Source organism: Anabas testudineus, chromosome 18 (genome assembly GCF_900324465.2).
Source record: "Anabas testudineus chromosome 18, fAnaTes1.2, whole genome shotgun sequence".
Taxonomy (NCBI): Eukaryota; Metazoa; Chordata; class Actinopteri; order Anabantiformes; family Anabantidae; genus Anabas; species Anabas testudineus.
Window position 1 is genome coordinate 26,397,533 of NC_046627.1, and position 288,358 is coordinate 26,685,890.

Below are 288,358 nucleotides of genomic sequence, written 5' to 3' on the forward strand. Positions count from 1 at the left end.
GACGTTTTGAGTTTTAGTCTTCAATCTGATTTGATTACTGTTACTTCTATTAGAACTACATAATTCAACAGGTAATCAGACCATATAGTATTTATTACTTCTAAACAGCGTGATGGAACACAGGGTCTCTATTTCTCCTGGTAGCTGCTGAGATGTTTCTACCTTGGCTGGAGCCTACCTGTGGTTAATTGCATTAGTTGGACATGATTTAGAAAAACCTCCTCTATTGTCACAGCTGACAATACCGTCAATGTCACCAACATTAATAACTTATGGCATTTTCTAAGGAAACTGCTTAAACTGTACAGAGTAGCTGAATTCTTCTTGTATAAAGACTCATAGAGCCGCTCCTGTGAGAGCCACAACTTATGCATGCTCAGTTTGTTTGTGTGAGAAATGTGAAACTTGGAGCATATGATGCTAATGGATTTGTTCAGACAACTATACTGATATCTTTTGGTTTGTTTGTTTTAATCGATTTCAGGATTCAAAAAACCTTATTAACCCCAGAGAAAACATGTTTTTCCTTGTTACAGTTGCTCTCAATTCAGAAAGAAAGAAAAGAAACCACAACCAGAAATGATCCAACACAAATACAGAATAACATCAATCCAGAAAATTAAGTATATATACACAGAATATGTAAGTATGGCTGTAATATGTCAATAATAATAGTTTAGGGTGGAATGCCAAATAATATATGACATAAATACTGACAAGCTTAGTAGTTCTTTGGAACAGGTGGCAAAGTTTTGTTTTCCTTGAATCCATGTAACGTTTATATAATGTTTCTGGGAAACAGAAAGAGAAAGTGGCCACACCCAATAGGTAAAAGGAGAAACCCGAAGTCGCATGGACATTTCAAGGAGGGTGTTTAGTCAAATTGTGGTTATACATGTTACACAGTACAGAACACACAGCAGATATAAACTCTGGGATAAAAAAAATTACGCTACTTTCCTGTGGAAATCCCGTCTTACAAAGGTAGGTCACCACAAGTATTTTGTTCATCTGAACATCTGAGTATAAAGACAAGAAACAATTCAGTGAGAATGTTACTCTACTACTTTTATATTATAGTAGAGTATGTAACATATAGTTGGGTTATAAAATATGATGCATTGTTACATTGTTGCTTTAAATATGAGAGAAATATAATCACCTCTTAGTACTTCACCTGCCTGGTGTAACATTCACACGACTTGATGCAGTTGTGAATCAGCAGATTTTCTTTTTTTAGACATATTATTGATTTTGGTATTTCTAGCAGTGTTGTTAGTTTTTTCTTAGCTTGCAATATTAGCTTTTTTCCTTTTTGCTCACTTTTTGTAAGATGCAGACCAAATAATTTGGACAAAGAGTGAGAGTAAATCTGCAATGGAGAACTCTGAGGACGAAGAGGTAAAGAACATAATGAAAAATAATAAAATTATATGTCAAACATTTTCTTCTATTATTAATTCATAAATTACAAGATGCATATCTTTTCCATTATTAAGGAGTTCTATGACGTATCAGATACCTTCTCTAACTTTCACTGTGAGAGAGGAGGCTCGTCTGCAACACCAGAGTCTGACTGTAAGTGAAATAGCACAGCCTTATGCAATATGTCAAACAGAAGAGATAAATTACTTTGTATGACAATAAATGTGCTGTAATGTGTCACCGATTTTATTCCACCAAAGGTCACAGTTGTCCATGTTGACAGTGAGACTGTGTCTCTTAGTTTAGTTGAAACTGATTCCTCAGTTGGGTGTAAACTTTATATAGAGTACACCTCTGACACACACAGAGGCAGTGTGACCAGTGACTGCAGCACTGTACGTGTTGAGGGACTGAATGCTGGGACTGAGTATACTTTCAGTATCACAAGGAAGCAAAAAATGGAAATCAAAGCAAATCATTTACATTTAGTCATTTGACAGACAATTTTATCCAAAGACTTCCAAATGAGGAACAAGGCAAACAAAAATCAAGCAAAAATCAACAACTGTATCTGTCTTTACGGGTAGATCTAAAATTAACATAAAGCTATTTGACTTAAAATAAAATTTCCTGCTGATGGTTTGTTTCTGTAACCTTAACAGAGATTTCACTTCTTATTCTCAGGTAGGATCTCAGCCTGTTACAGTGATTTGTGTTAGACTACAACATTTGTTCTCTACACAATCAGATAAAACTTTTATTTCCTTTTTTTTTTTTTTCCAGTCCCTCCTGTGCAGATCAAAGTCTCAAATGTCAGCAGTGAGTCCCTGTCTCTGCACTGGGACACTCCTGCTGGTGAAGTGGAGAACTACACTGTGACTTGTTGTAGTGAAGGAGAAACTGTGCAGGAGCTGACAACAGACACAAACAGTGTGACTGTTAGCAGACTGAAGCCAGGGGTGTGTTACTCTCTGCAGGTTACTACACAGCTAGATGGAAGAAGAAGCAAATCTACTGTAACATCTGTTCAAACAAGTAAGTGACAAAAAAAAGGATTTTTTACAAAAAGAAATTACGAAGTAATCTTCAAATGAAAATACAAAGTTAGTCCAATTAAATGAACCTATAACAACCATGCTCCCAACTCCCCTGCATTTGTTTATCTGTTACTTTATTTAATTTTGCCATATGATTAGTAGTTACATTTATTGCAAAAGTATTTATTTAACTTGCTGACATTGGTAATCACTGGTAAAACTGTGGAGCAAACACACTGCTCAAAAAAATGAAAGAAACACACCAGATGGATCTATCCTGATATAGACTGGGTAATGTATTAGGAACAAAAAGATGCCACATTGTTTGATAAGAATGAAAATTATCAACCAACAGAGGGCAGAATTCAAAAGCACTATGAAAATCTAATTAAAAAGTACAGTGCACTACACATAGTATGCCCCAGTACCCACTGTGCATCTCCCATTGATATGCCTTCCCAGATCATCACTGACCCACCACCCAACCAGAAATGCTGAACAACATTAAAGGCAGCATAACATTCTTCTTTTCATATCTTTCACAAGTGCTCAGGGTGACCCTGTTCTCATCTGTGAAAAGCAAAGGGCACCAGTGGCTGACCTGCCAATTCAAATGGCACATATAGATGTTTTATCCTGATGGAGTTAGACTGCCTGTGCAACCTCTGTAGGTTCCAGGTATTTCCTCATGCTACCAGCGGTGACACTGACTCTAGCTAAATGCAAAACTAGTAAAAACAGTCCGAAAAGATGAGGAGGGAAAAAAGGCCTCCATCTGTAAAACTATTTGCTTTGTCGGCTTGTCTCATTGTTGCCCCTAACTGTTGTTCATTTTATTAACATCAAAGTTATATGAAACTGATTAACAACCCCCAGTGCTACCTAACTGACCAGATCATCAACTATATAGTTTAATTGACATGATGTTATTATATAATACAAAACTGTCCTTTTAATTTTTTTGAGCAGTATATTAAAATCTCTGTTAGTCAATGAAATGCATCAGTGATGGTAAATTTAAAAGAGGCTTAGCCTGCTGAGCTAAAGCTTGTCAATGATAATGTGTCGTGTGTCATTGTCACTGCTGTATATTTTACACATGATGTAAGGCAGGATGCAAAATTGTGCATTATTACAAATATGAAGGGTTTCAGCTTACATGACCCAACTTGCAGATGCATTTATTTTATTAACTAATCAAAGATGCCCGACAAAACTTTTTTTGTAAACAAACAAAACACATATTGTGTCCACCAAAATTGTTAATTGTCAATGTATGACAATGTTTTTGTTTAATATACATTTGCAAAGCCAATTCTTAAATTTTAATTTTAAATCAGCCACCTGTCCTGTGGTATCTAGCACCAAGCTGTCAACAGCAGATGCTTTAAGTCCTGTAAGTTAGGAGTTGGGGCCTCCATGGATTGGACTTGTTTGTCAAGCACATCCAAGAGATTCTGGAGGCCAAGCCAACTCTTCAAACCGTTGTTGTGCTCCTCAAACCATTCCTAAATTATATTTTCGTTGTGGCATCTTTCTGAAGAAGTCAACAAGGAATGGGTGTACACATCATGCTTAACTAGTTAATATGTGTCAAAGTAACATCCAGATGGATTGCTAAACCCAAGGTTTCCCAGCAGAACATTTCCCAAATTATTACACTGCCTCAGCTGACTTCCCTTCTTCCCATAGTGCACCCTGGTACCATGTGGTCCATAGGTAAGCGATGCATGGCCGTCCAGTCCCAATCGCTGTTGTTTCAGCCTTTGCTCTTTACTTGCATGAATGAGCCTTGGTCACCCATTACCCTGTCGCCCATGGTCAAACATGACCAATTTTGCTAGATACTGATCAATGTAGACTGGGACCCACTCAAAAGAACTGCAGTTTTGGAGATGCTCTGGCACACTCGTCTAGCCACAATTTGGCCCTTGTCAAACTCGATACTCTTTATACCATTTTTTCTGCTTCTAACACATCAAGTTTGAGGACAAAATGTTCACTTGCTGCTTCATATATATCCCTCCCCTTGTTATTTACTTTACTTGTCAGTGGTCAAAATCTCATACTTGATCATTGCAAGTCATTGTGGCAATGTGCTGTTTTAGCCTCCAGTGACACAGTTGCACAAAACAGCAGCAGTACAGAGAAAATTACTGAGCAAGGCTAACCCTTCTAACCAATCAGAAGAGGTCAAACTCTGTGTACAACATGCTAACACAAAAGTGTTACTTTGTATACAGGCTTTGACACATTATCAGTATCTAACACCCCAGGTGGATTATTTCTACCTTCCCAAAAGTTGCACATTGTAGCTTTAATCTTACATCTATGCTTAGTAAATTAAATAAACAGTCATGAATTTGATAATTACTTTCCTCATGTCCACAGAGACAAAGATTGAGAGTATTTTGGAAGATCTGGCATTGGAGCAACACTACAGAGAGAAGCTTTCACTAAGCACAATACTTCAGATTGATGAGAGGACTATCACTGACGAGTCAGCCAAATGTATTTCAGATCTTCCATGGTATTTTCTAAAGAAACTTATGATGGTTAATGTGACAGCCAGGAACATGAAATGTATATCAGTAAGTGAATCACACTCTGATCCTACCTCAGGGAATACAATATTTGATTTCATGGGTCTGATCAACATCATAAATTCAGAATATATGAACCCTCTTGACATAATCACAGCTCTCTTCTTGTGTTCTGATGGGTTTGTACAGCAGGAAATGACACTCAAAATGTCCATGTGTCAGTTTTCTGTCCCTCTTCTGCTTCCTAATTGTGACAGACAGCAGTGCACACTCATGCTGTGGGCCATGAGAGACATTGTTAAAAAGTACAGACCTCAGTCACTTTCAGAGTCCAAAGGCTTTATTGAGGACAGAATAGTTCTCTCTGAACTTCCAATGATCTCATTTGTGAGACTGGGTGAGTGCTCCTTGTCCAAGTCAGAAATCCTCAACAAGCTTCTGAGCAATTCTCAGCAGTACCACGACACATTTGTTCACCACAACATGGAGTGTGGTGACTGTCCAAGAAGAATATCCAATGGTTTGGTGGAAATTACTTGGTACCTTCCTTGTGGAAACAAAAACATTGATATTTTTAATGAGCCCGTAGCTGTGGCCAACCTTCGTGGAGATATTGCTTCATTCGAAACACAATATTCCTTTTTGTGTCAGACATCTGCAGCTGTTTTTGTGTTTTTTGACAATCTCAACTCTGGATACAAGCTTTTGACCAACCATCACAACAAGGCAGAGATCTTCCTGGTGGGTAACCATCAGTGTAAGACCTTCAGTCTGGATGCTTTAGAAAAAGTTGCAACTGAGCTAGAACTGACTAAAAACAATATTATTTTGAAGAGTAAATGTATAAATGATGCAGACTTCATCAAATATATAAGGAAAACAGTCAGTGATGTAGTTGGGAACTCAAAGATGAAGATGACAGTAGCAGAGATGGCTGACATTGCTCATGAACTAGGAATCTCAGTTGATGAAGACTGTCCAGAGTGTCAGACTGCCAAGAAAAATGCAGATGCCATCACTGCACAAATTCAAGACATCCTTAAATACAAAGAAGATCAACTTCCACTGCAAGGTCCAATATGGAAGGAACTGACAAGTTTAGAGAAGGAAGAATTTCGGCTTCGAAAAGTGGGGTCTGAAAATATAGAAATGTACAAAAGTAATCTTCAAAAACAGAAAGAAAAACTTCGGGACAAACAGAACTCTTACGACATGTCAAATGCAATGACATGTTTCATCGATGCAATATCAAGCCCAGAAATAGAGAGATGTTATTTCCTGAAATGGATGAGAATGAACCTCGATAACCTGTCTCGAGAAAAACTGTCTGGCCTCAGGGAGCTGTACAAACAGAAATGTAATAATTCAGAGAACAAAGAAGAGATTAAAGACATTGACAAACGACTTTCCAACAGCTCACTGGGAACTGAACACTTCTTCCGTGAAATGGGTCAGATCTATGAAGCTTCAGCTTCTCTTCCAGAAACACACCCTTCACGTCAACAGCTGCAGCATCTGCCCAAACTCTGTGCACAGCTATTGCTTGATGGATTTCCTCTTGAGCTTGTGGATGGAGATGCATCCAACATACCTCTCAGATGGGTGAGTGATGTTCTCTCTCAGCTCAATGACTTGGTTTCTCCCAAGAACAAAATACTGGTCGTCACAGTTCTTGGAGTTCAGAGCACAGGAAAGTCCACTCTGCTCAACACCATGTTTGGAGTGCAGTTTGCAGTCAGCAGCGGTCGATGCACTCGAGGTGCTTTTATGTTGCTCATCAGAATCGATGAAGATGTGAAAAAAGTCCTCAACTGTGACTTCATGGTGATCATTGACACTGAGGGCTTGAAGTCACCAGAACTTGCACAACTGGACGATAGCCATGAACATGATAATGAGCTGGCAACACTGGTCGTGGGTTTGAGTGATATCACCATTATCAACATTGCCATGGAGAATTCAACAGAAATGAAGGACATCCTACAGATAGTTGTGCACGCTTTTCTCAGGATGAAAGAGGTGGGCAAGAAACCTAAATGTCAGTTTGTTCACCAGAATGTTTCCGATGTTTCAGCCCATGACAAGAACTTAAGAGACAGGAAACTGCTCTTGCAGCAGTTAAACGAGATGACCCAGGCAGCAGCCAGGATGGAAAAGAAAGAGGAGTACAAGAGCTTCACTGATGTGATGGAGTACAATCCAGACACTGGGAACTGGTACATTCCTGGACTCTGGAATGGAAACCCACCAATGGCACCGGTCAATGCAGGCTACAGTGAGGCTGTATATGAACTCAAGAAAAACATAATCCAACTACTGGGAAAATGTCAGTCATCTGGTAACAATATATTGGAGTTTACACAGTGGATGAGAAGCCTGTGGAATGCAGTAAAACATGAAAACTTCATCTTCAGCTTCAGAAACAGTCTAGTAGCTGATGCGTACATGAGGCTGTGCACAGAATTCAACCAATGGGAATGGGAATTCAAAAAGGAAATGTACAAATGGGGAACATATGCAGAAACAAGAATTTCAAATTTTGGTACAGTTGCTGTAAAATCTGACATATCTGGGTTGGAAAAACTTCTGACATGTTTGAAAACTGAAGCCTTCACCGTGCTGACTAGTTGGGAGACAAAGCTTCTTGACAATCTGACACAGTACTTTGAGCAAACAGAGGGTCATGTCCATCTGGTTGAAGGATACAGAGAGGAATTCTCAAACAGTGCTAAGAGCCTTCGACGGGAAATGGAAAACTCTGTAGTTAATCAACTCACAGCAGCAGTAGAAATCAAACAGGGGTTGACAGAACTTGATAAAATCAAGGAGAACCACACAAAAGAAATTGAAAGGGCTGTGTGTGCACTGATTGAAGAATGTCGAAAGAAAAATGTCCAAATGAAAGATGAAGAGCTGGATAAAGAATTTGATAAGATGTGGAATGAAACAGTGAGCAAACTGACATTTTCCAAACCAAAGACAATAAATGTCTTCAACAGTGTAACATACTACCTGAGACAAAACCTGTCACATAAGGGGAGTCATACATATGAATTGTTAAGTCAAAAAAGGTTGGAAGATTGTGGAGTAGAACCTTTTAAATATAAAGCTGAAGGATACAAGAAATTAAAAAACGAACTGAGCAAGTGGATCTACAATCAAGATCAAACAAAGATGGTACAAAAACTGGCTGACAGCATTATAGATGCTTGCACACAGGTTGTGACTGAAAAGATGGAAAGAAAAACAAATTACCATGAAACTTACATCCAGGAAATTCTGCACATGATTGATGAGAAGCTGCAAAACAATCAGGATGTTAAAACAGACATCAAGTTTGAAGTTTCTCTAAAGCAGCACATCTGTGGATTTGCAGCCAGACACTTTCAGCAACTGCATGAAGATTTCCTCCAAATGAATGATCCCTACAGATGTCTGAATCAAAACAAGGACAAGTTTCGTGCTGATTTCAAAGACGTGTTTCAAGAACGAGACCAGTGCCAGAAGAAGGCAGAAGAATTCACCAACCAATGCTTGAAGCCTGCAGTTGAAGACTTTGTCAACCGTTCCCTGGGTCCTGATATCATTGGTGAAATGCTGACGATGCAGAAGTTCAGCACTCGTATGTTCTTCCAGTATTCAGTTCTTCTAGATCTGCTTTCACAAAATGACTTTCAAAAGTATTTGAGTTGTATTTTTTCATATGAGGATTATGTAAAGAAATGGATACATGGCCAAATAGTGATTCACTTCTCCGATGGCTCTAAGACACTTGAATTTGAGAATAAGCATCTTGACTCAAAAATCAACAGCATAAATGATGCCATCAACAAGGCCAAAGTAAAAAAGAGTGGAAACCTGAAGACATTTGTTACAGATATCTGTAAAGAACTTGGTGATAAACTGGTCATTTCCCAGGATGCTCTTGGTGCTTTCATGATCCTGAACAATGCTGATGAGGAACAGTTTGCTCACTGGCTGACAGAGTGTGTGAAGGACATGGCACAAACTCTTAGAGAGAAGTTTAAAACATCAAACATTAAAATGAAACTAAGACGCCTCCATGTGAAGCCCCAGAATGAGCTTTTCACCAGACTGATAGGATGTGGTAAACAGTGTCCATTCTGCAAATCACCCTGTGAAGCAGGAGGAAAAGAACATACTGAGCACTTTACTTCACTACATCGACCACAAGGTCTTGGTACATACCACAGTTACACGACCAAAAAGCTGGCCACTGACATATGCTCATCCCTTGTGAACAGTGATGCATCTTTTCGTTGTGATGGTACAAATAATAAAAGGCATCCTTACAAGCATTATAATGAAATTTTTCCAGACTGGAAAATTCCTCCGGATGTGAGTCTACAGGCATCAGACTACTGGAAACATGTGATGACAAAGTTTAACAATGACTTTGCCAAAGCATATGGAGTGGAGCCTGCTGATATTCCTGCAACTTGGAAATATATCAAACGTAAACAGGCAGAAGAGAGTCTCAAAGAGTCATTTAACATCAAGTGAGAAACTATATGCCAGGTGATCTCAGATCTACACGCCCTATTAAAAATATTTTCTTATTAGGCGGCTTTGGGGACATGGAGTACCCCTCTACCATAACATCTTAAATATATAAACTTTCAGTGCACAGTTTGCTACACACCCAGACAATATTGTACTTGATTTTTTTGTTTGTTCTTTCTCTGTAAAGGATAATATGTCAAATACTTTACATTTATTTTTCTTAACACAGATCATTCAGTCTTTATGTTATATTATTATTGTAGGACAGTTTTAAATAAATTACAACATATGATAAAGTACTTGGACTCATAAATGATTGTTTTTGTCTCTGTGAATGTAAATTCAGTGTGTTACAATAATATTCAATTCATACATCAGCATGTAATATGTACTTGATGTGAATATAATATGTGATGTTTTCAGTAAAAATGTTTATTTAGCATGATAAGTTAGTCTGAATGTAGCAATGTTAACATGTACTGTATACATGAAAGAGAAATTGTTGTAATCAAATTGTGATCTTTATTATTATCTGAATTGAGTCTGTTATTTCTGTAAGTATCTAATTCTAAACATGTTTAAATAAATTAAAAGCCCCTCCTTCCATATGTGCTATGATCAGCCTGTAACTACACTGTACTCACTGCTCTTAACTGACTGTCAATGTGTTTAATCTTTTCCAAATCAGAATCACAGCATATAGTTTGTTCACTTCACTCACATCAAGTTGCAGGTTTCTGTGTTTGGTAAATAAAAAAGAAGGCAACAGGTGAAACTTTGCAGCTGAAGTTTCAGTTTTATGAGTGTGGATGTGAATCTGTTGAAAAAGGTTCAGAACAAACAGTCAAAACAAAGCTTGATGTTGTATTTAATATTTTGTATGGTTTATTATTAGGCTTTTTGATGTATGATATACATAAGTAATGTATGTTTATTACACCATTTGTAAGTTCTAATTTGTCTATTTGTAGTATAAGTACAAGTATAAGTATTTTAAATCAGATTAGATCCGTGTATATAATTCACAGAATCAGGTAACATCACATCTCAGAAACAAAGTAAATTTAACCATGTAATAAAATCTGTAGATGACTTCTAATATTCTCTCCTATATTATTTCTATGGTCCAATACGGTGATTCTCTTTTAGTAGTATTCAAATTTTCTACTAACATTAAAACTATCAACATGAATAAAAGAGAAAAAAAACTACTTTCCAGTAGCTTTCGAATTTTTATCTTTAATTTATTAAGTCCATATTTAAAAAAATCAGTTTCTGTTTTGAGTTCAATTTAGATCCTTTATTTAATTGACTTATTCTTAATCAAGTGATATATATTTTTAATATATCACAAACATAAATACATGTTACACAACTCTCACTTACTCCATAGAGTGTTACTGTACTATAAACAGAGTGTAAAGTGTCTTCCTGGAGTCATATAAGCTCCTGGATAAAAGTGTGATGTTAATTTGACATATCCACCTTAAAAAGGTACAGCAACACATACACCAACAACATTGCTTTTACACTCAAAAATGTATAGGAAGAGTTGGGAAAACTATACAGTCATTTAAATATCTGTCAATCTGTGTAACGTTTGAGTGGTAATAAACTCTGAAAAGGAGGTAGAAGAGTAGGCGAGTTTTATTATGTATGTATGTATTATGTATTATTGCATTCAAGAAAACTAGGGGGAAGTGTTGATCATGATGAAGCTGCAGGACGGACAGGATGTTTCTCTCTAGGTGCTGTGGTTTTTGGTGAGAACAGTACAGAAGAAACTAGATGAGGTGGTGGTGGTGGAGTTTACCAGGATTAGAGGAGGAGGCTGAGAGGGAGCACAAGATAGCAGCCAGCATAGACAAGATGGCTTCCTCCAGTGATGGCATTTACCAAGTGGTCACTGAATGGAGAGGATGATGACAGAAAGCAAACAGAAACAGCCCAACACAAAAACACTGTGTTCACTGCTACATCACATCAAGACGTGAGGCCAACACCACCTCCGTGTCCACAATACAACACAGTGTGAGGATGGGAAACGTTGGACCGCCTGTGTGACCTCATCGCTCTCTGAGGATAGGAGGCATCTTATGGTATCGAAGCCCTCATGTCTGTCCCACATGTGACTAAGTGGCTACATGTAAACACTGCTACATGTGAAGTGAGCTAACGTGTCATCATTTGTGTTCACTGTCTCAGTTTAGACGTCCTGAGCAGGAATCACCGCTGAGTCACCTGCACCATCAGTACATTAGTTAGCTGGAAATAGGCAAATGTGGCTTTTCTCAGTGCTCTGAGCCTCTGAACGTCACACAGATCACGCAGCACAGATGGATCTTTTTCAAAACAAAGGTTTGTGCAGCTGTAAAAGCAACAAAATCACAACGTTAAAATATATTTTTCAAAATAAAAAAGTGCTATTCTTTGCAGGGGAGATGAATTTTGCTACAGTGACTATCCTGGTTAGGAATCATGATGCTACAGGATGGCCATATGATGATGGGCAACATGAGAACAGGACAAAGTAAAGAAGAAACTACAGAGTAACTTTCTGATGTGATGTGCATGTGTTTTATAAAGTGATGAGTGACGAGCACTTTTCCTCAGCACTGAATCTAAAACCTTGAGCTAACGGCCTTTTGTTCTTTGTCTTTTCTTGCAAACTGCACCTGTTGCCTTTGGTTGTCACAAAATAAGCTTTTCATTCAATCACTCAAAGAAAAGAAAGAAAATGAAAAACAACTTATATTTACAAATATTTTGTCTGTTTGATTCTTACACTTAAAAATGTACAGGTTAGATCCTCTTCCAGAAGTTGTGTATCTGTGTCCTGTCACCCAGTTTGTTTGTTTGTTTGTTTTTTCTCACTCATCCGGTTTCCTCAGAGTGGACCACAGACTGCAGAGACTCTGACACTATGGCGCCATCCAGTGTTAGCTTAGAAAATAGACATGGAAAAAGAAGGGACCAAAGTAAATACCTTGTTTCTGTTTCCACCTCCAGTGGTGTCGCTGTAGCTGTGTTGTGGTGAAGTGAACTTCACAATCCCCTTCACAGCCTCCTCTTCCAGTGAGTAAAAAAAAGGGTTCGTGTGGATCTGATCAGGCAGATCCTCCGTAGGACAAACACTGTGTCTAGAACCATGACCATGTCTTACACTTTCCTCTGAAGTTCAACCTCTCTTTAGATTCCTCTGGTTCTGCTTTCTACGTTTAAGGCTGAGAGTCTTTTTCCAGTCTCCCATAGTCTCTTCCCAGCGTGCACCTGTTCATGCTCTACGCTCCATCGTCTGTTCCACAGCTTCTACTCATCCTCTGCAGCACGCCCCAGTCAGTTGTTCTGTGTTTTATCTTGTGCACATTTCCCTTTCAGTAGACTTACAAAATCTCTGACAGGAGCAGTCAGGTGCTGTATATCTCCACAATAGATTGCTAGCTTATTGAACCGACCCTTCAATGTGAGCAGAGCTGTGGATCAGCACTGACACAATGAAGTCAGGTGTGTGTGTGTGTGTGTGTGTGTGTGTGTTGGAGTTTTGAGGTCACAGCAGGGAAGTTATGAGTGTCAGGGGTTTGGGTAGACAGCAGGAAGGAACACCACCATTTACCATGGGGATGCATGTTTTCATTCAAATAATAATAAACACACAATCATTTACATTTCCGAAAGATGGAAATTCAAGGACATGCCACTCAAAAAGAAAGAGTGAAAGAGAAGGTTTAACTATTAGCTGTAAGTCTGCGCCCATATTATCTACCAAGGGAGTTTAGCTGTGTTATTGTCATTACGACTTACATTCCCCCATCAGCCACTCCTGAAGTAGCTTGTGGCGTCATTAACTCAGTCACCGCTGACTTACAGAACCAGCATCCAAACTCCTTCATAATAATAACAACAGGAGACTTTAATCACACGTCTCTGGACACAACTCTCCACACATTTTACCAGTTTGTCAACTGCTCCACCAGAGACAATAAGATTTTAGATTTACTGGATGCAAACGTTAAGGATGCATACACCTCCACTGCTCTCCCTCCCTTAGGCAGATCTGACCTGGTGCTCCTCACCCCCGTCTACACTCCTATTGTTCAGAAGCAGACAGTGACCACGAGAACTGTAAGGAAGTGGTCTCAGGAAGCTATTGAGACTCTGCAGAGGTGCTTTGAAGCCACAAACTAGAATGTTTTCTGTGACCAACATGAAGACGACATCAATTCCATGACAGACAGCGTCACAGAGTACATTAACTTCTGTGTGGACAACATCATCCCAACCAGGACAGTGAGGTGCTTCTCGAACAACAAGCCCTGGATCACCAGCAACTTAAAGGAGCTGCTGAACAAGAAGAAGAAGGAGGGAGACAAGGACCAGGTGAAGTCTGTGCAGAGAGAGCTGAGGGTGAGACTGAGGCAGAGTAAGTCTAGTGTTCTCGTCCAGGGTGTTGAAACTCTAAACTAAACACGGAGCTAACCAGACTTCAAATGAAGAGGATTCACTTCGTCAAAGTGCCGTTTATTTTCTTCTCTTCACTTTAAAGTGCATGAGCTTATGTGGTCATTTGTGTTTTTGGTAAAAACTGTAAAACACAATACAAAGGAAAACATTCAGTCTTTGAATGCTAGCACCGAAACTTATACAATCTCAATATATATATCAAATACAACATCGTATGCTTAATCGTTTTAACACAATACATATGCAAATATAACGTTTATAGTATGAACCATCAAAAATACAAACTTACGGCATTGCGTCTATGGTATTTCTTAGCAGATGGCAGTAGATTCACATGACGGTCGCATGTGCCTAGTTTCTCCCGTATCCCGTCGTAAACAGGAAATTACCAACGTGATCCTCCGCAAAACCGGAAGTCACGTCACACATATCGCGAGATTATATAAACTCCTCCAATTAGCGGTAATATTCCTATAAACATAATTATAAACATTTTGGCTGAACACTTTACGCATTAAACAAACTTAACTACGGATTTAGGAATAAATATGCATAAATTAAAGATTGCCTTAAAGGCAACGCAGTAAGGACGCTTACAGAAGGAAGCTGGAGAACCAACTCCAGCAGAACAACATGAAGCATGTGTGGTCTGGAATGAAGAAGATCACTGGCTTCAAGGAGAAGGGGAACCAGGTAGAAGGGAACCTGGACAAGGCCATGAGCTGAACCATTTGTTCAACAGGTTTACAGCACTACCGCCTCTCCCCCTCCTCCACCTCCAGACACTCTGCTGCACCCTCCTCCTCCTCCTCCTCCTCCTCCTCCTCTGCTAGACTAACAGACAGAACAGTGTCCCCCCCCCCACACCCATCCTACAATGAATATCAGAGATGGTCACACAACCACACCCATCACTGGAACTCTTACAGACAAAATAATCCCACCGTCATGTTTGATTTCTCCAGTGCCTTTAACACCATCCAGCCTGTCCTGCTGAGAGAGAAGCTCCTGAAGATGCAGGTAGACTCCTCCACAGCCTCCTGGATCACTGACTACCTGACAGACAGACCACAGTTTGTACAAGCAGGGATGTGAGTCTGAGCGGGTGGTCAGTAGCACAGGAGCACCTCAGGGGACTGTCCTCTCACCTTTCCTCTTCACCCTGTACACCTCAGACTTTCAGTACAACACTGAGTCCTGCCATCTGCAGAAGTTCTCAGATGACTCTGCAGTGGTTGGTTGTATCAGCGGTGAGGAGGAGACAGAGTACAGAGGTCTGGTGGACAGTTTTGTGAAGTGGTGTGGGAACAATCATCTCACCTTGAATGTAAGCAAGACCAAGGAGATGGTTGTGGACTTCAGGAGGAAGAAAACTGGCTTTGACACTGTGTCCATTCTGGGAGAGAAGGTGGACGTGGTGGAGAGGTACAAATACCTGGGTGTTCACCTGGACAACAGAGTGGACTGGAAGTTCAACACAGAGGCTGTATACAGGAAGGGACAGAGTCGACTCTACTTCCTGATGAAGCTCATGTCTTTTAATGTGTGCAACAAGATGCTGCAGATCTTCTACCAGTCTGTTGTAGCCAGTGCCATATTCTTTGCTGTCGTCTGCTGGGGCAGCAGCATAAAACACTAAGAAACTAAATAAGCTGATCAGGAAAGCTGGCTCGGTGCTGGGGGCTTTTCTGGAACCTTTAGAGCAGGTGGTGGAGAGGAGGATGCTGCACAAACTCCTGAGCATCATGGAGAACAGCTCACATCCTCTCCACAGCACACTTGTCAAACAGCGGAGCAGATTTAGTCAGAGACTTCTCCAGCTCCGACAAGGAAAGGTACAGGAAGTCATTTGTGCCAACAGCCATCAGCCTGTACAATGACTCACAGACAGAGAGTCAGTGTCCACGCTGATGGTTTAACAACATGTACAGTGTGTTTTGTTATTATTGTCTATACTGTGTGTTATTCTTGTACTGTGTTTTGTGTATTGTCGATTTTGTTATCTATCTATCTATCTATCTATCTATCTATCTAAACACAGTGACTTTATGTCAGGCCCTGCTTACAACTATACATTTGTGTTGTGTGTTTTCTTCTAGATTACTTTTGTGTTAGGGCTTTAGTACTTAAATATGATACTCAACAAATGATGCTGCACAGACACGTTTGTCCTTACTGTCAGCAGAAACTGCTTAATAATTAGTTGTATATTTTATGCTTAAGCCCAAAAAAACTGCATCTAAAGTTGTATAAAGTTAAAACAATCCAGAAATAATTCCATACATTATATTTATAAGAAACAACTGTGGTATATGGAGTGGTAAAGTTTTGAAATAAGCATTCATTTCACACATTTTAATAGAAACCAGGTGATTTCTGCACTGACTCCTCCCAACCCACTTCGTGTGACTTCTACACCTGGTGACTGCCCTCTAAAAGTCCTGAGAAGTCCCTCCCACTCTCTCTCCTTCTGCTTCAGCACTCTACCTGCAATAAATTCCATCGTGTAAGCTAAGCTTTTTTTTGTAGTTATCTCTGTTGCCTCCCTTGAGCCGGGGTCATAACAGAAAGTAAAAGTGGCTTCACACAGCACAATAAAAGGTGTGCAGAGGAGGGACGACAGTGGCATAGGTGTTGAACTGTGACCTTTTGTCTACAGTAACAAGAAAATACAGCAGCATAGATAAACTTCTGGATGAAAAAATGTAATATTGTCTTGGCCAAACCTCTTTAAAGGTCTAAAGGTGAGTTATTCTACAATTTAATTTTTCCAGTGATTGATTCTAAACACTCCTCCCTGAACTGCCACCTTACTGTGGTGGAGGGGTTTGCGTGCCCGAATGACCCTAGGAGCTATGTTGCCGGGGGCTTAAGCCCCTGGTAGGGTCTCCCAAGGCAAACAGGTCCTAGGCGACGGGCCAGACTAAGAGCAGTTCATAAACCCCTTATGACGAGAAAAAAATCAAGGTCGGGTACGTCGCCCGGATTGGCGTCACCGGGGCCCCACCCTGGAGCCAGGCCTGGGGTTGGGGCACGTAGACGAGCGCCTGGTGGCTGGGATCTCTCCCACGGGACCCGGCCGGGCGCAGCCCGAAGGAGCGACGTGGGATTGCCTTCCCGTAGGCCCACCACCCGCAGGAAGGCGCATAAGGGGTCGGTGCAGTGTGGATTGGGTGGCAGCCGTGTGGAGGTGCCTCGACAACCCAATCCCTGGACAAAGAATCTGGCAATTGGGACATGGAATGTCACCTCACTGGGTGGAAAGGAGCCTGAACTTGTGCTGGAGGTTGAGCGGTACCGGCTAGAGATAGTCGGGCTCACTTCCACACATAGACTGGGCTCTGGAACACAACTCCTTGAGAGAGGTTGGACTCTCTTCTACTCTGGAGTTGCCCATGGTGAGAGGCGGCGGGCAGGGGTGGGCTTGCTTATAGCCCCCCAGCTCAGCTGCCATGTGTTGGAGTTTTCCCCGGTGGACGAGAGAGTTGTTTCCCTGCGCCTTCGGGTAGGGGAGAGGTCTCTCACCGTTGTTTGTGCCTACGGGCCAAATAGCGGTGTAGAGTACCCAGCTTTCATAGGGTCTCTGGAAGGGGTACTGGAAGGTGCTCCGACTGGGGACTCTGTCGTCCTACTGGGGGATTTCAACGCCCACGTGGGCAATGACAGTGATACCTGGAGGGGCGTGATTGGGAGGAACGGCCTCCCTGATCTGAAACCGAGTGGTGTTTTGTTATTGGACTTCTGTGCTAGTCACAGTTTGTCCATAACGAACACCATGTTCAAGCATAAGGGTGTCCATCAGTGCACGTGGCACCAGGACACCCTAGGTCGGAGGTCTATGATCGACTTTGTGGTTGTGTCATCTGACCTCCGACCATATGTCTTGGACACTCGGGTGAAGAGAGGGGCTGAGCTGTCAACTGATCACCACCTGGTGGTAAGTTGGATCCGATGGCGGAGGAGGGAGCTGGATAGACCTGGCAGACCCAAACGTATTGTGAGGGTCTGTTGGGAACGTCTGGTGGAACCCTCTGTCAGAGAGGTCTTCAACTCCCACCTCCGGGAGAGCTATAATCAGGTTCCGAGGGAGTCTGGAGACATTGAGTCCGAGTGGACTATGTTTTCCACCTCCATTGTCAATGCGGCTGTTCGGAGCTGTGGCCGTAGGGTCTCTGGTGCCTGTCATGGCGGCAATCCCCGAACCCGGTGGTGGACACCGGAAGTAAGGGAAGCCGTCAAGCTGAAGAAGGAGTCTTATCAGGCCTGGTTGGCCTGTGGGACTCCTGATGCAGCTGATGGGTATCGGCAGGCCAAACGTGCCGCAGCCCGCGCGGTCGCAGTGGCAAAAACTCGGACCTGGGAAAAGTTCGGCGAGGCCATGGAGGAGGACTATCGGTCTGCCTCAAGGAAATTCTGGCAAACCGTCCGGCGCCTCAGAAGGGGAAAGCAGTTTCCTGCCAATACTGTTTACAGTGGAGGTGGGGAGTTGCTGACTTCGACTGGGGACGTTGTAGGACGGTGGAAGGAATACCTTGAGGATCTCCTCAACCCCGTCGTCACGCCTTCTGTTGAGGAAGCAGAGACTGGGGACTCGGAGGTTGATTCATCCATTTCCCTGGTCGAAGTCACCGAGGTAGTCAGTAAGCTCCTCGGTGGCAAGGCACCAGGGGTGGATGAAATTCGCCCCGAGTACCTTAAGTCTCTGGATGTTGTAGGGCTGTCTTGGTTGACACGCCTTTGCAGCATCGCGTGGAGATCGGGGACGGTACCTCTGGACTGGCAGACCGGGGTGGTGGTTCCTCTTTTTAAAAAGGGGGACCGGAGGGTGTGTTCCAACTATAGGGGGATCACACTCCTCAGCCTCCCTGGGAAAGTCTATTCCAGAGTGCTGGAGAGGAGAGTTAGGCCGCTAGTCGAACCTCGGATCCAGGAGGAACAATGCGGTTTTCGTCCTGGCCGTGGAACACTGGACCAGCTCCATACTCTCGCTAGGGTGCTCGAGGGTTCATGGGAGTTCGCCCATCCAGTCTACATGTGTTTTGTGGACTTGGAGAAGGCGTTCGACCGTGTCCCTCGTGGCATCCTGTGGGATGAACTTCGGGAATACGGGATTCGGGACCCTTTGTTAAGGGCCATTCGGTCCTTGTATGACCGGAGTAGGAGCTTGGTTCGCATTGCCGGTAGTAAGTCAGACTTGTTCCCGGTGCATGTTGGACTCCGACAGGGCTGCCCTTTGTCACCGATCCTGTTCATTACCTTTATGGACAGGATTTCTAGGCGCAGCCAGGGGTCGGAGGGAATCCGGTTTGGGAATCACAGGATTTCATCTCTGCTTTTTGCAGATGATGTTGTCCTGTTGGCTTCATCAGACCGGGACCTCCAGCAGGCACTGGGGCGGTTTGCAGCCGAGTGTGAAGGGGCTGGGATGAGAATCAGCACCTCCAAGTCCGAGGCCATGGTTCTCAACCGGAAAAAGGTGGCTTGCACCCTCCAGGTTGGGGGGGAGATCCTCCCTCAAGTGGAGGAGTTTAAGTATCTTGGGGTCTTGTTCACGAGTGAGGGAAATAGGGAGCGTGAGATTGACAGACGGATTGGTGCATCGGCAGCAGTAATGCGGTCGGTGTACCGGTCCGTCGTGGTGAAAAAGGAGCTGAGCCGAAAGGCAAAGCTCTCGATTTACAGGTCAGTCTACGTTCCCACCCTCACCTATGGTCATGAGCTTTGGGTCATGACCGAAAGGACAAGGTCGCGGATACAAGCGGCCGAAATGAGTTTCCTCCGTAGAGTGGCTGGGCGCACCCTTAGTGTCAGGGTGAGGAGCTCAGTCACCCGGGAGGAGCTCGGAGTAGAGCCGCTGCTCCTCTGCATCGAGAGGGGCCAGTTGAGGTGGCTTGGGCATCTGTTTCGGATGCCCCCGGGACGCCTCGTAGGGGAGGTTTTCCGGTCCTGTCCCACCGGGAGGAGGCCCCGGGGAAGACCCAGGACACGTTGGAGGGACTATGTCTCTCGGCTGGCCTGGGAACGCCTCGGTGTCCCCCCGGAAGAGCTGGAGGAGGTGTCTAGGGAGAGGGAAGTCTGGGCATCTCTGCTTAAGCTGCTCCCCCCGCGACCCGGCCCCGGATAAGCGGATGAGAATGGATGGATGGATGGATGATTCTAAACATTTTGATTTTATTTTGTTGAAATTTCAACTTTAATCTTCACATGAAAAATAGGAAAAATCTTGAGATCAGTCACAAGTTAGTGACTTTTCACCATGTATTACTTTCATTAAAACAGTTTGAACTGTACAAAGGAGGGATATGTCTGTGTCTTTTTGACAGCGCTCAGTCACTTCCAGTCAGTCCAATCAGTCTTTTCTGTCTGTTTGTTTTCTGGTGGGTTTAATTTTAGTGTAGTCTTCTTATCGGTCATCTGAAATAATAAAGTATTTGCAGTGTGAGAATACAACAGTTGCTCGTGCAGTACCAATCTGGGATAACTCACGTTGTGAGTGGATGTGCACAGACAAAAACTCACAGCAAATGTTTGGAGAGCAGAGTCGAGGCACTGCAACAGTCCTGATGTTCAGTTGAGTTAAGAGTCAGTGTCAGTGGTCATCTGGTCGTCAGGTAGGCTGAACACCAGTAAAGTCAGTTAAAATGTAATATTTCAAATAATATTCTACTCAACTTTTATTGTATGCAAATAGAAGAAACTCAATGTAGGTATTTGTCCCAGTAGGCTGCATGTTTTCATTCAAATAATTAGCTTTATACACATAATTTACACGTAAGAAAGTTGTAGATCTAATTAATAGATCAGACAGAATTTCTTTTTTTTATATATCTACTTTTCTATAAAGTCTGTCTTTTAATCCAGAATGGTAATTGTTTAAATAATAGATTAAATTCAGAGTCATTGTAAAGTTTATGGTAAATGATTGTCACTATTTTAGTTTAACATAAATAGTATGCTATAAGTAAAACTGTATAATAATAATAATAATAATAATAATAATAATAATAATAATAATAATAATAATAATAATAATAATAACAATATTGTATATAATTGTTCATAAATAACTGGTAAGAAGTAAACATACAACACAGGCATCCATTCAATGCAATAAAAATAATTTTTAACCAAAGAAATAACACAGGTCTGTTATGGACTGTGAATTAATGAGCTACCATCTTAAACAAACATGCAATGTTAGTTTGTACTGAGTCAATAAAGATGACAGGGAAACACATAGAGAAAACACTGGAGGAAAGGTGACGAAACACTGTGCTGCAATACAGAGAAATAACTGGTGTCAAGCTGTAGCAGACATCTACTATTCTCAGGATGCATGGGGAGCTATCTGCTTTCCTCTGTACAATTAATACTAACGTCCCTTTTTTCAGTCACTTTTGTGCCAAAAACTTGTACAGTACAGTGCCTATAAAAACTATGCTCCACTAGTGGAGATTTTCACCCTATATTTCCTTATAACATTAAATCATGGTTGACTTAATATGGCTATCTTGACAGAAAATGTCTAAAAGACACTTCTTTAATACCGAGGTGAAAACAAATATCCACAAAATAATCTATTACATTTTAAGGCATTAATTACCAATATAAAACTAAATATAAGTCATTGCATATGATGATTGCATCACTTTGTCTACAGAGTTTTATTATTAGTGGTAACTATAACTGGTCTGTACTGTAATGGAGTAAAGTCTCTTAGATATGTTCTAACTATGGCTGTCAAGCTATTAAAAAAAATGATATTCTTAATTTCATGCTGTGGGATTAATTAATATAAATTACCTCCATAGACACATTTATGTTGTGAAATTGTTCTAGTATAATAACATTAGGGTTGGACCTGTGGGTTTGTTGCTAAATTCTTTGAAATTAGATGATATTTCAGGCTTTAAGTACTATGATGACATGAAAGCTCCATTTATAGGGGTGAGCAATGTCTTCTTATCTGTCACTATGCTACAAAACCACTGTGGCTGGGTTAGAATTCAATGATTTCGGTTAATTAATTTAACTGTGATTAATTCCTAAAATTAAAAATGCTGTGAAGACCTATTTTCAGCAAGTAGGGGCTGAATAAGAACTAAGAACATTTACTATGTAATAATGTAATAATGTTATGTTACTGTACATTTGAACTACATCTCAAATGTAATGACTGTCATTTTTACCCCACTGGAGTACATCTGTTTGCCAGCTACAGTTGCTGTAACATGGTCAAACAAGTGGGTCGCTAAGTGTAGAGACCTAACTAATGACTGAACTTACAGATCACATCAGCTGGAGGAAATGTCTGAGAATCTTCATAGACATTTCTTCCAAGTGAACTTATTCTTCTCTAAGTTTAAAACATGCCAGTTTTTAAACAAGTCATTAATAGTTTCTGTTTTTAAGTAAATACTGTTCAAACATCAAATTTTCTTTTCAAAAAAATTGTATTCAAGTAAAACATAGGGTGAGATATTATTAATCCCTCTATTCACTTGATTCTCACTCTAGTTGCTCTAGATCTAGAAATGATCTCCTGTGGTTCTCTGTGGATCACTTGATGTTGATCAGTCTTTGGCTGAACGTGCTCCTCTGTCGAGCCAACACACTGTGCAGTGGGTGGGAGGGATTGTCCAGGATTGAGAGGAGTTTGGACAGCATCCTCCTCTCAGCTACAACATGTAGAGGGTCCAGCTCCACCCCCAGAACAGAGCCAGCCCTCCTAATCAGTTTGTTTAGTCTGTTAGTGTCTGACACCTTCATGTTGCTGCCCCAGCAGACCACAGCATAAACGATGACACTGGAACCACAGACTCATAAAACATCAACCAACATCATTGTGCTGCAGATGTTGAAGGACCTGAGTCTCCTCAGAAAGTACATCTGGCTCTGAGCCTTTTTGTACAATGCTGCTGAGTTCTTTAATGTTTTCTTATCTCTGTGCACAAGAGTCTAACTTGACTGACTGGTTTGTAATAACAAGAATCTTCATTTTCACAGAGGCACAATTGGAGAGCTTATTGGAGGATCTGCAGTTGAAGCAGCACTACACAGAGAAGCTGTCACTCAGCAAAGTACTTCAGATTTATGACAAGACCGTGAGTGATGAACCTGCCAAGTGTAAATCAGATCTTCCATGGTGTTTCTTAAAAGATGTGATGATGGTTAATGTAACAGCTAGAAATGTGAAACATACATCAGTATATGAATCAAACCCTGTTGGTGTGGCAGGAACTTCAGAGTTTGATTTTGATAAGATAAGATATTAGAAAAACTGCAGAATAACAGTGATCAGTGGCTGACACGCAGCCTACTGAGCTGCAGCAGCCAGTAAAAGTATATAAAGACGAGGTTTTCCTCTCCAAGACATCCTGCTACCTGCTACTGCAAGAGCAACCTCATCTGAACAAGGTTTGAAAAGACTCTTCCTCTACTCTTCATTCTATTTAGTAGATTCTTTTCATTTTATTCAGTAGATTTCTTTGATTCTATTTAGTAGATTCTTTTCATTCTATTCTGTCTACTCTGTACATGTACTACACTTTTTGATGCTTCTATTGTTTCTTTCTATTCACTGACTACAGGACGAGATTATGTCAATGATTCAATCTGTGATCTGAAGAAGCCCTTTGTTTGTGTCAAACATCATCATTAAAGCCGACCTGAGGACACCAAACCTCCACCTCCAACAGGACGTCAAGCCTCGATGAAATCGCTGCTGGAAGATCTGTTGATTTTAATTTTATCCATCTAAATAAATGTATATGCAAATGACACCGAACTATCTGTCAGACATTCACTAAAGTATAAGTTATTATTTTATTCTTAGTTCACTTGATCTACAAATTCCTTCTCAGCTGTATTGAGTCAATTCAAACAACTTTATTTATGTCACATAAACAGTTTGGAGCAAATGGGTTAAGCAACAGCACAACATTGTACAAGAAACAATGATCCATTATAAAACAAGAATGTAGGATAACAATCGAGGAGCCATAGACAAGTGACAATCACTCAAAAAGCCTCCACCAACATTGCACAGCACAGACTGTCAGACCTTGTTGTGGTTTCTATACAACTCTTTATACTTGTTTTGTTATATCAAACCTTTACTATGTAAAGTGCCTGGAGTTCAATTTTTGAGATGTGACGCTATTTACATAATCTCAATTGAATTAAAACATCTTTCAAAGACAATATCACAGTACAGTTGAAAAGTAAGTTTGTATTTTGTGTTAATAAATGCTGTTGCAACACTGTCCAAGGTAATGTCAGGTCAACCAGACACACTGAACTTCACCACCAACTCCCTGGTCTTGGTATTGAGGTGCAGGTGGTTGGAGTCACACCATCTGATGAAGTCCTGGATTGGTTTCGTGTATTGCGATAAAACATATCTTTCTAATAGCAATATATGGTAATCCTGTCTCGTCTCTCCCGTTAAGTTACAAGGATGAAAACATGATTATATGACGATTCCATGATTCTGCATTTCATATGTATGTTGATTTTGAATAAAAAGTCCAGAGCTTGGTCCACTTTCAGCTCTGCATGGGGGATCTGCACAGTAGTGTACACTCATGCTACTAGGGCTCTTCAAACTTTTCATGTTGACTTTGCAAACAGGAGCAGAGTCATGTAAACTGATCATATTTAATATCTTAGTATATAATTGACTTTAAATGAGGGATTAATAGGTAATAATGAAAATTTAACAAATAAAAATATTAATAGGGAAACTCTAACAGCAGCTGTAATAGATGACAGCTATTACAACTGTGGGGTTTCAGTGTCTTGTCCAAGAACACCTTGATATGTGGACAGAAGGAACACTGGGGTATCCTGAACTGCTTTATCAACTGACCTAAACAAGACATTTTAGTTTAGACCTCAGTGCCCCTTTTAGCATCTACCTTTCTTATGAATCTGAATAGATCAGATACTTTAGAGTACATGTACTTCAGCCCTGCCTGCAGCCCTTCATTCATTTGACTTGCTATTTGTTTTAAATTTCTAATCTTCTCTGTGTTTTCCTTTCTCTCCATCATCTCCTCAATCAGGAAGTCTAGGTGAACATATGTGGACAGGGAGTAAACATTTAGGGCGATCTTCTCCAGATTCATAGTATGTTTATAAGCCTCATCCAGCAACTGGATTTTGTTAGCTTCCAGGTTTTCCAACTCTCTTTGAAGATTTTCCAAAAGGCTCGATGTCTTTTCACACACCTTATTCTTGTTATATTTTTCTTTCACATCATTTAGAGTTTTTTCAACTTTCCTTGTCTTGGTCACAAACCTCCAATTTTCTTTCACGTGATCTGACACAGGACACTTCCCAGTACAAACCGTGCAATGACCACTTTTCATGACCTCACACCGGTCTGGATACCAGGCCACTGTACATCCAGGATAGTGACAGTTCTCCTCACAGACTTTACAACAGACAGCTCCTTGATAAAACACCCACCACCACATCTGACTCTCTATAGGTTCTGATTCTTTGTAGGGCTCATCAACTTCTATTGTAAAGTTCTTGTTCTTATTCACCTTTTGTTCATATATTTTCAAAGCTTCCTGAGTCTGTTGGATTTCTTGTCGTTTTAATTTAATAAATTCAATTCTTTCTTGCAGGTTGTTGATACAGGCCGTCAGTGTGATGCGTTCATTCAGGACGTCCACAGTTTTCTCCAGTTTTTGAGGTGCAGCTTTTTCCAGGAAGTCTGTGAATTCACTCAGTCCTTTCATTGTTACTCTATCTGAATGTTTAAGGTCTTCTATGTCCTCTGTTCTTTCTTCATTCTGGCAGTTATCAAACACAAAGTGAACAGGCTCATTCTTTACATTTTTAGCACATTTAATTTCTGCAGCTTCAAGAGCTTTCAGAGCATTTGTAGGTTTTCTTCCGTTTGAGTGTGTGATCAGAGCTACAATATTCTCCTCCAGGTCTTTTCCAAACAGAGACATCACTGAATCAAAGATGTATCTCAGTCGGTCACTCAGTCGAGACTCACTCGCCTTCATCACCAGACCCACTGCATCAATTGCATGAACTCCGTCATTTGAGCGAAATAAGTCAAATAATCTTTGACTGACGATGAGATCATGTTCGATCCCTCAGGTGTTTCCATATCCAGGAGTATCGATGATGGTCAGAGAGTAGGGCAGAGTTTTACCTTCAAAACCAAAGATCTCATACACGATCACGTCTGATGTCTGACTTTCTGTCTGACGTATCTTCTCATCCTCCACAATCTCAAACCAGATGTTTTCTTCAAACTCCACTCCCAGTGCGTAGTTCACCAGAGCATTGATCAGAGTCGATTTTCCTGCTCCTGTTTCACCAACTAGTAAAATGGTTTTATTCTTGATTGCATTTCTTTGGCCAAGTGTAATTTTTTTTAGAGTTCCAAAGTCCATCTTTTTTGGTATTAGCTGGTAGCGAGTGGGAGATCCTGAAATGATTAAATTTTTGTAGTTGATGTCCTCATATTTGGTGTTCATATTCCTGTAACAGAAAGAAAAAAGGATAAAAATGAACATACAATAAAGGCACTTAAGACTGAAACAGAGAATTTAAAACTGGTGCTACAGTCTTAAAAGGTCACAAGCATCTACAGGTAGAGGATGCTACACGAACATTACACAAGTAAAACATTAAACTTTGACAGTGACGAGCAATAATGACCTACACTGCATTTAAAATTTAGCTACTGTGTTTTTTGTTGTATCACAAATATAAACCAACTCATGAGGATGTACTGTTATCAGTCAGTGTTGCTTATTGCATGGCTGGTTATAACCTGGCTGATTTGTCTTTGTCAGTGACACAGAATCAAAGATATGAAGTCAAGGGGGAGATGGGGCACTTTTCAGGCTGACTGCAACGGGAAAGAGACTGTTCTTGTGGCACAATGTCCTTGTGCCACAAGATGTTGTTATACGGTAATGAAATGCTTTCACAGGCATGAATTGAAGCCACAATGATGGCTCCTTAGGTGCTGCTGACACAGGCAGGGTGCGCTCATACAGCTGATGGAATGGAAACAAGAAGCGCACAAGCCAACAAGTAATGATAAGTCGTACGCCGTATGTGAAGTTGCTCAATGAATCTATACATTTGTTGTTTGCATATTATCTGCCAGTGTTTGGGATACCTAGACAGGTTGCCAGTCCATCACAAAATCGACACACATATATTCAACAGCAAACAGATATTACCAACATATAAATAAGAAAACTACTAATGGACCAATGAAAATAAATCAGTTCTCTCTTGCACTCAAACTCTTGTGCAGCCCAACTATAAAAGGCAACCAACATACAACAGACAATCTGTATGTGGTGCAATACATGCTCACGCCAGTCACTGATTCCTTCAGGCTTATACTCACCCACATATTTACACTGAACGTAAGCATCACCAGTCTTTATTGTAAACCATACTCACCTCAATGCGTTGTAATGCGGACCCAGTGCAGACTACTCAACCATTTACTTTTCACCTTGATCTGTTCCCGAGGCCCAGCTGCTGATACCAGCTCCACTCAAACCACAAAACTGATGCACCTGGGCAGAGGGAGACTGAGCCCTGAAGAGACTTTCCGATTTCCGATCTCAGTCTTTATTGTGGAGCAACTGGTCTAATGATGTTTTGTGCGTGAATGATTTGTTCAATATGAACTAATCGTTTACATGACTCTGGAGCAATGAGTCCTCTCAGTGAGTGATTTGTTCATTTCCAGTTCATTGCTGTACCTTCTCTCACCACGTGGCAGCAGCTGCATAAGCTCAGTCAGCAGGACAGAAATGATTAGTTCACTGCACTTATCTTTGATCAGCACGTCCATATTAGATCAGATCTTTAAAAATAGGCTACGTACCACAGGCTTTTAAGGTTGCTGTAGTCAAGCCCCTACTCAAAAAGCCTACTCTGGACTCAGGGGTCTTAGCGAATTATAGACCAATATCCAATCTGCTCTTTATCTCTAAAATTCTTGAAAAAGGTAGTTTCTAAGCAATTGACATTGTCACAAAGCAGCTTTACACAACCAAAGAACAGTACATGAACAGTGAATGTGTATGAATCATAATAATCAGATTGTCCCTGATGAGCAAGACGAGGGCGACGGTGGCAGGGAAAAACTCCCTGAGAAGGCAACAGGAAGAAACCTTGAGAGGAACCAGACTCAACAGGGAACCCATCCTCATATTGGTGATTACATGCTTTCTAGGCAGCAGTCCAGTATAACAGTTAATGTCATGCATTATACAGCCTCATGCATGTAAATCATAATCTAGCCACAGGGTTGCAAGCCAGTGACTTCTGTGCTGGTCCCAAGCAAAAATAGAGAGGGTTGCGTCAGGAAGGGCATCCGGCGTAAAATTTGCCAAAAACAACCACATGAATCGTCCATAAGACTTTCATACCGGATCGGTCGAGGCCCGGGTTAACAACGTCCGCCACCGATGCTATTAACCTACAGGGTGCCGGTGGAAATTTGACTACTGTTGGTCGAAGAAAGAGGGGAGGCAGAAGGGTTTGTGGTCAGAGAGAGAAGGGAAAAGGCAGGAACATAGATCTGAGAATAGGGACTCTTAACGTTGGCACAATGACAGGGAAAGGCAGAGAGCTGGCAGACATGATGGAGAGAAGGAAGGTAGATGTTTTGTGTGTGCAGGAGACAAGGTGGAAGGGCAGCAAGGCACGTAGTATTGGAGGAGGATACAAACTGTTCTACCATGGTGTGGATAGGAAGAGAAATGGGGTAGGAGTGATCCTGAAGGGGGAGTTTGTGAACAATGTTCTAGAGGTGAAAAGAGTCTCTGCAGAGATGAAGATGTTGAGTTTCTCCTTGGGAGTGACCAGGGACCTGAGTTAGCAACAAAGTCAGAGAGGCCAGACTGAGCTGGTTTGGACATGTGCAGAGGAGGGATAGTGAATATATTGGTAGAAGAAGAGATGTTGGAGATGGAGCTGCCAGGCAGGAGGACAAGAGGACGACCAAGGAGGAGATATATGGATGTTATAACAGAGGACATGAGGTTAGCTAGCGTTAGGGTAGAAGATGTCCATGATAGAGTTAGATGGAAAAGGATGATTCACTGTGGCGACCCCTGATGGGAAAAGCCGAAAGAGAAGAAGAAGATGCATATAAAGCATAACTGCACTTGTCAGAGGAGGAATATAATCACACTCTGTTAATTCTAGTTATACTTGCCACAGAGCATGATGTGATGTTAATTGCTCAGTCCTAGCATGCACTCCAGTCATGTGAAAGTATGGATTCATTAAGCTTCTCAACTAATTTATTTAGGATTTCCCTTTCATTTTTTGTGTAAAGATGTTTTCAAACCTTATTTTACAGTTTGAACTTTTGAACTGTTGTAGATACAGGAACACTGAATCTTAATTTATGCTTGTTTGTTAAATGTATGCAGAGCTTATGATGAGCATTTATGCTTGTATCACTCTTTTTTTCAGAGTACTACAAACAATGGCAACTGAAACTGAGCATGGCATGTTGGGATTGAAGTTAAATGTTTATCAGTTACTTTTAATGAAACTTCTGCAATGCAGAAAATAGAGGAGATGTGAGATTGTCTGTAAAACCACAGAGATGAAAAATTAGACCAATCAGAAGTGTAATTGTGGAGATGTAGGTTAGCCTGTGGACCAGATTTGACAGGCGACAGTAGCTCAGGTGGTAGAGCAGTTGTCTACAACCCCCGGGGTGAGTGGTTCGATTGCCAGTTCCTCCTGGCTACTTGCTGAGGTAGCTGAAAATACTGAAACCTTATAGTAGCGCCGACATACCGCAGCTGTCCAACCACAATTTCCCCAAGGGGTTCAATAAAGTATTAAAAAAAAGAATCATAAGCTAAACGTTACTTATCATATTTAGCATTCTTCTCAAAAAGGGCATTTTGAGAAGTATTTAAGTCTTTATGTTACCTACCTGTTTTGTACACTGTTAAAGCAATCTTTTGACAAGTAATCAAAGTATTTGACAGACAATATCCTACCAGGTGTATATCCCATGACTCCAAAGTAATTGCAATCCTGCATAAAGTGACCCTTCCATACTGAAGGGCACACCATGCATTACACAGGACCTCCTCTAAAATGTGGGTATTACTTACATTGTCTCTGAAATGGCTTCAAAGGAGCTTGAGGATTGAGCACTTAAGATCTTTGGATAAAGACAGGAAGGGAAAACATATTGACATAAATATAAACATGAACCCACATCACAGCCATATATACTATATTATAGATTTTCAACGCTGAAGTATGAGCACATGATGAACACATGCTTGCACACCTTCAATTCTAACATAGTGGGACATTGTGTAAAATCTACATCAAAACAGGATGTAATGAACCCATATCTATTTCTATAAAACAGAAAATATATCAAATGTTTAAACTGTAGCATATTTAGAAAAAAATAAGGTAATGTTGACATTGATAGCAGCAACACAAAGAAGTAGTAAACAACAGTAGGCAAGTTTGTCGTGAGCCCATAAACTTTCACACATTCATTCTTACCTGAGAAATTCCTTGTAGTCTACTGTTTGGTAGATACGTGTGCATTAATTAGTGTTTGTAAGACTGGATGCACAGTATCAATGCTTTTGAAGTATGGCTAAATACAAATGCACAGCTCTGCCTCTTGTGCATTACTATTATCATATCATTCAAATCTTCATTGGACCAGTGCTGTAGACATTCTGTTTCTTTCTCATGGTAGACTGTTCTTCTTCAAAATAGCATAGCATGTAAGAACCATTTCAACTGGTTCCTCACAAGTGTTTTGACAATTGTAGCCAGCACAGACAGGAAATTGAAATAGGTCACACCTTTTAACAAGGTGGAACGCAATCTGATTTCTATACTTTAGAAATCTGATTTGTAACTTGAACAAGTTTGAAAACATTTGTGGCGAAAGGTGATGAGATCTACTTCATAGACTGTTTCGCAATGCTGGATTGTAAATGCATGTACAACAACAAGGTTCATTTGTCAGATATCACTACTTGACTGGTTCTTACCCAAAGATCATGCTGAGTTTTTTTTAATAATGAATTCATCTAAACCATCAACATGTTTCTCAGACCTCATCCCAACTATTCAATTAAATTTTATTTCTATAGTGCCAAAACACAACAGAAGTCATCTCAAGGCATTGTACAGTGTTTAAAGTTTAAGACCTTACAAAATATAACTCTGCGATGCCACATGTGATTTATTACTCACAAACTGAAGTGTTCTGCCGACTCAGACTGTGGATGCCAGTCCTCTAGAAACACAAACAAAAGCCAGATAAGGCAGGCTGACAGAGCGGTAATCACCTCTAGTGCCTATAAAAGTATCCCAGTCCAAACACGTCTCTACAAAGAAATAGAAATCACTAACAAGATGTACTGAACAAGAACAAACAGTATAAGACGTGTACGTCATCCACTCGTCGGTCATTCAGTAAGAATATGAAGGAATTATTCATAATAACTATTGTTTTAGTCTTTCTATTACATTACGTAATGATTCAGTTCAGATCCACAGCTGCAAAGATCCCTTTTGTGTCTGACACTGCGTCTGCTTTACCACAGAATGCTGATGCTGTTGTCATTAGAATTTAATCAGTAAACTGATTGAGTTCATATAATGTTCTGATGCTGATCCATTCGCTGTGTGGTTTAAACGGTTCTTTCTCTCAGAGCAGACACAGCACATATGACTGACAGACTTCTAGAGTATAGAGTTTACAGATACATGTCTTGGTACTGTCCAACCCTGTCTCCTGAACTATGTCTTCCTATGCAACTAAACTGAAACTGCCAATATATTTTTGCAAGATACGTAATAATTGGATGGATTATAGAAATTTCGGATGATTGGTAAAGTATCTGGGAGACAGTATCTAATTTTTGTTAATTTTGTTAGTTGACAACAAATTCTCATTTTATCTTTTCTCTTATCTTTCTCTTATCTCATTTTAGTAGAAAAGATGATCTGGTTAAGTGCATAATTTATTAATCCAATAAATTCAGCTTTATATCCTATCAGTTCATGCATCTTCAGAGTGATCTTACCTGTGCTGTTGATTCAGGAGCTTGGTGATCCTGAGGAAGAAGAAAGAGCAGCAGATTTATATCAGCAGCAGCAGCAGCAGCAGCAGCAACAGCAGCAGCAGCAGCAGCAGCAACAGCAGCAGCAGCAGCAGCAGCAACAGCAGCAGCAGCAGCAGCAGCAGCAGCAGGGAGGGCTCTGTGTGATCACATGGTTTCAGAGAAACACTCTCATATTCTGTAAAGCCAAATTTACTGTTGTGCTTCTAGTACCAGTTATACACTCAAACAAAGGGTTATACTTTATATAACAGTACACTGATCAGCCACAACATAAATCTGGGTGTTACTGCAGATTTCTGCCTTTGTCATGTTTCTGTCCTCTCATGTTGATCCTCGGACTGTTTCATCACATCTGACGTCTGAAGAATCTGTCTGTGCTGAAACAGTTCTGTGATGAAGAACGGTCAAAAGTTCCTGCTGGATTTTGTGCAGCTAATCCACAGCTACAGGAAGAACTTCTACTAGTTATTAAAACACTGTTTCACTTACTTTTTCCAACATAACTCTGAGTTCAATAAAGACATGAAAGGTTATAACTGTTTGTGTCCTCATAGGTGAAACGTATTATAATATTAAACCACCAGGTGGTGTTAATGTTGTGGCTGATCAGTGTATGTCTGAGAGAGTGAAGAAATTATTCATAGGATTAGACGAGCAGTGCACCCTGTGCGGTTCATCAAGGAGGGGGTGTTTAGCTTGGGTCATGTGATTTCAGAGAAACACTGGAGTTTCAGAAAAATGAAACTGAAAGAGAAAAAAGGAAACAATGTCTTGTCATTTGCATCTTCACTCTGAGGTTTGACTAACATTTACATTTACATTTAGTCATTTAGCAGACGCTTTTATCCAAAGCGACTTACAAGTGAGGAACAAGGCAAACAAACAAAATCTAAGTCAAGGAGAAACAACATCAAAGCAAAGTGCTATCAAAAAAGTGTTTCTGTTTCTAACGCTTACTGTCTTGTCTGCAGTGATGAATTTCAACACAGGTCTCACCGTTCACTTTATTACTTCTTCGTTAAACAGAACAACAACGTTACAACTCACACTGCCCCTATTGGTGAAATTACAGTATTTCAACACTCCCACTTAATTTCACAATATTTAGGACTTTACATAATACTGAGCCCTTCTCTGTTTCACAAGTTGTACCCCCCCTTTTTTAAAAGACAAAACAACTCAAATTCCCGACATCTGTCTTTAACCTCGCTTATCTGTATTCAGTAACCCTGAGAAACTTCTTTCCTTTCTTTTACATTTCTTATCTATGTATTGATTTTACTGAACAAAAGGAAACATCTTTACATGATCAGGTTGTATTCAGCATTCACCTGTCAAAGATATTCAACTATTCTCACATAAAACAAAGTCCAATCTGTCCGCTGAGACTTTCAAACCTCTGTTTGGTCAACGGCAGTTTTATTTGTCCATTTTGCACACATTCACGGATGTAGTGATATCGAATGTCTATGTGTTTAGTACTCGAGTGATCCACTGGATTTTTTGCGATTGCAATGGCACTTTGGTTGTCTTCCAGGATCACTGTGGGTGTATCCTCAATTCCAAGATCACATAGTAAACGTCTCAGCCAAACTCCTTCTTGAGCAGCTTGACTAAGTGCAACATACTCAGCTTCTGCCGTTGATAGTGCAACTGTTGCCTGTTTCTTGCTGAGTCAGCTCACCGCTCCTCCACTCAGTAGAAACTTGTTGCCTGTTGTTGAGCGTCGGTCATCTTGGTCTCCAGCCCAGTCCGCATCTGAAAATCCAATTAAAGATCCAGAGTCTGAACATTCGTATTTCAGGGCAAGATTCACTGTCCCTTTCAAGTATCAAAATATCCTCTTCACAGCAGTCAGATGAGCAGTATTGGGATCTGCATTGAACTTTGACACAGCATTCACAGCTTGAGCTATGTCTGGTCGTGTAGCTATTGACGCATACAGCAGACTTCCCACCATTGACTGATAGTTCTGTTGGTGTATTTGTTTACTAACACCATCATTTTCTTCAGTTTCACGTTGGTCTAAGCAGGAGTTGCTACAGGATTAGCATCTTCCATCCTGTATTTCTTAAGTATGGCTTTAATATAGTTCTTCTGATGTAGCAAGATACAGTTCTTCTCTTTGTCTTGGACCACAGAGATGCCCAGGAGGTAGGACAGCTCACCCATGTCTTTCATCTTGTAGCGTTTCTTGAGAGCTGCATTCAGCTCGTTCATTCTCTCAGTCGACTCTGTTATCAGAATGAGATCATCCACGTAAACTGCAAGTATCTCAAGCTCTTGTCTTGATCTCACAAACACACACGGATCTGATTTCACTCTTAATTTCTAAATGACCTCAGTGATGTGTGTGAATCTTATTTGACTGACTGCAGTTTTCCAGTGTGCTAAAGTAAAATAAACCAAAGTCCAGCCTCAGCTGTGTGAACCACAGGGCTGCAGAGTGTTACAGGTGTGTGTGTCCACGTCCGTCCAGTCTGATTATTGTTAAACACACATGCTGTAGAGTCTCAGAGACGTTCCCAATCTACTGGACATGTCTCCCACCTCTCAGCTGTTTAGAAGACGACACACGTCTTCACTGCTACATCACATCAAGACGTGAGGCCAACACCACCTCCGTGTCCACAATACAACACAGTGTGAGGATGGGAAACGTTGGACCGCCTGTGTGACCTCATCGCTCTCTGAGGATAGGAGGCATCTTATGGTATCGAAGCCCTCATGTCTGTCCCACATGTGACTAAGTGGCTACATGTAAACACTGCTACATGTGAAGTGAGCTAACGTGTCATCATTTGTGTTCACTGTCTCAGTTCAGACGTCCTGAGCAGGAATCACCGCTGAGTCACCTGCACCATCAGGACATTAGTTAGCTGGAAATAGGCAAATGTGGCTTTTCTCAGTGCTCTTAGCCTCTGAACGTCACACATATCACGCAGCACAGATGGATCTTTTTCAAAACAAAGGTTTGTGCAGCTGTAAAAGCAACAAAATCACAACGTTAAAATATATTTTACAAAATAAAAAAGTGCTATTGATTGCAGGGGAGATGAATTTTGCTACAGTGACTATCCTGGTTAGGAATCATGATGCTACAGGATGCCCATATGATGATGGGCAACATGAGAACAGGACAAAGTAAAGAAGAAACTATAGAGTAACTTTCTGATGTGATGTGCATGTGTTTTATAAAGTGATGAGTGACGAGCACTTTTCCTCAGCACTGAATCTAAAACCTTGAGCTAACGGCCTTTTGTTCTTTGTCTTTTCTTGCAAACTGCACCTGTTGCCTTTGGTTGTCACAAAATAAGCTTTTCATTCATTCACTCAAAGAAAAGAAAGAAAATGAAAAACAACTTATATTTACAAATATTTTGTCTGTTTGATTCTTACACTTAAAAATGTACAGGTTAGATCCTCTTCCAGATGTTGTGTATCTGTGTCCTGTCACCCAGTTTGTTTGTTTGTTTGTTTTTTCTCACTCATCCGGTTTCCTCAGAGTGGACCACAGACTGCAGAGACTCTGACACTATGGCGCCATCCAGTGTTAGCTTAGAAAATAGACATGGAAAAAGAAGGGACCAAAGTAAATACCTTGTTTCTGTTTCCACCTCCAGTGGTGTCGCTGTAGCTGTGTTGTGGTGAAGTGAACTTCACAATCCTCTTCACAGCCTCCTCTTCCAGTGAGTACAAAAGGGTTCGTGTGGATCTGATCAGGCAGATCCTCCGTAGGACAAACACTGTGTCTAGAACCATGACCATGTCTTACACTTTCCTCTGAAGTTCAACCTCTCTTTAGATTCCTCTGATTCTGCTTTCTACGTTTAAGGCTGAGAGTCTTTTTCCAGTCTCCCATAGTCTCTTCCCAGCGTGCACCTGTTCATGCTCTACGCTCCATCGTCTGTTCCACAGCTTCTACTCATCCTCTGCAGCACGCCCCAGTCAGTTGTTCTGTGTTTTATCTTGTGCACATTTCCCTTTCAGTAGACTTACAAAATCTCTGACAGGAGCAGTCAGGTGCTGTATATCTCCACAATAGATTGCTAGCTTATTGAACCGACCCTTCAATGTGAGCAGAGCTGTGGATCAGCACTGACACAATGAAGTCAGGTGAGTGTGTGTGCAGGGTAGTTATGAGTGTCAGGGGTTTGGGTAGTCAGCAGGAAGGAACACCCCTATTTACCATGAGGATGCTTTTGTCTGTCTGACTCAGTTTCAAAGGCTCTGGTCAAGTTCTTTTTTTGGACTTGGTCCACTGCACATCATCTGCTTATCATCCACAGTCACAGGAAGTCCTGAAGAGATTTCACCAAACACTCAAAACCATGTTGAGAACGTACTGCACAGAGATCAGATTAGACTGTGATGATGGACTCCGCTTGCTTCTCTTTGCAGTTAGAGAAGTTACCCAGGATCCTCTAGATTTCAGAATGATTTGTCAAAAAAAGAAGCTACTCAATGTATGTATTTGTCCCAGTAGGCTGCATGTTCTTATTCAAATAATAAGCTTTACAAACAATCATTTACATTTACGAAAGATGGAAATTCAAGGACATGCCACTCAAAAAGAAAGAGTGGAAGAGAAGGTTTAACTATTAGCTGTAAGTCTGCGTCCATATTATCTACCGAGGGAGTTTAACTGTGTTATTGTCATTACGACTTATATTCCCCCATCAGCCACTCCTGAAGTAGCTTGTGACGTCATTAACTCAGTCACCGCTGACTCAAATTCAAATTCAAATTTTATTTGTCACATACACAGTCATACACAGTACAATATGCAGTGAAATGCTTAGGCGACTGCCTGTGACCTTAAAAAATGAAAGACTATTAAAGACTGTTTATAGGAAATAAATATAATAAAGAAGTAGAAGTAGATTAAACTGAGAATAATAATAAAAGAATAAAGAACAAAATATCTGTACAAGTAGAAGTAGATCTAACTAAGAACAAAATATCTGTACAAGAATAAAATATCTGTACAAGTAGAAGTAGATCTAACTAAGAACAAAATATCTGTACAAGAATAAAATATCTGTACAAGTAGAAGTAGATCTAACTAAGAACAAAATATCTGTACAAGAATAAAATATCTGTACAGTACAAATGTACAATATAAGAAAAATATGAGAAAAACATAAGAAAATAATAAAACCTGGGTGTACGTAGGTGTACAAGGTGACTTACAGAACCAGCATCCAAACGCCTTCATAATAATAACAGGAGACTTTAATCACACGTCTCTGGACACAACTCTTCCCACTTTTTACCAGTTTGTCAACTGCTCCACCAGAAACAATAAGACTTTGGATTTACTGGATGCAAACGTGAAGGATGCATACACCTCCACTGCTCTCCCTCCCTTAGGCAGATCTGACCACAACCTGGTGCTCCTCACCCCCGTCTACACTCCTATTGTTCAAAAGCAGACAGTGACCACGAGAACTGTAAGGAAGTGGTCTCAGGAAGCTATTGAGACTCTGCAGAGGTGTTTTGAAGCCACACACTGGAAAGTTTTCTGTGACCAACATGGAGACGACATCAATTCCATGACAGACAGCGTCACAGAGTACATTAACTTCTGTGTGGACAACATCATCCCAACCAGGACAGTGAGGTGCTTCTCGAACAACAAGCCCTGGATCACCAGCAACTTAAAGGAGCTGCTGAACAAGAAGAAGAAAGAGGGAGACAAGGACCAGGTGAAGTCTGTGCAGAGAGAGCTGAGGGTGAGACTGAGGCAGAGTAAGGACGCTTACAGAAGGAAGCTGGAGAACCAACTCCAGCAGAACAACATGAAGCATGTGTGGTCTGGAATGAAGAAGATCACTGGCTTCAAGGAGAAGGGGAACCAGGTGGAAGGGAACCTGGACAAGGCCAACGAGCTGAACCATTTGTTCAACAGGTTTACAGCACTACCGCCCTCCCTCTCCCCCTCCTCCACCTCCAGACACTCTGCTGCACCCTCCTCCTCCTCCTCCTCCTCCTCCTCCTCTGCTAGACTAACAGACAGAACAGTGTCCCCCCCCCCACACACACACATCCTACAATGAATATCAGAGATGGTCACACAACCACACCCATCACTGGAACTCTTACAGACAAAATACTCCCACCGTCATGTTTGATTTCTCCCATGCCTTTAACACCATCCAGCCTGTCCTGCTGAGAGAGAAGCTCCTGAAGATGCAGGTAGACTCCTCCACAGCCTCCTGGATCACTGACTACCTGACAGACAGACCACAGTTTGTACGACTGCAGGGATGCGAGTCTGAGCGGGTGGTCAGTAGCACAGGAGCACCTCAGGGGACTGTCCTCTCACCTTTCCTTTTCACCCTGTACACCTCAGACTTTCAGTACAACACTGAGTCCTGCCATCTGCAGAAGTTCTCAGATGACTCTGCAGTGGTTGGATGTATCAGCGGTGAGGAGGAGACAGAGTACAGAGGTCTGGTGGACAGTTTTGTGGAGTGGTGTGGAAACAACCATCTGACCTTGAATGTAAGCAAGACCAAGGAGATGGTTGTGGACTTCAGGAGGAAGAAAACTGGCTTTGACACTGTGTCCATTCTGGGTGAGAAGGTGGAGGTGGTGGAGAGGTACAAATACCTGGGTGTTCACCTGGACAAAAGACTGGACTGGAAGTTCAACACAGAGTCTGTATACAGAAAGGGACAGAGTAGACTCTACTTCCTGAGGAAGCTCAGGTCCTTTAATGTGTGCAACAAGATGCTGCAGATCTTCTACCAGTCTGTTGTAGCCAGTGCGATATTCTTTGCTGTCGTCTGCTGGGGCAGCAGCATAAAACACTAAGAAACTGAATAAGCTGATCAGGAAAGCTGGCTCGGTGCTGGGGGCTTCTCTGGAACCTTTAGAGCAGGTGGTGGAGAGGAGGATGCTGCACAAACTCCTGAGCATCATGGAGAACAGCTCACATCCTCTTCACAGCGCACTTGTCAAACAGCGGAGCAGATTTAGTCAGAGACTTCTCCAGCTCCGACAAGGAAAGGTACAGGAAGTCATTTGTGCCAACAGCCATCAGCCTGTACAATGTTCACAGAGAGTCAGTGTCCATGCTGATGGTTTAACAATATGTACAGTGTGTTTTGTTATTATTGTCTATACTGTGTGTTATTCTTGTACTGTGTTTTGTGTATTGTCGATTTTGTTATCTATCTATCTATCTATCTATCTATCTATCTATCTATCTATCTATCTATCTATCTATCTATCTATCTATCTATCTATCTATCTATCTATCTATCTATCTATCTATCTAAACACAGTGACTTTATGTCAGGTCCTGCTTACAACTATACATTTGTGTTGTGTGTTTTCTTCTAGATTACTTTTGTGTTAGGGCTTTAGTACTTAAATATGATACTCAACAAATGATGCTGCACAGACACGTTTGTCCTTACTGTCAGCAGAAACTGCTTAATAATTAGTTGTATATTTTATGCTTAAGCCCAAAAAAACTGCATCTAAAGTTGTATAAAGTTAAAACAATCCAGAAATAATTCCATACATTATATTTATAAGAAACAACTGTGGTATATGGAGTGGTAAAGTTTTGAAATAAGCATTCATTTCACACATTTTAATAGAAACCAGGTGATTTCTGGACTGACTCCTCCCAACCCACCGTGTGACTTCTACACCTGGAGGCCGCCCTCTAAAAGTCCTGAGAAGTCCCTCCCACTCTCTCTCCTTCTGCTTCAACACTCTACCTGCAATAAATTCAATCGTGTAAGCTAAGCTTTTTTTTGTAGTTATCTCTGTTGCCTCCCTTGAGGCGGGGTCATAACAGAAAGTAAAAGTGGCTTCACACAGCACAATAAAAGGTGTGCAGAGGAGGGACGACAGTGGCATAGGTGTTGAACTGTGACCTTTTGTCTACAGTAACAAGAAAATACAGCAGCATAGCTAAACTTCTGGATGAAAAAATGTAATATTGTCAAGGCCAAACCTCTGTAAAGGTCTAAAGGTGAGTTATTCTACAATTTAATTTTTCCAGTGATTGATTCTAAACATTTTGATTTTATTTTGTTGAAATTTCAACTTTAATCTTCACATGAAAAATAGGAAAAATCTTGAGATCAGTCACAAGTTAGTGACTTTTCACCATGTATTACTTTTATTAAAACAGTTTGAACTGTACAAAGGAGGGATATGTCTGTGTCTTTTTGACAGCGCTCAGTCACTTCCAGTCAGTCGAATCAGTCTTTTCTGTCTGTTTGTTTTCTGGTGGGTTTAATTTTAGTGTAGCCTTCTTATCGGTCATCCGAAATAATAAAGTATTGACAGTGTGACAATACAACAGATGGTCATGCAGTGCCAATCTGGGATAACTCACGTTGTGAGTGGATGTGCACAGACAAAAACTCACAGCAAATGTTTGGAGAGCAGAGTCGAGGCACTGCAACAGTCCTGATGTTCAGTTGAGTTAAGAGCTGTTAGTGGTCATCTGGTCGTTAGGTAGGCTGAGCACCAGTAAAGTCAGTTAAAATGTAATATTTTAAATAATATTCTACTCAACTTTTATTGTATGCAAATAGAAGAAACTCAATGTAGGTATTTGTCCCAGTAGGCTGCATGTTTTCATTCAAATAATTGGCTTTATACACATAATTTAATAGATCAGACAGAATTTCTTTTTTTTAAATATCTACTTTTCTATGAAGTCTGTCTTTTAATCCAGAATGGTAATTGTTTAAATAATAGATTAAATTCAGAGTCATTGTAAAGTTTATGGTAAATGATTGTCACTTAAATACTTAAATAGTATGCTATAAGTAAAACTGTATATGGTAATAATAATAATAATAATAATAATAATAATAATAATAATAATAATAATAATAATAATAATAATAATAATAATAATAATAATAATAATAATAATATTGTATATAATTGTTCATAAATAACTGGTAAGAAGTAAACATACAACACAAGCATCCATTCAATGCAATGAAAAGAATCTTTAACCAAAGAAATAACACAGGTCTGTTATGGACTGTAAATTAATGAGCTACCAATCTTAAACAAACATGCAATATTAGTTTGTACTGAGTCAATAAAGATGACAGGGAAACACAGAGAGAAAACACTGGAAGAAATGTAGAGAAACACTGTGCTGCAATACAGAGAAATAACTGGTGTCAAGCTGTAGCAGACATCTACTATTCTCAGGATGCATGGGGAGCTATCTGCTCTCCTCTGTACAATGAATACTAACGTCCCTTTTTTCAGTCACTTTTGTGCCAAAAGCTTATACAGTACAGTGCCTATAAAAACTATGCTCCACTAGTGGAGATTTTCACCCTATATTTCCTTATAACATTAAATCATGGTTGAGTTAATTTGGCTTTCTTGACAGAAAATGTCTAAAAGACACCTCTTTAATACCGAGGTGAAAACAAATCTAATTAATAGAAAGAATTTAGGTTATTGAGTTGGTTTATTGCTTCTGCAAATGTATATTTTCCTCATTCAACAATGGACTGTGAGTGATGAAGATTCGTTTGTTGAACTTCACTATGAGGAAGTAGACGACCCCATTTTAGCGAAAAGGTCTGATTGCAATGCTGACTGTAAAGAGACTGGTGTCAGTGACAAAGGTCAGTGTTTCAGTCTGTAAGTGACTTTAAGTAAACTCATTATTATCATAACCATTCTTACTGCTGTTCTTTTCACAGTGAGGAGAACCGTCTATAATAACAGCGAGTCAGCATCTCTGCACTTGAACACTCCTGCTGGTGAAGTGGAGGACTGCATTGTCACTTACTGCAGCAAGGGAGAAATTATGCCAAGAAAAAAGGGCCGAATGAAAAAAGCAGAACAAACTAAGAATGAAAGATCTGCACAGAAAAGTAAGTAAAAGAAAAAAAAAGTGGAAAATGTGAATAGTTTGGATCAATGCAAACACAAACTTCAATGTAAATCTAACAAACAGAAGTCCATTAATTTAAGCTTAAACTCACATTCCACCCACAGAACAGATTAGAAGTGATTTTTTTTTTTTTTTGAGATCATCTCTGGACTGGGCAATGACAGAATCTGTCAGTTTTTTTGATAAAGACAAACGCAACAATAACTTATGCAGATCAACAAATAACTGCATTGAACTTCTAAAGATAATATTTTACCAATTCAACAAGTTAACACTAACATCAAAATGTTGGTGGAACTGTGGTGAAAGAAATTTTCATTTTTTACTAAAGATTTTGGTGAATGTATAGTATAGTGAACCTGAAAAAAATTATCTTTTTATTTTTGGTGTATAATTGGTAACATTTAATAAAATGCTAACAGAAACATTTTTAAGAATATGTATTTGCTGAAAAATATTGAAAATAGCAAATTAATTTAAAATTGTATCTTAACAAAATATAGAGTCTTACTATATACTAAATTTGAAAGAAGAGTGGTCCAGTCGTAAATAAAGCTACAGTATGAACTTATCATTCTTTTTAGGAGAGGTTTTCTCCATAACTTAATGTCTCAAAACCTCTCAGGGCAGCACTCGCAGTAATGTCATTTTTGGGAAAACTTGCAGAAAGAGGGAGACAGAGAGGAGGATGTATATGTGTATGTACATATACATGTTTATGTATAAGTACAGTATGTGCTTACACATATAAAACATATTCATAACTACTGTATACATTTCTTTGCATAACTGACTGGGAGAGATGCCTCAGTGAAGTTGAGTTGAGTTCAGCACATTTCCTGTGCTTGAGTTGGCACAGCCGGCACATCATTATGTAATTTCTACATGACATCCTAACAGCAGCCTTCTGTGAGCAACCAGATTACACCTGCTTTTCAAGGGTATTAAATGTAGATGTTGTCTCAGCTCAAACAAGTCACTTTCAGGCTTGATAAATCACATTGTGTGTCCTATCCATTTTTAATATTCTCACAGATCCAGTCCCTCCTGTGCAGATCACAGTCTCTGATGTCAGCAGTGAGTCCCTGTCTCTGCACTGGGACACTCCTGCTGGTGAAGTGGAGAACTACACTGTGACCTGTTGTAGTGAAGGAGAAACTGTGCAGGAGCTGACAACAGACACAAACAGTCTGACTGTTAGCAGCCTGAAGCCAGGGGTGTGTTACTCTCTCTGGGTTACTACACAGCTGAAGAATGGAAGAAGAAGCAAATCTACTGAAACATCTGTTCAAACAAGTAAGTGACAGAAAAAAACAACATTTCAAAAATATGTGTTTTTCTATAAAGTCTGTCTTTTAATCCAGAATGGTAGTTGTTGTAGAGTCATTGTAAAGCTTATGGTAAATGATTGTCACTTAAATAGTATGCTATAAGTAAAACTGTATATGGTAATAATAATAATAATAATAATAATAATAATAATAATAATAATAATAATAATAATAATAATAATAATAATATTGTATATAATTGTATATAAATAACTGGTAAGAAGTAAACATACAACACAGGCATCCATTCAATGCAATGAAAAGAATCTTTAACCAAAGAAATAACACAGGTCTGTTATGGACTGTAAATTAATGAGCTACCAATCTTAAACAAACATGCAATGTTAGTTTGTACTGAGTCAATAAAGATGACAGGGAAACACAGAGAGAAAACACTGGAGGAAAGGTGCTGAAACACTGTGCTGCAATACAGAGAAATAACTGGTGTCAAGCTGTAGCAGACATCTACTATTCTCAGGATGCATGGGGAGCTATCTGCTCTCCTCTGTACAATGAATACTAACGTCCCTTTTTTCAGTCACTTTTCTGTCAAGAAAACTTATACAGTACAGTGCCTATAAAAACTATGCTCCCCTAGTGGAGATTTTCACCCTATATTTCCTTATACCAACATAATCATGGTTGACTTAATATGGCTATCTTGACAGAAAATGTCTAAAAGACACCTTTTTAATACCAAGGTGAAAACAAATATCCACAAAATAATCTATTACATTTTAAGGCATTAATTACCAATATAAAACTAAATATAAGTCATTGCATATGATGATTGCATCACTTTGTCTACAGAGTTTTATTATTAGTGGTAACTTTAACTGGTCTGTACTGTAATGGAGTAAAGTCTCTTAGATATGTTCTAACTATGGCTGTCAAGCTATTAAAAAAAATGATATTCTTAATTTCATGCTGTGTGATTAATTAATATAAATTACCTCCATAGACACATTTATGTTGTGAAATTGTTCTAGTATAATAACATTAGGGTTGGACCTGTGGGTTTGTTGCTAAATTCTTTGAAATTAGATGATATTTCAGGCTTTAAGTACTATGATGACATGAAAACTCCATTTATAGGGGTGAGCAATGTCTTCTTATCTGTCACTATGCTACAAAACCACTGTGGCTGGGTTAGAATTCAATGATTTCGGTTAATTAATTTAACTGTAATTAATTCCTAAAATTAAAAATGCTGTGAAGACCTATTTTCAGCAGGTAGGGGCTGAATAAGAACTAAGAACATTTACTATGTAATAATGTTATGTTACTGTACATTTGAACTACATCTCAAATGTAATGACTGTCATTTTTACCCCACTGGAGTACATCTGTTTGCCAGCTACAGTTGCTGTAACATGATCTCCTGATCTCTAGAAATGATCTCCTGTGGTTCTCTGTGGATCACTTGATGTTGATCAGTCTTTGGCTGAACGTGCTCCTCTGTCCAGCCAACACACTGTGCAGTGGGTGGGAGGGATTGTCCAGGATTGAGAGGAGTTTGGACAGCATCCTCCTCTCAGCTACAACATGTAGAGGGTCCAGCTCCACCCCCAGAACAGAGCCAGCCCTCCTGATCAGTTTGTTCAGTCTGTTAGTGTCTGACACCTTCATGTTGCTGCCCCAGCAGACCACAGGATAAACGACGACACTGGAACCACAGACTCATAAAACATCAACCAACATCATTGTGCTGCAGATGTTGAAGGACCTGAGTCTCCTCAGAAAGTACATCCAGCTCTGAGCCTTTTGGTACAATGCTGCTGAGTTCTTTAATGTTTTCTTATCACTGTGCAGAAGAGTCTAATTTGACTGACTGGTTTGTAATAACAAGAATCTTTACTTTTACAGAGACACAATTGGAGAGCTTATTGGAGGATCTGCGGTTGAAGCAGCACTACACAGAGAAGCTGTCACTCAGCAAAGTACTTCAGATTTATGACAAGACCGTGAGTGATGAACCTGCCAAGTGTAAATCAGATCTTCCATGGTGTTTCTTAAAAGAAGTGATGATGGTTAATGTGACAGCTAGAAATGTGAAACATACATCAGTATATGAATCAAACCTTGTTGCTGTGAAAGGAACTTCAGAGTTTGATTTTGATAATCTGCCTGACTGTTCAAACTCAGGTGACATGCTAAACCCCCTCGACATAATCACTGCTCTCTTTCTGTGTTCTGATGGGTTTGTACAACAGGAAATGACACTCAAAATGTCCATGTGTCAGTTTTCTGTCCCTCTGCTGCTTCCTAATTGTGACAGACAGCAGTGCACACTCATGCTGTGGGCCATGAGAGACATTGTTAAAAAGTACAGACCTCAGTCACTTTCAGAGTCCAAAGGTTTTGTAGAGGACAGAATTGTTCTCTCTGAACTTCCAATGATCTCTTTTGTGAGACTGGGTGAGTGCTCCTTGTCCAAGTCAGAAATCCTCAATAAGCTTCTGAGCAATTCTCAGCAGTACCACGACACATTTGTTCACCACAACATGGAGTGTGGTGACTGTCCAAGAAGAATATCCACTGGTTTGGTGGAAATGACTTGGTACCTTCCTTGTGGAAACAAAAAAATTGATGTTTTCAGTGAGCCAGTAGCTGTGGCCAACCTTCGTGGAGACATTGCTTCATTCGAAACACAATATTCCTTTTTGTGTCAGACATCTGCAGCTGTTTTTGTGTTTTTTGACAATTTGGACTCTGAATGCAGGCTGCTAACCAAACACAAGGCAAATATCTTCTTGGTGGGTAACCAGGAAAGTAAACAATTTAGTATGGATACTCTAAAACAGGTAGCTACAAAGTTTGGATTGACGAAAAATATCATCATCAAGACTCAGCAGAAAAATGATGCAGAGTTTGTCAAAGATTTACGGAAAACAGTGAGCAATGTGGTAGCAAACTCAAAGATGAAGATGACAGTAGCAGAGATGACTGACATTGCTCATGAACTAGGAATCTCAGTTGATGAAGACTGTCCAGAGTGTCAGACTGCCAGGAAAAGTGCAGATGCCATCACCACAGAAATTCAAGACATCATCAAATACAAAGAAGCTCAGCTTCCACTGCAAGGTCCAATATGGAAGGAACTGACAAGCTTAGAGAAGGAAGAATTTCGACTTCGAAAAGTGGGGTCTGAAAATATAGAAATGTACAAAAGTAAACTTCAGAAAGAAAAAGAAAAACTTCGGGACAAACAGAACTCTTACGACATGTCAAATGCAATGACATGTTTCATTAAAGCAATATCAAGCCCAGGAATAGAGAGATGTTATTTCCTGAAATGGATGAGAATGAACCTCGATAACCTGTCTCGAGAAAAACTGTCTGGCCTCAGGGAGCTGTACAAACAGAAATGCAATAATTCAGAGAACAAAGAGGAGATTAAAGACATTGACAAACAACTTTCCAACAGCTCACTGGGAACTGAACACTTCTTCCGTGAAATGGGTCAGATCTATGAAGCTTCAGTTTCTCTTCCAGAAACAGACCCTTCACGTCAACAGCTACAGCATCTTCCCAAACTCTGTGCACAGCTACTGCTTGATGGATTTCCTCTTGAGCTTGTGGATGGAGATGCATCCAACATACCTCTCAGATGGGTGAGTGATGTTCTCTCTCAGCTCAATGACTTGGTTTCTCCAAATAACAAGATACTGGTCGTCACAGTTCTTGGAGTTCAGAGCACAGGAAAGTCCACTCTGCTCAACACCATGTTTGGAGTGCAGTTTGCAGTCAGCAGCGGTCGATGCACTCGAGGTGCTTTTATGTTGCTCATCAGAATCGATGAAGATGTGAAAAAAGTCCTCAACTGTGACTTCATGGTGATCATTGACACTGAGGGCTTGAAGTCACCAGAACTTGCACAACTGGACGACAGCCACGAACATGACAATGAGCTGGCAACACTGGTCGTGGGTTTGAGTGATATCACCATTATCAACATTGCCATGGAGAATTCAACAGAAATGAAGGACATCCTACAGATAGTTGTGCACGCTTTCCTCAGGATGAAAGAGGTGGGCAAGAAACCTAAATGTCAGTTTGTTCACCAGAATGTTTCTGATGTTTCAGCCCATGACAAGAACTTAAGAGACAGGAAACTGCTCTTGCAGCAGTTAAACGAGATGACCCAGGCAGCAGCCAGGATGGAAAAGAAAGAGGAGTACAAGAGCTTCACTGATGTGATGGAGTACAATCCAGACACTGGGAACTGGTACATTCCTGGACTCTGGAATGGAAACCCACCAATGGCACCAGTCAATGCAGGCTACAGTGAGGCTGTATATGAACTCAAGAAAAACATAATCCAACTACTGGGAAAATGTCAGTCATCTGGTAACAATATATTGGAGTTTACAGATTGGATGAGAAGCCTGTGGACTGCAGTAAAACATGAAAACTTCATCTTCAGCTTCAGAAACAGTCTAGTAGCTGATGCGTACATGAGACTGTGCACAGAATTCAACCAATGGGAATGGGAATTCAAAAAGGAAATGTACAAATGGGTAACAAAAGCTGAAACAAGAATTTCAAATTTTGGTACAGTTGCTGTAAAATCTGACGTATCTGGCTTGAAAGAACTTCTAAACAGTTTGAAAACTGAAGCCTCCATAGTGCTGACTGACTGGGAGACAAAGCTTCTTGACAATCTGACACAGTACTTTGAGCAAACAGAGGGTCATGTCCATCTGGTTGAAGGATACAGAGAGGAATTCTCAAACAGTGCTAAGAGCCTTCGACGGGAAATGGAAAACTCTGTAGTTAATCAACTCACAGCAGCAGTAGAAATCAAACAGGGGTTGAGAGAACTTGATAAAATCAAGGAGAACCACACAAAAGAAATTGAAAGGGCTGTGTGTGCACTGATTGATGAATGTCGAAAGACAAATGTCCAAATGACAGATGAAGAGCTGGATAAAGGATTTGATAAGATGTGGAATGAAACAGTGAGAAAACTGACATTTTCCAAACCAAAGACAATAAATGTCTTCAACAGTGTAACATACTACCTGAGACAAAACCTGACACGTAAGGGGAGTCATGCATGTGATTTGTTGAGTCAAAAAAGGTTGGAAGATTGTGGAGTCGAACCTTTCAAATATAAAGCTGAAGGATACTACAAGAAATTTAGAAACGAACTGAGCAAGTGGATGTACAATCAAGATCACACAAAGATGGTACAAAAACTGGCTTACAGCATCATAGATGCTTGCACACATGTTGTGACTGAAAAAATGGAAAGAAAAACAAATTACCATGAAACTTACATCCAGGAGATTCTGCACATGATTGATGAGAAGCTGCAAAACAATCAGGATGTTGAAACAGACATCAAGTTTGAAGTTTCTCTGAAGCAGCACATCTGTGGATTTGCAGCCAGAGACTTTCAGCAACTGCATGAAGATTTCCTCCAAGTGAATGATCCCTACAGATGTCTGAATCAAAACAAGGACAAGTTTCGTGTTGATTTCAAAGATGTGTTTCATGAACGAGACCAGTGCCAGAAGAAGGCAGAAGAATTCACCAACCAATGTTTGAAGCCTGCAGTCGAAGACTTTGTCAACCGTTCTCTGGGTCCTGATATCATTGATGAAATGCTGACGATGCAGAAGTTCAACACTCGTATGTTCTTCCAGTATTCAGTTCTTCTAGATCTGCTTTCACAAAATGACTTTCAAAAGTATTTGAGGTATATTTGCTCATATGAGAATTATTTAAAGTGCTGGATACGGGACCAAATAGTGACTCACTTTTCAGATGGCTCTAAGACACTGGAATTTGAGAATAAGCATCTTGACTCAAGAATCAACAGCATAAATGATGCCATCAACAAGGCCAAAGTGAAAAAGAGTGGAAACCTGAAGACGTTTGTTACAGATATCTGCAAAGAACTTGGTGATAAACTGGTCATTTCCCAGGATGCTCTTGGTGCTTTCATGATCCTGAACAATGCTGATGAGGAACAGTTTGCTCACTGGTTGACAGAGTGTGTGAAGGACATGGCACAAACTCTTAGAGAGGAGTTTCAAACATCAAACATTGAAGTGAAACTAAGACTCCTCCATGTGAAGCCCCAGAATGAGCTTTTCACCAGACTGATAGGATGTGGTAAACAGTGTCCATTCTGCAAATCACCCTGTGAGGCAGGAGGAAAAGGACATACTGAGCACTTTACTTCACTACATCGACCACTGGGTTTGGGTAGATGCACGTGGGACAGGACCAATAAGCTGGTCACTGACATATGCTCATCCCTTGTGAACAGTGAAACAATATTTTGTTGTGATGCCACAAATAATAAAAGTCATTCTTACAAGTGTTACCATGAAATTTTCCCAGACTGGAAAATTCCTCCAGATGTGAGTCTACAGGCATCAGACTACTGGAAATATGTGATGACAAAGTTCAACAATGACTTTGCCAAAGCATATGGAGCAGATCCTGCTGATATTCCTGATACTTGGAACAATATTGAACCTAAACAGGCAGAAGAGAGTCTCAGAGAGTCATTTAACATCAAGTGAGAAACTATATGCCAGTTTATTACAGATCTACACACCCTCCTTATTAGATTAGTTCACTTTCCCTTGTAAATATTTTAAGCTTATTTCAGGTTATTGTTCCTACACAGAGATATTCCACTTCAACTTAAAAAGAAACACAGCTATGTTATATTATTATTATAGGATCAAATAAATTACAATATATGATAAATTACTTGAAATCATAAATGTTTGTTTTTGTCTCTGTGAATGTAAATTCAGTGTGTTACAAGAATATTCAATTTATATATCAGCAGGTAAAATATACTTGACTTGATTATAATATGTGATGGTTTCAGTTTAAATCTTCATTTAGCATGAGAAGTCAGTCTGAATGTAACAATGTTGACATGTACTGTATACATGAAAGAGAAATTGTTGTAATCAAATTGTGATCTTTATTATTATCTGAATTGAGTCTGTTATTTCTGTAAGTATCTAATTCATTCAAAAACATTTACATGTTTAAAGAAAAGCCCCTCCTTCCATATGTGCTATAATCAGCCTGTAGCTACACTGTACTAACTGCTCTTAACTCACTAAATAAAATAAACCTAATTAACTGTGAATGTGTTTAATCTTTTCCAAATCAGAATCACTGCATATAGTTTATTCACTTCACTCACATCAAGTCTCAGGTTTCTGAGTTTGACAAAGAAAAAACAAGACAACAGGTGAAACTTCAGCTGCAGCTTTAGTTTTATGAGTGTGGATGTGAACCTGTTCAGAACAAAGTGTCAAAACAAAGCTTGATGTTGTATTTAATATTTTGTATGGTTTGTTAATAGGCTTTTGATGTATGATATACATATGTAATGTATGTTTATTACACAATTTGTACGTTGTAATTTGTCTATTTGTAGTATAAGTATTTTAAATCAGATTAGATCTGTGTATATCATTTACAGAATAAGGTAACATCACATCTCAGAAACAAGGTACATTTAACCATATAGTAAAATCTGTAGATGAATTTTCCCACCTAGATTTTTTCTCTGGTGCGTTAAGGTGATTCTCTTTTAGTAGTAGTACATTTTCTGGCAATATTACAAATTATCAACAAAAAAAAAATGTTTTTTTTTTCAGTAGCTTTTGAATTTCTGTCATTTATTAAGAGTCCATATTTGAAAAATTTGTTTCTGTTTTGAGTTCAATTTAGATCCTTTATTTAATTGACTGCTTAATCAAATTATCTTTTTAATAAAACATAAATAGGAAATCCACAAATGTTCTACAATTCTCACTTACTCCATAGAGTGTTACTGTACTATAAACAGAGAGTAAAGTGTCTTCCTGGAATCATATAAGCCCCTGGATAAAAGTGTGATACTAATTTGACATATCCACCAGGTACAGCAACACATACACCAACAACATTGCTTTTACACTCAAATAGATGAAGTAGAGTTGAAGAGTTGTGAAAACTATACAGTCGTGTAAATATCTGTCTCCTAAGAACAATCTGTGTAACGTTTGAGTAGTAATAAACTCTGAATAGATGCTAGACACAGCAGGCAAGTTTTATGTAGTTTATTGCATTAAAGAAAACTAGGGGGGGACGTGTGGAGTGTGATAAAGCTGAAGGATGGACGGGATGTTTTTCTGTAGGCGCAGTGGGTTTTGGTGAGAACAGTCCAGAAAGACAGTAGAAAAACAGTAGAACCAGAGAGAAACACAGTAGAAAAACAGTAGAACCAGAGAGAAACACAGTAGAAAAACAGTAGAACCAGAAAGAAACACAGTAGAAAAACAGTAGAACCAGAAAGACAGTAGAAAAACAGTAGAACCAGAAAGACAGTAGAAAAACAGTAGAACCAGAAAGACAGTAGAAAAACAGTAGAACCAGAAAGACAGTAGAAAAACAGTAGAACCAGAAAGAAACACAGCAGAAAAACAGTAGGGCCAGAGTCAGAGTCGTGGTCCTGTTTCAGGCAGATGCAGATCCAAAACAGGCAGAAGTCGAAGAACCGGCAGAATCTGAAAGAACATCAAAACAGGCTGGAGAGTTGTTGATGAAGAAGGTAGAACTGAACAGGAAGTAGTAATTTCAAAATAAAAGTCAGTACACAAGAAGTCCTGACAATGTGAAGTTACTTTAGGTGAGTATTAGCATGTTATGGTACTGTACAGTATAATTAGCTCCACATCACCGAGTCTGTATCAATAATTGATATCGTACGATCAGTCTTGCAGTCAGTGAGGTCGAATTTTGACATTTAATGCTATTTTTATAATTATTGTTTCAAACACTGGAAAAAACAACAGTTACCAACCAGTAGCTGCAACTGCTTTTTTAATCCCTGGTCAGAGCTTTCACTGAAAAGATAAATACAAGAAAATGCAAATGTTTTTTCTGTTTGTTTCTTACACTTCAAGTGTACAGGTTAATTCTCTTCCAGATGTTGTGTTTCTGTGTCCTGTCACCCAGTTAGTTTATTTTCCCTCATCCAGTTTCCTCAGTGAGTCACAAACTGCACTGAATCTGACACAATGGCGCCATCCAGTGTTTGATCAGTGTTAGTTCACAGTTAATGAACTGTGAACTACACAGTTATTTCACTTACTTTTTCTTATAACTGTAGTATTTATTAGTTGTAATCTACCAGAGCATGTTACATCCTTCTATCTGACTATGAAATGACAGACTCAAAGGTGTTAGCAAGATCACAGGCAACACAGAGGTCTGACTTGTTCCACTTGACAGATTGGATCTGCTCCCAAATCATGACTGAATGCTCTACACACTCAGAACCCAGAGACTTCTGACAGGTGGTGTCAACATAGTTGTTTTCCAGGATGTATCAGGTTGTGTGTTCGGCTATCACTGAAAAGAAGATCTTCCCTTCAACGTTCAGCAGTGTAACTCCTCTGAATTGGCTATTTTAACATTTTTTACAATTTGACATTGATGCTTCAACCATTGGATAAATACAGATAAACTGGTCACTTCCCAGGATGCTCCTGGTGATTTCCTGACCCTGATCAGAAACTGACTTTGTTTCTGGGTAGTGGAAAATGGAAAAAATTCACATAAGCAGGCAGAAGCTCAGCACATTTTAGACTTATTGAACATAAAGAGAGAGTTTTTACTCAAAAACACTGACACTACACTGTGACTGTGTCATTAACTCAGATCATTACAAAATGTTTCTGCTCTGTTTGAACAGTACAGCACAGAAAGTTACAGTAGTAGTGCAAATATTATTTCTTCCTTAGTTATAAGGAGTGTTGTAGATCATGTTATGTATGGTTTGATTTTAATATGCTAAAGAACATAAGGTGAACAACCAATCTGAATCAGAGAGAGATGTTTCCAATATATTAACAAGACATTCTGTTTTGTTAATTGTGTCTTTACCTAAATCTATTACACATTGAGCCTGTTAACTGTAAGAATCTTTTTCACTTCGTGCTTCATTCATTTGCTTATGATACCTTCATATGTTTCAGAATCTGGAATTCGTTATTAGTTCTGACATATTAATTACAAAATATTTAATTTAATTATAATGAAGTGATTATTTTAGTTGTCAGTGAGTGATACTGTCTACATTACATTACGTTTCTCTGTTAACTGACTGAATAAAGAAAGAGAATCAGCAGTCTGGCTATGAATGTCTTTAATGTTTCCCAGATCAGAATCACAGCATACAGTGTATAATAACTTCTAAAGTAAACAGAAATATCATCACCTCATTTATTTATATAGTTTTACTTCACTTTTTTTAATAATCATCTTTTTTAAAATTCCATTATTTAACATTTTTCTTCATCTCAAGTCTTGGGTTTGTGAATTCAACAAAGAATGAAAAAACAAGACAACAGGTGCAACTTTGCAGTGGAGACCAAGCTGAAGGCTGAAGTCAGTGTGTGTGTTTGTGTGTGTGTGTGTGTTTGCCTTTTTGTCAACCACTGAGCTGACGTGGGATTTCACTCTTGATTTCTAAATGACCTCAGTGATGTGTGTGAATCTTATTTGACTGACTGCAGTTTTCCAGTGTCCTAAAGTAAAATAAACCAAAGTCCAGCCACAGCTGTGTGAACCACAGGGCTGCAGAGTGTTACAGGTGTGTGTGTCCACGTCCGTCCAGTCTGATTATTGGTAAACACACATGCTGTAGAGTCTCAGAGACGTTCCCAATCTACTGGACATGTCTCCCACCTCTCAGCTGTTTAGAAGACGACACACGTCTTCACTGCTACATCACATCAAGACGTGAGGCCAACACCACCTCCGTGTCCACAATACAACACAGTGTGAGGATGGGAAACGTTGGACCACCTGTGTGACCTCATCGCTCTCTGAGGATAGGAGGCATCTTATGGTATCGAAGCCCTCATGTCTGTCCCACATGTGACTAAGTGGCTACATGTAAACACTGCTACATGTGAAGTGAGCTAACGTGTCATCATTTGTGTTCACTGTCTCAGTTTAGACGTCCTGAGCAGGAATCACCGCTGAGTCACCTGCACCATCAGTACATTAGTTAGCTGCAAATAGGCAAATGTGGCTTTTCTCAGTGCTCTTAGCCTCTGAACGTCACACAGATCACGCAGCACAGATGGATCTTTTTCAAAACAAAGGTTTGTGCAGCTGTAAAAGCAACAAAATCACAACGTTAAAATATCTGGAAGTTTAGTCATGGCAACTGGACTTCCTTTAAAGGAAGTCCAGTTGCCATGACTAAACTTCCAGATAACTTCACCTGGACGACTGAGAATCTTCACCGACAACGTTAAAATATATTTTACAAAATTAAAAAAGTGCTATTCTTTGCAGGGGAGATGAATTTTGCTACAGTGACTATCCTGGTTAGGAATCATGATGCTACAGGATGCCCATATGATGATGGGCAACATGAGAACAGGACAAAGTAAAGAAGCAACTATAGAGTAACTTTCTGATGTGATGTGCATGTGTTTTATAAAGTGATGAGTGACGAGCACTTTTCCTCAGCACTGAATCTAAAACCTTGAGCTAACGGCCTTTTGTTCTTTGTCTTTTCTTGCAAACTGCACCTGTTGCCTTTGGTTGTCACAAAATAAGCTTTTCATTCATTCACTCAAAGAAAAGAAAGAAAATGAAAAACAACTTATATTTACAAATATTTTGTCTGTTTGATTCTTACACTTAAAAATGTACAGGTTAGATCCTCTTCCAGATGTTGTGTATCTGTGTCCTGTCACCCAGTTTGTTTGTTTGTTTGTTTTTTCTCACTCATCCGGTTTCCTCAGAGTGGACCACAGACTGCAGAGACTCTGACACTATGGCGCCATCCAGTGTTAGCTTAGAAAATAGACATGGAAAAAGAAGGGACCAAACTAAATACCTTGTTTCTGTTTCCACCTCCAGTGGTGTCGCTGTAGCTGTGTTGTGGTGAAGTGAACTTCACAATCCCCTTCACAGCCTCCTCTTCCAGTGAGTACAAAAGGGTTCGTATGGATCTGATCAGGCAGATCCTCCGTAGGACAAACACTGTGTCTAGAACCATGACCATGTCTTACACTTTCCTCTGAAGTTCAACCTCTCTTTAGATTCCTCTGGTTCTGCTTTCTACCTTTAAGGCTGAGAGTCTTTTTCCAGTCTCCCATAGTCTCTTCCCAGCGTGCACCTGTTCATGCTCTACGCTCCATCGTCTGTTCCACAGCTTCTACTCATCCTCTGCAGCACGCCCCAGTCAGTTGTTCTGTGTTTTATCTTGTGCACATTTCCCTTTCAGTAGACTTACAAAATCTCTGACAGGAGCAGTCAGGTGCTGTATATCTCCCCCCTCTTCCAGCCCTCCCCCACCACCCCGTTAGGCAGTAATAAAATAGAAAACAAAGCAAACAATCAATCAAACAAGCTAAAGCTGGAGTAGAGCACAAGCAAAGACAGCACCGGTGACTAGCTTCTCCATACTGGATGTAGGGTACCATGTAGGCTCAAGCTTCAGCAAATCAGTTCAGTTAACACACTGTATTAACCTGCATTACCACGGTCCATGTTTGAGATCCTTAGCAGAGAACCAGAGGGGGCACTGCTGAGCTGTAGGCTGCACATCCTCACCCCAAAAGGGACGAGCAGAATCCCAAACAGCAGTTAGGAGCCGTGTTGCTTTTACCCTGTTTAGGAGATTTGAGCCCCCTTTTTTCATCCCGCAGCTCTGCACCGCAGGCCGCGAAGACCCGCTGGTTCCCCTCGTCAGTGTGCTTAGAGTTTAATTTACAGCTGATGAGCTCACAATAAGTTGCTAGCTTAGTGAACCGACCCTTGAATGTGAGGATAACAGCAGAGCTGAACTGAGGTCAGGAATTGTGTGGAACAGCACTGACACAGTGAAGTCAGGTGTGTGTGAGTGTGTGTGTTGGAGGGTACAGCAGGGTAGTTATGAGTGTCAGAGCTAGTGTACTGATGGAGACAGGAGAAAGGAGGGAGTAAGTGATGTTAAGAGAGAGAGGGGAGGTTGGGTAGTCAGCAGGAAGGAGCTCATTTAGGAGTTTCTACCATGGGGATGATCCTGCCTGTCTGCCTCTCTATCTCTTTGCTGTCTAATTAGAGCCCACCTTTGTCAATGTGAAGTAATTCTGAGACACACACACACACACACACACACACACACACACACACACACACACATGCGCGCGGACACACTCACAGGCACATCAAACAGAATATGCATGTTCTGGAAATAGGGGTGCAGACAGGAAAAAGAAGTGGTATGTAAAAGAGCAGGGGCTGACTGACTCTGCTTTGTTTCTCACCTTCAGTGAAATACAAAAATAATTCTGTACACGCAAGCTACAACAACAGATCTGGCACCTCACGTACCCTAAAAACAGCGATCGTCTCCATACAGATGGAAAGAAAAAGTCGCTACTGTAGGATGATGGGCTTGCCATAGCTGCGTTACGTCACCTGGATGGAGAAACACCTCTAAAAACAGCATGAAGGAGAGGATGAACGGAGGAGTATGTTGACTGTATATTGAGATTTGTGACAATGACTCTTTTTTTTTAATAAGTGAGTGTTGAGAAGTGAATGGGACTGGTTGAGTTGTTACTAGTTCAGTAATTTCCTGTGATTTTCTTCTTCTGTGAGGTAAAACAAAGACCAATGTCCAAAGTGGACGGACAGGATTTGAGTAGATTTGGGAAACGTGCATTGACAGATACAGTGTCCTTTCCCCCGTCATCATCTTTAAAAATAATTCATGCATAGATCCCCACTGAGAAAACCCTTTGATATACTTTCTCCTTTGTACACATTTATATATAACTATATATAATATAATTTCTCTATATCTATAGTTTCAGAAAAACAAATCTTTCCACGAAAAAACAACAATTAAACAAATGCTTGAAAAAAGAAACATAAGATGAAAGAAAACAAAAAGAGAAGAAACACAATCGAGGGCCAGTTTGGCACTTTGTCATGAGAACACACAGCATTTGTTAGTTGACAGTAGATAGGAATCGTTTTCCTTTTTTTTTCCTCCTTCGATGAGAAAGCAAACACAGTACATACTTGGCACTGAGAATGCTGGTAGAATGAAAGTATTAGATATCAATGTTTTCATAGCTATATGCCTTCTGTACTGTATGTACTCTATCCCCCCTCCTACAGCTGTAAAAGTTTATGAGCTGTTAGAGCCGTGTCGAGAGGGACAGCATGACATGGCGAATGAGAGGAAGAAAGCAGGTAGAAAACATAGATGTAGAAAAGAGAGTGATATATATGCACACAGGGGAGAGAAAAAAAAAGGTGATGTCAAAGTAAAGAAAAACAGCAAATGGCGAAAAGTATTCGTCCCTTTAATAATGGCAGCATGATTTAGTCTGGAAACAGCAGACTGCTTTGAAAAGAGTGTATTTGAAAGATCTGAATCAGCCCCGAACCAATCATCTGCTGCCTAGTAGTTCAGTTGCTTCTCCACACACCACCTGTGGAGGGAGCTGCTATGTTTGCTAAGAGGTGGAGTTGCTTTTGGAGAAACAAGAGAATAAGAGAACAGAATAAAGGCCAACATCCAGAGGCCTCCTTTTAGGATAAGTAGCAGAGCCAGACTTCCTGGTCCTTAGGTGGCACTGTGTTGGGCCAGTCCCTACTATACCCTGGTGGTGGAGTGGGGGTGGGGCAGGGTGTTGTTGTGGCCGGTGGACGGGAAGGTGTTGAAGGCATGAAGAGGCTGCATGCTGGTGATGGTACTAGGGATCATGGTGATGGTGTTAGGTGTCATCAGCGGCACGTCGTCTGGGGCGCGACGCAGTGCCAGGGTGTAGTCAGGTGGGCAGGCGGGCCGGAGGATGTCGTGGGGCCTGAGGGGCTCCATGTCGTGGTGAGCATCATGTTCCGAGTGCTTCATCTGCAGAGACATGATCTCCTCCTCCTGGCTGTGAGCCAGGTCGTTGGCAGGCCCGCCCCGCTGAGGAGAGAGCCGGTGGCGCCGCATCTCGTGGCGCTTGTCACGCTTGTAGTAAAGGGCAGCAAAAGCCAGGATGTTGAGGAAGAGGAGCGACGCCCCAACTGCTACTGTCACACTCAGCTCAGTCGAGTAGTCCCGGGTGTCTCCAGGGAAGAGGTCTTGGTGTGGACGCTCTGAGCCATCAGGCTCCAGTTCGGAGGGTATTGTAGGGTAAGGGTGACGAGTGGTGCGAGGGCCTGGTGTCCTGGGCCAGGTTCTTTGGGTACCTGGTCCAGGGCCTGGCGGTGAGCGGGTAGTGGTAGGAAAGAGCTCCTCATGTAGACTATGGAGATGGGGGACTAATTCCAGCCAGAAGGCCACCTTGTTAGCCCTGTAGTTGTCTCTAACGCGAGGTTTTAAGCCGATGTGGAGGTACTGTTTGTCCTTCGAGTTGAACTTGGTCCAGATGACTTCTTCAAAGCGGTTGGGCTTGGTGTGAATAAACTTGGTGTCCTGAGGGACTGGCAGGTTGGGGTCCCTAAAGGAAGATAGAGGGTGCATCTCAGTTATATATGTCAAGTCAGTGCGAGGTTGTTTAAAGTTTAAAGGTTGTATTCAGTATCTTTATGTAAGACACATGATTTAAAGTAAGTAAATCCATGTAACCAAAACCTTTTATTAGGGTTAGGGTTATACAAATACACTGCCAAGGAGAGAATACACTAACTAGTAAAAGCTGCAATTGAATTACAAAACACACAGATAATTCAGAGTTTGTTAATGTGAAATGAAAATATAAGCAGGACCTACCCAGTCTTTGCAAAGTTGGTCCAGTAAGTCATGACCACGGCACTTAGCATTACATCGTTCTTCGAAAAGTTGCACGGGAACAAGTCTGTGGCACCGATCATGGGCACACCAAACACGTACGGTATCTCATCTCCATGGGCAGCATCGGCCCATTCGGGCCGCGTCTCCGTCTGGCAGTGGTGGTAGAATGTGTAAAAGTAAACTGGGGACTGAAATTCGGCATGGAGTTTGGCAGTTGCCACTGCTGGCGCCACCCACTGGTGGTCCGTAAACAGAGCTAACAAGGTCTTCCTTCGCATGTCGCCATTGTCCCTGTCTGCCCAGTCGGTGTACATGAACTTGATGGTTTCCCTCAGGATGTCTTTGCCTGAAGGATAAAGTGAGGGAGGGAAAAGAGGATAAAGAGAAAGAAGAAAAAATAGAACATTGTAGTAAGTTAGGGGAAAGTTAACGAGAATGGGAGAAGTGAGACAAAGAGTGTAGAAAAAAAGAAGTACATGAAATGGAATAAAGTGATGAGGGCCAAATCAAAAAGGGAGCCTGTGTTTATTTGAATTGTATGTGTGAGGGATGAGACAGACAGGCTGGAGAGAGAGAAACCGAGAGGACAGACTGAAAGACACAAAGGGCATAAAAACAGAATATGCCTCTCAGAGAGCAGAATAAGTGACAGGCGCTTGATGGTGAACGTGACTGCATTATCCAAATGTGTCTGTATTTTGACTGTGGCCTGCTGTGAGGGGTTTGCAGGCTGGTCTGTTAGGAACAACAAGCACTGTGATTGGGAGCTGGCTGCCTGGGGGATGATGAGAGACAGCATTAGTGCCCACAGAGCCCCAAAGGCCAAAGCACAGACCCACCACAGTGAAAGATAATCTCGATGATAGGCAATCTCTTTGGTATGCCTGTCTTGGCTGATACACTTGACTGGGCTCGCATTTTATCTCGTCTCATTCTTTGCCCCCATGATGCGTTAAAGACTTGCATTTCCACTGGGCTCTGAAGTTTAGGACGAGTAGTTGATTATATTTTTTTGTTGAAAGCCTCTAATAATGTAAATTGTGTTTATAAAAAAAGATTGTTATAATCCCAAAGTACAACAGTAGTGCTTAATGTGACATTTAGCTCACATGTTGGGGAATGCACTTATTCAATCTTGATAATAAACTACCGTATATACATGACACATAACACATAATGGTGTTGTAAAAAGAGGATGAGGATAAAATATTAAAGAATGTGAAGCCTGGAAGACAAATAAAGAGTTCCTCACCTTCAGGGTACCCATAGAGGTTGTCGACAAAGTTAGAGATAGTGTAGTCAAACGCAGCGGCTGAGATGCCATCACTGTCCTCACTGTCATCCACAAACTTCAGCCCCTCTCCCTGATTCACTCCTATCAGGATGTCATAGTTGAGGAACTCCCCCTGGTGGTGCAACAGGAGAACAACACTTGTTGGAATTGTATTCAAAAATGGAGCATTTTCAGTCTTTGTACTAAATCTAGTTTAGCTTTGTGTATTCATCTTTATGGTCAATTTTGTACATTGCTATAATGCGCAAGCTACTGTTCGCTTTTATAAATTTTTAGCTTATGTTGTTAACTCCCAACACAAGTCAGTTACTCTGATACACTGTTTAATATTGCCATGTGATATCAAATGCATAAGAGTTGTTGCTTCATAAATTTGAAAACACTGTGCTGTAAGTTAGGGTTTCAGCACTGCACACGATGACTGCAGATTTTAAAGTCTACAGTGACAATTAATGGGGAATGCTGCTTAATTAAGCTCCCTAAAAAAACTGACTAAATGAAAACAAACCTGGAGGTAACCTAATAATATAAGAAAAAACAAACTTTCAGTTTAGAATTTGTATTTCCTCTGATCTTGTCTTTATACTATACTATAATTATACTAGTTTGACCTCTACAGGCCTCTGAAAAGCATCTACTGAGTTAATGAAGGGCTTGCAAATACACAATTCATGGGTTTAAAATATACCACCAACACAAAAGCAGCTTTTCACTATGTTATAGAATTTTAGGCTGTGAGTTCACACCCGCACTGTTCACGCCACCTGGCAAATGTCACTTCCAAAAAAGTGGAAAGGTCACACTCACACCTACTGTCACACCAAAGTTTCTCAAGTTCTCAGCTCTCTGGTGTGTCGTCACAGCTCGAGCCATTTAACTTGCACAATACAAATCTAATGTAGAGCATATCTGCAGTATCACCTGCTGCATGAGGATCTCCGGATCATCGGGCACCACGTCTCCATCCACCACCGGGCCAAAGGCGATGTGGTATCGGGCTGGCTGGATGTCTTGGTCCACCAGCTCCCTGAAGTTTTTGCGTCTCAGGCAGTCGACCAAGTCGGCCGTCTCTGTGTAGGTGCAGCCCACCTTCCGGGCAAGGATCTTGGTATACTTGAGGGGCTGATAGTTGACAGACCAACTGGAGATGGCTGTTCCACTCTGAGCTATGGCCCTGTGGAACAGACCTGAAAGAAAACAAGCACAAGAATTTGTATTACTGTCGGGATAATATATGTTCCAGTTAAAAACCTTACCATCCTAAACATGGAAAAGGTTTGTGATCTCACTAGATGTTGTGCTATTCCCCCACTTTTGAGCATTTTTGCAGGCAGGGTGGACATATCGTAGTCATTTGGCAGACACTTATCGACTTACAACATACAAGGCACAGTAAGTGTAAGGAAGTCTTGCCTAAGCCTAAAGGGGTACTGGATGTAGCCCACTGCCAGAATTTGAACCCCGGTCTCCAGCATGGAGAGCAGCAATGTTACCACTGAACTATCTTGTCAGCCATAGCACTTTCTCTCACACTGTCTACTTGTAGATATTCCCTATTTAGCAAACACACAGAATTGATACAATTGTCACTGGAGCAGCTCTAGTACACGTGCAATGCCCTGTATCACAGGTAGAGCATGCTATGGTGCTGTATCTGAAATAGCAGCAGAACTCTGAATAGGCTCATCTGAGATGTCACAGGAGTCATTTTTCTCTTTCTTGTACTGGCTCTTTCTTCTCCCAGCATCTCTCTAGCTGTTTTTCTTCCTCCCTGTCTTCCTCTTTGCCTTCTTAGTTCTGCCTGTCCTGTGCTGTTTGAACCACTCCAGTGGCTCGTTAAGGGGCCGCCTGCCTCACTCGTTTCCTCTCACGCTCCTTTTTTCTTCCTCTTCCCTCTCCTGAGCTGAAGATTGGTCAGTTAATTATTAAGCAGAGCCGCATAGCCCCCTTTCCCTGGGAAATCAATTATAGTAAAACGTAGCTTGGAAACAGCTACACCTGCATGTCTGCCCCGACAGAGACAGAACAGGAGACAGACAGAGAGAGGTGTGCATTATTTCATTTGTCTTCAAAATCAGTTTCTTGGTCATTCCCCAAGTGCCTCATGCCTTCCTCTGCTGTCTGTTTGGATCCATGTCTTTTCTGATATGCTAGGTCAAAGCTTTTTCCTTGCTTTTTTCCTCCACCTATCTTTCTTTCCCTCCTCTCTTCGTCATCTCCTAAACATTGATAAAAGGATACCACCGACACCATCTTCCCCTCTACATCCACCACCCATCATCATATCAGTATCCCCTCACAATCCCTCCCCTCCATCCTGTCTGCCACTTCTGTCCTGCTATCCATCCTGTCCGTCTCTGCTGTCGGACTTGATCTGTGATGCTGTGTTGTTGACGTGACTGGTGTCCCTTAAGGGTGGGGATGACACACTCCTTACCTGGCATCCCCGGCAGGGATGAGAAGGGAGCATGACAGACAGCGTCTAGTGGGCTGACGTTACACCGTTAGAAGCTGATGAAGACGAGGATGATGACGACGATGGGGTGATGACAAAGTGGAAGCATGACAATGGGCAGGTGGCAGTGCGGGGCGGGGGTGAGTAGGTTGTCAGTGACAAGACACACAGGGTTAATGCAGGTTTTCCCAACTGTTAGCATCCTTCTACTGATAAAGTGGGGATCCCCTGAAAGAGTAACGATCAAACCGTGACTGTTAACAGCTTCATATTTAAAAATACACAAACAAGGTGACTGAAGGACATTGGTGAATTTTGGACAGACAGTGCAGATAGCCAGTGTGCAAAACACCTGACCATCTCATATGAAGTGTTGTATTTGACAGAATACACTCAGGCTATGTGTGTCTATGTGACTTTCCATAGACATATGCCAAAATACAGGCTGAATGGATGGAAAAAGTAGCTACAATGTGCAAGCAAATAGTAATTAATCAGCAATAGAGGAAAGCCAAGCACATTACACTGGCTGCTTCCAGTATTTATGCCAACATAGGCAAACCACACTCTAACTGCAGCTAGATGAAAGTAAACAATCTTTTTCCCCAAATATGAATACACAGTTATCATAATACACTGTAAATATAATATATAATATACGTTAATAACTACAAAACACTTGGTGGTTTGTGGTTCACCTGCCAATAAGGGAAATAGGTTAATATAAACAGGTTAACAGACATTAGTTTAACTATAGGTTGTGTGTTAAATAGACACAGTGACACAGCAGCAGTGCACAGATGCTCGCTCGTGGTTTGATGCTACACATTTGGCACGTCTACGCAGACAGAGTCAGAATTAGAGACGTGTCAGGTGTCTTCTCAGCGCTCCAGACACATACAGAGCAGTGACTGAAACAGATGTGCGGTTGTGTGAACATGCTCTCTCTAATCTTTCTCTCTCTTTTCACCCGCCATTTCTATTCATACCCTATTTTCTGTCCTGTACAGTACACGTATAAGAGATAAAAGGAACAAGAGGAGAGAGTCCTAGAGCAGCGCAGAGAGGAGAGTAGTTACGACTGGAGGACGACAGCTTCGAGAACAGCATGATCAAAGCCGCCAAGTGCGTGACCATTTGGCCACAGGCCGTCAGCTGCTCTAATCTCAATGCAGATCAAAGTCGATTGGTCCGCGGGCCTCTCTCTCTATTGGCGGTGTAATGTTAACACTTAGCCCTCGGGGTGTGTTGTTGGTAATGGGGAGCATGAGGTCAGATGGATGTAGGTTTTCAATGGCGCTAAAGCCTCTCAGCTGCAGAGCAGTGGACCGTTAACAGAGCCAGGAGCGCTCGCTAACTCAGGTAATGTGGGGTAATGTTGGAGCTCCCGTGTCATTTATCCTCCATAGACCTCAACAACATAACCTGGATCAAACCTGGACTCACTCATTAGCCACACGACTGCTCAGATACTTCAGTTCAAAGGACAAGCAGTGTTTTCCTATGGGGATAAAGGTGTCAAGTGGACATCACAGGACTTAACGATTTCTGGGCTGGATGCTGCTGGCTGAGTTTCCATCTGACCGTATGGGTACAGAAAGATATGTCTGCAATGACTGTATTTTGAATGGGCTAAATATGCATCATCAAAAAATTAAGAAAAAGAAATCATGTATTAGTAATTCTAGCAACAGATACATGAACTGAGTTTTGTGCAGAAGGTTTTAAAAGCTGAATTGGACATGCAGGTGTGTAACTCTGTTTCCAGCAGAACAAAACATATACAGAACAAAAACACAGAGATGGTGTGTAAGTATGCATTGTGGCTATTCAAGGATTAGCGAGGAATAATCTAAGCTGAGGACTGAAACATCCCTGATTCAGGTGGAATTCGTGTAAGCAGCCACAATCCATTAGTCAGGAGATTTGTAGTTAATGAGTGATTCACAGAGCTGGATCCAGGCTATTAGCAATTACAAGTATTCATGATATTCCAGGAGTCCTATGGCCAGTGAGAATGCTGTGCTTGGGAGTTTTTATATCTGTTTATGTATCTACTGAAAAGAAAAAACTGCAGAAAGAAATAGAGAGCTGACAGTAAGGTGACAGACGAAGAAAAATGGATGCTGCACCAAAAAAAAAAACCAAATAACACAATGCAACAGAGTCAAAACAGAGCTCAGTTACCCTCCGAGTGGTGTGAAAGTATGAGGAGATTGACGCAGGACGCCCCAGCTCCAGAGCCAAAGATGGTGATCCTCTCTGGGTCTCCGCCGAAGTGGCCGATGTTCTCGTTGAGCCAGCGCAGGGCCTGAATCTGGTCCAGCAGGCCGTAGTTTCCCTTAGCGGACTGATCACCGGTACTGAGGAAGCCTGCGAATGTGGAGTAAGAAAGATATATGTAGGAAAAAAGAGGGGAGGACATTTTAGAGAGGATGGGAGAGGGGTAAAGGAGACAGAGACAGAAGGGGAATGAGACAGAACACAGAGAGAAGATGACATTAGCGTCTACACCTTCAGTATTTAGTGCACGCCTGGCAAGTGCCCTACCCTGGCATGTAAATCTGCCTCTAGCTGTGAGGGACTCGCATGACTGCAGAGAACAAGCGTGTCTGAGTTGTGTGTATGTGTGCATGTGCCTGTGTTTGTGTGTGTGTGTGTGTGTGTGGCAACACCATCGTTCATCAACAAGGAGTGACAGACGGTGCACAGAGAAAGCAAAGGGAGGGAGAGAAGAAACTGCTTTTTCAGCTCCTCTTTTAATGACGTTTGCTTTGTCTAATACCACTGAGCAGGGACTTTTACAGAAAGCCACTTACAGTACAGCAGGGAGCGCTGCGAGAAACGTAGACGACCCTAATCTGAATCACGCCCACAACCGGATAACATACTACACGTGATGACATTTTTTTTTAATACTCAACACATTTCTCTCTGTTAATAGCGCTGATGAATTGATTCTACTGATGAATGTTCTTCACCATGAGAACGGACAGTTTCGATTCAGTCAATTCCACATGCACTACTGCCATTAATACTTACTATAGCACCACATGTGTATCAATCTATAGATGAATAAACGAAGACATTATTGTGTTCAGAGGAAACAAATGAGCTGAGAGCCACACACAGGACAGAGAGAGAGAGAGAGAGAGAGAGAGAGAGAGAGAGAGAGAGAGAGAGAGAGAGAGAGACATCATTGACTTTGGTCTTTTCATATTTATTGCCAGACATATGTTGATGACTAACTTGAATAAATTAGGACATGTGATCTGATTAGAAATGGGAGTTAAAGCTCACATGTGCTAGATTCATTTGCATACGTAATGTGCGCTTGGGCTGCACCTACTCTGAACATCTGTACATGCAGCGCCGTTTGCACCTTAATTATTTGGTTTGTCTGATCTTACGGTTTGGCAGGATCTTCATTATTACTTGTAAAGGTTTTTGCTTTATATGCTGGAAGGATGATTGATGATAGTACTGTACTGAACATTCCTCAGAAATTCTCTGTAAGACAAGTGATCTTTCATCTTACTAACTCTTCCTGCTTGTAGCTCAAATTTGCCTGATCACTGCTGAGTGTCTTCGATTGTTCCACCAAAGACCTAAATCTTTTTTATTTAAATGCCCTTTCAGTGGCAGGCTCTCAGATCCTAATGGAACTCCTAATTAGGGCTTTATTAACGTCGAGTGCACTGGAAAGGTCATCCATTAAATGCATACAGAGCTCATAGAGGTTAAACACTTGTACACGGTTAGCTGCTAGAATTCAGTCTAACACAAACATACATTATGTTGTCTGGCACAGGCAAATCATTAGTCTTATCAAGATCTTGGCTGTTTCCAATTCGACCCAAAACTATACATCTCTTCGTTTTATGGTGCTACTTTACAACGGGTTTTGGTAGTCAGCTGGTGAGGATGGTGTAGCTATATCTACTGTATATGGTGTCCAGATATCAGTCCAGGCATGTACAGCAAGCAAGGAGACAAGCTATGGGTCTCTTTGTGTGTGTGTGTGTGTGTGTAATATGTATATTAATCATATTTTATGGCATAACTGCAAAAACTACTAACAAAAATTCTACAAAAACTGTCCATTTTTCTGTACCAATTACAGAAACGACTATAAAAACTGTAGTGACAGGCAGTAGTGTGACCAGACCTCACTATACTACAACTTGCCGGTCAGTCTTCTGCTCGGCTCAGCAGCCGACCTGCACTGTCTCTCAACGTTGTAGAAATACGACAGCACTTCAGTACAGTACATATGTGCAGGACAATTAAATACTGAGCACAAAGGCTGACGCACCTAATTACGGCTTGAATATGTAGAGGCTAAACTACTGCCACAAAAATGAGAAGAGGTGAATGATTAGTCATCAACATTGCACTCCAGGTTCACCTACACACTGACTGCAGTATAAAACCATAAAACTTAATTACATATATTTAAGAGTCCACAATGCAGATGTTGTCCACCAACTGCTCAAAGGGCTGGGAGGGGCGGGGGCTCATTACTGGCCAACTGGTCCACGAAGAGTAAAAACAATATGTTATTTTGCACTCATTACTGAAACACCCTTTAGAATTTCATTTGACCAAAGACACTACTGTCTATTAAAAATGCGCTGCACTCATGTCTACTGAAGTTCACATTAACTAAATACTTCCTTTCAAATTGTCCTTGTGAACAAACGGGGATCGAAGCACACGTCTGTTGAGGCATTTCCTTGTGTTTGTGCTGCTCTTTAAATGCTACAAACACCCACAAAAAGGCTGCATGTTTAGGTGCATTAATTAAGCCAAGCCCAAACAAGAGGCAAATAATCTTCCTAATGCCCCTCTGTTACCACCATGATATATTAAACATGACCTATTATGCTAATGAATCTATTCAGGCTAATTATGCAATATGTGGCAATACTTAATATCATTATCATTATTGTCATGAAATGTACGAAGCGAGAGCTATTGCTTTATTTTATTCCTACAAAAACATGTGCATCAAACTACCAAAGCGTTAAAAAGCCAGCAGACACCAAGAGATCCCAACGTTATCTTGTCTCAGCCGAAGCTGTTGTCTTTCCTGCACCTTCACGCTGCGTCCGTCTCGCTGTGAGTCGGTGTACAACAGTAGGCCACTTCACCCGTCCTCTCCCTCCCCTATAATCTGATAAAAGGCTTGAAAAAACAGGGGAGATGGTTAAAATGCTGCAATGCAAGATGAAAGCGCAGCTCTGCATGAATAGCCTTTAAAATGGCTGTGGTAAGGAACGGTGTGGGGAGAGAGAGGGCAAGAGGGAGAGAGAGAGAGAGAGACAGAGAGCGTAAAGGAGAAGGAGAGAAGGATAGTGGGTGTTCTGTGGGTCCCGGATAGAGGCGCAGTGTTTCATCTGCCTCCAAGACACCAGGGTTTGGCTCACACACACATAGATGTGCACGCGCACGCCAGCACACACACACACACACACAAGCATGCACACAAGGACACTGATCAAAGGCTGACACTACTGAGAGGACTGCCTCCTTTTCTCTCCATTGCCCTCTCTTTTGCACACACACACTCACACTCACACACACACACACACACACACACACACACACACACACACACACACACACACACACACAGAAACAGACACATGCATGTAAGCACACAAGGACAGAGGAAAAGTACACACTCACATGCACAAAGCCTGTGTTTTCAGACATGCTAGTCCTCCAGCTTATTTTTCAGTGTACAGTAGACTGTACATCCTGCAGGTACAATAGCACCAGGATGCTATTACAGGTTTTTTGTGTATGGTTAACCACAAACAGATGCACTGTGTTTTGTGATTTGTGTGTGAATGTGGCTGCTTGATGACAAACGCTGCATCTACCACACTATAGTCCACGTGTATTCATTGTCAGAGGCTGACGCGGATGCCAAAGCTGTGTGTGTGTGTTGTTGGCAGCTTAGCCAGCTTAATCAGAGGAGTGTGTGCCATTCCAGAGAAATGAACAGATGTGGGTGGCTCAAAGCACCTGAATAATGTATAGGATGCACACATTTTCAACACGACACACACACTTCTCAGATTGTGTCCACTTCTCTTGAAGGTGATGAAAGCCGCCTGCCTGTTGGGCGGACGTCAAGTTCCCCATCGGTGTCTAACTGTGTTATAAAAATTACAGCAGCGTATCTCACTGTTGATGCCACCGTCACCTGAGTCGGACGGCCGCCGCCATCCTCGCGCTGCCCTAAACGTTTTTGCAATTTTCAGAGCGTCACGGTGAATGACGCAAGGGAGGGGAAAAAGGATTTGGTAGAAGGAAGAAAAAAAGATAAAATGAGAAACATTCCTCTTTTCTTCAGCGAGCTTAAAAAGAGCCTTTTGTCCACAAACACCACTCCGGCTTAGACTCAGCGATTGGCCGGGGGTGATTCACTCTGCTCCTCTCCCTCTTTCTCTTTGTGCTCTTTCTCTCTTTAAAGTTGTTATTACTATTGCCTGGCTGTGACAACCAAATTATCTGTGAAATTATTCTGATTTTATGCCCTCATACTGGGCCGGACCCCTCTCGGTGTCTGAGCGCGCGCGCGCCTGTGTGTGTGTGTGTTGGGACATGTGATGATACAAACTTATTTCTGGAAGGAGAAACAGTGGCATTTCAAGACGTGAACAAGCAGCTAAATGGAGAGGAAGACCTGCTCGGTGTCACATCGCGTTAATGATCACAGCGCCACTAATGCACTGCTGTGATTCCACAAGTTGTAAAGCAACATATTTCCAGTGTAAAGGTGTCACGCTTACATTGTGGTTAAATTAATGAAATCACATTCAACTACTGTATCTACACATGAGGGATTTAAAGAAAACACTGCATGTGTGTAATCCTCATGTCATTAACATCAACATCACTGCTTGTATTTCTCATGCTGCATCGGAGCCTGTTTTCAGTCATTGCTAACTCAGCGTTGCCTTCAACCTGCGGCTAGTTGACATTAAAAGCTTTTAACGGGCAACTTTCTCTGTGAAGCTGCCGCAGGAAACAGAGTGTATTTGGTCGCATAGCTCTACTGCTCACAAAGAAGCTTCTCAAAGAGGTCCTCTAGTATTAATACACACTAACTGTTACCACGGTAACCACACAAGTCGCCATATGTACACCATTTCCTCTCTCTTTCACAGGTTTTCCCTTTCATGAAGGTTCCTTCATTCATCCTTTCATCTCTGTGCTTCCCTGTGGTCTAATCCCTCTATCTTTCAGGGTTTAGTCGGGGGCTATGGCTGCTAGCCTCTGAAGTCGTCTTCTGTGTGTGTGTGTGTGTGTCGCAAGGTCAGAGCAGAGCACTGTTCGTGGACTTTCAAGCCATGTCACCGTATCACTCGCCCCTTTCATGAAGTTGCAGGGCCAGTCATGTGTGTGCTGGCATTAATGTTTTTGATGCCCTCTCAAGCTGTGTGTTGTCATGCTGTATGCACCATATTTGTGTGGTTCAGCAACACACAGACACCCACAACAGCCACAGGAGAAGAAATGTGTGTGTGTGTGTGTGTGTGTGTGTTTGTGTGTGTGTGTGTGTGTGTGTGTGTGGATGCTGGTGGAACAGAAACAAGGTCAGTTCCCAGCAGAGTACAGTCGTGTGCACACAAGTGTTTCTCAAAGCCTCAATCTGCACATGCATGCATATGTGTGGGAGTGTGTGTTTAGAACAGAGGAGTGTGACTGTCATGGGGCAGTCCAAGTGTGTCAGAGGATGGATAACACACACACACATACACACACACACACACACACTTATACACAAAGGGAGGATGACAGCGAGGGAGAAGGTTGAGAGCGACTGACAGACACAGAATGAGTCACAAAGGGAAAAACACAGTGAGAGGAAGGAGGATAGATAGTCAGGTGTGTGTGTGTGTGTGTGTCCACATGGATGAGAGGACTGAAGGACTGGTGTCTATTTCACTCGGCTTCTTTAACCAGAGTTTTTATAGAGTGGCGGTGTGTGTCTATCGATCAGGTTTTGTTGCCCTGTGAACACTTTTACAGCCCCAAGGAACAATAGCTCACCAGCTTGATCACACACTCACAGCATGAGCCTTGAGATACACACACACACACACATACGTATATATGTATATGTCTGTGTGTGTGTGAGCCGTCACCTCCTCGTATCGTTTTTTTTTTGTGCCTACTTCCTTCCCTCTGCTCCTGTTTATCCATCATTTGGCTCCCTTGGGTGTTGCCTTCCCAAGGGGCTTCCATCCAGTCAGAGGGTAATGGCGGGTGAAATAGGGGTGCCACAGGCCAGATCAGACACGATGTGTGGTGTAATATGTGAAGTGTGTGTGTGGACAGGGCTTGTGCAAGCTACGGTAATTGTTTTTAGTCATTGATGTGTTTGACAATGACTGAAAAAGGCTTAAACGTCTCCTGTAATGCCGTTACGAGGTGAGAAAATCATTACTGCTGTACGGCTATGTGTGCTACATCTTGATGTCATGTCGGTGCACAGTGACACATCACTAGTAAATGTAGGAGCATGGAAAAATATAAGAGAACATGATTTATTAACAACACAGATCACAATGTTGCCTCTGCAACCTGCAGATACTGTATGACGGTGATGTTTTTTTTCATTTTATAATTTATTTATCTCCCCTGGTGATTGTGTGCCCCTACAGTACCTTACTGTAGTTCCCTAACTTTTACCTACACTGTACTACCCTGCCTGTATCTACTGCATCAGACAGCACTAAGTCTGTTTGATTGCAGATAGAGTTTGTCTGATAATGGTTAGTTCTGGGTTTGATTTATAAATATCTGAAAGGTCGGGTCTTGTACTGATCTTGGGAGTGGCCGCTTGATCTCATTTAGGATGATGCTACAATCTAATGCTATCTGAAATTGTGTCTCTAGTCATTTTCATACATGTAAAGGAACCCTGAACTCTTAGAACTTATAGACATTACCTGGAGGAGCTGCACGTGAAAACACAAAAGTCCAGAGTGTTTGCTTCAGTCTATAAACAGACTTCACTCAGCCTGAATACAAAGTCTATGTTACACAGTACATTTCTTTCACACAGCTGCCGCTGCCTCAATGTGCAGCTGTGGTTTCCACAGTGTCGTTTTGTGAAGTAACTAAGTATTTCCAGTAGACTGGAACGTGTCTGACAGTTTTCTGCTGGGCGCTACATGTATTAAAGGACAACTCATTGTTTTAAATTCACATAAAAAAATAAAAAAAAAACGGTTGAAGTTGGATGTATCCCCACAGCCCTTTAAAATGAGCTCATTCATGACAATGCTGATTCATTCTTCAGTCCAATTTGCATTTGGACTACTTCCCTTTAGCTAACTATTTTGTCCTTGCCGGCTTTCAATCACAGCACGACGTGTTAGTCATTTATACAAGTGACTCAGATCAGAGGGAAGCCAGCACCATTGTAGCTGGTGGAGTTTTAGTTCTTACATCAAACAGACTCACACCAATTTGTCATCATTTCACTCGCACGAATATAAAATCATATGTTTGCATTAACCTAATTCTGGTCTGCTCAGCTACCCCTCAGCCTTTCCATGCACCTTGAAAGTTTACTAGGTGTCAAAACTCTAAGTCATAAAACATGGATTCGACATTCTTTTGCCACTGACTCGGTGCCTGTACTCCAGTGAGCTAGTGTGAGAGTCGAGCTACTCATGAGAGGCAGACTCAAAAAAGAATTACCAAGCAGCAGAGGCTGGGATCCTCTTAGTCTTGGTCTCTGTTTTGGGTCCTGGACCCTGCACGTTCCATAATGCAACTAAACAGCAAACTTTGTAAGAGCATCCAGCTACTGTATGACCAAGGTTTTCAGACTCAGTGGCCACACAGGGTAACTCTGATTACATCACCGGGGTCATTTCCTCAAACTAAGTTCTTCCAGACTCTCAGAAAACATTAAACAACTGCTCACACAGACTAATTAGCCCTCATTATGATGAGTAGATAGATTCTGACACGTAGCAGGCCAAGTGTACGAAAACTGAGAAGTTCAAAATAAAAAAGATGAAAAACTTCTCTCAAAAAAGCCGAGTGCCAAAATCCGTATGAAATAGCTCCATAAAGTCAGTAACCTGGTCCAATCCTTGAATAAACTGTTTAGAAAATGTTCCTAAACAGGGATGAAGGTAAAAAAAAAAAGAAGCAATAGAGGGGGTAAAACAGAAGGAGAAAAACAAGAGCTAATGAATCCCCAAACTGCCGTCTGTGCCTGCTCCAACAGCAGCAGCAGCTGTGCAGTGGTTAGAATTTACCGAGCTAAACAAACAAACAGCAAAAATAAATGGATAAACACTCATTGTGGGTCTGCAGGGGTGTGTGAACGTGAGGGTGTGTGTGTGTGTCGGAGCATCTGAGCCTTTCATTTGTATGTTTATGTGCATATGTTTGTATGTTGTGTCAGTGAATGTCCGTCAACTTCTCACACAGCAGCTAGTGTGGGCGGGCTCCTTTGGCCGTGGCTCATTTGGTGGGGCAGCCGTCTACGAACCGCAGGGTCGAAGGTTCAATTCAATTCAATTATTATTAGTGAGACGAATGGCTGTCGTGTCTGTGCATCTCTGAGGCGAAAAATAGTCCTCTGCTACTCTATTATGTGCTGGCAAAATGCTGCAATACTTCAAACGGAGCCCATGCTGCGTTGGCCTAGATACCGGGACTCCTCCTCGCGCAGCGTGCATGGCACTGAGTGGAGCCAGCATGGCACAGTTTAGCTGAGCCTGAGTTTTGTTTAGCTGGCTCCTGATCCCATTTGGAATTATTTTGTTTGTCATTACAAAATTCTTACAATCGTCAGGTTGCACCTTCAATCCACTGATAATAGAGAGTGAGAGTGGCTTTATCGTGAGTGAAAGACGCTGCTCAGTATCTGCTCCTTTAAAAAAGGGTTTGGAGTGTTTGAATTAAATATTCAGCTGCTAACCTCCCTCTCAACTCACAGGGTCGGCTGGGGGAGAGTCAGCACTGAGATGCTCCTTTCTCAACACAGTCTCACTCTTACTCACACACACACCTGTACACACATAAATTTGCATGATGCATTCATCAAGATGTCTGTTTTCCCCCCTTCCATGGCAGCGTAATTAAAATATGCAAATGATATGATAAAATGCACTTCACTCTGGTGAGGACAATGGCAGTTATTCTGAACGCCTTCACTGTTGGAAGGTTGTCGTCAGATAAGGCCGCCTCACATCAAAAGAGCGGGTGACACGAGCACATAAATAAACTAAATCTGACTCCTGGCTCGTAAGTCTGTGGAGAACAACTTCCAAAATCCCTCGCGATGGCTCATCTGTGTCACACACATACACACAGAAACATTCACTCGCTCACACAGCAGAGCGTTCGATTATTTGACCTTCCACTTTCATGTATATTGGGTAAACAATTTAGATAAACAGTGTAAGGGGAGAATTGGCACTGGCATCTCCTGCACATTTTCCTGTTTGTGTGTGTGTGTGTGTTTGTCTGCTTGTGCAGGTCAGTGTTTCACAGTGCTGCCAGGTTCAAACTGTGGCTTAACAATAAAGCGCGTACACACACACACCACATATGAAACACACATAACAGCAGCATTTACTTTTGGGGATGGAGGGAATGTTCCTACATGTTAATAGGAACCAGAGGATTCTACTTATCCAACACATCAGGATCCATGTGGTGTTTTTATGATTTACTTCATAACAGATCTTCATTCAGAGTTGTAATTAATTAATGATAATCAGGAAAAAAAAATATTATCCATTAATAATGCATGAACATTTATGAAAGTTTTAGTTTAACTATGAATCCCCACAATCAGGCCACAACGTCTTAGCGAGCTCCCACAGCTTTATCTATAAATCATATGTGTGGTGGAAACACTCTTTACTAAAGTAGGAGTAATGATATCACCATGTACAAATATTCCACTACACTTGAGAGCAGGAAACATTTCATGTTGTATGGAGCTACCTTTAACAGCTTTATATATATTTATAGCCTAATATTATATCAATCAATATTTAATTAACTGTATGTTTTTTGTGAAAAAACAATTTGAAAAGAAGCAGAATACCTCTAATAAAAAGTACTAAGCTTCATTCCACCACCAAAACTAGAAGCATAATATGAATATGAAGTGTTATGACACCGACAGGACGACACATGACATGCGGCGGGTGACAGAGTGTCAGACTGTAACAGTGCTGGCTATGAACCAGGACCCAAAGGCTCCTGGACAGACTTCATCTGGTTCAGACTGCAACAAAAGACAAACAAATAACTGTGCTGAAGGCTTTTGTCAGAGCTTTCACGGCATCATGGAAATCAACGCTCCCCACGTGCGAAGCCAGATAACACAGTTTGTCAACCCGCGCCTTTGTCAGATCACTCATTGTGCTGAATGCACTGAGGCAAAGCCCCCGAATGAAATCGCTCTGAGGGAGAAGAAGGTCACAGTCGTCTCGCAATATGATCAAATCCTGAGAGGTGAGAACGTGTAACTCACTTATTCAAACAGCGGGAGCCTGATTTATCAGCAGACAGCATAAACTTAAACTGTCTGCACAAGCAGCATCATCACTTTGTGCCTGTGTCGCTTTAAAAATGTACTTCCTGCATAATACAAGCACAAGCACAGCATGTGTACAAATCACAGTCAGTGTGTCGGTGTCACCGTTTACAGGGAAGCTCGCACTTTTTTTGATAAAGTCTATCTATGAAAAGACAATATATCCAGTATAATAAGATCATTAGTTATGGACTGAATAAATCATTATCATGAGTGGCACTGCTCACCGTGTGTGAACAGATGAGACCTGCAGAAATCAGGAATGAGAAAATTTAAGAGGAAACCAATGGAAATGTCCTCATGTCCTCGCTGCCAACAGCCAACAATGGAAAGAAATGAACACCCAACATGCTGAACAGGCACAAAGAGCGAGTAGCCATCAGGTAGCGGTACATCGTGTGCCTTGATAGACAGGGTATATCTCTTCCTGCAATTTCCCCCTCACTCTCTCCCTGTTATAGAGAGCGTATGTTCCTTGCTTCCCTTCTATTCAGCCAGATGTGCCTGGACAAGCCTGGGCATTAATGGAACAGCGTGTGTGTGTGTGTGTGTGTGTGTGTGTGTGTGTGCGACCCAGCACTGTGTAATAGTCTAATGGTATTTCAGAGTCACTGACATCACAACTCTGGTGACATAAATGTAGGAGTGTATTTCATCTTTCCTTTCCTCTTTCTTCATCTTACTGTCCGTCACCCCCCACCTCCCTCCTCCTGTGATCTGTGAGCCAGCTGCAAGGCTGCCTGTACTACACTGCCCATGAAACGTTTTCACGCTGCAAACGCAAAAGTAGCGTGTCACCATGTCAAGCATCTGCTCCGTTCAGTCGATTCATGATGCAGGGAGAATGATGACACTCAGGGTGCATCTTCGTTTTGTCGCGCAGCTCCTTCTTTTGTAAAGGTTTTTGACAGTCTGTATAATTAATATTTTTTCTTGTGTGCCAGTCACAGATTGCAATGACAAAATTAGTTTGAGTCAGATAACAGTCAACAAGCACAAAGAATGGCCGCATTTCTCTGCTCGTACACCCTAACGTTTCAATCAGAGAGAGGGAAAAGAGCATTTGCAAAACCGACTCGGGGCTCTTTTATTCCACACCTGAATATAAGATCTGTATTTCAAAAAAAGAACTCCACTGGTCTGTCTTATAGAAAGTCAAACAGAAAAGCTCTCAAGCTTTGCTCTCAGTTCAGTTCATAATGGTTTGTTGTTAATTCACGCTTATGTTTCTGAGTCTCTTAGAATCTCATTGGATACACTTGAAAGGTCAGCAGAAAAGAGAGTTTCAGTTCACGCGTACCTACTCATACCACTCAGACTGACGAGGTGTGCAACCTGAGTGGCTGGTAGTTACTGTTTGATCCGTGTCACGGCTTTTCTCCATTGTGAAATAATGAGCCAGAGCAAAGTGATTCTGCTGTTAATTGTGTTTATGTCTGCGTTAGAGACTCGGCTTCGACTCAAGAGCCCGAGAGAGATACCGAGTGAAGAAATGTCAGGAATGAGATGTGGACTCAAAGTACTGTAGTGATACACTATGTATATATAGAGAGAGGAGGATGTGTATACTGTGACTCTACACACACACACACTGATATAAAAGATGTCCATGGCCTTGGCGGATTATTTACTCAGCAACATAAATCCACGCGATGTAACCTGGAAACCATTCACAGAGAGAAATCTCCTATACAAGTCTGACTTTTAACTTTATGGTTCCGCACACCAGAAACCGCCATTATTCATGACTTTAAAGCGCCACAAAATATAGGCGGAAAACAAGCGGCGCTGTCTGTAAGTGTATCAGACCATAAAAGAACCAAATTACCAAAAACGCATTTACACATTCCACTCTGCTGCGCTCCAGGTTTTATTATTTACACTCCAGCACAGAGCAGAGGAATTAAATCTTCTGACCCGACCAAAGTCAAAGTTTGTCCGATCAATTTGCTTTTCTGTGCCGGGCGCGAGTTTTTGCCAACAAAGATTTGGCAGTGACGTCGCTCCTGCTGCACAATCACACGATTGAAGATTGTAAATAAGCATCATCTTTGGCGCTGGCAGAGAAACCGCTCCACTTTTTGAATGTGCACTGACGTTCGGCCAAGGCTGCTCTTGGTATCTGTGTATCTGTACTTCCTGCATCTGGGTTGGGCCAAGTTTTGTTGGAAATATACAGTGTGTGTGTGCAAGGTGACGTCTCAGTGGATAAGGTACAAAAAAAGAGGCCCCTGATTTTTCTGTTTTCTTCTGCTCCCTCCCTCGCTACCTTTGCTTTCTTCGTCTTAACCCCCACTCAACAACTCCAAGCGAAGCCATCAGTCCTTTAGGCGATCCGGAGTCTATCACCCTCCCACAGCATGGGACTATTAGACTTATCTTAGCCTGAGTTGCTCCTAATTTGGCAGCCTCACAGCAGTGGGTGTAATGTGTTGAAAGTTATCAGAGTGAGGCCAGCTCCCTATTTGGCAGGCAGAGGGGCAGTGCCACCACTGACTCTCTGCCAGGTTGATTAATAAGTAGTGGCAGAGTGGCTACGCTAACAGACTGGCCTGCCTGGACGCTTCCAGAGCTCTGCTAAATTACATACACACACAAATGCACACACACAGAAATCTGCAAGCAATAATATATCACAATTGAGGTTTGCTGATAACACAGAACAGACTCAGTGAGTTAGCATAAACATGAGGGAGCACACACATATACACACCCACACACACTTTCATCTCACACACCCAAACAGTCACACACACACACACATACATCAACCAAACAACAATTTTTCATTCGTCTCTTTCAGCAGTGAGGTGTCTGACTGACGGCTCATCACAGCCGTATTATCACATTATTGGGAACGCACCGTTTCCCTTAAGCGGGACAGCAGTCAGGCATAACGGAGTACTAGCTCGTTCTGTTGCCATTAGTTACAGATGACATGGCAGAGGAGGAGCAGAGCGTGTACGTTAGTGTAACATATAACAACATATAACAGAGGATAAAAAAAAAAAAAACAGGTGGATCTAAGTGAAATGAAGCTGTTGCGACTCTTTGTTTGCTCTCGTTCCCATTGGGTGACGTTGGTTTATCCGTTGATCTGTCACATGCTCCGACAGCACAGAATTAATTCAACATTGGAAAGGAGTGATGCTTTTTAGCACTGTGTTCCAACATTCAAAAAAATCGCAGGTCAGAAAAATCTGACGTCTTGCTATATGACTGGCGACTGCAGGGGAGTAGAGCATTAATTCTCAGGAAAACATCCTTCACCCGGCTCATTTTTCTTTTGGCTTTCATTCATGCCATTATCCCAGTTCTATGCCTTTATAAAGAAGTAAGAAAGAAAGTAGGAAAGTACAGCAAAGGGCAGGAGGGACACATTTGCAAATATAGTTTGCATTCTCACTGTGTTTAAAGTGTCAGTCCAACCCAAAAATTAGTCTAGCTCATCCTCTGTTTGATACAAGAAAGTTGTTTCAAAACTGAAGTTTTGCACCGTGCACACATAGATACATTTGCTGTTAGTCCTCTGCAAAACAAGAAAAACCAACAATTTAATTTTAATTTAGGGAAGAAATAAAATACAGACCTGATTTAGCTTTGGTTTTTCACTTAAAATAATATTTTTAATTTGATGGTACCCGTAGAAAAGATTATAAATAACTGGATTATAGTGACATTTGTTCTTTCTAATTAGCACCACAAGTCTTCACAGCTTGTAATTAGGTATTCAATCGCAATAACTGAAGAAAACTAGTCACTCTCCTGTTTGGTGTCACTGTACGCACCACACTGAACATGGAGCAGAGAAAGCAAAGGAGACAGTTGTTAAAGAGATGAGAATGAAAACTAGTAGACAAAAAACCAATGACAACTTCCAAAGACATCCTAAAGTTCAAGGTCAACGTGCACACATCAGTGCCCAATCACCATGGGTCACTTTGTTTGTCACTTTGCTGTATCTGGCTCTGGTTGACTTGAACATGAGAATGAACTGTCTCAGAAAGCTCTGTCCTAGTCACAGGTCACGGGTCTTCCAACAGGATAATGACCCAAAAACATATAAGGAATGGCTCAGATTTAAACAACCATCATTCTATGAGCCCTGATCTGAATATAATTGATCATTTACGGAAAGAACTGAAACACACAAGCTGAAGGAGGCACTATTCCAACCTGAGTCACCTCTCAGTCTCACTGAGAGATGCACAAATCACCAGTTTACAGTGACCGTCTCTGAATGTGCAACACATTTATTAGGTTAAGCCGCCCATCATTTCTTGTTTGGCCATTTCCATTTGTAGTGCTATTTTATATATTATGTGGAATCAAACATCAACAGCAAAATCAGCTTTTTATTACTTTTTTTGTCAGATTCAAGTTAATTCAAAGAAATGTTTTTGCGGAAGGACGCAGACATGTTTAAAATAATCCTGGTGCTATTGTACTTTTTTGTTATTGACAAACATAAAGATGTTTTTCCATGTTTTTCCTTTTGCAGTACGGATATTTGTTTGCAAAAAATCTACATCTGGTCACAAATACCAGGCTAATATTTATTTATATAAGTATTTTCTAAAACAGCAGAGCACTGTGGGTTTGAAGTAGGAGCTAATTGTTCACTTGTTGGGGACTATTTTCAGATGTGGAATAACATGCAATTAGTGCACTAGAGTGAATGGTCCACAAAATCAACAAATGAGTCCAAATACAGACATTTATAAAATATCTGGAAAATTAATTATTGTTATTAAATTGAACTGGATGAAAAATTACACTCAAGTATTACTTCTCTTTGTTGACAGAGTAGTGACTAGTTTTTATTATATGTTTTCTTTCTCTTTCTTCTCTGTTACTCTCTTCATCTACTGCACTGAATCAACATGAGGGTCTTTTCTTTCTCCGCTCACGCTGTGTGTGTGTGTGTGTGTGTGTATCTATGGTAGTTTTACTATAAGCTACAGGTGTAAACAGTGATGAGTCTCTATAAAGGTGTTCAGCTGGGGACTAAGAGGGAGCAAAAATACCAGTAGGTGAGCTCACACGTGGCGGCATGTGCAGACACTCACTTATTCATGGACACAGCATGAGCCGCTGGGGAAAAATACAAAACCCACATGAGTGCAGAACACTGGCTCTCTGACATCAACGCCCACTCTGCCGGGCCTGGATACAAGGAGTCTGTTGGAACGCGTGCTTTGTTGTGTGTGTGTGTGTGTGTGTGTGTCAGTGTTCAAATGGACCGGCGAATGTGAGAACACAGCGATTGTTGAAACACACGCCACGCACAGGTTTAACCACGCTGTGTTCTCTGTTCTACCGCTGGCGAAAGAAGAGCGCCCTCTTACTGACCTTGTGTGTGCATAGAGGGGGAAGGTTGTTTGACATTGGCTGCACACGATTCCTCGCTGCGACAGAGGAGCCACATCTACTCATCCTCGGCTGTTGTGAGGAACACTGTTGCCTGGCAACTGGCCAAAGGTAGAACATTGCCGAAGATGACGAGGGAACGGCGTCCTGTCGGTCTTCGTCCACTTTTCTGCTTCTTCTCGTCTCATCTGTTCCTGTCCGTCAGTGCCTTCTTTTTCTCTTTCTCACAGTCACTTCTTACTTTACCTTGAATATTGTCCTATTTTTTGTGCAGACATCTCTTCTCTGTCTCTATTTTCTTGACTTTGTTTCAAAAATTGTTTGCAGGTTTCCAGAATTACACAGAAACTCTGTCAGCAACTTTCACCTAATAATGTTCACAACTTTTTGCACCTTGTGCGTACTAATTAAATGAAATAAAAAGACCATGACAACTGCAGACCTGTCTGAATTTTTTTTTCAGAAGTCTCCCAATTAGGACACGGCTCAGACTTTTTAAAACAGAAATTACAACTTTGACTTTTTTGTCATTGTCTGAGTTTTTCTCTCCCTCACTTTCAAACTCTTTCCAACCTGTGTCATGCTCTACTTCCTCTTTCCTCTACTTCCAAAACCCAGATGCCCTTGTGACAGTTCTGTTTGTCTGTAGAAAACTGGGTTTCCATTCAACTGGTAACTGGAAGCCAGATTTAAGAACTGAGATACAGTGAACTGAAACTGTAAATGTTGATGATATTCCTTAATCCCTGTCCACCATGATGGACTTCTTTCCTACTCGATCTCTTTCTTCTTTTCTTTTTCTCCCCCCCTCACTCTCATTTCTCTCTCTACACACAAACTCCTCTCTTTTATCCTTCCATCTCTCTCCTCTTGTCTCCCCCTGTTCCCCTCTTCCTCTCAACATCACACAGACTTGACTCTCTGGATGCCTGGCTGTGTTTGCGCTGAGGGCAGCACTTTGTCATGTCCCTCATACATATGCAGCACACAGTCCAGGTGAGACAGAGAGAGAGGGAGTGAAGTCGAAGAGAGAAAGAAAACTGAAGCGAGGTAATGAGGAGATAGAACAGGTAATGGAAGAAACAAATGGAGATATGGAAAATAAAAGGTGCAGACGACGTGCAGATGTGGAGGTGAAGAAGACAGAGACATTAAGATGGAGCGAGCAAACGTTGGACTGGGACAGAAAATAAAAGAGAAAGAGAGAAAGAAAGAAAAAGAGAGAGAAATAAATGGAGAGAAAAGGAGTCAAAGCCATTAACCTGCAGGCCTGGTGCTGCTGTGTGTGTGTGTGTGTGTGTGTGTGTGTGTGTGTGTGTGTGGGTGTGTGTGTGTGTGTGTGTGTGTGTGTGTGGGGTTAGTCAGTGGATGGAGACATAGTTGTATCCTGGGGCCAGGCTGCCCAGGTCTCCTGTCGACCTAACCACTCCCGTGTTCTCCACCAACCAAGATGGATGACTGGCACCGCTGGGTAATCATGCGCTCCGCCAGCCGGGACACGAGCACCTGAGGCCAGTGAACTCATGTACAACACTGAGGACAAGTGTGCGCCATCACAGGCTCAGTCTATGGCATTATTGCTCTTTGTTGGTACAATATATACACAAATAACTAACTGAGCTGTGGGTAAACAAGTTAATTCAACACCTGAACTACCATCACATACACAGAGTGCTGCTTGGTGAGTTACAGTAAGAGTATCCAGAATGCTCTTATTATAATCTGTCCAAATGGACCAAACGGTAAAGGATAAAGTCTAATGGCCAGACTCTAAAGTAGGTGAAGGACCTGTTCTCATAAGCTCCTCCTGAGTGCCTCCCTGATCTCTCTACAAACAGTCTCAACACAGTGACTCATACAAATAGAGAAAAGGTTGCAAACGTTCATACAGTGTCTTCTTGAGGCCCCTCAAAGTGTTCAGTTGTTGAGTGAAACAGGCACACTTGCCAGATTTTCTGTTTTGGAAAGTTATACAAAAACTGTCAGCGAGCTCCCAAACTCCCCACGATTCCAGCACTGGAGAAAGATTTTCAGACACTGTTTGAGGCTCAGTCAAGCACTTTCTTTTAAGCACACAGGTTTCATTGCAGAGCCACAGCTCAGCTGAAGTTCACATACCTCGTATGAAGTTTACAAACTTCTTCTGCAGAGTTTATGTTGCCCCTTTCTCTAAATCCAATCCTAGTGCAAAACAATTTTACTTCACATTTCTATTTTTCCCCATATTAAATGTAGAATTTGACAATTTCAGGGGTTATTGAGAAAAAACATAACGCTATACAATGTATTACAATTTTTCAACATGATAAAGAAATTATTTAATGTCATCTACTAAGTTGCAAAATAGAAATATGACAAAGTACCAGTTAATACAGAATTGTCCTGTCTTTTTCATAAATTGTCACAAATGTTTATCTTTTAAATTGTCACATCATCACTTATCTCACAAGTTAACCCTAACCCAAGTGTCACGATCTCCCATGTCTTGATTAAACATACCCTTTAAACACAGAGTGAAAGTGAAAAATGTAAGTGAAAGACAAGGTTTGAATCAGGAGGTAGCAAACCTGGAGTCCAATCAATGAAACAAGAATGGTTTAGAGCTACTTTAAATTATAAAAACACCTACATAGTGTCAATGTGCTATTCACAACCAGCATGACTTGATGTGTGAGACACAACTGTTTAACTTCACCAAAATTTGTCCAAAACCACAATCTTTTCCTAACCATAACCAGGCACTTGCATTAGGTTTCTTTTAAAATGCAAATGGAACAGCAATTTCCACCAACAAGTGTGTGGTCTGTTGTCAGTTTCCTTTGCAGTAGAAACTCCAGAAGAAGAATGAAACATTCAGACAATTGTGCCTGCTGTTCTACAAATATATCCACTCACACTTACCCCTTTGCCCCACTATCACAGAATAATGTTGGGCTTGCTGCTGATGTATCAGAGAGCTGAGAGCTTTTAGATGAGGCTGATTTCCCTTCTCCGTCTTTTTCTTCTTTCTCTCATCCACACAGATGAGAGATTCAAAGTCATTCCATCCGTCTCTTATTTCAGCGTGTCAAAACTCAGAGTTATTAGTCTGCTAATTACCTCTCAGAATCCCTCATTTACTCCCAGAATCCAATCACTCTCTGATTATAATGAGAAAATTATGATAGGCCGCATTAAAGATAGAATATGGGATTGATTGGTCCGCATTGAGACTGGGGGTGAGAAAAGAGCGGCAAAAGTGTAAGGGATGGAAACAGGAGCAGGGACAGAAGATTTCAGAAAAAAACAAAAAAAAAAAAAAAATAAGACAGAGAACAGAATCTACATCTTCCAAGTCCTGCCACAAAATGACAGAAGAAAAGTAACAAAACACTGACCAAGCTTTATTATAATAATGTGTCAAAATGTGGTATGAGAGCCAGTATGGATGAAATGTACGAACTGTATATGTAGGTATGTTTCTGAGTGTGTGTTCAAGCCTTGGGAGTGAGTGCTAGCAGTCTGGATGTGGTGATTTAATCGCAGCTTGTAATTATAGAATTCACAAACAGCCCGTTATCCTGGCCATTGGCAGGGCTTACACGTTTACCATATTCATGAGGAGGGGGTTACATGTACACAGACACACACACATACAAAAGAGACACTGAAACACACAACCTGTCTTTATCTGATGGTCCCAGGCTAATGTTTGAACCGCACAGTCCCTCTCGCTCATACAAACACACACATATGTCTCCCTGAAGGTGTGTAGAGTTATGAGTTTGCTTTGCAATTCTATAGTTCACGGTGTAAGTGTGTGTGTGTATGTGTGGTTAGGATGACATTAGCATGGTGTGTGCAGTGGTCATAGAAAGAAAGACTAAGGTTTCTATAGCGTATAGTGTCCATGAAGGATGTGTGTGTTTGTGTGATAGAGACAATGACGAGTCAGTAAATGTATGTATGCAAAGTTTGTTTTTCAGTGTTCAGTCATGTGCAATGAGCGTTGTAATGTTGTGTACTGTTCCATGTTTAAGGTCTTGCAGCTCTTCCCCCTCCCTCAGCGTCATTCTCCCCCTCCATACATCCTCTCCTCCCTCTCACTCTCCCCTCCCAATCTCATGATAAGCAAATCCCGAGCACATCTTGACCGCTCAGAAAAACAGAAAAAAACCTGCCGCCGTGGATTCACTGCCAAAAGCAGGGTGGGACGAACCGATGCAAGCAAGACAATATCGAGATAACATTGGGAAGGTGTAAATACAGTGTGGGTTTTCTAGGGGGTTTGAGTTGGGTGGGCAGCAGAGATGGAAATGCTGGGTACTCATCCTAACAAAAGGCTTTGTGCTGTCATTGTTTTCCTGACAGGGCCAACAGGGTGTCTGTGGAAAGGCCGATAAGAGCCAAAAAAAAAAAAAAAAAAAAAGGATGATTCCATTAAATAATACCCCTGTTCTACCAGAACTGGAGGTGGTATGTGTGCATCTGTGTGTCTGTGTGTGTGTATGTATGATGAGAATAAGACAAAGATGAGGGCATTACGCCATCTTAATAGTGTTTTCTTCCGGGAGTTTGGGCAGATATAGTGAACATTCACATTTTCATTAGCACACAAGCAGGATTAGGTGCTGTGTGGATGGTATGTCAGTGCTGATAAGTTCACTTGACTCGCATGTTTCACAGGATTACACTGTGTGCTCCAGCACCATCAACCTTGTCTCTATAACCGCTGCTGCTGTCTCGCTACTGCTGTACACCGTGTGCAGTCTTCTTCCACAACATACACAGCAGGGCCCCAATTACAAACCACATGCCAAACTGATGCTGAGCTGTGATAGATGAGATATATTTTTTTATTTATTGCCTGTCAGAGAAAAAAACAGATTTCAATTCAGTGCTAGGCTGTTATAACCGGCCTGCACTACGATGCCTATCAGCAGCAGATAAACACGATCATTAAGATACTAAGGATAACCCAGCAATTTGTTGGCAAAGGCCTTTGACAACACCTGTTAAAATCATGCAGCGCCAGATGTGCATCCTTTATCTGCAACAGGTTAAGAGAGATGATGCCGTGGTCAGGAGTGATGACCTTACTATGGATTTGTTCACCGGGATGTCTTGTTATGTTGGACACAGCATTCCAAAGGAGGGAGTGAGTGCTGAGCCAACAAAAGGCGGCCGGCGCAGTCGATGACCCATTAGTCTCACTAATTGATAATGTATCCAGGCCTGAATTAAACCACACAATGTGCGTTTGAAGTTGAGGCACATGTCGTTGCTGCATCTGAAGTTCACGGGATGTACAAATAGTGTCTGTAAAGTACATTAATTCACATACTGTACTATTAGTACTGATTTGAACTCTAATTTGAAATGTCCATTTTATATTTTCAGCTTTGTTGAGTTGTATTTTTTTAGTGCACTACATTCTTCTGACAGATATACAATAGTGAAAATAGTATTTATTGTTGTTACTTAAGTGAAAATGAGTGATGTATTACTACAGCAATTAACTGTTACTTATACTTGTTATACTGATGCATCAGAATCATTTTACTGGTGTGCAGCAGAACTTTGTGTATAGTTTCACTTTCTTCTCTGCCATCAATATTATGCCACAACAATCCTTCAGCAGGGACATAAATGCTCGGCGTCAGTGTTTACATACTTTCTTGCTTACCTTGTGTATGCCTAGAGTATTTAATTGGTTATTGTAAATGGAATCTCTTCCTTCCCTACGCATTTATACAACAGAAACAGATAACGGCAACGATGAAACATGTATCAAAGCTGCTGTTGAGATAACTTAAAAGCACAACAGTATCTCACGTAGGTGTAACATTAATTTTTGTCGGCATACACGACAAGACAATATAGAGAAGGTCACCATGTGGAATTAAAAGCAAAGTGTATCCCCAGCCTTTTCACTCTGGGGGTTGGGAGCCACTGCACTAAACAAACAATAGTATATTGTAAAATAAATGTATTTTAAGTGGAGCACTTCCAGCTTGAGCACCTTCATCAGAAACGCTTCTTACATGTTGATGCATACGTAAAACCACCTCTCACACAGGGGCCATTTTACTATATTAGGAGGTTCAGGATCTCCTTTGTCCTTCATAGCAATAGTTGACAATAAGATGATGAACACAGCCTATTTTCATTTGCTCTTGAGGTCAACAAGAACCCAGTTGACTGACTCCTCAGTCGTAGCAAGATGGAGCCCTAACTAGAAACCCAAAGGGATTTCACCATGTCAGCACCGAGGCCTTCAATGTGCTAATTGCTTTTGTTGACTCTACTTGTCTACTCCTTCCTAGCATCCAATCTGTCGGTCTAGGCCGGTGGGGAGTTTACGGGTGCTTAGGTGTCATTGTCTAAATGACGACAACATGTAAAAACACAGCTGGCCTCAAGAGGGAAAGACTTAGCACAATGATCTGGTTATGAGGCCGACAAACAAGTAAAGTGAGATAAGGAGAACGCGTCAGTTAATGAGAGGACTGGTCACGACAGGAAAAAGAAGCTTTTGGAGTTTAGAGGCAGAGACATACAGTATAGTGGTGTCTCATTAAGCAAAGCCTCATCAGGTTCACAAAGAACAGAACAAGACGGGTCCATGTTGAACACTGTCAACCTCACACTCGCTTGGGATTAGAGAGTTTGGTCGGCAAAACAAAGTGTTTCAGATGCGGTACATGAGAGGGGGGGCTCAAAACACAGCTCATTTATCAGCTCACCCTCTCTGAATGTAACAGGGTGTTAGGCTGGATTGGGACTTAATTAGGAAAACATTTTGACCTGAAAAAGACTCTTTTCTGTCATCAAGTTAGGAAAAACCTTAACACCTAACTTGTTATGGTTTTGTTCTGGAACATTATCTCTTTCCAGTGCCCAAAAATAACCATCCTCTTCAGCTTGAGAGGAGCATTAAAAAAACATGTCTCTAAGCAGTGTATTCACGACAGACATCAGCTTCTCCCTTCATTAATAAACATCTCTATAAGACTCTCTGTTAAGACACGCAACACTGTTTCAGGTGACTTGAGGTGATCTAGCGCCCTGTGGATTGTGAGTAATAGTGATGCATTATGACAGATAGTACAGGCTGATCTCCACCTTGGCCTGTCTGCACTCTGTGCTCTGATTATAAGGCAGTCACCTTGTCGAGGAACACAAAAACACACACACACACACAAAATGTTTGAATGCTCACTGCTCAACACTGATAAACTGGCGTGAACAAAATACAGGATTTGGCTTCAGTTTTGTTTATTATGCCCTTTTTTCTACATTTACTCTCCCGAATGTGGGTCTCTGTGATGCTATTTAGCCAGTGAATGTGTGAGCTGCTAAACCTGAAGGAAAGACGGAGAGGAAAACAGAGGGAGGAAGAGATAAAGTGTATGTCACATGCCACTCAAGCAGCCAGACAGTAGAAACTTTTTTTATTAATTCATCACTCCACGTTCTGAGATGAAGCACTGCGTATGGCTGAGGGGCAAACAAATTCCACTCTCTCAGCAATATTATTATCATTACTAATAATGTGGGATAATTATAGCTAGATACCACATTCTACCCCGTCTCTGTCCCTCCAGCGCCTACCCTTCTACTACCCGCTCAAACTGGTGCCAACCTGAATTAATAAATGGAAAATTAAAACGCGATGCTTCCGTAGGCGATGTCAGCAGCTCAGGAGTTTGCCAGGTCTCTCTGCTGCCTGGCTGGATCGACAGCGGCTGCGGCTTCACCACCGTTCATCCGGGGCCTGATTCATAATTAATGGTGGTTATAATTGCAAAGCAAGAGCAGCTAGAGAGACAGGCAGCTAGTGAGAGAGAGAGAAAGAGAGAGAGGAAGGGAGAGGTGAGCGCCATAATGAAAATTGAAAAACACACACATACAGGCACAGTTGACATTTTACACGGCTCTCATTCTATCCTTCCATTTCTTATATCATTAACATTTGCAGACACACACACACACACACATGCAGATGAACATGAGCACACACAAACCGTCCGCAGACTGGCTAATGAAATCAGTGTCCTCTGCTGCTCTGTTTGAAGGTCTCTTAAACAATGAGTAAGGAGGTCAACCACTGAGGGCAAAGTTTAAACTTTGTTCTCAAACTGAAGTTAAACAGAAAATCTGCACCTCATTTCACTTGTGTCAGAAACACTTGTATTCCTGATAAGAAATGCGTTTTGAGGATTCTGCTTGCACATAACCATTTGTAAAAAGATTATTTAGAGAAGAAATTTTTTAACTTGACTAAACTGCATGAACCTACCTATGACATTAATCGTTCTTTTAAAGCATAGGTTGATCTCTAATTCACACAGAAAGGCTAAGACTGAAGGGGTTTATTGAGTTTATAAGATCCATTAGTTGTTACCATGGTAACAGCTATTCTTCTCTGGGTCCACAGGCAGAAAGGGTCATAAAATAAATATTCTCAATATATCTTCGCTGGTTTCTTTGAAGACATGATATTTGAAGACCATGTGCTGAGATCACACCGAACACTGGGTCTGGTATAAACTTCTAGTTGTCATCTGTGTTGAAATGGCGACCACAAAAACATATCTCAGTGGCAACGCAATGCCAAATTTTCTTTCATCCAAGATTTATGTCATCCAATTATAAACAACTGAGAGGAACTCGCTGGAATATTTTCATGTCAAGTAACAGGAGGCCAGGAAATGCTGAGGTGCAAAAAAGTGTGTTGGCAGCGTGCCTTGACAAAATGAATTTTATGACATTAATGAGGAAACTGTATTTAATATAGACTGGTCAGCATTGGTGCCGAGCCAAATCCGCAGAATCTGATTGATGGATCCGTTTTAAACATGTGTTTTTTTTTTTAATTGCACAATCTCTGATGTTAAATTGTCTTCAGAAACACCTGGCATTAAATAAAGTACATGACTCCAATTCCTGTACTGTCTGCAGTGGACTAAATAACAACACTTTGACGGCTTCACCGTGCCTCAAATAAACTAGAGTTGTACAAAATCAGAATACAAAACAATTTTTCCCTTACAAACTTGAAGCTTAGGGTAAAAAGCCAGCAGTCACAAAGAAGAGAACAATAAATTGTATGGGGTTGACAGACACACTTACGTAAAGTCCTTGAAGGCGGTCCTGGTGTTCACATGAAAAGTGGCACAAGTAGATGTGTGAAGAATGAAAAGACATGCAAGTTCTATCCTGCCTGTTTTCTCACCTCCACAAACCTACCAAATTGCTGTGTGAAATGGATAGAACTTCAAAATTATTTTTTGGACACAAACCCTCCCACTACTTTGTTTGAAGTGTACTGAGGCCCTTAAGGCTGGTTCCAGCCAGTGTCGTCTGACAATGGTAAAGGCAAAAGTGTCCATGACTATTTCTAACCATCACACATGAAAGTGGAAAGCAGGGATTAACAGGGTTAGCCGTTTCCTGGAAGACATTCACTGACATGCCCTCAATTGTAGATTCCAAAATTTACAAGAGTAATATGATGGCTTGAGAGAGAAGTTTAAACTTTGCTGAAATGAGATTGGAAAATATAGAAATGCAACAACCAAAACTTCCACTCCAAAACTGTGAAGGGAAAAGGGTTTCAAGTGTTGTTCAGACATCTGACAAGAACTTCAACTGGAGCATAGTGATGCCTTTAAATTGTAGACATGATTTATTTATCATTATTCAAGGTAACAGAATGTAATAAATGTAAATAAAGGTCTTTGGTGACTAAATACAACAACATTTTGAAAAGGAATTCTACAAATACAAAGCCTCTGCTATGAAAACATGAACATAAAGACAAGAACAGAAGAGGCTTCATTAATTATCACCACTATAGAAAGCACATTACAATTGTCAAGTTCCCGTTTACTGATATTTAATTACATAAATGTGACTCATAAATGTGAGCAACTGCACACTGGAACCCTGGAGTCAACAAACATGACTCTTCAACTACATTGGGTCTCTTTTTCCGAGGCCGACACACATTCAGATTTCCCGGTGACTCACTCTATTATCTACAACTGTATTTACTAAATGCCAACAGGGAGAAACCACAATAATAAAGTAACCTTCATTTTCCTTGACTTTATCGCCTTTGCTCTCAATAAAAGCAAATCGAGTCTCTGTGAGCTGGATGATGCTGAGATGTGAATTAGAGAGATTCATAATTCATTAGCAACTCCGATAGAGGTATTAGAAGGAATGAGAGAAATGAAGACGGAGTGAAAGACTGACGCTGGGTGAGTGGAGAAGGGCTTGAGAACATTGATTTCTGTCATGTTGGGGTCAGGTGACCTTGAACATGTCTCAGCCATAGCTGATTTAGCTCGCATCACAGCCTTGTCTTTGTGATTAGGAGTCATGAGTGGAACAAGGAGCCAGAGGTAGGGATGTCGACAGGATGTGTGTGGGAGATACAGTTCGAGTGCTCTCTGCAACGACATAGATTGAGTGCCTCTCTGTGATTCCAAGACAAGGTAATCAGCAGGTACACGTAATTGGGTCAATCTTTCCTCTTTATTGCACCCACTCTTAGTACGGATGACTGAACTTTGATTAAGAAGCACCTGCAGACATGCCCCTTTTTTTTGAATCAAATAGGCAAAGTCAAACCCTTAGCTGCCAGAACCTTTTACATTTTACAGCCTTAAGCTCAGTTTCTACTTGAGTGTAAGAGGACGGCGGGAGTAGCACACACTACACTACTGTTAACAAGGAAGCAAGTACAACGGCTGAACAGGCTGTTTATGAATCCTCTAACAAATTTCTGATGCTGGTGGTAATTGCTGATATTGAATACCACTGAAGACCCAGGAAACAGCAGCTGTTTAATAATAGCACCATCACACTAATGTAAATGCAGCTGGTTAGTTGTCATAAAATCTCAGGTATTTTAATTGCCCTTGCTCTGAGCTATTTAGGAATTTCTCATCCACTTTGAACGAGCCTTTAACTTAGAAACTTCAGCTGTAGAAACAACCTCACCACAAGATCCACAAAGTTGCTGTTCTGGATCAAAATCCAGCCCAGATACAGTAACATAATTCCAGATTTGCTCATCACATAAGAAGTTTAGTAAAGCTTTTTTGGATGGCAACTTGATTTACCCTCCAGGTTCTTGTTATTCAGGCAGTGAAACAGGCAATCACTCTCCACCTTTCCACTTTATGGCTTTGAAATGTACTTGGTTTAAGTAATGAGTTACATACACAAAGGTTGAGTGATTGATGGGTTGACAGATTGGCAAGTACATGCATTTGGGAAAGGAGTGTCAAAGCATTCATTTTCTGTCAACAACAACTGAGCCAAGCCAAACGTCAAACCCCTGCACCATCTCAGCTCATTCCCCCCGAGTAGTCTGTAGAGAGCCGGAGGAAGATATGACACTCCTTTGTATTCTTTGACGAGGGTTGGGAGCAGTTATCTTTCCGCCCTCCTAGCCTTCTTCCTCCCCTTCCCCACAGATCGATCTTTCCCCTGGGACACCTGAGGCAATCAGGAGGTGTTGATTGGTGCCCCTTTCGCTTGCCTGATCCGTCCTTTTCATTCTCGTCAACTCCGATACTTCACATACACCCTCTTGCTCTCCAAATCTCCTACTCTCATTGCCACCCCTCATCAACACTCTTCCCCCTTTCCCTTTGCAATCACTCTTACTAATAACTCACTCCAGTGCTCTCTTCTCTCTGTCTTTCTCTCCACCCTGGATTTCTTTTTCCCATTACTTAGTGGTGTTTCACGTTCTGCTGTTTCACAGCGCTCAAGGACCTTCAAGCAACTAATGACTCATGCCACAATAGAGAGACCTTTCTCCAAGTCACAAGTCAATGCTTTTACAGTTGAAAATCGAGAGATTACAAGAGACTTGGTTAATACTGCTAGATTTATATACTTTTTGGAAAGGTACAAGCGTAAATGGGTTTCCTGTTAAAGTACATATTGTGCGCAACACAAATACTGGAGGGAAGTGTTTTTTTTCCATAGCTCTAAAAGCCTATCTGGACTTCATCCACTACAACAGTAGGGGATGTATACTATTTACGAAATCTTGTCTTGTATGGGTACTTACACATTTTAAATATGCAATGGGGTTCAAAGTCATAGGTACATATCTCAATTGATGCCTTTGTCTTCTAACCAAATTTATGGGTCAATCTGGAATACTAAGTCAGATTTGAAATTGTTTAGTGTCCAGCACCTCAGTTTTAATAGATGCTATAAATCATCATCTATAAAGCACAGAGAATGTAGCACCTTATAGTGGGAGAAACATACTCATGAATGTAGTAAAACAATCCTAATAAGTTGTGGGAGCATAGAATCAATATATTATTGGCTTTGCGCTCTCACATGATATTAAACACATCTATCACGTGTTAGGTAAAAGTGTTCAAGGGTAAGGGTTAAGACATAATATGATACTAAGTATGAGTCAGTTTGTGAATTTTATTTTAGCTGCAGTTAAAATAGACCTGGCACAAAAATAACACTCACAGCCCTTTGAACGTGATCACAATGAAGTGCAGGAATAAGGACACTAGAGCTGGAAGGCACTGCATCAGGACATGCTGAAAACAGAGACATGACCCAGAAACACTAGATAAAAGATGCACTCTGCTGCCTGTGGGCTCACACCCATGCACTATTGGTGGTTATTGATCTAGTGTGTGCATCAGTGTGTGTACACATATACTATGTATCTGCTGGCTTGCAGTAGCTGTCAAGCTTGGCACAAGATGTAGTGAACAACATATTTAATGTGTCCTCTCCAAGTTGTAGATATTCTGCTTTATAGCCCATTTTATAAGCATTCAGGCAAAGCTAGAATGTGTGGACTGCTAACAAACTTAATAAAATAACTGATTTGTTTGGATGTATGGAGGTTTGGGGGCCAGTGTCATTTCTATTCTCTACAATGTTGAGAAAAAATGTAAGAAGGGATAAGGAATTTAGTATTAGTTGTTCTGAAGTGACACAAATGTTGAATAGGACATAAATATAATCTGTTTTGTATTACTGCAATAGTGGCTTGTGTATTTCCATTCTGCTTTCTGTGTGTTTGGTTGTGTTGAATGCATAAGCAGAATGAAATGTGCATTGGTCTGTCGTCCTCGTAGTGTTTGGCTCTCCTCCACCCGCCTGCACTGTCAGTCACAGTAATAGGAAGGGAAGGCCAGGGCTAAACGGCTACTAATAGGAGATGACTAGGGAAACCTTAGCACTGTCCTCACTAACCATTAATGCAAGCCAATGAAGAGGGAAAACCTTGCACTGTCCCAACTGATGCTAGCAGCTAATTCAAAGTAATGAAGAGGAAAAACTCTGGTAATGCTAACATAAACCAGTAAAGATATAAACATTAACACTGTCAGAGCATAAGTTAACCACTAATTTCAACCAGACAAAATGTGACATTGGCTAATGCAAGTTTGCAATCTAATAAGACAGGAAATATAACAGTAGCACTGTCCTTAATAACGGCTGTTGATGACACCAGCAAGTGTGAAAATCATAATTTAATGTGTTATTGATCCCTCTCAGGAATCCCTCTTCACGCTTGCACTCTCTGAAAAAAGGTTGAGGTCTGTCACAAAACACTGCAACATCTGCAGTTTTATCAGTTTATCAAGGTAGCTGTCGCATACCAGTGATGAGCTTATTATTTTTGGATGTCCAAGGTTGAAGTAGTAAAAGCCTGTTTCCTTCAATGCACAGGTGATGTTAGGGAACTGGGAACTGAAGCACCTCCAAACCTATAATAAACAGAAAAGGTTTCTATTTTTTCATAATTGATACGGGTCTGTGTTGATAAAAATAAAAATGTGAAGAAATGTAACTTCCCAAAACAATTCACTTTCAGATTCTGGGTAAATTAAATAAATAATAAATACATTTGGCAGCATTTTGATTTTGGTACAACACTGACTGGTACCTTATAAGTGACATATAGGAAAATATGCTAATTAATTGTTTTGCTTAAAGATGAGACATCATGCACAGCTCCCGGGCTGCAGCACATTCTGTTGAAGTATGAGACTGGTATCATACTGCCTCTCAGCCAGGAAACAAATGATCATGTCTGCAAAAATGGTAAATAATTATTTTAAAAAAGGTATCGACTTGGATTAGGATAGCATCAAAAGGGGGTTTATACAACAAAGGCCTCCAGCACCTCACAACTCCTTAAAGCAGAATTTACCAATGTGAAATTCAAGGACTTTAAAAGTAAAGGTAAATTAATCGCCATCATTGTTATGGTTTACAATAATAATCAAGATTTATTGGCTACACTCATTAGGGACTCTCCCCACAACATAGTCCCAACAGGGAATTTGTTGAGAGGTTTTACTAAGCTCAGCGAAACCTTGCCATGTAAACGCATTCTCTTTATTGGATATCAGCTGATACAGACAGAAGCTTGTTCTTTTGTTCAAGCTTTTAACCTTTCCTAGCATTAATTGCTAAGCGCTAAGTACTTTTATAAAGTATTGATGCTTAGTACCTGCAAAAAAAAACATGTACAGGTAATTGATCGGAAACACATTGCAGATGGTAATGAGTTTAATCTTAGAAAGAGTGGTTTGGAGTTTGGAGGAGCTAGATATAGAGACAGATAGATGATAGATAAAAGAGAGAAAGACAGGGGGAGTGCTAAGATTAATGAACAGACGGACTGCTTGTAACGTAAGAAAATGAAGATGAACGATGTCCAGGTTCAGAACCAACGGATCTTTTCATTAGGAAAAAGTGCAAAAACAGGAGAGAAATGGAGAAAAAAAGATGAAGAGAGTGACGAATGAGGGACAGAGGAAGGGTGATGGTACTATGTGTGGTGTGGCACAAGAGGAGAGAGGAGGAGACAGATGAACTGATGGAGACGGAGACATAGGGACAGCTATTAAGAGTTTGAGACATATGCATGGCAACGAGAGAGGACGGAAGAGTCGGTGATGGATGGGAGGGCCAACGCAAGGTTACAGGGGAGGAAGAGAAGATGACAACGGCTGGACGGGAGCACGAGATAGAAGAGGAAGAGGATGGTGAAGAGGGCAGGAAAGTGATCACGGTGAGAGAGTAGGAGTGGATCAGGACGGACTGAGAGTTGAGAGGAGCTGCCTCTTAGAGAGACAGAGAGGAAGAAGGGTCGGGAAGAGGAGGAGCAGGAGAAGAGAGGAAGGTGTATTCAGTTGGACAGGCTGTCATAGCGCGAGCTGACTGCTCACCCTGATGTTCTGAACTGGCCTGACCCACACTGCTGAGGGTGCACGGGGTGGAGGAATGAAAGCAGGGCATGGAAGAGTGGAGGGGTGGGGGGAGAGATGAAGATAGAAAAGAAAGAAAGGTAGGGTTGAAAAATGAAAGACAAACAGGGGGAGAAAGGAGAAGGTCTGACTTGCCAGGGTGAGGGTACCACAGAGATACAGAGATAGTAGAGTAGATGTGTAGACGGGTGGACGAGTAGAGAAATACGGTGGGCTTGTCTAAACTGACTTCTTTATTTTCAGCCAAGGCAAGAGATGGAGAGGAGTGTTGGAGAGATGCTGCAGAGAGCAGCAGGCGGTTTGTGTGGCCTGACTCTTGACAGATTCACACTTCAGAGTAACTTACATCAATGTAACACTTATTCAGTCACAGTAGAAATAGAAAAACTGTGTTTGCAAACATGTTGCAACAGGAAAATGTAAATGGAGTCAGTCAGTGGTGGAAACACTCAGAAAGAAATTCATACAATATTACCAACAGGATCATAGTGGATATTCAAGATGACCCCAGTCTATTATATTAGATGGAAGTACAGTAATGTAAATGAAAGATGGGTACTGAGGGGGTTATTTACAGTTGCAAGAACAGCAGGTCTGCACAGACATTACTTGTTAATTGTAGGTCATACAGTAAATGCCCATACAGATATACTGTTTCTTAATCTATTATAGGTTTATATTCTCAATGATGAAATGAGGGCTCTCAGTTTCAGGGCTGTGACCTAGTGGTCATTTAAAATAACAGTAATTCAATAATTCTGAAGTACAGTATGTGCTATTTTTACAGGCCAACCATGTTTAGCCATTTTTGAAATATAGCCTATTATTCCAAAGTTTAAGTAATTGATTCATTTGAAGCAATGAACTGCATCCTGTGTAAATATGTGAAACGCAAAGTAAAGCTTGGCATTGTAAATGAACAAAATGCTCCTTCGGCTGCCAGTGAAATTTTGGCTCAGCTTGGAGTGTTGCCACTCTTACACACTCATTCACAATCACACAAACTGTTAAATTATTATGGTTTCCAACTCTTCCACTTCTTAAATGAGTATTTTGTTGAAGGTTTTTTGAAGTTTCAAGTTTTCAAATAATTTATACTGTTGAAAAGTTGCTGTGGACTGGACTGATTTTCATTCAGTGCAGTGAAATTACTCTCGTAGCTGTTCTTACATGAATTAGTTACCTTTTGTTTTTATCAAGCTAGAGCTAATTGCAGGGTGAAACTAAACATTTCCAAAGGTTTAGAAGCAGCTTGAAGAACTTAAGTTTGATTGTTTTTTGGTCTGGTTATCTAAAATAGTCGTGAGTAATATAAATTATATGATATATATATATATATATAGCTATAGTTATTCATACTCAAAGTGTGCTACAATAAATATGCTTAAACTACAATTCCTACTTCATTTTACTCATGATTTACATGCTGTTTTTAGTAAGTAAATCTAACTAATTAGATTTTACAGTGTGTTTAAAACATGAAAAACATGAAGCACAATCAAGATCATCAATTATTATTATTATTATTAATGACTTTTGTGTTTCTGTAGATTTAAAATAGCTAAAATCAGAAGGTAATAAGAACTGTGCCATTTGAGCTCAACAGAATAATGTTACTAATCAATTCTAATTATCACTGAAAGCTGCAGTGCATTTTTTGTTACAATACAGTGTCATTAATGATAAAAAAAAAAAAAAAACCCTCCAAAGCCTCATCTTTGCAGTAAAAGTGAATCTGGTATTATGCCGGCTGATAATAACTAAGTTGTAATTAGACACATGACAAAAAAGGACTAAAAACAGAAGAACCACTTCTCCAGTGTATTATATTATATGTATTTCACACTATAATACGAGGGAGGGAACCGAGGAAGAACAGATACAGCAAGAAGGGGGGAAGCAGGTACAGGAGGAAGATTGGCAGACTGGCGGCAGGATGAAAAGGTGGGGTTGGACTGACAGAGGCTTCAAATCGAAGGAATTCCTGGTGGTGCACACACACACACACACACACACACACACACACACACACTCACACACGAACATAAGTAGATCTGCCCCAAACCAATACTGTGAAAGTGTGTGAACAGATCTTTTTAACCTATGAATACGTACGGAATGAAACATAATGATAGTCTTATTTGGCAGCCCTCACAGCTGTATGCTCCTTCTCTGGGACATGCAGAGAGCAAAGAGCGGATAGGGTTGATGAGAGATGAAGGAATCCGTTTGGCAGTCGTTCTTACAGCACTGACGTGAATGCACACGCACTAGGCCCACACAGTATATGAATAATGCTGGAGGTGTAGGAGCTATATTCATGTCATGCATTATCCATGGTATATTTAATGCACCACAGTGTGTAGTACACTGCAAGTGTAAGGAAGCAAAATGTACTGCATATGACACCTAAACGGTTTATGTCACGTTAGTTCTGGATGTGATTTGTGTGTGTGCGAGAGTGTGTATAGTTGAAAAAGAGATTAAGGCAGGTCTTCAATTAGGTGTCAAAAACAAATTTCCTCGACCCCATATTTTGAGGATGCGCTGACATCTACAGACCTGCGAGTGAGTCCGAGGAGATGCAAAGAGATGGAATAAACACACCAAACCCCGTCATCTTATTCCCATACTGGGCTGCTCTCTATTTACTGCACTCAAACTGAGGACGGAAGGTAAGAACATTGCCAAGTTGTCAGATCAGGCGCCAGTAGCAATTTGCTTTTTCCACCACTCAACATCTGCTCTAAGCCCACTCAGAGCCAGCTCATTTCCGCAAAGTCACCCAGACATCTCATGTTTACATGTGTAAGGCAACACCCGCCGTTTGATCCTATTCTATTTTCTGATAAATACAACCGTCTCAACGCTGTTCCCATCAAGTCATCTCTCATTTCTGCTTGTTCAGAAGACAAAATATTTTACTTATCCAAAGTCACTCCGTAGTAGAACTGAATGTTTTTGGAGTTTTCTGTGTCCTTTGAGTATAAAGAAAAATAATCCACAATCAAATAATAACCACATTTGTGTCCTTCTCACTAGAAACCAGCAGAGAGGAGGAGGACGTGCAAGGGAGGTCGCTGAGAGGGAAGTAAAGCTTTGAGAAAATGATGTGAGGAGGAATAAGAAGGAGACATGATTGGAGAGCAAGAAGAAAGAGAAGATTTTGTGGACTACTATGTATTGAACATAACTAAACAGTGTTTATACTAAACATAATTATACTCTCAGCTGAAACGACAAATACCAATTTATTCTTCTGCATTCTAATAAGACAGAAGAAGCTTCTGAAAAAGGGCACAAGAGAGCCAACTGTCTTGTCAGCAGAGGAAGATCACAGTCGAGGACATGAATCAAAACACTCATGTTCGTGATTGAGTTCCAGCGTTGCTCTGCACTGATGTTCTTCAAAACACACTTGACATTATAAAACACCACAGAGAAAATTAATCTCTTCCCCACTTTTGGGGCCTGCTCTGAGACCAAATATTTGACAAACTAGACCTTTAATCAGCAAAATTCCCAAAGAGAGCAAGGCCGGTGCAGTGTCTTTGCCGGATGGCGCGGGCGTCAGTGGATCATACATCACACAGTCTTCTTGTAGGGAGCAGTAGCACTAATGCTTCAGACAGCGATGTATATGGATGGTCACATACAGTAGCTGCAGGCTAGAATACATTACAGACAACTTTCCACTGTGTCTCAGTGGGCAGCTGTGGATCACAAGAAATGTAACAGGAACTTATACAGTCCATGCATTTTTAACACGTAGCGCACAGTAAATGCACAACTTTCACAGCCAAGCATTAGCCGAGTTTAGATCAGACACCCAGGACACTTTACATCAACCACATCGCTCTGCAACACACTACTTCAATATAAGAAATCTGAGATATGACTGGACACACACTGTTTGAGACTGGGGGAGGGGGGGGGGGGTTTAGTGAATGGTTAATTGGATTTTGAGCACACATTGATAAGTGTTTTCATAAGTGTGTTCATTAGTAATTCAACAGTCAACTGTTGCGGACAGATGTCGTATACACTAACACACAAACACACGGCTCCTCATCCTTTCCTGTCTCTAAGTGCTTAACTGTGGGCATCTTCAGGGCCTTCATTAAAATGAAAGCTTGTAAAAACTTTTGCATTTCATTCACGTTGCTCAGATAATAATACAGTAATTGCTTGGGCACAAGAGTTGGTGAGCTACTTTGAAGTGGTCGTTCATTTGGTGCGCTTTGCAATGCTGCTGCGATTCCAGAAGTGTTCAGGAAGTAGTCTCACGTGGAGAAAAAGCAGCACATTTCGACACAGGAGATCAAGCTCGTTGTGGTAATGATTCAGAGGTGTACCATCTGCCTCGTTCAAAGCTCAACAGCTCACCAGGTTTTCCATATAGAAACAAGAACTGCTTTCAGTGCCGGTGCGCATGTGTCCACAAGAAAGCACTGTCTGAGGAACAAATAAACGTTCATTATCATCAGCCCGTCTTTGTTTTAGCCCAGTCGAGTGTTGAGCAGGCGTGTCGGGGTAGCAGAAAGCAATCGCGGTGAGCGGATGAAAGGTACACAGTCGAGCGCAGCCTTCCCTTTAGGTTAGCGAATGCGGCTCGTTTATGCCCGCTGATTGGCAAAGGGTTGGTTCCTCGGGATAGGCTGGTTAATTAGTTAATTAGCACCAGCAGCTTCCTAATGAGATGCCTACACTGCTTCACCCGTGATCAGTGGAGGAGAGCTGGAGCAGCGCAGGTGGATAACACACACACGCGCGCATGCACACACAAATACACAGCACTCCCAGCTTGTGCATATTCATAGACCATCCCATCACAAACCCATAAACATGTATGCATAAATACGTTGGGCAGGAGAAGATGTGAAAATGCACTTGTACTACACATCAAGCGCTGGAGAGAACCATAGGTTGTAACATGTCAGAACTGAAAGTGTGTGTAAGGTGTCACAACACGGCGTCCTGAGCTGCTAAATTCACAGACTGGCCCAAATGCGAGTGTATGTGAGTTAATCTATGGCCGGTCTTTCACTGTGGGCATGTGTGTGCGTGTGTAACAGCTCTATGACTTGGCCTCTGTGCAGAGGAAACCAGGTGGAGAAGAAGAGAGGCGGAGGGGGGTTTGGCTCACAAAGTGGCCAGGCTGAGAGGTGGCCTGGCTGGGGAAGGGGTGAGGCATGAAACTGTCGCTCTCTGGGTCTGGATGTGGGGCTGTGCACCAGAGAGGAGGTGGAGCAGCAGAGGAGAGCAGGTGTAGCCTGGCTCTCACACTGCTCGCAGCATCTGTTACTGGGCCAGCAAGCTACTACGGCCAGCCTGTGTTTGGTGTGTGTGTGTGTGTGTGTGCGCGCGCGAAGAGAAGAGTGAACTGCACGGATGAGTGAACTCTATTTCTCTCACTACTCTATCTACACTCGCCTCGCTTCTCCTTTGTCCAACTCTCCCTCGGTCCTCTGCTGTCTCATTTTATTATGTGTGTGTACATGTAACTGTGGGTGTGTGTGCTCATGTCAGGTGTCCTATCACATCTGCCATTATCACGCTCTCCCTCCTGTCAATCACGACTGGCCCGGCCAACCATGTGGTCGACACCAGGCAGCCATGTCCTTGACCTCACACTCGCTGAGATGCAAATTACATTTATTACCATTCATTCTGCCTGTGTGTGTGTGTGTGTTTTCCTGTGTGTGTTTAAGCTAGAAAAGAAGTGAACAGTGAAATGGCACACACACACACACACACACACACACACACACACACACACACACACACACACACACACACACACACACACACACACACACACACACACTGCTGGCCCCAGGTGCCATATTACACGGGCTTGATGGGTCAATGCAGTGTTGATGGCAGGGAGGAGATATAGAAGTGTGAGGGTTAGCAGAGATCCAGAGAAGTAGGTGCGGGAGGTGATGGCGCCCAGCTGTGCCTTAACCCTTCAACTCATCTAAGGGAGAAGAACCACATGTCCAACAGCTGGAGCTCCAGAACAATCCCATGTTCCTGTGAACCTAAGGGATGTGGCAGCAGAGCAGCCTGGCATGCGCTCCATGCCACAGCACAGGCTGGAGTAATGGACTGAGAAAGTGCAGGCAGTGAGTGGAACAATGAGGAAATGATGCGAGGATAAACAGGGATATTTTGTACAATGTGGTGGAAGCACAATGTACAAAATGCTCATGCAAGAAACATCCAGCCATTTAATGACAAATGCCATCATGACTCTATGCAGGGTGCAGAATTTGGGCCTGTTGGATGCCGAACAGCCGACAGCTTGAGTTGACTGACCAACTGGAACCTCGGCCACACCGGCCAAGTTCAGGCTCCTGGTTGCTGAGTCTAAGTGACACCAAGCTCCATCTACTCCAGCTCATTCTGCCTCAATAATACAATTATGAAGTTATTTAGGTGGTTTAGTGCCTCTGTCTATAGTATTGACATATTGATATTCAGGGTGCCTGGAGGCGGTGGAACATCAAACACAAAAATCCCTTCACCTTCCTTTGATTGAACTGCTTGTTAGTATGTGCTGTCTGTCCTGTCTGCTCACAGAGCTTTTGTCCTTCAGAAACTCCCTAAATACAGTTATAATTGTAAGCGAACATTTTAAAACAATAATTTGACTGAATTTTCTTAAGGTGTTGCTACTCTAGATGGCTTAATATGACCTGTGCTTTCAGTTCCTATCACACCTGTAGTGAAATGTAGGTAGACATCCAAATGCAGAAGAGCCAAATAGGGTGACAGCAGTGTCAGCAAGCTAGAATGTAATGAAGCCACACAATGTGGAAAATCTCTCAATTTCCTCAGCTGACAAATCTCTTCCCTGTCGCTCCTTTCCCGCTAACACATAGCCAACAGGTGACAGCATCAACTTCACACCTGTTCTCTCAGGATTTTTGTGAATTGTTTGGGGAAATGCAGGAAATAACTCAAGAAAGCAGAAGCAGAAGGACCAGGTTGGAAGCAAAAATGGAAACTGCAATACCATAATGCCTCCTTTTTAAGGTTTCTACATGATTTTATTCAATTCAGAGATTTTTCGTGATACACAGTAAACAATTCACACACTCTCTCGTAAGAGCAGACACACACACACACACAGGGCCTAGAGAGCTGTGGAATATTAACAACACAGCACTGTGGCATCCTGATGCCATATGCTGTTTGTTATGTACAGCATGGTTGTTGGCTGCATGCAAAGGAAGCTCAAAGGCTGTTAGTTCTAGTCCAGAGACATAAACATCACATCACAATGCTGCAGATTCCAGCACAAATACTGACTGATTTTCTTTGCTATACTGTACAATGTCAGTCTGAATGTAAATATGCATACATATGATGCGATTCTATTTTGGCTCCCCAAACACTGCCACCCCCAGTCTCCCAGTTGGCACTTAAGACACCACAAGATGATGAGCCATCCCCAGCTATTACCAGCACACGGGTCCTCACTTACAGAACTGATTGTTTGCCACGTGAAATATACATCAACATAATCTACCCTCCAAGTCTTATTTTAAAAGAACGCCCACAGCGAACCGTGGGTGGGACGTGAAGATTAAATGCAAGAGAAGGTGAGCAAGGGGACAAACATGCGAGAGCGAGAGAGATGGAGGAAGAAAAGGCGAGAAAGCGAGGGTAGTAAGACAAATACAAGTAAACAGAGAGAAACATGAAGGGAGGTGTCAGTCAGTTCAGTGTTCAAACGTGTTCATTTGGATAACCTTAGCAGCTCCATACTACGAGGCTTCTCTCTGAAGACAGGACTCAGGTAGAAAAACACTCGAATCTTCCTCTATTTATTAGTCAATCTATCAATACATGTACATCTTAGTGTAACTTCCTATAAGGTAACACTACATAGTGATATGTCAGCATCCTACAGGTTGAACAATAGGTGGAAATTCAATTCACTGAAACTCTATTAAAGAAATTCAACTACTAGCAGAAGTACTTTCCTAGTAGCAACTAGACCAATTCTGACAAAGCTAGATTGTGGTGTCATCGCATATACAGTATAATTACACTCAACAAGTCTCTGTAAATGTGAGTCTATACGAGGTGAGGTGAAAGCAGAAGGTGGGAGAATAGACAAAGGTGTGGAGAAATAGAGAGGGAGATAATAAAGGAAGGCAACAAATTAGGAGGAGTGTGTCAGGTGAGTGAGCATCAAGGCCATGGACAAACAGAGGAGAAACTATGTCTGGGGAGCGATAAGAGAGAAGCTGTGAGAGACGTCTGAATACATGTCTGTGAGTGTGTTAATGTGTGTGTCAGCCTGTGCATCTCACCTGCCCACGGGAGTGTGTGTCAGTCTGTGTGTGTGTGTGTGTTTGTGTGATGTAGGCCAGCTGAGGTCCTAATCCCCTCTCAAAAAATAGTGGACCAGCCTGTCCTCTCAAAGTCATACACACACGCACACACACACACTTACACACACACACTTAAGACACTACAGTCCTCCTTTCTCTCCCCTCACAGACAGTCAAGAGGACTTTGCTCAACAATGCTGCTGGTGGTTGCTATGGAGACCGGTGTGTGTGTTCAGCCTGTGTGTGTCTTAATATCTTCTCTGGTCCTGTCAGGTTGTGTTTCACACTGCTGTCGGGTCATGAGACCGCACACACACACACACACACACACACACACACACACGCACACACTGAGGACCCCCTGCTGTAGCACTGAGCAGACATTTTTCACATCCACACTCTCTGAATACCAATTCACTAGTTTTACAAAGTAACCGAGTGTGTGAATGTGTGCATCTGTGTGTGGTGTGTATATTCATTCAGTCATAGCACTGAAGAGATGGCTCGCCGTGATGCAGGCGTGCGTGCGTGTGCACAGGCAGCAGTACAGAACACGTATAATAGTGCTCTAGATGAATGTCTGCTCCGGCGCACGCTCCAAAGCGGCTCTGCAGGTTTTATTTTTAGCATCACAGGCAAATGCAGCCCCTCACCCCCGCTCTCTTCCCTCCCCCTGCTCCCTGGCCTCTGCCTCTCATCTCTCTCCCGCTGTCACTTCTCTCATCTCTCAAAATCTCTCACCCTATGCTGTGTGTGTATGTTGGCCACAGCATGGCTACACACACACACACACACACACACACACACACACACACACACACACACACACACACACACAGCTCATGCTGTGTACAGTATGTCAACATAAATGTTTTAGCACCAAAGAAAATAAAAATAAAAACCTCTGAGTTTGCACTGCGCTGTTCCTCGTCTGTGCTCTCATCATTGTTAATGTCTGAATGAAGGCATAGTCTCACTTTCATCTCTCTTCCTCTGCTCTTGTTCTCCCTCGCTGCGCCTGACACTGGCGGCACAGGGATATAAAAAGCTCACTGGGGTGGAGGTGACGTATGTACTGTAAGCATGTGTGTCGCTAAGGCAGCCGAGGCAAGGTCAAGTGCTTGGTGGCCCGGCGAGGCATTTTCATTACATGTTTAACTCTGCAGAACTCCCCGCGGAGACCTCGCCGGAGACCGCCTGCTGCCTCTTCCTCTCCCGCGCCGCCACTTCATCCATGTCTGGATGGAGTAACTGGGCTGTCGAGCCGCAGCCAGGTACATTTTCATATTAGCAAGCGGATGGAGTTGGGCGCGTCCCGCTACGTGGAGAGGCGTTAAATAAGAGTGTCAGTGAAGACAGAGGGAAAAGATCACACCTCTCAATCAGCCAGATGGAAAATAAAATGGCAAGGGTTGATTTTTCTTCCCTCAACCTTTATTACTGACATTCATGTCTTTCTGCGCCTGATTTCTTTATTTATTATATTTTTCCAAATGCTCGGTTATAAGGGCTATTTATGACAGGTAAAGCTTAGATGTGGGAGACGTGCAGAGACAGTGCAAGAGGCGAAATTTATTTACAAAGTTTACCTATGAAACTGTTGTTGGATGAAACAAAAACAATTAGCCAGTTGAGAACATCTCTGAATATTTTAAAAACATGCCGGTTCCTTCTCTCAGTAAATGCCTCTGCTGGTGATTCTGCGCTCCCATCTGGGACTGCAACTCGCTTCATGGGATGCTGTGAAAGGTTTAGCATGGATGGACTGAGCGAAGCGGCGAGCAGGGATGATTGGTGGAGAGTCACACCAGTTTGTATGTTTTCCAACACCATCTCCTCTATCTCTCCAGCAGCAGCGTGCAATAGCTGGACAGCTGTATAAAAATGTTTTCAGCACTCTGGCATTCATCTGTTGTTGCGGATAAGGTTCCTTCCTTATTCTCTGCTGTGTGCACATGCTTTGTGCTAGTCTACATTCAATATGAAGGTCATATCAAATTGAGAATGTGTTCATTAAAATTGCGAGCCTTTCTACTCACACTAAAATCCATTCCATTTATTACAGACTGTAGCAAGGATATCTAGTCATCCAATAGAGATTTTCTCCTGCCTCACTGCACAGTGAGGTCAGAAGTCAGGGTTGGTTACACAGCAGGGGCTCTACATCATGCTTAAGAGCTCAGGAGCACTCAAAGAAGGAGGAAACTCAATGCCACAGAAAGTTTAACCAGGGTCTGCAAGCTGCAGCCTACACAATGTCTCTGCCGTTTAAAGCATTTAACTGATATTTTAGAGATTTCTTACCAGGCTTGTCACAAGTTACAGACTTCAATGTGTGAACATGACTTCAATACAACAATAACACTATCCAGTGGGGGGGATAAAGTATTTACCTTTTGCTGGGCTTTATGAGAGAACGGTCGCCCTTTTCAAGAAGAACTGAGAAGACGCCGGCTCTCAGTACATCACAGATTTAGCATGTAAGTGACCCAGCCGGCTAATAGTTTGATGCCCATAATAACAGTAACAGAAGGCACAGAATAAGCAACGTTTTCAGAATGAGCTGAGGACTGACGCGATTCTACAAAGCATCATGTCAAGTCGTGGAATTTCAATCATGCTGTCTACCACATGAATTTTTGGGGCTATATACTGTTCAACTAAAGGTCATATTGTGACCGATATCTTTCTTCCAAAAGAATATGTGAAAGTACAAAAGTCAACAATTAAGTGTCGTCTGTGTGAAGCCTGATACTTTGCCACACTTACTTTGAAATAATGTTTCTGCATTTCAGTAACCTGGAACTGGTATTAAGGCTGATGCACTGGTGGTGGATCTGGAACTGTAACAGACAATGAGGCCACAGCACGTCTTACTGTAGGAGGAGTCTGTTGTTGATTTATACTTCTTTATTTATCCACGTGACATGCTTATACCTATAGTGGTCACCTCTCCTTGTATTGTACAAGATCAGTATTTCTGTTCATGTAGAACAAGTGTTCTCAACAGTTCTGAAATATGTTTATTAATCCCAGCAACCAGACTCTAAAGCCAGCAGAGAACGTACACTTTCTTTTGCAATCTGTTGCTTTCCAGATACAGTATTGCCAAGACTTCATTTAGAAGACCAGGCTTAAGTCTTAATTAGCTGCCATGCATTCGAATTAACTTAGCTCCAGCTGTAATCATTTATACGGTCAGGGTTATTAAATACACTGCAAAATTGAAAACATACGGTGATGTGAAACCTTGCAACCCTCAGAGTAATTAGTGGTAGGCTTAGTAAGTCAAGATCACAAACTATAAGTTTTGCGCTGCTGAGTGAGGCTGCGAAAGAAACATCAAGGTACAACCACACCTATAACAGCTACTATCAAGACGACACTTCCGACACCTCTTCTTCAAGGTAATCTTATGCAAAGACTGCAAGCATCGCATGAAAACAACCACTTCTGTCTGCACACAAACACAGACAGGCGTGCACTATTGAGTTTTCTCATCTAGCTCCTGTATCAATAATTCCTGCACTGCCCTTCCAAATCCGCGTGTCCGATCGCTGAAGCAAGAACACAAACACAGTAGGAACCTTTGCAGCGTATCCACAGAGCAGACATTGATATGCATCAACGCTTTCAGCCACACATGCCCGATGTTCACCACCTCCAAACACACCAACGCGGATTTATAACCTCTCTGCTGGCTTCTCTGTGCGTCTCTCTTTGTCAAAGAAAAATGCTATCCATCATATAGGATGCATGGGGTGAAAGATTATTCACATTTCTCCCCAATCATGACCAAATTGCAGTGGATGGCTCTCATATTTGGCGGAGAGCTGTGGCTTTCTCTTTGCATACAAATGACAAAGTCTCTCTCGCAATTTGCTTTCTCCTTGACTCAAAGAATGTGATGAGAGTGTCACCGATACAGCGCTGAAAGAAGAAAGTGAGGGGCGATGACACCACACTACAGGAAGAAGAGAGAGAGTAGTAGAAATACCGTAAAGCACAAGAGGCAATAAATAATATCCAGTCCTACCTAATGCACATACTGTGACAGACAACAATGACACAGCAATAATCAGGGAGAACTTAATACGTTCCCATTATCTCGTTTCTTTGTTGACACAAATTCTGCAGTGATTCACACGAGTAGCTGCTGATATTTCTGGCTCATTTTCTCATCTTTGAAAACTGAACTTCTGTTAGTAATCCACTTATTTAGATTCCTTCTGAACGGGATTATTTTTATCCATGGGAAGCTCCACATACAAGGCTGAAGCTAGGATAAAGAGAAAACACAAACAGCCAAGAGTACGACTCAGTTGTGCCATAAGATTTAGTCTCATATTTTATAACAATTAGAAAACCCTCACAAATTGGTTTCATATGGTTTTAGACACATGATCTTTGAATGAAAAATGTAACACAGTTTTGAACTGCATATTGGGTCTTTCACAGGTTTGGTCACAAAAGTAAGAAAACACAACTGGTCTGACAAGTTGTAAATGAGCTGGAGGTTATTGAAACCAGTTAGCTCCTAGGTGTAGACACACACCGACATGTCAATTTTAATCGTCTCATTGCACAGGAAAACTGTGTGTGACTGATGGCTAAGATGCAAAATTACACACAGTTTTCTATTCTGGGAAGAAATAGACAAAAATCTTAAGAGGGGACTGAGTAAGAATAAATATAAAATTTACAAAAATAAGACCCATGTTCGACAGAAACTAAATAGTAAAAGTATCTACTAAAAGTAATAAAAGTACTAAAAGTTCCAGAGCTCACTAAGAGCACCTGGAATAGTGTAACTCCTGTCACACACTGGCGCCCGTGCGGCTTCATGGATCTCTGGTAATAGTCACATTTCAGTCTGCACTGCGTTATCCACTTGTAGCAAAAACGGTGATGAACTCAATAATACACAACACTTTGTGTAATTACATGCAAATGAAAATCTGTCACCATTGTAAAGGCTGTGCAAGTGCTCCGAAAAACAACACGGTAATGTCCTTTAAAAAAAAAAAAAAAAAAAAAGAGGAAGAGGAACAAAACAAATCAAAGTGAGGCAGCCTATTTTGAAACAGCTTCCAGCAGCCCACTCTCTGTTCAGCTAATGAAATATCTAATGCACTTAGTTTCCTTTAGTTAGCACCTGCCTCCTTAGAGGCATGTTCCTCCTCTTCAAGCTAAATTACTTGGTCTCAATGGAGCGAGACAGAGCGCGGTGAGTAACAAAGAGGAGAAGTCAAGTGTATTTTCAGGAAAAGGATGACGAGATGTGGTAGAGAGCTGATTCGCAGATGATCATACACTGTTTTTTCCCAGATCTAACTTTGGCAGAACTCAGAGTGACTCAGCTTCTAAATCCCTCACCTTCACTGTGCGTCTGGTAACAACAGCTCCAAAATGCAGCCTAACTATATCAACTCCAACCAAAACATTGTGTAAGGCCATTTTCCTTTTTACAGTTCTTGCTTTTTGTAGGATGAATTATACAGCCGTGAAATAGACGTCTACAGGTTCAAGGCACCGGGCGAGTGCACGCAATTAAAATGAAGAATTGGGAGTTGCATTTCGGCGTCAGTAAAAATGCCAGATCGGTATCTGATTTGTGTTCTTCTTCCAGTTTGTCTTCTAAAGGACTTTCTATAGGAGTTACTGTTACAGTGTAACCAGATAAGAGTGCATGCAGGCCTCAACAGACAATGGAATAACAGAGTGGTGGTTACATGGTTAAAATGTGTTGTGAGAGTATAAATCTATTTAATCTTTAATTAATATATGACTGCTAAAACAGAAGCAGGCTTCTCCCTGTCATAGAAAGGCTTGATCAATGCCTCTGCAGAATAAAACAGTGCTGGACAATAACATAAAAAATAAAAAATAAAACAACTTATAATTGAGATTAAAATTTCTAAATAATTTTTAAATCTCCCAGACGCCACCACACCCCATAACTCAGGCAGCACTTCTGCAATACACCATGCACAAGTTACTAATCTCTAAATACAGTAAGTCTCACTGCTTAGATACTGGAAGCATCTTGTGACCTTCATCTAATTAAATTTTATCATCATGATGCATTTACTTGACAAGACGCAAAAGGGCTCTTCTACATATTCACACCATAATCTTGTAAAAACTAATTAGTAGTAGTAGAAATTGGAATAGAAAATTGGTGTCTCCACAGTGACATTAAGGTGTCTGCATCTGAAAACTATGTTTTCTGTGCAGTTATATTAAAGAAGATATTCTGTTTACTTACCAAGCACGCCGAGACGGTAGTTCATGGTCACCACGATCACGTTGCCGTACGCGGCCAGGACGCTGGCGTCGAACATGTTTCCGGTGCCTTCCATGTAGGAGCCTCCGTGAATAAACAGCATCACCGGCTTCTTCCTGCGGTCACGAATATCTGCACACCACAACAACGCACGCGGAGGAGAAAGCAGAGAACAGAGAGGGGAAAAGCACAAAAGTCAATAACTGTTTTTATGCCTCTCATATTCTCTTTGATCACACATTGGGTTCCACCATAATACACTGAGCAAACAGCAAATTGCTCGGCTGGATGAAAACACAGTTGTGTATTAGAGCCTAAAACAGGCACAGTTGCCTGCAGCTGGATGTCAGCTCTTAAAAATGAGCTGGAGGTAATTTAGATTGGAGGCGATGATTCCAGCAACAGGCAATAACAAGAGACACCAGTGCAAGAATCTAATCAAAAGTTTCCTGGTGATTAAAGCAATAATGTTTCTAGAAAATCACCGGCTAGTGTTGAGTGTTAGCGCTAAACTCTGTATCACTGCCTCTGACCGGCTTCACTTCACACAGGAGGACCAGATTGACCAACAGTGATGCAACGCCGAGCATAGCTCACAAGCAACTGCATGAGCAATCGATCCCACCTGTGCCAGGCTGTTTAATTTAGAGCAGAAAAATGAGGGTAGGACACAGCTAATTAGTTAAAGCATGCAAATGTGAGAAGCGAATGATGTGCACAACGGCGCTGGTGTCAACGTTTACCCTTAAGAGCTCTCTCCGCTGCAAAGAAGAGGTGTTTTAAAGCTGCTGAAAAAAAAGGCATCACAGTAAACGCACTGAAAGCAACTGGGCAGGAGCAATTTACAGCAGGTAAAAAAAAAAAAAAAAAAAGCCCCAGCGTGAAGAGACACATTAAAGGCGAGCTTGTAGGAGCAAAGCCGAAGTCTGAAGAACATTCTGTGCACAATCAACAGATAATAAAAGGCCACTGGCTCTTAATATATCATGTCTGTGATGAATTTCCATAATTTCCTCGTTTTATTTTGCACCTTGGATCTCCTGTGAATGCTAATTGCAAGTCACCCTGAGCTGCAGGGACAGCTATAGCCACTTATTTCTAGGACAATTCCCCCGTGGGAGATCTCGAGAAAACACAGTTTTCTTGGATGCTATCATTTTTGCACTGGCACAAATTGTTTGGAGCCTGCCTCGAGGCAAAAGCACGGAAAGATAACTGTAGAAACTTCACATGAAGAAAAAAAAAAAAAAAAGTCAGAAAGAAAACATGACACAACATTTAAGTTTGGATTAGTTCTAATACAGACAACAGGACAGTCCCTGCTGGAAGTAGTTGAACTCAAAAACCAGCATCAAATTGTACAGCGGAGTGATTTCATTTTGCTGCTTGGTTGAACTACTTCACCTGCTCTAATAACACTGTGATGAGAGAGACAACAAACTCTGGCACCATTCCTTAATTGCTGCATGCAAATGATTTCAGAATGCATTCACTCAACGTCAGTCGTAAGACACTTCAGCATATGCCTGTTCCTGCAGCGCTGTGTGTGTGTGTGTGTGTGTGTGTGCGCGCGCGTGTGTGTGTGTAGGATGGTCCCTGATGGGCCCTCGTTGGCCTTTGAACCAGTCTCCCAGCTGACGGAGAGAAATAATACTCCTGCCTGCCAGGAGCCTACGGTAGCATATGGCACATAGGACTTAGAACTGTGGCACTGTGACAGCCCCTGTTGGCTTCTGTGGGAGTGCGTTTGTGTGTGTGCGTGTAGGCCTGGGGACATGAGCGAGCAGTAGTGCAGAACAACCACATAAATAACCACTACAGCATCTGTTAGGAGGAGAAGAGGGATGGAGGGAGATTGGCTTCCTTTGAAACGTGTTTATGTACAGTACAGAATAACCCACATGGTATATGAAATGTTACACGCGTCCCAAAACACGACCAGGGCGTCACACACATGTGCAGTACCACATATACATAGAGTGAAGCCGAGAGTGGTGCATCAGTCGAGCAGACACACTCACACTGGGGAGAGAGAGAAATTTACAGGCAGCTGCAATAGAGAGTCGCTATGGCAACTGCTTCACTTCAACTTGTTTCCGCCTCCCCTCTCTCACTCTCCTTACATGAGTCACTCTCACGTGGACAAAGTCTCATTGACTGTTGCCGTGGCAACATATTGCTCTCGTGCATTTCTAAGCGATGCCCTTCGCCATTTCTCTACCTGAATCTCATTTCATTAGTGGCAAATGACCACATACACACTTCCTACACACAGGCGATGAAGACTGACAGCCACCGGCATCATGGGAGACAGAAAGCAGATGTACCGATGTACCCGCCCACACCCACCTAAGACACAAACACACACAGCAAGCAGGCTGTCACAGCTGACCTGTGGACTCTGTGTCCATGGATCAATTGCAGGGCGAATCGTTCTGGCACAGTGACAGATAGGACTGAAGCCCTCGGGGGCTACAAGCACTCGCTCTCTCTCCCTATTCTCCTGACCTGTCTCAGGCTCTCTCTGTGTCTCCCTCCCTCTCTCTGCCTCTGGCTTTGTTGTGTTCCTATCACAGCTAAGGTTTAGCATGCGATGCCCACATATGGGTAGTGGGTGGGATGGTTCCCACCCTCAGGATTCACATGTGATCCTCTCGTGGGATAAACTTCTACTTCTACTAAACCACTTAGGGGTTCTCCAGCTTACAAAACATGGTGTGCCATGTACCAAGGTGCTTCAAAACATGATAGGACTATCAGCTCTACTGGGAGAACCTGTGTGTCTAGTATTTTTATCACTGCCTTTCCATACAACATAATGCCACGTGTACCAAGCACTGTACCATAGAAGCACTTCAGGAAATTGGAAAATTTCCACAACATACATCCAAAGCTCCAGCAAATCCTAGATATACAATGTGAGATTATAGACAGACGTGATTACTTCCACACAGACATGCTGCTGATGCTGTACAGTGAGAGGCTTACCCATCGTGACATGGCTACGTGTATTAGTGTTTACATGTCTGACTAAAAGCACATCGGGACTGGAGCGACAGGTTTAGAAACCTACACTTATGTTCTTAACTTTCAGTACAGCTCTTGTTCTGTGTTCTGAAAAATGTCTTTTAAAGTCAAAGTCTATTTAAAACCAATTTCCCATTTTTTGTTCCACTGGTAATAATTTGTTGCAAGCTGTGGTGCAGTGATCTCCTCTATCTGCTGTGTGTAGGTTTTACAGTTGTATACATAATTAACTTGGGAGCTAATTTGTACTTTGCAGATTCAAAGGCTGAAGTATTTTTGCAGGTTGGTCGCAAATGATTTGATAAATCTTACTCCGACTCTGTGTGTGGATTATAGCTATTTGTGTGAGCGTGACTTCTCAGTTGTGCCAGCGTTGCTCCTAATGTCATCCAGACATCCTGGATTAGCTCCTGGCAATGTGGTTCATGTTTGCATTTATTCATGTAAGTTTATTTATTTATTAGTTTTTTCGCAAGAAACAAGCGATGGATGAAATTGTTACAGATTTCCACTGAGAGGTCCTAGAAGGAAGAGGTTTATGGCTTAAAGAGGCAAGAATGGATATAAATATACGGTTTTGCAGAGACAGGTGAATGTACTACATATGGAGACTCAAACAACAATGCAGAAGGAACAAGTCTGAAGATCATCAGCATTTTAACACCATACCACTAGTGCTGGGTGGTATACAGATTCTAATTTTCCATGTGGTATGGATTTCTCATGTACAGTTCAGTAGACTGGACTTTGTATCCTACTGTTCACCACTAGAAGTGTTGCTCTGCATCTGTAGTGAAGCTTATTGCATGCACCTCACGGTTCTTGATGATGACGATTTGTAACACTAGAAATTGCACCTTTATAAACTACAATTCTGAACGACCTACTACCTAGCTAACAGTCTGTTAACAGCTCAGAGAGGTCATGCTACATCAGATTAGAATAAGAAGAATAAATACTCTGCCACTGTTCTTATTATAATGGTAACAATAGAAACTTCCTCCATCACCTTAGAAAAAGATGTGTTTTTGTTAAGGTGGATTGGAGTTGTCAGATCTGAGGTTAGTTTTGTTAATGGACAGTTAAGGCATGAACAAGGAACTGCATGTGACATGGACACAAAACAATTCACCAACCAGGGCTACAGAGACCAAGTTCAGAGCAAGGATTAAAACACTGGATTATTGTTATTATTATTATTATTAATTGTTGAATGGAGAACCAAGCACCTGTGACAGCTGTTTAATACTTGAACACCTTGGCTTGAAGGATAACATATTGTGCATCAATATTAAGCTTGTTTCTTACTTGTGAATGAAACTTGAAAATATTTATTTGATCACTTTCTTACTTTTATATTCTGTGTAGTCCCAAATGTGGAAAACAACAAACTTATAGTATATTAAGGCCCAGATATGGATAAAACATACAGTGAGACTGCCGGGATCTTCCTGATCAGCCATGGAAACTTGCAACCTCTGACCTCACCCAAGCATAGAAACATTTGGTAGTAAGTAAGTATAATATTAGAAGTTTATATTTGGAGGTTTACAGACGGCTCTCCCACAGATCCATCAGACTTTTACTAACCACCACAGCTGCTTCTTCATATCAAAAGCTTTTTATTTTAATTGTGGTTTTACACTGTTTACTTATTTAAGGCTTTTTCCACCACAGCAGCAGGTAAACTGAACATATAGATGTGAATAACTTTTAATAAGAAACAGCTACTAGCTGAAAAGCAGAGAGTCAGACTCTGATCGTTTTGCACTGTCAGCAACAGGAAACAGTCAACAGTAAACTCATTAATTGAAAATGAAATTCAAAACGGTGAACAACGGACTTAACCAAACAATGCCAATGGAATGAAGAAATTGGCTGTGCTCATCCAACATAAACAAAGCAAGATGGCAGAAAGCAGCTGAGGGCCGGGGCCCCGAGGAGCTTAGCGTGGCTGCTGATCCTTTCAAGCAGAACGGAGACAATGAGACGATTAGGCCTAAACTTGTGTTGAGTGTCAGTTTAGCACACCGCCCACCACTGCCCTCAGAGACGCCACCCTCTGGTCTCCCTGATGAGACTCGGGCTTCCGTCTCCATCACATTATCAACTGAACGATTAGTCATGGGGATGGAGCACGGTCTGCTGACAGGCATTGATTTTATGGGAATTGATGTTTGCTGTCAGTAAACAGCGACACATGCAGCAGACAGCAGAAAGAGGAAAGACTGATGGACTCATGTACGTTTTGGTGGTGCAGCTGAACTTCAGGCTCCAACTGGAACGATAACGGGGATGAAATGACTCACATTGTAAAGCATATATTTACCTTTTTTTGTTTATACCTTTAATAACAGCCGAGGATTAACCTCAACCACATCCTGCTTCATTCTGCTTTCCTGGGAGCCACAACAACTCTCAGAGGGAACACATAAAGGCTTGGTGTGGAGGAAACACTGTTTAAAAAGCACGAGATATATTACTTCTTAACAAATCTGAGAGTGCAGGCTGAGATATCATCTTCATATACGTTAAACTGAGCGTGGAGAGATGGGAGCGGAGGACCCTCTCCTCACAGAGAGCCATAATTAAAAAGATATTGGATCACGATGGGTTGAAACGACATCTCGAGGGGAAATAATGCAGCATACTGAATTTTATACCTCCTCCAAATTAGCACCTTTCTCTCCTTGCACATAGGCTCCACTCAGTGTACTTTTCCACCATTTCAATTTTCATTTTCATTAGTATGGATAGGCCAGAGAGCGTGTGTGCACAAACATGTGTGGGTGTGAGGCAGAGATAAATATTGACCTTTAAACTGAGGTTCCAAGCTGTAATAATAGGGAAATTGCTCACAGCAAATGATGAACTGTCATCTGTGTGCAAATACACAGAGGCTCTTTGGACTAGTGATCCAATTAACAGAAAGGTTACACAGTGGTGAAAATATCGTACCTGAATAAAGTGCAATACAGGAAATACATTTGTGCATATTTTGAAGGCATCATTTTAGTCATGATGGACTCGAGGGATTACAGTAACCGTTTAAGAAACAGCCACAGCAATATAATTTTTATGTTGTCTTCTGCATAGGCAGTAAAACATGTTAGTTTGAATGTGCTTTAATCAAAAGTAAAGCCAGTAGTCGCCAAGGGGATAAACCTTGGCTAAGTTGTGAGCAATCTGAAACGAATACAGAAAAAACATTGTACTGTAATATAACTTTTTCTTTTCCAAATGGGGTGAATGTGTCTGTGTGCATGTCTGTGTGTGTGAGAGTCGATAGGAGGTCAATGGCAGGCTGATGTGGGAGAGGGCTGGAGGTGGAGATGGACATGCAATGATGAATGGTATGTGATGAGATGCACAGCAGCACAGCGAGCCTGTAGGCCACCGCGCAGGGCGAAGGCTTAATCGTTAGAGCACAATGGATCAAGGCAAAGGCCATACTGATTGCATCTGAGCCATGAGTGTGTGTCCATGTACTTGGTACTATAATCCTTGTGAGAACCAGTTTGACTTCTGGAAACAAGCAATGGGCATTTTTAAGAAAAGCCATTTTTGACAAAATTACAGTTTTTATGTAGTTTTTTTTTTTTTCTTTCTTTGGCATCAATGTTGGGAATTATGGCGGGTTGCAGACTTTACCTCTCGTCATGTGGACCTTTTGCTTAATCAAATATTGTTGTGACTGAGTTCATATAGCAAGTATCTTACCATGATGCAAAGGGGTACCTTTAGCATCTCTGCGGCATGCTAAAGCTTTGAGAAAGAGAAATGGCTGGTTTCAGCACAGTATTATCAGATTGTCAAATGTGTTCATGTATGTAGTATATAAACAGTACATTACAATACAAATGTAGTTACAGTACTATGAGGCACATCTTCCCCTTTCCCTGACAGGTGCATTCAAGTACTCACAGAAAACTTTGACTTTCACCTGAGTTAGCTGCTAGACAGACATTAGGCATTGAGATTCTAAAACATGCTTCGTGAAAATCTAACCCAGCACACAAACACAAGAAGCAAACAAGAACATATCCTGCAGGATTTGGTGAATGTCTTTGCAGTCAAAGGATGCTGTTTGGCAGCTGACTCTCGAGCATCAGTCCCAGTGTACTGTGAGCCTCTTAACACCCTGATTAAAATGTGCATAATCACATGGAGATAATTAACAATTATATTGCCTTGTCAAAGATTAGTACATTTTCAAGCATTTTCTGGATGTAACAGGTCAGTTGTAACACTGTCAAAACCCCTGTGAAGCATAATTTGAACCTGTCGGTGTCTGATGTACAGTACCACTGAGCAAATCTATGTGATATTTTCCAACGGTTTCTGGGACAGGCCGTCTAATTTCATGATGTTCAGTTAAAAGAACCAAAAAGCTCAACCATTTGTCCGCCCCAGACTGAGGAAACAAATACACAGACTCATAATCGTACAGCTCCCTTCTCCCTGTCTGACTGAGCTTATAACACTGGGGCTGTGGGGACCTGCATGGAGTTGGGATGATCCTAGCTGCTGTACTGTTTGTACTCTGTCTACACCATCTTCACTTTGTGCGACAGTGAGCAAACACTCACAGTTCAGTATGCTTCCAGAGACCCAACCAACAAACCCTACAGGCCAAAAATAAGCAAACAGATTCTGCTCGGAGGCACCGATGGTGACTGCAGCATCTATCCAGCGCTGAAGAAGAACAATCACAGCTATTATACACATAAATATTGTTAAAACCTACTGTTTTGCTTTTTGTTGAAGCTCTCTCAGCACATAAAATGTGAGCCAAGAACAAGTAGTAGAGCAAGAGAGAGGAGGGAGAAAAAAAAGCTGAGTGGGACCACTGGGAGTGAGAATAGCCAACAACATGCTCTTATTAGGCTCAATAACATCTCCAAAAACACAAGTACTCAACTCTAATTTTCTCTCACTGTCTATCTTTCTTTTTTCCTTCTCTCATTGCTCACACCTCCTCCTTGCCTCTTACGCTTCCCACCGGCGACTGCTCTCTCCTCTTCCTCTCTCGCTTCATGTAGCTCTCAATCTATCTCCACATCCTTTATCTTCCCCTCTTCACTTTCCTCCTCCAGCAGCCGCCGCCACCGCCACCCTGGCCTCTCCCTCTCTCTCTCCACTTGTTTGTTTTCTGATCTTCATTTTCTTTCTGAAACCTTGTTTCTTTTTATCTCTTGCTCCTTCCCCCTCTGTCTCTATCTATCGCCGGCTAGCCTCTTGCTGTGAAACTCTATTTGTGACCTCTCTCCTGCCTCGGCTAGAAGCCCAGCACGTCTAAGCTACTTGTTTTTATTCCAACTGCAATTAGTAGTCTTCCTTTCTCCTACTCTTTGTCTCTATCTGTATCTTTTTCTCGTCTTTTACTTAAATTATACCTTTCATCCCGCCTCTCTCCCACCTGAGTTATAAATAGTGGTTGGATTAGGCCGACTTTTTGTTTTGCTCACTATTAGGGAGCAGATCAATTCAACAAATTGAGTGGATGGGGAAGTGAATACACATGCGAGCACACATCCAGGCACACAGCCCCTCTGTCCTCCAAAATGCCACAGTGACAAAGACGACACAAATGCAGCCATTGTCCTTGTTTTCCCATTGCTGGCTCTCTCTTTTCCCCCATAACAGTCTCCTTCTCTTCCATTTTCCACATCCTTTTCTTTCAGCCTTAAGCCTATTGGACTCGAGTTGACCCCTCTCCTTTCTCTCCTTTTTTTTCCAATTCCCTTTTCTTTCGCTCCCCAGTTTTTATGCCTGATCAGTAACAAGATAGCCTATTTTTTGTGCTGGTCTTCTGTCTTTTTGGTTCATATACATTTAAAAGATAAAGCAATTACAGTCCTGTAAACATACGCGTGATCAAATAAATATGAATCCAAAAAGTAAAACTTGATACTTAAAGTGAACATACTTCTGACCTATAGCAGTTGTTAGTTATGAACAAGAATCTGATCCTGAATGTGAAGGGGGAACCTGCTGAGTGTTCAGCAGGATGTTTCAGAACAGTGGCAGTTCCTAAAAAGTTTTTTTTTTTTTTACATAGTCAGAGATCGGTACCTCAGCTTTAGCATAGAAAATAAGTGCACTTCCCGACACGGGGTGTCTGGGGGCCTGCTTTGCTCATCATCCGGCTGTAACTCTGACTAATTCTGACTACAGTAGTTATCTACAAACTCATCGCGGCGCTAGGCAGGGTAGCCTTATCCTATAATATTTGTCATGTTGAGTTTGACAAAGGGTGACATCACAATGAGCACCGGTTGAAAATCACTTGAGGTAATTTTAAACCACATAAGGAAAGAAAGACAAAGTACTGCTGAGAATGAGTAATTTTACAGCACAGGCCTTGTTTTCCACAACACCAGACCAAAACACTTCTTTATTACTTACTAATACTTAATGCTCCAACATTCTCCTAAGTCTACTTTCCTATAAAAAGGAATTACAATGAATACGACTACTACTGACTCCTTAATGCTTAAAGACTATCCTAACGTCTTGTTTCTTAAAACTATTCTAACACCTTATTAAAGACTAGTCTTGGGCTTTATTGCTTACCGGGCTTTTTTGTGTGAGAACTATTACATCTTGAGGTAAAAGGTTCAATATAAAATGAGAAGGAGCATTAGAAAATGGTCTGTCTAAGAAATGTGGCTGTGAGAACTTGAAATTAAAAGAATTCATTTTTCTGTTTTTGTATTTATTTATTTAATTTTTTTTTGAAGGCAGAAATATTCATGAGCCAGCTCTAGGTTTAACACTATTGCACTAAATGACTTGTACTAACAATAAAGAGAAGCAATATGGATTTTTGTAAACTGCGTATGCTGCAGGTTATTACTTTAAGGAACGGATGTTAGTGGAAGGCTCTCAAGCAATCACAAATCAGTTTGTATATAAATGCACATGCATTTCTTCCCTTTGTATTGGCACATTTGTGTATGTCCATGAATAAGATATAATCAAGCATGCCGCAACGCTGCTGCTCGTCTCGCTGCTCGTCTGTCCTCACGCAACCTCTCATTATCCCAGATCCGCCTCCCTCCCTCTCGGCCTCTCTGCCCTCGCCACTTCCCTCCCTCAACTAACGATCTGGCCATTACTGGGGCTGCCGTTCCAGCCCTGGTTTCACGGGGTGTCTGGGGTCTAATTGGGACTGAATGACTGTGTGTATGTGTTGCTGTAAGGCGTCTTTGACAAAGGCTGGGTTCCAGGGGCTGGCGTGTCCACCCCCGAATAGAGACGTATTCTGAGTGAGTCTGTACGTACAATCACACACACTCAAACGTGTGATGCCCACATGGTAGCATGCTCCAGAGAGTGTTACACACACAGAAATATGTACATGTTTGACTCTAAATATGTTGTAGTTAAAATTGTACATGATGTCGTCTCAGTGCTGCAGCAATTTGTGACAACCCATAGTATCACAACAAAAGACAGCAGCATTCAGTGTTCAGCCCTTCAGCCTTAAACAAATACTGTAGTCTACTATTCTGGAAGAGCAGTACAAATACAATACTCAGTAAACTAACATGGCTGTAACATGTCTTAATTGTTAATGTTAAGCAACAGTTGATTTTTAACCATGGGTGTGTTTTTGCACATATATAACAGCAGAGTCAAAATAATGTATTCTTTATCAATTTGTGAGTGTATGAGTTCCAGCAGCAGGAGCAGAGAAACAATAAATTGGGTGTAGACAGTCTCCACTGTCGTCTCCATTCAGACACCAGCGTTCCCATTAAGCGCTGCTGTCAGTTCTGCCACTACCAAGCGCTCTCCATCTCATACATAACAATACCCCTTAATTGGAATGCTACTCCAACAGTTACAATACAATCCAGGTGAACGCACACAAACACTGCTGGTACAAAGTGAGAAAGACAGAGACAACACCCCCTGCAAAAAAAAAAACAGAGGCTAGTCAAAGAGAGAGAGCAACTTTGGTAACTTAACAAAGGAACTTGGCTCAAAATGTATCAGAACTGCGTGCGTGCACAATGAAGAGAAATGATTTATCTTTCCTGTCTTGTGTGTCAGCGCAGTACGTACGTGTGTGTGTATGTGTGTATGTGCTTCCTCAGCAGGCGTGCAGTTTGCTTGCTTGCAGATCTATACGTGTCTATTGATGTCAAAGTGGCACGTGAAGTCATTCATCTGAAATCAAACATACCTGTATTTACATGCATGAAGATGTTCCTGTTTATGCTCCAGCTCACCCCAGAGGGACGCAGATTATCAACAGCTACTTATCAAGTCCTGTCTCTCCTGATATTTACTGTAATCTCACGGTGGAGCAGCAAATTCTCCACCTTCTTCTGCTCCAGAGGTGTCAGGCACTTTGCTCTGATTGGTTTTTGCAACTAGTCTCCACCACGCCAACAGTTTGTCCGTAGCCATGCAACTAAAGCATAGAGACTGCTAATGAACGCCAGCATTGGTGTTTAAAATCATCTTGGAACACGGCTGATGGAAGTTTTCCACCTCCAGTCCCACATGATCACAACTTCCTCCTGTGAAGATCCAGAGTCAAAATTAACTTTTTGGCTTCCCTTCGTACAGTGGGTAAATAAAAGCAGCTGCCAAGAATATTTTCACTTGCTTAACTATTTATATACATCTCAGAGGTGCGGCACTCTAGCTGTTATTCAACTTCAGATCAGGTTAGAATTAAGTTCATCGTATTACTACTACTGCTGCTTTTGTGTTTAATTAGATAACCATAAAACATGCAAAACGTGGTTCAGTTGCTATCAGTGGTTACCGTGATTTATTTACTGTAGCTAAACTAATGAATTTGTCGTGAAATTGTTCAGAATGTTTTCTTAACACGTCGACTACAAATATAGTGTGAGCAGCATAATGCATGTTTTTCCTCTGTGTTTTATTTTGCAATGAATACATGTGGTAGATAAACAGAATGTCTAAGCTAACAAGTTGAAAATGTCATTTGAATTGCCATATGTACAAATCTAGAAATTGGAACAGTCTTAAACAGAGACGTACTCTCTCTTAGAATGAAACCTCTCTATCAATGCAGCATCGCACCGAATACCGTCCAAAAGTAGTGAAGCAGCAAGGTCGACGAGTCTTTCTGATTCCCACTGCTGTTGAGGGGGTTGCTTCTTCTTTAAACGGTGGATTGTGCCGTTGTCACCTCTGCTCTCTGTTGAGGTTGCTGGTGATGTCACTGATTTGTTCTTTACAGCTCTCACTGTGCGTCTGTTCTGTGCTTGATGTCCGGTACACCAGTGGTTCTTCTTTCTGTAGTTGACTGTATCTGATAAATGGGGTCTAAACAGGTCAAACCCAAGACTAAAAGCAAGAGTAGTAACTTTGACCTAGTTCTTGTTCAAACATCAAATCTCACCGAGACCTCACATTTACAGAACTTCTGCTCACTTCAGATGTACAAAAGTCTGGTACAAAAGCAGTTTTCTTCTGTGTTGTTGAATATATCTCGATGTCAATAAATCCTGAGATCTTTTGATTTGCCTTAAGTATACAGCAAAGACAAATGAAGCAGCCTGGCTGTTCCAAATCCTTTTATAGCGCCCCTATATTATTTTGCACTAATCTCTACAGTCGTTTTAATAATTTACAGCCCGAGTTAATTGTGAGACAGTTTCGAGATAGTTGTGTGGGTTGAAAAAGGATGATTAAAAAAAAAAAAAACACTAAAGCCTCCTCCACCACACACTGTATCACCATCTCACCATCCATCCATCTGTCCTGGAGAAATATTCTCCTTTTTAAACCATATTTCCAGTGTGTTATGGGAACAGGCATGTAGACATAAACAGTGGAGGAAGTACTCCTGTAGCTATTGAGAAGGTCAACTGTCATGGACTATTATGTATCCTCTATTTGCAGTGCAGCATTTTTTTTTTCTTGCTGAAGTGCTAAAGTAGGTAACAATGCACAGTATAATATTTGGTAAAGTTCCCATTTCACAATGTGCACACGTCATCAGAAGGTTATATATTTACATGCTTGTTTTAATGCCAGCCATTCTGCAGTTCATCACTAGTATCGGTGATCTCTTCAGTGTCTGTTTTGTGTTCTTCCCTGAGATCCGGTTTGACAATTCCAAACTTCATTTGTTTCAGTGAGCACTTGAAAGTTTATTGATTTGGGTTCAATAGACCCACAAGGCACTGGGGTATTTACTGAGGTCCAGTAGTGGAAGAGGAGCTGAGCCAGCCTTCGTTGTCCCTCGCAGCCATTCCACAAGGAAATCATCTCCCAGCACCTTCCAATCCTTTTCATTCGTGTCTCTTCTTCGGCCTCCGTCCTTTTCTTCCTCTTTCTCTTTGTCTTGTCAAAGGGTTTCAAGCTCGATAAAATACTATCTGGCAGCGTGCACTGGAGTAGGTGTATTCAACACGATATTGACACATCCTTGACACGACGTGGGCTGAGCATTGAGGTAACGGGGAGGCAGAGAGCTTCAGCAGCAAATAACCGACAGGCCCGCAGAGAGACCGAGTGATGGAAAGAGACGAGATTGAGTCTCTGTAGTAATGTTAAAATAAAGTTAGTTTGACAGTACGGTTGATCCTTTCCTGTAGAACTTTCTATCCAGTTGTGTGCAGAGTCGCGCTCTGCTATTTTATTCTTTGTCACGCTAGAGTGCGTGTGTGTTGTTCTGCACAAGGCTGTTCCTTTCTGCTCCTTGCTGTTTTAATATACTACTCAATCCATTCAAAATCCTCCTCATAAGAATGTAAAAAGGGTGAAATAAATAAACACAATGAACGTTGGCCTCCATATTTTCTATTGATGATTGCTCCTGGTCGCTTTGTCGCAGAATCCCAGCTGTGCCCTACCTCCAGTAGGCATCCTTAAGGAAGACCTCCCTATGCTCACCCTACTTGTACCCTATACCTCACTTGTAAGTGACCAAACGACTAAATGTAATGTAAATGTATTTTGTACATTTGGGTTTTTTTGTGGTGAAAAGCCTACAGAAAAAGGGGAGATTTAGCAGGAGAGCATCTCCCTGGATGCTCCTAGTTACATGAAATTGATGAAACATGCCAAGGCTCCGTCCTCACATGGCGCCGTTTTCCAAAACGAGGGATTGTTAGTGAGTGCTGTTAAAGAGAGCGAGGGAGCGAATGTGTAGGTCTGAGTGCACAAACTGACTGCACTAAAGCAGATATGGAGAGATGCTGCAAAGCCCACAGGCCGGCGTCTGTTCGCAGAGTCATAACCACAGCGGAGACGCTACATAATACAAAGAGACAGAGAGGAGGAGGAGGAGGGGAGAGAATAACAGGCAATGGGGGAAAAAAAGGAGGAAATTGAGAAAAATTCATCCTCAAAGAGACAACTACAAACTCTTATTATTCCTCCAGACCATCTACCATCTTGCTCTCCAGAAGAGCGCATCATGAATGTCTTCTGTTGTTTCTCACTGAAGTGTCTCAGCCACTCAGGCTCTTTGATGCCTGATGATGATCCAGCTTGCCATCAACAATCGCAAAGCACAGAGACATGACTTTCTCTGGTGCCACCATCATTCTAACTAATGTCCCTCTCTGTCTTTTTGTCAGTTTTCCTTGTCTTTCACTCTTTCTGTCCTCCCTCCCTGCTGTCTCTAAAGACAATCACTTCTCTGGAATCGTGAATTTGACTCACCGATCTCTGCCACTTAAAGTGGTCTCTGGCTATGGAAAATGGCCAAATACACATTTTCTGTGGGAATACTGAATGACAGCCAAGTCATTTGATGCCATTGAGCAACATATTCAATTAAAAGTCATTAATTAAAAACTGCATCAGTAAAGCGTGCTCATTCTTCCAGTCGGTAGAGAGTCATTTTCTGCAGAGCCAGTGTTATAGGCAGTTAATCAAAAGCCTGTTTGATGCAGAGTCTTTGTTTTTGCTTTGAGCATACAGTAAAAACAAAAGATAAAGTTTTACAAGCCTACGCTGCTTGGTTGGTATTAATTTCAGACCGCGCCAGCGTTAACTTAAGTATTCTGTTTAACTGTGGAGGCTTTTATTGTTTACAATATCCTGGATGAGATAAGTCATTTCCTAATTATGAGAAACACGAGTACGGATGCTGACAACGCTCCAGTGAGCTGTAAACACTGAATCCTGGTCACTGTTGTTTTATTGCAAACTATCTTATTTTATTTATTTATTTATAACTATCTGAGTCTAGTTTCTGTGTCTGTAGTGACATTTTAAATTCTGGTACAAACAGAATGTCTAAAATAGAACTTGATCAAATCCCATCATATCACTACTGGTGTTATTTGAAGGCCTGTTTCTTTATTCTTTTTATTCTACATACAGATTCCAGAGTTGTGTAACATTACTGCCGTGGGCCTTAGCTGTCAATACAACACACATATTGCTACTTAATTAATACTTTATTTTGTTCTGTGACTGTACTGTGCTACACTGAATTAACTTGACCTAAAAACTGGGTCTCAAACTAGGCTTTATTGAGCTGTGTGCGATTAATTATGTAATAACATAGGCTGAATAATCAAGGACAAAATATAATTCCTAGTCATTGATTGTTGAAGAATTAATAATGTGTAACTTCACCACAGACAGAAGTTGCAAAACTGATACTGATAATTATAATTAATTGTATATACACTTAGACTACTCTAATGCAAGGACAGTAAACAACATTATTCTGTAGCATATATATATTCCATATAATATGCAGCTGCAATTAATGCAATTAATTTAAAAAAATCTAAATGAAAGCCCTACATCTACATTGAATTGCAGCTAGTAATATTTCAAACTAAAGGCATTAAAGCCGTGTTGGTCAATATTTGTATATTATAAATGTATAATGTGATAATCTGCAATGTGGAAAGGGTCACTCCTAACAAATCCACAGATAAATCTAACCATATTTAGCGTTTCCCTTTGAAAAGAAAAAAGTGAGAGAAGGGGTCTTTTTATGGAATCAAAAAGAAGATGTGTTTGATCACTGAACCTAACACCTGCTGTTTCAGTTCATGTGCTCCATATGGTAAAATAAAAACTGATTCTACAAACAGCATTAGTACTTGAGTAAAACACAACCCTTTGACTGCTTCCTTTGATTAATGATACTTAATATTATACTGTAATTAAATACCTAGCTGCATGATTTATATTCTTATCATCGCTGGTCATGAAGAAAATTGACTACATTATCGGAAAAAGCAAGAGCTCCCTTCGATCCGTCACATCATTAGAATACTTAATGTTGGAAAAATGAGCAGCATTTAGCCTCGATAAACATTTTAATCAAGAACGGTACACGGTAGGAAACTATATTCAGCAGTTAGAGAAAATACATCTTTCTCTTCCTCCATCTGTTTCCTTGTTGACTCTTGGTTCATTTATTTGTTTCACAAACCAAAAGACAAAGGTAAAGGTACCATCAGATAACAGCTGGATGTTCTTTTTGAATGTGTAGATGACTGATCGCTGGTATAGGAAAATCATAAGGACTCTAAAAGGACTGATTGCAGAATGAACTACTGGTTAATACCTGCTTGTCAAAGTCTAACCTCATGTAGCTCTCCACTTGTAAGTCAAATCCTAAAACACATATGCAATTTAATAAAATGCTAGGCTAGGTGAAGGGCATGTTGGTAGCTTATGTCTGTGTTGCACTGCTTAATGCAATATGATTTCCACTGTAACGCCACCCACTCTACTAATCTGTGTCTGTCCATCTGACTTTGATTGTGCGTTTCCTTTCCAGGGCTTCTTGTTGTGCGGCCCTGTTTGTATTCCGCTGTGTGTGCGCGACTGTGTCAGAGAAGAGGTGACATTGTTCCTGGCAGAAATATGTTCCAGGTTTGGGGCTCAGGTGGCTCGAGTTTGTCTCTGATCAGAGCTGACACACGGCACGGCATAACGTAACACACTCCCTGTGCCTCCTTCTTGATTTAGCTCAATCTCATTCTGGTTTGTAATCTTCTCCATGCACACACACACACACACACACACACACAGACCTATGCAGAGAGCTGTAAGCTCTATCAATCTTTTTGAACACTGACACTGAGCAGCACTATGGTCCAATAGCCTTTGCTCACTCACACCTGATGCAGGAACAGAGCGAGCCTGCTGCTGCCGCCGCTGAATGAAGCCATCTAACTGGGTGAAGGATGCTGCCTTAATTCCTTGTTGCTCTTGTTGAGTGCACAGCATGTACTTTTTCCTTGAATAGAATAGCTTGCGAATAGGCCTAAAATATGGCATGGCCTAGAATATTCGGCATCAAAGCATGCCAATTTGAAAAGGCTGTTGATATGCGGCTGAAAGAATGAGGACAAAATGGTGGACGAAATGGATGAAGTGATTGTGCGTAGCTGTAGCTGTTATCAGATAAAAGCTGGCCATGTTGTTCTAAGGCTCTCTCACTGAAAACTGTCCAGCCTGTCAGGAATGTTATTTTGTTCTCTTGGAAAAGTCATAATTAGTTGACCAGCTGCGGAGGGTTTATTTCAGGTTCATGTATGATCCTAACAGTTTTCCTGCACTTGCAATCTGGCTTCGTACTTCTTTGTTCTGTGCAGGAGCACTGCATTCCCTGAGGCTGGAAGACTGCACAGGTCAGACTCAGGAGCAGCTTGGAATCACAGTGCATGTGTTACAACCTTAAGAATGTGCATGACTCATTTCCAACAGAGGAGGTGCAACCAAAAACTGTAAGCACCTGCACTTCCTCTTATTTAACTTTGTATAGTTTTTGAACTAATAACACATTGTATTGCAGTTTGCCCATTTTGCACATTATTTACTAACTATGTACCATACCAGCTATACAGTTCATGATCTTAGTATAGTGTGTATGTAGTAGTATAGTTTTATTTAACACCTTAGGGTGTAGTTTGAATTTGACAGTAACACATGGTAGATCAGACTAAATATATGTAAATATCCACCCTACACGTAAAACATAAAATCTTAAAATCTCTGCTTGGAATCATAATTTGTGTCTAATATGTGTTTGGTTTTTCACAGAGTTAAGTGCAGCAATTAGCATTAGCATTAACATTTCATGTTTTAATGGAAATTGGACACTTCTGGTATTGGACATTTTAAAGGTTTAATAGTTCCTAGATGCATGTGAATGTGAAAACAGTCATCTGGTGTCAAACTCTGCACAGTACAGGTCAAAGATCCAAGTGTGAAAATAAGCAAAGCGCATTTTTAAGTGGAGGGAAACTTCAATTTGTACCTTTTTTGGCAAAATGTACTAAAATATATTACAATGCACTAGAGAGAGTCTAGAGGTGTGTCTTCATGAAAGTTACATGATGGAAGTGTGGATAGAAAGAATGACACCTAGACCACCATGTAAGGAGAGAATATAGGGACACTGTACGGTATGTGCACAGTTGAATGAACGAGGAATGAAGCTGTACTGGGGGGATTTAGACACATGACCTCATGAGCATTTCCAAAATCCTGGTTACCAGTGTTACTAATGTGACTGTACTGGAGCTAATTTCCTTTGGGAAATGATTTTATTCTTCACAGCTTTGTGTATCTGTAGCTCTATGCAAAGACGATTATGTCCAACTGCATTGTTATACAGTTCATGTGTTTGTTTTCTCTATCTGTATTCCTGTGCAAGGACATTAAGGCTTTCTCTACGCCTGGGAATTATTTTTAGTTTTTACAACCTGGATCTTTTTGTTTTTTTTTCCTGTACCTGAGATGATGTTCTGTTGGGGCTAGTGTAATCGGATTAGCAAGTCCCAATCAAAATTTGGTTAATTGTATGTTGTGATGAGGGAAGACACACATATTTAGAGAAAGGTGAGCGGGTTGGGGAAGAGGGGGGGTGTCTTAACCGGGCTCTGAATGCTTGCTGACTGTGGCAGCTCAAAAAAGTTGTGTCTGTGCCAGAGTGTTTGATCACCAAGAAAATCCTCTTGTGTCAAACTTCCACCGACTCCCAACTTCAAAAAATACCCCAAATCAAAGAGCATCACGGAGCTAGAAAGAGATTCACCCGCACAACCCTTAAAATAGCATAAAGAGAAATATGTATCAAAATATATCACCACTCATCTCTTTCCTCCAAGAAACAAGTCCAAAAGAAGAACAAGGGATGAGGGGTGGGGTAGATGAAAGAGCAGATAAAAATCACCTCCGCAGTGCATGTGCAGCAGGTAGGAGATAGATTAACTGTGGGTCCTGTGTCCTTATTCTAGCGGCCGATTAGACCCACATCTTCCAGAGCGGAGCATGAGTGTCCTTGGATGTCCCCAGATTTATTTATTTTTTCTTTGATTTGATGTTATCATCATTGACTTGGAATAGGGCTAGCTTAATATTTGTGTAGGTCCTTACTCAATAGCAATTTCATCCTTGAGCTGAGGATTGAGGCGCAATATTAATGCGCCTCATTGTGTCTGCTCTCAATAGGTGCTTTGTTGCTCAAAATCCTGACAACAATTTGGTTTCGGGGACAATGCTGTTTGTCGGCCAATGCATTTTCAAGGGCACAGCGGTGATGATGATGATGTCCAAGGCTCTCTTGTCATTTGGGAGTGTGATAAAGACCTCTGGAAAACACTTGTAGACGGCTTTATAATAGAGAGTATCTGGGTTTTACATTACTCAGGCGCTCTGATCATTCAAGGTTACATAATGCTGATGATTTGCATAGGAAACACAGCTTTTAGTCAGCACATACACTTACACCAACACATCGGTATGCATCTCATATGCAAAGTCCCACCTAACAAATGTTTGACTTGTGTGTGTGCGTGTGTGTGTGTGTGTGTTTTCCACTCTACTGTATGTGTACACATCCCCCAAAAAGACTTCAAAACAAGAAAAAAGGAAAAACATGCAACAAAAATACCTTCGTCTCGAGGCTTGTTCATTGAAGATTCATCATGTTTTTTTGTGAGCGGACCTAGGGTTAAGAAAAAAAGGGGGGAAAAAGAGAAAAGAGAAAATTCAAAAAAGATTACTGGCAAAAACGGAAAAAAAAGAATATCAAAAAAAGAAAAGAAGCAAGAGCAAAAAGGACAAATCAGCAAGAGTTCATGTTTGCTTATTGTTCTGTTTCTTTTTTTTTCTTTTTTCCTTAAAAAGAGTACAAAAACAAAAACAAAAGGCATCACAGACACAGATTTATCACAAGAAAAGACACAAGATCAAAGAAAACTGGTTTTGGGTGTGATTTCCATCTCTTCCCCCTGCAGAAGAAAGTGGCTGCCATTGGTTATGGTCCCCACTCCCCACCACCCACCACCCACCCCTCGCCTTTAAACCCTGTTTGGTACCCCAGTCTAACTTTATTGGCAGCTGGGTGGGGTAGTGGGTTGTACAGTAGGTGGGGGTGGTGGTGAAGAGGGAGGGAGGAGGAAATGTGGCTTTCTAAGGTTTCTGTGGTTTGAAGAACAGGACCCAGCCCTTTCCTTCCACCGTATGAGCAGAAAAAAAGGACATTTTAAAAAATATCTTTTTTAAAAAACAGGCAAAGAAGAGGACACCTCTAGAAAGAATTTGGGTCCTGGTGATCAAACCCCAACATTTTAGCTGTGACATTTCAGAACACAGAAAATTTTGTACATTAGTCATTAAACCTTTTTCTTTATTTTTGATAGACACACTGAACACAAAGACACCTTTAATTAGACAGTCACAGGAAAGCAGATAGACAATGACCCTGTAATAGTAAACGGCGTGTTAAACAAGTCTCCGATAAAATGGGGCACAGGGGTTTTTTTGTGTTTTGGAGTGTGTGTTTGTCATTAGTTAGTGTTTAGACCAGAGAACTATTCCCCAGGCTGGTAAATAATTACAAAGCGCAACAGGAGTGTGTCAATTTGAAATGACAAGAAAGCGTGACGCTAATTGCACAGAGTAGTGCAGGTAAAAGGTGAATGTAATTTGATCCCTTTTTGCCCACTGGCTGTTTTTGTTAAGTTAAAAGAGTGGAGGATGGAGAGAGAGAGAGAGAGAGAAGAGGAGAGATGCACAGAGAGAGAAGATGGAAAAAAAAAAAGCTCACATGGCGCCATCGTCATCTCTTTTATTTGTTGATGAAATCCTCGTTTCACATTCAAGGAACCAATCGGCGTTACCGAACGCTTTCTTTGTCATCATCTTTCAAAAGTGTTCCTAGACGTCTTCTTACACACCCATAATCAGGAAGTGAGGTACTTAGGAAAAAAGAAGTGCTTTAATCTCGGTCCTGTTTCATTACCCCCCTTATGTTTCATTCATGGACAGAAATCACAGAGAAGAGAGGTTGTAACAGAAATGACTCATGTATACTGTGCACCCCATCTTTTAGCAGACGAATGTTAGTGGAAAATACTCTTCAACACAGCTTTCAGAAAATAAGTAGTACTACAAAAATACTCTTCACCTTCCATCAATTTCACTTTTCATCTGATAAATCCACTTTGGAAACCTAGAAACTTTTTTTTCCAGCAGTATCTGTGAAAAAATAGCTTATATAATACCAACTGACTTACTGAGAGATTCTGCTCTATTCTGGGATGTTGTACAGAAAAGGTAAAAACACTGCCTACAAATACAGGAGGGCTGCATATAGTCAATTAAAAGTAAGAACTTGAACAAGAATGGGAAGCCTCTAAAGGAACCCTAACAGAGGAATTTCAAAATAAAAGTAAATTAGAAAATGTTACATCAACTCATACAAAGAAAATACTATAAAAATAGTATACACGACCTATGTTAAGAACCAACCCTGTCTCCTAAAAAATATGGTTCAATACAATTAAACTGCAACTGCAGAAGATACGTAATATGCAACATAGCAACTTAATTAAAATTTACATAATGAGGATATGTTGATAATTAACATAGATGCAAAGAAATGTAATACTTAATCTTGCCGTTTATGTTTGTGTTCAGACACTCACAGCACTTGGTTAAGGTTAGGGAAAGATTGTGATCACTTAACATACTTTATTAACCTTTGAACAAAACCACGATCTTTTAGTTACCTGAAGTGCTCTTCCTGTCTAAACCTAACCACAGACAGGACTCTGGAGCTGAACTCAGGTGTGCGCTGTGACAGTCATGTGCACTGCGCACACACGTGTACCATCCACCTCAACAACCTCCTGACAACTCACTTTACATTAATAATACGTGGACTTTAGCCTTTTAAAATAAATGCTGCATCAGAACATATGTGACTGGAGTTGGGAGAACATGGTCCAGACTGAAAGCTGTTGGAAAAAAGCTGGTAACTGTTTTCATGGTACAATTACAGGAGCAGATACTTTCCTTTTTTGTGTGACAGTGTAACATATATACTAAATGGTTCTGTCAAGTATGTTCAGTAGAAAACATAATTACATTTAGTTTTTTATGTAGAACAGTCCAGTTCAGGATGTCTGATAGGAACACATGATATTGATAAGGAGGTAGTTAGTATCAGTGGTACAGTAGGTGTATGAAGCACAGAACCTTGACACTGGAAACAGGTGATTGTTATACAGGTAAGTGTGTAGTGGCCAAACAGATTCTGTCTTGTGCTACAAGCTATCACTGATTTTACTTTTACCTAAACCAAACCACAGTGTTGCCATGATTTAAATTTAAGTGTTTCTGTTTGCCCACATTAAACCACAAATAAAAACTGATATTTCAGTTGCACTGAGCAAATGCTGTAGGAAAATCAAAAGGAATAGTCTCTCTTGGAAATAAACACTTTGCAGACAAATTCATAAAAATACGTCCCCATTATGCTGTTAAAACGTGAGCCATAGATCTTTTTAAAATGCATTTGCTGTTAAAAAATGTTTACATGACAAGGTTTGCTGGTGAACTAGTGACGTCCCACTAAGTTAAGAGTATTTTCTTTAAGTCTTTACAAGCTGAACACAGCAGTTACTCATGTTTGTAGCTAAAGCCTTGTGCATGAGCACTGGGGTATTTTTCCAGCAGCATTTACCACCTGAAAATTCGAGAGCGTGAAAGCTTTTGCAAGCTCGTAAACTGAGCAAATTCCATTCACAGAGAAAAAACCTGTGAAGCCATAAAGAGGACATTGTCAAACAGAAACAGGAATTATATCTATGTATTTTAGCTGAAACTAATGTGGTAAAAAACTCTACACAGTAGGTTAGAATATTAGCTGATTCTGTCTCTGATGAATGCACATCAACAAGTCATGTACAAGTTCAAATATTAAACTGCCTGTGAAGGAAACAAACTTTTATGGGATGGAGGGGGAGTGGGAAAAAAGCAAAAATCAAGCAACCATTAGCAACCTGGTGACACGCTGGGAAAAAGTGTAAAAACTGAGCTTGATTGACATCTTTTTGCAACGAGTGGGCGAGGAGCCTAGCGGTGTGAATCAAGCTGAGTGAGAAAAAGCTGGTTTTCTTGACATTTTAAGACTCTTTTCCCAATCAAAGGAGCTGAGGCGACGGGAGCATGTGCGGTTTGATGGCGAACCATACCGCTACCTCCATCAACCCCCTCCGCACCCTACACACACCATGTGTAGATGACAAAAATAACAGAAAATACAATCACAACATACTCAGAATAGATAGTGGAAATGTGCTGTTGCTTGACTATTCAGAGGTGAAAAAAAAGGACATTAGGCAGGCTAAGTGGGCATGGAAGATAACTGCTCCATAACCTTAACCACCAAGTTGTTAATTTATCAAACGTAAAGGAAAAAACTATCTATCATCCTTTAAGTTGAAGAACTGTTTGAACCAATTACATTTGCTATGTGAGCCACTGGAGAGTGGCTGTTAAAGAGTATTTTCGACTTCCATGTGTCTACGCCCTCTCTCCTCTGTACAGTCTCTTTCTCTTAGCCTTCCCTCTGTGAAAACTGTTTTCTTCTCTCTCTCCTCGCATTCTGCTGTGTCTGTATTGAAGGGAAGAGGCAGGCCGGCTGACTGCGGCTCACTTTGAAGCTGGTTATATAAGGCCTCACTTCGGCTCCACTTCTCCCAGCGGCCATACACACACACACACACACACACACACACACACACGAACGTCAGACTTACGCATCCTCATACTGTGCACATGCATGCAAAACAGACACACAAGCTACAGGGGCATGCGTGCGGTGTGGAGATGCACATATATTCATACACGAGAAAGAAAGACAAAGGACAGGGTCAATGCTTGTGGTATTTTGTGTTAATGTACCTATCAAACTGTATTTGTGCAGCGTTGTCAACCTGGATATAATTTCATAAGGGCAAAATAAAAATGTGTTTTTAGAAATGTGTGAAAATAAAAATCCAAAACCGAAATATTGCATTCATTTAAGTATTTAGAGCCTTAAATCTATTCAGTATGTAATTCCTTTGGCAGCAATAACAGCTTAGACTCTTGTTGGCTAAGTCTCTACAGGCTTCTCACACCTGGATTTGGGCAATTTATCCCATTATTACTGGCAGATTCTCTCAAGCCCCATCACACTGGATGGCATGTGTTTGTGAACTGTCACCTCCAGGTCTCTCCACAGAGGTTCTATAGGATTTAAGTCTGGGTTTTGGCTGTTTTCATTCAAGGACGGTTAGAGACTTGTCCTAAAGACACTTACTAGCATGATCGCACAATTGCTGCTCACTGGCTCTTGGAACTGAACTGGCCTTTACGTTCTTGAAGATGTTTTGCCTCTTATCCAAATAACTTCTTTGGGTTTCACCTCTTTAGACCAGAGAATATTTAGAACAGATTTATCCTTATGCACTCAGAATTTCTTAAATGCTGTTCGGCTCAATACACTGTACAATAAAGTGTGTAAGAAGTCAAGGAGTCTAAATATTAAGATGTATCATCATTTTTACCTTTAAACTGAACCCTTCTTGGTCATGTGTTTAATGTGTGAAACATTTACAGGACATATCCTTTAACTTTACATGTACATCAGTATTTTCTAACGTTATCTATTCGAGGCAGAGAGAGGCCCGACCATGAAAAGAGGCTCATTACTCTGTTATGGATATGAATGAGTGTGTTTTTGTGGGTAATAAATGTTTATGTGGCGGCAGAGTAAGAGTAAGTAGGTGTTGAGTAGCTCATTTAGGAAATGTGTGCCAGTCCGGCCTGATGTACGAGGAAATGGAACCGTGTTTGACGGCTGGTGAGTGAGTGTCGACCGTGAATGATGGACGCTTGTTTGGAGCTGTGTGAAGGATTGTGTGTGTTTGTGTGTGTGTGTGTGTGTTTGTGTGGGAGCAAAGCGATGAGGGCACTGCCATTGTCCTGGAGTGAAATTATTGCAGCAGAATTGCAATGAATAACACAATAAGACTTGTGTATCTGTGTGTGCATGTGTAGAAGAGCGGAGTTGTAGATGAGTAACTAGAATGAAAGCGATGCGACTCCCCCTTTGAGAGTCACTCACCCACTCACTCATTTGCTATTTCACGCATTGTAAGTAGGTGTTCTGGTGTACGTGTGTGTCAGAGTGTGATACAGTAGTTCGATGTTCGGACAATCAGGCAAGCAACGTATTATACTGCTGATCGTCTGCTCCGTTATGGCATGCAGCTGCACCCTCAGACCCTGTGTGTGTGTTTGTGCAGAAGAGTAACTGAGATGAGTGAATGAAGTTGTGACTAGTCTCCAAACAAACAAAGTCCATTTTCAGATGAATGGCACTTAAAATAGGATCCTGTGTCACTCCGTCCTTTCAGGTGCTGCTCAACACTCACCCTTCAGAAACGCTGTAAATGGATATATATAGACGTCATTAGTTGCCCTGTCACAATTAGTTTTCTGCCGCTCTAATATCATTAAGTCTCAATTCACTTCTTTCAATTAAATGAGGCTGATTTGCATGACTGTTTATCAGACAATGCTGCCAGAGTGGAATACAAAACGTGGAGACCTAAATCCAGTAAAGGCACGACAAAACAGCACAATTAGCTTTTTCTTTCAGTTAGAGAACTGTAAAATTAATCAATTTAAAGTTAAATTGCTACATGTACCCTCATGCAGTTACTTTCTAAAAGCACGTGCTTCCTTTCAGTGAAATGATTCAATGTCCTGGCTTACTTTGTGTTCCTGTTGAGTCACAAGACTATTTATGATGGCTACAGGGACTTTTCTCCTTCCCTCCCGTCCATCTTACTCACTGCACAGTAACCTTGACTGTAGCAGCATTAGGTGAAAAATAGGCTTTTGGGGAATTTCAAAGTTATAGGACAAAGACAGATGAGACTGCCACGATGCTTTCCCAGCCTGTTTGAGGCCACTAGCTAGAAAATGAGCACAGCACAGGAGTTAACCAGAACTAAGGGCTCAACCAGAGAGCAGCATGAGAAGGGCTAAATGACGGCTGTATGAACTTTGATTTATAACTTTCTGTGGGCTTTTGTCTTGTGTTGCATTACTGGACTTAAAAGTTTTGCCCTTGAAATTTCAAACTGTGTCCCAACTAATTTCAGCATGTTTTTAAGAAGAAGAAAGAGGGGAAAACATAAAATAAGAACTGCAACAGAGATGAACCCAAAGTTGGTTACATCTACATATTTTAGAATTGCTTGATAACTTGGGATTATGCTGCCCATCTCCTAATTTCCAATGCTTGAATTATTTATTAGACAAGTGCAAACTCAGTTCTGCTCCATTTCCACCCTTGTTTAAGGCTATAAGACGCAGATATGTTGTGGCTGAGCTTTGGCCTGCTTTAATCTCATTCTACGTTCTCCTCTAGAGAGAACATACACATAAATCAAAAAGATCAATTCAATTTGTGTGGAAAGTTCTTCAAATGTATTTAGGATTTCCATCTGTATACCACTGGAGCTCTTTCTGAGGCAACAACAGATAGAATAAACAACAGAAAAAGCTGGCAGCTAACTAACTATACTGTAAAAATATATTTGGAGAGCCAAAAATAAATAATACTAGTAAAAAAAGAAGCGACAGAGGAGCTACATTTTGTCTGTAAACAAAGATGCTGAGCTTTAACAGAGGCAAGCTGATTTATTGGAGGTGATCACTGCCACCTTAACCTTCATCAATCGCCCCTGCTTCAGAGGACTACTGGGCTGTTATAAAGTAGACCTTTTAATTTTGGCACTTTTCCTTCAAAGTGTGCAAAGCAAAAGAGGCAGTGCTTCAACTTTCCATCTCCTCTAGATACAAAGTAAAGATAAGATGAGATGCTGTAGTACAGTAATTAAAAGCACTACAGCCACAAGGCATCCGTTACTCCGTTAATAATAAATGAGCTGCTGATGTGTATTCGGAATGCATGGAAAATGTAAAACACAAGATATCAGCAAAACGAACCTCAAAAATAATATTGGTTATCTGATTTGCGCAGATCAAACAGCTCGACTGTGCTTGGGTTACAAGACGCGGAAAGAGGACGCGGGGCATGATGACGAAGGAGTGGCGCAATAATGAAACCACAGCAAGCGGACATGTGAGGACAGCTGGTGGTAGTGTCCATTTGAAAACACCAACTTCAGCTAACTGAATACTCTTTCAGATGTTTCTGCCAAAATGTTTTAACCACAGAAACCTGATTGTGTGTACAGTAGCTTAAAGCCTCTACAGTTTGTGTGTGTCCTGTTTGATCAGCAGCTCTCCTTTTTATACGCTTGTCCTGTCTTTATCCCCCTTTCTCTCTTGCTTTTTCCCTTCCAGTATATCTATTTTACTTGCCTTCTATTTCCCTACTCCCTTTCTGTACGCCATTTTTCTCTCTCTCTGTCAACCGACTCTGCCTTTTCAGGCTCCTGCTGCCTCGTTCTCAAGCCTCAGACTGAGCGGCTGAGAAATATCGATCCAACCAGAAAGAAAAGAGGAAAACAAACAAAAAGAAGGATGGAGAGGGATGCTGACATAGGGTTTCAAAATAATGTGTGTGCTAGGAGAGACAGGAAAAAAAACAGAGGAGGAGAGACTGTTAGGAAAGAGAAAGAAAGCGTGGCCGAGGGGTATTTTTAACGTCAAAGGAATGGGAGGTGAGAACGACATGGGAGAAAAGAATTTAGAGTGCGAGAAAGAAGGAGGACGAATACGGAGGAAAACAAGGGGTGCAGTATACTGTGTAGCAAAAACGGTGTAAAGATAAAGGTTGGCCGGAGAAACAGAAAGAGATAAAGAGATTACATGAAGCAGAGAAAAACAGAGGTAAACAGAGATGTAGAGAGTGGTCGGGAGGCAGATGGAGTGACATTTATGGAGTGATGAAGATCGAGTAGGCATGAAGGTTAAAGCCATTTTCTCCCCATGCAGCCATACACACACACACACACACACACACACACACACACACACACACTTGTAGGCTTATCTGTTCATGCATTCATGCATACACTGAATGGACAAACATGCTTTAGAGTTTTAACTTCACTGTGAATCTGGATTAATATCCACATACTAGAGATTTATTACAGGAATCCGTCACCGTACAGTCAGTGTCACACCTACATCCAACCAAGGATATTGATCATTATGGGAAACTATAAGCTGCTGCATTAACTTTTCATAAGATGAAGAAAGACGCAAAATCCAATAGTTGAATTACTTTATATGTCAAGTTGAATCTCCAGTGGAAACACTGAGCAGGACTTTTAATGAAAAGCATCCCCTGTTCAACACACTGTATATGTCTAATGTGTTGAACAGGGGGTGTATATACTGTGCATATAGTGAACGTGGTCAGGTATGAATCCTACCACCGATGTATGTGTCTGAGATCCGAGTCCAATGACTCTAGACAGCATCAGCTCCATTACATCATTTACTCAACACTTTCTTTGTGGTGTGACAGCACACGTTCTCCTGTATGAGAAGGCTGAATTAAGCTCACGTGACATCAAAAACACATCAAAGAGTCTAATTTAAGATGAAAAAACTGTCATTTCAATGTGAACTTATACATGCCTTAATAAGATGTTTATCCCACTACCACTACATATTGGTTCTACAACTGCGACACAAACGTGCATTTCCATTTTCCGGCATTGCGTCACCGTGCACACAAAAACTAAGAAAAATCTTAGTCTGAACCAAACCACAGATTTAGTAAATCACTACATCCCTCAAGTAAAGGACAAATTTTAACTTCCAACCAGTAGTTGTCAAGTATAGATGACAAACAAATGGTAACCAGCATTTTATAAATCACTCTTAAACTTAAACCTATCAATGTTTTTTCTTTTGTTGGCATACAAACAAATTTTCTACCGAACTAAACAATGTTATTATTTATACAATTATATAATGTAGAAACAATACAATTGTGATGAGGTTTACAAATCTTATCTTATGGTATCTTATTTATCATAAGCCATAGAGGCCTAGAGGTTTAATTTATAGAATATAATCTTAATTTAAAATGCAGTGTTACCATGAAAACAGGCATTGAGTTATTTCCCTCAAATGGTTTACCCCTGGTGTTCAGATGTGTGTTTGTGTGTGTGTGCAGTCAGTCTATTCCCAGTCTCAATTGCATGATTCCCCCTGCTCCAGGTGATCGATTGCTGGAGAGACTCTCACTCCATCTCCCATGACATAAATTGTCTGTCAGAACAGCGCCCGGTGTTTGTCTCTCCATGTAAAAGATAAGGGGTAAATTCAAAAAAAAAAAAAGCCTGCTTTTTAACCATTTTGACATTTGCAGTTTTGTCAGCAGGGCCATGTGAGCTCTTCATTGGGGTAACCTTTGAAGAGTAAAGACTCTTTATGTTGTCTGACATATGGAGGAGGCGGAGAAGGTAAAGGGAAACAAGAAAAGCATGGTGGGAGGTTGTTATGTTGAGTTATCAAAATGCCGACAGGCTCAGTTGCTCTGCTGCCATTTCATGTAGTATTTCCATCTTTGAGGTAATCTCTGTGGTATATTGTCTTGCCTTACGTTTGTCCATGAAAAACAAAAAGAAAAACACAAAAGAACCAATCTCTGTTTGTGTGTTTGAGCAGTCGTTCAGCCCCCGGGGCTATTTCTGCCCTCAACAAAGGCTTGTTGGTGATCTGTGCAGTAACCTTCCTCTATGATCCAATATCACTGAGGCTGTTGGGCTACACGGGCTTTGAACTTGTCTTGTTGCTTCAACACAAAAGCAGTTTTAACACAGAGGTCCTCACCTCTCCTCATCTCTATGAGCTATTTATCAGATATCAGATAATGAACTAGCACCAGGCTAAAGTTGTTGTCTCAGTATTAAAGACTAGAAATTAAAGGAAGATCTATAGAAATAAAGTCCCTTTCTTTGACTATTACAATCAAACACATTTTTCAGTTGGGTTACCTGCAGAAAACCAGCTAACAAAATCATTTTATTCAATTTTTATTTTAGATGGTAAACAGAATCATGTCTATGAATAAACTGTTTTACAGTTGGCCTCATTAACCCATTGAAACACACATCCCCACACCTTTGGCTGAAGAGCTACAATGCAAGTTGTGGTCTTGGCCCCCAGCCCCTCAGGGTTCAGTGATTTGCCCACTGAAGTGTCCATGGGCCTTACCTCCTGACCCTAATGTTTTATGCTACTAAAACAATGATGAACAAATCTTGGATTGTCGGAGGTCATGATTGGCATTATACAGTCTAAACAACTGTTGGACTGTACAAATAATCCAAATAAGTAACAGTAGAGTCTATCATTGCTTACAGTGAGACCACCCGTACTTATGCAGTAAAATGTCAAACTGTATGTAGTAAAATTTCTAATTTTGCTAATATTTGAGTCAGTGAACCATTATTAGTCATCTGCAATTGCTGTCATGTGACTTATAATATAATAATATATAATATAATATACATAATATCCTTGTTTCAGTTTCAGATAATCTACCTCATAAGATAAAAAGACCCACTTTATACAACAACAGTGTGATTGTAGTACTAGTAACCATCAGTCATACCACACCAAGAAAGGCTGGAGCACCCAAACCTCCAAGTATCTAAATTAGGAAGGTTTCATTTTATTACTCATTAATTATTGTTATTATATAATAATAATTATATATATATATATATATATATATACATACTATAATATATACTATAGCGTTACATGGTGTCACATTAAAATACTGTAAGCTTCTGATTTCTGCTACTAGAAAAGGTGAATGATAAATCGTGCTACTTGACATTATCAGCTACAAACAGTTGAACTCTCAGAACAAGCTCCGGCAGTGCAAACTGCAAAAGCAGAGCTTGAATGTGTTTTGAGAACTGCACTGAGCGCAAACACAAAGAAGTGAGGCACAAAGCTTGTTTGAGGCTGACCCTTTGCCATCTTTCCTTCCTCCACCAAAATCCATCTCCTCCTCTCAGGCCGGCCTTGTAAGAGCTTATTCCACCACAGGCTGCAGCACTGGGACATTACTAACCAGTGTGCGGATGAGGCTGAGCTCCTAATGCTGACAAAGTGGAACAGTGAGGGAGTGCCAAGATGGAGCACGGGGAGTAATTTAGGTCAAAGGCCCAGAGGGGACACCAAGATGCAGACACTTGCACATGTATAGCTTTTCAACATTCTTTTGCTTCCTTTGACTCTTCAGCTGCTCCTATCCTCGTTCACGTAAGCTGTGCATATTCTATCACAGGAAAATTCAATTTCTACTACCATTCCTAGTAATTTGTCGGAATAAGGTCCTCTAAAATGGGACCAAATGTTGTCAAACTGGGACTTAAAGATAAAGGAGACTTCTGGGAAATACAGCAGCGCTGACAGCAGTGATATAGCATAATACATGTTATTTTAATGCTTTTGGACAGTTCAATTGCCATCTCTCTCTCCTTCAAGCCACCTAATTGTCTCCGAGCTACAGTGCACCACAACACCTAAAGAGTAATGTGTTGTGTCATCTAGGGATTGAACCCAGAGCTGCTGCATTTACTGTACAGTCAAGTGGGACCTAGTTCAGTGGGAAGGTTTTGTGATTGGAATTTTCCACAATAAACAACCTTGATTAATAATAAAAAGTTTCAAAGATGGAGCTCCTAAGTGAACAAAGTTTTTACTTTAATGTTTTTAATATTTATAATCAGATATTGGATTCAAGCAGCACAGTTCTGTTTTTCCATTCTTTACTATATCATGTTAATTATCTCAGCCAATGAGCAAGAGAATTGTACAACTCGCTTACTCTCGGCCGTGCGTGCGTGTTTGAGGGCTGTGCTCTGCGGCGCTGTCCGTGGTGCTGAAATGAGTGTGCGGTACAGCACGCGCTGCTACCATTTGCAGCTTTATTGCTTCATAGGAAAACGCAGCACAGGTCAAATGGCTGTCAGACTGTCTGACCATCCACTGCTGAATAATCAGATGACGTGTACACACTACCTGGTCAATCTTCAACAAGCATTCATATGAAACAAAAGGAGAATCTGTATTTGTATTTGGTGCATCTGACACAGCATATATGGATGAAATTGTACTTCCAGTCATTAGTACTCGGTGTCAGTTTGAAGCCAGCAGCTGCTCTAGCCAACTAGTGATGAATACACTGATGGGTTGACTTTCTCCTATGTAAACACATCAGCCCACTTGTTCCAGCAGAGCAGGAGGCTTTACCTCTGGATAACCTCCTGCTCTCTTCTATCCATTCATCCCTCCTTTCTTTCAGTCTCTGTTTTCCCCCTTCATTCTCTCTGCCGTTCAGTGTTTGGGAGGCACTGGGAGCAGCAGGACCTGGCAAGCGGATGTGAGCATGTGTGTGTTTCTGTGTGTGTGTGTGTTTCTGTGTGTGTGTGTGCAGAACGGGGTAATTTGCATTCAAAGCCACTGGCCACCTCAGCTTCAGAAGCCCTGAAGAGATAGCCCTTTGAGCTGCATTGAAAGAAATGGAGTGTGTGTGTGTGTGTGTGTGTGTATATGTGTGTGTTAGCAAAAGAGGGAAATGGGGTGGTGTTGTGTGTGTGTGTGTGTTGGGGGGGGGGCATGCACGTGTATCTGCATGTGTTCGTGTGTATATCTATTTTCGAGCACGAGTGTGTGTTTGCTCAATCCCAACAAGTGTTTGCCTGTGTGTGTGTTTGCATAGATGTGCATCTACTGTAACCTAGCTGTGAGGCAAACCAGAGCCATTATTAATCCCCAGACAGCTGAATTCTGCTTTTTGCTGTGTGCCTCACAGGTTACTGGGCTCTTTGATCTTCCTGTGTCTCCGTTCTCAAGGTTACTTTAATAACAGGCACACTTGCAGTCTGAGAACACACAGTCTCTTTCCAGCTTCTATTGACCAAAGAAACAAAGCTGGATCAGATCCGTGTCAAAGGTCCAGACTGTGTTGTGATCCGTTTAAAACAAGCTGTAATACCTTATTTTCTTCTTTTTCCAGGCAGTTCTTCCGTCTTAACTGAGAATTAGCAAATATAATTGTCATTTAAAAATTAAACCAGAATGTAAAATCTATTTAACTTAGTTTCAACACTCCAGTTCGCTAAATTCCTGCAATGCTACACTACCTTACAGGCTTATCTCTGATTCACAGCATTGCTCGGTAATTTCCAAACGCTGTTGGTCTCATCAACAATGTAGGAACAGGATAGCTGACCACGCTGCCCTGAAATGGCCGACTCAGCAGTTCAGAATGTGAACTGTATCAATAAACTGGAGGATTAATTATAAAAAGCAACTACACTGAGGAGTGAGGACAATTTATGACTGTTCACTTTTCCTGTGCATTGTATGACAAAGCTGACTCCCATTCGTGCCGTGCTAGAAAGCCACCTCTGCAGCACAAAATACCAACAAAACAAATACTGTACAAGCAAAACCGATCCCAATAAAACACCAGCTTCCAAACAGCCAGCTATTAACAGAAAAATACAGTTGAGTTATGAGCAACTGAATTTAATTCATATTCAAAGCTGCAACTCAACTGCAAACTACATTCGGCGTGTTAAAGCTATAGCAAACGTAGAGAGGCAGTCGAAAGTACAGTACTGTCAGGTTTTTGTTTTTTATTTTTGTTACTCGTATGAAATGTATTATGAATGTGACAGTTCCCTCCGAAGGTATTAGAAGGGTTTGTGCTGTACACAGAAGACATTTAAGTTTAGGATGAAAAGATTAATTTGAAATAAAAGTTCAGAATTTCAGCGTTGTATGTGATGGTGTGATGATAAACACCTAGATACATTAGACAACACGGGACATCAGATGACCCAAACCTTAAGTGAGCAGATAGCTTTAAAGCTAATTAAAGAAAATATTTGTTTAATTTCAGCCAGTGACTCACTGACATCACTAAACTGTTGGTTTCTTTCTGATAGCCTTTTCCAGGCTTTTAATGCAGCCGCCTACAGTTTTTGTGTGTTGCTTTCTCTCTTCCATCTCCTCTTAAGCAGGCAAAATGCATGTTATCCTGTCCTCAGAGTGAGTGTCAACAACTAGAAAAACTAGTGTTTACCGGTGTTTACAATGAGGAAACAATAAACGTGTTTCTTAGTGACTCACATGAAATGCTTTCCAAGGCACTCGATGACTAGGCCAAATACAGGAATTAGCTGCTCTGATGGTCGGCTGTGCGTTGGCTCTACTCAGATGGTGACCTTAAACTTATCAAGACATTCCACTTTTTTTATTGGCTATGCTCAGTGTTTGTGCAGGAATAGCTCTGTGGCCTTCGTGATGTATCACTTTAAGCAACACATACAGATTTCACAGGTAAATAATCTATCTCAGAACACACACCTGTGTAACAAGAAATGGTGATGTGCTGATGTCCAAATACTACTGTTCACTAAATATGTGGGTTATCTAATACAAGTGATGATTCTGACTGTATTTGTATTTGCTGTACTTCAATGTACAGCAGTAAAAAAAACTAATTGGCATTGTTATTCCAAAGATTTTCTCTAGCAATTGTTGTATTTCTACATTGACTTTGCCAATATGTAAGGACAATATTTGCTTGCCATTTATATTTGTTCTCTACCAGGAAATATGTCTCTTTAGTCAGTAAATGCTCCACCAGCTACACCCTAACTTGCTAACTGTGCTGGGCAGGAAGTTTACAGTGGGTTTATCAAAGCTTTTTATGCTGAAAACTACCGACTGCTGCATCTGGAAACAGTGCTGAAGAGAGCAGAGACATTGACTTGTAAAGTTGAGGTAACATCAGAATAAGTTGATAATTCTCTGTGGGGTTATTAGTGTGAGTCATTCACTACGTAGTTAATATGACAAAATATTAAGAGCACTTACATATGCTAAGACAAGATGGGAAAACACTTGACAGACAAAATGGAACAAAAAGTTCAAGAAATATTTTGGGCTGGAAAAGTGGAAGTTTCTTAGCACCAGTCCACCTGTGGGTGGGAGCTCATTTTTAATTGAATATTTAATTGATAGGACAAGGTACATCAGACATCATCAAATCACATTAGATGTACTTCATCAAACCCTCAGTTAAATCAGTTGATATCCTAAATTGTGCTGGAGCACTTCTATAGAAACCAAGCCAAAAGAACATGGATAGTCGAAGCCGGAGAGCTTATTATTTAAGTACTGTTGTAAAGTCAATTCACTCTCCTGAGGCTAAAAAGATCATCTAAATGGACTGTCTACAGCTAAATCCTATTTCTGCCTTCATTGCTCATCCAAAGCATATGGTGATGACTGGGAAGCTGTGAGAATTTTATGCAGGAGGTGGGGGATATGCTTAAGAGAAAAGAAATTGGGGATTGGGGGTAGACAGGCAAAATGGTGGGAATGCAAAGAGAAGGAGAGGATGGAGAAAAAGAGTGGCAATGCATGAAGGAGAGATTGTATGAGCTGAATAACCAATAACCAACGTACACCGTTGAACAGTTTAATGCAGGGCTTTAGTTTTCCACTCCTACGTGAGCTAACTCTGCCTGGAACTGTTTTGCATTGCGGAGGGATACTAAGGACCGGTGACAACACAGCTTTCAGCTATCACTAGATCAGACTACTGCAAAGACATAAGTAGTTCAGCATGATTACATTACAAATGATAGGAGGAGAGCGAAAGATGGGGGAAGGACAGGAGAGCTGATCAAACCGATGACCCACATGACGGCAACAAAAACCCATAAAAACACTACAGAGATTACTAGGATCATGTGATGTGCGTGCACATGTATACACACATGAACACTCGCCCACTGATATTAAAGTCCACCCATGCATGCATCCAGATACACTCTCCCTCCTCAAATTCCCCCTCTTTCTCTCCATCTCTCTGGCTTACAGGCTATAAATAGCTGGAACCGAGCCCTTGCTAATTCCTTCATTCAGAGTCTAGTGGAAAGGCAAAATGCACACAGCCTTTGATGCACGCTCTGACAGGATGATGCAGGAAGCAGTGGATGGTTGCCAAGGCAACCCCTCCACCCCATTTCCCCCTCAATTGTGTCATCTAAATTCTGCACTCCTTGAACCTCCCTCCTTTCCTGGTTCCTATTCTCTCTTCATTTCAGCATCTCTAACTGTACCGTTTACTAAACCTTCAGCATTAAAGATCAATATCACAGTCTGGTAATGTACTCAGTCATGTAACCTCATTATTAAACTGCATCCCAAAAAGGAAAGGTGCTAAATTGTTAAAACTAATTCATGATGTTAAAATTATTATCGATATCTGCAGAGCACATCTTTTACACCTAAATGTTCCCAACATAGAAGGGACATTAATAAAAGCCATTCACAACAGTCGAGTCCAAAAAGACCAGGACCCTAAAAAATCTTTAGGACCTCCTGGCCTTTACTACGTGTTTATATACCACAATTCAATGTTTTTCATCCATCCAAGGGTTCTAATAATAACCTATGTTGCACCTAAAGTGACCTGACAAAGAGATAATAAGAGGTGATCAAGCACTAATTGTAAAACTAAGGACGGATGATGTTACATACTGTTGGATCACTATTCCATAAAAGCCACTACTCTCATAACGTGAGTAAAAAACTAAAGGAAACGCTCGCAGCATTTTAAACCATTTCATAGATCTAACATTAGCTTTTCTATCGAGTTATCTGCAGCTATTAAAATGTTGCTTTAGCTAAATTGACATCAACGTGTTATGAAGGTGCCACTGATCCAAACATTACTACACAAGTAGCATTTGATGTCTTTGAAGTCTGGAAACTAGCAAACCTATTGACATATTTTTTGGTCCCCCAAAGGATATCGATATGTCTCAAATCAAGCGGTTTTGCAAATACAATCATTTGTATGTTTAGTTGATCACGACATCAGCAGGATATGACTACTTTTGTGTTTTTTATTACTACTGTATACAGTAACTGTTCTTTTGTTTTGTCAGAACTTTGCATGTTGCTCTTAAATAACATTCGAGAGCTACAATATAATGTGTAGATACTCGCTACCTTCCCCTAGGATGAAGAATCACCAGCGGTGTATTCAACTTTCACATAGTGGGTTGAAATTGTGTAATGCTGCACTATACTTGCAAACAAATTCATCTCAGCTGAATTGCTGACCACCTCGAATGACACAGAAATGCACCTTAATGAAGTAAAAGCTTGCTACTGCCTCAGATATCCAAACTTTTAAAACCATAACTAATTATAAATCTGTACTGTATCCCACACACCACAAGACATTTCACAGATAATCTGCTCCCAAAAGCTCTATCTCACTCTTTCACACTTGCTCCCTTTCTCATCCTTGATATCAGTTCTCCCCAACTCGTCTCTTTGTCTGTGCAGATTTGTCTTGTAAGATACATTAGTGTCAGTAGCTCCGGACACATTGCTAATAACGTTTCCTCCATTTCAATTGTCCATCAAACTTTCAGTCTACACCAGCTTAGTCGTCAGCAATTTAGAAAATCCTTTCCTCAGCTCATGTCTCACATTAGTAATTGTAGGTCTGTGGTGAAAGCAGTGATACCACCCTGATAAATAAGAGTTTGTCGTCTTTCCATATTTACTGACATGTGTAATGTTAAGACAGAAAGTATTCAACTCCACAATGTTTTCATTTCTCCTGTATCCAACATATCAAAAGGGAAATTAATACCTAAGAGTACATCCTAAGGAAACTACATGAAAGGCAACTGGATTTGCTGTTTCAGTAGTGAAGATGTTGTTGCCACTCATCCAAGTTGCTTTATCAGTTCCCAGGGGTGTATGTAATCTGATTATCCTGACTTAACTTTAAGTCAGTTAATGTCCTACATTACTCCTCAACTCTGCCCATCAACAAACTCCCCTTCTCTGCTCTAACTCAGCAAATGTGATTTAATACTCTAAATATATGGTCAACAGCATCAGGACCTTACACCTAAACTTTCTATACACAATTTAGCCAGATATAACCAATCCACACACTCTGAATAAAGAAAGGGGTATCTAATGTTTCTGAGAACTACTTTTAACTCAAGGTTTAAAGTAGTTCTCATTTTATGAGACCTGTCCGCTGTGCAGAGACATTTGTTTCTAAAAGTTCCAGACTGAGTCTCACCTCTCTCACCAATTGGTTACCAACAAAACCAACCAAAGTATTTCTGCTTGATTGTTAAGTTTTGGAGCATTGTTATTGTGATTTCATGCTGACAACTATGTGAAGGACCTAGAAAAGCACTGTGGAGCATAGCAGACCAGGGAGCGGGAGGACTGGGTGAAGCAGAGTGGAAAGATTAGCACTAACCTAAATTACACAGTGTAGCCAGCTATTGTCAATAAAAGTTCATGTTAAAACCAAGTGAAACCTGTTCACTTTCAAACTACAGAAAAGCTATGAAAAACATAGATAATAGTATCTTTTGTGAGAATATCTCAGCAAACCTCAAAAGTCTGAACTGAATTGAATTTTAGTTGTGCAATACTGACAAATTATACTTTATTATACTTTTTGTAAATAACAGGAAGTATTTTGCATTATTAAAAAAGTGTTTATACAAGTCTCATATTGTGCTAGCTCACCCTTAATAGGACATTAATTGTTGCTTTGTAATAAGATAATAAATGAAATAAAATATAAGGAAAACTTAAGATCTCATTTATTTACTTAGAACTATATTAAATGACAGCATTTGGTATGTCTAAGCATAACCACTGCTAAGGCTTTAATTGACAGCACAGTGTAAACCATAGTCTGCTTTTTATTAAAAAGAGGTATTATTTCATGTTGTTCTGCCTGTTGGTAGCTAGTGTCATATCAAACTACGGCATTTTCAACATCAAAGTTGCAAAAGTGGTCGCAATAAGGAGTTAACATCATACTAACAACAACGTTTGATTTGTACATTTTGCACAACCACTTTGCCTGTCACTGTGGTTATTACATGTTGCTGGGTAGCTACTTTATTGTTTCTCCAACAACCAGAGGCAAAACATAAATCGTATTGGCTCATTAATCTTTAATAAAATCAGAGATGCGGAACCAGACTAACGCCTGAGGAGCAGTATTGAAAAACCAAACCGTCTGATTCCATTCATACTATAGTGATGCTCTATAGTTGAAGTAAAACAATTCAAGTGAAATAAAGTCTTTTTGTTTCACCATTTTCCTAATAAGTAAGTCCTTTTATTAAAGTTTTAACCAACTAATGGACACCCTGACTACTGTGGCTATCAGTGTCATTTTCTAGATAATGGACCATCCTAGAGAGATTATTATAAAAGTTCAAAGTGAGTGACCGACCCTGACTGATCTGATTCTCTCCTCACCCTCACCACCTCCCAGAGTAAGACAAAGCCTTCGACTGAGCAGGCCAGTCTCTGTCCGCTCCACTCCGCCTCAGGATAAAGCACAAAGCAGAGAGGAGTAGACTGAACAAAGGAGAGGGAGAGGGGGCGAGGTGAAACATGAGAAGAGGCGCAGGAGCAAAGATGGACTCTGTCAGATTGGGTTTGTAAGGACTAGACCACAGGCTGGAGGGAGCCTAGTGTTCTGACCTCCATCTTCCATAAAATGACAACTACCTAGAGAAGCCTTACTTCAAATCTGACTTAGCTTCCCACTGTGTCTTTGTCTTTTTATTAAAGGCTGTGTTTTGTCTCCTTCAGTTCGGGTGCGCACGCTCACATCAAAGGAAAACTCTTGGGTATGTGATGAAGGGCGTGTGTGCGAGGGAGGGAGAAAAGACAGTGGATATTTCATGAGCCCCCCAGGAAGCTAAAGGCACCCATACTGTATGTAACACTGTTCATTCTAGGGGAAGTGCATTGTGCTTGCAGAAAGATGGTAATCTATTTTTGCTCCATCATCCCTTTTTCCTCCCATTTTGTTCCTTAGATGGTATCAAGTGGGGCTGGCAGGAGAAAGAGACGACATAAAGAAAGAGATGGGGCAGAATAATCAAGATTTCTTCTGACTTCAGAAGCAATATAAATCATATTTCCAGTGCTGCACACTGGCACCCTTTTCTCTCTTTCACTCTCTCTTTCAATTATTTATCTGTTTGTTTTTATCTCTTTTATTTATTTATTCATCTTTAGTCTTTTGGTGATGCCAATGTCGCAGCGCAGCGCTCAGCCGCCCAGTGCATTATCCCTTTAGTATCGAACCCTTCTTGATGAATCTCCTCAGAAAATTGAAATATTGCAGAATGAGAGGATGTGGGAGTTTGAGCTTGATGCATGGAGATAGATGAAGTATTGGATGGAATAATTTATGAGCCCCAGCTTGCATCCCGCAGCTCAGCCCAAGAAGCCGGGTGCTGACAACGTGGAGGTTAGCAGTTCAAATCTCTGCGGATTATCTGGCAAGACCAATGTATACCCTCACTGAACAGGACTAATTGTGAAGAACTAGCAGCTTAAAAGGCATTTTGCAACAGATTATCAGGGTTAAACCCCAACATACCACCATAAAGTTACTGTAGAACTACAGTACCTTTCAGAAAATGAAAGTTTGCTTTCTAATTGCTGATTAACCATGGTAAAATATATACCCTCTGCCTAACCGCACTAAGAACAACTACTGTCTATAACATTCTGTATGTGAGCAACATCTACAGCTACTGTAGCATCCATCTGTGGGATGCTGAGTTCTGCTACTCTGACTTATTCACCATGAAGTCTTGCTCTGTTAACGGCTGCTGACTGCTGAGGGAAGCGTGTGGTTTGTCTGTGGGCCTCAGGCAGCAGCGGCCAGTCCTTTCTTTCCTCCCCTTTCAGTCATCCATCGATCCAGCGTGACTCTAGAGCTAGATGACAACCTTTTGATATGATATATGGGGTCTCATCTCTAGGGGAACTGGTGGAACCACTCCCTCCTTGTAAGAGGGCAAACAGCTAGAGGCCAAAACCAGTTCTCCTGGGTCCTAAGGCCTGGTACTGGACAGGGAATACAAGATGTGTTTATAGTAACACTTTAGATTATAGTGGTATTCCAATGGCCTTGAATTGATTCCAGAGGAGTTACTAGCAAAGAAAAACCAGGTCCACCCATCATTGTTACTACCCCATAAGTGAAAGAATTGTTTTTAAAGTTGTTAATTTATGGATCTAAAACACACTTTGCATTTTTTGTTTGTTTGTTTGTTTGTTTGTTTTAGACGGTGGCTGTTAGATAATACATGTAATCTTGTGTAATTACTAAAAGATGATTGGTTGTGTTTCATTTCATGCCTTCTAGCTTATTACAAATTAAGAAACACATGTATTATTGGGTGCCATGGAATTAATGAAAAATGACAACACATGGATAGCTCTGTAACTTACTAAGTACTTAAGTATTAATTCAGTAGCAATGTGGATCCACCAAATGTTAGCGTATTTATTTATCTTTGCAAACACGCACATTAATGTTGGAGTGTCCCACTTTCTTCCAGTTGCACTGATGGCAGCATTAAGAAGTAATTCTGCAGGATTAATCCACTTAAAATTAGAGAAGGTTTTTAAGGATTCGGTCTTAAGGGTGCTCTAAAAAAAGGAGACAAGCAAAAGGTCTCAGGAAACTTGCAGACGCAGTGTTCAAAAGTAAGAAGAGTCAACATAGACTCAATGATACGGCATGAGAAAATTGGTGACAATCCGTGTGTACTGTGGTTGTGTGAGCGTATTTAACTTGAGCTGCATTGTGTGTCCCAGCACACAGCAAGTGATGGCCGTTACTTGCTGCTGCTGGTTTTTCCTCCCCACTCCTATCTTTGTCATTTCTCTCGTTTGTTCACCTCCTGCTCTCTTCTCGTATGCAGTCCACTCCCATGCTCTCCTCTCTGGCTGCACTGCCGTAAAAAAATGACTTCAAATCAATGCTGGAGGAGATGTAGAGGGAAAGGATAAGCAAAGAAAGACAGCCCATAGGGCTGCAGGAGAGTGCTGAGGCTAGCACTGCCATGCCTGACTTTACACAGTAAATACATACCAGCAATAAGGATGAAAAAATGAGGAATGAAACCTGCTTTTATCATTTTTAAAAAATCAACATCAACAAGAAAATGTTTGGAAACACCAAAACATCTAGTCAAAACTGTAATTGAAGATATCCACAACTACATTTCGACTAGTCACAATTCCAATTAAAGATATCTGTAATTACCATTTGAACAGGAAAACTAATTTAAGATGTTTTGCATATCCATAAACTGAATTCCAGATATCTTGAATTAAATTATGACTAGTCAAAATTCAAATTACAGATATCTCTAATAGATTTTTGACTAGTCAGAACATTTTTTTATACTAAAAAAGACCTAATTTTAGAAATCGAAAATGATGTAGCAGACGCTATTATGTGGTTTTAGCATTCATTAGATATCCGCAATGTATTTCAGACTAGTCAAAACAGTAATTTAACATATCCACAACTAGTAAAAAGTCAAATAAAGTTTTATCTACAATTGATTTTCGACTAAAAATATATTAGTTTGAGACATCAAAAAAGATAATTAAGATATCTTTTAAAAGTGCCCAATTAAAGATGATTTTTTTAAATTTAATTAATTTGAAATTATAACTAGTAAAAATGCTTTTTAAAAATATCTGGGACAATTCTAAGTTGAGGTTGAGTGAAAATTCGAATCACAATTTGGTGAAGGCTTGGCCAGCTGTGGGAGAAGCTGAACCGAAGAGCTCGGGAACTGTACAACCAGCATAGCAGACCTTAAGCAAGTACTGCAAACTGTCTGAGAAGAAACCTCACCGGAATACCTGTACAAACATAATCAGTACAATGCCACTGATTTGACGACATTTTTTTGTTTTATGCTGCATTTACAAGCATTTGATTGAATAATACTAACAAAAATAATAATACAAATACATAAGTGTGTAGGTGTACATACGAATCATAGGTTTCTGCAAAGTTGATTAAGTTTATTATTGAAAATGTGCACACACCCTCACTAAGATACGGACTGTGTATTACACTGCCAATGTTAGAGAAGGTCTAGTGCTGATGTTTTACGTTGCTAAATGAATTTCTCTCGTACTGAAGGTATTTTACACCTCTGTGACACTTCCATAGAGTGCACAGTGCACCAACGGGACAGCGTTTGAGTTAGTGGCCATGAGTGTGTGTACATCTTTGTGTGTGGCACTGGCATTTCCAGCAGGTCATACATCTCTAAAAATAAGGAAAAAAAGTCGTGTAACAGTGTGAAATGACTCAAGACCTGATGTATGGCGTTCTATGTGTGCCTGAGGAGCTATAAGTGGCAATGACAGGGTGTCGAGGGTTGAAGCTGCGGTGTTGGAGTGGGGAGGTAGAGGGAAGGGTGTTGAGCTGTGAGGGACTAAAAATACAGTCAAGTTACGGAAGTGGTAAAAGAAACTGAAATGTGTTAGAATGAGGGAAATGTTCAGAGTGGAAATCAGTACCTCATCACTTTACTGTGTATGTGTATGTAATGTGTACAAATAAACAGTAAGTGAAACAAACATACATTTAGACACACACGCCAATATTGATTTTGTCAAAGCTGATCTTCCTACTTTAAACTCTTTAAACTTGCATCCGTATATGTGCTTAAGAAAGAAATAACAGTTATTCACAAAACACTGAATGTGGTAGAAAAAGTTGCTTTTGGAAAAACTCCAGTAATGTCAGAGGTCAAAGGAAGTCTATACAAAAAACCTTCTTCTCCATGTGAAACCTGCCAAGATGATTCTTACAGCCTTTTCTTTTGTGAAGGGTGCAGACGTTGTGTAGCTCATAGTATAAGAGATATAGAAATAAAAAGACAAATGTTAAACCCATCTTTACAAGACCCTAGGTAGAGAGAGGGAGAGAAAGAGAGAGAGAGAGAGAGAGAGAGAGAGAGAGGTGATGGAAGACTCTACTTCACATCATACCTGGCCACAAAATATTTCTCTTTAACTGCTCACACACTTAATAGTGCCTGGGCAGACAAAAACGTCTGCAGTGTGTTCTGAGTGGAGAGAAGTGGGTTCTTGATAGTAAAAAAACAGTAAAAGTAAAAAGTCAAATGTCACCTAATTCTTTTCTCATGAAGCACCTTCAGTTTTAGCCATTGTACTCTTGCTTTATAACACCTTGAATGGTTGTACTGAAAGAAACTGAATATTCTGCATATTGATTCTTTTTATAAACCCCCATCTCATATTTATTATCTACAAAAATCCTATACTATACAAGATGTACGGTGTTGATGGTAGAGCATAAATCTACAAAAAAAAAATAATAATATTCAGATTTCCAGACAAGTTATTTTTCCTAGGCTCCTTTTACATGAAGATGGTCCTAGCTGACCGTTTGCTAAACCGCTCCCCTTAACAGTTGTTGTACAGTAAATCTAACATGGAGCAACAAGCCTGTCAAGCTTTGGATTTCTCCACATATTCTCTACAGCAGTAAGACAGATGAATACATTAAAAAATAGGATATCCATGGGGGCAGGTTTAGCAAACAGTAAATTCCCTACCTCCCTCATCCCCATCATTCCACCAACCCTTTATTTAATACTGTCCACTCACCATCCTCTGTGGGCACGTAGACGTTGAGGTAGAGACAGTCCTCGCTCTGGTTCTGGATGTAACCTGCTGCCACATCCAGGTTGTCCGTGAACCACACAGGCAGCATTATCTCTGGCAGCACGCCGTGGACATTCTGAGGGCACACGGGGGCAAATTGGGTGGCGTTGCGGATCTCCTGCCAGGATCCTGGAGCTTCAGGTGGCTGAAAGCGGCGGTCGCCGATGGGTGCTGTGGCATATGGGACCCCCAGATACTGCTCCACGGGGCCCAGGATCTCGTTGTTTAGGTCCTTTTTGATGCCTCTGAGTTTGCCATAGTTGGTGGTGACTATTGGGTGTTTGGAAGGGTCCATCTTCTGGCTCGAGGCCAGGCTGAAAAGCAGAATGAGTCCCAGGGCACCCATCAGGCACCAGTCTGTCATGAGAGTAAGGGGGCGTGTCCTGGACAACAAACCCCGTCGACTTTGTTTATTTAGAGGAAGTAGAAGAGGGTACATGACTGGATTCATACTGTTCAGACACCTGCTTCTAGTATGTTGATTTTTTTTTGTGAATGTCGATTCCAATAACAGGAGGTCTGTTCAAGACCAGGACTGCTGAGTGAAGGTGAGATGGAGGGCAAAGCAGTGGTTGGGGGAAAGAAGGATCCTCGGGGTACTGGAGAAGGAAGCTGGCTGCCAGGTCAGTGTAGGTTCTGAGCAATGGCTATCCGAAACTCTTCCCTAGCCATGGTTCTGTTGCGTTCCATACCGCTTGGTCTTCAATGATGCATGTAATTTGATTGATGTTTTCATCAGCCACTGAATTCTGCAGAATGAGAGAAAAGGAGGATAGAGGAGGGAAGAGGTTTATCAGTGATACATAAGATAAAAACAGAAAGAGACATAAGGAGACATGGGGGGCTGAGGAAAAAAGAAACATACCAGATATTATAGCATATCTGAAACAGAAATATACTCTATTAAATGTCATCGGTGCAGCATTTTCCCTTTAACTACTGCCAAGCGAGAACATTTCCTGAAATGAAAGCAGTGGAAATAAAACCACCTGCTAAATTTAGAGCCAGTATTGTTGAGATCAAGTCAACAGGCTTCAATTTGGGAACATTTTATGCGGTGATCAACATGTTTCGCTTCACTTCATTATATCACAGGCAGTAAAAAACGCAGCTCTGCAGCAGGTAATAAAAGGAACCCAAACGCAAGCCTTCATCCCTTTTTTATTTCTTCCAGTTTTCGCAACATAACAGTCAACATACACTCTTCTGTATGTTCAGTGCACATTTCTACACGACTCTCTGATCTATTATGCATGACAACTCTAAATTGGATGTGTTCATCCTGTCCTGGTAGGCCTGTAGGAGGACATCAACGCTGCTGCGAATGCCCTCGTTTTGATGGTTATTTGTGTTTTAAAGGCTTTGGTGCTACTTCTAGAAAATAACAGTACAGTGTGGATGAAGAGTAGAGCGTAGAGATTAGGGTGAGCCTTTCACTGCCCAGTAAGGTCAAAGGTCAATAATGCGCGCATGTAAGCAGCTTATAACAGTCTTTCGGGCTACACGCAGAGCACAGAGACACATGCGTGCACACATGAATGAGTGCCCACACACTGTACAGTCATTCATGTAATCTACTGCGCAAATGTGCAAATCCTCATGTAACAGACCCAGCACCAGAAATGCGGGAGGCGTGGACGAGATTACAGCGTCACGACATTGTTGGCTGGTGTTATGCAATAGTACTACAAAGACCTTAGCAGTAATGAAGACGGAAATCTCTTTTATGTTCACACTCACACAAACACACGTTTCAGCCTTATCACATTTTTAAAGTTCGACATTACTTCTTCCTCTCCTTCGCACTTTCTCTTGTTTTATCACAATGCTATAATTGACCCATTTAAAGTCATCATTAGCCGTATTATTCGATTGCCTGCACCCGCTGACGCGTCCGCATTTTTTTGGTCGTCTTTTTTTCTCCCTTTCCCGCTGCCAATAAAGCCATCTGAATTCAAAAGTATGGTAGTTAAGTGTCTTGAGGCAAGACAACAGATAATTACAGTCTATATGCTGACGAGCAGTCAAGCAGTCTCACTCATTCTGATGTAACACGTACAAACATGAAGGCCCATTCATGGAATAATAAAGTTCTTGTTTTCCTGTGCCCCTCTTTGAAGGGAGGATATACTGCAGCTTGTGAGGAAAACAGATTTATGTTTTTTCAAAGAACGGTAATTGCATGGGAGTCCATAGCGTTCGCAAACGCTCATTGTCTTCTTCTTGTACAGTGCATTTAGCCTAAATATATTGGTGCTTGCCTTTGTTCTTCCCAGTGTGGACTTTGTTGTTCTACCCACGCGCAAATGTGTGTGCGTTTGAGTGTGCATCCTCTCAGAGAGAAGCGGGCAGTAAGATGTGTGCTCTAATTAAACCATGGAGAGTCTGGAGGCCGGCCTGCTTTCCACTGCGCTCAGGGACAAGCCCTCCACCCACACGCACGCACAGGACATCTACCACTATACTTTTATCCTCTAAAACGCATGAAAGAGACTGGAAGATGGAGCGGCAGAGATGAATACGCAGTGTAAAAAAAAAAAGAGGAAGCAGGGATAGAGAAAGAGAAATGAGAGGAGAAGAGTGAGAATGTAAATGAAGAGGAAACCAGCCCTGGTGTTAATGAAAAGCTTCTCTCTGGTTAGCGGAGAGCCTTTAAAGTCCTTGAGTAAAAGCGACGTGAGGTGCTGATTCACTGACCCTGGAGTCTCTCAGAGTAGTGGAAATCTAACAGACCCACATCGCCGGGCTATGGGAGGAGGGTCAACTGGACTCATCTCTCTTTCAACTTGCTCCTCAAGCCTGAGAATTCACACAGGGCAGAAATCCAAGGCCCTGGCAAGTGGTTCTGTGCCTGAAGGGACCTCCAGAATTTCGGGGTGCATCTGAGTGTTTAATTGCTAATTGGCTCAATTATAGGGCCTAATTGGTCCAGCTTTGCTTTGAGCAGCGGGAGAGCTTAAGTGATTGATGAAGCAGAGAGGGAGAGATGATGGGGGGGAGTGGTGGGAGGAGAGCTGAGCATGGCAACAGAACCACATACTACAGGAGATATCCGTGAGAGTGTGTGTGGTACTCAGAATGCAGGCAGCATACACTATCATACCTACACACGCAGGCGAAAAAAAAAACTGTTTCCCTGAAATGTTGAATGCACACTCCACTATCTCACACTCACACATGATTCAAGACATCAGGGGAATGTTTTCACTCAGCGGGGAGGCAGAGGGAAGGATGGAGACCACTTGGGTCAGTCGGTGGCAGACCATCAGTATGAGCCTCATCGTTCCTCCATCCCCCACATATTTACTTGCTGTTTCTCATTACCATGAAAAATAAACCAAGAATCTCTGGAGGACAATACAATACAATGCCATTTCCAATTGTTGACCGGCCTCTTTACTGCTGGCTCTATTGCTACCGGACTGTGTGAGTTTGTATCACTGAGCATAAGCACAAAAAAGGTGCACAACAATGGTGAGACTGTTTTCCATGAATAAACGTTATTCAAATGAGTAACAAACCTGCCCTTTAGCAGACTTTTTTTTATAATCTACAACCACCTGAGTAGGCAGAGAGGCACAAAACACCGTGTTTTAGGACTGAGGAGATGCAATGCTCAAATCTCTCTCTATCAAGCATGTTAAAGTAGAACTACAGCTGTGATCCACAGGCCCCGTGTCGATCACTTTAGCCCGATCCCACCTGTTAACAAATGACAATAGTTGACAGAGTAATTATTATTGGACCCAAGGTCAAGCGATAGCAATGTCACAATAGCTCACTAAAGTCGATATCCTTTTAACTGCAATAAAAAAAACCAACACAACAACAAAAAAACAAGTGGCGTGAAAGAGAGTCGACAATGAATGCTGAGTATCTAACACAGGCTGGACAGCTAAATACCCCTCATTAAGGTGGAGAAGAAAGCACAATGATTGATTTGTCAGGAGCGTGGTAGAGTGCCGATAACTGTGTTATAATCAGCTGCTTAATGTCTCACCAGCTTGCAGGCTCAGCAAGACAATGCACGTTCACAATGTAAGGTACAGTTCAGGAATGGGTAAACAATCAGATTTTCTCCCGCAAGATTGCACATCACAATGTATCGTCACTTGAAAGATGACAAAGGAGGACTTGACTGTACCGTGACAAACTAACAACTGTTTCACATGTTTCAATAGGGTTAATTCAACATGTTGAAAAACTCTTACTCATATTCTGCATTTCCATTATTTATGCTAAGCTAAGATAATCCAACAAGAAAACAGCATTACAACAGCATTGAAGGTAACTGTAGAGCTGGGCGACCATTATCTGAGGGGTCACAACTACAAATATGCTACTCGATCTCTCGGTATGACAGCAAGTTTAGCTAAATTTCATTTCTTCATGTAAAGGAATATGAAAGACACTGCTCAATGTAATAATCGACTGATTTGAGGAACCTATTGCCATTATTATACAGATAATTGGATTGCATGACACATTGCAGGCGTTCTTGTTACTGTGTCTCTCTCTTGTATCTGTATGAAAACTGTTCTCCCTTGTTAATTACAACAAGTCTCCCCAGAGATTTTATTGCACAATTTATTACTTGTCCTTTATTCTGCAGATCTCTTCTTCAAAACTGACACCAGACTTTGATGTTGTTGCCATGAGGAGAGGGGCTGCTTCACTGCTCACATTAAGACAAGAATTGCCATAAAGTGCTCATGATTTTGTGTTTTCACCAGCCATGCTACGTTGTTATGTTTCATTGGTGAGAGGAGTGTTTGGCACCACTTTACGTGCTGCGACGGAGGCTTTCTCCAATTAACCTGCTTTTTAATGGTACATATGAAGGTCATGTCTCTGCTTGTGGCAAATGATGTGTGATCAGTGAGCCTGATTGAAATTGCGCCCCCCCCCCCCCCCCCCCCCCCCTTTTAGGAGGAAATATGCATTAATTCTTCATTAAGTGTGGTTGTAGGTTGGAATCCACTCACTCAGTCACATATATATAAAACAGAAAATGGTAAATTGAGGAGCACGCTTGAGATCATCATTACTACTGATTTACCAATTTATGAATGAAAAAATGGTTATGTTTTTTAAATCCTTGCAAACCAAGCCAGATTTTCTAAATATAATAATAACTATTTCAAAAGGAACCCAAAGATTGGCAAGAAGAATGTCAAATGATCCCATCAAAACTGTGGTGGACATAAGATCAGGGACTCAGTACTAGATCCAATTACCAAATTGACAACTTTGAGAACAGAAACATGTTTTTTTTCCCTCACAAGACCCATTTATTTACCTTTACCTTTTATTAGAAGCCAGAATTGTCACATTTTGAATACCGTGTAAAATAAAGAGCCTAAACGTTACTGGTTTATTAGGACCTTGGTCAATAAATGAATGATGATGATATTGTGGGCCCAAAACAAACTGATGAAAAACCTTTTCAAGATCAATAAAAAAAACTGTATTTTTCCAAAAAGAAAAGACTTTTCTCTGTTACTAGACGACATGTAGTTAACATTCAATGTCAGCTTTCGATACTTGACAGTGCTGGATGGTATGGTCATTATTTTAAGATTCTGGCAGATTCCCTGCATATTAGTGTTTTCTTTTTAAAGCACGTCAGCAGTGCACACAATATGTAAGAAAAATGTTCTATTGCACGAGTAAGAAACGCGCTTTAGATTAAAGTGAAGTAAGTTATCCTTCAAGCCAAGTTGTTCAAGTATTAAAATGGGTGTTGATCAGTCAAAGTCTCCATTCAACAAATGTTCCAAACTTCAATTGTCAAATAATATTATCCTTCAAGATACAGAACAGTTAGACTAAAGTATTTTCATCCCGCTGAGACAGCTCCAACCTTAATCACTGCTCTGTGTTTAGGGGGACCATGTCTGTGTAGAGGCAAACTGCCTGTTTTCATAATGTCACTCTAACAGGTGTTATTCCAGTCAAATGCAGTGCCCCAATAAAATACAGTTTTAAAAAGATCTTAGCTAATAGGGATACCATACAGGAAACGGTACACTAGGTGAACCAGCATACTGCCCAGCATACTGCCCAGCATTCAGTTCTTGACAGGTTGTATTCAAATGGTGCATTTCAAAGATTGTCCCACCTTGACGCTAACTTAAATCTCTACAAGACAAAATAAGGGACTTGTAATTACTTATCACACTTACACACTTGGATTTGACCTTCATATACTTTCATAAGCTTAAAGTGATGCATCAGCAAAAAACTTTTTTGAGTTTTCCTGCAGTGGACAAATCAGCCTGGAGATCACACTTTCAGAATCAACTCCATCACCATTCTGGCACATAGCTTACCCAGCACAATCTAAATCCTACTAAAACCAATTCCAGCCAATTCGACTTCAATACTGCCGCAGAATCACCTGCTACACCCTCCCCGGTAATTGCTTGCCACCGCTCCTTCAGTCAGTCAGTAGAGCGGGTTGTGTGCAGGTGAATGCACAAATGTAAAAACATACGCACCAAATTTACTATGTTAGTGTGCAGCCAAGTACAAACCCACACCTGTACACACAAATACATCATGCTCATTATGATCTCAGGGTCTTCAGAGTGGGAGTCTTTGAATTAGTGCAGCTCGTTGTTCTCACATTTGCTAATTAATACAGGCTTTAGACATTTTGGACAAACCGTGATATTGTTTGGATTTTCTCTATGTACCTTCAGTATCACTGTGGGTGTGTGTGTGTTTCGTACCTGTGCAACAGCAGTTTAAGTGTGTGTCAATCACAAAAGTAATTTTGAGGGCATGGTAAAGTGGATGCTGAGTGGTCAAATGGAAAAAGGCCATTTCATCTCTACAGATGCCACATTAATACCAGTAGATGGGGCAGATGTAAGTGTCTGTGTGTATGTTTGTGTTTTTATGTTTTCCATCCTGCTGACAGCCTCGGTTTGGGCTCCGAATAGAAAAGAGCCAACGGGCAGGTCAGTGCTCACTCAGGTTCCTGTCAAGCCCGTATTTTTTATTATTTTCCAAACCCTGCATTCTTCTCTGTGTAGCAAAGATGGAAACACAGTCAGACCAGAGTTCAGTGAATATAGCTCAAGGGAGGAGGTATGTTAATGGAAATGGAAAAAAAACGTAAAGAACGATCCAGTCAACTAACATTTAGCTCTTCAGGAAATTAGCAATCAAGGAAAGAACACAATTCTGTTTTCAACCACAGGGTCAGAATAACTCTATATGCAGGTAGCCTACTAAAATGTTTCTACCATCGCATACAGATATACTATTACAAATCGTAACATACACAGGTTCAAACATTATATGTAACTTAAAGAAAATTTCAAACAATATTTTTGGCATTTTTCTGACTAATCTTACACTTGATTTTGTCTTTGAAAGCTTGATAGTCCAGATAATACAGTTCCCATTTGGCACTGAACGTGAATTTTTTGCCATATCCCCAAATATAATACAAGATTCCAAATGGTAGTTTAAAACACTAAATCAGTCAAAATCCATGCTTTCGTAAACACATAAAAAGAATTCATTTTTAGTCACTAAAAAGAATTTGTAGACGGCAGGTTGCACAGACATAAACTGGAATTGAAAATGGAAAATTATTGTTGGAGCAGCTAATAACAGAGTTGGGGCAATTTTCTAGTGGAAAAATGTAGGAGCATCTATTAAAGAGGACTCCTCTCTATAATAATAAAACACTATAATCACAATAGATCGTTTTTTTTTTTTTACTTCATACTCTCAAGTATGAGAGTATGAAATAGTCTGTGTTAAACTGCTGGGCATGGTTGAAATTACTAACATGCTTTATGCCAGTGTAGTAGTGGCAGATTAACAACACAGGTTGGTCTCTATGTACAGACAACTTTCAAATAAATGCCACAAATACCACTTCTGACAAATGCCAAAATATTTGTGCTTAACAAAAACATAAAACTTTTCTTTCATATCAAAGAAATCACATCAAAATGTTTCTATACAGCTTTTCTATCTTTAGATATTGCTCATTGTTTTCTCTCTCTCCCTAGACGCTATTCACTCCTCCTGGAGACTGGACTGGTCTGACAGTGGAAGAGAATGGGCTGATAGACTGCCAGCTACAATACAGACACAATGGGAGGATAGAGAAGCAGAGTGAGGGGGGCCTAGACGGAGCGGAAGGAGTATGTAATGGCTGTCAGTAAACTTGTTGACAACACAGAGATGTACACACATACACACTGGAGGTGGGTAGCGCCGATATGAGCGCGAGGTGTGTATGTGTCGAGGAAGGGGTGTCGGGGTTGCGGACCACCAGAGCGTAAAATTGGAAACAATGTGTCGGCAAGAGTTAAAAGCAAATATTTACAAGGCTTCAATTTGCATTGGGAGCAGCGAGTTTCCGGTGTGGGTCAGCGCGTATACAGCAGAACTGAGGAACACAGAGGGGCATGAGAGGTAATTAGACAGACAGTGGTAGATTAATCACATGTTGACAGCAACGGTTCCAAGACGCACACAAACACACTCACAAGCTATACACAGCCCCATCACTTGGTCTGGCAAAGTACTCTAGACGTTTTCCTCTCACCCAAAGACTGAGTGTGTATCCAGTTTCCTTTATTCTCACTTATTTTCTACTATTCCTAAAACATACAAACACTGATATAGACCCACTGGCCTGCCGTCATGCTCTGATTACCTGCTGCTCCCTCTCCCCTGTCTCTATAAATCAAAAGCTCTAAATCCCCCCCTAAATCCCCCCCCCACCACCACATATCCTCCAGTGGGAGCGTCCAGGAGAGGCAGAGGACAGCGTGGTCCTTGCCCAGGGGAAAGAGCTCCTGTGTAGGCTGGAGGACAACACCACTGCTCAGTGAGACGTGAGAGAGAGGGGAGGAGATAGAGTAGTTGGCTGAGAATGGCGCCATTAAACACGTTCCATATATCATAAATATTTTACCATCTCCTAAGTGGTTTTGACCTTGGATCAGAGCACTGTAGGGTATACCACAGTATGGAAAAGACATGGGCAGACAAGAGTTGATTACAGTGGTAATTAAATTGAGTTGAACTTGGTCTTTTAAAGGTCTTGTACGTGATCAAAAACCTACTTTACCTTTAGATTTTACCAGGAGAGGGACATTACACTAGATTTACATTAGGTTTTACAGTACGCTGTTCACCAAATATCTGAGGAAAGCATACTGAGCATGTTAGAGTAATTAATAGATATATTAATGTTAACATTGTTTTGTTTAAAAGCTTCCTTTAAGTCAGTAAAGGCCCATGATCACTATTCAGGGATTGTCTTGTTGGGAAGAAGTAAATTTGCAAATTAACTTTTATGTCAAGTTCAACTTTGGTGAACTCTGACAGGCGAAAATGCACCAACAGGCTCGACAGTGGTGACCTTCTGGTTGGAATGAGTCCAAGATGGAGGATGCTGCTGTAGCTGTGTCCAAATTTATTTATTTAAGTCCTCTGAGTACAAACAGATCCACAAAATAGAAATGAATTAAAGACAAATGGGATGCTGTGTAAATAAAAACAGAATGCAATCATTTTCAAATCATTGAAAACCTCTATTTGACTGAATACTGTACAAAAACAATATATCAGATGTTGAAATGGGCAAACTTGATTGTTTTCTTGAAATCTATGGTCATTTTAGACTAGATGCCAGAAGTATGTTTCAAAAAAGATGGGACAACAAAGAACTGGAAAAGATGTGCAATGCTAAAAAAATTTACCTGGTGGAAGATCTCACAACTAATTAGGCTATTTGGCAACAAGACAGTATGCTGATTAGGTATGAAGAGAGCATCACAGAGACGCTGAGTCTTTCATATGTAAGGATGGGGCGAGGCACATCAATCTGTAAAAGACTGGGTGTTCAAACATCAGTTCAACAACTTATGAACTTATGAATAATCACATAACACAATAAAAAAAAGGGGCTGTGATCTTTGGCCCATCAGGTGTCACTGTATTTAAAAACCAGACACGATACTACAAAGGCTCAAAGCTGAAATCCACTGAACATGGTTTGCTGCTACATCTACAAATACTAATAGTCAAAATAAAATAGTAAAAATAGGATATGTAAACAGATACATAGATAGATGAAGAATACACTGAGCTAAAGAGGAGAAGAACCAACCAGCCAGCATGTGATTGTGTGGGGTGCATTAATGCACACAGCAGAGGTAAAGTGCACGTCTCTGAAGACACTAATAATGCTGAACGCTACATGCAGGGTTGGGAGCAACATGTGCTGAAGTCCAGATGTCATCTATTACAGGTTACAAAATGAAAAGTCTAACAAAGGAGGCTCCAAACCGTTAAGTAGCTGAAATCCTATGTGAAGCAAGAATGGGAATAAGATATCCCTTTCAAAGCTGAAGCTTACGAGTGCTGATGGAAGAAGAGGTGATGTAACACAGTGGTAAACATGAGCCAATCCCAGCTTTTTTATTGTTAATTCAATATGAGCCTATATTTTTCTAAGGAACAACATTTGATATATTATAAGTTGGTGTAGCTCTTTGTATAAAAACATATTTCCCCACCTAAGCTAACTTGTTAACAGACAGTTAACCAGTTTACCCTTTAGATGCTGTAGAGTCCTGTTTAAGTGGGATTATTGTGTGAATAAATGTTGGTGTCACCAAGGATAATTCTAGACAACTGTGTCAGGTAAATGCTAATAATGCTAACAAAGGCTATAAAAGGGGTAAATAGAGGGTCATGATTCAAACAGGGAGACCGGGGCACTACTGGGGAGGATTTAGCACAAGGCAACATAGTTCACAGAGTCAGAAAATGCCTACACTGTGTTGGTGAGATGAAGTGAATGGAGTCTAATTGAGCAAATGAACGATGCTGAAGGGAAAGTGACCCAGAGATCAACAGTGGCAGCACAGAGGGCACATAAGGACAAACCGAGGGAATCCAAAAATACTTTTCCCTCAAGCCAGGCTAAAGTGTACCTGATGAATGTCAGTCACAGCCTGCAGCTGCTCGCTTGCCAAGCAGAATGGCACTTGATCTTTGTTTACAGCCAGACAGAGAGTGGTAACCTGGGACGGATAAAAGCTTTCCATTAACATATTTACTCAGGGAATCAAGACGGACAGAGAACTTGTGTGAAGTGACATAAATCTGCACTTTTTTAAACTGAGATCCAATTAAGCCTCTTGAGGAGACATATTAAGACATTAACACTCCTGCTGAACCATAAGACAAATACCGTCTGCATGTGGTGGTTCCATTCACACATGCCACTACTGCAGATCCCTTTCGCAAAAGCATCTTTTGTTCCTCAATAATGGATGAATGCATCTACAGTGGAGACGTCCTCCCGCCCACTAGTAAAGATTCTACTCAGACACTGAGACTGTTGTAAAAGCCACAGTGCAGGGGCCAAGTGAGGACATGACACTGTGAAATGAAGTCAATGCCATTTGGCTGGTAATGACCAGCTATGAACCTTGAGTGAGAGTGATATACATAAAGATGAATGGCAGACGGAGGGAGGGTGGGAGGGAGGGAGGGAGGAGGAAAGGGGGTGTTGGAGATCTGCCATCCTCATCTAGTTGTCTCTGACAGATGGCCAGTGAGGCACATGAGCAGCTCATGTCTGTGACTGTCTGCTTCCCAAACAAGGGGACACGTGATCAGCTGCTGCTTCTCTCTCTACCTGTTGATGTCCTCATCTCTCCGCCCGTCTCTGTTTTGGTGTTCAATTAATTTAATTCGATGCAGAGTAGGAGTTTGTTGCCGCATCCTTCTGTAGCCAAGGAGAGGTCGAGGGATGAATATCAAAGGAAAGGCCACGGCGCGCATAATCCTTAGATTGCAATCAGGATTATTAATAACAAGTTGCAGCGGATAAACACTCTTCCTCTCCTCCCCACATCTTCCCCACTCTTTATCTCACTCCTTTATGTCTTTTCTCCCTCGCCCCCTCCATTGGCTATTAACATGAGCAATGAATATTCATCCGGCACATTAATCTATAGCTGAGCTCATCTGAAGCAGGAAAAATGCTTCACATGAGTAGCATGACGACAACATAGGAGTGCAGTGGGCGCTGCTGCTGTCACCCGCACACCCAGTTATGATCCATGCGAGAGACTCTGAATCACAGCAGGTTAGTGTTTCAGCACGATGAGTGAAAACTAAACCTTCCTAAAATGTTTCATCCATTTCTTACATGTATGCTGCTTTTTGAAAACAAAGATACCACCATCCAAACTCGTTAGATAGCAGGTATCATCTTAGAACTCATCCCTTTTTTTTTAATCTCTCTCTTCTTCTGTACATGTGTAGCTGGCGAGGGAAGCATGGTCTTCAGTAGCCGCAGGTCTGCATGGCTGAACGAGGTCTGCTGGTTTGGATTGGCAGCAGCACACAGAAAGCCTCCTGCATCTCTTCAGCTACTGCAGGGCTTTGCTGGCAAAACGCGCACCTGTGAAAAGTTTCACTCTGTGCCTGCTCCTCTTGTCTTTCTTCGACACTCTTCCTCACTCTTCTGTCTTTTTCTGCTTTTTCTCCCTCTCCAGTTCCAACTCAGACAGTTTGTCTTTTCCCCCATCGCCTATAATCCGTTCCCTCCCTTTTTCCCCTTCCTCCTTTCTTCATCCTTCCTCATCCTCTGGAGCTGCTGCTGCTGCTGCACTTCAATCTTTGTGTATGTGAGAGTGTAAGAGACACTGAGATACGTTTGAGGCATCACAGCAGTGTGGTGCAGCACAGCGGGTTACCGAAAGCCTCTTGTCTATTCGCCACTGTTTTCTCTTTCTATCTCTGCATCATCTAAGGAATCAGGAGCCTTTGCCCCTTGGCTCTGGAGAAAATATAATGAGGTTTCCAGTGGATCTTATGGTGGGAGGAGGACCGAGAGGCATGTTGCGCTGGGTATAGTTAGAAAAGGCAGATCATGCTCAGTCCTTACTGGCATGTATATTACCAGAGGTGAGGGTGTGTGTGCATGTTGGCTGTAGCCGGCTGTATGCTGCTCTCACGTCTGGGATCTGTGCTGCACTCCTTCCTGTGCGCCAACTGGAGCAATTACAGGCAAAGTGTTTTCGTGTGTGCATGTGTGTGTTTGCCACTCGTTAAGTTTCTACACATGCACCCAGAGACTCGGTTCGAAAAAACTAGGTTACTCTGTTTCTTTCATTCCTCCAGTCTCTCAGTTCTGTTGCCTCACACTCCGTCTTTCCTGCGCCTCCTCAGTTCAGAGGCATGAAAAATGAATAAGACAGTGACGCTCGTTTCATCTGCTCACGCAGCCCATGCAATAATTTTAGATAGAGCGGTGGGAGGAGTTTGAGTGTTGGGGGAGGTGGGGTAGGTGAGACGTGTATTACCATGAACCCACTTTTGAAGACTCGAGTCCACTTGTTCCTCTTGTAACTGTCCCACTTCTTCTCAGTTCTCTTTATTTCAGCAGTCTTTCATTGTTTTGCCTTCTCTTTAGCCCTCAGTCCCTCTTTTTGTTCTCCCCTGAGTGCAATTTTCGCTGAGATATATTCCACGCTCAATACTCCTCTGCTTTTCTCCTAAATCTTGGGCAGGCAGCAACAGCCCACTGACCACAAGGAGAGTACAAATCCCCTGCTCATAAACCTATAATCTTTATAGCTCCCGACAAGAATGACTGCCCTCTCAGGCCAACAGTAGGTGCTACTACGGACTGTAGCAGGTGATTGCCATCTTTGATTGCACAGATTAAATTGACAATTTAATTCAATAGCTAAATAATTTGATGTAATACCCAAGTAAATCAAGCCCTCGTAACTTGGACCATATGCTGCACTGCAGACTGCCAAATCAAGAGCACAACACCAAGCACTTAACTGTAGTGTCTTGGTATAAAATACAATGTGTCCTTTGTGGAGAAGCCAATCAGAGCGGGATAGCCCAGTGTCAGGGAGAGCAGCCACAGTCCAGTCCAAAACACCAAATGACACCACTGTAGTCAGCAAGCAATTCTGCATTATGACTGCCGGCCGCTCTGAGGCTCTGTAATTAATTATAGCGGCCCATTATAATTAGTGCTGGGCACCAACGAGCAGTTGCCGAGCAAAATGTGGAAACCCAACGGTTGATCTGGTGTCTGTCTACGGCCTCTGAGCCCCGTGGGTGCTGCTGTGGCACGCTAGCACCTGCTCTCAAACTGTGGCAGCTAACAGCTTTCAGCGGGTGGGTGTGTGTGTGTGTGTGTGTGTGGATGTAGGTGGGTGGGTGTTGGCAAGAGGGCTGGGTGACACGGGCTGTTAGGAAAGGGAGGGAAGAGGGGAACAGTGCTCTCTGACAGGGTGGTTGATTCACAACAATACGCTGGCGTCAGCCACCGGCCTCTCGGGCTTACTGAGCTGTGGAGCTGTGATTCATCTGCTTTATTCCACTGGAGCTGGGTAGCTTTGTGACTGGGACACAGGCACTCCCTCGCACATGTGTCGAGCGAACAGGTGTGTGAAGAAACGGCGCATACCGCAAGGGCCATATTAGCACAGAGGACGTTCAGATAGCAACAGTTTATTGTCTGCATGCAGCCTGCTACAACGTGAACTTGCTTTAATTGTTCACGTGCAGCTGTGGACCTGAGAATGTACAACAGCTGCACACACACAGACACACACACACAATAAGCACATACTGTACACCACATCAAACCAGGCATATTAAGACTAGAACCATCTCAAAAGGACATATTCTATTATATATACGTACTACAAATACGGTTAATGTATTGATTTCAGCATTCATCTAAAGTCCGCACAGCTGCACACACTTCTGTTTATTCCCATGATTCCATCTGTAGGTTATTATGTGTTAGTAATTCAGACGGCCACATTTGTTTGTAACTATAACTTGCTTGCTTGTAACAACTATACTTTGTTTGTTATATTTAGAGCACTGGTTTCAGATTATATTGTTATGATTATCACTGGTAAATACTCAATCATACGTTTATAATCAATATCACATAAATAATGCTACAGCGCACATGGCAGGAGTAAATATACTGTTATATACTGTCTCTGCGTTTAGACAGTGTTATTCTATCACCACTCATTAGGCCATGAGATGTATTTGAAACAGCAATTGCTGACTGATTTTACGGCTCTATATGATTTGATTGTATATCAGTGAGACGTGTCTCACAGGGAAATCCTACCTGTGATTTGTTGGAGCTAACATCCACAAGGTTCAAAAAAACTTTTATCATCACTTGTGCTACATTAGGAAAGCCTGGCTGGCTGAGCCCTCTTCTATAAATGTACCTTTCACACCTCATGCCAAAATATTAAGTGCTAATCGCACCAACGTTTAAAACGCTCTCCTTGCTGCTCCCTCCCACCCTCTTTTCCCTGCTTCTCTCCGTGAGCTCTGCCTCACAACCCACCCGTCGGGGCTGGGCTCGCCAGCATCTGGCAAGCTTGCTCAAAAGCACACGGAGCACTCATTTGCATACTGCTCGCCTGATGTGTTCGCAGTCGCGAGTGTGCTCATTTGTTCTGCCAAATTAGGAGCTTTTTTTTTTTTTTCTTTCTTTTTTAAGCAGTTTGGATTCTGTTTTTAGCTCTGGGATTTTCCCTCCCTTTAGTTGTGGTCCTGCTGTGATAGACGTGAGAGCGAGAGAGAGGCAAACCCAAAGATATTTTAACACTTGATCCGCTCTGCGAACGCCATTGCGTGATAACGTAATTTAGACAGTGCCTGAACAGCATGGTCTCCCTAACAAACTGCGTGTGTTTATGTATATCTGTGTGAGCAATTTGCCGTCACCCCACCCACTCACATATGGCTAACCTTCTGCTCCAAAAAGATTCAGCTAGGACTCAGCTTCTTGTTAACATATAGACAAAAATACCTCTTGTATCGTAAACAGTGTGTTTCCATTCAGCATGCATTCAAGGACAGCTTTAATTGATAAACATAAAGCCAAAGGGCAAAAAACTGTGATGATTAAAGCTGCTCCACAGTAAATAAGTGTTACGCTGAGTGACTCATAGGTATGGAACACATCATCTCAAAATACTCAAAGACACACATAGTCTGGTACATTGTCAGTTTTGACTGGCTCAGCACTCACAAGCCATATGGTACCTAGACAGCCCCTCTATTCAGCTATTAACAGTTATGCCATATTACTCTTAATTGTATGCATCCTTTTAACAGCTACTGAGGAACATTTTGCATACATTTAACCTATATTGGTGGACAAACTTCTTTTTTATACACCGGCCAGCCACAACACTGAATCCACTAACAGGGACATATCTTGTCACAATGAGACATGTCAAGGGGGATATGTGAGATAGCAAGTGAGCAGTCAGTGGTTGAAGTTGATGTGTTGGAAGCAGGAAAAATGGGCAAGTGTAAGGATTAAAGCAACTCTGATATGAACAAACTACAGTGTTATGGCTAGACTGCTGGGCCAGAGCCTCTCCAAAAGGCCAGGTGTTATGGGGTGTTCTCGCTGTGCAGTGGTCAGTAAGTACTGAAAGTGGTCCAGTGAAGGACAACTGGTGGACTGATGAAAGGGTCATGAGCACCCAGAGCTCACTGATGTGTGAGCAGCAAAGGTTGGTCTGTCTATCCCACACAAGCTGGTGTAGCACAAGTTGCAGAAAAATTTAATGCTGGCTACAGTATGATTGACAGCTGTCAGAACACACAGTACATCAAAGCTCAGTGTATGGGGCCGCACAGCTGCAAAAAACCCTGTCCACCGGTGGGCGTGCATCATTTACCTTTAACTGTTCACTTAATATAAAATCGTACTTTCTTTTAAATTAAAATGCGAGTAAGGTAGAAAAGTGCTATCATGGCAACGTCCCCGGAATCAATACGGTTTCCTTTAGAGAACAGAGGCATTATGATAATCAAACGTCAGCGCTTCAGCAACGGGAAATCTTTCTGTCAAACCTGGGGTTTGCTGCAGGCGGTTTTGTCTCAGCTGTTCACGGAGCTTCTAGGTAATTTCTAGACATTTGAAATGTGAAACCAACGCGCTCTATCCCGTTCTCCTGGGAAACAATACATCATTGACACAAGTGAATAAGCTAGCAGGTATAACATTAACCTAGATAACTGGTATTGGCATAATATTCATAGAAATGATTAAAGAAGCTCTGCTAAAAATAAGATTTTATATGTAGTAAAAAATGAACTAAATCTGTCTTCCACATAATAGTACTAGGCTTCTGTATTCAAATTAGACAATGGAAGTCAATGTTTTCATATTCTTTGATGTCAGCTTTTGGCCTTAATATGCGGTAATCTAACAGGAGATCCTAGTAAAGAAATGGTTAAAGGGAAATGAATCCAGTCTTCAATTAAGACCTTAAATACTTCAGCTCACAGTAATTAATGTATGACTAGACTTTAATTAGCAGGAAGGCTGCCTCACATTAGTCTCTGTCATTCACACACAACTGTAGAAATCCATACATTGCCCACACAGGACACTACACGCAGGACATCTTAGTTGAAAATGATCAAGCTTAACCGGTTCATAGCAGAGAAAACATGTGTTTCTATCTTACATGTAAACCTATGGCTGTGTCTGTGTGTGTGTGTGTCTGTGTGTGTGTGTTTGTGTAGTATGGAGTGTGACGGACCAGCGCTGAGAATAATTAACTCCGTTGACCCAGTCACTGCAGTGACGAGGCAACCGCTGTGACTGGAACCCCGTCAAATAGACTGGTCATCACACTCCTCAGGCGGCACTGGTTGAAGAGGAGCCTCTTTACACACACACACACACACACACACACACACACACACACACACACACACACACACACACACACACACAGAAATACATCCACACAGGCAGACAGGCAAGCAGAGGCACATACAGAGCACACAACTGTCATGTGTTAATTAAAACATTTAGCACATCTATAAGAATCGTGTCACACCTATATAATTGTCTCTATAGGGCTCTACACAGCAGCTATACGTGCACATGAACTTGCCTGCTTGTTACACTTGGCACACTCTCATTCACACCATGCTGCAGCAACAGTACGGGCGCGCACACCACTGTTCGTTAGCACCCCTGACATCTCTGACAAATTGACTCCTTTATGCGAGTGGAAGTGTGCGTCAGGATAGAGGATGGGGGACGGGCGGGGTGAGAGACTGGGAGGCCAAACGAAGGAGGATCATCTCATTCACACGGACCAAAGGAGAATGATATCATTCTGCGACACACGCACACATACACAGACAAACCCTACCTGTGACATCACCGTATAAAATAAATAAATAAATAAAAAGTTGCCTGATGAGCTGCAGTAAGACAGAGGAACTGGAGAGGGAAGAAGGCGATGAGTGAGGAGGACAGGAGGAGAAGAAGAGGAGAAAGATGATAAAGATACTGAAAGATGAAGGGACGGAAGTGAGAGAGAAAAGATAAAGAGGAAAGAGTGATAAAGAAGCTACTGATAGTAGCTATACAGGAGGTTATGAAAGAGAGTTTGTCCATCTCTAGTGAGCTGATAGAAAACGTAGACATATGATAGGTATGCACAAGAAACTGTTTGTGAGAATAAAAGTTACGTGCATTAAAACCAGACTCAGACTCATTCACAAAGCCTGACAATCTCAATCATACTTTTCCACACGTTGAAGGTCCCTCTTAGTGCACTCCTCAAAGTCATGTAATTGATGAAGCATTCTGCTACTGTTTACTGCACATTTATCCAAATAGCAAAGGACAGGGCAATAAAATCGTATACACCGTGTTTGATAACTTGATATTTAGCTCAGCTTGATGAACGTGGTGTATTGTTGGCAGTCTATCAGCTGCTGCTCCTGTGTGCTGCATCCAGGAACAGTACAGAGTGTACATCTGTGTTGTAAGAGGCCATAACCCACCCAAAAAAAAACACGGGGAAGAAAAAGAAAACAAAAGCTAACATATGACCCAAACCATAGCTTCAAAATGATGGATGAACCGCGGATTTGAAGAATCACTGCAGCCCTAGCTACAAGAAACATGTTCATGTTGTACTGCAGCACAGAGGCCTAAAACTGCCTGTCTATTGAATTAAGAATCAATTTGGAAGCAACTTAACTGATTCTAAGTCAAACTGTGCCAAAGAACGTGACCTTTAAAGAAAGAACTTCCATTTGCTCAGTTGGAGGGTGTAGGTGGGAGCTTTGACAAAAAAATGTTCATCAGGTGTGAGGAGCATATACACTGGGAACTATGTGCTTTTGGTTGCCACGCAACCGTAATCTTCCCTGAAGTGAAAACGTCCAGGAAAATAAATCCATCCCTGCAGGTACAACTACATTTCCAGTCACGCTGATGTGGCATGCAGCATAATTCAAGGTGAGATCCGCTTAGCTTGGAGCATGTGCCAAAAAGCCACCCTGTAAATATGAACTGGTTGTCTCGTACTGGAACAAAAGCAAAATGTCTGTTGTTGCCTTGATTTTCTTGTTGTTGCTGATTATCTCATTTTCTTCTCATGATGCGCTCAGCTGTCTGCTCGTTCTCTTTGTGTGTCTTAATCTCGTCTGTAAAGTAAGACGTCGTCTGAACCTCTTTGCTGATGACAATAAATCTGAGCATTAGAAAAAAAAAAAAAAAATACAACAACAACCTGAGGATGGCAGAGATAAATGAGACACAGGAAATGGATGAGGAATGGGACAGCCTCACAACTCTTAACTAATTCCTTCAGAGGGGGACAACACAGAGAGCATGATTCATATCCGGCATTATGGAGAGAATGATGAATCTACTGCCGTCAGCGATGTATTGTCCTCAGCTCGCTGTATAAGACTAAGAGTATAACCAACATCCAAAACAAGCTGTAAAATGTAGCACACAAATAGCACACTGTTGATACCTTACTGATTAATGTCAAACTCAAAATGGAACCAATAAAAAGGAAAGAAGGAAGGAACATACTTACCACAAGTTTTCAAAATGTTCACATAGTATCCTCACAAATGAAAATGATTTCATCCATATAGATATTTTGGATACTTATCACTCTTAAAATGAATATTTTAAAGTTGCTTTCGCACACCGCCTCCAGGTTATCACCTCTAACCGCCCTCTGCTTTTATAGTTTAAAGGCAGTAAAATAATGATGCAACGGCGAGTAACCCGTTCATTTAAATCTCTCCGCTCTCCCCTGTCCCACCTGTACCACGTCCTGCTCAAACAGCACGTCAAACATATTAATGCAAACTCCACCCGAACACACCTCAGTTTCTTTATTAAGGTTTTAGATGAAGGAGCGCGGCGAGGTCAAGCGGGCGGCTATTTGACATTTCCAATTTGTTTGGGCTGCCCCCCCCCTTCCTCCCCCAACACTTCTCCTCACCTCCTGACGTGGCCCGGGGGCTGTTTGGCACAGGTTGGTAAAGAGGCCTGTTGCTGGCTGCACAAGTGTTTGTTTGTGGCCGTTGCTTATTGCTGATGCTGCTTGATATCTTGGCTGGAGTCTTATCAGTTTGATTGCTGAGGTGCTGCAGTTGCTCTGATATCTTGAAAGGCAGCTCGATTTGGGCAGCTGTCGATGTCGACTCCTTCCTCTCTCTCTCTCTCTCTCTCTCTCTCTCTTCCTGTTTATCGATATCTGTCTCTAACTCAATCTCTCTCGCCCCTTTTTAATCATTTCGATCAAAACAGGGAAGGCTGACAGTGAAATTATTGTATTTTTACAGCTTAGACCATCGTGTCACATTAATGCTGGAAAGCTGAGACATAAATCTGGCAAAACAATGTCCATATTTCCAGTGTTAGCCCTCCTCCCAAAGCTGCTTGATTGCCACATTATCTAGTCTTCTATAACATCACCAGCTGTTGAGATGTAGCTCTATCAAGATTTCTGTCTTTGAGTGTTGTGTTTGTACAATATCAGCTATTTGAGTCAGCTACTGGCAAAAAGGAAGACCAAACCGCAACCGGCTCTTATAAAAGGCATTTTCTATATTGTATTTTTGATTGTTTTCTACATAGGCAGGTTTATTTGGTGGCATACAGTACAGAGGATGAATAAGACTGTTGTTCTCTACCCCGGGGAGCGCTGTTTAGTTCATAGTACGCTGACACTAACACACAGATCTTAAACAGCAGGGAGCTAATGTAGCATATGGTGGACACTGAGGGAAATTATCAAAGACATAACATTTACAGAGAATCACAGAGTCACGGCAGCCTGGATTAGAGGCTCTTTGCTGCTGTCTTCAAGTGAATAACAGTGGGTGCTGTTGGACTCCCCAGGAAGCCTAATGATAGATTATTAATAGAGGCGACGTCTATCAAAGAGGCATGTTGACGTCTCTGTGAGGGTGTACTTAGAAAACGTCTTTCTGCCTGCCCTCCAGTGGGCACATACTCACGCTACAGTCACGCACATTTCACACATGGACACAAAACATGATGGCAACTCGGCACAGTAGCAACATCAAGAAGAAGAGCTGCTTGGATCTCCATTTAAACGCAATGTGCAACTGCTTTAAAAAAACAAGAACAGAGTCAAGGAAGTGGAAGTAAACGAAATGAATGAAGCTAATGCCACATGAGCAGTACATGGTTGGGTCCACATCGTTGTGAGTTCACTCCAACCCTAACACGGTGGAAGAGGCACGTCAAGGATACCACAGACATTATGCAGAAATTATGCATTTCCTTTGCTACCATCGATGTTCTAAGATGCTGATGACTAGCAGGTATTATCATATTCACCATCTTAGTTTATGGTTGAAATTTCATCATTTTCTGCACGTACTCCGTCATAATTCACAGTACTGGAAAAAGTAGTAGTAGTAGAAGAAGTTCAAATTCAGTAGAAATGATTCAGACCCTCGCTCAGCGGCAGCCAGAGCTCTAAACAAAGTAATCAGCTGGTTAAACTTTTATCAGAGCACCTCCAGAAAATGAGCAGTAATGCCCCTAACATTTCTCCCCTTACTTCTCTCTCCAGCTGATCAAAAAGCTGTCACGCCACATTGCTCCCCGTAATGGTTTTTTGTCTGGACTCCTTGGTATTTAAATGAACAAAAGGAAACGCAGCGGCAGACTGTGGCTGTGAGTATTTTGTCCACATACGCGTGAGTCACAGCGTGCCCTCGCTCCGTTGGTTTATGTGTGCTAAAGAGGGGATGGCGAAAGCTGGAGCCGAAATGAAGGACTGACTCATCCGAATGGAGAGAGACAGGCAGACGCAGACAGAGAGAAGGTGGCGAGGGGGAGACCGTGGACAGGGTGACTGATCAGGACACATCAATAATTATCTGTTAACTCGCCACAGCCTCCGTAGTTAGCAATTATGGTTTATTGGATATCAGATTATTAGAGTATTGTTTGGGTGGATGGGTGTGTGTCAGAAATATGAAGAAAGGGCTATTTTAAGCCCATGCTCACAAATGAGTTTGTGCACACACACACAAATACACACCCCAAGTTTTTGTGTCTGTATGTCACAGAATTTGTTCTTCACAAAGCGTTTCTATAAATAGCAGCAACGCCGCTTCCCAGCTACGCAGCTTGATGCGTTATATAACCTTGTCAAAATGCATAGTGAGACCACATCAGCATCAGCAACTAGGCTGCTACCTGTTCAAATGCTGCAAGGCTCTCTGTCTCTCTCGCTCGCTCTCTCGTTCACAAACACACACGAACACACTGCAGATTACATGATCCTCTTCGGTATTCATGTGGCATTTCTACCTTTACTAGAAAGTGTACAGAGAAAAAAAAGACAGAAGCTATGAAGTGTGAAATGGCGAATGTTTACTGCAACAGCTCTGTCTCAGGAAAAAACCTTCAGCTATTAATAGCTCGAGTTGTTAGAATTCATCGTCCCTCTGTTCATTTTGTAAAAACGTTCTCATATCGGTTATCACAGCTGACATGTCTAAATGGATAACGAGTTGCCTTTCTCAAAATATGCTGATCGATGGTTATTGTTGGAGTTCATAGGGATGAGCATGGATTCAACTTTTTAAAATGTGAATTTAAATGGGCCTACTGCCTCTGTCCTGTTTTCCAGTAGTGATGAATTATCACCCAAGTCTGTGTTCCCCTTCGCTCTACGGAGCTATTACCATCTTTCTATTCACTATTGTGGCTCACAATTTTACTGTTTCCGTGCAGCTTCATTGTGCTTATAACATCATTTTCAGCTGCAGGCGGGCGACGGTTTTCAGCGCAAAAGCTCTGATAATGATGGATGGGCGCCTGTCAAGCAGCAAACTGAAGACCAATAAAGTTGGAGACTAGCTGGTTAACTCAGTGAGGCTTTTAGTAGGTAAAATGCTTCCTACCTTGGTGGAAGAGACCAAAACAGAGCTAAAAGAGAGCTAAACATTGGCCAGGTAGCAAGAACTTCAACATAGGAATGTAAATACTATCCAAATGTTCCCAGAGCAATATTGTACAGTTTTACCAAGTTATTTCTGTTTCCCCCAAGAGGCCAAAACTTAGTTACTGCAGCTTTAACCCATTAACAAAAAATAATTGTTTAGTGTGTCATAGGAAATTCTAACTGTCCAAATTGAGAGTGTAGATACACTTTATTGGACATTATTAAATAAATTAAATATTTGCATATCCATATTTCAATAATGCTATAACAGTTTTTTTTTAACTGTTATTTCCTATAACTATTCCAACCTTAAACTGTATAAAATTATTCAATTAAAGATTTGCAAACATCCTATTATGTCTCTGAAGGAGAATCTCCCAGCAGCACATCCCTCGTTTCTGGTTTGCAAGAGAAAAAGGTCCAATTTGCAGATGGTTTAATTTCTTTTTAAGGGAAACATTTTGAAAAACATTTCAAGATTCAGTGATTTTCATTTCATGTTCTTAGTGAGCCATCACACAGTATGTGGATTAAGTATCCATAAAGTACTTTGATGCACTCAGCACTTCGCAGACACGGGTGACGTACACGTGCATGTTCGTACACACCCTGTCCCTCATCTTTTATCACACCATTGGCCACTGCATGATTCCCTGCTTACTTTTAATCCAACGAGGTGTGTAATGGCTGCGGAGACAGGGGCTGTTTAAAATGACTGCCGCGGTCATGGCTCTGGAGGATAAGGCTCATCTGCAGGAGACGCAGGCTTTGGCAAGTGCACCACGCCTCTTATCTCTAACCATTTACGACTGATGTAAAAACAACCTGATAGGGTGAAGCTAATGGGAGCAAATGTCACCACTCAACCGTTTAGGAGCCAACAGGAGCTAAGACTGAGTTTACTGTAACTGACTGCAACCCCAGTGAGAAAATACCTGTACAGCTGTAGCGCACGTTTTTTAATGTGGATGTGTACAAGGGAGGCACGTCTGAAATACGCGTGCAAGCGCTTGTGTGTGACAGTGGTGAGCGTGCCCCGTGTGTGTCCAATATGTGTGCAACTTCAGTCAGTGTAAAGTTTACAGACTCGGGCCCTCACCGCCACACTATGTGATTGGATGACAGGGGCTGCTGAGTCAGCAGCTAAATGTGCACGCACACACACAGGAACAAGTCGACTAACTATTAAATTGAGGAGGGCACACACAGAAGAGAACGAGCGTGTGGAGTGGATGGATTATTCAAGAGTGTGTGTAGTCATGTGGGACAGATATGGCTGGGTAAACTGGAGGTTGTGTGTGTGTGTGTGTGTGTGTGTGTGTGTGTGTGTGTGTGTGTGTGTGTGTGTGTGTGTGTACCCTTATCTTAATTGAGATTTTCAAATCAGTTTTTGGTTTATTCCAAAAGTAAAAGACATCATTCTAATGACATGGGTGTGTATGTACAGTATAGTATCGGTGTGTTTTTCTGTTTGTATGTAATGTGTGTATACTGTATACTGCAGGTCTGAAGTAACAAAGGGAGGAGAAAACATATTTTCAGGTATTTCTCTTGTCTACCATCTGTATCTGTCTCCTCTGAGTCTCATCCCCACTAATTCCTTCTTCCTCAGTGTCCTGGTACTCTCTTTGCAGTCCACTTTGTTGTGTGTTGCAGCCTTAAATCTCTCTTTGACCACTTTCATCCTTCTCTAGTCCTCTATGAACCCTTTCAGCTTGCACCGTCCACCTTTCCCTACTCCCCAATGTCTTTCTATTTCACCCTGTTGTTTGGCCTTCAGCACGTACGTAGAGCTGGACACGCTCACCTACAGTGTGCAAATATAAAATGTCCATAAAGCATAGCTGTTGTCATGGCAGCCGTCTTGCTAAATAGACAGTGAACTCTTGAGCCTGTAATTAATAATACATTGATGATCAATACTTAATTACTCATTAAGGGCTTTTTAAATACATATTCAGTAGAGCTTTCTTTATATTCACAGCACAACTGAATTACTGTAGGTATTTATTCTACTGTAAGAATCATGAATTAAACAGATACAAGTAACTCAAATCAAACACAGCTGTTCCACTTCATGCTGCCAGTCATTAAATTAAATGCTGCTCAAATACAACGCATAATAATGGAGGTCACCTCACAGGCTTTTTACATAAAAATTAAGCTGATGAGACTCAACATGAAGTCAAACACAACAAAACTGAATGTTTTGAATTTACAGACAATAGAAGGAGAGGAAAGTGAGGATAAAAAAAAAACATGCAGGAGTGCGGACTAGATCAATAAAGACACGTGTTTATTAGATTGAGGTGAGCTGTGACAGAGCCTGGCCCAGGAGTGGAACATCTAGCGTGTAATCTTGTACTGTTTTCTTTCTCCCTGCAGAGCAGCAAACTCACTCACTCACGCCATGGGCCATAAAGAAGCATGCAATAAACAGACGTCAATCTGGTTTGGGACTATTGACTGGAGAGGGAGAGATAGTGGAGACTGGCTGATGGGTAGAAATTGAGGACCTCAGAGTCTCTTACGTTCTGCAGGTGGGCTGCAGTAGCGCCATACTGCTGTTATTAGAAGATTTAAATTGAGTTTGGGGAACTTAAGGCACAGATGGAGTGCACAGAGGACTGATGTATTGTTACTATATTGCATTGTGTTGTGTCCTACATCTCATTTACCCTGGGCCATTCAACTTAAGTATTCCACTCTAGTAGCAGACTGTTTCCAATAGTATAGTGGCCCAATTAGTGCACTGCAACATTTGTTTGTCCATTGGCCATTAGTCTCAATGCCAGTATTGATGCTTGTGATTATTTCTCAGCTAAACGCACCATTGGTCTCTTAAACACAGCGAAAGGGCCATTTGTAAAAAGGGGCTTTTGGCACGCACACATCTCACATTTTATTTGTGTAATGAATATGTTGCGTATTACTCATTTGTTATGCTTGGTAACATTCTCAAAAGTAACTGAGCTGGAATGATAATAGAAGAATGTGGTGATTGAGACAAATGAAGCTCCACAGCACAATGTACAGTAACAATACATCAGCCACAAGCAGCAGGCGTGTTGTTGCAAAGAGGATTGATGGAGAAAATAGCGTGGAATCTCTCCTCTTCCTCATTACTACCATGCTTATTTCACACAGCAGTGTGCCAATGTGTCCGAGCCAGAGCGAGAGAGGACCCAGGCCCACTGCAAATACACAGACATTTAGTAAGGGGAATATTGAATGACGTCAGCATCAGGGATTTTTTAACATAGAAAAGGCTACACAAACAAAATGTCACTAAATTAAATAGAAACAGAAAGGGGAGGATCTAACCTTTACAAAATTGCTGTGCGTGTGGGCCTGTGAACTGACTTCTAAATCAGTGGCTGACGGTAAAACTGTGCCCTCATCTCCTTTCTTAACTTTTTCTTTGTCATTTATTAACGTCTACCGTAATAAATCATATTTTTTTGTTTCTTCCTAAAGTGAGAATATTAGTGAATGTTAAAATGAAAGGTTAGGGACTGTATGCAAATTACTGAAGCAGTGAAGGGACTATTTATTTGTTCTTTAAACTACACTGTAGTGTGCTCATACAATTTCTTTAACTATAAATTACTAAAATAGGAAATACAGAAAGAATTTAAGATGCTGTTTCCCAGTGTGCATGACATTAAGAATGTAATGTGCATTTACCAAATAGATAAGCAAATGTTTAGCAAAGAGCCTCATAACCCCCCCTACATTCGAAGCAATATTATATACCAAAAGGAATTTTAGAGAAGAAACCCCTCTTCATTGTCGTACAGCCCCGAAGACAAACCAACACAAATAATCTGGAAGCAGATCCCCTTAAACGATACAAAATTTGAATTTTTACAAGATTAAAGGACTTTAACAGAAACGTGTTAGGATTACAGGTCAGTATGTATTCATTTTCATTTCACTGTGGACATTTACTTAATTTGGTTTAATATTAATCATGCACTGCTCCTTTTAAACATATTAATGTTGAAGCAGTTAACGAAGTGTCTCACTTAGTGGGTTAATTAAGAGCTACATCCCCCTGCTGAGATGATGTGATGTGAAATGGACTGTTCATTCATCTTGCCTGACAGTGAATTCCTATGAACTGCTTACGCAATGGGAAAAAAAAAACACACAGCTTCAAATCTGCGAGCCTGTCACTAGCCTGCACATTTATTACAGGCTTAGGAGTGAAGTGGCTCCGCTTCACCAGCGATCTGGATCCATAACACATTGGGGCCTGTCTGTGAGAAGACATGACATGACCTAGGAACACAGCCATATTGTTGGTTATGCAGGCTAAAGTGCAGTTTCTCCTGAACAGGGCAACTGGGCAGGTGCCTAAAAGAACCCCATCAGCACCTGCATCTGTGTGAGTTTAGGTGTGTTTGTTCTGTTCTTCTCTAGCAAAAAAATAAATTAATTCTAGTACAGACAATGCCCCCCACCCCCAAACACATACACACACACACACCTACAGGCAACGGCCTTGGTAAGCACAAAACACTGTTGAACAAGTCCTTCTAACATGCAACATGGACTGATTGTTCTCTCCATGTTGCAGACATTTACAAAAGAGACCCCTGTTTTGTTGGTTTTAAACAATTCCAGACTCCCCTTCCTATGAGCTACTTCACCATCAGTAGGTGCTGCATTAGTCATGTGTCTAATCCTGTTATTTGTCCATATAAAGGTATTGGCATAATTCTGGTGGAAATTACCACATACACACTTATATATAGACTTCATAATCAGTGCAGCTGCACTGATGTCCTTGACTGTGAGGGTCAAACTGAGCTCAGTACCTATGTTAGCATAAGCCTCACAAAAGCCATTGGACATGCATGTGAATGCTTACCATTTTATGGTTTTCTGCATTAATTTGTAAAAAATTAAATGTGATCTGATCTTCATCTACGTCAAGAGGATTAACAAATATAATGTGCCTCAAGTAATAAAACTAAAACATTTTCTTTATTGAGAACAACCATGAAAACCTCATAGTGAATGAGTTTGCTCCACACAACAAGAGAGCTTATGTGAGCCATGCCTCATCTACGATCAAGAATTGTTAAATTAGAAAAAGCTGCAAAGGGTTACAAAGTGATGTCAAAGACTTTAGAAATTCACAGGTCTACAGTTAGATAAACAATCTACAAATGCAGACACTTTGGGACTGTGGTTATTCTACCAAGAAGTGGGCAACCAGTCAAAATGATCCCAAGAGCACAACAAACACTCATCAATAAGGTAAAGAAACAACCCAGAGTGACAGTCAGAGATTTGAAGGCATCATGGAAACTGGCTAACATCTGTGTTCATGAGTCTAGAGTAGGTAAAACATTGAACTAGCACGGTGCCTATGGCAGGACACCACAAAGGAAGATGGTACTTACTAAAAAGAACATTGCTACATGCCTGAAGTTTGTCAAAGAGCACACTGACACTAATGGCAAAATGTTATGTAGATGTCATGTGCATATCATCATGAAAACATCCTCCCAACCCAACTGTTAAGTATGGTGGAGGAAACATCATGATTTGGGCCTGCTTTGCTGCATCAGGGCCTGGTCAGCTTGCAGTAATTTGTAGGGGGGGGAGGTGAATTCCCAAGTGTTTGAAAGAATTCATCAGAATAATGTGAGAATGTCTGTACGTCAGCTAAAACTCTGTAGACTGTAGAAATTGTAGAAATTTCGGTGATGCTCCGGGACAATGACCCAAAACATACAACAGAATTGCTATAGAAAAAAAAAAGAAATCCACCTTTTGGAGTGGCCAAGTCAAAGCCCAGACTTTAACCCAATAGAGATTCTATGGAACGACTTGAAGAGAAATATACACAAGACATCCAAAGAACAATGTGCAGGTCTGATCCACAGACTTGATGAGATTATGACAAATAAAAGCAAAAAACAATATAATTCCAACAGGTTCACATACTTTTTCTTGCCACTGTACACATCCAAGCCAGCCCTCTAAGCACACGCACGTTTACATATCTTTGTCGGCACATGGCACGTCCTCCAGCAAAGTTGCCCTTTCGCCTGCTCCCCAGCACGTCTGCCCCAAAATGTCTCATTGAATATTTACTATGTGCAACAATCTAATGATGCCAGAGACCCAGAGCATTGCTCTAATTATTCAGGCTTCCACCACTGAGTCACCGAGGCCATCACAGTGGTTCCTTCCACAACACCTCCTCAGCTCGGCTTCCCTTTGCTGCTGCCTCCTCGTCCTCTCCGTCTCTGCTCGCCTCAGCGGCTGCCACAAGTGACCTTGGGCTCTCACCTCCCACAATTTCACTTTGCACTTTCTTCTCTGCCTCTTTAAGTCTGCCTCACTCCAAATGACATTAAATGCCCATTGCATGTCTATATATAGTAAATTGGTGCAGTCAGAAAGCAGAGTGTAAAGCGGTAATAGGAGAGCAGTATTTAAATGACTCTGTCACCCTTCTGTTAGACGTGGAATGCTGCCACGGCTTTGGCACAAAGCATCTCTATGAATATGCAGAGCAGCTACAATGATGTGTGATTTACACCAAACGTGTGTGTACAGTGTGTGTGTTTGTGTTTACAGAGTGAGAGTGAAAGGGGCAGTGAAGGAGAACTTCTTTTTTTTTTTTTTTTTTTTGCTGAAATGATCCCATTCTTTAAATCCTGTTTCTGGAGAACGGCTCCTAATTACAGAGCGATGCACAGCTGAAAACAGAGTCATAGATCTGCCCTGAATAAAAGATGACAGAACCCTCAAAAGCCATTTTGAGTGCAGGCATGTATGATGTGTATATAGGTGTCGTGCGCGTGTGCACTTAGCATGTTCAACAACCCCGGTTGCATGCCCTCAAGCTAGGGGTTGCTCCGTGCGCTGCCACATGTACGCATAGATATACAGTGGACAAAAACAGAAAGCATCTTCCATCCACGTTAGCACGCATGAGCAACTCCCTTTCTTCTCCGTCTGACCAAGGAATGGGATGAACTGGGATAGGATAATGACAAAAAGAAGGACATTTATTTATTTATTTCTTCCTTTCATGCTTGTTTGAATAAAAAGCTATGGAATAAACCCTGTATTTTATTCCATTATTTTTCCTGACTATCATCCTTTCGAGACACCATTGAAAGTTTCTGCATTACTATTTCCAGTTTCTTTTTGTTGTTGTTGTTGTTGTTTGTTTTCTTTTCCCTTCTCGCCCTTTCTCTGCTCCCCAGGAGCCGTGGAGAAAGCTATGAAATCTTTATCCATTCCTCTCCACGTGTGCACAGGCTGATATTTGACTGTGCTGCAAACATGAAAAGTGGCGTGCGCCAATGGTGGCTGCTCTCCTCCTGGTTAATCTGTATGCGTTCCAGTAGGGAGGCTTAAATCCCTCAGTCTGCATTTGTGCCAAGGAAAACAAAGCTTTCACCTAATAACAAATCTCGGCCATATTTCACACAACACTTTGATTTTGCTTTTGTTAACCAAGCATAAATTCGCAGGCTCCATTGGGGACTGAGGGAGATTGGAGTCAAGGGACAGACTGTGTGTGCGCGCGTGTGTGTAAGTGTGTGTTTGTTCAATGGGCACAAGTTAATCAGGTAATTATTATATTTGTATGCAGAGGTTTTTAGGCTTTTCAGTCACAGGCTCAGTATTGGGGGTGAGTTCAGACACGGTGACTCCAGTCTGACTGACAGTTACACTGCAGTAACCAATAGTTTGAATGTTTGTTCATTGGAGTTAGGGTCAGTAAGGTTTTATTACAATAAACACTACTAGACTGCACACTATACTAACATGCTCACACTGACAACGCTTCCATGCTGACGTTCACTGTCGAAGCTACTGTATAAAGTTTAACCTATTCTAATCTCAAATTGCATGTGAAGCTGATGTAAGTGGTAGTTTTGCATATATCTGACCATAATAAAAATGTTAAAGCACATGTAAAGTTGAATGTGTGAACACCCCAGTGGGGGTCCCAGTAAAAGGTCCTTTAAGGACCATTTATTAGGTCCACTGTTTCCTAAAAAAGGCGGTCCTGCCCTTAACAAGCATTAGATGTTAGTCTTTGGGCTGTGGTAAACCACACAGAAATCCCCATGGTAACAGTCTAAGGACTTAAAAAACCTCTTCTTCCTTCACATCCTCATTTTAGATTTCTGCTATCAATTATTTAGCCGGCAGGATGTTTCCTAACCTTTAAGACCCGTATCAGCAAGCATCTGCTAGGTTGTCCTTGAGCAACACGCTGTATCCCTACTAGCTTCAGGGTGCTTTTTTCTGCTGCTGATCCTGACCTCTCCGTCCTCACTGTGGACAGAGAAGGGCGGTGATACATTGTCCCTACAGGAATCATTATAGAAACGGTGTTACTTTGGGAAGATTCTTCCTGAGTTATATTTCTTTATCCCTATTTGGTGGATATTTCATTTTCATATCTGCCTGATGTTTCAGAAAGCATCACTTTACACTTTGCCGGCTATCCTCTAAAGAGAATTCTGCCTAAACTAGATTTGTTTCTTGTGCACTTGAGCAATAAATTCATCTATATAATGCGATTTCAAAACAGTGGTATACTTTTTCTAATGCTTTTTATTATTAGATGTGGGAACATTGGGTGTGTTTCACAGGTCATTCTTTATCTCTAAATGAATATTACACACTGTTCCTCGCCAACCTGAGCCTACGATGTGCTGGTCTGTTTAAATCCAATTTGGGCCTGTATCGAGCAGGATAGCAGTCACCTAAAAATAGTCTGTCCCTGTGTAGCTGAAGGTTTTTTAGGTAATACTAACATCAACTGGGAAGCATATTGCAAACCAGAGTGTTTATATTTTAAAATTATGCTGTCAATATGGTAGAAAGTGGAAACTCTCAGATCCCAAGGTTTCAATTAACAATGTGTGTCTTGGACAAAACGATCTCTGCTTCTTCTTCTCCCTTTGCTGCAGCTCTTTTTATTCAAGGAGAAAGCCATGTGAAGGAAGAAAAGCGTGCATGGTGAATCTATTATTCCAGGAGACTTCAAATCTTTTGCTTGGGGCAAATGTGACTTTGCAAAAGCCTGTTTTGAAGAAGGCTGGCGACTCTGAGCTATTCTTAGTTTCTACCCCCCCCTTCCTTCTCTTCCTCCTCCTGCTGCCCCTCTTTTCCTCTCCTCTTCACCTCTGTCCATCCTTTTATTATTCTGAGGAGGGCTCTTCTCACTGCTGAAACACCCCTGTGCACACAGGTATTACTGAGGCCTCACAATTCACCTCAACACCCGTATGTGTGTGTGTGTGTGTGTGTGTGTGTGTGTGTGTGTGTGTGTGTGTCAGGGTCTCTCAGAAAGAGAGCAAGGGAGATGGAGTGATTTAGTTTGACAGACAGTTTTGTAATACAGTACTTCAAACTGTATTCCCTTAACACCAACCTGTCCAAGCCACTTATTCAGAGCTGTTCTTGGTCTTGTTCTAATGGACGCTATATCTAGGATCCACGAGTTCACTCTGGGAAACTAGTGTCCTACAGTAACATATGGGAGCATGCTGAATTTTGTTAATTAGCACTAAACAAAATTACAAATAAAACTAAAAACCACCAACTATGTTCCTTTTCAGGTTGCAGAAGGGCCCTTCTGTAGCAGGACTGCAGAACAAATCCGGCTCTCATAGTAAGTAATTTATGGTGAAGAAAATAGGCTTTGATCACTCATCCCTTCCTCCAACCTGGAACTTGGCCCCATGGGAAGAGTAACTAGGGACCCCGGTCTACAGTAGATGAGCTTCTGGGAAATGCAGTTCATTCTACAACAGTGGGTCTCATACAAAAAGTCATACAAACAGATCAATTCCTAAATGGCATTTGTAAGATATTTAAGAGAATCTATTACTCATTTGCTCATCATTTGACAGTGTAACATCACCTACTGGAGGCTGGAATCTTAACTAGTCTGTTCTCTAAACAGATGAACTAAATCTCACAATATGGAAAAATGAAAACTGTAAGTTAAAATCTATAGAGGACGTTACCTCCACACAATGCTACTTAATGGTGGCGTGAGAGGAAGAGTTAGAGGATGCCGAGGTTAGACTGATTCACTCTCTGGGGCCCATCGTTGCAGTAAATATTCTATTCAATCCTTCCAGCAATTATAGCCATTTTATTCTAGACCGACCAACTATAATCACTATGTAACCATGGGGACAGCAAACTCCACTTTGTGTTTTGGCCCATTTTCTTTTCCTCAGTGTTTATGAAAATCTTGTGATTGTTGTTGCTTAGCTCGTAGCTTCTTTAGAAAAGATCACAGTTTCATCCCAGTCTCTCTCCCAACTCCTGTCCAATCCCGAAGCTTGCAATCAAAGCAACTGAATCCTATGTCCAATTAGCACCCTGACACACTGCAATAGTTGTACAGTCCAACAACAATCCAGCAAGATGGTTTTAAATGTCATCTCCTTATATTTTGCTGTTAAAAAGAGAGCCAGACAGCAATCATGATTAATTTTACTGAAGTCCCTTTCTGATCCCGCTTTGTGTCGTACATCAGAATAAACTGCTACATATTGTTTGATTAATGATTTAATCATCAAACATATTAGTCTTCACTCAGTCCAACTGGGGACACAAGTGTACGACATCACTAATGGGGGCGTTGGATTAATTTAAGTTAAATATTCATGAATCTGATTTGTAATCATTCAAAATGGACCCTATGAAGACAGCAAGTTCAATACTTACCAGAGGTTTCTTAATGCGCAAATCCATGGCTCAGCAGCACAAAGCAGCAAAACACAAGTTCAAATTCTAGGTACAGCAGGTAATAGGGCCAGGTGTGGCTGACAGGCAGAGGGAGGGATGGATGGTGCGGAAGGGATAAACAGGGAGGGGGAGGGCTGAGGTGGAGAGGGATTGTTATTGAGGAGCCATGTGAGGGTGATTACTGGTTTGGGAGTTGTTTAGAGGAGCGAGAAGGTGGGACGCAGGAGGCAGGGTGCTTAGATGTATTTGTCAGGCCCTGCTGCTTCCTAAAGCCCCCTGCTATCCACGCCGCCCGAGCCAGTCAACGCTGCAGCAGCAGCAGCACACCACCCTTTTTCCTTCCCATTTACCCCACTTTATTCGCTCATAGCTAATTTCAGCTCTGTGCAGTGGGTCGAGACGCTGCTTCCTCTGTACCTGAGTGCTGTCAAACTTCATTCGAGCTCACTAATGAAGGGTTCGAGCTAAAATAGGTCATTTGAATGTTTGTCAAGACACATCAGGTGAACATCTTTATTATTATTATATGATCTGCTATGGGTTTAGTGTGCAATTAGTAAAATAAATAAGACGACGACATCTGATCATCGTTTGCTCCATGAGTCACGCAGCACCTGTCCTTGTGCAATCCATCCCTCCCCAGCACTCATTTAGTCGATGTGTCTTTCTGTTTGCTGTCCTTGGTCTTTTTCTCTGGCTGCACTTTCAACGCATCTCTCTTCCCTCTTCTTTCTTTTTTTTTTTTTTTTATCTAATCCCTCTCCACATGCAATGCTGCACTGGCTCCAGCCGTCTTAGCAGCAGAGTAGAAAAGGGAAAACAGAAGGAGAGCAAGTGGTGGTAGGGAGAGTGAAGAGGCAGGAAAAAGCAAGTGTGGGGGGGGGGGGGGGGGGGGGTCAAACAAAAAGACAAAATGATTGCAGTCGGTCAGAAAAAAACAAGGAGATAAAGCAGGCTAAGACAGAGGCTGGATGAGAGAGGGAGGATGCGTCACGGCTCCAATCAGATATGACAGAGAGAGAAAGAGAAGAAAGAGAGGAGAGGATTGATGGGTTTAGGAGGTGGAAAGCCATAAAAGAGGCAGAGGTCTATTAAAAGTGGAGTGTTGGGACGTACACGGGTGCAGTGGTGATTTAAATTAAACGCGCGTGTCTGGCTCCGTGTGCATGTGTGACACTGGCTTTTTGTGCGTCTTCCTCTGCAGCATGCGTTCCTGTTGCCATATAAATGTGTGTATTTCGGTCTCTTGGTGTTTTGGCGCACGCGTATTTGATGAGTGCGTGCCCGTGAGTCAGCCTGTTTGTCTTGGTTGTGTGCACTGTGTGTGTGTGTGTGTGTGTGTGTGTAAATGTGGTAAAAGTGGTCTTACTGGAAAAACATCAGCCTCTCCGTTTGAGAGTTTTTGGTTTGAACATAGAGGTCTCAAAACTCAGAGGGGAAGAGGAGGAGATGGAGGAATAATGTGATCTGCAGAGCAACATGGTGCCACTCGGAGTAACTCCCTGCCAGCTGACCACAGCTCTGAGTCCATTTTATCCACCAGTGCCGACTTTAGGAAGAGTAATGAGCACGCTGTACTACACCAAGTAGTTCTAATTCTGATTAAGTTCTTACTTATTTTGAATAAACAGCTTGTATGGTTGCAAGTGTCAACATAAAACAGCCCATCATCAATATTCCACCAACATGAATTAACACGTCTTCCATATTAGAGCCTGCTCGATACTAGTGGGCAGCTCCAATATTACCAGCTTATATTAGCTTATCACAGATGGTCGATTTGTGCCACTGCAGCTGCACTGCAGAGATCCTACATGGAAATTGAGGAAATTCTGAAGGCTAATGATCATTTTGAGTATTGATTTGAGTTTCTTATTTATAATATAAGTGTTTAATCGTTTCATCCACTCAACTTTGGAAATGAAGCTCAGTTTGAATATGAATATACTGTATGACTAACGAGTTCATATTTTTCTCAGTTCATCCACGAATCCAAGTGGACATTTGGAACAGATATAATGAAATTCCCTCAAGGCAGGTGTTCATGGGGTATCACGCTCATGACAATGGGAAAGACAAAGGGGGGAGTTACATCAAGTGGTATAATAATCCAATATCTTTGATACAAATAATGGTAGGACAGAGAACACTGGTTGATGTTAATGATTTTTATGGCAGTGAGACAGCGATTTGACAAGTAGATTTCTTTTAATGGCTATTTTTCAAATTATCCCATGTTTCTTTCCAATGGAGCTTTATTTTACTTTTTTTTTCCATACAAGCTTTTTATAAAAAGTGCCTGCATTCATTTCTCAAAGGGCCAAAATTAATTTTGATGGTGTACCTATAGGCCACAGTAAATATCACCCTATGTATTTCTAAGATTGTTTAATCATCTCAAATATCAACAATTGCATTGATACTGGCCTAAAATATCCAGTATCAGTCAGGCCTTTTCTAAGATTTTCTTAATACAAATGTAAAAAAAAGGCTGCACACAACCAAACATATACCTGCCTTTAGCAAATGCTTTTCTTCGTAGTCTGATTACTTTTGCATATGTGTGATTACAGATATTGGTTTTCTGAAATAAGATTACTGTAGCACCCGCTAAGACATGCAATCAATTTCCTCCCCAACCTTTGTTGGCAGAAGCAGGTCTCGGCTGTCCTCGCCAAAGTCTGCCCTTCAGTGCTTACTGATGCCCAGCCAAGCCTCGCACTAGCCTGTCCCCCATCCCCCCCCCCCCCCGGGTGCCTTGTGCTTATGGCAAGGCTGGCTAATATCTGCTTATCTCGCTTCCACACCGGGCTCTGACATGGGAACCGCTGGTAATATGTAGCCAGGAGATACAAAGTCAGGAGAAATGGAAGCCATAGGGGAGAATGAGGGCTGGCAATATAAGAGACTCATCCAGAAAGGAAGGGAAAACACAGCCTGTCACCAAGTAGGAGACACATGAAGGAGTGCTGTAGTATTTGGTACTGAGCTCATAATATAATCTATATTAAGAGTTTCATTCGAAAATGAAACGTCTGCCTGTGGGGAGAACACAACGGTACCTATTCTTAACATCACAGGTGTTATGGTATGTATCTCAGATGAAGCAAATATCAGGGGAAATAAAGTGTGTGTGTGTGTGTATATATATATATATATATATATATATATATATATATATATATATATATATATATATATATATATATATATATATATATATAGTACTCTGACCTCTGTTTATTGTGTTGTAAATGTAATTTTTAAATGGATAATCCACTTCCAAGTTAAAAGTGAATAACAAACATTATGTCAGTCTGAATTTAGTCTGATTATCAGGGCACAGTTAAATACTGTATCACTCATCTTCCAATTGCAGCCATAAATCAAAGACACATTGTTCTGCAAGTCATGCACTAGTGTAATCTGCCAACTTGACTCGAAGTTACTTGTTTGAGGGGGTACACCAGCATTTTTGTACTGCACTCCCATTAAGTAGGGGAACTTTCAAGAGACATACAAAAACATAATTGCAGCAAAAACTGACACACTTTGGAAAGCTCCCTCTAACATCTTTGAATGTCTTGTTATGGATGTGTACAAGCTTTCATTAACTACAAGAATGTATTCATCAAAAGATATATTTCTATTAATACAGTACAGTTTAACCATCCTCATTAGATTTTTATTAGACTTCCATTGTTGTCGTCTCCCCCATCCTCTATCCTAAGGATGGGCCTGAACAACTGGTTTAACATTACGTACACCACTGGTATCGCTGAGCACCTTTCAACCTGAAGAGCCAAACCTCCGCCCACCAACCACTCCGCTCCTCTCCATAGGTCCTCATCACCGGTCCGCTGTGGCCGAGCTGTCATTATCATCTTTACACAAGGAGGTAAATTCCTGCTACTTCCTAATCAACTGAGGCCATCTTGACTTCAAGCCTCTCTAACTCCTTTCTCAACCACTTGTGGGCTGACAGGTTTTGTGTGAAGAGCACGGTAAGAGGAAAGTGTGTGTACGTGTGTGTATGTCGTTTGGTAGGAGCACAATAGCATTTGTCTTACCAAAAATGGGTCTGACTTCCACTGTGCACGTCAGGATTTGCAAGGCCCAATGTGTCCGTCTGCACCTGTGCGTAGATGTGTGTGTCTCGTATGTGCGTGTTCATGCTCCCCCTCTGCGGTCCCCCAGCACCTCTCTAAGTGTATGTCTGTTGCCAGAGCTGAGCACCACAAAGCTTAGCTTCAGTTAATGAAGAGACTGGCAGAGCTAGTTCTATTTGGGCCGCCATGAGAGCACTCCAGTAACCACACCACAGTTTGGAGACATCTGTTTTATCTGGCCCATTTTTAATTCGATATCACTGATGTTTCAAAGTCAAATGTGTTACTGCCAAGAAGTCAAAAAGACATTAGACTAACTTGGCTTTTTTTAGCCTCCTCAGTTCAGATTTGTGTGTGTTTTGCCCTTATACCACCACCTCCTCCTGCGTCGCCTCTATCCCTGAGCTCTGTGATCGATTGGGAGGTTATTGTTGGAGAGGCCGGCATTTGGACTCCCAGGCGCCACGGTGACGATGAGCTGGCAGGGCCGGCTCATCCAAAACTCATAAACAAAGCACACTGCCCAATTACTTTAATAGAGCAGAGCCACAGAGAGACTTGCAACTCGTAAAAAGACAGAACAATTAATATCAGGGATAATAAAAGTGTAATGAAGAAGCAGGCCTGACTGATGAGATGGGCTATAACGTACCCATTTCTTTTTTGTGTACGCCAATTCAGGAGACACTTGAGGCATTTTTTAAGGTGAGAAATGATAAAAATTCAACTCATGGTTACTTATTACCTATTGTTTTCAGTACAGCGCCATATTGCAGTGTTTAATTTCCAAGCTTACGGACCATGACCAACAACCTGTGATGCTGAACTTTACCAGTAGGGTTGTCAAAATAATTACGTTATTGACTCATCGCACACATCTTGAAATGACCTCAATCACTTTTGTTGATCTCCACTTGCGTTTATATGTGCGTTTGTTTATGTAAGAATGAACATCACAAACACTTCGGCCAGTCGTGCTGCTGTCTCCTCACATCGCTCAAACGACAAGAAGAAGATGGCACTATTACCCAGCCAGCTATTATGTGTCACTCCAACTTTGATAGTTGACACAAAAAGCAACTGAGTGACACAAATGAGTCTGACGCCTGTAAAAAATGAGACTTTGTGACTTAAAAAAGTACCAGAAGGTGAAGCGTAAGCAATGTTTCAGCGTGTGGTTTTGGAGGCGTTGAGACATTCAGGGACCATACGGAGTCATTTGTGTTTAGCAAAATGTCAGTAACATCATCTGCCACAATTATTTCTGGGTCAACGGACGCAGACCTGTTGTTCAAAAACTACAATACATACATCCTCCTATTCTACCACACTGACCATTTTCCTTCAACATGAGTATAATAAATACCTGTGCTTCGTTATCACTGATGTGTTCGATGTCTTCCATTTCAGTATAAGAGGAAACACTTCCTTATTACCTCCAGTGTGGCCCTTCACATTCAGTACATGCACTCCCCCTGATGTCTATTTATTTTTTGATAACATTTACATTACCTCCTCACTTGGAGACATTTGCTGTTGCCCCACACTCTCACTGTAATTTCTCTCTCTTTCTGATAAAAGTGTTTATGCACTCTATGTAACAAAAGAAGCTTCCGCAAAAGCACTATACCTCCCCTATATCACCATTCCTCTCCTCTTGAAATGTTTGCATGTTAAGTCGTCTTATGGGAAATTAGCAGGTTACATAGAAAGCGTACTTTGCCATGACTGAGACTCTACAAATTGGGTAGAATTGTGTGGAAATTGTCCTGCGTCTCCTGATATTTCACACGCAGTTGGTGCTGGTAGAGGTAGTGCTTTGTGTCCAGACTTTGTGTATAAGTGTGTGACCCACAAACACACACACACACACACACACACACACCTTTCTTTCACGTCCTCCCTCTTATCACTCTCCAGTCAATCTCAATCTGGCACTACCTGATTGTTTGTACTAAGCAACCCCCTGGAGCCTGCCCACTACGTGGTCCCTTAGATTGTTTAACTGATGCACTGTTTGGCAAAAGTAATGACACTAATTGCATGAACCTCATTGGCTGATGGTTTTTTCAGCATCATCAGCTCTGTATCGACTGGCCCGGCCCTTCCCTCTCATTGCCTCTGTGGGCAAAAGAAAAAAAAAAAAAAAGGCAAATTCTCAACTGGCTGGCGTGCACTGGCTCGGAGGAATCATTTAGAGGCAAATTAAGCTCTGTCATTTTTCCAGAAAATCAGGAGAGGCGAATGGGGGGCAGCTAACAGCATCCTGCTTGGCAGTCAGTGGACTGACAAATAGACAAGCCAGAAAAAAGTAAAAGCTGAAAATTAATGACATTTTGGTCAAGTTGAGACTAAGTGTGTTTAAAATGTGTGTTTACTGCCCTCACCAGACACAGAGGTGATGTGGTGCATTGGGTAACTAGGCAGCTCCAACGTTTTTTAGCAGAATTCAAAGATTATGCTTTCTTTCTATAAATAGCCTGGAGAAACATAATGTTGTATATTGCAATCACTCCGCTAACATTTATGGTAGCTTTGCCAAGTCAGAAATAAAAAATACTGACTAAGATGTCAGAAATGAGGACATGACAACTGCCACTGGTTGCAGTTTCTATTTCATTATTAAACATCAACAACAACAGCTTCAGTGTATATTTTGGTCAAACTAAGTTTCTGTAGAGGTTGTGTATGGCTGATCATGATGACTACTTTTTTCCTTCGATAGAAATGTTTTTCTATACTAAATTTTAAGCATTATTATTATTATTTCGACTGTATCAAATTTTCAACACTGACTTTGTAATAGTTGACTTTTGGCTTTGATTGAATACACTTCAGCCTACTTAGCTTGGGATATCTAAACCATAACTATTATTTTGTGCCACAGTTCAATGAAACAGCTTCTGTAGATTAAACTAAGAGTTTTCCAAGAGAGTGGTTAGTATAGAATGTGACTGCTTGCATGTAACTTCAACTTGTGACATGACACTTCCTATCTTCTCGACCATAGGGCACAGGTGCATTAAGTACATGCATTTTTAGCTTCCTCTTAGGATGTTAGGAAAAGGTCAGTTACCTCTCCTTATTTGCTTTCCACCTCATGTGGAATCAAACGTGCTTGTGACAGCATCACCAGGCAACAGCAAGAATAATGACACAAAGTGTGTTATAAAAGTGAGATGTATGTTTTCCAAATCCAATCTGTTCTGTTCAGTGAACTTCTCTCTTGCAAGAATAAAACACGTAAAGACAGTTTGTGACTCGACTCTCTATTGTCTCATTGGTACTTTGCAGACAGTTTTTCCACAACAGTGACCCCCTCATAAATCACATTAGCATATGTTTGTTGTATCTATTGGTCTGCACATCTGATATAAGACAGTGTTTGCAGTATGGCCACATTCAAGGGCAATGCTGGATTCTGGCTGTAAACCACAGAGCTGTATGTGTGTGTGTGTGTGTGTGTGTGTACACTGATGTGCCGTACACAGAACGTGTAAACAACAAGCCAACACAGGACTGGACAGGAGCCCAATCAAATCAATGCAGGTTCAATGTCTATTGCCCCCGTGCACACACGCATGGATGTTTGTGCCTGAGTGTGTAGGTGAGCCAGATCGCTGGATCAATCCACAGGGGAAAGAGGTTGACAGAGTAACGACCCATCCTCTGTTTCATCAGCCTCTCTCTCTCTCTTTCTCTCTGGAGCCAGGACTTCGACTTTCTTGCATTTCCCCTTCTAGCTCTCCTTTTCTGCTCATATACACATCGCCGTCTCCATTCATCCCTCCCTTATTCATCTTCTTCCTCTCTTCCTGCCATCTCAGTCCAGAAATAACTCCTCTCAGTTGCCTCTACTTTCACATATTTCCCCTTTGTTCCATCTTTTCTTCATCTTATAGCCATTCTCAATAATCCTCTATTTCTCCTTTGGTGCCAATCGCCCTTTTTTTTCCTCCCCTTTTTAGAAAATTCTCTTTTCAAGTGGCCGCTCCACCCCCACCTCCAGCCCCAATAACTCAAACAATCCTTTCTTTGATGCATCATTCATGGTTTTGTTCCCTAATGCACTCTCTATCTCTTTCACAGCCACACTATCAAATCTTCATCATCGGCTTTTATCCAGCGTTCTGACGCCCCCCCTTCACCACTTGTAATGTCTTGGTCTTGGTTTGTCTTGCTGCTGCTTCTTGACTCTTTCTATTCTATGTATGCAGCAAAGCTCTGTCTCTCACTTCATCCCTGCTCTTTCAACCCTTCATTTGATGCTACTTCTCTCCTATTTCCCACTCATCCCCTTTTCCATCACTTTCACTTTTCTCTTTCATTTCTTCTGCATTCAGCCACCCTTCCTCATCTCTTTCCTCCAGCAGAACCCCCTCCCTTGTCCTATTTCACATGTCCTTGCATTTTCTTTCCCTCTCTTCCTTTCAGTCCGTCTTTCATTCCCTGGCGTGAGTGACTGAGTGCTATTGCCCAGGTCTCAGTAATGGGATAATTCTTAACATCAGGGCAGCATCAATGAGCCTACACATCATTCTCTAAAAGCCATCCTTATCATTAAAATAGGGATCTAATCTCCACATCATATGCCATTCACGCACCAAAATGTACACACACATACGCACTTGCTGACCGAATGTCTCATCATCGGGGCCCGGCCATGCTCCAGATCCCATTTTGTTTCTTATCGACTGAGTGCCCCGATCGCAGAGAAGGTTCCTGCTATGAATTCACCTGCAGATAAACACGTAGCCCATAGCATGTTTATCTTCCCTACACATCGGTTAGGAAGCATGTGTGTTGTGTGTGTGGCGGCAGAAGCAGCAGAATGTATGCACTGCAAAGGCCAGATATCCAGCTCAAGGCTATTAAACGAGTGTCACAACAATCTCTAAGTGCAAGATAAATGTATTTATGACAGCATGTGTGTCGATACAATCATATTATTTTACTGCCTTGGAACTGCAATGTCAGTGTGAGGTGAAAGCTAATGCACCTATACACGCCACTATGCTCACAGACCCGCACAAAAAGGTCTATTCCTGCCAGAGCTGAAATATTTGGGCTCGTGAATGGCAGGACCGTCTGTCTGGGGAGCGTTGATGTGTTGCTTTGACTGCCCGTTTCCACCTGTGCCCAGAAATAGCCTGAAAAACACAATCTCTCTGCAACACCTGCTTTGGAGCTTACATAACTGCGAGTGGAGACCACATGGAAACGAGCAGCTAGAATGGAATAAAAAGAGGAGAAATGGATCAGGAAGTTAGGAAAAGCCTGAGTCTGTGAGTTTAGGAATGTGTACTTTATGGTTACTGGAAATCTGAGTGTACATGCTGTAAAAGAGTAATCTGATGTTTAGTGTCAGCAGCCTTTGTCATGCACATGCGCTCTTGCAGAAAGCCAATTAAAAGCTTGGTTATGCGTTTACACGGCAGTTTAATCTGCGTTCTCTAAGAGAAATCTACCTCGGGAAATCAGATTTCTTAAATCCCCATCACGATTTACAGCAACTAGGTTTCCTGTTTACATGACACTTAAAAAATCAGCTTTCTCAAGAAATCCAACTAGAACTTGAGTCCATGTAAACACACTGAATGTTGATCATGTGACCCCAACATCCGCCACAAAAAGACGACCTTTGGCGCAAAACTACATTAAGCATTAACTAGCTTGATGTTCATATGGTGACAAAGTACAAGAATAAAAGGTCAGCAGAATTCTCCACTGTAATCCTCTACAGATGCTCAATAAACATAAACTTACCACTGAAATTACATAATTCTCTAAAACAATTTCAATAGCATGGCAAAAAGTAAACTTCTGAAATTGATATATTTCAACACAAACTCTAACTGCAGTGCCTGCTATCTGAAATATGAAAAAGATACCGCACCAGTCTGGAAGTCTGTATATGACATGTTTAGTCAAGTTTTTCCTCTTTTTCTTCCAAAAGGCCTGAAACTAATTTTGCATACCAGCTTTGGTAGTCAATAATTTGTACCTGCACTTGCCAACATCACTCTATGTGTTGTAGTAGCATCACCTTCCTCTGTCTTCTCTTCATTTCTAATGCATGTGAACTTGTCAGTGCACCTAATGCAAACTCATGAGAGCGGCAAGGCAGCTGTGGATGTGACACAATTTTGCCATAAAGCGAAAAATACATGCAAGACCTAACTGTATCACCTTTAAGTCACTGACAAAAAATGCAGGTATGTCATACTGTGTATGCATGTATTAATTTTTTTTTTGCACATTGAGTGCATTCACACATTTGTGTGAATGGTAATTTGGTAATAATACTAACAATAAGTACTGTTCATGCTTGAGTGACTTTAATGTATGCGGCTGTGTGTGTGTGAGCGTGCTTTGTGTGTCTGCATACATTACTGTATACTTCTTTTTTCACAAATTCTCAAATGACCCTGTGTGATTCAAATGTGTATGCTGTGTGTATACACTCCAGTACAAAAATCCTGATATTCAAATGAGCCTTTGTGCAGAGAACAGTGTGTAGCAGCAGAGTGTTCGCTTAAAGGTTCAAGTTCAAGTGTGTCTTAAAACAACAATCAGGTGCCCATACTAACACTTTTCATGCCATGACCATTCATCCTGTTCATACTTTCCAAGGATACAGCATTTCCTGTCCGACAGCCCATTAAATGAAACTGATGGCGTTCCAAAAATGTATGCAATGTTAATAATATCAAGAGAAAAGTCTTTTCATTACAAAATTCCCTTTTGAAAATCTACTTAATGTGACTAATTTGAAAGGTTGAAGTCTATTATTGTCTTCAGAGCAAACTTTTTAATGCATGTTTGCATAGAGGGAGGACTGTGAACTGGGCCCCCATTACTTAGAAGCATCTCTTATTGGGATGTCTTAAATTACAATAAGGACCGAACGGCTAATTACACTAAGTAAAACTTCTTTTATTACCGATTTAGGCACTGATTACCGAGTGGGTCTTGTTTTAATATACATAGTGAACCTATCCTTTAATGTGTGACCATCCATCCATCTATGTATTTTCTATACTAAGGTTTTTTCCCCCCTTGAAAGTATTTTTTCGTCAATGTAGTATACATTTACATGTTGATGAGCTTCGCCTGTTGATCATAAAGGGGTGTAGAAGTACACAGTACTGCACAAGATATTATTTATATATATAAAGCCAACCAGTGATTCTTGCCTGGGTCTGTATCTTGCATCACTTTAATATGGTAAATGGTGAATGTTAGTACCAATGTTATCACTTAGCAGGGTAGGAGTTGAGAGGCTTATTCTGCCCCAAAATTTATATTACCACTTGGGGTTTGGGTTTAAGGTCTTTAGGTTGAAACAGGTAAAACGTCAAACTTGCATTTTTCAAAACCCCAAAATTTTAATTCATTCACTATTTTTCTATTTTTCAATTTGAATTATTAGAATTATTTTCAAAATCTACTATAACCAAGTAGGATACAGCACTATGAGAGTTCTCAGATATGGGAATACTAGAGGGATGAGACGGCAATGAAAAAAGCCTTCCCCACCGGTCTGATGCTGAGCAATTACAGCTGACGTCAGCTAAGCAGAGCTTTATGATGATGACTGACTGCAAGTCATAATTTACCACCACTTCACTACTTCCAGGTTGAGGATAATGGTGGGGATTAAAGTACAGTAGGTGGATGGGGGCAGTTTTTAAAGAATCATGCGTCATGAAACCTCATCTTACAAGGTAATCCATCCATACAGCTCACTGAAATAAGGTCTTATTTGAGAAGCACACTGCTCGCACACATCTTCTAGCAACATAACATTACAATGGTTCAATGTGTATGGTGTTTTGAAGGTCAGCAAATATTTCTTGACAGAGAACACTGCTGTCCATTATTGATTAAATGTTTTTGGAAGTGTGGGCAAATTATGCCAACTTAATGGAGTTCTAGCTAATACATGTTTGACAAATCACAAATTTCAAAATAGATTAAATTTGGAGAATCTGTAGTTCATTTTAGAGTTTTTGAGCACCCACTCTATTTATAACTTGATTTATGTTTTGTATTTGTTTTTTGGGTTGGAGTTTAAATGGGGTTCAAACCTTTATTAGTCACACAGTGGGGGGAGGCTGCCCCTTTGAGGCACCAAGGGCTCGGGGTTCAGTGTTGTGTCCAAGGACACCTCGACAAGTTGCTAGGAGAGATCAGGAATAAAACCACTAACCCTGGGGTTCGTAGACGACAGCTACACAAGACCTTCTCTATGTACTGTCCCTGAACACAGTACCATTGTGCTACTACTAGACAATTGCCATGTTTTCTAGGTGTACTCATATTAAAGCTACTATTCAAGATTTTAAAAAAACTGTATTAATCCCAGAGGGAAATTGTTTTGCCTTGTTACAGTTTCCCTCAACTCAGACAGAAAGAAAAGGAAGCACAACCAGAAAAGATCCACACCAACACAAATACAGAATAACATCAATACAGAAAACTGAGTATATACCCAATATGTAAAATGAATGAAAATAGGTCAATAAATATTATTATTTTATTATTAATATCAGATATGCAACGCAGTACTTTTTGGCTTGTATTCCTTCTTTAAATTGAAATTACAGGTAATGACAATGGTGGATGTTATTAAGCAGCAGCTTATTCACAATGTCCTGGTGAATAATAATTGGAAATATCATTCTTTATACTGTATAAAATATAATGCATAAAACATGCTGACTGTAGCCTGGCAGGTTTGCTAATCTCTCCAGACTCTGTCACCCCAGGGATAAAACTGAAGTGGTGTTTGATTTTGCACCTATCCTGCCCCAACCAGCTCAATGTGATCATATTATCACTGACCTTGACTTGTGGAACCCTTGGGAACCATTTTACTGTAATGCATAAATCCACAATGTTTAGTTTGCTCTGTGCTCAGCTCTGACTCTAAATCTATGTCTGTCGTGACTGACCTTGAAGTCTGACTTTGACAAGTGTAAATGTAATAACATTATAAATGTTGTACAGTGAATACTCGTGAGCTAGAGAGGGCACTTGGCAGATCAGATTATTCCCTAAAATATATTTACTCTTATGCTGCAGTGACAACTATAGTGAAAAATGCCTGAGGCTAGTAATTGTGCATGTGTGTCTCTGCGTGTGCGTATGAGAATGACAGGGTGAGAGCCACTTAAGCACACAGGAGTCAGCAGTCCTGCAATGTACAACATAATGTGCTCAGACAACAAAGAGGACCACTCTTCTCCACAGGACTTCAGGCTCTAGAATTCCCCCAGATATTAACGGCAGGTGATGAAAGCCGCTGCTATTCCTCATTCTCATAATATGCTTAAAAACATGCGTACAAAAAACATTTTAGTTTAAATAGGGTTTCAAGTCTTAATCTTGCCTGCACAAGGAGTTTAGTTATGATTGCTGGGAAGCTTCTCTTACACATACCTACTCTAAAGATCTGATGCAGCTTAAGATAATCTTAAAGGCGCACTAACTAATGCATATGCTATCTATCCTAATATATATGTTTGCTCTTCTTACACCTGATGCAAAGGGCAATCAGTAGGTCATTTGTTCTGTTACTACATTTTGTTCCAATATTTTAAATGTCTACATAAAGCCATTTCAAACAATGATCGCACATAACTTTTTGTTGCACCATATGAGAATGTATTTCAGAATCTTTCCCCATCGAAAGGCAAAACCCATGTGATTACACCGTTCACCTCTAAAAGTTGATACATAGACAGGTAAACAGACTAACCCATGGCAAACTCCATGAGCGGAATCTCTGAAGACACAAACGGAAATTAACATCGACTGCAAAATCTTTTCCCTCAAGCCTCAGCAACAGTAGGCTACCACATGAGCAGAAAATAATTCATTCACCACCCTCTGGTTATGTGCCGCTCTTCTTAGCCCTGCAGGCATTCTGTACCTTCGAATCTTCATTGTCTTTATCCTTTTCATTTCCACAAGACCACATGGGATGGTGCCAGCTCCCATATGTTAATGCTATTGAGAGCTATCCTTCAGAAAGAACATAAATCCCATTTGTCAATGTTACAGTGATTATCAAACAAAACTAACATACAAAATGCTCATGTAATAACAGTGAGGTAATGATTGCTTCAATATCACCAAGCACAGTTGGAAGCTACTACAGATTAGGAGTAAACCCAGTTCACTATGATGATTGAAGTGCTACCTCATGTGAGTTTTAATGTAACAAACTTTTTCTCACTACACTCCTAACAGAAAATATTTCTCTTTTTTATGCATTCCCCTCTACTTTCACAAGAGAATGTACAGCTTGTGGCTCAAAAAATAAAAATCCCATCCTGCTAGTGGCCCTAGCAGGGGACCTTAGTATATGAATGAATTGTGTATCGGTGAGCCAGGCCTTTAAATCAAACCATCCACCCTCCGTAAGTCAAACCATAGATAACACGTTCCTGGATCTGATCCTTTTAGCACTCCTAAACACTCCGTTAGGCACAGATGAAAACTAGACAGGGGTTAAAGGCTGTGATGCACTATGGAGCGAGGCACAAATAAAACATAAAACAGACACAGGAGACTGCAAGAGGATTTAAGTGCAGAAGGAGTGTAGCAGGAGATGCTCAAAGTATGACATTCTGGAGATTCAGGGAGAAACATAGAAGTACTGGGGTAATAACAAAGGGGGTATGGGAAAAAGAGGAACAATAAAATAGTTTTTGTAAAGTATAAAGAAAAGGCAGAACTTGTTGGGGGAACAACAATAGACCAAAGAGACAGGATAGAAATGAAGAAAATAGACTACTGGATGTTGAGTCAGGGGTGCTGAAAAGCCTCCTTCCATAATCATCGCCAAGAACCTCCTAATTGGTGAATACCCAAGCAGGCACCAGGCGCCCTGCTCTGGAGAACAGGTCAGACAGAGAGCAAGCCAGTGGAAGGAAGTGGGAAACATTTACAGACACAAGGGGATGCCATGAAAAGGTTGAGTAGGTGAGTCTAATGAATTGAAGGGTTGTACAAGAGCAGCATTGACCTCCACCCAACTCCCTGCTCTCTACTTGCCTTAATTCATCCTTCCACCCTCTCTGGCTTTCGCTACCCTGCTGTAAATCTATGAGCAGCTGAATCGACTGAAATTTTGAAAAATACATTTGGCTTCAGTTGATGACACAACTGAGGCTTAGCATGGCCCCAGGTCCTTGTTTGTAACAGTGCAGCCAATGAAAGAAAGACTTTGGGTGAGAGAGGAGGGTGAGAGTGCTCTATGAGGGCCTCTCCAGAGAAATAATTTATGAACGCCCTGATCAATGGGTTAATTAAGTGGAGAGAGGAGAAAATGGAGAGGGCAGGAACTGGTCAGAGTAGCCCGTGGAAAAAGAAAAAGGGTGGAGGGAGAGAAGAGTAAATGAATGGAGGTTAGAAGGGTGACAACAGGAAAGGAAGACAGATTTTGGCAACTGAAGATCTTGAGGATGCAGACTGTGGGAATCAAATTACCTTGTGTGGTTAACTAAACTGACTAGGTTTTTAAATTTCTTAAGTGGTGATTATGAACTATTGGCTCACCTAGTCGGATCAATACAACCCCACCTCTTCAAATTTGTCAAAGACTCACAAAATAAGATGTCAAGAGCTTTCAGACCTTTAGAAAATCAATTCATATATTTACTTGTCAACAAGATCAAGATGTGTGTCAAGTGCACATATACAACAACCATAGTTACAGTTTTGCAGAATGTGAAGTACATTCTCCAGTGAGAAAGACAGAGCACATGTGGTGAAATGTGTTTATTCCCCACAAAAGGTAGAGAGAAAGAAAACGGGGAGAGGAAATCCTGCTGACTTGCAGTTTTATAAATCAACGCCCCCTTTCTCCAATTCCTGATTTTATATCTACTGCAAGTCCCTGGAGTTTAAATCTAAATGGAAAGAGATTGTTTCATGCAGGTACCAGGGGATCTCTGGTTGCTTTCTTCCCAGGCCCTGGCCTTGCTGAAATACCCCTTTTCTAATACATTAAAAGCCATCTAAAAGCAATACATGCTAACATATGCAGACAGGTGAGAAATTATTAGGAAAAACCAACATACAACATCTTAAACTGTCTTCAGATATGCAGGGAAATGCAAACCTATCTAAAAGAAAGCTGTATGGCTCCGTCCTTTCCACTTTCTCATAAATACCTATTGTGATTTTTCCTCCTTAATTCTTTACTCTGTTAGCAGTAAACCTGTGTCCCTGTTCTTCCCGCCTTTATTCAATTTTATTTAACACCAGACCGTCAGGAGGGATGTATAAAGAGCACTACAGGGACTATGAGTCATTTTCACCAAGATACTGTAGCCTGTGGGTAGCAGATAAGTGCACTCAATAAAGTTCAGTGCGAGTCAGAACAGTGACATTTATGTTCCTTGTGCTGTGAAGTGCTACCTTTGAAGGTATAGTCTGCGAAAATCTGCCCATGTGAGGTGTTTGGTCCAGGAGTGATCTGCACAGATTGGAACTGAGCCCCTCTCTGCTGCTACCATTTGTCAGCAGAGGAATTGTTTCAGCCTTAAGAGACAGTGTGAAGAGCCACAGATGAATGATTAAACTAGCACGCACTGTTTTCTCTGAAAGATGGAGGATACACATGCTGCATCCTTAAATAACATGAGAAAACAAAAAGAAAATGTCTTTAGTTCAAATAAATCAAGGGAACAAAGCATGCTAAAGGTTTAGAGGCATTTGGTGTGTGCACACCGGCAGAACATTTCGTGTTTGTGTTCATGTCTATGTGTTTGTGTGCATCCTGAGGGTTGGGGTTTTCTTTGCTGATTGTGACAATAACAGGGATGATCATTGCCTGCTTGGCATCATCGAGTGCGAAAGTGTAACACTGCCATTCTGTGCTCATTCATCACTGTCGTGCCTCTGCTTTCATTTTTAACCAGCAGACACACACACACATACACAAACACACGCAAATTCAACCAGAATCTAGCAGGAGCCTGTCAAGTAAGAGACATCCTAATTCACTATGTAGGAACAGGCTTATTCTTTTCATTAGCGCCCGCCATCATGACAGCTAAAGCCCAGCAGCCTAACAATGCATCAACCAGAGGTAGATGGCACACGGAAGTACTCAAAATGCTCCGTTTGTTTAGAGGAGGGGAAGGGGGTCATGCTCAGTTCTTACAGTAAGGTTGAAGAAGTGATGCACTCATACATGTACCCACACACTATTCAGGCATGGATGTGCATAATGATACTATGAGTATGTCGCTGAAAACAGCTCCTTCAGACAGCAATAGCCCCCAGGAGACGGACAGCGGCAAATGGTATCTCTGCAACCTCAATGCAGCTCTGGTCGTGCCTCAGACTCAGCCGCCGCAACCCGCCGTCACTTATGTCAACAGATGGACATCAAACGGACAACAGCCTAGCCCGTACTACGAGAGACAACCACTGGCTATGCCACCATGGAAGCTCGTTATGTTTGACTGACTGAGACCAGCACTGAGTGTGTGTCTGTGTGCAAGCACAAGAGTGAAATATGTGTTTTACAACCACCCTCATCATTATACCGTGCAGCCACAGTGATAACACTTGAGCATGTTGGCCAACACAGGCAGTACTACTGCTACTGCTGCTGCTGCTTCCCTTGCCAGCATTACCATTCAACTGGTCCTTCTCTAGCTAGTTGTTGGGGCTTCCACTGACAGCTCATACTAATATCTATGGTAGTGTTACACATACTAATGTGTGCGAAACAGCATGGAAGAAACAGCATATAGCGGGTGTTAGAGGTGCAAAATAGAGATGGTGGTGCTCCTCAGCCTTTCTCTTTCTGTGTTCCTTCACAGCTTGCGTTTTTAAAACACTCACCTATTCGCTCTGCAGCTCACTTCCTCCACCACTTTCCATTTCTTGTGACACGTGGGATCACTTGACTTTCAGAGCACATTCTCTCTTCCCCTCTCTGTATGTGTCTGGGGTAAGAAGGCAGGTATAGCAGCCTGCCTACCTGCCTGTCTGCGTGCCTGGATCTAGACCTGTTGACCCAGAGCTTGTTTGTGATGCAGAGGTTTACTATGGTGTACTCGCAAGGACGTAGCTACTCCTGACCTTGAGGTACTATTGTCTGCATCCCCATCGATGGTGAAATGCATCTGTGCTCGTGTGTGTGCTTATAAGTAAAAGAAGCACTGCACAGCTAATACATTAGTCTCTAAACTGACATTACAGTGAGATTTATGCACAAACTCGTTGGGCAATAAAAATGATTTTATTAGGGAATTATGGGTAAAAACAAGGCACAGGTAAAATTCCCATGGATGCAGCAGAGAAACAGAGGGGAAATACAGTCATTCAGTTTGCCAGAGGGATGAGCTGCACCGCTCAGGGCAACATGTCAGTCAATCTGATTGGCCAGGATGAAGGATGTATTTAATCCCAGCTGTTGCTGACTCCAGTGCTGTTGATTCCATCAAATCTGTATTGTGCTTTCTATTCAGGGTCCAACTCTGCAAAACAGAAGCATCAAATCCCACTATAGCCTTCCATTTCTATTATGGATGGAATTATTTGTTCAAAATTCACTCTGTGGTTTTAATCTTTGCAGGTTTTCTATTGTCAGAGGGAATGTGGTGCTGTATCTAACCTCCTCCTGTGTCATACTTAAGAGGGGAGCTGGCCGATGTGTGGTCTGTCGGGTTTCTCGCTGTCTCCATGTTCTCTTTTGGCTTTTATCTCTTTGAAGAAGAGACGAGTAAGGGGTCATTGATCTTGGCTGGTGGTCAGCCAGGTTCTAGCAGGGGGTGATGGTGATGTGAAGGTTGCCGCTGCTGTTGGTTGGAAATTTGAGGAGTGAACATCTTTTTTTTTTTTTTTTTTCAATCAAAATGTGTCAGAGAGTGTTCGACCTTGATCTAACCTTAATGAGCTCACCAGGGATGCTACAGCTCTGTTTGCCTGTGGTTGGCAGACGACACGGGAGAACAGAGGAGACAGAGAAAGAAATGTTTGAAGAGAGTGCGTAAGGGAAAACAATAGAGACAGGGACAAACCAAACAGCAGCAGATATTGCAGCATAAAGGAAAAAAAAAAACAGAGGCAGAGAGTAAGAATGAGGAAGGAAGGAGATGAGAAGAGTAATGGCTCCAACCCCATGTCTCCATCTTGCACTCCAGAAGCTCAGACAAAGGAGAAAGATGGGCCACCGTGGAGGGACTGTGGGACACCAGCACTCTAAGAGAATGACGACAAAACATATGCTGACAGGCTGAGTAGGGAAAATGGAGATACTCAGAGAACAACAATGTGATGTTGTACCTTTCCTCTTTTGTTAGATACCAACACATACGCATGAACTGCATAGTGAAAAAAAATGGTTACAGACCATTTATGGTAAAATGGTTATTAAATATTTGGGTATAATGATTTTACAATGGGATTCTGCAAAAATAACAGAGAATATTGCTTAATGGGGTTTAATGATAAAGAAAAAAATACAGCTACCAGCAATTTAGACATTGCAGCAGTCGTTATGGTGATGTCTGTTGTTTTTTGGTTAATTTCACAGCCTTACACAGACACATGCAGGAAGCACACGTACAAACGGGTAAAAACAAAATACAGGTTTAAAATCTTTACTGGGCTTAACCTTACAAAAAAACGTTGCCATGGCAACGGCACACACACCTTGCAGAAAACCAGCCAGGCTCCCTTTGAACCAAATGAATGAGTCGGCTACAAATGGATTGAGAAGAGAAACAAATGCATACACGAATGAAGAATAAGAGCAATAAAGGAGTCACGCAGAGTATATATGGTCTTACAAAAGCATACTGTCTTAAGCGGGGGAGGGAAATACAGTCCATAAGTCAATTTAATTTTATGGGTAGAGAGTAGTAGCCTACACATGACAACAAAAACACTTAAGAGACTTGATGATTACATGCCGAGGCGAAGTGCTCAAGGGAGAAGGGGAGGAATATTCCCATTGTGAACAGCCTGTTGTCGATAACCCAAGAAAAGAGCATCCACTGGAGAGCTATTCCATTTCATCTGCTTTATTTTCAACTACACAAGCAGACCAAAACAGTTGGTGGTAAGGCTGTGTATTGGCAAGAATCTGGTGACACGAGACATATCATGACACAGATACGATATACTGCGATATATCACGATACTTAAGCCAGGCATGATATGACTTGCAATTTTTTAAATCAGACCATGATGGGGTTTAAATACAACACTAAATTCTCTTCACTAAATGACTCTCTGCCACATAATGAAATATTTATACTTTTTTGAGAATTGATACAGTATCAAAAAACATAACTTTATGATACTTAAATGTATCGATATTTTCTTTCATCCCTAATTGGTGAAGTTGAGCAGCAACACAGATAAGGTCACAGCAACATGTAATACAAGCCAAGGCGATCCCACAGAGATGTGTTTCTGCCTTAGCGCCATAAATTGTTTCCTTAAACGTCTGTAAGCATCTGTGCATACAGGTCTATACAATGGTTGTCAGTTGTACAAGTCGTATCTGTGCAATATATCACACTGAAACCTTCGAGTGAGTTGAACAGTTTGCTACCAAGTCACTCTGCAGGGGTAAGAAAAAAATCCACCAGCAGTCACGAAAGTACACTTGTGCACCTTCAAAGCGGTGACTGACATGCAAAGTTCCCTCCTCAGTTCCTCGTAACATAGGGAAGAAATGAACAACAGCGCCTCCCCGAGGACCTGAGTGTTCAGCCAGCTTTGGCTTTACTAATTTATTTCGACTTTGTTAAACAAACATTTGATTTCATCAGCATTTATCAGATGAGTCTCCAGCTCTCCAGTCAGCATGTCAGCTGTCATAATCCAGATGATTTTTTTTATTTTTTTTTTTACAGATGACATCTCTCACCTAAAATTAGCAGGAGCTGCTGTCATCTCCGCAGTCAGAAAACATCCAAACCCACTGGGGGGACCTGCTGTCACTGATGTATGTACAATTAAAAAATAAATAGTGAGGGGTAAAATTAGCAGCAGTTAGCGGACACACATGGCTTTTAAGGAGTGTGAACATGTGGCTGTGATAGCCATTTCATCCCACCCTGTCACAACACTAGGCTGCATCTGTTGACTGCTTAGCAACCTACGCTAGGAGCCATCAATCTACTCGATGACACGCTTTGAACGCTTCGGCCCCATCTGCCTCCAAGCTTTGCTGCACCTTGCCCACGACGGATGGCATTGAGCAATGGTTTCAAGGGGCCTTGCATGCAATTGAGTTGGACACACACACAGACACAAACTAATGGACAAATTCTTGCACGTAAGATGCCCACACACACAAGTATTGCGCACAGGCCTCCTCGACAAGGCTGATTGTCCTTAGTATTTTTTGTGAGATTAACAGGAGACAGGCATTGCATGGATAAACAGAATATATTGTATTGCATTACAGAATTAGAAAGCAGACATATTTTAGTACCTTATGTTTTTATTCTCCTGCTCTGTGTGTGTCTATATTTCTCTACCAAACACAAATGCCTGCAATCACTCTACACACTGCATTAGCGTGCCACATTTGTCCCTATTAAACATCTTCACAGGTCTTCAAAGTTTCTAGCCAGCCGTCATCAAAATAAATAACAACTCCTCTGTGACAATATCTATTTAGCACAAGGACAGTCGCACATATTCGCCCCGAACACCCTCGCCTCCATTAAAATGCTTTCTCTCCACAGAGGAGATGTCCCTATCTGCTATATAGGGCAGGCTAGCTGCCTAAACCATGGAGAGAAGCTGAGCTGAGCTGAGCAGAGCGGAGCTGCCTTCCCCTTCTCGCCACCGCAGATAAGAACAGAGGTCTTCTTGTCCCTGCTGAATTCTATCATCTAGCAGGCCCTGCCGATCCGAATACCCCACAACACCAGCCACAGCATATAAATGTGCCCTATTCTTCCTGCTCTGTGTGTGCATCTATTTGTGTGTGTGCGCCTGTGTGGAGGGGAGCATTTAGGAAATATGTTCTCATGGCCATGGCGTTTCCTGGGGGTCTTTTGAGTATAAAGACCAAATGAAAAGATGCTCATAATAATTTGAAGGATGGTTTAACTGTTGAAGGAGACTTTTGTGAGTGTGTGTGTGTGTGTGTGTGTGTGTGTGTGTGTGTGTGTGCATCATTTCGACCATCTGTCTGCAACACAGACTGGTTTTCTTGACAAATCTCCCTTCCACTCTTATTATTTTCTAATTCGAGACAATCCACACAACGAGTGGCACGTACAACAACCGCCACATGTTCACTGACACCCAGCACGGATGCAACCTCAGCAAAGCACTTTGATTAATTCTGCTATGAATTCTGCATATGCAAGGATGGAGAAATGAGCTCAGCCTGTCTGAATAGCAGCCTCTGTTTCTCTCATTTCACCAGAGGAGCTCAGAGGCCAGGTCCTCATTAAGGGTACAGAGGATGCATCTCATGTGAGATGAAGGGGAAGCACGCCTACATGAAGCATGAATCATTCACAACAGGTGTGACATCACTACAGCTGATCTACATACATACATACATACATACATACATACAACACACAGAGAGGGGCCACATGTTTTCCCTTAAAAACTGTGCAAGTGCAACTAAATGATATTCAGCCTATGCATGTTCTGAACTGCTAATGATAGATAGACATTTGAATTTTTCTGTGTGCTGTATTTGAATTCATTTTCCACACATACAGTCTTAAAAATTACATTTAGGCAGCAGATGACATCAAATATTACACCTATGGAGGTCGAACTGTTTTTTGCCCCCAAATATCTGTTTGTCCTGCTCCTTTTTTTTTTTTTTTTTTTTAAATCTAACTATAGGTGTCGCACGATTCCAAATGTTAACTGGTTGTTGATTTGGATAAATAATCAGTGGAAGTGATGTTTTCAGTCAGGATGATCTCCAGGGCAGACGCTGGGAATAAACATGGAAACCTCAGCCTCAGCCTACCTGTTACCGTGTGGTCCGCGGGTGCTGGTAGGGTGCTGGTAGGGTGCTGGTAGGGTGCTGGTAGGGTGCCAGATTCCCACTGGCGTTTTGTTGTTTTGGATTTTCCTCCTGAGGTTCCGTCCTCCTCCTCCTCCTACTCCTCTTCACTAAACCTTTCTTCCTGTGGCAGTAAATGTCGAGCGGGCAAAAAAAAAAAAACTCGTTGCTACAAAAATTGTTAAAAAAATAATAAATAAATAAATAAATACAAACAAAATAAAAAATAAAAAAAAAATCTAATCAGCTGTCACCTTTTCCAAACGTCCCCCCCCCCCCCCCCTCTCCGGCTCGGCTCTACCTTGTTCACTCCAGGCGGAGCTGCAGGTGGGACTTCACGACCGCGACCGCGGAGCCTCTCCACCAAACATGAAGCCGCTCGGCTGCATTAACGTTACACTGCACCTCCATGCGAGCAGGCAGCCTAACCCCGCACTCTGCAGCGCGGTGACACGTTAATTCATTTCCCGGTGACAGTCCGGTTCGCCTCCGGGAGGACGTGTGTTTTTAATCGGCGACAGGAGAGACCCCGAATAACCCGGACGTGTGTGCGGAGGTTCGGCGGACAGCCGGGAACAGTCACCTGCGCCGAGCGGCGGTCGCAGCTGCTCAGTTGTATTAAAGCGGGTTTTTCCTCCTTCTCCTTCTTCTTCTCTCTCCTCTTCTGGGACGTCGTCGTTAAATCCTCAGTAAATTCCCTCAGTGAGCGCTCCGACCCCGCCGAGCCGCGGTGCAAGGTGACGGCGGACGCGCTCTGCTCTGCTCCGCTCTGCCTCTGCTTGCCGGCGCTCGCTGCCGTGACCGCGCGCCCGACGTGAGCACGCAAGCTCGTCCCCGCGACGCGTGACGCGCGCCGCAGTGTCCTCCCCAGCAAGCGGGTCGCCTTGGCAACGCTTTCTTGTGACCTCAATATGGTCGCGTTCAGCTCGGCGCGCGTCTCACCGGCGGCATTTCCGCTTTCGTCCAGTGATGAGAATACGTATCAGTCCGCCTGCTTGTACCGAGGCCGCTGCTCTGCGGAGGGATGTGATAAATTAGTGCTGAGGAGTTTCTTTTTTTTTTTTTTTTTTGTTGGAGCATCACTCTCCTCCTCTCCTCTCGCATCCAGCCGGGCAGATCTGCATCAGCATGACGTCAGAGGACGTTAAAGGGATACTACCCTGTTTTATCCCCCCTCCCACCTTCTCTCCTCTTCCATCCCTCCACCCTGCATCTTTCCTTTACCACTATCCCTCCATCCCTCCTTACCTCAGCCTGTCCCCTCCATCTCTCCATCCACCATAACATTTACCCTTTCATGTAGGCTAATGCTTCATTTCTGACTTCATTAATAATTGTGGAGGGATAAATATCACAGCAGCTTTCTGAGCTCCAAATGGGCTATTAAAGAAATTTCATAGTGATACCACAAAATATAAAGCTGATAGAATAAGATTAGGACATACACTCACTAATCAGCCCCTTTTGCAATATAATGCAGATTTACTGGGGTGGGTTTATTTATTTTATGTTCTACTGTTTTTTATTTTGTGTTAGATGGATAGTAACAACCCGCATGGCAGAGTCGCTGATCTCATCATTGCAGTCGGTAATGGCTGCGTGGCGGCAGCACCTGCTCCTCTGGATGCAGCACGGCCACATGTCGGCCGTATTACCAGGGTCATAACACAGCCAAACATCTGCCCCACTCACTGTCCCACTGCACAGCCGTGTATCCACAGTTGGTGGGCTGACGTCTGCCAGGAATTCCTAGCTCGCTGGATAAAAGTCCTCTCAGTAAAAGTTCAAGAAATTGTGCTCCATCTTTTCTCGTTTTCAGGTTTTTTTTCTCTCTGCAGTCACTTAAGCTGAAGTATAATGAGTGCCACCCCCAGAGACATCCAAATGATGCCCATGTGCTCCCAGGCAGCATCCTGGAAAAGATCTCATTTTAGAGGAGATTTACTGCTCAACGTCCATGTGCCAGTGTTCATTCACTTCCTCGTATAAACCCCAGGCAGGGCTGCTCCTGCGCTCGTGTGGAGAGTCAGGCTGTCGTCAATCTGCCCAAACATCATGTCAGCCCCGTCCTGCTTTTTACCTTCGGACACCTCGAACTACCTGAGGGACAACGGATGATGGCAGGGCCAGAAGAAGAGAGACTGCTGTGGGGCTACAATCGCGGCTATCAAGACAAATTGTCTTTGCTGGTGGATGTACATTCCCCCAGTGATATCCCATCAGGCCAAGGTGAGGAGGTAGAGTGTGTGTGTGTGTGTGTGTGTGCGTGTGTCCTACACTTCATAGACTCTACCCAGGCGCCAGAGGTAATGGCCCACGAGGCAACCGTGACGGCTGAACCCACGCGTGTGCACAGCGCCTGCTTCACACTACTCCTTGTGAAACAGTGGCAAACACATGTATCATGACATGCGCTGGTCCCATGCGGCCTCCTTCCTTGCTCGCATGTAACAACACAAGCATACATCATGTTAATTCAACACGATGCACATGTGCCGCTGTGGAGCCCCAGGGGGAGCTTTTGGCCTGTGGAGGACGCCTCTGCGGTGTTGGTGTGTTTATTCTCAGGCCTCCAGGACACTGTACGTGTCCATACTGTAAGCCACAATCGCTCACACGCACACGCCTGTGGCTTTAATATTGCATTAACAACGGGCTGCAACAACTGCTACATTTTGCGACATTACAATCAAATAATTTGTTTGCTTGGAGGTGTATGCAATAATATGTCACTGCAATCGCATGAAGCCATTAACCTTTCTGTCTGAGGGACCCAGACTGTGCGGAAAGCCCATTTTCTCTCCGCCTAATTTACTTTCCTGCAACCTAACCTATTGAGCATGCCCACAAATCCCTCCTGTGTTTGCAGACTGTGAGAGCCCGCTCTGTCACAGAGATTAACGCCGACTATCAAAGAGGGACAATTATTTGTTTGTTTAGGACACATTCTGAGGTCTGTGCTGCTGCACACGCTCACCTGTGCAAAAGCACGCATCACACGCATAATTACAAGCTATCATTCCTGCAAAGGCCTGCGAAGATGTCATTCCACATAAGTGAGAACTAACTCCAGCTAGCGGGTGCCAGGAGCTTTTAATTTACAAAGCTGTTTCGGGGGAAAAGAGACTGCTTTAGCGCAGTCCAACGGTAGCTTGCCAGGAGAGGGAGAGGAGGCTGCACATCACAAAACGCATTATGTGAAATGTGTTCATCCTCCTCCTGCTCCTGCAGCAGTGATCATCGCTGGATGTTGAAAATCTGTCTCCTCCTCCTCCTCCTCTGTGCTCTTACCTTGTCCTCTGTGTTCTCACCCCTACATCTCTAAACCTCTAAACACACCCTGGTTTCCTCTTCTACACGTCTGTCTGTAATTTCTCTTCATTTCCTTGTAGTTTCACATTTATTCTCCCTTCCCACAGAACCTCTCTGCTTCTAATTTTTGGCATTACTGGACAAACAAACGTTTTATTCTCTCTGTCTCTCTGTCACTGATATCTTTCTGTTTCTGTAGTCAGACAGCTGACAGCTCACTTGATCAAGACTCTCCCTTCCAACCAAGGCTAACATTATTTTCTGGGTTCTAAGCATCAGACAAGAGGAGCTGCATTAACAGACAGCTGGACTTAACACAGCCGACAAGCAGAAACACAGTAATCACGTTTGAGAAAGTTTAGCAAAGTAAATCGTGTTTACTTCCAAAAACTCTTTTCCCCATCCACTCTACACGCTCAGATTATCCACTTTTAAGCTGCACTAGAAAATGTTCTAACATTAAAAATAGGCCAGATTACCACAAGTAATGGGAAAGGTGTCACTTGTAGTTGTGCATGCATAAAGACTTTTTACTCATCTCAGTTGTTCCCATAACGTCAACCTGCAGTTTTAGGTTTTCTGCTCTTGCAAAAGACATTGTTTAGCTAAATGCACTAAATGATGCACCACACACACACACACACACACACACACACACACACGTATATATGTATATTATATATATAAAAGGCTAAGGACAGAGACGCACCCAGCTGACGTCAAAGAATTAGAGGCATCTTCATCTGAGCCAAAAAGTGGCTCTAGGAAATAACTGCAGATATACAGACCATAAACAAAACAGCCCTTGGCAGCATTTGCTTACTATTTTCACACCACCCTCACTCACCTACAGTATTAACTACAGTTTATGGCTACTTCTAATTGAAAATATGTTTGATAAGAAGTTGTAAACAGCACTGTGGGCTATTTCTCTTGTTGTGCACTGATTTGCTCAGTGCACAACAGTGCACTCAGAGGAATCTCTCTTACTGCCGCATGAGAATCCAGGGGAGGCGGTATCGAAAGCTAAAGAAATCATAGTTCACCCCTTCATTCTCTCTGCCAATTGCTGTTTGATTTTATTTTAATCTAGTTTACTTTTGCCACTGTAAACATCACTCATCATTTATAAATGCCACTCCATGCACGACCACATGTGTGCCAGCACAAAGCGCGCTAGGAAGCTGCTGCCATTTGGCTGGTGTAAACGGACCCTGTGCAGGACTGCGTTCAGATGCACGGGACGTGGGGATGATACTGATCCACTGTGGCGGCACACTTGGTGTTGCATGGAACGGGATTCATAAAAGCAGAGTGACATTTACAAGGACCAGATGAGACAAATTAGCTTTTATTTCTTTAGCTTTTGATACCGTTGGCGCCACGTCGGCAGATTTGCAGCTGAGTGAGCATGTTGAATCTGTGGCATGAGAAGAGACATGCCCCGAAACTTTGACTTGTGATACCACCTGTGCAAAACACCACAAAAACTAGGTGGTGGAGATGTCTGATGTTGGTATGAATGTCATCCCAACCCTTACATTCACTGTGTTTCCAAAACCACAACTCAGTAATGCTTTCATCATCATTTGTGATATATACACCATGTAAATCAGGAACTGTGTGCTAACACATTTACCATATCAGCTAACTATGAAATTTTATCCAATATTCACTCTCCTTTAACTCAGTGTTTGGTCACCACCAACTGCTGATGGAAAAGACTCTAAATGTTCACCAGCCGCTCGCTAACTTCGTCTGTATTGTTCAGTGGGCGTTTAGAGCTTTATTCTTGTGTGTTACCGCCTCGAGCTGCTAAATCATTAAAAAAGTTTAAGGTCAAGTGAAATGTAGTGGTAGATTTCCTCTATAGAAGCCCCTCTGATCAATCCTTTCCCTTTGATTTACATTTGTTTATGCTGCCCTGCCCCTTCTTTCGCCTCCTTCTTCTCTTCCTTCTTCTCATGCTACTTTTATTACCTGCTCAGAGTCTTGCTACATCTCTTCTATCTGCTCTCTCCTCTCTCCATCCCAAAATCTCCCACCCTGTTTTCCTGTATCTCTGCACCTCAGCAAGCACCCGGCCCCTTGGGGTCCGGGAATTGCATCCCTCTTCTCTGATCTGTAGCAGCAGGGAGCCTGCCAGATTAGTGCTAAAGTAGCTCTGGTTGCATCAGTTCCCATTGCACACCACCCCCTCACCACTGTCTACATAATTCAGCATCCCTATACCACACACATGCACACTCCATTAGCTGGAGTGGCATCTGCTTTTAATTGTACCCATGTGAGCACTGGCGTAGTCGTCACAACCATGAATCGGCCAGGGCTAATTGCAGCGCCACATGTCCCTTCGATGCAAGCTGCCAAGGTGAGGTATAAAGAGAGAGACCTGCACAGTGTGACTGCATTTTTCATTACTTCCTCTCCTCCAGAAACTTTGCCTTTATGGCCTTATGATCATAAATTCACATGTAGTTATTATTAACATGAATAGGTCCATATGCAGAGCGTGTGTACCTGCGCCTGTGTGCGTGTGTGGAAGGCCCTGCTGCGGGAAGAGCTCGAGACTGATGTTTTATTAATGGTAAAGAGAGGGTAAACTCACATAAAAGGAAAATGTGCTGTTTGATAGAAAGGTAGAGGTGCCCTCTTCTACTTCTAGCGGTAATGGACGATGGCAAATGTTAAGCTCACGCAAACGCGACATCCTGTCTAGTGGGTAGATGTGACTATTAAGATGGTCTTTTACAATTCCTGCAGCACACACTGAACAGACACGACCGTTTTCATCACATTTCATTCAAAAAGTGCAAATGAGAGTGTGTTATTATTTATTGTGGTCCCTTGATTTTAGGGTCAGTGGGTCAGATTGCACAAGCCTGGGGCAAGGTTGGGGGGGTTTGCATCAAGAAGAGCATTCGGCATAAAACCTGTGCCAAATCAATAAAATTTATAATGGATTAAAATATTATTATTAAAAATAATAAATCGGAAATACAGATTTTTTAGTTTAGCAAAAATTATTGGGTTTAACTCAAGACACGTGACTTCTCTCAGAGAAAATGAATTATGTGGTTCAGCTTGACTACGTTGAGTGTGAATCAGTGGCTCAATTATTTTCAGTTGAAGTGTAGATGGCCCTTTTTAAATCGGAGCCCCTGCCCCTGAGAAACAAGCTGTTGACTCCACTAAAAGTAGAGAAATCAGCGTCAGTGTTAGAACAAGAATGCCGTGTAAACATGTTTTATTTTCTACATTTGACTAATAAAACAAATTGTTTTTGCTGTTGAGTAATTGTTAAAGTAATGTTTCTTTTCAATGAGTAATACATAATAATGGGTGATTGAGAGTAATTTACTTCCTTGTCAGTAGATATAGTTGGTTAGGTTGGGAGTTTGTTTGCTTGTTTGAATGTCTATGTGTGTTTTAGGGGTCCACATGCACACTCCATTATGAATAATAAGCACAAAAAGACATCATTTTACAGGTTATTAGGCAGACTTATCCTGCCTGACATTTTGCAGGCTGTAATTGTTTTTGATATATTTCATTCCTCCGCCGCTCACATTCCTATTGTTGTCGTTGCAGCTTGCTGCATTGTGAGCAAAGCATTCGTCGGCGGAGAGAGAGCATAAGGAGCGGAGCTAAATCAACATAATGAAAGCAGAAAGTGGCTCCTCTGGGAAGAGTATCCAAATGACAGACATCTCAACGACTCTATCTCAAGCAACATCGTTGTTCCAGATGGATGATGTTCGGCTTAAAGCAATAGGTTGCTTGTGATGTGTGGCACCCCGCAACTTTTCAGCTTTATTAGATTAGGTGATTAGGTGAAATCTTAATGGTCCCCATGGGGAAACTGGGCTCGTTGCAGCAGTAGAGAAGATCTAGATAAGAATGAACAAATAGTACTGATGATAATACCACACACAATTTGTACAACAGAGCATAATGAGATTACTCGGTGGATTTCCAACACAGAGATGGAGCGGGAGCTAGCTCACAAAAACAGTGTGTTGACGCATGGAGCAGCGTCTGTTAGCTGGGCCTGACCTTCCGGCTCCACTCTTCTGTACACAGATAGCAAAATTATTCTGGTGAATATTTTTGGCCAAGTGTGTGTTTCCTCTGGCTCACATACAGCATGACTGTCTGACACTACCTCCACATCTGGGCCCGTCCTGGCTCACACACATACATGCTGCTGGTGGTCAGCCAGAATCTGCCCAGATGTGGAAGTGTACGGGCCAGACTGAGGACCCAGACATATACTGGGCCAGAATCTTTCACTGGGAAATTTCCAGTATAAAGCACAAATCCTTTGGCCAACACCTTTCTCAGTCTCAGCTTCGAAAAACTACTTTACCTCTCATCTATAGACTAAACCTAACCAATTTTAGTGCAACTAAACCACAATAGTTCCATAATCCTAACTAGGTGTTTGATTGTTTCCATGAACCAGCGCTGTAAATGTGTCTATAGGAGGAAAAGGGAAAGTCTGTTTTCCATAAGAAAATTAGTTTTACCAAGAAATAGTGATTTTTAACATGAAACTAGTTCCTTTTTTGTTCTTTTTTTTTTTTTTCATTTACTATGGATAAAAAGGACAGAGAATTAAAATAGCAAACAACAAGCGTAGAAATAAAAGCCAATTTTTTATTTGTACCAACACAGAAAAACACATTTTCCTCTATTTTAATAAATCAAAATTCACAAGGGCAACTCTGAAAATGTTTCTTCCAAAATGTTTGTCTTCTGTGCCAAACTTAACAAAAGGTAATTATGTCTTTTTCTGCAATTATAGATAACAGCAGTGAAAAAAAAAAAACAACAACAGCGTCGCTGCAAAAGCTGCATACAGATTTCAGTTACGCCACACTGTGGGTGCACTCGTTTTAAGGTCGAAGAACTGAATAGACAACGTTTGTCCAGCATAGAATCTAGATAGGTAGATGAGCTGTAGTGGAGGGTTTGGTTTGGATGCGTGTTTCTTTGCGGGGATTGTGCTGGAATTTTACCCTCTATTACTCAAGTTAATCAGGGCAGCATCAAGTGAGGGAGCTGCCAGTCACCTACTGAGCTGATTCACTGACATATGAAGCTGTTCCACTGTGCATGTGTTGCCTGAGTCCATCTCCTCTTCCGTTTCCTCTCTCCAGCTTCTCTCCTGATACTTGACTAATGAGACAGAAAAAAAAAACAGCCGTGAATCCTTTTTGATTCCTCTTTTCCAGCAAGCCAATGAAAGACGGCTGCAGCCTGCATTCTTCACGTCTAATCCTGGTTGTTCACAGCGGGGCTGGACAGCAAGGCTTAACCTCCAATAATCTGCATGCCTGCTTCTGTATCAGATGTGTCCAAAAATAAAAAATAAAACTCAGTAAAGCCGAGCTACACTTCACTGCCAATTAGCTTCTCTGATGGAATTCAGGCTGAGAGGAATGTTGATCACCTTTTAACCAACATTTGCCTTGTTAGAATATTTAAAGGCCTGTAATGTTGAACTTCCATCCCTCCCCTGCCTACTCCCTGCCTCGAATTTAGCTCCCGGCGACTGCACGTCCATCAGAAGTGGTGCCATGGAAATTGAACAGTTGTTGCAGAAAAACAAGCATTCAGAAGGGGACTCATTAGAGGTACGAAAACAGGCTGATGGAGCCGGAAGACGGGAGGAATAAGCAAAGTGGATGAGCTCGATGACCTGAGCAGCCCTTAGGATGGTGCCATGATGTGGCTGGTATACATGTTGTATTACAGCTCTGATTAAGAGTTAGTCTGCTTCCTCTCTGTCTGTCTGACTCTCAAACTAATGTAAAATAGGTGGATGGAGCAGTGGTGGAAATGCTGACGAGAGAATGGGAGAAAACATCCACAAATGAAGCAAGAAAGGTCTAAATTAAGGTTCCTGATGTTTTTGTATTAACACTGACAACTGAATTCAAGTAATCTCTCCACCATAGGTTGAAACACAGCATAAATATATATATGTACATGTATATATGTAAATTCCTTGGTCGTGAAATGAAAAGTAATAATTTTTTTACATTAACAATATTGCGCTATTTTGGGGGATTTTAAAAATTAAAGTTAATGGCATCAAAACACCTGGGTTCAGTGTTCAGAGGAACAGGGATTTGAAAATCAAGTTGAAAGCTCCATTTGCTGAAAAAGATGGTGTGATACCGCCAAAGGTTAAAAATACCTTGTGGTAACATTACTTATTAATAACGTATTATACTATTACTATGGTATATGGCTGTAGCAAGAGCCCAGAAGTTGAAAGGTGCTGATTTTGCTGCAGTCCCCTCTTTATTAACCCCGAAATCCCAGGAAAACCGAATTGCATTGTCTCACAATACTTCAAATTACAGTTTCATAGATTTTTTACTTGCTTTCCTTGGTACTAGTTTATAGTATTAATGGAATTATATTTCCCTTTGTTCTATCTATATTAAAGTATCAATTCGTTTTTACCTGAAAATTTAAGATATTATATATTTTAACTTTCTTTAATCAGGTCGTCTCAATCTCTTTTTCAGAAGAGACCTGAGAACAAGAATCATTCATAGCGCCTAGAAGAAATCGACAACAAAATAAATGAAACATAAAAAATTGTAAAATTCAATCACAAGAGCTTAAATGATAAAGATTTAAAATTGGCAAGAGAAATTAAAGAATATAACTCAATGACAGTTTGCAGATCATTCCATTTAAATAGAGTACAGTACCTTAAAGCACTCCTACCAAGGTTAGTACGCACCTTTCTAAGGTGAAGTATTTATTGGATCAGGTATTGTTGTTACAGGATTTAAATGCGACATGAGATGTGAGACAGTGTGGGAGCTGTAACAATAAAGCTTTAGAAATGCATGTAAGCATGACGAGTCATCAGGGAAATATAACCAACCTTATCCTGCAGGAAGCAACGATGAGTAAAGACTTTGTCATTGGTTATGAATTGTAATGCACTGGTATAAACAGGGTTCAGCTGCTCAAGTTCTGTGGGAGCAACATGACAATCCAGAATATCTCTTTTATATGATTCAACACAAGATATATAAGTTCCATGTGGATTTTATTTAAACACATTGGCATTAATATTTAATTTGGAGAAGATCAGGTGTTTGGTCTTTTTGGCTCTTAGAACAAGCCTACGGTCAAGAGGTGCTCAGTAGCAGTAGATTCAGTAAAATAATGTTATTTATGTATAGTGTAAAAACTGGTTCAGTGATCCAAACAGTCCAAGGATAGAGCACCATCATCAACTATAAGAATTCTGCCAGTATCCTACATAAAAGACCATTTTAAAGCTGCACAGTTAATACCCAGAGTAATACTGAAAGGGCAGCTATAATTGTTCTAGATGACATCACCAGTTTTCATTTCTGATGATGTCATCTGATGGAGTTTCAGAAGATGACAAGGACCAAATCTGCAACCTCAGAAGTATGAGCAAACAGATGCCAACATGTGAACTAAAGCTTCCTCCACCTGAGTACTGATGATGAAATCTGGAGTTTCAGCCAGATTCAAAGAGTAAGTTTAATACATATACTGTAAATGTAATCCCTAAACTAGGAAAATAAGTAAAAAATTTGAATTCCTTTTGAAATCAAATGAAATGAGCATAATATTTATGATGGCTTCTCCCATTCTTTTGGGGGGGATAGGTTGGCACATTATTTTTTTTACCAAACATTGCTCAAATAAATAACAATTGTTGGGGACTAGTTTCAGCTGCGGATTAATACAACTTTGGTGCCTGACTGAAAGTGCTGAAATTCATTGTAATGAAGGAACATGTGACCTGGTGCAACAGTGTGGCTCACTGATGTGTTTTTAATGTTTTGCACAATGCTGGAGCTCTGTGGCACAGAGAAACTACACATATCAGGATTTGCTTACGCAGCCAACACTAGTTAGCAGAATAAATTGATGATCGAGTCACATTTTGCTAATGAAACTTCATTCTACCTTCAAGCCATGGGCTGTGTGATAACCAGGAGCGCTGGCACCCAACGTGATTAAACAGAACTTGATTTGACATGAGAGTAAATGAAAGCTTTCTTTTGGGTTCTGTTATATGCTGAGCGCAGGCAGGAGGGAGGGGGGGGCAGAAAATACATTTCTTCCCCACGATGAAACCGAATTTGCCTCACTGTAACCAAGTTTCTCCGGCTAGGATATTTTTTGGCCTAATTGCTGCCAGTGGCTAAATCCTATCCATTTGCATCGATCTCCTTTGAAGAGAGATGCAGATGAGCTTAACGAGTGTGCTAATTATGCTCGCTCAGCGTGGGGAGCCTGCTGCGAGCGCGACTTTATGTCTGTGTGTGTGTGCATGTGCATGTTTGAGATTTTCCGCCTGTGCAAGGCTGAACTTTTGTTTTTGCACGTGCATAAATGCTGGGGAACAAACAACTGACATTAAGAAGACAGTGATTTTGTTTGAATACCATCAGTGGATTAACAATAATGTGCTTTGATTGCATTGTTTGCGTCTGAACATATAGCCCAGCTGAGGATCCAAACCTACCAGCCTTGCAACCAATAAAACAAAGACCGTGGAAGTGTTGAGTTGAAAACATCCACGGAACTGTATTTTTCAGCACTGACATGAGAATTCAGACAAATGAGATAGCGCGTGTGTGTGTGCATGCATGCGTTTGTGTGTACCTGCGGCTGTTTTGGTCCAGCATTCGTGCATGTTTGCCGCTCTGCCAGCCAGTGTAATGGCAATGACTGGTGTTGTCTCCCCTAGCGCACAATAGCCTGGACTCCCAGACAAAATGTCACTCGACAGGCCTGTCTCTTCTATCGCTCTCTCTCCCTTCCCCTCTCTCTCTCCCCCCTCATTCTTTCCTCTTCAATGAAAGGGGATGTAATGACATAGACGAGTGACAGAGCCGGAGCATGAAAAGTTGTGACACCGGGGCACAATACGTACATTTGTGACTAAACATCTTGGAGACATGAAAGCGCCCTAACAGATAGATAATTGGCTGCGGTTGCAGCTTCTCAAAGTGAGTTGGAGACAGTGAAGAGCTGCAACCGTCAAAACACATCAAGGTTAATGGAGATTTTTCAGAAATGCTGGGTTCTTTTTAAATCTCAGCATCAGGAGAAGGAGCACGCCACCCAGCAGGGGAAGCTTTCGGCACACAAAAGATATTTCTTTGCTTGCAGGATGGAGCTGTCCTGTTTTCGATTTTTTTTTGCTTCATTTTCACTCCGAGACATGAGAAACTCAGAGTGTGACAGTGGAGCAGACGAATGACATTTCCAACAGTATTACCATGCAAGCTTCTCATTTCAGAAAGCGTCATTCGGAGTGCAGCTTATTTCTTTAAATATCAACGGCTTTGAGCTCTTGCTGTGCTGTTTCCAGCTGCCTTGTTACCTGCTGAAGAAAAACAAAGCAGAATCTTTATTTTTACGCTGATGAGACAGGCTCTTTCCACTTTATTGGCCTTGAATTCAAATTCCCACGCAGAGCATAGATGCATCGCCACTAGATATATCTAACAATATAGCGAACGAGAATAGGAAATTGGATTTTCAAAACAACCCACGGCAGTATATTAAGTTGAAAGTAAAGTCGGATTGCAGGTGTGCCTACACTTGTTTTTAAATGTGGAAAAATGGAGGCCAAGGAAGCAACAATCCCTGTTTTCCTTCTGCAGGAAGCATCTTTCTTTGTCACTGTCACACCACAAGGTTGCACTATGGGGAGAAATGAAGTGTTCGGCAACGGGTGCTGTCATGTAAATGTGCAGGTTGCAAGACAAGCTACCAGTTCCCAATTCCACAAAGTGCTCAAGCAATCAAATCTTCCGCTCATCGTGCGACCGACTGTTTCCTCAGGCGCGCGCGATTGCGACTAGACAAGATGAAGGCGAACAATCGAAGGCGATCAGACACATACAGTACGCACGATTGTACTCGACAACACACTGAGGTTTGGCAGAGAGTGAAGCAGTCACTAGAGGACAGGCAGGCGGACCGGCTGAAGTGAGATGGATGTCGGCTCTTGGAGGAACCACACAGCACATGACTACTGGGACTTAGAGATAATTTGCTGCTTGTCTGTAAAAACAAGATGTAAAGCCTTACTTTATTGTTGTCCTTGCTGTCTCTTTTGCCATGGGCCAGAATGAAAATGACCTGGGTTTGTCTGTGTGTGTGTGTATGTGTGTGTGAGTGTGTGCGTGGATTCTGTGCTGATTAACAAAGCATCCTTGTGCATACAACCCAACACGGTGACAGCACTGCCAACCATTCCACACATGCATGAGCACATTTGATGTCTTTGGATGCAAACACACTCGAACTGGCTGGTTGAGTTCACAGTTGATGATGAATACTTGTGACTCATAAGGCTTATTTTTAATTAGCTACATGGTCATTAAAATGTGTTAATAGTATGCATTGTGTTAATGCTGTGTCAAAGTCAGCTAAGGACGAGGCTCTGCGGAAACTGCACTTTAGCGACTCTCCAGTAATGCAGTGTGACCCTGTGTAATTTCAATATGGTAATTGGAAGAAGTCCCCCTGCCCCCTCCACGCATAATCCACACACACTCTGGACAAAGTTTGGCTGAACAGAAAGCAATACAGCACCCCCTTTTGGTTGGCTCTTTGCATTTATATCAAAAGGTGAGATCAACACCAGTCGCCAACATCACTGCTGGCGGGAAAATAACATCAAACATTAGAAGTAATTCACTAAAGCAGAGAAATGTCAGCTGTTGCTCCCAGAGTGCAGTGGGGGGCCACATTCTGCTCAGACCTCCAGTTAATGTTGTGTGGGAAATTTGGTGCATATGGTGATGCTGGAAAAGGGTCCAACCCTGTTGTCGAAATGTTTTCTTCACATGGAAGTGGCACATCAGTTTAATTCAACGCTGCCCATGAATAAGGACTTTGAGGTGACTTCTTAAGACAAAGCAAAGCTAAGTGATCTCGTGATAGTTTAGTAGGTCGGTGACTTTGTTTTAGCTGTTTCTTTCCTCCATGCTTAGGCATCACAGCACCATAAAGACTACTGTATACCACGGACATACCCCACATTAAAATAATAACAGAATAAAGTGCTAATGAGCCCTCAGTGAATGTGTCTTCTGCAATAAGCCGCATGGGCGCTTTGATTGAATATGAAAAGCCTACACTCACATTTACGAAGCGTGAATAAGTAGCCTCAAAGCATAACAGTGACTGTTATAGTGCCCTGTCAGTGTCAGATCTACCTTGTAAAGTTAGGAAAATGTGCCCTTGAGCTGCAACTGGAGCAGGGCAGCTGCCATTTTGGCTCCAAGCAGCCCTGAATGAAGGTAGTTCCACCTGCAGTTGCTGCGGCTTTCAAGTACACAAGCAAGTGTCGACATTGCAACAGCGCTCGGGCGACTCAGACCAGTGTGATCAGAGGGAGCTCAAATCCACGTGAATTTGTTATATTATTTTATTTAATTCCACTGTATTTTTTGGCACACTTTCTGGTATGTTTTACGTTTTGAAAATTGTTTAAATATAATACGATTTTGTTATTATACGTATGCAATTCTTATTGAGATAAAATAGTTCCTCTCTCTCTGACTCACTTTATGTTATAGTTTAATTCGTCTATGTTTTATTGTATTTACTGTTACATTTTATTCCACATTTCGGTTACAAGCTTGTTCTTTTGAGCTGCAGTCCCAAACCTCAGACTACAGAAGCAGGAACTTCCAGAGAGACAGTGAAGGCACCGTTAGCGTCTCTTCCGCCTGTCTGAGACACCAACATGAGCGCTTCTGCAGTTGTCCGGAGGTTAGCAGCTCTGTCAGGGGCTTCTGCTGTGGCAGCTGGAGCATACGGTGCTCACGGTAAGGACACAAACATCACAGACCAAACCTGCATAGATCCTATCATTAAGCTGGAGAGTTAAAACAGTACGGAAGGACTGTCACGTAAACGCATGCTACACCAGTCTCCGTCCCAAAACTTATCAATTTAACGCTTTCCTCCTTATCGCCTAACTGCACCACTCCAAATAAAAAAGACAAACGACGTCTGCTGAAGTTGGACACGTTAGTGGTTAATTCGGCATCGAAAGGACACACGAAAAAGCCCGTTATTTAGTTAAAGCGAACAGTGTTGCATAGTGGCGGACAGCTTGTTTAAAGACTGCGTCAGTGGGCAACGCGCAGTCAAAGTAGGTCAAAGGGCTACATCAAGGTTATGTTAGGTATATTATTCATATAGATAATATTTTATTATGTGTTTATTCTGTTTCATATTTCTTGTTTTAGACTTCAAAAACCGTGACCCAGATGACTACCAGATGATGGTTTGTAAATTCAGATTTTTTTATTTTTTATTTTTTGTCTTTGATATGTTTTACTCCTAATCCATTTTTTTACTTCAGGGAATGGTTTTAGTTTAGTGCTAAAAGCCTGTGACATTTCCACGCCTGATGTAGAAACTTTCTGAAAGTGGAAAAGACTGTAAAACGTTTTTTCAGTCTGGTCTGATACCTGATGAAAATGATGAAATAGGCTCCTAACCCATTCTCCTTTCATTCTCCCCAGTGACTCCTTAAAGATCCTCTTGTAGTCTATCTTCAGAAGTAGCCCATGTCCATCTTTTCCAGAAACCCTTTGATTTACTGAAATGAAGACTGATTGGACTGATTGCAGATTTTTTTTTTTCCTGAAAGCTCTCTCTCTCTCTGTCTCTCCAGCTATTTGAAACTGCCAACAAGTACCATTTTTACCACAGCCTGGCCCTGCTAGGAGCTGCCCACTGTGGCAAACCTGCTGTGGTGAGTATGGCCAGCTAATACCACCTGTCAGGGCTGGATGCACTTGAGCGTCCTTTAAAATTGAACTTCTATGATGTGTCATACTGCAATTTCCTGACTATAGTCACTCAGAAAGCCAGTATTCCTATAGACTGTAATTATAGAGATGTTTTGCACAACTGTAGGTCATAGCTGCTTCACACAGTTGTTTATGTGTTTGTTTCTTTCCATTATTATGAATTAAATTGGCAGTGGATAGCTGTGGATATGCATTTGCTGTACATGGGCAAATATCTCAAAATAATTTCTTAATATTTGTTGTATTTTGAGTACAGGAGTTGATTCTTAACAATGGAGTTACAGTTCAAAAAAGTTAGTAAGTGGTACTTTAAGCTTTAGAATTTGCTTAGTTAATTTAGATTAGTCTTTGTTTGCACCCCCTTATTCATGAACCCTGACCACCACAGTCAACCTGGTTGTTGCCTATGCCAGCTTCTTCAGTTGACGGGCTACATATACTAAATGCTGCATCTAAAGGTCTAACAGTGGTCTGAAAACATGTTCAATTTAATTCAAGTTGAAGCTTACTGCAAGTCTTAGCTGCACATAAGAACACATTGGTAACTTTAATATATTGCTAATGTGCCTCTTCTCTCTCTCCCTGTACACAGGCCGGTACCGTGCTCATAGCGGGCATGGGAATGTTTTGTGGATCGCTGTACCACCAGGCCCTGACGGGAGACCCTGGCCTACGCAAAATGGCTCCCGTGGGTGGTGTAGCCATGATTGTTGGCTGGCTGGCCATGGTTCTCTGAGCTATAACAGCTGCTCCACAGGGCCAATATACGTGACACTAAACTGTCATACTGCTAATGGATGAACTGGAGAACTTGTGCGAGTTGGCTGAGAGGTTCAAAGTGCTGAGTTATAATGTCCCCCAACTGAGCACTCCCTGCCCTGGGGTGTGGGTGTCAGCAGGAGATAAGGTCACAACGAGATTATGACTTTTCTACTATTGCTGGCTGTTTCTGCTGGTGTACTTGAATATCTATTTTTAAATAAAACGAGCAAGTGAACACAGCATGTCATGCATTTTGTAACAAACCGTTTGCTGATGTTACATTTTCAATGTATGCATGCCAACTTTGTACTGGAAAAAAAAATCACTATTGAACTAATAAACATTTCCAATGCTATACATGGTTTGTCACTGTGAACAACACAGTAGTAGTATTTAACTTACTGCAGTAGTATAATTTATGTATTTTTATACAGCTCAAGTATGACAAAAGCGAAATGAAGGGTTTATAATTAAATAATTGATAATACAGTCTTATTGTTGCCTTTGTTTCTCCATTGATTGTTTATGTGATTTATGTACTCAAGATCTAATCTTAACAGTGAGTATCGATATTAGCATAAGATCTGCTCCAAACACATTTTTATATTTTACAGTAAGAAGTCATTTGTCAACTCACAGTTGTAGGTTATAGATTTCTGTGATGTTTGAACACAAATACGTTTTCAGGGAGGAAATACTGGAAATAACCTGAAGGTGTACACTAAGCAAGCTAACGATCCATCTAAAAAAAGTGACAGCTGTAAAATGATGTTTCCTTACCACTAAGAGGAAGATGGAATAAATCACCTAGACAGAAAAGGACTTCAGGTCAAAACGCTATGGTCCAGACTGACTGATTAGATAAATTTGTTTACTTCTTTAAAATCCCCAGAGGATACATCCTGGTGTCTCCTGACTTTTTCTTCATCGTTAGGTTGATGAGAGTAAAATGTCTAAAACCTATTGGATTTCCCCATCAATCTCAAGTGTGCCTTGTGTGTCGTGTTAATTAACAGATGCTAGAGTGCTAACGCACTAAATTAAGATGGTGAATGTGGTTTACATTATATGTTAGCATGTTCGAATGCTGGTCTTAGCATTTAGCTATAAACACTTTTCTGTCTAAGAGCAGCTTAGTCTTAACACTCTTGATACTTAATGTACATATGACTTTTTCTTAAGGATTGGAGTGCACTTCCACAAATGCATGGGCCCTGGGGATGTTGTATATCTTTGATCAAATCAACATACAGCACATTATATTTATTTCTGACATGCTGCCTGCCTGTATTACTGATTATCTTCCATGAAGATACCATATTTACACAGGAGGACAGTTTGCATTAGCATTTCGTACTCTGCAGACCACCTCAAGGGTTGTTTTCTGTATCTGGTTCAATGCATCTTACTGATCTACCGATCACAAACACCAATGTCAAGGATATTGACCTCGTTCCTCAGAATGTGCTGTGCACTTTTCATGGATGCACCCATAGGATTCAGCATCTATAGCAGCTGAAGGAAGTGATTTTTCTTGCAGCTCTACATGTCTTCACAGCCTTAAGCATACAACGCTGGCAGAACATAAAAGGTTATTACGCATGGCCTCCCCTAAGCCAGTGCCATGTTCTAACCACTCCACATTTGAAATAAAAGTGAAATCCATTGAAACACTAATTCGACTTCCTGACTGTAGGCCCATGAATGGGACCTTTTCGGTCAATGTGGTGTGGTTGGATACATAAGCCGAGGCTTTTCTCAGAAGAGCAGCCTGAACACACTGCCAATGAGCTCTTGATCACGACTCATAAAATCCTTATTAGAATTAAGAAGGTGTTGTGAAGCTGTGTAAGGACCAAGTGATCACACAGCACAGAAAGACAACCAGTCACACATCTCTGACTCATAACTTAAAAGTTTATGGAAGACACCTGACTGGAAGTTACAGACTGTTCCACACTGCCGGGTGCGTATTTGAAGCTCCATCATCAAATTTTCAGGGAAGTGTTAAATACTTGAGAGGAAAGCCATGTGATTCTGTGACAGGATGTGAGGTACAGCTTTTGACCACTTTCACGCAGCAGTCTTATTTTAAGATTCTTTATGTCTCTCCTTGGTAGCTGACATTTAGATGTGTGGATCCTGCTGTTGCCAGCACAGCACCTCTGGGTTCAAATCCATTAATTGGATCATGATGTTCTGCTCTGGCAAGTCACATTTAATGTGTGAGCACATGAGAAATGGAGAAATGGGAGATAAAGGGAAACACTTCTTTTGGTGCCCTAATCTGCTTTACCTCAACATCCCACGTTATTCACATGAAGCTATTTATTCCTATCACTATGTGTCTGAGCAGTGATTGTCTTTGCCTTTCATTATTTTTCCACATCACTCAGTTAAAACCACCTTCAAAGTAGATTTAGTAGTGCTTCAACATTCAAGCCGCCGTGTAAACCAGCCAGGCTTCGTCACCTACTGCCTCTTTATTGTAGCAAGTAACATATCATGCGACCGTATCCAAAGCCTCATGAGCTGTCCAGTTGGAAAGTTTCTACATCTGATTTGCCAGTCCCTCACTACAGGTACAGGTCAAAGTGGCTTGCTGACTGACTTGTTTCTTCTTACAGTATAGTGGAAGTTACCTATGAGTGCTTTCCTTTCAATGGTTCCTGCTAGATACTACCATACTATCATACTACCAGTTTACTGAAGCCCTTGAGACAGGCTTGTTCTAAACCCATGTAGGATGTGCTGAAGTGAAGCTATACCTTTCCTCACCTAAACATTTACAAGATTTTAGGATGTGGAAGCATCGTAGCATGAAGGTAATCCTCCCTGCCTCCATGTCCCACACTTCTCTCCAATTAAGTTTCTTTTTTCCTACACATTCCCTGACTGATTCACTGAGACTGCTCGTGCAATGAGCCTCTTCATGCCTCTTCAACTGGCTCCTTCCTGTCAGCTGCCGTTGCTTTTCCTGTGATATGCTTAGACCAAACCCATCTGGTTCAAACTTTACTCAAAACATCAGTGCATTTTTTTGTAAATGTCTTAAAACATAAAAACGATTTAAAATGCCAAGTGACATACAGTACATTTAACACCTGGGCTTTTTTGGACCCCCAGAGGTCTGGGCCCTGGTGCAACTGAAACCCTGTGCTTTCAGTTTTTTGGCGGCGGTCTTCCTCACTGCTCTGCGTCCAGTGGTATCAAAAACCACTTACCAGAACCTGTAAAGTTCACTAATCACCATCATATAGCTCATTTGTTTAATCTGTGCAAAAACCAAAGTGAACAGCAGATTGTGTGCCAGACTATTTCTTGGCAGATCTCTGTGGAATCTCTACTGGTTGCTGGGCAATTGCTTCAAAGGAATAGGAAAAGTTAGATGGATAGAGCAAAGTTAGCAGTTTCCCACCATCTTCCAGCTTTTATACAAAGCTAAGCTTACAGGTTGTTGGCTAATATTTAATAGAATCAGAGAATTTCTGATGTTTAACTGCATTCCAGAGGATTCAGTGGCTCCTTTTCTATATTTTGTGTCCATCTGCTGACTTATCAGTCAGCTCCTTGGTGTTTCTTTGTCTTCATGATGTAGGTTTTGCTGCCTAACAAAAGCTGACCCTTTCAGATACACGTGTATGCATACGCCACACTCATTTACTAATCAGCATATGAATAAATGTGTAACTGTTGAAACTAAGCAGCAGACAAAAGCAGGAAAATTACGTGTTACAAACAACATAGATGACGGCTTCATGTTTAACACTAAGCTATGTCAGTGTGACAGTGAGCCAGCATGTACACCACCAGGACTGTGAACCTAGTGTGACATTTCAATAAGTATTTTATTTTGAATGACTGGTTATTAAGATATGTCATATTGAAGGAGTGAGTGATCAGTGTCTAAAAAAGACCCAATTAAGATCTTTAATTAAATGAGTGAAGCAGTAAATCATAAAAACTTCCAAGTGGGGTGCATACGTTGTGTAAGCCTCGTAGAGTTGCTGTTTCATCCACCCACGGTAAAGCAGGATGGTCCACAGAAACAAACCCACAGGCAGAAAGTCTGTCTGAGGTTTTGCCTCAGCTTCAAAATGTAATGTTGTGAGCATCAGAGAAAGACGAAGCACAGATACTAACAGTAGATATTGTTAATTATACCTCCAGAGACTTCCTCTGCACTTCACAAGTGTTCCTCCCCTTTATTTCTCGACTCCAAAATATATTATTCAGTCAAAAAATGTTCCCCGCTTTTCCCTGTCTTGCCCTTTTCTTGTCTTACCCTGCAGACAGATTTAATTACATCAGCTTCTTCTTTAGGGGGGAAATGGTTCCTTGTTCCATTGATTTCTTGGTCTCTGTCTTTTCTGGTCATAGATGAAGAAAATGATTGCGTGAAAGTCCTCTAGTTACAAACAAGTAAAGTGACAGAGAGCTTAGAGAAGCTGTGGGAAGACGTGGAGAAGCTGGGACCAAATGGCCTGCCCATGATTACCCAGAGCTTCCTCCCTCTCACTCACATGGGCCAGTGGATGCACAAATATCTACACAGCACATACACACACACAGGCTATATATTAAAGTGCATGTTGTATAATACACAGCAGAGCAGCGGCAAATCCTCTCTCAGAGGTATCAGGTAGGCGGCTCGCACAGTGAAGCGAAATGACTGTAATGATCGTCCTCAACGCTGCCACATCCCAGTCCCCCCTGCTGACCTTTCCAAGCCACTTAAATGATGGTCAGCGCTATCACACCCACAGATAGATTATTCCCTCACTTCAATAGATACTGAGGCCCCATCACTACAGCCCCTTTTCACAGCTCTATACCCAGTCATTTCACTTCAATCTGCAGCATGGGGATGATGGCCATGCATCAGAGGAGCTAAGGTGGATGACACCGAAGGGAGTTACCACTGTTACCATATCACCATAACCACTATCAGCAGCAGCCATCTCTCAGAGTAATGTAATGTCTGGGGATTGTTATTAGCCAGCTGGGAGATGAGTAGACGGTGCTAGGTGGTTTGGGTTACACTGTGTGATATAAATGATATTACACAAACTGTCTTTAATGACACTGTGAATGGCTATGAAAGATTAAAGTTCACCGTAATGGATAACCCGTCTCATGTGACTGTAAAACATTTCAAACATTTTTCTAACCTTGACAACAGTCACACTCTTAATCCACTACATTTTTTTCCACAGCTGGAGCTGGGTTTTGAATAAAGATTTTACATACTGAAACTTAAACATAATTATTCTCTAAATAGGGTATACCCCTTCAGTATTATATTAGTATATTCAGTTTTCATGCTGATTGAGGATGCCCTGCACATGATGTAGACCACCCACACTCCCACTACCAAAGCATCCCTGGGTCATTACGTTTCCCCCTCCATGCTTTTACTGCTTGGATCCAAACACTTTGCTCTTCTATGGAGTTTTCTGTTCTAATTGGATCAAGTTGCAGTATTGCTCTTAAATTAATGCAACAAATGAAAATATTAGAGCATTTATAATGCACAGTGGAAAACTTCCCTCTAATAATTAACTAGATTAGTGCATATCCAGAGGAACAATATAGGCTATGATAATTATATTTGTACTTGCTGAAAAAGCAGGCACAGCTCTGGTGGTAACTCATGCCAAGCACAGCATGATTTCCCTGCATAGACCTGGAATCTGTGTGCAAAAGCTACATGTTTATTGTGCAAAAATTTATTTAGGTTACTCAGTAGGCACAGTCACAACTATTTAATAAAAGAAAGGGAGCCTAGTTATATCCTTATATCCTATAACCTTTTGCTCTTCTATTCTACCTTCCATACTTTCATTTTTACATTTTTCCCCTATATCCTTCATTCTTTTATCACCTTTCCTTCACTATTTCTGCTGATCAAGCACTAGCTTGATGCCAGAGGTTGAATCTTTGAAAATGAGACCACCACACGCCTGTAATTCCAGCCTGATCTGACTTGCAAAGAGGAAGATTTTTTATGGTAGCGCCTATAGGCTGAGGTGATATGGAGAAATGTCAAGAGAGTGGGCAACATTTTTCTAATTCTTCCATTCCTGTGGAAAAGAGTTCAAAGAAAGACATCACTAGGTAAAAAGTAAGGAGTTTAAGAGACTCTCTGCACATTTTGAAGTGTCTGTTAAGAGCCTGTGATGCCTCTTACCTTTCATTTGGCAGGCAGGTAATGTCACTCCGTCAGCTTGCTCATGAAATGCTGTTTGGTACAGCATTATCTTGATAAATGTTCCACTTATACCACAGAATGGGCTGATGCACCATACGGCACTATACAGCCAGTTCTTGCAGCAGTCTGTGTGATTGCAGTGTGTCAGGTAGAAATGATCCATCAACGAGGTTTGACAGGTTTTTGCATACACTATCAATCCAAAGGCATTTAGCAGTGGTGCAGGGAATGAATAGTGGAATGAAGGATGTGTATGTATACAGTACTAAACTGAATACCACTACTATCTCTAGTACCTGCTTCCTAAACAGTGGAAAGCAGCTACCAGAGATTCCAGGAAAACAACTTCTAGCACTGTATGTACTGTATAACTGTACTGTCCAAACTACATCATAGGAAGTTAAGTTGAAAATCTGTGAAGTTACCCTTCAGGATATGTGAAACACACTTAAAAAAAAATGTAATGTAGCTTTCACTTTGTAATTTTGAACTATACAAGTTTTGTGAGGTTCAGTAGAAGAGAGTTTTTTTCTATTTTGTGTTTCATATAAATACGTTTTAGAAGCTCGGATACGAGCAGAAACAACATTTTACAAGAAAGAAGCAAAGATGGGAAACAAAAGTCAAACACCAGAACCCAACCTGGTGCAGCAGAGGCCGAATTGTATTTGCTTATTTTTTTTTACTTGGTTCTCTAGTGGTTAACCACTGATCAAACAAAAGAGAAGTTGTATCATGGGAGGTGTAAAATCTTGACTCAGAGTCTGAAAGTCAGAATTTCTTAGATAAATATGCTGGTTCTTGACATTTTGGAATGGTTAAAATATATACTTTAAGTAAAAATGTTAAGAGATTTGTAATTATTTTTTAAAAAGTAATATAAGCTCGATCATTTGTAAATTTAATTTGAAAATGGTTCAGGCTGTCTACATGTCAGAGATTAAAAATAAATAAAAATAGAGATATTAATTTAGGATTTGTAAATAAACATACAAATTAAAAAGATCCCTGTCTTATGTTTTGCAATTATTATTATAATTAATTGTAATTATTATTATAGTGAACTTTACTAAGTGTGCTTCAAAAGATAAATAAAGAGAAAAACAAAACTTGATTCAAATGTTTAGTAAGTTGCCCTTCTAAAATGAAAGGGCATTCTTTTAGCTATCTTTAATTGCAAACCCTCACATATCTTTACTAAAAAGATAGCATAATATTATTTGGGTTGTACAACAACTGAACCATTACAATCATCCTCACTCTGCCAGCTAGTAAAATTACAACATTACATTAAAATCTCAGGAATGGAAATGAATAAAAACCTGTACAGAGCCAAACACTAGTCTACACTCTCACAGATGTTACCTAGTCCCTGATTTATTGGAGATATTTGCAAAATAAATCATTGTCAGTTTCTATCATCAAATAAAATGATAATGTTTATTAGGGATGAAGCCTTTTCATCAAATGTGCAATATGTTGTCTTCTTATGGAGTGGGGGGGGGGGGGGGGGGGGGGGGGGCTGCATGTATAGGGTGCCTCTGGCCCTCAGATATCCTGAGTCCACCACTGCTCCTGTGTGCACTCCCAAAGTTGGAAGTGATAATGCTAAATAAATACATTGAATTAAGAGGGTAAAATATGAGAGATGCTTTAAACTGAAGGGTGCACAGGAGGGGGACGGATCCGCAGCCTGTCCTGTGCTGGAAGGACAGCGCTGCTGCTGCTGGACCTCCAATTACAAAGCGTCCATTGTGCTTTGATGCATCCAGACAGTGGCTGTACTAAGGTGAAACCGCCCTGCTCCTGGTAAACATCATCTCCGCATCGTCTTCTTTGCGAGAACAGACAGGGGCACAATTTTAATCATAAACCTGCCCTCGCAAATCCGTCCGTACTTCAGCACCGTGCTGCGTGCGTGCCACGCACACACACACACACACACACACACACACACACACACACACACACACACACACGCACGACTAATCCCTGGATCCTCTGAGTAGGACCATGATTTCTGGGACGGTGTTGCCAGGGGGAAGGTGGCGGCGCCCGGAACCTGTTGGAAATGACAGCTGAAGAAGGCGGATTGAAGCACGGGGATCACAACAGCACTGAGCCGACAAGATAGCGAAGAAACCCTCTCCCGTCACCGTGTGAAGGGTGTGTGTGTGTGTCTGTGTGCGGTCTTTGGCAGCTTTTAGCCCGACAGCTAACGATTTCACTCTGATCCGCGACTTGCAAGCTAACGAGTCCCGAGCTGAACGCATGTGCGTGTGTGTGTATGTATGTTTATGTTTATGTGTGTGTGTGTCTATAGCTTTTCGTGTGTACTCGTGTGTGTGTGTGTGTGTGTGTGTGTGTGTGTGTGTGAGTGTGTGTGAGTTTGTACGCGTGGACCCGTCTTCACGGTCCCCTCCTGTCATGTTAGCTAGCATGCTAATTAGATAAAGCTACTACTCCCAATATTGGCTAATAAGAGAAATTAGCTAACTGTGGGCGAGGCACCTTCCCGACCACATCACTGTCTGCTAACACGGTGTCGTAGTCCGGCGGTCGTGTGTCCGTGTCAGGCCAGGCTCGTTTATTTATCTATTAACAATCATCTAATTAGCCTGTGTTCGCTGGTAGACAGCAAGCTGGCTAATTTGCTCGTCTGTTAGCTTAGCAGCTAGAAGCTTGCTCGCTAATTGACCCAGTTCAGCGGGGCAGAGGCCATGTTGTTATTCCACTCCACTGAGCTGTGTTTACAGGGGGGGGGGGGGGGGGACACTTTTAGCACACCATTGTATACACTAATTATAAAATAATAACACAACAGCTAAACATAACACAAATTGCGTCAAAATAAGCATTGTATTATCATTTTTTCAGCAGTATTACCTACTACTAATAGCTTGCCACATAACCCTAAGTCCTGAAATAAGCTTGTACTGCAATGCAACAGTGAAGCACGTTTAATCTGTTTGTATAGGTGCGATTCAAACAACTAAACCCTTTGTCGACTTCTAGTTTTTTCACAGTCTTTAGGACTTTGTTACTGTCATAAGAGAAGTAGCTTAAGTTTTGTTAAAGGGTTTGAAAGAAGAAACCATGTAGCTCTAATTCATGTCTCTCCCCCAGTGCAAAAATCGTAAATGCAAAACTGTGATCCGCTTTCGCAAATATACTTTCTTGAGGCGCCTGTAGCACACTTTTTCTGATTTATTTTTGATGATCATGTGAATTCAGGTGCTGTGTGTGTGTGCACACGTTTCTTCTCGTCAGAACACATGCTCTTGTTCATCATATTACGATTGTGTTTTGGCTTTCTGAAGCCCTACCCAAACTAGGACTTAAGGATTAATAACTGGATGTCGGTCAAGTCGGTTTTATACTACTATTATTCAATATTATTGTCCCCTGATGTCACATGATCTGGTACAAATGGCTAAAGTCCCATGATTCACACAGAGCTGAAGAAAACAAGGCAACCATTATATAACAAACAAAACACGAAAGGCTCAGCAAATCTAAATGAGTCCAACCACAGGCTGAAACATCCTGAAAACACTTTAAATATAGCCCTGCTGTTGTTGGCTGCTACAACAAGTAGTTATTGCTGGCACTGAGACCGCATAATTCCCTTTGACCGTGTTAGCCGTGATAATAGGTCTACTGTGATGTTAAAACCAGAATACAGCCAATCCAAACTAGATCTCTTTTCCTGCTTCACCTTCCAGGGTTGTATAGATGGAGTCCCTGATGAGCGCGGTGGCGCCGCGCTCCCCAGCCCCCGCCAAGAAGCTGTCAGAGGTGGACTTCCGGTCGGGGGCCACCCTGGAGCAGCTGTCGGCACAGGTGTCTGAGCTGGTGTTGCTGGAGCAGGGGGAGTTTGGTGATCAAACAGCTTTAGAGGTCCACACAGCCAAGGACTTTATCTTCAACATGCTTGGTATGTCTACAAACACAACACACTGGATTATAATAATACCCTGTATCACAGATCTTCTCACCAAATTATTATAAATCATAAATCTATTGTTAAAACCGCAGACCCCGGCTTTGTGAAGCCATGTGAAAGCTGCTGTTGTAAACTTTCGCTGGGCGTGATATGACTAGTGATGATGTTGTTGTTGCGATGTTTAGTACAGAAAAGGCTGTAAAGCCTATGATCAGTATTCTCCTTTGTACAGTTTCTTTTCTCACTCGACTGAAAATTGTGCATTGAAAGGTAACAGTTTGTGACACCATTTAAAATTTCCATCATAATTGTAACAGAATGTGATTCTAATGAAGTACAAACCTCTGGGGTAGTAATTATTTATCGCATCAAGTTGAAGTTACTGTCATTTAACTGCTAATATACTTGACAATTGCTGTGTAGAGTTGCATGAAGGAAATGAAGAGTCTCTGCCACTGCGCTGTTGAGTGTGTGTGTGTGCAATTTGCTGCTTTTTCTTTGAACAGCTGATGTATAACGTTTAACAAATATGTACTTTTTGTGAAACACGGTGTCTTGGCAAAAATCAAAAGGAAACAATAACTCTCAACGAGGCTCTTTTTTTTGCTCTTAGCAAGCAAGTGTGCATGTACATTTATTTACCCAGGGTAGTGTCACTGAGAGCAATGAGCAATCTTCCTCAGCAACAACCTGCTCCATATTCACTCTGTTACATATTTTCTGACATGGAAGCTTAACATGACTTGAGCTGCTCTTGCACAGCACATTGACTGTCACATGATGTTCACAATTGATTTTATACTGCAAGGAAATGTGTAGCTAAACTCATCCCACAGTGTATATCTGTAATTTCATGCTTTTTATACTGGCTGCACGTCCCTCGATGTAAGTGTCCAGCAGTAGATTTAGTGTTTAGTGAGACTTTTTCACTATGCTATAATGTGTAAAACATATGAAATAACGATGCTTTATTAGTGGTTAGTTAGTGCTGCAGTTCAGTTCACACTCTGATTTTTGAGCCACACTGTGTTTTTTGTGTGTGTATGTGTGTGCGTGTGCAGGGTTTTTATTAAATCGCCAACGGTTTGGAGCAATAAATGCTACTGGAATCTTAGTGCTTTAGAAACACAAATGATGTATACTAAGTACCATCCCTGCAAAGCTTGCTGGAGTCAGGAAGCTGCTATAAATATGCAGGATGTGGGATGCCTGTGGCAGTGGCGTATTGGTGGTCATGTGGTGTTGTGGTGTCGCAGCTCTGTCTGTCTGAACCACAACACCAGACTGAATGTTTGTGTGGTGGATTCGGTCTTGCTTTCAAAACTGTTACACCACAATACTTTGTGCAAGACAAAAAAGAAGATGAAATTAAAAGGCCTGCTGCTGATGAATCCAGCTTTGATGGAATGCGGTCTGACGTGCTCTTTTGTATTTAATTTATTCTTATAGTCCCAAACAGATGTCCTCTTCCAGCTAGATGGTAGGATGTCGGATAAAAATGATCAACAACAAACAAAACAGCCTGAACAGAAGCATTTTACGCAACAGTGTAGTGTTGGGAGGAAATAAAGAGCTCATCATCTAAAGCAGAGAACATAGTGAGTTTATTTCTGAATCTTCAATCTGTAGCACAGTGAGAGCACATTTTTATAGAAATGGTACATTCACAAATTTAATTTAGGGCAAAGGGACAAAGCTGCAAGATTTGACATAAATGTCAATAGGGGCATGGCAGTTATCTTTTGTGACTCATGTTGTGACACAGCATGCACGAGGAACACGATTAATGATTTAAACTTAGTCTCCATTGAAATGACCAGGTACAATATGTTCACTTTAATCCTCTTGCAAACACATCATTACTGTCTTATTGCAGAATTCGAAGCTTCTTATTTGTGGCAGTGTGGATTCAGACTTTATTGTAATTCTAAATGACATACTGGATTTAAAACACAGCTGTTACAACATGCACGGCACTGCTCTGTCTGTTGTCCAGGCTTGCTTGCGTACACGTTTAATCTGAAATCCTGACAGTGGGTGACAGAAGCTCACTCTTAGATGTATAGTTTTAACTGTCAGCTGTGAAGTGAAAAGGGAAATCTGTTTGTTTGTCCAATAGGTGGCACTCTCCCCCCTCCCTGCTCCCTCACGTCACTGTCAGTTCTCTCCTTCTCTTCTCTGGAAACAAATCATGTTTGACCTGTGTCCTGACTGATTTGTACATTTCATTTGTTTATTTCCTGTCGACCGGCCCCTGTGTTTTGTTTTTCCCCAGTTTCCCGTTTTAACGAATCTTCTGTTGTCACACATTTTACTGATCCTGACAGATTAGTAGTCTTGCAGTGGTTGACAGACAGCTCGTGGTTCTCCTGTGCTTCAGTCCTCTCGCCAAACTGAAATAGCTTCGTCAAACGGGCCACGTCCTCCAGGGAGAAATCTCACAATTCAAACTGGTATCCAGGGCTGTTTTCCTCGCTCTATTGCACCACCACACACAGGCAGAGATTCCTTTTTCTGTGCAGACTGTATTTTTTTACCTCTTTTTCTTTTGTTTGGATTTTGTTTTTCATGACTCCAGTGTGAAGTGCTCTGCTTTGCTCTTTGTCTGCTCCCACTTTCCCCTAAAATCTCCCCGTACTTTATTCAGCGTTGAGGCTTCTGCAGCTCCTGCTGCTGCTGTAATCACCAATGGTTTGTTGGTATTTTCATACCTTGTGCCTCGGTGCCCGCTGTGACAGCTCTAACTGTGTGAAAAGAGGTGGGGAGGAGAACAGAAAAGTTTCACCAGCAGTGGGAGAGTGTTTGTGTTGGATTCCAGGAATATAAAATTAAGGATGCGTAGGCAGCTGCATTAGCTGCGCTGCACCTCTCAACGCCGTGCAGAGGATAAAAGGCACTGAAAAGCAAATGCCATTCTTTTGGTTCAGGGCTCTTGTTACAGCATGTCAGCCTACAGGAGGAGCCTTGTCGGTGCAGCAGAGGTGACGCTGTGTGCATGCGTGCGTGGATGCTCAACACCAGTGGCTGTGGCTTCTGTTGCGAGGCTTTTGTAAAGTTAGAGCTGCAAAAGGATCTCCACTGGGCTTTGCACACTGTCAGGGAAAAGGGGAAGAGAGAGGAGATTAAACCTACACACACACACACACACACACACACACACACACACACACACACACACACACACACACACACAGACACACACACACACACACACAGACAATGATTTTCTTCATAGGCTGTCATATCCAAGAAGAGGCTCTTATTTACCCTTAGTTTGAGTAAACACTGTGCTTTGCCTTCAGGCGAGCGTGGTGGGGGCTACTGTATGCATGTTTTGAAAAACAAAAGTCGGATGAAGGCAGGAATAGATCTGCACTGCCGGCAAAGCGCAAGATCTGGTCGTCGACTCAGACGCTGCCTCAACCCAACTTTTCAGATCTTAAAGTTTGTTAGCCAGCTTGAGAGAGTTCAGTTTAGAGTTCATCTTCTCCCTGATGCTGGCGAAACCAGATACTTTTGATCCGAGCTTTAAAAAGTCATGAGCACTGTTCTGTCCTGACCCAGATTTGATATTTTTATCTGTGAGACAAGAAACATAACCTTTTGCACGTGAAGATTTTCAGAATCAGAAAGTATTTTATTGAGTTACTGGAGCAGTTTCAAGCCCAGTGCCCAATTCCTCTGCAGGATCCGTTCCTGGGGACCAGCCCCTTTGCTTGGCCGCTATTCTTCACACTTACGCCACTTCACTGTATTCACATTAGTGCCTGAACAGTGATAAGTGGAGGCGGTTAGACAGAGATGAGCGATCAGCACCACCTGAGATCAGTTCTTCCTCGTCAGAGAAGGCAGGAAAGTCAAAAGTTCACCTTGATCTGTGATGAAAAACAAAAAACAAAACAATGTCAAAACAAAAGACTGCTTGAGTCTGTGTTCATATGAGTGATGAAGCAGGCTCGGCATATTTATCAGTGCCACTAGAGTCCCAGAAATCCTATGATTCTAGCTCAAAAAGAATGAATTAGCAGCGTCTACTCACCAGTTCACAGAAAGTTATTGTCACATTACACGTCGGTTGTAAAACATAGCCATCGTTTAAAGAACTCACCATTAGTGATTATGATTCCAGTTAGGGCAAACAAGGAGTGTGAAAGCTTTAGCTGCCACGAGAACCTCACAGTCGACGTTGGTAGTATTTGAAAGTCCTCCAGAGACGGATTTATTTTCTATAGCATTTGTTTTGCTATTCACATTCATGCAGCTGCACAAAAAGAGCAGAGCATCCAAAGTTTTCTCTGAACACTGTAGACTTTTATATCGGGTGCATTTTATCTTGCACTAAATTTCCCCTCCCAAACTTTCTAACCTTTTTTAAGGCTGCACAAACTTCCACATGATGTGTTGCATATTTTATTTTGAAAAGAGAGAGAGGGGGAAAAAAAAACCTAGCTTTAAGTGAAAACTTAACCATCAGAGTGGCAAGTGTATCTCTGCGGCTCACTTAGCCAGCTCTGCTGGATGGACACAGTGTCACTACAGCCCATTAACGCAGGTGGACGCCTGTGTGGCTGATTCACAGCTGGTTGTTGGTTTCTCTGCTGTGACTTCCTGCTCAGAGTCGACTTGTAGCTTTTGATGGCAGGCTTGGATCGAATCAGGCGCCCACATGGCTCCTCTGGCTGGTTAATTTTCTCCTGATGCCAGTTTGGATTTGAGAGCCCGTCTTCATCTGGCAGCCAGGCCGGATTCATGGCACTGCAACAGTAGATGAGTGAAATATTTGTAAGCGATTATTTAGGCTTTGTTTGTGGTCTGTTTTCATCACGCTGGCTCCAAGCAGCACAGATGAGCAGCGTCTTGCCTTGATGGTCATCGTTTTTGTTTTTTGTTTTTTTGCTTGATTGTTTTTTTGGCAGGAATAAATCCTTGGATAACTCATACCTTAGTGAAAATCAATGCAAAACAAAGTTTAGTTGATGTTAATTAAGCTGAGTTCACAACCTGTCTTAGCGGAGGCTTTCTAACAAATCAACCAGCAGCTGTCTGAGAACAGTGTCCCATGACTGAACATGGCCAGAGACACACATCACATCACATCACTCATTAAGCGTCTTCCATTGTATCTAATTAAATATGACTTGAATGCATTTGGCATGTTAAGTAAAAAATGTTTTCACATTGCCTGACAGGTTATCTGCCATCCTGCTAATTTTAATAACCAAGGCTGACATTGTAATTTTTGCTCCTGAGTCGAGGAGGGAAAAAACATTTGGGTAGCAGCTGTCAGCTGATAACAGCATCTTACGTGCAGGCTGACACTTTTCAGTAATCCTTTAAAAAGAGTTTCACAATGTGATGGGAAACGTTGCAGTCAGACTGACAGATATTTCCTCCTTCATTTCAAAGAGTTTCATTGAAATGTTTGAAAACTTACTATTCCTATTATTCCCTAAGAACTATTTTGACTGTTTTAATTTCTGCCTCTGCTCAAAACAAAACATGAAAATGGCCAATGTTCCAAACGCTGAGCTGCCTAATGGACGGCGTGACTAAGCTTTAATATAAAAATCAGTTATGATCCCTGCATCAGTCAGTGAGTGTGAGATTAAGTAATACAGTGACTTCATTTAGCTGCTCACCTAGTACGATGCAAAAAATGAGTATGAGCAGAGAAATAAAGTCTGACTTCCTTCTGAAGCTACTGAACGCAGCCTGTGATCTCCAGGTTTTCCAGCTTCTCTGCTTTCTAATTGCTTATAATAAAGCATAATGAGGACCTGGTCACATATAAGGTTATGAGTTAATTACTTAATAATTAGTTAATGTTAGATTTAATTGATCTTTGCGGAGCGTTTAACACTTCTTTTTGCCCTTCCTTAATCGAAATATCAAAGGTCGGGATCAGTCGAGCGTGGTTTGTTGAAAGGCTCGGCCTCGCTGCTGCCCTAAAATGTAAACTGTGAAAGCCAGACTGCAGCGACACTTTTTTCTTTCAGTGATAATTGCCTGTCATTTAGCGGGACATGGTATCACAGTGTAGCTGGCATCAAAGCTGCTGTGAGGAGCTGGAAGCCACTGACAGCTTCCTGCATCATCTCTCGCTCTCTCCCCTCTGCAGGTGGTTTAGACACACCACGTCTGTCATCACTCGCAGCCGTGTTCCTTGTATTAAGCACATTCACACACTGTCAGAAACACACAAACACCTGACTCAGTGATCTGGCACCCCCCCCATCCCCAGTCAGATGAAATTGGAGCTTCTCCATTCATCGTCTTCTAAAAGGCCTATTTTGGAGCTAATCTCCTGCCTTGATATGAATTCATAAACAGCGAGCAGGTGGAATGGCTCACCTTCCGGTGGTTGTCTGGGATTAATCCTACTATTAACGTACGAAGCGAGGATGCAAGAAGTGCTGGTTGAAAGACACTGATAACATACAGTTGAGACTACATAGTGAGGAGTCATTTGTAGCGGATTGAATTGCTCCTTTTGGGATAAGGCTGCTTTAAAGATTGTTGTTATGGCTGCTGCTGTATTAGATTAATTTTTTTGTTTGCTTAGAATAGCAGTAAGGTCACACAGAGGTAGCAGAAGTGACACAGCAATTGTGAATGTCATCTTCAGATACATGCACGGCATGTCCTCTTTCTGCAGCTACTGCATATAGGTTGCTCAAATCAAGATGTCCATCCTGTTTCTGCAGAGCTACACACTGAGCATTTACATCTGAAGTGCTGCCACTGCTCAGTCAAGAGAAGGTGGACACATTGTGAACCATAAGGCAAAGGCAACTGAAACAGAATATACAAATACAAAATTCAGTTAAAAACTAATATGCCAAAATAATAAGACTACTAATTTTCTGTCCATTAAATAAGAACCAAGCTAAGAATAAAGACTAGACAACAAAAGGCATAACTTGCTCTCACTTCATTGACATTTCAGTCCTTCTCTAGGTTTTTGATCTTACTAACCTGTGACTAAGACTTTTAGTGCACAGATGTAAGAATGATGCATCTTCTTATTTAACTCTAATGGAATAAACACATAGACTTTTATGTTTCTATTTAACATACTACAATAAAGAACATTTGTAACAAGTCTGTAAGTTTGTAAGACTGAAACTTGTGACACAAATTGCGGCACAAACTATCGGGTGTCTTTGGAGGATGGATGACCAACTTTTGTTCATGTCTCACATTGGGTCATTTACCTTGGATGTTTCCCACTACAGGCTCATGCCCTTGCATTTAGCACTTTTAAATACATGTATTAGTAGCTAGTAAAACCTAATGTGATTACTAGCTTTCCATATCTGAGTCTTTCCCGCAGCCCAGTTCTGAGAGCTAAGTCTCCATTTCAGACTGTCTCTCTCTCCCCCAGTCCTTTTTAGTAACATCACCACATAGAAGTCATCGGCTTATTTAGAGGAATCCCATTTTCCAGAGAGATTTACAGAGCTATTTTGGAGTCTATCAAACCAGAGGTGTGTGGCAGAAGATTCTCACTCTGCTGTGGTTGCAATGAGTAAAGACGTCATTTCTCTGATGCCGCTGCTTTGCTTCCTGGGGATTTCTCAGCTCTAGCTTTATTTTGAAAGCAAACATGTCTTATTATTATTATTATTATTATTATTATTATTATTATTATTATGCAGTATAGTACATGTGTATTTAGTATAGTTGTGCTGTTGCATCATTTTCAGGAAAATATCTCAGTTTTAAATCACTGTAAAACCAACTTCACTCTGTGATGATTGAGGCATCAGTTCCATTGAAATACCATATTCATTTGATATATGAGCTCATGCTGTATTGATGCTCCTTTATATATTACACAGTGATGTATTGAATTGTTAACAAACTCCCAAGACACATAGCAAAATGGAGTTTTTGTGCAAAGAAATTATGTATTGATTTTGAAATCATATTAAATTACTAAAAAAAAAGACATTTCCATTATATATATTTCATTATGTTTTTTTCATACTTTTAAGCAGAAAAATGAATGTATGGGTAGCCACTTTACTACTACTATATAAATCCATTTGTTTCTCAAACTTGAAACCACATTTCCTATCAATTTCTTTTGTTTTAGTCAAACAGAGCCATGTGGCTACACTGTCCTTTTTTCTTTGTGGTAATATTTGTTAGCATCCCTGTCACAATTAAGAATGTAAGGTCAGCAGCAGTGTTTGTTATATAGTAATCACAGTTATTTCTCAGCATTAACGTTGTGATGATTTATTGATGATAAAAACAGATATAGATTTTTTCCCCCACCAGCCTCATCTCTTGGAGCAGATTATTTTAAAGATGAGGAAAAGCAGGACAACAGCACATATTTAAATATTTATTTAAACTTGAATTGATTTACTGTAGGTAAATGTAAAAGTGTTCTGATGGTTTACATAATATGGTAAACCCTCTATATTTATTTTCTTTACTTTATTTTCTTCTGCCACCCGACACAGTTGTTTTCTGTGGTCTTCTGGGTCTTTTGGTTTTTTCTGGATTCACCAGTACACTCTCTTTTCAAAAGTGTATTTTTAAGAATAGCTGATTTGCCTACACCAAATGATTTTGCTGTTGGTGTTTTGCTAGCTTTTTCAGCCTAGTGATGTCTTACTTCATTGGCAGTGGCAGCTCTTTGGACATGATATTGATGGTTAACAACAACAGATTCAAATAAAAACAATCCAAATGCAAACGAAGCACTTAAAATAAGCTTTTATTTGATTTATCTTGCTCAAATGAACTAACACGGAAAAAGAAAATAATCAATAAAACAACTTTGACAAGCCCTTAAATTAAAGCTTAACAAAATTAAGGCAAACTGCATCCCTATTCAAACACCTGCAGGCCTCACTGTATGTTTATAGGCTTTCCTGTTACCACACACTGACACTGATGGAATAACAAATAGCCAACACATAGTTGTTTTACAGACATGGGATTGGGTCTAGTCTGAAAATAGCTCTGAACAGAAAACTTACCCATAATGGAAATCTACATTCAAAGACAAATTTTAAAGGATTAGGTTTAATCCGTCACTGTGAAACCAGCCTTAACTGTCTCCATTCCAGCTCTATTCTCGGACTCTGTGTGTCTACAGGCATATGTGTTCGAGTGGAAGCATGTGTGCGTACTCGCTGGCAGATACCCAGTGAAGCAGCGAGCCACTGTGAGTTCTTCCTCCACTCGCCTCTCGCTGACTGAAGCCCATGCCGGAAAGATGCTCTTTATGCCCTTTTTCATCACACTTTTCATTCTCCTCGCCTATTTGACCCAATTTATCAGTGGCAGATAAAACCAAACAAATCAGAGGAGTTCCAGCTTCCAACTCGTTGCCCTCTGGCTTGCTTCTGATCCGTTCCTCCCTATGACGCTGCCTTTTTCGCCTCTCTGCCTTTCTTTGATCTGCCCATCTAGCGATTCTCCCTTTTTTTTTTTCTGCCTAACAGATTTCAAGTTCTGATAATCGATTGGTCATAATTTGTTTCGCCACATGTGTGCACACTCACTTACTTTCAGAGAGAGGAGCAGTTAGCAGTTGATTTCTTGCATCTCGCTGAAAAACCTTATTGCTGATAAAGAAGAAATGTAAAGCCAAAATTACCAAGGAACATAGACTGTCAACCAGACCTATAGCACATGAAAAGATAATTAGCTAAATATTCACTATTGTTTTTATATCTTATAGAGCAACAGTTCCATGAAGTGGGATATTTATTACAAACCTGACATTGAATGCTGCCAGAAACCTCTGCAGACTTCATGGGAGAGTTCAGAGGCTCAAGATGAGGATCTTTCCAGCACTTGATAAAGTGCAGTGGGAGCTCCTAGCTTGAGAGTGAGCTGCAGTAGTCTAGTCAGGAGATGGATGAAACTTCGGGGAGGGAAATGAGCTGATTCTGCAGAGATATATGAACATCCAGAGATGCACTATGACATACCTATTATTTTTTTCTTCTCTTCTTTGACAGCTCCCCCAGTGGTGGCGTCAAACGAGGCACTTTCATTTTGCTCCTCTTCAAAGCAGAGCACCACAGAGATTGTCGCCAGCACATCTTTGACTCCTACTTGTATTTTTTCGGATGCTTTCCTACGTTTTTTTTTTTTTTCTCTAATTCTTATATTCTGCCAAGCTGCACTGCTTTTGTGATGTAAAGTAACAGATTATTGTGTGGGATTCTGTGGGTGGGGATGTTGGTCTTGTTAATGGAAGTGTTCGTCAGCCGTGATTGATCGATTGATTGATTGATGGGTCATGAGTGATTAACATGGATCATTTTAAACACTTTTCATACAGAAATACGAAGTAGAAGTAAAAAATATGCTGTGGTGTGTGTCCATGTAATTGGATGAGAGGAATCATGTTAACAGCTTTGTGCCTCCAGCCATGGTCTGCTGGCGTGGTCTGATGGACCCTATTCAGCTCTGTTCGGGCACTTAACTGCCCTCCAGTGATAAACAGTCAAGCTTAAACGTTCAGTTTCTCCCCCGGTGAAGGGTTTTTGAAGTGTCCATCCGCTACCTTTGGCCTGTGGGTGCTAGCAGTTAACTCTGGGCCAGCACAGGCTTGGCTGTAGGATCAACTCTTTCTCAGTTGCTCTTTTAAGTTGGTAAAACATAATTTACTCGACTCCAGTACTGCGGCTCCCATGGGCCCAGAGCCTGGGAAGTTTACAACACAGCTAAGTAGCCATAAAGGGATTTGGAGACAAGTTTCTCTGATCTAAACAGTTCAGAGAAGAGAGTGAGGAAGGCTTTTAGCAAAAAGTGATGGTACAGCTGGGTCTGAAATATAATAAGATGATCATGTGCCTCATCAGACTTTCTTTACTGATATTTCCACATTCCCAGAACTGAGCAATAACAAACTTCAAAACTATCAGCCACATTGCTGGAATAATCATTAAAGATGTTTGTTATAACCTGTTTCTTTTTGATCTACAACAATAAAGAAAATCTGTCATCCAGTCATATGAGTCACCATCAGTCGTATTTCTGCTGTTTGTAGAGACTGTATGGAAGCAGGCTTTGCTGAATCCACACGTACAGTGAGCCACTGTAATTCTCCCAGTGGCCACTAAGAAGGCTTTTTATTTTACACTCCTACTTATGTTTTTACTGTGGGTCAGACCTATAAAGCTCTCAAAACAAACTGAAACAGACATATTGTAATCTGGCTCGCTGTTTTCTGTCCCAGTGTGTTCACCAGAGCCGGACTTGAGCTTGTTGTACACCTGAATATAAAATGAGCAGGGGAGCAGACTTCTCAAAATATTTCTGGTCATTGCTCTTCACATCGGTTCTGCTGCTGTAAACACCTCCACACATACAAATGGATCTAAATATAAATGTTGCTGATTATGATTTTTTTTACCCCCTACCCCTTTAGGCTTAGTGCAGAAGGTGGACCAGCGCCTCCCTGTGGCCAATGAGTACTTGCTTCTGTCAGGTGGAGCGCGGGAGGGGGTCTTGGACCTTAATCCTGAGGATCTTGGGGACTACGCCAAAGGGGCTGACTTTGATCTGGACTTCACTCTGCTGGTGCCTGCCCTGAAACTCCATGACCGCAACCAGCCAGTCACCCTGGACATGAGACACTCCCCACCCTGCCACTCGTGGCTCAGCCTCCGCCTCTGTGACTCCACCGTCCTGTCCCGCTGGAGCATCTGCTGCCAGGAAGAAAATGGACATCCTATTGAGGAAGATGAGGACGAAGAGAGGGAAATGGGTAAGTAGAAAAAGGAGGAAGGTAACATAATCACGCTCAAGCAAACACAAAAAAGGAGAGAGAGGGTGCAGTGTGTGTTCAACCAGAATACACTCGGAAAAAGGTGAAGAAGACGCTTGCACACACAAATCCACAGGAATTTTATTACTTTAATTTCAAGCTTATACATCAGCACAGACAGAGAATCTCAGAAATGTTTTTGGAAGAGACTTAAACTGAGAAATGAAGAAGATGAAAATAGGCAACAGAATGTAGATGAAGTAAGAAGAGAGAGATGAGTAGCAGAGAGAAAGAAAGAAAGTAGTTTACCAACTAAAAGGTGGAAAGGTGCATGAGTAAGCAAGAATGTAAGATGGAAAGATGAGGAGATAAGTGAAGAGAGAAGAGGAGTGGAACAGACAATGATGAAGGTACCGGAGCAGCACAGGGAAGAAGGAATGGGAGCTGATTGAATTTTGTTCATGTTTCACTCAGATAATTTGATGCATGATGTTGTGATGCAATTTTGCCTGGCGAGCTGCAGCAGAGGCCCATTCCTCGAAACGAGAAGAGCCCTCCCCAGGAAATAACCGTTGAAACATTTATGAGTCTAACTTAACAATCGAAAGTTGAAGATTACTCTGCGGCTTCCAGATTACACCGCATCATCCATCTGTCACACACTCGCGGGAGTGAAACCTCAGAGAGTGCAAAAAGGCATGACATTTATTGATATAAATCTCTTTAATTCTTAGCAATTGGGAATATCCATTTCACATCGTATTTTAATTGTGTCGGCACTAGTCTACTTAAATGAGAATAAAGATTAGTCCTGACTTTTCAGTGTTTACCAATGTTGCCTGTGTCCTGAAACCAAAGAGCAACATCTAGAATCAAATCATTTTAAGCTACACTGTCGTGCAGTGGCATTCAGAATGTGTCACACCAATACTGACAGCACACATTTATTGTGACAACACATTTAAAAGTCTTAACTTAATGTTCCTGTGGTACTTTAATTAGTTTCCTTTGGGAACACACGTATTCCGTGCAATAAATAGAAGGACATGCATTTAACCTAGCTTTCGTCCCTTCTCCATCTCTTCCCTGCTCAGGCAAAGGCTCCATCCCCTCTCTGGGCTCTCCTCAGTCTCTGGATGGATGCTACTTCTCTCCAACCCTTGTGACAGACTGGTTCTGGGGTGTGGTGAGCGAGGCTGTTGAGGAGCTGAGGCGCAGCCCCCAGAGAGGCATCCCCACCCCGGAAAGACTGGAGAGGAACGGCCCTCTTGCGACCATCATCCTCCAGGTACAGATTTAGTTCTTGTTCCTTTGAAGATGATGATAATAGAACAAAGGCAGTTGGACTCATTGTGTCTGAATCGATGTAGAATGTCAGGCAGCTTAAGTTTGGAGTGGCTCATAAAAACGTCTCACGTAAAGAACATTATCATGGAGTTAAATCAATAATGAAGGAGAATTTATTCAAATGTTAAAATCATATTTTTAGGATGGGTAGTAATTCAGGACAGGGTTAATGACAGGGCTAATTCCTTCACCTTCTTGTTCCTGCAGGCCGGCTCCAGCCGGGTGCTGTACGACCTGCTGCCAGTGGTGTCGTTTCGAGGCTGGCCTGCTGTGGCCCAAGGCTGGCTCACTGCCAACCACTTTTGGGACGGTAAAATCACAGAGGAGGAGGCCATATCTGGATTCTATCTGCTGCCCTGCTGCTCTCCGCTGGGTGGCCGCCCTGACAGGGAGTGGAGGCTGGCTTTCTCACGGAGTGAGGTGAGGGATTTCTCTTTTCCCCCTCTTCTGTCCATTCCCTATTTTCCTATGTTTTTAGTACTGCTGCTGCTGAAACTCAATGTACCTTGTTTTTTCTTATTACCAGGTTCAGTTGAAGAAGTGTATCCCCTTCCCCATGGCCCAGGCTTTCCAAGCAGCCAAGGCGGTACTGTCTCGTATCCTGGCCCGTCCTCGCACAGGGCTCAGCCTCTACCACCTGCGCACTCTGCTTTTCTGGGCCTGTGATCGACTTCCTGCTGCCTACCTGTCCTGCCCTGATGCTGACACTCCAGGTCGCCTCCTCCTGGGTCTCCTAGATGATCTGGCCCATTGCATCCTAAGTAAAAACTGCCCAAATTACTTCTTGCCTCAGTGCAACATGTTGGAGCACCTGACAGACAGCCAGGCACTGCTTGTTGCCAGGAAACTGGCTCACGTGCGCTCGGATCCCAGCGAGCACCTCCGTGCCGCTCTAGACCAAGCCCAGCAGGCAGGCCAGCTGAAGAAGGAGCTAACAGCTAGTACCAATGGCCACGGCTCTCCCGGACACCACCCAGCCAATGGCATCATCTCGCCTTCAGAGGACAAGCTGGCTCAGAGGTTGCAGCAGCTGGTCACAGAGAACCCTGGGAAGTCCATATCCGTTTTCCTCAACCCTGATGATGTCACCAGGCCACACTTCCGCATCGATGACAAGTTCTACTGATGCAGACATGCTACAGAGTACACGTGGAAATGTGTGTGTTTCATTTAGAAAAACACTTTGCTAACGCTCTGAGACATCACAGAGGGAACAGAGACTGGAAATCAGGCAGGTGTGAAACTGAACAACATACTCCTGTTCAACAACCTGAGGCTGAACAATGAAGCAAAGCCTTGCTGCTTGACTGACTCACAACCAAAAACACACATGTCCTGCTTCTGACTAACTGCGCCCTGTTTACCAGACAATGTACAACAGGCGTGATGTCATCAAGTTGTTGCCACGGAGATGGCCTCCTCCCGATGAGCTGGCCTTAACAAGACTTATCAGCTGGTGCTACAAAGACGAGGCCCAGCTTTAGTCATGTGATATAAGTCAAGTGGAGATAAACACTGTGTTTGTGTGTGTGTGTGTGTGTGTGTGTGTGTGTGTGTGTGTGTGTGTGTGTGTGTGTGTGTGTGCGTGCGTGTGTGCACATCTAGGCCTGAGGATGTTCATTACTTAAACTTGTAAAGTCAGAGGGAGAGAGGCTCCTTGATTGCTGCATTTCTCTCCTTTTAATTTTAGATCAGTGGGGGATGGCTGAATTAGAAAGAATAAACTAGGTGTGGCTGATGTAACTGAATGTAACGTTGTGAGGAGAACAAAGAATCTCTTTTCTCTTTCAACTACAGTTTAGCCCTGTTTTGTTTTTTGATTTTTTTTAAACCCACATGCCTCAATCTACGGCATCTTTTTCACTTTAATTTTTAATCTTTCTCAGGTATTTTAATGTACATGACTCCCTGTTAAGGTTTTTAGCTATATTCAGTGCCGCTTACATTTCATTGGGTGATGGGATGTACCAAAGAGCAACGTTGGAGCAGTTTGTAAAGAGGAACACGTCTCACATATGGCCATCTCTTGATGGTCGAATTTGATGACTACACAGTTAGAATGTTAAGTTGCCTTTGCTTCTTCAAAAGGCCCGGTCACACCAGAATATCAAATGGTAAAACTTAGTTCATTTCAATGAAATCTGAATCGTAAATAGAAGTGAGGCAGTTTTTTTCATGTTTAGGTTTGGTAAGCTTGACCAATAGCAAAGGATCTTAAAATAGTTAATTATAATGATGCTTATTTTAGTGTTTATATTTTACTACAAGGGCTCCATTAATACAAGATTCTAATTTTCAAGTTAAAAATGTGTCATGTCAGAATGCCACTTTATTTAACGGTTCTTTCAGCTTTGCGATTAAAAAGCCTCCTGCGTAGTAAGGCCCAACTTCCTCTCATCCCACTCTGTTTTGATTGGCCAACGTGGGCAAGTCTTCTTCTGGGCTGAACTATGGCCACCTCGAAAAGGATCATACCTCAGCAACAGCCTAGCTGAAAATCCTGCTGCAAACTGGAGCAGGTTATGAAAATATTTGCCTGTTAAGTGCCGTAAACAGATAAAAACAATGCCCAAAGGCTGTTTTTTCCCCATAACTGATGGTAGTACACAGTAAAGTACACAGAAAATGTGTTGAGCCTAGTAACAAGAGTAGTCACCATCAACAATGTTGACAGTTGATTCAGTTGAATATAAGAGCCTTTATTTCTCAAGAGGAAAATGACAAGTATTCCCAAGTACTAATAAATCTACGATATCTAAAACTACCACATGTAATCACACTCCAAATGCCCCCAGGCTTGTAGAAGCACACATTTCATACAGGTTATGTACGAGATGCCTTTTTCTGTAGTGACTGGGTCTTGGAATGAGCTTAAGACTGAGAAGGATGTAAATAAATGAACTGGTTAATTATCCGATTATACAATGGTGTTGTTGTACAAAGAGCTAGTACAACATTATCAAAAGTCCTTGAAACTTTGCTACGTGAGCAGACACGTTGTGTTCTTTTGTGTTCTAGTAAACCCTGTCTGAGGCATTTAGAACATTTCAAACCCCGTGTATAGAAATGTGAGGAATTGAATTATCAGCAGTGCATTCAGGTCAGGTAGAAGGAAAAAAAAAAAGTTCTTGACTGAGCACAAAGACAGGTATAGAATAGCTGCGGAGCTATTTATCCATCAGTCATGACTAAGAGAAGGTATTTTGCCTTCAAAAACCTCCTGTTTGCACCAGTAACATGTTGCAAACATGGAGTTTTGTGGGTGTTGTTCGATTGATTTCAGACTGCTTCTGACTTGACTGATTCTGATAATTGTCCCCCGTCTCCTCTGCTTGGCTGGTCTTTTTTAATGAGCTTCGTGTGCATATATGCCCGTGTTAGTGTGTGCTTACCGAGAGACGAACCACGCAGCAGGACGCAGCCAGACGCCCAGATGCTGCCAACTGAATTATCCCCTCAGTGGGTTAGTCACTGGGCCCTATCGTTTCTCAGCAGATGGGAGTGTGTCCACGGGGGGATAGAGGGATGGATGGAGGGAGCGAGACAGGCCCTCCTTTAGTCCTTTTGAAGCGATTTCAAGTGGACAGCTCCCTGTCTGTGCGACTGTTGCTGTCTCTTTCTGACTACTTCTTCTTATCCTCTGCTGGTTTCTGTGCTTCAATTTCTTCTCTCTCCCGTGGCTCTTTTATTTCTCGCTTGCTTCATCCCATCTGAATGCCTTTCTCAGAGGGTTGGCGTATTTCTCTCTTTGAGTAGCGGAGCTCCAGAACCACAGAAAGCTTCTAAAACCTGGTACTGCTCCAACATTATGTTTACAGCCATATTGCAGCAGTGCCACTCAGCTGATTTGATTGCGGGCTGCACACCGAGTCGGTGGTGTCGTGTCAACAAGTCTGACCAGACGAGCAGTAACATTCTCCCTTCCACTTCCATTAGTTCAGTTGTTTTACGGGTTTGAGATGTGAATTTGTCAAAACACTATCTGCAAACTAATTGATGAGTAAACTTGGATTAAAGTGAGTTTACCCTGCACAGAACTGCTGCTTCTTATGTTGTACAGGCAGGGTGCAAAATGTACGGACAAGTGATTACAGTTGAGTTTACGTAAATATGGAGGGTTACCTACTTACTACTGTTGATTTATTTTAAGCTACTGATTTAATGTGCTTACTACTGAGTGAACTGTTCCCAGCGTGTGTCTATACAGTTTGTTTGTGTGCGAGTGACCGTGTGTATGACATGAACCTGAAGAGAAAACCAAAGTGTGTTGTTGCTGTAGTAATGGATGTCTAAGCAGGTTGTGTATTCAACTGCCAGGTGTCAGAGAATCGGGCGTTTTCAGCACTTTTGCAAGTCGGACCACGATTGTCGTCACCCAAATTGTTTTAGAAAAAAAAAAATCAAAACACTTTATACTTACTTATCAGAAAGTGCAGCCTAAAGTAAAGGTACCTTTTCTCATTGCCATTGTCAGGTGCGTGTCTTGCTTTGTACCTTCATGGGCCTAGTTAGAGATTACCGGACACTGCAAACAATCAGTGATTCTAATCTTAGTGGACAATATCAAAACCTGTATTTTACGACGTGTCCGTTTCTAGATATGCAATCAACCCCTCTGCTCTAATTGTACTTCAGTGTAGATTTACTCTAGTCGTGGAAAGGGGGTGGGCGGGGGTCACTATCTGCTGTCCAGGGATTGCATGACAACAAATGACACCGTCAAATATCAGTCATCACTCTCTGCTTCTCTGCTTACAATCATTACATCGTTTAGTTTTTGTTTGGTTTTATTTGTGCTGAAACTTCTGGTGATTCTGTGCAAGACTCAGTCAACCGCTGTGGATAAGTAACGTCTGAATCCAATGAATGTATCCACCTTATCTTTCTAATCAGCTCTCTACTGGAGCGCACGGTCAACGCTTAACTTTTCACTGTTATCTCAGCAACTCTGCTCTGTACGCAAGTGCTGAGATAAACATCTGTATTAAATCACTCCACAGTTTGAGAAATTGAATTTCATATCTCGTTTATTACTTGAGTCTTTTTTTTTTTTTTTCAAATAAGTGCAAATAATTTTCTGTGTATCAACTGATTTGCTGTATTTATTACTGTTATTTTCTTCGGGTTTCTATTGATTCATCTTGAAGCTTTAGCATGAAATAAACGACTACATTTCAAATCACATTATGCATTAATACCTTCATTACACATGGGTTTAAGGCAATTTAAGATGTCGGGGAGCCTGGTAATTCAAGTCAAAAAGCTCTCCTTTTCTGTAATTCGTGTTCACTGTGCGTCTTTGGTTGACAGGCAGGTTTGAATGCAAATTGCAACAAATGATTGAGCCAACAGAGGGCGCTCTAGGACAGTGATTCTACTGTGAAAGCTTCACATTAGTCTGCTCTGCACTGTCACAGTGTGTTAGGAGAGAAAGATGCTCCATGATGATGTTGGATGCATAAACTTCAGATATCGTGTCAAAGACACCTCTGTTGTTGTGATTAGAGACACTGGATGTAGCGTACTGTAGTTGGTCTTTGTCAAGACGATTTTCTTTTGCCCACACAAAGGTCAAAGATATCAGGGTCATGATTTATGCTTCAGGTTGAGTAACGGCTAATCAGCACTAATATGTTCCTAATGCTTTCTTTTACATCCCTGTTTTTGTCCATAAACAAAAAGCATCTTTTAGGGAAATCATATATTACTGTAATTACAGTTTATAAGCAAATAGCATCTCTGAAGATGCAAGATTTATCACTTGAAGATGGAAACATCAAAAACACCTTCACATTAGTTAACCTCAGCTAGTAGAGTAGCTGATGTTGTAACAAATGTGTAGAGATGTGCTCACGTGTAGCAGAGCAGGAGTGCTGTATGCGAGCTACTGAATAAAAACCTGTATATGTTATTAACTTGTTTGTTACTGGTTTGGCAGCTTTTCATATGGGGAACCAGTGAAGAGACATTCATTCAACACACTCGCTCACTGGGTAACTAGAACCACCGTTTCTTGATGATTCTTGAGTTTGCTCAGTGCATCTCAGGATTTACTGTGTCTATGGACTTAATTTACAGTTACATTGTGGCCATTTTGGTATCAGTAATTATGTGATAGGTCGAGACCAATACCGTGCTTTCGGGACTCTCTTGAATCAGGGTTCAACAAGTGTTTCTTTGTCACAAGCTCTTTATTAAATGCTGTGCAGGCGCAGAGGACACAGAAGTTTTACACAAGCAAAACAAGAATAAGTGAATAACAGTGTGTGGTCGTGTCTCCAGGTGTTCCCTCACAGTTCCAAACGTGTCCCCATTGTGTGTCATTAATCATGTGATGAGAACACAGATGTTTTTGCTACAAATGCACATCATATCTTATCATTTTCCGTTAATGCCCCAAATCGCTTGCAGACGCTGACAACAGCAATCTGTTGATGTCTGTTAAGAAGATTATGACGCCAGGAATTCACCGGATTGTGTGGCGGTACAGATGTGATGGTCCACGCCACAGATGCTAAAGGTTGATACACGCAGCTTTTAAACTCCAGCTCGGCTAAATAATCCAAAAGTAGTAGATTTGCAGAAAAGGAGAGCTCCCCGACATATTATGATAGTGTAAAATGTTAATTAGAACTAACATGGAGATAGAAAACTCACTTTTCAAGCAGAAACAATTGGTCTTCTCTGATTGGCTAGAAGGGTGAGCCTCACTCAAAAACTTCTGCACTGCTGCCAGATTGATAGATACATCTTACTGCATATACTGTAAGATGTATATGCAGCAAACCTTAAAAGTAAATAAAAAAAAGTGACATGGTGTAGCTTTTATAATAGAAAATAGACAAAGTATTCATTATTATTATTATTATTATTATTATTATTATTATTATTATTATTATTATATAGAAGATATTGTACAAAATGCTGCTAAAATAGGAAATAAACCCTAAAACTAAAAACAAAAGATGTGTATATAATAATAAAAGACTGGTCACTCTTGTCCTCTGCATGTTAAGTGCCTCTCTTGTTTCTCAACAAACCGTGGCCTAGTCTTCCTTGTAAATAGGCCACTGTAACCTCAGCCCTCGGGCTGTCTGTTTGTGGTTAGAAAGTCGTGTGTGTTGGTGTGAACGAGGCCGGGCTGTAACTCCATAGCCCTGGACTGTCTGTCACGGAGGAACCCGGGCTGAACGGGGACATTTGTTCACCCGACACACACACACACACACACAGTAACGGCACTGAGAACCAGTGGGCCATCCTGTCATCATAGTCACATCCTGCATAAATGAAGAGGTATCCATCTATCATTCTGCTGTGTGTGTGTGTGTGTGTGTGTGTGTGTGATACCCTAGTGGTGTAATGTCTGTTAGTTTCTTATGACTGGTCAGCGCAGTACGCGTATTTCCTTCCGCTCAGGACGCCCCCCCCCCCACCATCAAAGCCTCTTTGTGTGTGTACATGTGCCAAACTTGGTCTCGTGCCAGTTTGGATTAATCTCCATTACTGCATGACGTGTAGTAGGAATCTGCAGTCAGACAGAAAGGAAAGGACAATCAGCATCTATCACTGCGTGGATTTCATGCAGGCAACGCATCGCCGGTGTCTCCCCACCTTCTCTCCTTGTGCTTCACAGGTTCAGCTGCTCTTTTCCGGCTCAGGTTCATTACGGCCTCTGTCATAGCTGATTATAAACCACACATCGTTAAGCTGATAGTTCTCAGTTCTGACTGGCTGATGCACATTAAAGCTGCTGTAAAATTCCTGATCAATGCATTCTTCTGACCATGTAACTGCTTCTCTAGATACTGCTCCCTGGGTTTTAGGTTTGCAACGGCATACAGAAGCTTTTCTAAACTCAATCTTAAACATTACTTGTTAAAGAAACAAAACTTTACACTTTACTGTGTCCAGATCTAGTGGTTGTTAACAAAAATGAAAATGCTTCACTTAATAAGGAGATTTTTATGTTGCAAGACCCATAACCAGCAGCCATTTAGATATCCACAGCCATTGAGGGACCAGTAGTTGCTTATGTTTGAGGGTCACATTCAGTTTCACTTTGCTATTGTAAATCTCCACATACGCAGTGGCAACGGTGTTAGGCTAAGTCATGAAGCAGAAAGATACCAATTCACTTTGTTTTTGCCCCACCTCAGCCTCTAGGAAGATGGTATCTTCCAGCTTTGGACTGACTGAACACACCTGATGGACCAGGTTTGGGAACCTCTGGGACAACCAACGAGGCATATCAAGGTATATCTACATGTTACCTGCTGACTAAGCAAAGATCAACTTAAAATACTGATGATCCCAACATCTCAGAAACACCTTGAAGACATTTCTTCAAATTTGGCAGAAACATCTAATTCGACTCAGGATTGAACTGATTTGCTTTGTGGTCAAAGATCAAGGTCACTGTGACCTCACACCCGGGTGCAGTTTGACTGGATGGTTGTCAACAGTGTGATTTTGAGAGCAGACTGTTCCTGTCTCCTTCACTAAGGGAACAGCTGATTCAGATTCGGCAACATTTGGACAGAATCACGGCCAAGAAGCTACACGGCTCCGGCTTCTACTAAAGGTCAGTTCTGCTTTAAATTCTCTGGACAGCCAATGTTGTGACACATCTGAGCTGCAGCCGGTCACATGTTCACTGATTGTGTGTGTTAAGCTAGAACTGATCTCCGTCATCGCATAAGGTGTGTTATTCAAGCGAAGGCCCATATGTTTGGCTCTCAGCTGAAGCAGAGGTGCCAAAATGATTTTTGCATTCATTGATTTTTGACACTGGAGTCGATACTGTTGACTTTGCGGCTCGGCCAGAAAATGTAAAGGCTCCAGCCTCAAGATTTCTCATCCCAGAAGGGGAGAAAAAAAAAAAGAGAAGGAGCCTTTGGCTGAGTGTGTCTTCCTCACGCAGTGAGTGTTTCCCCCGCTGTTCTTGACTCAAGCACTTTTTTCTGTTGGGGCTGTCATTAGTTGGAGCCTGTCATCAGGTTTGCTTGGATTGGACGATCCCCTGCATGTGTGCGCTTTTGGTAACAATGAGTTTGTGCAGAATGAATCTCTGTCACATCTCGGTTCCTTCACTATATGGTGTAAGCACCTTCCTCTCTGTATTTGTTTGTCTCTGTGTGTGTGTGTTTGTTTAGACGGAGCCTGACGACGTCACTGTTGATTGTGACGCTGGCAGTCACTGCCGTCACCGGACACAATTACTTTTATTGATCCACATCTTTGCCTCCTCTCCTCTTCTTCTCTCTTCTCCTTTCACCCTTTCAAGACGCCGCCGGTCGCTGGTTGAAGGTCGGACAGTGAGAAACAGCATTTGCTCCATGTGTTTGATCTGCAGTCGTTTCTCATTTCTTCATTTCTAAGTCGCATGATTCCATTAAGACTTTACTAAGTCACTGAGTTTGACTCCTCTGCACTTTGTTGCATCCTTCTTTTCTTATTTAAGCACGTTTTTGCTTCATCCAGCCATAAAACTTTTTTGCAATATTACAAAAATTTTCAACATTTATTCTTAATTAAGTGAACAAATAAACTCTTGATGATGTTTTAAAGTTGCAGTCAGAGGTCTCGTTACACATGGAATCCTCCTGTTTGTCTTTCAAATGACTCAACTTCCTCTTCCTCCCACGCAAATTATGAAGTTCTTATTCTGTTTCCACAATCATTTTTTATAGTGTGGTTTCACCTCAGTTGTCACCTGAACCTCCCCCTCCCTCATCCCTCCTATCATCCCTTCTCTCTCTCCTTCATTCCGCTCCATCCCTCATTAGCCCTTCGTCAGGCCTGAATTATCCTGCTGTTTTATTATTCTCCAGCGGCAGCCGGTGCTGACGCAGCGCTGAGGAGTTGTCTTGTGTCATCTGCTTCCGCAGCCCAAGAAAAAAGGAAACGAGTGAGGGAGGAGCAGGAGGAGAGGAGAGGAGAGGAGAGGAGAGGGAGGCTAACTGGCGTACCAGGAAGGCCTCGGAGAAAGTGCAACGGCGGCCTAACAAAGGCACATGAGACGGAGAGGCGAACGGGACATATTAAACTTCCAACAAGAGGAAGATTAGACAGAGGGGACAGATGGATAAAGGAGCCGACAGAACAAAGACTGACATATTACGGATCCACCAGAGATTATTAGCCTGGGCTCCGAAACACATTTACCATCTAAAATAACTCATTCTGCCTTCTCTCACTAATCTCTCACTCTTGCTCTTTTTTTTTTCCAGCTTTTTTTAATGTCTACTCCCAACATACAGTTCAAAGACCCCTCTGCTCCTCCCTTCCTGTTCCCACATTAATTAAATCTGTGTGTAATTACTGTCGTCGAGAAGGGAATCTGAGGCGAGCGAGGAAAATTGGTCACGGCCTCCGTATCTTTGAAGTAAAATTGCTTGAGCAAAGTTTAATGCCAGAAAATAAAGATGCTGTACTGAACAGTCACATTAAAGGTGGGGGGCTTAAAATCTTAAAGTCAGAAATGGCAGCTTTTAACGGAGGTACCTGGAACATAACGTCTGACCCCACCGCACAAGACACTATTTGCCCTACAGGGATCATTAAAGATCATGTGATGATGTTTTTCTTAAGCGTATCAACGCTGCTTGTCCCCATTTCATGACCTTGTAGCAAATGTGTCCCCTTAATGTCTTTTATAGTTTATTTATGAAACACTGTTTGTAATTATTCATCAGCCGCTACAGGAGCTGGAAGACTGACTCTGTTGTTGAGCACTGACGCACGGTAGCCTACCTACGCTGCCCGTCCAAAAAAACAGTCACACACACTAATATTTCGTTGAACCGCCTTTAGCTTTGGCTGCTCCACACATTCACCATGCAATCCAGTACATCACAAAGATTATCACGCTCCCTGAACCAATCCTGACATTGTCATCTTGAATATGCCTGTGACATCGGGGAAGAAAAAAAAACACTGAAGGAATAACCTGGTCATTCAGTATATTCAGCTGACCTCATTCTTTGGACACATAACGTTGCTGACCAACTGCAGCAACCCCAGATCATAGCACTGCCCCCACAGGCTTGTACAGTAGGTACTAACATGATGGGTGCATCACTTCGTCCACGTCTCTTCTTACCCTGATGCTCCCATCACTGAACAGGGTAAATCTGGACTCTTCTTCCACTGGACAGTTCTTAACCCACTTTAGTAGTTTCATCAATCTCCTTAGATGTTTGCTTTGCTTGATTCATGCCAATAATTTGACCCTTCTGAAACAGATTAACATCTTTTCCACAACCACAGGATGTTTCTTCTGACATGGTTGTTTAAACAATGAGAAGCTACTCACTGCATCAGTTAAGGGTTAAATCACTTGTTGTCAGCTTTAATTAATAATTATCCAATAGCAGGTTTTACTTATTTGCTTAGTTAAATCCAGGTGGTGACAGTTTTTTGGATGTGCAGTGTATTTCACATTGTGTTGGACTAATATTTGGAAATACACACACTTATGAATAGAAGCGACGCCCCTGTGGCTGTTTGTGGTGGAGGACGGTCTGGATACTTTTTAGACCTGACTGTTTCCTGTGGTGAGAGGTTTTTCTGTTTTCAGCTTTCTGTACTGTTTTATGTTCCAGCTGTTACTTTATGGTTTAGACAAATTGTTCTTTCAGTAAAAATGACACTTCACACTACGTGTTTCCATTTAATGCCCTTTTTAAACATTTTCTGTACATTAGCAACATTTTGTTAAGAATTATGATTATATGATTATAATTACCACATGTTCTCATTATGTTTATGGAAAACCTAAACCACTCAACACTTTGCATCCTCACAGCTAAATTCTAGGAGACACAGTCACCATGTGGTGAAACGTGCTCCACAGGTCAGATGATCCTGATAGTGGCTCACTTTAAGCTGGTACTTGCTAGTTGCTACAGTGGATAGTTCTACTGTCCCATAATGATAAAATCAGTGTTAATTTTTTAGCATGCAAATGGCTGTAAACATGGTTTCTGCAGGTTTTAAGAAGTCAAATGTAAAAACTTCTTTAAGACTGCTTTTCAAGCAATTATCAAGACCTGTTTCATATTCTCCTGAGAAAAAGAATGAAGGAGAAGGAGAAATGAATGTAATTTATAATAGTAAATTCATTTCATTCATTTTTTTATGTAAAAATGTTTATACTTTGAGTGTTTGTTTGAAAATGTGTTCCATTGAATGTAAATATAAAAGTACTCTTTGGACTGTTTCATGTTTTCAAGCTGCACAGCATCCCAGCTTTTAACAGCCACTGACTGTGCTGCTTTCAAACCAGGTCTCATTAAAGGTAGAAAAATAAGAGGGAGAGAAGAAATGCTGCCTTATCCCCACACATGCATAGATGATTGTGAATAACTACAACTCCAAACATTTGTAGCTTGAAGAGACAGTTTTTGGTTGGTTGTCAAACTAACCGGTGTTCACAACCTGCAGCTACAACCTGAAACTGAGAACATGTTTGTATTAAAGATGCTCAGTATCTCAGTTTAGTAGAATAGACTGAGGCTGCAGCCCACTCACTTAACTGGGAGAATCTCATCCAGTTTGAGTTGGAGCTACAGAAACACTGCTGTCCACTCTGATTCCTCATCAATGAGCGATGGTCCTACCTCATAGAGGTAAAGCAGGAGCGTCACATTCTCACTCTTCAGCCCAGTTAAGCAGTTGGAAAAGGTGCGGAGGTGTAAAAATCCCATAAGGTCAAACCAAACTTCAGGTGATTCCATCATTACAAACAGTCTCCATCTCCAAAGAGCCACCACAGCCTCATACGGAACTAATAACCTTTGAGCTGTCAGTCATCCTCTTTGCCTCCAGGCTAACCTGCTGCCATCATCTTTCCTTCCTTCTGTGATTATCCTCCCTTTTCTCCCCCTGTCCTCTGAATCTCCTACACGGACCTCTCAGGCCATATTCAGATATGAATAATTCTGCAGCAGAACTGTATTTATCATTGCACTTATTTTAATAAGAAACACTGAATAACACCAGTGTGTGTGTGCGCTCGCGTATGCACGCATGCATTAGGAAATAATTTACTCTTCTCTCCTCCATCCTTACCTTTCTCCTACATTACCGCTCCTCTCCGTGCACGTAGGAGCTCACGGACATGAATAGAAATGTACCGAGCCGCACAAAGACACATAAAAAATGCCCATGTTGCATCGCTGCATATGAAAAATGAATGTATCTGGAGATGGACATGCACACACATACACACAAATCAATTATGCATTTGCACAGAAACAGGTGTACCCACAAATACAATACAGAACCCCCCCCCCCCCACACACACACACACACACACACTCTCTCTCCCAGGTAATATATGTGTGTGTATGTGCATGTGTGAGTGTTTGTTGTCCCAGCTTTTATTGACATTGAGATAAGGTAGGGACAAAGCAGGGAAGAGTGAATAGTGTGGGCAGTCCGTGTGTGTGTGTGTGTGTGTGTGTGTGTGTGTGTGTGTGTGTGTGTGTGTGTGTGTGTGTGTGTGTGTGTATGTGTATGTGGCATGCAGCCGTGTGCACTTGGCAAATTGTTTGAATTTATGTACTAGTGTAACAGAAGCTGGTGAACTATATATCCATGAGTCTGTGTGCATATATTTCCCGCCACTAAACACACACTGTTGTGCTGTTCTATTATGAGCTTCTCCTGCAGAGCTTCTATTTGCTCTCGAATAAATATTCTTCAGAATCCATTTTTAAAACCAGGTATTCCATTTTTGCATGCGGGTACTTTTCTGGGGCCACGCAGGAGGGTGGATGTCGGGGAAAGTGAGGGAAGAGAGGAGGTGAAAACAAGGTGGCGAAGGAGAGGGAGATAACTCCAGGGAGAGATAATGGAAACGAATGAAGGAGGCGAAAAAGAAAAATATGGCGTTTAGAAATGAAGTAATGCCCTGAATCTGGTACAATATTTCTTATATAAGGGCCCTGGTGTGAATGTAAATTATTAAAAGAACGTGGCAGAAGGAGGAGATCAACAGTGTGTGTTGTTGTATGTACTCCATCATTTTAGGATCTGTACTTGAAATACAACGCTTCCGCACACACACGTCAGTGTGAGGACACTCATTGACAGAATTCCTGCCCTCGCCCTGTACTGTCGCGTAGGCCATGCTAACCTTCTCTGCATTGATTTTTAATTTATCACATGTACTGCCTTAACTCTAACCATCACAACTAACTGACTCACCCTAAACTTCACCCTAACCCTAAAACCTAGTCTTAACCCTGAAGTTGCTCTTTAAACACCCTTTTTATTGTGAAGACTGGCTAAAATGTCCTCACTTTGTAAACATGTCCAGTGGTTCCAAACATTCATGCTGGTCCTCACAATAATAACCAGACAAACACACACATAGTTACAATCCAATAGTTCAGTTCAGTCGTCCTTAGAGCAGAACCCTGTTCACACTCGTTGCCTTGTACCATGTGTTCTTGGGTTTACACAAACAGACACACTCTTGCGTCATGCATGTAAAGTGTGGAAGTGGACAGAAGAGGGTAACACTACTCGTGCTCGTCTCCATGTTGTGTCTCGGACAGTAAGGGACTGTACACTGATTATTAAGTTGGGGAGCGTGTTCATTGTGGCAGCTGGTTTTGATTTAGTGTTAAAATGATTCAGTGAATTAGTCATATTCCAGCCTTGATTCTTGTTAGTTTTGCTCTGGGGTAGCTGAGTTACAGTTGGTTGTAACTCAGAAGTAATTTCACTCACATTTTGTCGCTCCTCGTTGTTCACTGGTTTCAGCTAGAGAGGTGGAGCTGAAGTGTCGGAGAATGAACAGCAATTTAGTGAACACAGCACTAGCTGAATGTTACATTATCTTTCCTTTTTACATCAGCATGCTGAGCTCAATTGTATATATTTAATTTTATAAACGTATTTCCTCTAAGAAGTCAGGAGTAGTGACAGAGACAGTTTCTGAATGTGCAGTACATGTAAAATGCTTCATATTAACATAAGAGCCACAGGTCGAGCTGCTAAGTTAACTTTTGAACCAGAATCTTTGGGTGGTTTTGATGTCACAGATTAGACTTTGCACTAAAACTATTTGTCTTGATGCAAAGTAAAATTTGAAACTTAATTAACAACAGAAACTGTCACTAGTGTTGTTAAAATATTAGAGAGAATAAAGACCAATGAGACAAAAAGGTCTTTCAAAGTCAAATAGCTGACAATGGAGTTGGGATATAAAATGAGTGACATTTATTAAATTGAAATTATATTAACATTGTACTATATATCATACATTGATCATAAAAACATTTGACTTACTAAGAGCTACTAGTTACTAATGAACATTTTCTGACTTCACTTATATTAGTTTAAACTGCTTTTTTAATAAAAATGTAATCTTCTTCTGGAAAATGTATGATACCGAGCAATAATATGTCTCCTGAGTGCTCAGTAATAACTACGCTACACATTTGTGTGACATATCGCATAACTGGAAAATTCCTCTTATAGAATGATAGTGAGGTCAAATGTGAGCTCTACTGAACTGTGTAAGTTCACTGTGACTCTTGTGTCCAGTGATGTGTACAGCACCATTGAGATGCAGGGAGATGACATGTGCATATACACTGTAACACGTGCTTGTTTGTCGTGGATATTTACTCCTTCTGTCCATCAACATCTGCATGAGACGGAGTTGAGATACGGCTCAGTGCTTCATAGATGGAGGGGAGTGGAGGGGAGAGCTGGGGAAGGACAGTGCGCACGGAGGAGGCTGGAAGAGAACCAAGAGCTGGGATGAACACAGAGAGCGTTTCATGTCTTTCGCGCCGTAGGATGAGTCATCTTGCTCGGCACTGCGCTGTGAATGAAACAGAATGGGGAGGGACGCCTGCAGAGACGGGCTGTAGAGTGTGTGTGTGTGAGAGGGTGGGAAACAAGAAGAAGAAGAAAAAAAAAACCAAGCATGTGACGTCTACCTCACGTTCTGTCAATGAAAGTGGGAGGAGGCAAGAGTGGCAGTCATAGACAGGAGGAAGGAAAGAAAACACTAGCATGGAGGTACTGGGGGAATTGAAGTGAGAGGTACTGCACTGATGTCAGGAGGGAAAGATGAATAAACTGGATCAGCTTTTGAGGGCTTGACATAAATATAGTGATAAAAATCATGCACTTAAGTGACTATAAAACATAAACTTTATGACTCCTCGTGCAACAGTGAAGGTGCTGCACAAGATGTGTCTCATGAACCACCATTAATTATTAAGCAGTGTTAATAAATCCATGTTTCCCTCTGGGATCTATTCACACAGAGAGATTCGCTTTTTGTTTCGTTTTCAGTTCCATGAAGCTGTCTTTGGAGAAAAATGCCCTGTACACGTCAGTGCATGTCTGTGGCATCATAAAGCAGACAAGGTGGAGAAACCAGTGGCATAGTTTGCATCTAGGAGTTGGTGGAGACCCAAACTAAGTTAAAAGAATAGCCAGCCAGTGAATACCGATAACCCTAACCCGACATGGTCAGTTTTGTATCCTATTAGCCAAAGTGTAGCCAAAACAACCTAGAACAACTTGTAACTGACAGTTCACTATGACTGCAGCTTGTAGTGCCACAAATTATGGAGAATGTGAGGGAAGAGTAATACATTTGATCCAGCGCTAACAGAAGATCAGTTTTAGAGCTGAAGGTAAATCGACTGCTACTAAAACCTCTACTTTTGAAAACGCTTCCTCTCGCCTGCTATGTTACCTCCCCAAGGTTAATTGTTACTCTAACCCTGTCTCCATGCACACGACAAGCAACACTGAAACTAATACATGCAGCACATAATGACTTTGCCTCGTCTACTTTTCTCCAAAAGCTCCATCATTGCTGCTTTTTTAAAGCAGTGTGTTTCAGAGTGAAATTCAAATAACGCGTCGAGTTGATCAGAGCAAGAGGGTTGAATAAGAAAAGCTTTCTAGACGTGCAGTCCAATAAAACAGTGAGCGTGAGGTGGCAGTGACTAGTAGGCTATGTTCCCGCCTCCAGCTGTTCCCAGTGAAATAATTTATTGGTCTCTTGCTTTATCTCGAGACATTTTAACCTCTTAGTGCTCCGAATTTTTTATTGGAGGTCAAAGGATGGATCAATCAAACCATCAATCAACTATTTGAATCAATCACCTGTAAAGTCATTTGTCACAGCTCGACACCTCTCATGAAACTGCCAAGAGCCAGAGTACAGCACGAGCAAAGGAGATTCAGCGGACTACTGCAGTGCTGCTATGCAATCGACATCGAAGTAAAGATATCGATATCACAGTGCCAATGGCAGCTTTTGTCGAGGTGGACAAAGACAAAACCACAATGGAGAGAAGATCAATGAATGGAATTTGAATGTATTGCTGTGCCGCTGGTTGGTTCAACAACCTGAAGCTGGATATCAGGCAGCTTTAAAGTCAAACCTTTGCACCCACAGAGGTGGGATTAAGATTCCTTTAAGACACGTCCAGTATTTTCTGTTAAAAGGAGCCACGTTGTACATATCTTTGAATTTATGTTTCTGCTTATTTTTCTTACAATTGTCCTTTATGCACTACTTGTCCTTCACTTCTTTATTAAACAGTTGATATTACTGTCTCTTTAAGGAGTGAGAGACAGCCAGTCAGTGGACTGAGCCGAGCAGTGAGCCATGGGGAAAATATGAGATTTAAACAAGAATCAAAGGCAACGAGTAAAAGTTGGAAACCCTTAGTAAAAATCAGGCAAAGGAGCGCTGACGCAGGCTGGTATAAATAGAAAGAGTTATTATCTGATGAGTAGGAGGGTGTGTGGTCAGGGTCTGGAATGACGGAGAGAATTCATGTGTGAGATCGAGGTGAACAAAACCATTGTGACACAAATCAGGAATCTGTTGGCTGTTTGCAGCTGTTTGCATCAAAAAGAATTACTGTTAATGTCTAATGTATGGGGCCAAACCCAGTCTTTGTAGAGCCCTAGGCAAGGTTTGACAGAGTAATTGCAATGTTACCAAATATTTCACTGAGCTGTCCTCAAACATCTATTTACAAAAATTCTGAAACTGAAAAATGACACAAACCAAAAAAACATTCTCGACAATGTAACTAGCTTCTCCCGAAGCAAAACCACCAACATCAGCATATGACGGCTGATGGTAGAGTAGGTAGATTGAGCATTTCCCTAGCCAGTTCATCCTTTTTATTATCTTTATTACTATGATGCACTGGTTCAAAGCATAATGTGTCAGATCTTCTCATTTGCTTATCAGGAGTCCAGTGAACAACTTGTCTTTCACTTTTTCCAGGTGATTAGAAATGAGGGTTATTGGTGTTTCTTGTTTTCTTCAGCCATCACACTCAGTTCTTTGCAAATCTTTGTTGCTGTGTCCTGATCAGCAGCAAACCCATAGTTGACTTCAGTCCTCTTAAAACCAAATCTCATCTACATAACACGAGGCCAGTCTGCAGTCTCTTGGTGGAGCTGGAGGTTGGCCGGCTGGTACCTGGACTCTCCAACGCTTAGTGGGGAAAAGTGGAGGGTGGCTAGCTTGATCTTTGTGGGGATGCCTGCACTAATTGTACAGGTCAGGCAGTAGCTAGATTGCCAGTGTAAGCGAAACAAACAATCGAGCAGAGCTTGGAGATAAAAGTCAATTAGTTGTTGTGTTTCTTAGTTGTTCCGTGGATCTTCTAGTTCCATGGGCCCATCTTGCACCTTAACACTGCAGCTACACCGTCAGCAGTGTCCTGACACCTTCATTTCCTCACATGGATCAATAAAGCAATTAAAATGATAAGAATAACTGAGGTGCCGCCAGGTTGAACATCCAGAGCCGCGAGCATCAGTACATTATGGACCGGAGTGATCCGAGGGGTCTGTTTGTTGTGTGGCTGTGCATGTCCCTGCCTTGTTTAATCACGCCGTGCTGTCCTGATTGGTTTGAAGCTAATCCCTGCAGAACCATTAGTACTAACATACATCCTCATACAGATGAATGCACGCACACGTATACACACACACACACACACACACACACACATACCTCACTTTTTCTCCACACACTCTCTAATACAAATCCATTCATCTGTGAGTTTGATCCTGAGGTAAGTTGGCAACGCTGATGAAGATTTAGCACCACGGCTCATGGTGTTGGTGTGTGTGTGTGTGTGTGTGTGTGTGTGTGTGTGTGTGTGTGTGTGTGTGCCTTTGCGAGCTGTTAACACTTTACTGCGTGTGTCGTTCTCCACCAGCGTAATGGATGTTCACACAGGGAAAGCCAGATATCAGAGCCACAACTTATAAAGTTATCTAATGTCACACGTAACCTTAGACGCTAACTGACCTTGGGGGGCGCTCGTCGTGTGTGCAGGCTGCCTGCCACTCTACAAACACATACGTGCTGATGATGTGTGTGTATGCAGCATAAGAAGGACACACTGTAAATTACAGATCAGATTGTTTGCTCCTTTTGTGCATTACTGTCACTTATTCACCTGTGATTGTCTGTGTGTATATGTGTTTTCCCAAGGGCAGAGCCCAGATGTGTTTGAATGATTGGGTAAGAATTACATCACAGGGGGAAATCTCCTGCTGCGATTGGTTGCCTTCAGAGTCATAAAAATAGGAAGGGTGCAATGCATTTTGGTTATTAGCCCGTTCCCTTTCTGTGTGTTATCCAGTGTGTCAGGACTATGGGACACGTGTGCCTGGTTGTGTGCACATACATGTGCACAGTTCATCTCCATGTACAAAGAGTTCTTTCCATGCAGGAGAAGGTCACAGGAGGCATCTAGGTCCAGGTAGGCAGTCAGTCACAGCCGGGCTGCTGAGCCACTCACCTCCGCAGAGGTCATATCTGTGTTCCCTAAAGCCCAGAGGCCTCTGAAGGAACATCAATCACTACAGACCCTGGACACACAAACACACACTACTGCTTTAACACTACAGGCGGCCCCATTGATGGATAAATACTGTGGCCTTTTATCATGTGAAATACATGACTACTGCATCATAAAGATATGTCATGCCAATGTTTTCTACATGATTAAAAACATCTTTGCTGTTTGTTTCCTGTTTTACACCAGGAGTCAACTTTATTTCCTGTAACCATGATTACAGTCACTATCGTATCATATTTTGAACAGTGTTTACTGTTGATCTGTGGCTGCCTGCATTGTGTCAGAGTGACTCCAAATGACTCCAATGCTCCTATTGATACACTGGTCTTGTGATATAGAGATCAAGGTTGTATTTAATGTTGTCATCAGTCACACCAACCTGTGCAGTCTATTCTCACCATTTGTAACATACAGCATTAAGGGGACAAGGGCAACAGGGGTGATCTTTCCTATAATGTGCATCGCTAACATAGCTAATAGAGAAAAAAAAAAAAAAAAAAAAAAACGACTGTGGAAGATCTTATATGACATCTGACACCAAGACATCAGCAGCAGAAAATGTAACTCAACTATTTCTTATGTTTATGAAAGCAAAAGAAGGAAAGACAGCAAGCCGATGTGAAATTCTCCTTAGAATCTATCAAATATACCTTTTACACATAAAACCTTGAACCTTGTACAGTAAAGACAACACTTTTCTTTGGGGTGTATGCTGTGTGAGGCTTAAAACTTTACATAGTAACTAAAGGGGCAAACTAAACAGAGATGATAAGTGTTCTGGCCTAGACTGTGTGTGTGTGTGTGTGTGTGCCTTCCAGCACAGTATCAGCAGTGTGGTTACTTATGCATGCATAGGCTGGTCAGGTCTGCACAGATGAGTTTGGCTCAGCTTAGTGGAAGCAAAAGCCATCTCCTAGTGATAACAGCAAATACTCTTACGGTAATTTATATTTTATTTTATTTTTGTGCTTAAAATATTAAAATCCTCTGTTGCACACACACACACACACACACACACACATTGTTTTGCATTGCATCCAGACCTTGTGGCAACACAGAGTGTTTAGCTGGCTGAAAAATGGAGCCAACGTGTAATCAAAATATGAAAATATTAAAGATGAATGCATACAGTGTCTACTACAGTCAGCTGAAATGAGAGTTATACATGCAGAGTGAGAATGGAAATGAAATGCTCACTGACAAGTGAAAGACGTAGGCTCTCTGTATTTTATTAGATTCCAAAGCGTCTTCACTGTTCTAACACTGTTTGTACAGGACGTTTTATGTCTACTGAGGTTTCTGGATTTAATGTTTTTATTACAGACTCCATGTGTCCATAGCACGTAACATTTGACCTGTAAGACTCACAAGGCCTATTGGACGATAGATACTTTTTGCTTTCCTTCAGTACAGAGCGCTGTATCATAGTGGGGTTGTTGGGTCTCCATATAATTCTGTGTACAGTTATATTCATAATTTCCTAAACCTTCAAGGGTTTTCGCATTTTTAACTGTTTTGAAGTTAGCATTTGAAAATTGTGCTTTAAAAGTATAGTGTTTTGCAGGGGATGGTCTGACTGATTTTGGTGACTGAATGCATTGTGTGAAAGCACTGCAATTAAAAGTTTGGACTGTTTTGGTTACTGTGTGCAGAGTTTTGACAATGTGACTTTAGTTTGGACCAATGCTTTTTATCTATTGAAAACAATGGTAAAACAACCAATCTACATACAGCTTAAATATAGGAATCCTAAAGGCTAGTGTCCTGTTCACAAAATAAGTGATAAGAGGTAAGGTATAAGCTGGTTTTATATTTCATGTTTAAGGTCTTTAAAATCTAGTAAAATATTCATTTAGATAATATGTGGGCTGAAGATGTTTTTGAATGTCTGAAAGTTTATTTAATTTATATAAAAATATAATTTATTCAGTCTGCTAAAATAACAAGTGTGATGATCAATTACACTTGGAAAATTAACATAAACTAATGTCATGATGATCAGTCATGACTTTTACCACTATGTGCAAGCTGCCTAGATGTTCTAAAAAATACCTCTGCCATTAAATCCACATGACGCCCCTCTTTCTCTCTCCCTTCTCTCACCCACTGCAGCCAACAGAGTTTGCTTAGTGTCGCTGACTCATGTGACGTCCACACAGCTAAACACATTACAGCAGGGCGGAGCAACACATGTATACGAGATGTGAAATGAGCGGAGTATGCATTAACTGTACTCCTGTTTGATGAACCCAGAGCAATTTACTGAACGTAGATAAGGGCAACAGAAACTAAAATATTGGTTCCATCATGCTAGCATTAATACAATACATCACTTTGATCAATTCACTCACCCCAAATAAACTCTTTGGAGCTTGCGGTGCAACATTTGATCCTCTAATGTGACCTCTAGGCATTATTTACACGTCACATGCTACCTTCCACTGCTTATGTAGTTTCGGGCCAGAGATAGTGAATCTCTGAATATCACCTGGTAAATGGACTTTCCAAATTAAGCTAAGTTACAACCCTTGAAACACATCATTCTCCGAACTCACATGATCTCTCCTTTACTAATAGTGTGACTTCTAATCCCAACAGACTGCACTAGAGATAATTTAGGTGATGTATTGTAAAGGATGTGAAAACCTCTGCAATCACTGAATTAACATTAAAATTACTTGGTAGAGATCTGTTTTCACTTTGACATGTAATTGTGTTTTGTATTTGCTTTTTTGTGGAGTTTTGTCAAAAAATGACCATGATTCATTGTCAAAAAACAAAAAGATGTCAACTTTTTTATAGGCCCTGTAAACAAATGAAAAGTTGCAGTTTTCTGCCAGGGACCTTAACTGTTTTAAAGTCCATGGCCAACACTGTGTGTCTTCCAGAGCAGGTTTGTAGCCAAGAAGAAGCAAAACTACAACCTAAAAAGGGTTCAAATCGGAGGGGAAACTGAACAGCTGGGTGAAAACTATCTGTGAAATCAGTGATACTATTCACATTAAACATGGTCATTAAACCATTTGTTAATGTAAAAAAATACTGCAGAGTGCAGCTTTAAATATAAGTTCACTTTATAATTCAGAAATCAAGCTCAGCATTATTTCTTGAACAGCAAACTGCCACCGAGTTCAGACCAGTGTGAGACTGCAGATCCCAACCTGTGATCTGCAAACACCCAGGGAGGCGTCAGCTCTCTTTGTGTAAAACAGATGTTCCTCATTCCTCAGCGCTGGCTACAGCTGCTGCTCGCCACCCAAAGAACACAAAATGGATAGGCTCTCCAGGATATTTATCATTAAGTAATTGCGAGTGAATCCAAGCGAGAGTCATTATGCTGAAAATGGAAAATAATCTGGTTGATGTGACTCCCCCTCCTTCAGCCTTCCTCCTTCTTCTCTCTCATCATCAGCTCTTTCTGTTCTTCTTCCTCTTTCATCCTCCACCTTCAGCCTCTCTTCTCTTCCCCACTTCACTTTTCTCTTCCCCTCTTCTCCTCTTCTTCCAGAGTGACCAGATGACTGTTGACTTATTTACATTTCTGCAATTATGGGAATGTTTGATTATTTATAACACTGGTTTCTTGCTAGGGGGCATCTGCCTAAGCAGCCCGCTTAGTTGTGTGAGTGTGTCTCTGTATGAGGGGGATCTGTGTGCATTATACCCACAGTATTTCACTGTGTTGTGTGTATTCACAGTTAGATTCATTACCCATACATTTTATAATTGTATTTTTGCGGCAGCTGGTCAGGACGTGTGTTTTCCGGTGGTATCACAGATCTCTCAGCCTCTGAGTTTCTTTGCTCCTGTGAGCGCAGATGTGGTTTGTAAAAGAACGGGGAAAGACCAGATGAAAAAAAAAAAAAAACAACTTATCAATATTTTATGAGAGCTAAAACCTCAAGGCACACACGTTTTATCTTTTCTCTCCCTCAACACTGTTTATAAATGGATTACTTTTGGAGAGCTGAGAGATGTTCACAGAGTGAAATAATTATTCCATGCTGTAATCACAGTGCTGTGTTTTCACTGTAGGCTGTGTACGTATCTTAACTCAGGAACCCTAAAAAGGTAACAATATACAGTAAGATGCACCCGCTTAGATCAATTCAGAAAGTACTCACAAAAAAGACCAAGCAGCATATAAAGGTTTAAGCAGACTAACAGTGAATCTGAGTCTTATTTTCATTTCGTATTCTTGCCAGCAAAACTACTAATAATAATAATTACTGTCACCGTATCAGTAGTGTGTTGTCCTCCTGCATTCTGTCTGTACTGTTTGCTCCGGGGTGTTGTAAAGGGACTATACATCAATCAGGATTCATTCTGTTGCATCAAAGAATTAGGTCCAAAATAGAAAGTCATTCATCAGCGGGGTTCGTTTAAACAGCATAGATTATTATTACAGCCTCTCTCCAACAAATGCTGCTAAACTATTTGTTGGTCTTTGATATTAATGGTCCTTTATTAGTCATGTTTACATTTTATTCAACTGCTTTATTCACAGGATTTTCCAGATCAGCAGGTTCTCTTGTCTTAAGGTCGTGTCTGCGTATTTGTTTTTCAAATCTACCCCTCATAGTTAGCTTAGCTCAGCTGCACTGTTCAAGTCATGTGTAGCACGGATTTAATATGTTTTTATTGTTTATCATATATTGTATATAGCTGTGTCAACAACAAGCAGAAGATAAATGATAGTTAACTTTCTTTAGCTGAAATGTAGTTACAAAAAGTGAACTTTGGGCTCCACTGTGATGGGGAAATTGTTACTAAACTGATTATTTCTATTTTTATTGAGTACCAGAGACGCAGAGTTGAATACATTTCATTAGATCAGTATTGTGTTTCTGTGGAGGTTTGTGTGGACTTTTATGGGTGATGTAATTTATTGCAGGGAATCAATGTTTTCAACACCCTGCTGTTAATTAACGGTAAAATTATAAAGGTAAAACAATTTATTTATTCTGAATGTGTATGTGTGTGTATACTAGTATTACACATGTTGTGTGGGCATAAATCACGTTGCCATTTGGGGGTAATAAGGAAGTAGTGATTATAGTTAGGGTTAGGATAAGTCTCCTGGAAATGTCACTGTACTGGCATCTGAATCGTTGGAAACAAGTATGTGTGTGTGTGTGTGTGTGTGTGTGTGTGTGTGTGTGTGTGTGTGTGTGTGTGTAAGCCACAGCATGAGAGTGCCGACAGTGCAATCAGAGACGACATAAGCACAGAAAACTTTGGCACTATTTATTCCACTGACCAAGAGAGCAGGTGTATAATCACACATGCTCTTTTATGACAAGCTGGATAATTTAGGCCTGTGCTTTTTCCACCATCACCTTGTCTGTTTAATAAAGACATAAAACATTATGACTGTGTTTTATTAGTTTAAAAAATACTGTGTTTGCGATATTTGTGACTTTGCTGGTGGACAGTCTTATTTATAGTTGTAGTCAGTCTCTTCTACACAGGAACAAGGTGGCACTGGGAATTGACTCACTCACTTTAATGGAGCAGAGAGAGTTTTAGTGAGAGGAGAATGACAGCGATGATATTAGCTGTAGAAAATTATAAATTACACAATATTATACTAACTCCTTTAACTATGATATCCTAAACTCTAGAAATACTGGTCTGAGTCTTGTAAAACGAAGAGTTTATAGAGTTAGAATTGGTCAACATGTACATACAAGCTGGAGCTAACACACCTATATTCACACTACCATTGAGATTACTACCTAATACTACTCCTTACTACCTAATACTACTCCTTAATCTCATAATGGCAGTTCTGGACATTAATCACAGGGTAAGAAGTACTGCACCTTTGTTTCTTGTTTTCCTTTTACTGAACAAGCTAAAAATGTATTAATTATAAAACTGCATTAATTATAAAACTGTGTTAATTATAAAACTGTGTTAATTATAAAACTGTATGTGGTCTCTTCGATACATGAAAGAAGTGTCTGAGCCCAGTTGAAGTCAATTCAAACAACAAAGAAAATAACACATAGATGATAAGACCTTTAAATAAATCTGATATATACACTCGTACTAACCAGTCAATCAGCTGCTGTTTGCCTCAGGGTAACACCCACTCAGTGCACGTCCCTCATATGATGGAGCCAATCAACTGTCAATCATTCTACATTGAGGATTGCATCAGATTTGTAATCCTCAGTGAATAATGGCTAATCCAATTTTGCAAATCCCTGTGGTTAAGGACTTCACTGTACACTGCATCACAGAGTTTAGAAAATAAATCTATATTACATATGTTAAACTCTCCTGTTTTACCAAACACACAAGACGAAGAAGAGCTTTCACATCAGGAGATGTCCTAATTGTTGGGATTAGAGAGTGCAGATGAGTGGAACAGCAGTGAGATGTGTCCATAATCGTAATGAGGGCTAATTTATCCAGGACGCAGACCGGGAGTCATATCTGCCTTGTCAAGGTAGTGGAGCGGTGAGATTACATAGACACGGAGCACGAGACAAGAAGGACAGGAGATAAAGAGAACAAGACATGATGGACAAAGAGTCAAAAGAGACTGAGTTGTTTGACTGTGTGTGTGTGTGTGTGTGTGTTGCACTGATACAGTGGATATCCTCCAATCAGAAGTAATGCTGGGATGCGACCAAAGTACAATTGTGTGCATGGAAAATATAAAAAGATCTTTCTCTCCACGTCTACTTCAGAGAATCTCCCTCCCAAAATATGAAAGCCACTCTACAGCTCTATCTCCATCCCTCGCTTCCTATTCCCATCCCTCTTTTCTCCTCGGTGGATCATGGCAGGCTAATCTCAATCTGTTTCACTGTGATATCACACAGCAGCTCTGTAGCTGCAGCGGTGCCAGCCTATTGGGCTTGCCTGCCTCGGCGCCAGCTCTCACTGTCTGCCAGCCGGCGCCGGCTTGCAGCTCTTGCGCTTCAACACGCTCCGCGGTTTAGTGGGGTTTTCCATCAAGTGCACCCAAACGCTGGGCTTTGTTGCTGCGACAGTGTTTCCCAGACGCCGTGTTGCTCGTTGCGTTTTTCTCCACAGCACTGTGTTGATTTATGCCCATTTTATTTCCTGTCAAGTGCATCTTACACTGATGTGTGGAGCTCCTCTTGCAAATTCCAGTGTGAACACACACGTGAGCTTTTGAGCAGGCGTCTGCTACCAATGTGAATTTGACAAAATATAATGAAACAGTAAATGAAGTCAGAAACTGATGGTGATGGTGAAAGTTCACAGTTCACACAGAACAATGAACTAGGGGTCAATGGGAACTACTCTTTGAACAATTGCCTAAACCATGTTTAATGTGATGTGTGCTATGTATCTGTGTATTTCATTACTACACCAAGAACCTGGAGCCTTTTGAATATTTCTGAAACTTCGCTTTTAATTTTTAATAGCTCACCTTACCTTTATAATAATGTTTGTACAAAAAAAAGTGGGTCTCTGTTTTGGGAGACAATACCTTAAAGCTAAACTTGTTACTGATTACATATCTTACATATCACATCTTAATTAAATCAACAACGAATACTGTTGTAATTAAACAGCTTTCAGTGGTTTGAAGATATAAAACCATCGAGCAACCTGCAAAGAAAACATAATACTTTCTATCTTTTGCTGTGAATAAAATATTAGATTATTATGAGATTTGCAGTTCATTGCACTCTGTTGCATCCTAACTTTCTTGGAATTGGGGTTGTTTCATGTGAGTCAGGAAAAGATTCCTCAGTGGAGAAATAAACAAGGAACAGCTTCTTCTGGACTGACCCTGACAGAGTCTCTGTACACTCGTTTGAAGGTCTACCTGCCAGAGTACCTACAGTGTCCTATGGACAAGAATTTCTTCTATTGTTTGTTAATTGAATAAATGAAGAACTGGATCGAAGTAATTATCACACAGCTTACAAGTGTAAGCCTTATAGCTTAAAAGGGATCATTTCAATTAGATCAACTAACTTGTCGTGGAAATTACTGAATGAAAACAGCTGAAGTCTCCTGTGTTTCTGAAAAGGCTTTGTAATATCACATTAGATGTTGACGGCCACATATGCTCTTAAAGTAGCTTCAATTAGGAACTGTCACAAGAATTGTTGGTGCCTGTCAAATAAATCTTCACATGGTGTTTTAGCTGTACTAGTACATGATTAAAGGCTTGTTCACTGCACTTCTTTAATTCTGAACAACTGATTGACATGAAATTACATACATTAATGGTCCCCAGAGGCTGAGCCCCAACAACTTTGGTGACCACCTTTTGCACTAGCAAATACTAGTAACTATGAGGTTGAAATTGATAATTATAAGAAACTCTGAATCTAATAACATTCAAACACCTCGACATTATTGCCATTGTGACCAATAATACAGCCCCACAGAGGCAGTAACATGATTATACCCCAATCTTTTTGTAATGAAAACACAGATTCAACGGTGTACCTCTGTAATAATAGTACTTTTGCTAGTGGTTATGATAACATCGGATGGAACATGAAACCCTGAGGCTAGCCAGAATTATTTAGAAGAGAAAATTAAAATTAATAAAAATTAGGAACCAATCTCATCATAATCAAGGTTTAAAGACTTCCTGGTTTAACTTTGATCTACAGTAATATACATGCATGCCCACAATTTGCAGTTTTACTTCTTTGGTAAAAAGCTTGTTGCCCCATTAGATTTGTTTCCACATTCCCAGACATTAATAATATCTAAGATGTGATACACCTGGATTATCCTTCAGTTAAGGGGGAATATGTAGTCTAGTTTTAAAGGGCTACGCATTATTACACCGACATGACAGTTATTAATTTAATCTGTGAAGCATCCATCCTCAGCTTCCTGTTTATGAAAACACCACACATCACTGTGGATGTTGCACTCATAACATCCTGTGCATCACCCTGATCATCACCCAGGAGAAAAGCCTTCACCAAACCAGCCATTGTTTGGTAATGTATGGTAATGCCGTTACGTAACAAGTCATCGAATGCTTTAATTAAAAATGAAAGCATAAAGCTCATTTGGAAGGACACAGGCATGCAGCTGTGCACTGGAAACAGTGTGACAAAGTTTTACCAGCAGTACAATGTGCGCCCCGCGTCTTCTGCAGCTCTCATAGGAAGTACAGAACCTTCCTAATGAACAGAAGGAAGGCTGTGGAGCTGCTGGGGGCCACAGAGCTGAGTCCTGTGCCGCACGGAGGCTGTGTGATTTGCTTGACTGGGTGTTGTATCTACAAGACAGCGGGTCAGTTCTCCGCTTCTCTCTGTGTCTTCCCATCCCGCTGTGGCTCTTTAAGTATTTAGAGCTGCTAGTCTTTTTCTTCCTCTCATCTATTCTGTTGGTTTGAGTGGGTCTAATGCTTCATCCCCTGTCAACTCCTCTTCCCCTCCTCCTCCTCCTGCTTTTTTATTTTGTTGTTGTTGTTGTTCTGTTTCATCTGCTCCTTTCATTTCCTCTCATGTTTTCTTCCCTTCATCAGCACATTTCTGTCTCTGGACATAATGTCAGCGTCTGCACTTGTCTCCTTGCTTCTCTGTCCCCCTTTTTTAATTATTTCAAACCTGTGCTGCTCCTTTGTTGTCCTGTCCTGGTGCATCCTGTCCTGTCAACTCAATGAAACATCTATCAACACTTCCTGTTTTTAACCTCTGCTTATGACATCAGTCTTATTGTCTTTGAGTGTTTGTGCGCACACGTTAACATTGTGCCTGCAGAAAAACTGCATGTGTGACTGTAAAAGAAAGTGACTGGTCTACAGATGGAGCAACTGCTGTTCGGCTCAACACCACTGGATATATTGTATATGCAGCAGCACGAGCACACGCGCACGCTGTAGACGAGGAGAAAGGTCTGCTTCTTGATCCATGTATTGTTTCATAAATTGCCAGAGAGCCTTCTGAACAGAGCCGCTTTCATTCTGCTGTAAAGGAGAGGCTTGTTGTAGCAGTGGCTTCTGGGATGCTGCATCAATTGCTTTGATTCTTTGGGTATCTCAGCCTCTTTGTTCTTAAGTGTGTTCTTCAAGTGAGCAGATCCGTGCGGCTGAACTGCTTCATTTCATCACAAACTACTCAATCTGTGTTTCTCTCCAACAGGTTCTTTTGTGCATTTTTAGTTTGCACATGAAAAAACAACAACTGTGGAATACTGCAAAAGGGGTTTTACCAGCTAAATATGAATAGAAACTTGGCTCAAAGTCACATTTACAACTTCTAGAGATTTTTCTATATTTGGCTGAACAACACAAAAGTGTCAGACTACACAATAAAACATGGACGCCTCTCATCAGTAAAGTCTGTGTTCAAGGTAATTAAAGTCAAATTGAGTGATCATAGTAGAATATTGACCACGCTGCATCGCACAACTAATTTAATTACATTTATCTTTAGCCGATCTGTAACTGAGGCTAGCTGTGGCTCCTGCAGTGTGGGGGCCACTCCATGCAGAAAACCACTGCACGAATTCGCTTTACTTTATCTTCAGCCTTCAACAATCTTTAACACACTTGTCTCACAAATGACACATTCCTATGAGATACTTTTACATGCCTTAAACTGTGGATCATATTACTGCATTTAGACTTCGTCAGGCAGCGTGGGCTTTAGTGTTACATATTAGTGCTGTACTCAGATTTTGGCTGGAAAACTCATTTTGAGGGATTTCTCAACTTTCCCTCTAATGAGTACAACTGATCATCCACAACAAAGCTTTTAATGCAGTTTTAGGCCAGTATGTATGGAGGCTGTGGGAGAGAGAGCCAACGAGCTGTCAAATCAAGTAAGTAAATGTAAGTATAACATCTATTTCTAGTGTGATTTGTGATAATCACACCGCGCTACTCACAGTGGAAGCACACTTGGCAAGTTACTCGCTCTACCCGACGTCCTTCTGTGATGAAAGTCCTCTATCTCTAAATGGCTCTTGTTTTGTGTCCCTTTCGTCCTTTCCCATTCAGTTGTGTCTGCTGTCTGAATGGCCACATCACATTCACTGGCAGCATTCGGCACTTAAAATAGTCTTAAATCATCTTTCATCCTATCACGTCTACTCTTTCCCAACCCTGATAGCTGATTGGCTTGCTGGATAACTACTCGCCACAGGCAGGAAAAACAACCTTGGCCACGCATCATTACACCTTCATCTCTGAGTATATATACAGTGTCACAGAAACAGTCCAAGGTCTGGCTTTGTTATAATGAATGGTGGCAGGGGTTGGTGTAATATTTATGACAAGAAAATAACCAACAAGTCCCACAAAAGCTCGAACCTAATGAACCTCTGAATGGTACACATTGTTGACTCGAGGCGAAAGAACTGTGTTTGACCACCAATACAAATACAGACATCGTGTGTATTGTTGTTGAGACAGTTTTGACTGAGACCAATAATATTAATACATTATTCATAAGAACTTGAGCATTTTACTGTGAATAAGAAAAACAAAGCAACAAGTTCGAATGCCACTCTATTTTGTGTGTGTGTGTGTGTGTGTGTGTGGGGGGGGGGCATAAATCACATCATATAGCATTCAAGCAAATTCATGTATCATGCTGACGACTTAAGTTGACAGCACCTCTACTAACATTAATAGTCATTTTGGCTCCAGTCTGTATCCCAGAGCTCGTTCATGGAATCATTAATGTATATTTGTGTGCTCCTGTCTTGTTACTTGTCTTGTACTGCACAATTAAAGGGAACATGTCCAAGGCTGGATGAATGAAGAAAGAAATGGGATAAATAATGTAATAAGCAATAAAGCTCAATGTAGAGGCGTCACCAGATCTTGTCTGCATTCTCAGCACTATAGTGTCATCATAGTGTAACTGTGATGCCGGCAGGTTTTGTTTTTAGTAAGATTTCAGCGTGGCTTCACTGACCCTGCTGCCTCTGGCTCTGCCTCGCTGGTCGGCTGTTGATGGACCACTGGCTGACTGCTGGCTGACTGCTTGACTGTCTCTATGACTTATTTTATTTATTTATTTTATTTATTATTTTTTGTTCAACACACAAACATTAGGAAAAAGCTAATTCAGGTCAAATTTAAGGGTTGTACACTAACATATGCACAGACACTTGCAGATTTAGACATGTGACTATATTTATGCCATGCATACCCTTGTAGACGCTGGAAAGCATGAATTAAATAAATAAAATAATTATTTGTACCTGCATGTGTCATTTTTCTGTCTCTCACTTGTGCATGTACATATCACTGCCAACAAAAACTACCATATAGAGAAAATAATTACCGAATACATTCAATGCCACTGCTGACATATTAAAAATGGAGTCAGACTTCCTGGAAATCTCAAGGAATATAACTTTATCTTTATTTACACATTTAAAGTAATTTTTTGCATCTGTTCAATCTTTTCTAACCACATCACCGTACTACTGGGAAAGTACTCAATAGAATATTAGCATCTTGATCCTCACTTGCTGTCAACACGGGTTTTATTTGCAGTTTTGTTTTATCTACAGGGACCAACAAGGTGAACACCTGCATTTATGTGTTCATTAAAGTCCCCCACAGGACAGCTCTCCATGTCAATCCCGGTTTGGGGCCTATTTGTCTCAGGCTGGTGCCGGTTAACAGGCTCTGACTGACGCAGGGGGATGGTACATTACTGCATTATTTGAGGCAGCACAATGTTGCTCAGGCATAATTTACCAGCGTGTAATCCACAGCTGTATCGAGGGATTTAGAGGTGAGCTAGGGCTAACACGCAGATGGAGAAACACCTACACACACACACACACACACACACACACACACACAACCTGACACACAAAAACTCAGTTCAGCACAGTTCATAAAACACACAAATGATAAGCATGTACTTTTCAACCTCTTGCATGAGCTCTGACATAGCTCCATTTGTGGTTTTATAGATGCAGTGTGTGTATGTGTGTGTGTGTGTTGTCTCTCTTTATTGGCTGTATTTATCCGTGACACAAAGTCCCGGCAGGACGTGGTCTGAAATATGGAGTCATAATGTATTAACACCCCCAGCTTCCTTCATGCAATTGCTGATGTCGAGATGACAAATCCTGAGCTACAGTATATGTTACACAGCTCTGTCTGCATCGTACAAGCAGGTTTATTTCCTTTTACAATGGGGATGCCTGGATCTGATAACACACTCCTTGATATTTGCTCATTTTCTTTATAAATCGCCAATTTCCTTCCTGTGCTTCCTCTCAGAACATCACTTTTTGCATGCAGTGTGAATTAGGCCTTGCTGACTCAGCTTTATGTCTCTGTAATCATCTAATTTACGAGCCTCTGTTAGCTTTGTTAGTTGTTCACAGATACAACAGTTCCACATCAACATAATCATTCAGTTCCACTTTTGTTTCTCACAAACGTGGTGATCTGTCCTTTTACAACATCACATTGTTTTCACAATGACAACTTCACATCAGATATTTGATATAGCTGCTTTTAAGATTTGATTTATTAACATATATTATATTAAATCAGCTGCTAGCAGTTGCTGTGTGCCAGGACGCTCCCACCACACATTGCAGAGCTGCATCCTAAACAGCAGTTAATCAGAAGCTAACAGGACATATTGAATGTTGCTTGCAACTTATATTTGTTGAATTTATTTGGTTAACATAGAGCATTAATTCTCATGTTAGACCATTCCTCCAGCCTCTTTGGCATTTAGCACCTCATAGCACCACAGAAATCTGATTAACTTTACTTAGTGAGTTATGGCCACAGCAAAAAAACTCAGTGTGATCAGTCAAACACAAAGTAAGAGGTTTTTGTTTGTTTTTTAAAAATCTAAGTACCTACTATCTGTTTCAGGAAAACCACAACAAAATTAACAAAACCACACACTCCTCCACATTTAAATGCATATAAATGGTGATACAACACTATCATTAACACCAATAGAAAACAGAAGAGGAGAGAAAGAGAGAAAAAAAGATACTTAATCAGGGTAACTGGAGCCAGAAATAACAAATGAGCCAACACGCCTTCACATAATGACTCGAGATTAGACTAGAAGCAAAACAGGAGCAGTCACCTCTACAGCGTCTGAGAGAGAAATAAAGAGGGGACATTGAGAGAGATAGTGGGAAAAGACAATAAGATGAGTGAGGAGAGGGACAGGACACACAAAGTGAAAACACAAAGACTCACATACAATGAGATGCTAATCGATGTATAGTTTAGTGATTTTAGGAAAATAGTGCTGTAGTGGTTCACATTTAGTCAACTCAGTGGGCTTTCATTGGTTTTGGCGTTATTCTGTAAGTCGACCACCCTGTGGTGGGGAGGGAGACAGAAAGACAGAGGAGTAAATGTGGACAGAGTCAGAGGCAGTAACAAAACCCCGTGAAGGCACTAACGTCTTCACCAGTTGAAACATAAGTCGCATGTGATAACAGGAGATTTTCACAAGCCCTGACGCCAGTGCGTTGCTGTAATGAGTCCTGGAGTTACATGGACAGATCTGAGCTGGAACATGTTTCTTCACACTCTGCTGCTCCATGACGGCAAGTTTTACATTTAACAGTTTTTAATGAATTCAAAAAAACAGTAATCACTGGCTAATGGAAACACTGGTCTGTAAGACAAGGGACATTATACCATACTAATCTATCTGTCTGTCAGTGTCTGCTGCCTCCATAGTAAGTAATTCAGTCAAACGTCACTACTCTTCATAACACAAAGATCATGTCCAGCGTGTGTTGTAACTTTATGTCATAATATCATTTAAATAGCACAGTATGGGATTTTCTCCATCTCCTACATTCTGCTTTTTGCCCTCCGGCTGAATTTTGCACGTCATAATAGTCACATGATTGCAAATGACCCATTACTGTACATGTGGCACCATTATGTAAGTAAAACACTTACATTTGTGACATTACAGCTCTGGTATTATTCCTGTCAGCCTCAGCGATACTGTGAGAAGAATAATGCATGTATTTATACATAATAAAATATGTGTTCTAATACACTATAAAAATGTAATCCTTAACGTACACCCAATACGCTGAAAGGCAAAAGGTTCAATAGGCTTATTAAATATTAGCATCTTAACATGTTGACTGTTGGTCTAGTTAATTAGCACAATGTAAGCATGCTGAAATACTCCCATGCTAATTGTTAAGCTCTTGTACTAAGATGACAGTTTGTGCAACAAGATTTACTTAAGGAAAATAAAAAAAAACTCTAAAGTAGGCAATGGTACGTGGTTAAAACTCTAATTCTATCTGAGATTGAACCAAAAATGGTGTGGTGCAGAAATAATGCATTGTATGGAAGGTCTGAGCACATTAGCATGCTGTGTTTGAACTCAAAGCACAGTAGACTCTAAACCTGACACTGACCTCAGAAATGTGATTTGCTTAAAATTATATG

The 288,358-nt window shown here is 41.4% G+C and overlaps 4 protein-coding genes, 1 long non-coding RNA gene and 1 pseudogene across 9 annotated transcripts; 3 read left to right on the forward strand and 3 right to left on the reverse strand.

Annotated features, from left to right (window-relative positions):
• The first annotated feature begins 812 nt into the window (after nt 1–812).
• Nucleotides 813–50,621, forward strand: si:dkey-85k7.12 (up-regulator of cell proliferation). 4 transcript variants are annotated; one of them, XM_026352751.1, is made up of 6 exons: nt 814–984; nt 1,334–1,401; nt 1,500–1,578; nt 2,209–2,460; nt 43,064–43,324; nt 45,226–50,621. In XM_026352751.1, the coding sequence occupies exons 2-6, from the start codon at nt 1,378–1,380 to the stop codon at nt 49,896–49,898; spliced, it is 5,289 nt and encodes a 1,762-aa protein (XP_026208536.1). In that variant the 5' UTR covers nt 814–984; nt 1,334–1,377; the 3' UTR covers nt 49,899–50,621. The 4 variants fall into 4 exon arrangements, with proteins under 4 accessions (XP_026208537.1, XP_026208536.1, XP_026208538.1 ...); XM_026352752.1 differs by lacking the exons at nt 43,064–43,324; nt 45,226–50,621 and adding an exon at nt 4,854–10,304 and having other exon boundaries at nt 813–984; XM_026352753.1 differs by lacking the exon at nt 43,064–43,324.
• LOC113157329 lies at nt 23,864–27,899 on the reverse strand (annotated as a pseudogene).
• LOC113157330 lies at nt 29,062–32,187 on the reverse strand. Its single transcript, XR_003298445.1, has 3 exons — nt 32,089–32,187; nt 31,253–31,295; nt 29,062–30,185 (listed from the first exon to the last, which is right to left on the reverse strand). It is a non-coding gene; the product is annotated as an uncharacterized LOC113157330 (long non-coding RNA).
• Nucleotides 50,622–54,652: 4,031 nt separating the features above from the next.
• Nucleotides 54,653–213,662, reverse strand: nlgn2a (neuroligin 2a). Of its 2 annotated transcripts, XM_026352755.1 has the most exons (10): nt 213,202–213,662; nt 212,865–213,024; nt 155,608–156,413; nt 130,652–130,705; nt 110,731–110,880; nt 65,068–65,253; nt 61,347–61,612; nt 60,384–60,537; nt 59,111–59,477; nt 54,653–58,838 (listed from the first exon to the last, which is right to left on the reverse strand). In XM_026352755.1, the coding sequence occupies exons 3-10, from the start codon at nt 156,113–156,115 to the stop codon at nt 58,004–58,006; spliced, it is 2,520 nt and encodes an 839-aa protein (XP_026208540.1). In that variant the 5' UTR covers nt 156,116–156,413; nt 212,865–213,024; nt 213,202–213,662; the 3' UTR covers nt 54,653–58,003. The 2 variants fall into 2 exon arrangements, with proteins under 2 accessions (XP_026208540.1, XP_026208541.1); XM_026352756.1 differs by lacking the exons at nt 130,652–130,705; nt 213,202–213,662 and having other exon boundaries at nt 212,865–213,056.
• A 14,280-nt stretch (nt 213,663–227,942) lies between these two features.
• Nucleotides 227,943–230,191, forward strand: tmem256 (transmembrane protein 256). The gene is made up of 4 exons (XM_026352387.1): nt 227,943–228,076; nt 228,503–228,540; nt 228,934–229,014; nt 229,665–230,191. The coding sequence occupies exons 1-4, from the start codon at nt 227,995–227,997 to the stop codon at nt 229,806–229,808; spliced, it is 345 nt and encodes a 114-aa protein (XP_026208172.1). The 5' UTR covers nt 227,943–227,994; the 3' UTR covers nt 229,809–230,191.
• A 7,798-nt stretch (nt 230,192–237,989) lies between these two features.
• On the forward strand, nt 237,990–258,265 carry tmem102 (transmembrane protein 102). Its single transcript, XM_026353147.1, has 6 exons — nt 237,990–238,211; nt 239,771–239,982; nt 251,396–251,734; nt 252,829–253,022; nt 253,289–253,501; nt 253,608–258,265. Exons 2-6 carry the CDS (start codon nt 239,781–239,783, stop codon nt 254,205–254,207), a joined length of 1,548 nt encoding a protein of 515 aa, XP_026208932.1. The 5' UTR covers nt 237,990–238,211; nt 239,771–239,780; the 3' UTR covers nt 254,208–258,265.
• The last annotated feature ends 30,093 nt before the right edge of the window (nt 258,266–288,358 follow it).

Coding starts and splice junctions, on each gene's coding strand:
- si:dkey-85k7.12 (XM_026352751.1), top strand. CDS start 1,378: ATGGAGAACTCTGAGGACGAAGAG. Junction 1,579..2,208: donor TGCAACACCAGAGTCTGACT/GTAAGTGAAATA, acceptor TTTTTTTTCCAG/TCCCTCCTGTGCAGATCAAA. Junction 43,325..45,225: donor TGAAACATCTGTTCAAACAA/GTAAGTGACAGA, acceptor TTACTTTTACAG/AGACACAATTGGAGAGCTTA.
- nlgn2a (XM_026352755.1), bottom strand. CDS start 156,115: ATGAATCCAGTCATGTACCCTCTTCTACTTCCTCTAAATAAACAAAGT. Junction 61,613..65,067: donor ACTTTCACACCACTCGGAGG/GTAACTGAGCTC, acceptor GTTTTCTTTCAG/GTCTGTTCCACAGGGCCATA. Junction 59,478..60,383: donor CCTCTATGGGTACCCTGAAG/GTGAGGAACTCT, acceptor TTTATCCTTCAG/GCAAAGACATCCTGAGGGAA.
- tmem256 (XM_026352387.1), top strand. CDS start 227,995: ATGAGCGCTTCTGCAGTTGTCCGGAGGTTAGCAGCTCTGTCAGGGGCT. Junction 228,077..228,502: donor TGGAGCATACGGTGCTCACG/GTAAGGACACAA, acceptor TTCTTGTTTTAG/ACTTCAAAAACCGTGACCCA. Junction 229,015..229,664: donor ACTGTGGCAAACCTGCTGTG/GTGAGTATGGCC, acceptor CCCTGTACACAG/GCCGGTACCGTGCTCATAGC.
- tmem102 (XM_026353147.1), top strand. CDS start 239,781: ATGGAGTCCCTGATGAGCGCGGTGGCGCCGCGCTCCCCAGCCCCCGCC. Junction 253,023..253,288: donor TTGCGACCATCATCCTCCAG/GTACAGATTTAG, acceptor TTGTTCCTGCAG/GCCGGCTCCAGCCGGGTGCT. Junction 253,502..253,607: donor TGGCTTTCTCACGGAGTGAG/GTGAGGGATTTC, acceptor TCTTATTACCAG/GTTCAGTTGAAGAAGTGTAT.